Here is a 279,888-nt window from a genome sequence, read left to right as displayed (position 1 = left end):
GACTCCATTGTGTTTCAGAAGAATAGTTTCAGCTTGAACCAGCAACTTATGCTATGTATGCTGTGCAAGGATGAGACTCAGAGAACATCCTGGGGGCCGGCAAGAGCCAACATGAGACTGAGTTATCAGTGGAGGCACCACGTAGCCATGATTGAGCCAAGAGATTAGACCAACACTTCATCGTCTGCAGAGTTCAAGGCAGTTGCGAACAGGGTTCCCAGTGATCAGAAAGACAGACAGCTGTTTCAGAAACCAGGGGTGCCAGAGACCCTGTGAAAGCAGATTAAGACTCTCTCCCTATTCACCAGGAGGTCACACACCCCTTTCATTCTCCCTGAGAACACGTTAGAAAGGAGCAAGAGGAGGAGGAGATTCTCTAAAAGCCTGAGAATTTACTTGCAAGTTATTTTGCCAAAAAGAGTCTGTTTCAACTAAAAGAGATGGAGATTCTATTAATTGGCAAGTTTTAAGTTACCAAGAAACTAGCAGTACAGAGGTGGTGAAGATTTGATCAGTGACCGAAAATGAATGACATTTTCTGGGCACGTGTGATTGTCATTTTGTAACCACACTACTATTGTAAGTGTAAATGAGTTTATGCTTTCCTGCCTCTGGAAGAAGCTTCTTTCACAATTATTCCCATTCTTTATATTAATTTAAATGAGGCCAGGCTAAATCTCTTTGTGAAAATAAAAAACCTAGCAGAGTTAGGGGTTTTAATGTTGGCATTAAGCCAATCCTGTTCTGATTTGAGAAGACAGTGAGAAATGTCCAGACCAGAAACTGAATAAAGACAGAAAACCAGACAGAAAAATCATTGAAGGAGCTTTCACTACTAGGGTATTGTCAAGCCAATGTAACTTGAACACTGGATTTTGAGACTCCTAGATCAAAGCCAGCGTCTTCCCAAAGTTCTTCTAAAAAAGAAACCCTCAATAAAGCAGGGAACCCAAAGGGCTATACCTACAGTTTAAGAGTTAATTAGAAATAAACTTACCCTAAGTATTTGAAGAGACATTTCTCCAAGAAGACCTACAAATGACCAATAAGCACATGAAAAAGGTGTTTAATATCATTAGTCATTAAGAAATACAAATCAAAACCATGGACTACCCCATCCTATTAGGATGGCTATGATAAAAAAAGACAGTAACAAGTATTACCAAGGATGTAGCAAAATTGGAACCTGCATACATTGATGGTGGGGATGTAAATGGTGCAGCCACTTTGGAAAACCATTTGGCAGTTGCAATTAAATGTTAACTACAGCTACCATATGACCCAGCAATTCCACTCCTACCTATTTACCATGGAGAGCAGAAAACACATGCCCACATAATAACCTATCTGTACATGATGTTCATGGGAGTATGGTTCATAATAGCCAAAAAGTGGGAAGAATCCAAATCTCTAACAACTCATGAATGGATAAACAAAATGGTCTATCCATACAATGGAACATTATTTGGCAATAAAAAGGAATGTAGTTTAATACATGCTGCAACATGGATGAACCTTGGAAATATTATGTTAAGGGAAATAACTTAGACACTAAAGGAAACGTATTATATAATTCCATTTATACTAAATGTCCAGAGTCGGCTAATCAACAGAAGAAGAAAGTATATTAGTGATTGCCAGAGGCTGAGGAGAAGGAGAAATGGGGAATGACTACTAATAGGTGTGAGGTTTCCCTTTAGAGGGATGAAAATTCTCCAGAATTGGGTAATGGTGAAAAAACAACAACAAAAGATGGGCAAGACCACTAAATTGAAAACTACAAGATATTGTTGAAAGAAAATTTAAAAGATCTAAATAAAATTTAAGATCTGTAAGACTCAATATTATAAAGTTGTTAAGTCTCCCCAAATTGATCTATAAATTCAATGCAATTCCAGTCACCAGTCCTGCAAATTTCTTTTGTGGAAATTATCAAGCTGATTCTAGGCTTTATATGAAAATAAAAGCCCAAGAATATCTTAGACAATCTTGAAGAATAATGAGGTTGAGATACTTCCACTCTCAAATATAAGACAACTTATAAAGCTAGAATACTTAAAGCAGAATGGTAAAGTATGAAGAGAAATAAATAGACCAGTGGAACAGAACACAGAATATGAGGGTGGTCAAACAATACGGTGAATGTTTAAATTAAAAAAAAATGGGGGGCGGCTGGTTGGCTCAGTTGGTTAGAGCACAGTACTCATAATACCCAGGTCGCTGGTTTGATTTCCACATGGACCAGGGAGCTGCACCCTTCACAACTAGATTGAAAAAAACAACAACAATAACTTGACTTGGAGCTGATGGGTCCTGGGAAAATACACTGTTTCCCAATATTGCCCAATACAAATTTTTTAAAAATTTGTTATGGTAAAAGACATATTGCCATTAATCCCCCTCAAAACACTCCCTTTCACTTCAAACACACTTAGCCCATCATTCTTGCCACTTTCTGAAGCAGTTCTAGAAGTCCTGTTACGTGAGTACTTTAGTTGCGCTGTCGTGGCTGCCTCGATGTCCTGAAACAATTAAAAAAATTTACCTTTCTTGGTCATTTTGACTGGGGAAGAGCCAGAAGTCACACAGTGCTAGATCCGGTGAATAAGGTGGATGAGGACACACCGTAATGTTTTATTTGACAGACATTGCCAGAAGTGATGTGTCAAATAAAATTTTTTATGGCACACTTTAAAACATACCTTTTCTCAACTGTAGCTCACACTTGGCTGACTGCACCAAACAAGTTGAAATGTCACATATGTTGCTAAGGTTCAGTGAGCCGCTTCCTGTATTGAAGATCCGTGCCTTTCCTTTGGATGGCACTCAGCAGCAGCATTCACTGTATTTTCTGATCACACCTCATACATACGAACACCTGATTTACAACAAAATTGCCACTGCAATACAGTGGGAAAAGGATAAAATTTTTCATAATTGGTGCTGAGTCAACAATAATTGAATGTCCATATAGGAATAAAAACAAAGAACCTTGGTCCTCAGCCCAATACCACACTCAAAAGTCAATTCCGGGGCCCACCTGGTGGCTCAGGTGGTTGGAGCGCTGTGCTTCTAACGCCAAGGTCGCCGGTTCGATTTCGACATGGGCCAGTGAGCTGCGCCCTCTACAGCTAAGATTGTGAACAATGGCTCTCTCTGGCTGGGCTGCCATGAGCTGCTGTGGGCTACTGTGTGGCCAGTGTGAGTGGCCAGCAGCCGGTGAAAAGGTGAAAAGGCTGCCGTAGGCTGCTGTGAGCTGCCGACCGAAGACTGACAACCGACTGCCTCAGCCGGGGGTAGTGCAAGGCTCATAATACCAGCATGTGCCAGGGAGCTGTGTCCTATACAACTAGACTGAGAAACATCGGCTTGAACCGGAGTGGGGGGGAGGCGGAAGAAGGGGGAAAAAAAGTCAATTCCAGTTAGAGTGTATAGTATGTTATGGGCTGAGTTGTATCCCTGCCCCCTGTATTTCAAAATAGGACCTTAGGGAGGTATGTTAGGGTGGGCCCTAATCCAATATGACTGGTGTCCGTATAAGAAGAAACTAAGATACAAAATACTAACAGTTAGTAATCTTCATTAGTAATCAAAATACATTGGATTGTGTTTTTGTGATGATTAACAGAGGCAAACATTTTCAGTATTCTCAATAACAGATTCCTCCCTGTATTCATACTCATTTTCTCCATAATTCCCTATAATTGGCTTTTACCTCCCCAAGACTGAAATTGCCCTTGGTGAGGTCACAGGACACCCCTATCCAAATATGAAGACCACTCCTACTCTTTCTAGAACTCTCCAAGGCGCTGGCCCCTAACCTTCCTTCCTCCAGTGCTCCTCTTAGGCTTGTTCAAAAGCTCATTCCCACTGCCCTGGACCAATTTTTGATCTCTTGACTGACCATTCTTCCTTTTCCTGCCCTCTAGCTTTGATCAACTGTATGTAGATATTTCTTTGGGAGGTGGGGGTGGGGGTGAAAATGGAGGCTGCTCAGTATCTGAGAACTCCTCAGCTTATGAATCTTTTATGAAGCAGATGCCACTATCAAAGGTGAAAATGCCAGTTACTTGCTTTCCCAGCCCCCTTTTGCACCTAGGTGCTGACACTGACTTAGGCTGGGCCAATCAGATGCAGCTATCTTAGACTTTGACTCTGGAGTTATTGGTGAAAAGGAGTCAATGAAAGACTGTTTCTGGTGGCAGCAACTTCCTGTTTCCATGGCAGCTGTGGCAGCAGTGCCGAGCGCAGGTCCCCGGCTTCTTGGTGTCAGCGGTGTGATGCATGCCATCTAGTGGACAGTGGTGTCCTCACCAGACACTGTTTATGGAATGGTTTTGGCTGTGGTTACGGCTGTCTAAGCTCTGAGCCTGGTTCTCCAGCTCTCCCAGTGATCTTGTGAACTATTTATAGCTTTACTTAATATCAGAATCTATTTCCGTTGCTTACAACTGAGAACTCTCACACATATAGCGTTTCAGAAAGCTGTCCTCACTTCTGTCTTTCTCATACCACCTAAAACCACCTTCAGCTCTATATTTTCTAAACTTCTATAGCATTATTAAAGAATCCCCATGCAATTGATCACATTATCATTATACTTTAATTTTTCACTTTCATATGTTTATTTATGGGGCCTGCTGTGCCTGCAAATTATGTTTCTCCAACAATACCATGAACCATGAGAACAATTAAAAGTGGAAGATTAACATAGCCTTATATACTTACTGATGGGAATAATGGATACAGAAAAAACTTAAGATAGAGGGGTGAATGGCCGGCAGGCTCAATGTACTTGAGTAGTTGAGAGGAGAAGAGATCTAGTACCCAAGTCAAGAAGTTGGCCTTGGGAGCAGAGACAGTTCACCTATAGCAGAAGGAGGGCAGGCAAAGCATATGGGGACAGATACTGGGTAGATGTGGTGGTGGGTGCTTTAATTTTCTCTGTGGCTAAGGAAGCAATGTCATCAGTAGAGAATGAGAAGGGGAGAAGGTGTAGGAGGTCTGAGAAGGTACAGAACAGTCATCCAGGGCAGCAGTCTGGGGCATAAGGCAACTTTCCAAAAGATTCACAGTATGGATAATTTTGAGAGAATCAACTTCTAGATACTCAATTTCTAAATGTTCTTTTCCTAAAATTGATCTTTTTTCCCTCAAATAGAATGTCACCTGCACTTTCTCAATTGTCCTTCTCCCACTTTACAGAAGTCATGTCTCCTACTGAGCCCAAATCTTACCATCATTAGGCAATATAACACAGTGATTGTAATTCCCAACTCTGGAGCAAGATTACCTGCTATTTACCCGCTGTAGTAGCCAGTCTCCAAGATGGCTTCCAATTATCCTTGACTCCTGGTAGTCAGACCCTTGAGTTGTGCTGTACTTCACTGAATCGGGTCTGGTTTATGTGATTAATATATGACAACCGAGGCTAGATCATAAAAGGCATTGCAGCTTCCACCTTGCTTTTTTGGGTTGCTTGCTCTTGGGAAAGCCAACCACATGGCAAGGACACTCAAGCAGCTCTGTAGAGAGGTCCACTGGAGAGGAACTGAGACATCCTGCTAACAGACAGCACCCACTTGCTCATCATATAAACAAACCAACTTGGAAAGAGATCCTCCATGTCCAATCAAGTGTTTAGATGACTATAGCCCTAGATAATATCTGACTGAAATCTCATGAAAGACTCCAAGCCAGAATCTCCCAGCCAAGCCATTCTTGAATTCCTGCTTCACAGAAACTGTGAAAGATAACAAATGTTTATTTTTGTTTCAAACCACTAAATTTTGGGGTAATTTTTACACAACTATAGATATTTGTATGGCAGATTATTCAAACTCTTTGAGCCTCAGTTTCCTCATGAGTAAAATAGGAATGATAACACTATAGCACCTAACTCAGGATTGTTATGAAGGCTAAATGAGTTTAACATTTGTAAAGTGCTTAGAACAGAAAAGTAAAAACTGAGGCTCTATTACATAAAAATAAGTGTGGTCTTTTTAACACAGCACTGTAAGTTCTAGCCAGTGCAATGAGGCAAGAAAAGGAAATAAAAGATATACACACAGGGAAGGAAAAAACAAAACTGTCCCTATTTGCAGATGACATGATAGTCTACATAGAAAATCTCAGGAATCTACAAAAAAACTCCTAGAGCTAATAAGTGAATTCAGCAGAGTTTCAAGATATAAGGTAAACATACAAAAACCTGTTGTACTTCTATAATCTAGCAATGAACACATTGACATAAAAATTAAAAAGACAATACCATTTACAAACTGATATACAAGTTTAACACAACTTCTATCAAAAACCCAGCAAGATTTAAAAAAACTACATACGAGAGTATTCAAAAATTTATATAAAAGGTAATGAAACTAGAATAGCTAAAACAATTTTGAAAAAGAAGAATGAAGTGGGAGGAATCACTCTACTTGATTTTGAGACTTATTATATAGTCATGGTAATCAAGACTGTAGTTTCAACAAACGGTGCTAGAGTAATTGGATATCCATAGGTTAAAAAAAAAAAGAATCTCAACTTAAACTTCACACCTTATACAAAAATTAACTCAAAATGGATCATACGTAAATGTAAAATGTGAAACTATGAAACTTTTAGAAGAAAACATAAGAGAAAATCTTTGGGATCTAGAGCCTAGTGAAGAGGTCTGAAACTTGATACCAAAAACATGACCAATTCATAAAAGAAAAAAAATCCATAAATTGGACTTCATCAATTTAAAAACTTTTGCTCTGTGAAAAACTCTGAGAGAATGACTAGGAGAAAATATTTGCAAACCACATATCTGTCAAAAGACTACTATCAAACTAACTAACTAACACTCAAAACTCAACAGTAAAAAGAAACAACCCATTAAAAAATGAGCAAAAAACACGAAGAGATGTTTCACTAAAGAGCCTATACACATGGCAAATAAGCACATGAAAAAAGATTCAACTGCACTAGCCATTAAGGAAGTTCAAATTAAAACTACCATGAGATATCACTCTATACCTATTAGAATAGCTAAAATTTTTAAAAACCGTGTCAATATCAAATGCTGGTGAGGATGCAGAGAAATGGATCTCTCATACATTGCTGATGGGAAAATAAAATGACACAGCCACTCTGGAAAGTAGTTTGGCAATTAGTTAAAAAACAAAGCATACATTTACCATACAACACAGCAATCACACTCCTGTAGATTTATCCCCCAAAATAAAAATTTGCACCCCCACAAAAACTGACACATGAATGCTCATAGCAGCTTTACTTGCAGTACCCCAAAACTGGAAACAATTAAATAGTGCCCCATAGGTAAGTGGTAAAACAAACTGTGGTACACCCATATCAGGGAGTACTATTCAGCGATAAAAAGGACAAACTATTGACACATGCAAAAGCTTGGATGGATCTTAAGGGCAGCATGTTGAGTGAAAAACCAATCTCAAAATATCATATGATTCCATTTATATAATAACATTCTTAAAGTGACAAAATTAGAGAGAAAGAAAACAGATGAGAGTTTGCCAGGGTTTAGGGACAGTGGTTGGGGGGTGGGGTTGCGACTATACAAGGTAACAGGAGGGAGATCTTTGTGGTGATTGCTTAGTTTTGTATCTTGCTTGTAGAGCTGGTTATGCAAATCTACACATAATAAAATGACATAGAACTTTACACACACGGTACCAATCTCAGTTTCCTGGTTTTCATATTGCCCTATAGTTAATGCAAAATGTCGCCACTGGGGGAAACTGCGTGAAGATACATGGAACCTCTCCATACTATCTTTGCAACATCCTGTGAATCTATAATTATTTCAAAATAAGAAGTTGAAAATAAAAAGGAATGCAACAAAAAACATGGTGTCATTCCCTAGTGTGTAAACATTTCTGAAAAAAGAACCAAAGGATCCTCTTTACCCGGGCACTGTGGTAGGACGTCCTGTCTCTGTCTTATCTGTTTTTGTCACAGGCAAGCATGGTTAGGAATGGGGTATTTCGGCCCATGTTGTGTTCTGAATTCAGATATGTTGTAAAGTGTAGCTAGAGTGGTGGTAATTTTTACCTAGTAACCTCCCCTCTTCTGCTCCTTATGACTATTTTCAAAGACCCACCTGAGGGAGGGTCCTATAAGAACAAAGCAATGAGAATGTAAGTAGAAACACAGCAGATAAATTCACCTTATTTCATTTAAGGATAAATTCATGGCAAGATGCAGTATCTTCTCAATTTATTTAGCATTAAACTGCAGAGTGAGATGGTGTCATCACAGGACCATTATTAACCTGTTTATTTGAATTGATAGATGAAATATTTGACAAAAAAGGACTGACTTTGCCAATACATTTATATGGCAGACACTTTCCCTACATTGAATGAGCTAAAAATATATACAGCTTCAAGATTTTGACAGAAATATATATCTAAACTATATCATAAGATAAGCACATTGTATTGTAAATATTTTAAAAGTGTTCTATATGTTACTATGACATCTTTAAAAAACTTTTGTGAGGGGGGAGAGACTGCCCCACGCAGCATAGCTAATTCCTAAAGATAATAACAAATTGCTACAAGCATGCTTTTCATAAGTAAACCAACCAATCCTGAGTTTATACCCCCAATTACCTGTTTATCTAACCCTCACACACCAAGCCAATATTTCCCTTGCCCTAAATCATGTTATGTGATTTATATTTTTACCACAATAAGAGAAAGAAGGAATGTAGTACTGATACATACTACAACTTGGATGAACCTTGAAAATATTATGTTAAGTGAAAGAAACCAGTCATAAAAGTCCACATATGATAAGATCCCATTCACATGAAAGTCTAAAATAGGGAAATCTCTAGAGACAGATAGATTAGGAATGTGGGTAGGGGGCGATGGGGATTAAAAGACTGATAGCTAAAGGGTATAGGATTTCTTTTTCAGGTGATGAAAATATTATAAAGTTAACTGTGGTGATGGCTGAACACGTCTCTGAATATACTGAAAACCATTGAATTGTACACTTTAAGTGAACGAATTGTTTATGTGAATTATCGCTCAGTAAAGCTGTTTTTAAAAAGAGAAACGGACTACTGATATGTGCTACAACATTGGTGAACCTCAGAAACATTAAGATACATGAGGGAAGGTACACACAAAAGACCACATACTGTATGGTTCCATTAAAGGTCATCTTTGGGAAAGAGAAGCAGATGACAAGTGGTCTGGGAAGACCTCATTCCCGTTCCCTTCCCAGCCTTAAGAGCAGCACCACTCCAAGGGACCTCTCAAAGGATTACCTGGTGGAAGATGATGTGGGCAGAATGAGTGTGGCAGGGGCCTTGCTCAGATTCAGCCCTACTTACACTTGCCCTTTGCCCTCCAGCAAATCACCTTGCTGATAACTATGGAGCAAAGTGCAAGTGGAACGGAGAAAGTAAGCCAAGAGGGGACCTAAGAGACAGAACCTACTACCTTGGAAAGTCATCATCTGAGAGAACTCTTCCTCATGCCTCAGAGGTATCTCTACAATCTTCCCTTCCCTCCCATCCCCTCCCAGGCACTCAGATGAATCTGCCCACCCTCACTCCCACCATCTCTCTTGGAGTGCCAGATCATCCAGGCTCACTTCACATCAGATCTGGGTGTGATGAGTCTGAAGTCAGTTTTCAAAGTGGTAGAACCTTCCTTTGGCCGTCCAGGTTTTGGAGAATTTGGCCAGCCTTCCATTCTCTGGATTGTGAATTTTCTAGTGACCAGTGATTTCCTCCTCTCCCTCTTCACCTCCTCTCCACACCTAGCTGTTACTCCACTTACCTCCAATTCCCCCAAGTGGAAGGAGACGAACTTGTACCTGTGGCCTCATTTTTTAGAGATATGTAAAATCTCTCTGGGAAACTGGGTGAAACTAGGGGCCAAACGATACCGAATGGAGGATTTATTTGTTTCAAGTGAGCTTTCCTTCTCTATGTTCTGAGGAAAAGTAAGTTAGTTGGTTGTTTGTGACAGTCAGAAGGGATCCTATCAGGGGTGTGACTCTTGCCAAACTTCTTATTGAAAATTGGGACACTGGAATGTGATGAAAATGAGGAGACCATATCCTGCGCCATCTTCCTCAGATGTTCATTGGGAACTCGGTCTCCTGGTGTGCCTGAGCACCAAATTGGCCATGGGTCGGGGTGGAAGGTAGCAATGGAGGAGGAGTAATCTTTAACAGGAGTATTAACTGCCCCTCTTACCCTCTTTTCAGAAGTAGCCTCTCTAAAGAGCCCTTTTGACCTCTGGCTCTTAGATCCCAACACCTAAATTCACCGTATCCTGCTTGTACACATGCACTAAAACACACTTTAGCTTAGGCCTCTGTATAGGATGATGTATTTGTCTATGGTGGCTAATGTAAACTTTCAAATAGTTGCTCATTTGCAAATAGCTCTGTAGTATTGCTTAACTGTCTCCTATATTTCTTGCAAGTAGATAATTAGATACAGTGGCTGGCTCAGACTCATGTTAGATGTTTTTGGCAAGAATATTTTATTTTTCATAAGGAAGCATACAACGTCTGGTTGTCTCTCTTTTTGTGAGTTAGCAGCCGCTGATGGTCATTGCCTAAATGATCCATTAATTATTAGGGGTTGTGAAATGCAAACCTACATTTCTTAATTTGTAGAAATAAGAACATTAATTCCTGATGTTAGAGATACCAGCTTCTTGTTGGGATGAAATGCAGTAATCATCACTATTTGTTGAGCTACTTTTCTTTGGGCACTGTATATACTTGTGTGAAGTATATACCAATATCATGCCCAATAAATAAATAATACAACTAAGATGCAGAAGCAACTTGCCCAAGATCACACTGCTGAAAATTGGTGGGCTCAGGATTCGATTTCAGGTCCCTCTAACAATAAAGCTTATGTCCTTCCTATTGCTTCTCTCAACGATTTATTTATTGCGGGACTAGCCTAATCAAAGCACTTGCTCTAAGCACTTCAATTACTGAACTCCTTCAACAGTACTTTGGTATTGGTATTATTGCCCCCTTTGTACAGATAAAGAAATTGAGCTTCAAAGAGGTTAGGTAACTTCTCCAAGGCCTTGGAGTAAGAAGGAAATGGTGTGTGTCACTGTAGCAAGCATGTTTGGCTTCCCAGCTCTGTAACCTTTAAGAATTAGAGAGTGCAATGCAGGTACCTGCTAGTAAACAGTAGACAGATGGGAGCAAGTACTCTACGTGAGAGTGTATGAATGTCGTTGCACTACAGCTCAGCCCACAGGCAAGAAAGGCAGCAAAAGCATGTGCAGACGCAAGGATGCCTCTCTGAGGCCCTCCGAAGCCGAGAGCGGTGCGCATGCGCGCAAAAGCTCTGCGCATGAGAGGGTGAGCCGCTCCTGAGAGGTCATCCCGCCTCTAGGGGGTGCCAGGTGAACGTGGCAGGCACCCCAACCCGGCAGGCAACACTCCCTTTTGCCTCCACCAGTGCTCTGGGTCTCGGGATCCGGTGGAAAGCAGTTCTTCGGGTTACAGGTTCCGGATCTCTGGCGGCGGGGACACGAGAGAGGGCGGAACGCAAAGGCCACGTAAGTGACCAGTTCATTAGTCCCTCAGCTCCACGCAGACAAACCACCTCCCTTTCTACCCTTCGAGGTAACGCGAAAATGGGCGGGGTCTTGCTTCGGGGCGGGATGCAAGGGGAGGTCCCGGGTGGAGGACTGGGTTGGAGGTCTGGAAACCCGGCTAGGACGCGCTGTCAGGGCCAGCTGTCAGGGCGTCTGACACCACCTTTGGTCAGCGTCCTGGTTGGCGTCCCGGCTCTCCCACTACCTCCGCCCCCGGGCGCCGACTCCCTGCGTGGATCTCGCCCTTGGGGACGCGCGTTCCCCCCTTTCTGGGAGGAACGTTCCCTCCATCCACCCTCGGCTTTGCCCCGCAGGTGAAGCCTCCATGGAGCGGCTCCTGGCCCAGCTGTGCGGCACCAGTGCACTGCAGCCGCTCCCGGTGTGGGAGGAGGGCACTACGGGCCACTGCTTCACCCAGCTGGTGCTCAGCGCCCTGCCCCACGCGCTCCTCGCCGTGCTCAGTGCCTGCCACTGGGGCACCCCGAGGTGGGTAGAGACGGTTTGTCAGACATCTATCCACGCGTGCCTGCAGACCTCACCTGACACCCACATCTGCGCGGCAGTGTAACTAGAATAGTGAGGTCGCTGGAATAGCGCAAAAGTGGGATGAAATCTGGGTATTACCACTTTGCAGCAGTGTGGCCGTTTCGGGGCAGGTTACCTATCTTCTCTGAGCCTCCTAGCGTGTTGGGAGGTTTAAATCAAATAATGTATTTAAGCTTATCGCGCAGTGCCTCGCACATTTTTAAAGGCCCGATGCATGGTAGAAATAATCACTTTTGTAGATTTTCAGATGCCCAAACACAACTGTCATGAATAGGAGGCAAAAATGGGTGAACAGTGATTTTAGCCAAAAAGGATAACTTGTATTGAAGTTGTAGGACCCGTTTCTCACCGCGTCCTACGAAGTGGTGAAACCTGGGTGTTCCTAGACTAAGGAAAGCATTTGTACAAAGCTGGAGAGGACGCTGTGGGTAGAAGAAAAGAGCAAAATCAAAACGTTAATCCTACCTGGGTTTGAGGCTATAAGGTGCAGGTGCTAAACTCCCCTTGGTTTTGTGCTTAGTTCCTGTACGGCTAGATAGGTTAGTCTCACTCTGGTTACTGACAAGGCAGAAGGGAACTGTAGTCTCTGCCTTTGGGAGTCCCTAGTCTAAAGGATGGAATGTGTCCTTATCCAAGATGAATTAGGGGACTGATGAGTTGCTCCCTTGGGGAAGAGAAGCTTCGGCTCTGCTTGGGCTGGAAGGAATCCTGTTTTGTATCTTATATAGAATGAGACAAAAGAAAAGAGAGGGGTAGTCAGTTCGCACAGGCATCCACAGCTGCTCAGAGGAGTATCTAGTCTTTTGGGAACTCACAGTCTAAAGAGAGGGCAAGAAAGACCATCAGATAATCAATAGAAATTGTGGTTATCTCACTTCACTTATCAGACTTTTGTGCATGGTGGAAAAGGGTTAGAGAGAGCCAAAATCTCAGACAGGAAAGGATCTCAGAGAGCTTTGGGTTCAGAGTCTTCACTAGTCACTCGAATGATGCGGAAAATGAGATGTGTAGAGAGAGAGAGACTTGCCCAAGTTCATGAGATTGTTGATGGCCAACTTGGGGCCAGTGTACCGGCCTCCAAGTGTCCAATGGTCTTTCTTCAGTCTCCATGTCTTAGGGAATAGAATTATCAAAGGTTGACTTTTATTCCAATACAACCCCTCCAGATAACTGATCAGCTGGGCTTTTTCAAGGAAACCTGAGGCATTTCCATCTACAGTTAAACTTTTTCAGTAACTCGCCCCTGCCAACAAAGGGAATAACAGATTCAGTCCTCTTTTTACATGAACTTTTAAGACATTCTAACATTTACTGCTGCAGGCATAGTTTCCTATACTTGATTTTTAATGCAGACATGTCACCTTTTTGTTTATTAAAAACATGTTTTGTATGCCAAGAAGATATAGACAAAACTGGAAAGAGGTTTTTCTTCAGCTAAAGGAGTCGCAGAATGATCCACACCCCTTTCTACAACCATTGGAGAGACAGAGAGTAGAATATTCTGAGGCTTCATAAAACTTAGGCTATAGTAGTAGAGTACAGAAGGTGCACGTAAGTCAAATTTTTATTCACCTAATAGTGCTTCAGGTGAATGGAAAGGTTATGCTAGGTAGATACTTTGTGAAAATGAAGACTCATCCTGTAGTGGTTATCAGTATGAAAATGTAGGATTTTTTTTTTCTAATTAGAACCTTCATGTTTGGTACTACCTTAACTTAAAAGTGTTAATTTCTATGGTGAAAGAATCATCAGAAATGGTGAGGGTGGGTTAGAAAATAGATTAGGTTAATCCAGAAAGACTTCCTGGGAGAGAAGTTTCCAGGGTAAAGTGGGGGTAGAAATAAGGTGTACAGGGCAGGAAAGGGAGTTGATTCCCTCTAGGGAAGTGAGTTATTGGAGGTATGTCTGGGCCCCGAGTCAGCCATGATGTGCCTCCTTTTCTCTTTTCCCTCTTGTCTCCAGGAGTCCAGCTTACAACCTACCCTGCAGTCCTGGTTGGCGCCTCCGACTCATAGCCGCCTTCCTGCTCTCCATCTTTCCATTGCTAGACATCCTTCCCGTTGCTTTGCCACCAGGGGCAGGCCCAGGGCCCATAGGGCTAGAGGTACTGGCAGGGGCTGTGGCAGCTATGGCCTGGATCAGCCACAGCTTGGCCCTGTGGGTATTGGCTTATTCCCCTTATGGCTGCTCCCGGGGGCCCTTGGCCTTGGCTCTGGCTGCCTTCCTGCCAGCCCCAGCCCTAGTGCTGACCCTGCTATGGCACTTCCAGCGAGGCACACTCCTGCCCCCACTTCTCCCAGGGCCCCTTTCCCGCCTGTGCATTCTCATCCTGCAGTTGGCTGCAATTTTGGCCTATGGACTGGGCTGGGCAGTCCCTGGGGGTCCTCGGGAACCCTGGGCCCAGGAGCCCCTCCTGTCGGAAGGACAGGAACCTGAGGTAGCTGAAGACGGGGAGAGTTGGCTGTCACGCTTTTCCTATGACTGGCTGACACCCTTGTTGGCCCGTGGGGCCCGTGGAGAGCTCCGGCAGCCCCAGGACACTTGCCGCCTTCCCCACAGGCTGCACCCAACCTACCTGGCCCGTGTCTTCCAGGCACACTGGCGGGAGGGGGCCCAGCTATGGAGGGCCCTGTACGGGGCCTTTGGGAGGTTCTATCTGGCACTTGGACTGCTGAAGCTGGTGGGGACCATGCTGGGATTCTCAGGGCCCCTGCTGCTGTCCCTGCTGGTGGGCTTCCTGGAGGAGGGGCAGGAGCCACTAAGCAATGGCCTGCTCTATGCCTTGGGGCTGGCTGGCGGGGCTGTGCTGGGTGCTGTGCTGCAGAATCAGTATGGATATGAGGTACGGAAGGTGACACTTCAGGCACGGGGAGCCGTACTGCACATCCTATACCGAAAGGCTTTGCAGCTGGGGCCCAGACGCCCTCCTGCTGGGGAAGCCCTGAACCTACTTGGTACTGACTCTGAGCGGTTGCTTAACTTTGCTGGGAGCTTCCATGAGGCCTGGGGCCTGCCCCTGCAGCTGGCCATCACCCTCTCCCTGCTGCACCACCAGGTGGGTGTGGCCTTCGTGGGGGGTCTCATCTTGGCACTGCTGCTGGTCCCTGTCAACAAAGTGATTGCCACCCGCATCATGGCCAGCAACCAGGAGATGCTACAGCACAAGGACGCACGGGTTAAGGTGAGGGGCTGCTTGATGTCCCTCAGCAATCCGGAGACCCCCACCCTGGTCCCCAGGTCTGGCCATGCATAGTGCCTGAGGGAGGAAATGTGATCTAGAAGCTAAGAGCTCAGGCTGCAGAAAAATAAGGGTTCACATCCCAACTCTACCACTTAGCAGTTTAATCGCCTCAGACGAGTCCCTTAACCTTTGGGCCTCCATTTCCTCATCTGCAAAATGAGGATAGCAGCCTGCCTTATACAGTCGTTGTGAGGATTGTATGAGATAATGCTCGGTACAGGGCCAGTCACAAAGTAAACCCTAAAGAAACGTGGCCCATACTATAATATTAGTTCACGTAATCCTAAGTAGCAACCTAGGAGGTAGGGTGACCTGTCTGGGACCAAATGAGTGTTTAGTGATTGAGCCAGAAGCCAAGTCTCCCCACTCCTCATCTAGGGTGCAGATCATCCCATAGCCGCATGTGGAGAGCCCTAGGGGCACCCCAGCTGCCTCTTAGGGATGCGCTGTGGGGAAGAGAGTAGGTCTCTCCTGCCTGGGACAGCCCTAGGTGTTAAGCGTCTGGCTGAATCAGTTCTGGGTTCTACAGTGATTGTGGGTCCCTTTCCCGAGGGGACGACAGGCTTGGGGTCCACACAGCATAGTTGTCAATATCTTACTGGAATAGCTCAGTAAGATGGGGTGAAGGGTATCCCTGATAGCTGGTGATGGCATGAGGCCTTTTCTCCTGCCCATGATAGCTATAGACGGGGTCTCCAGAGCCATCTGGGAAGGCTCCCAATGCCTCCCTGGCTTGCAGGCTGGGGGTGTACAAATGTTAGGATCCAGGGAGTTTCTCTGGCCCTTGCCCATCTCGCCAGGGCCGATCAGCCTGTCTGACGCCGGGCTGTGGTGTGGCTGCCACCCCGTCTGCTCCTATGGGAATAGTCCCCATACCACCCAAGCAAGGGCCAGCCTGGTGACCGGCCCCCGAAGCCCTTATCTTCTGGCTTTGGGAAATGGTCCTTAGTCACTCATCTAATGGAAGGAGTGCTTTTACCCCCGTGGGTAACCTCTGGCACTTTCCACCACTTCATCTCCTAGGAAAGTGGGGGGATCCCGCTCTGACCTGCCCCCAGCTGGAGCATATGCAGGAGACGTAAAAGACTAGGAGGGGAAGCAACCAAGAGCTTGAAAGGGTTCGAGGGCAGGATTTCCAAATAGAGCTAAGGTGAGGAAGCAAACCAGCTAAAGGGAAGTACAGAGTCTCTGGGGGTTCCGAGTACTTGGCACCCTCCGCCAGGAGCCTGGGGAAGACGGGGCAGAGGAGAAGACACATGAGTAGTGTCTTCACTTCACATTGTTCTCTTGTCCCTGTCCTTAGCTCATGACAGAGCTGCTGAGCGGCATCCGGGTCATCAAGTTCTTCGGGTGGGAACAGGCTCTGGGGGCCCGAGTAGAGACCTGCCGGGCTCAAGAGCTGGGGCGACTCTGGGTCATCAAATACCTGGACGCGGTCTGTGTGTACCTGTGGGCCGCCCTACCAGTTGTCATCTCCATCGTCATCTTCATCACCTATGTCCTCATGGGGCACCAGCTCACTGCCACCAAGGTGAGGACAGGGTGGGGGGTGGCTGTGGGGAAGCAGGAGAGGGAGGCAGCAGCAAGAAGACTAAGGTGGAGGGGGAGGTGGGATCATGTTGGCTGGGAAGGAGGGAGATGGATCCTTCACCTCCTTCACCTTTTCCAACCAAGGGAACATTCTCCGAAGGGACCTTTTTCTGGGGCCTTGGATACATAATCCTTCCGTCTTTATAGGAATTCCTTTTTTTCCTCTCTTCCTTTCTTTTCAACTTCTGGTCAGGCCCAAGCTCTGTGTTAGGTCCCATTAGTCTCATTCTGATGGCCTTGGGGGAAAAAAAATCCACGATGCTGGTTCTGGCCAGGGCCAGATGATGTTACTACTTAGAAATTCTGAGAATGTCTGAGAATGAGCTAGGCCTGTGTGCTTACCAAAGTACAACCTGGATTCCTGGAGGGATATCGGGAATTTCTAGGATTCTTGGAGTGGCCACCTTTGCCACCTCTGATCTAAGGATTGTTCAACCAGCTCCTCGGTTCTGCGGCTGCCCTGCTCTTCCCTCTCCAGACCTGTCCACGGGGCCACCCATAGAGCAGGCCTGCTGGTGCTTCACCCCCCTTTTCTACCCTACATAGGTGTTCACAGCGCTGGCACTGGTGCGCATGCTCATTCTTCCTCTCAACAACTTCCCATGGGTGATCAATGGCCTCCTAGAGGCCAAAGTGTCCTTAGAGCGGATCCAGCGTTTCCTTGACCTTCCCAACCACAACCCCAAGGCCTACTACAGCCAAGGTAATGGGAAGCTAGAGGGCAGAACCTGGCACAGGGTGAGGAGGGAACTGTAGCCCCCTGGGTACTATACATGGCTGCTCCCAAGAGGAGCCAGAGGCAGCAGAATCCAGGTAAAACAGGAGGCAATTTCCTGGGGGAGAATTGTCAGACAAAGACTGAGGCTGCATTAGCCCAGGGCAGGTAGATATGGGCGAAGCAAGCCAACGACATCCTCCCCAAGCAGGTGGGTGGTGGATTAGAACGCCACATTGAGTGGCTTCTTCCCTATTCAGATCCCCCCGCAGAGCCATCTACAGTATTGGAGCTGCACGAAGCCCTGTTCTCTTGGGACCCAGTTGGAACCAGCCAGGAGACCTTCATCAGTCACCTCGAAGTAAAGAAGGTTCGTTGGTCAGATAACCCAGGAAAGTCCCCAGACTAATAAGAAAGATGGCGACTCAGGGATAGAGACACAAGGATGGAGCCAATCTAACTCGATGGCCCAGTAGCTCTAGTTACTGAGGGAAGGACTGGAGGCTCTAACTGGGGACGAGATGACACTTCATCTCTGAATGTCTCAAAATTCCACATAGTTTTTACAGAGTCGTCACGTCTCTCCCTGGTCTTGGGACAGCTCACACCCACCAGTCTAGACCAATAAGTGTGTCTGCCTCCTGGGTCCTCCATGTCCCCTAGAGGCTATTGAGTTCAGAACAGACCCCAGAGCTTATCCAGCATTTCACCCAGGCTGGCGGGGGAGGCTCGGCAGCCTCTTCTGAGAAGGATTTTGCAAATGGGATAATCCAGCCTGGTGAAAGGAATCATACCTGTGACTCACACCACAACATACATCCTCAAAGAAGCACTTGAAAGAACATTCCTGGCAGGAAAGCAACCCCAGTCCTGAGTTTTCACTCTCCTCTGACCCCTGTCCAACCCTTTGCCCCACAGCTCAACCCCGTGTTCTCCAGTGGTTCCTGAACTGCCTCCACACATTTGGCTCGCATTTCTGGCTTGAGCTGTATGTTTTGTTTTCCTCTTAGTTCAGGCAAGACAAGGCTGGAATTTTTCAAAGGAATTTTACTAATGTGTCAGTTGGGGCTTTTTGGGGGTATAAGTCATAGAAACTCACTGGAGCTAGCTTAAGCAAACAAGAATGTATAACAAAGATATAGAGATGAATTGCAGAATCCACAGGCAAGCATACAGCCCAATCTCAGCAGCAGCCAGAACCAGGCCTCAACTTGCAGGACTCTCCCCCGTCCTTTCTCAGTGTTTGCCTTGTTTTTCTCTGCGAACCCACTCTCCATGAGCAGAAGAGGTGACTGCAGAGAGCCCTCCCACTTACAGGTTGCAGCCAGAAAGAGGGAGCCAGGGAAGGGTCTCAGATTTGCTGGTGCCCACTTGTAGATGGGTCAATCCTGCCTGGCAGGGTGGGGGCATCACAGACAGAGCTTCTGGGAGCCCTGCCATTTCTAGAGAAGGAACTTTCCCCTCCTCCTTTTTGTACAGGGAGGTAGCTCCATGAACGTGTGTTACAACTGAGAAGGGAATGGAACACAGAAATTTTGAAACAGTAATGGGCACTTCTGAGAACATTGCGTTTTGCCTTGAGATATCAGAAGTCTAGCCTCAAGCGGACTTACCCAGCCCAGTGGTCAGGCTCCAAAGCCTGGAGCCCTTATCTCCTCTCCCCATTCTGGGAAGCCTGCCTCAGAGCTTTCCTTGGAAGTTCCTTGGCAGATTTCCTCCCATTCTCTGGCATGCTGCTACTCTCCAGAGGCTCTTCACATAGTGAAACCGATAGCTCCTCTGGGTAGAGAATAAAACACCCTCCTTTTCTAGGTCCAGCACAGCTCAGCCTAGGCAATGGCAAATTATCTCCCTACAGACTAACGGGGGCCTAGAAGAAGCCTCCGTGGGATGATTGGCAGCCCAGAGCCTCAGGAGACCTGACACTTACTTGTGTGGCTTTTTTGCAGGGTATCCTGGTGGGCATTGTGGGGAAGGTGGGCTGTGGGAAGAGCTCGCTGCTGGCCGCCATTGCTGGGGAGCTCCACAGGTAAGTAACCTCCAGCCCCGCCGTCTTTGGCTCTGCCCTTTGCAAACACCTAGCCCCTGCTATGTGGTGGACACCTTTTTTAGGGGCCAGAGATGCCAAGATGAAGAAGGGGGAGACAGTCAAGGAAGTGAATTATCATCATCTTCACACCAGAGTGTTATTAGTGCTATAATAGTGAGTGAAGAAATAAATGGAAACATCCAGCATCAGCTACTCTTTGGGAAAATGTGGTTGTGCAGGGAAGGGATCCAGAGAGGAGCTGGGGTATGAAAGAGGCCCTTCTTATTTTATAATGAGACTGGATGAGGACAGGGTGGTAGCTACATTCTCTTCTGAGCTTCTGAGCACATCTAGTTATGACAGCTGCTTAGCTGCAGCCAAAGAGCAATTTCTTCCCTTCCCAGTCCAGAATGAGCCTACAGCCTCATTTAGGACTTCCCCTCAGTGGCTGCCAATCCAGAGAGCCCTGTGACATGAAGGGGGACCCTGTGAAGAAGACAGCCATCTGGAGAGGCTTCTGGGAGATGGGCTGGGCATGGAGGGACTCAGTTTGGAGCCAGCTCCTCCCCCCCCGCCCATGCTGCTGTCCTGGCTCTCCGCAGGCTGCATGGACGGGTGGCTGTGTGGGAGTTGTCCAAAGGTTTTGGCCTAGCCACCCAGGAACCCTGGATCCAGTTTGCCAGCATCCGAGACAACATTCTCTTTGGGAAGACATTCAATGCCCAGCTGTACAAGGAAGTGCTAGAGGCCTGCGCCCTCAATGACGACCTCAGCGTGAGTACCTGGCCCCGAAACTTCTTGGCTGCCATCCGCTACTGGTTGCTCTGAGAAGGGGTTGCTTCTACTCAGCCATTACGTACCTAGGACTAGCTTTCAGGCTTTGGTCCTCCCCGAGTGTCCAGCTGCTCCGTTCCCTGTTCTGAGTAGGACCCAGAGGGGAGGTGGGGACTGGGTGTTTCACACAGCAGCTGGGGGAACCCTGAGGCTGGGAAGGGTTCCCTATGAGGCCCTCCCCTGCCTCCCACTGGGAAAATTTGGGAGAGTCAAGGTTACTGTAGAAAGCCTGGCAAACCCATTAGATCCCTCACATCCAGAGTAAATTTAGAGCGGGGAAGCGGGGGGCGGATTACAGATTTCTCCCATGACTTCCACACCCAACCCCCACGCCCCCTGCAAGACTACTTTCACCACTACCCTGTCCAGGTAAATGTGGTACTTCCTTGGAAAGGACCTTTGAGTTTGATCATTGGGCATCCTATGTCCATTTATCATTTGTTTCTACATCAAGCATTTCCCAAATGTCTACTGGGTACCAGGAACTGTTCTAGGCACTAAGAAAAGAGATGAATAGCAAAGCTTTTCCCTTAGGGGACTCACCATCTGGTGGGCCACACGTGCTTCTTCTGGTATGGGGACACCCCAGCTAAGGAGATTACTCCTGAGACCATAGGAAGGTCAGGGTAAATTCCTTCTTGAAAAACCTAGGGAAGTTTGCACGTCGAGTTTCCTCCTCCTCCTCCTTCCCAGTTAAAAAGGCAGGGTCATGAGTGTGATGGAGTGGTGAAGAATCTGCGTTTGTGTCCCGCCCCTTACTAGCTGTCAAACAACCATGGGCAAGGTAGTGACTCTGTCTGAGCTTTGGTCTCATCTGTGAAAAGGAAATGATACCTTCTTCATAAGGTTGTCATGGGGATCAGATGCAATGATGCCTGTAAAGTGCCAAGCACATAGTAAGTGGTTAATAAATGCCAGTTGGTATTGGAATTATGAATTATTGCCTCTGGCTTCTTAACACCATATTCAAGTGCAGTTTTTTCAAGCTCCTTGGCTTGAATGGGGATAGGAAATGGGGTAGAAAGTACTGGGAAGCTCCCTGACCAATACTGGGGGACCTGTCCCATCAGATCCTTCCTGCTGGAGACCAGACAGAGGTGGGGGAGAAGGGTGTGACCCTCAGCGGGGGACAGCGGGCCCGGATTGCCCTTGCTCGTGCGGTCTACCAGGTAAGTTAAAGGGGGGGCAGTCGGAGCGTTGGAGCTTGGCTGAGAGGAATGGGATGAGGATATTGGAGATATTTTCATCAGCATCTGATTTCTTCCCTCACCCCTTCGTGCTCCTGAGGTGTTGGTCCCTTGTCCATCCCACTCCTCTTTTGTAGATTCAAGGTAGAACTAGAGGCCCTTTAAAAAGCGGTATGTGGCTTGAAGCGCTGGGACCCAGCGAGGCTGAGCACTGGCTCTGGGACACTGGTCTTGTTTGACTGGAGGGAAGTCCATCGTCAGGTCTCACCTCCTTCTCTACTGCTGTAGGGGTAGCACCCAGAGTTGCCCTGAACCGTATTCTCTGACTGCCTCTGACTGAGATCACATCCTAGGACAGAGGTCTGGGTTTTCTCCAGAGGACCTGGGACTTGGTGCCCACGGTGCCCCCCACCTCTCTCTAGGAAAAGGAACTCTATCTCCTTGACGACCCTCTGGCTGCCGTGGATGCTGATGTGGCCCACCACCTGCTGCACAGGTGCATCCTGGGAGCACTGAGCCACACCACGCGGCTGCTCTGTACCCACCGCATCGAGTACCTGGAGAGGGCTGATGTGGTGCTGCTGATGGGAGCCGGGCGCCTCATCCAGGCTGGTAACGTGGGCCGCCAGGGCGGGATCACTGTCAGCTGAGTGAGGGAGCCATCCACCTTTGTGTGACAGGGGAAGAGGGAAGATGGATGGTGGACGGCAGACTCTGCCACCCCCTCCGTGTGTGGCCTGGGCCCCGGCATCCTTTGGTCTAAGGGGAGCCTTGACAAAATTGGCGTGAGGAAATGAAGAGCAGGAGGGAAAGGAGCACACTGGTGAAAAGCCACTGGATGTGGGACTTGGGCTTGGGGTGCTCCGAGGCCCAGGGTCTCTGAGAACAGTCAGATGTGTTTGGAGAAGAGAAAGCAGTCAGTTTTAGAATAGTCTTTTCATTAAAAACAAAATGAAAAAACAACTGAAGGAGTATTACCCAGAGGGACATGAGCATCTGCGAGTTCACTGAGAGAGACCCAGGAGGCCATGAGGCACCACCAGAGTGTTAGGAATTTTGTGTGGCATGAGGAAAAAGCTCGGCAGTGCTTCTGGCGTGACTGTGACTCTCCTTCTAGGGGGGAACATTTTCTGTCTGAGCTGATTGGACTCCAGACACAGAGGGATGGACTTGATGACCCTGCTCAGTCTGGGGGTCCAGGGCAGGGTCCTGCTAGGACGGGTCAGGGAGGAGGTCCAAAGAGAATGGGATGTGGATTGGCACACAGAGTTAGAAAAGCCTAGTATATTCTCAGAACAGCCCCTCCTGATCTCCCCTGCTGCCTTCCAGGGCCTCCCTCTGAGATCCTGCCATTGGTACAAGCTGTCCCCAACGTCTGGGCTAAGGACGGACAAGAGTCTGATGCAGGTATGGCCCAGGGGTGGGAGGAAGAGGCTTGCCCCTCACCCCACACTGTAGAGATAGGCTGTCTCAGAGCTGCTCTGCCCGTCTGATACACTGAGGTTTTCAGCTGTCATCCTGCAAGTTCAATTCCCCCTGCTCCTCCCCGATCCTTCCAGCCACAGACCAGTCAGCACAGAACCCAGAGAAAACAAAGGAGGGGCTGGAGGTGGAGGAGAGCCCATCTGGCCGCCTGCTGCAGGAAGAAAGCAAGAAGGAGGGCGCCGTGGCCTTCCACGTGTACCGCGCCTACTGGAGGGCCGTGGGCTGGGGCCTGGGCCTGGCCATCCTCTTCTCTCTGATCCTCATGCAAGGTAGGAGGGAAGCCTGGCACCCCTTATCTCACCCACAGCCTCGTCTTCTAGGTCCCCATCACATCCATCACCTGCTACTCACCCTTACAAAGCCCAGAGACTCAGCAGGCAAAGACGACAGTTGGGACAAGAGGCCTGCCCCCAATTCTGAGAGAGTGCCAGAGATGCACTCTATATATAGATGTGCTCTATAGCCATATTCTGCCCCGTTCTGCAAATCCAAGATCAAGCTCTCCCCCAAGCTGAAGGGTCATGGGCCCAGGAAAGAAGAGCACACCAGGCAGGACACTGGATAGTGGCAAGGGGCAGGGGGACGGGGGGAGGGGGAGAGGTGGCTGGGGGAGGGCGCAGCGGGTGTTGAAGGGTACAAACCAGAGTGAAGGGCAGAGGAATAGAAAGAACGTGAGTCTCTCTCTCTCTCTCTCTCTCTCTCTCTCTCTCTCTCTCTCTCTCTCTCTCTCTCTCTCTCTCCCCTTTTCTCCCCCTCTCTCCCTGCTCTCACTTGCAACTTTCTCCTTCCCATCCCCACCCAGCCACGAGGAACGCTGCTGACTGGTGGCTCTCGCACTGGATCTCTCAGCTGAAAGAAGCCAAGAATAGCTCCCAGGAGGCACCAGCCCCCATCACCCCAGATTCCACAGGGCTCCTTTCTGCCCAGCTGCTCCTCTTCTCCCCTGGAAGCCTCTAGTGAGTGGCTGGGGCTGGGAGCAGGCCTGGTGCTCTCCCAGCGAGCGGTTACCAGGCAGGGAGAGTTGGTGCTGGTGTTCCAGAAGCTGTCGCTGGAGGCTGGGGAGAGGTGGTGTGGGGGAGGGGAGGACCCCCGAGGGACCCTACTTGTGGTTACCTACAGCCCCCTCCCCACTACCCAGCACCTCCGTGTTCCCACTGCCCAAAGCTGCCCCCAATGGCTCCTCAGACATCCGTTTCTACCTCACCGTGTACGCGACCATTGCTGGTGTCAACTCCCTGTGCACGCTTCTCCGGGCAGTGCTTTTCGCAGCAGGCACGCTCCGAGCAGCCTCCGCCCTGCATCGCCGCCTGCTGGGTCGAGTCCTTATGGTGAGGGGATGGGGGGTGGGCGTGGCATGGGGGCCTCCCAATACTTGGGCTCCATTGAGGGGGGGCATCCTACCTCCTAGTCCTTAGGAGAAAATAGCCCCTCACAGATAAGGGCAGCACTTGACAACTTGAGACCAGGAAAGGCCAAGAGCAGAGAGGCTGCCTGGGTTCAAATCCCGTTGCTCAAACCTATAGCTTTCTCATCTGGAACATGGGGAGAAGAGAATCTTCCTCAGAGTCACTTCAAGTGCAGAGGGCTGAGTTCACCACCCCTTAGTTCATGCAAGGCCCTTTATTTTTTTACTTATTTATCCATCCGCTTTTATCTGCATACCCAGTCTCCATTTCCCCTCCTTTCCTTGATGAGCAACGATTTTAAGTGTGTGTAAGATGTATCTTTTTGTCTTTTTGCGAAATGCCTATGTTTTGTGTACACGTCTTTTTATAAATGGCTTTCCATTTCTTACAATTTATTTTTTATGTAGGGCTGTTTGTAAGTTCCATTCTTGTCGCTATGTGTACATCTGTTCTAGTCTGTTGCGTACCCCATAGCCTTCTTATGAGGATTAAATTCATTAGTACATGAAAAGTACTTAGGGTAGTACCTGGCACATGCTAAGTGCTCAATTAGCAGTTATTATTAATGTTGTTATTGTTAAAAAGCCCTGTCTTGTCCATTATCTTATTTGGGCCTCATAATAACCCAATGAGATAGGTACTGTTATCCGCATTTTGCAGATGAGAAAACTCAGGCTCTGAGAATGTACGTGGCCTGGGCAAGGCTGGTTCCACCGCGATCCAGGCTGTGAGCCTAGTACTATGTGGGTCTTTGCATCACCTCCCAGGGAACAGCTGCCCACTGTCCTCCAAGAGTCAAAGAGGGGACGTCTTCAGGCGGTGAAGGAATTAATTTCACATAAACTGGCCTTAGGTGGTACTTCAGAAAGTCCTTTTACGTCTTCTGCCTTAGGATAGGAATTTCCCCAAGACAAGACAGAAAGTAGGGGGACAGGGAAGGCGGGGAAATGGCAAGGATGCTGTTTTTGAGACTGCCTCCCAGTAGTAGCCAGAGAGCTACAGTCACTAAGCACTTACTCCACGCCAGGCCGGCTGTGCCGCTATGTATGGCCTTTAATCCCACTAATAGCCCTGGGAGGTACTGCTCCGTTATTATCTCTCTCTTTTCTTTTCAATCCCTATTTTTGAAGTGAGGAACAGGGGTCTTTAAGAGATTGAGCCTCTTGCCTGGGGTTTCACACCCCTACTAAGTGACAGAGCTGGGATCCCAGTAGCGGTAGGACTCCAGAGCCTGAGCGCTTCACCCCATGTGCGAGGGGACTGACTTTGGCTGCTGCCCTCGCCGCTCTGTCCAGCCCTGGGCCATCAGCATGATCCTGCTGACATCTAACTAAATCTCACCCACCCGTCTGACGTCCTCATCTTCCAGAGACAGATTAGCTCTCTGCCCTTGAAAGGGGAGTAGACCGGTGTAGCATAGAGGTAAAGGAATGGCCAGGATGGCCTCTCAGGGTCACCACTGGCCAGAAGAACAAGGAGACTCTATCCTGCTCGCCCTGGCCCATGCTTCCTCCAGACCCCGCCTGCCCCTCCTGTCTGCCCCCAAACTCTGGGGACACGTTCCTCCCTTCCCATTCTCTACCTTGGGCCTTTCTCCCCACCCCACCTCCCCACCCAGGACTGTCCCCAAGCCCTGTTCTGACAGGCCCTGCCCTTGCCCAACCATACCCGTTCTCCCAGGCACCAGTGACTTTCTTCGACTCCACACCCTCGGGCCGGGTCCTAAACCGCTTCTCCTCTGACGTGGCCTGTGCGGACGACAGCCTGCCCTTCATCCTCAACATCCTGCTGGCCAACACGGCCGGCCTGCTGGGCCTCCTGGCCGTGCTGGGCTCCGGCCTGCCCTGGCTGCTGCTGCTGCTGCCGCCTCTGAGCGTCGTCTACTACCGCGTGCAGCGCCGCTACAGGGCCTCCTCCAGGGAGCTGCGGCGTCTGGGCAGCCTCACCTTGTCTCCACTCTACACCCACCTGGCCGACACCTTGGCCGGCCTCCCCGTGCTCCGGGCCGCGGGGGCCACGGACAGGTGTGTGGAGTCTGCCTCTCCCAACCAGAGCCAGGAGGATGAGATGCTGGGGGGAGGGGAGCAGGTGGACCTTTGAGAAGAAGGGCCCCTGGGGGAAAGAAGGAAGAAACAGAAAAAAGGGATACTGAGGCAGAGCAGATCCTCTCTGAAAGAGCACGCTGGCCTCTCCGTACCCGGAGGTGAAGCTTGAGGGTATGTGGATCAGCTCCAAGAAGGAGACTGAGCTGGTCAGTGCATCAGGAGGGCTCTCACGTCCCTCCTGACCTCCCCCAGGTTTGAGGAGAAGAATCAGAGACTCCTGGAGCTAAACCAGAGGTGCCAGTTTGCTTCCAGTGCCGCCATGCAGTGGCTGGATATTCGGCTGCAGCTCATGGGGGCCGCAGTGGTCAGTGCCATTGCAGGCATCGCCCTGGTGCAGCACCAGCACGGCCTCGCCAACCCAGGTACCACCCTGGGGCCCTTCCCTCTTGCTGCATAAGCATGTGATTCCCACCCCTGCCCCAGACTGCTCCCTGTACTGTCTCCCCAACACTCTCACCTCCCACCCAGGCTTCCCTATGAGGATGTGTTGTAATTCTCCTGCCCCCCTGTTTTAGAGTTGAGGAAACTGAGTCTGAAAGAGTGATTCGCCCAGATGATGGTGGATCTTGGACTAGAGCAAGTCTTCTGACCTCCGCTCCTTCCCGCTCCACCCCCACCCCCAGCACTCTGCCAGGCCCACCTGTCCTCCTTCATAGGCTCTCCAGGCCCCCTCCACTGCCTGGCGTCTAGCCTCTGGGGGTCCTGGTCTGCTGCTGGCATCCTGCTCTTCTGCTGGCCTCCTTTAAATGCCCACAATCCACAGCGTGGGCTTCTCCGGTCTGCCTCAGCCCTCCCCACACGCATCCCAGTGTCCACACCTCCCGTAGTGTCTGGTGCTCCTCTCCCTCCAGGACTGGTAGGCCTGTCACTGTCTTACGCCCTGTCCCTGACGGGCCTGCTCTCGGGCCTGGTGAGCAGCTTCACACAAACCGAAGCCATGCTGGTGAGCGTCGAGCGGCTGGAGGAGTATTCCTGTGACCTTCCCCAGGAGCCCCAGGGCCAGCTGCCACGGGTAGGCCTGCACCCCGGCCCCAGGCCTGGGCGCTGGAACCCCGAAGGACCTTCCGATGGCCCCAGTCTCTTCCCGAGTTCCTTTCCTTTCACTCCTCGCCACTGTTCTCAGCTCCTCTAATGTCCCCATGTGATGTCCCCTTTCTTCACCGTGACCCTCATCTTTGTGTGCATTCTCGCCATCTCTCCTTCACTTGCCCTCATGTCCCTCACCTTTCCTGTCATGCCATCCATTTATTATTTTCCCCTCCTTCCACTCTCCAACACCCCCTTTCCCTCCCCATGTTTCCCCATTTCTCTGTGTCTCCCACCCATGAACCCCACCAGCTAGGCGCTGGCTGGCTGACCCAGGGAAGCGTGGAGTTCCAGGATGTGGTGTTGGTGTATCGGCCAGGGATGCCACACGCCCTGGATGGGGTGACCTTCCGCGTGCATCCTGGAGAGAAGTTGGGCATCGTGGGCCGCACCGGCTCCGGCAAGTCTTCCCTGTTGTTGGTGCTCTTCCGGCTGCTGGAGCCCAGTTCCGGGCGAGTGTTGCTGGACGGAGTGGACACCAGCCAACTGGAGCTGGCTGAGCTCAGGTCTGGGGCAGGGAGAAGAGGGGAACCAGACTGCTGGCACTTAGAGGCAGGCCCAGCCAGGAAAGTCTTCCATCACCTCAGGGCAGCCAGAGCCGAGTAGGGCTGAGACGGAGAATAGGACAGGTCGGCGAGGATAGTGAGCTCCCAGTGCTCAGCTCCAGGGTCATAGCTGGGGTCTCAAGGTCTTCAGTCTGACCCAGGCCCACCTTTCCAGCTTCATCTTGCTTGAACTTCCCAGCATACGCTCTGCACTCTAGAGCACGGGTCAGTGCGTTTTGAATCACAACCTCCCTGGTGCTATGCCCAAGATACGCATCCTCTTAGCCCTCAGGCTTGGCAGGTGGTGCTCAGGACAGCTCGAGACTTGGGCCAGTTGCCCTTGGCCACAAGTGGCCACATCTTGGACTAAACATCTCCCCGTACAACCCCCAGGTTAGCTTAGTATCATGACATGGAAAAGGCAGGGAAGCTCTGTTCTAAAGCCCATTGTGGATTCCACGCCCTGGCCCTGGCCTTTCTACCTTCTCGTCTCACCTGTGGTGGCCTCATATTCTAGTCTGCCACCAGGCTCCACAGGACCCATTCCAGACTCTCTACCCTTGAAGTGTCCCCTACACGTTCAAACTCTCTGTTCACTCCTTGCCACCATTGCTGTCTTGGGGACTGCTGGCGTCAGTGCCACATAGTTAGCCCGCTCTTGTTTTCTATGTTTTGTTCCTCAGTGAGATATAAGCTCCTTAAGGAAAGAGTCTAGGACTTTGGTGTCTGGTTTCCTCATAGCACCGGCATAGTTCTAAGAACATGGCTGACCAACTGGGGAGCAGAGTGAGAGTTATGTTCGGGTCTTCTTGCCAAGTTTTCCTGGAGGTGCTAGACCTATAGCTAAACGCTGTGCTGGGAGCAGAAGTGGCCACATCTCCAGCCTAGACCCTGTGTCCTGTTCCCTTCTTGCCCCCCAGATCCCAGCTGGCTATCATCCCCCAGGAGCCCTTTTTGTTCAGTGGGACTATTCGGGAAAACCTGGATCCCCAGGGCCTGTACGAGGACAGGGCCCTGTGGCAGGCCCTGGAGCAGTGCCACCTGAGTGAGGTGATCACATCCATGGGTGAGTACCACGTCCCACCCTGCAGGGTGGAAGAGGAGGGAGCAGGGAGAGGCCTGGGGATGAGGATGCTGTGCCTTGCAGGTGGTCTGGATGGTGAGCTGGGCGAGGGGGGCCGGAGCTTATCGCTGGGGCAGAGGCAGCTGCTGTGTCTGGCCAGGGCTCTTCTCACAGATGCCAAGGTAAGGTGAGAGGAAGAGACATTCGAGAGGGCCGGGAAGAAGGCAGGGGCATGTTAGGGGTGAAGAAGTGGGTTGGGGAAAGGTCTTGGGGACCAAGTTAGTTTCCCTTTTAGAGCTGGAGGTGAGGAGCTGTAGGTTGGGCTGGGCCGGCTAGGAGGTGGGGGCTGGTGCTTGGGCAGGAGTCACCCCCTCCACATGTTACAGATCCTGTGTATCGACGAAGCCACAGCAAGCGTGGACCAGAAGACAGACCAACTGCTCCAGCAGACCATCTGCAAACGCTTTGCCAACAAAACAGTGCTGACCATTGCCCACAGGTGTGCAAGCGTCCGGCATGAGACTCTAATCAGGGCCTATGGTATCAGGGTTCCCAGGGGGCAGGGGCCCTAGAGATTCCAACCCCCCATGAACCCCAACTCCTCATTCTCATAGCACATTGTCTGAGGGACCCGCAGCCCCCATCCCATAGCACTGAGCCAGGGGTAAAGCCTGTAGGTAGACCTGTGCTGTCCAGGGGAGGACAGGAGGGGACGCGGGTCAGCTTTCTGCTTTAGGGCATTGTCCCCCATGCTGCCACTGACCGCCTGCTCCCACACAGGCTCAACACCATCTTGAACTCAGATCGGGTGCTGGTGCTACAAGCAGGGAAGGTCGCGGAGCTGGACTCCCCTGCCGTCCTGTGCAACCAGCCCCACTCGCTGTTCCAGCAGCTGCTGCAGAGCAGCCAGCAGAGATTCCAGTCCTCCCCCTGAGGGCCCTCCAGGGTCTCCCCTCTGTCCTACCCCTGCTGGGCGGCTTAGAGCTGGCTGCTTGTTTACATTCTCTTCCACGGCTCTACCTCAGCTGGCACTTCCCCAGGGGGGAAAAGGTGCCCTGCGTTCCTCTTTGGGAACCACTCTTAAGGCAGAGGCCCACGGTTCTCTGCAGAACCAGGCCTCTGCTCTGGCCCTCTTACCTCTGTGACTCCAGGCAGGTTTTTCTGGCAAAGGAGCCCACTTACACTTCCCACAGTTTTATTGGATAAAATTCCCATCTTACATTCTGTGTATTAAAAAAATAATATTTCTGGTGTGAGGCTGCTGAGGGGTGGCAAGAGAGGACCACTCCAGTCTGAGGGGCAGAGGAGGTGAAGGAGGGGGCAGGAAAGCCCCCACGTCCATCACAGTGCTGTGGTCTTTCCAGGCTCGGGGGGCAGGTCAGGCAGCAGGGGGAGCCCCGCCGGCAGCATGCTAACCTGACACTCCTGGTCCTGGCGTGCGGGGGCGTAGTGTGGGACAGGGTAGCAACAGAGTCCAGGGGGACAGACACCCCGGCGCCAGGCCCTCAGGGTCAACAATGCCGTGGACAGGATCAGGGCAGCAGTGAGGGCCCCAAACACCACCACGGCCACCAGGCTAGACTCACCTAGCCCGGCCTCTTGCCTCCGCACCACCTCCTTCACTGAGATTCGCAGCAAACCAGCCCCCGCACTGTGGGGGACAGGTCCCGTGGCTGGTACCACCACTGCCGAGGTGGGCCCCAGGGAGGTGTCTGTGGTGGTGGCGGGGTCTGGGACAGGTAAGACTAGCTCACACGTCTTGCCGCCATAGCCACTGGGGCAGAGACAGTCGAAGTCATGGACACGGTCCCGACAGCGGGCCCCTCTCTGGCACGGGCGGCTGGCACAGTCATCCAGGTTGACGGTGCAGAAGCGTCCAGCAAAGCCCTCAGGGCAGAGGCAGGAGAAGCGGTTGATGCCGTCCAGGCAGGTGGCGCCATTAGCACAAGGCCGCATCAGACAGTCGTCTACATTCTCCTCACAGCGGGCACCCACAAAGCCCGCCAAGCAGCGGCAAGTGAAGTTGAGGGCAAAGCCCTGGTCGTCCTGGCACAGCCCGCCATTCTGGCATGGGGAGCTGGAGTGGAGGTGGGAGAGGGCATGGATACGAACTCACACCTGTGTGGTAGCCCAGATCGGCTTCCTGACTGCTGCCACCCCAACACACACACCCCGCACCCTCATCCAGCTACGTCACCTTGAGCCACTCTGAGCCTCGAATGCTTCATTTTAAAAATGGGAATACAAGTAGTACCCAGCTTCCCAAATAGTGAGGGTTCAGTGAGATAACCCAATGCCAAGCAGTCAGCATGGGGCCTGGTCCAAAGGCAAAGCTCAAGGCAAATATGCTATTATCCTGACAGACTCTCAGGCCAGCGGCGGAAACGAGGACAAGTCCAGCCCTGCTGCCCGTTTCTTTATACACACAATGAGGCATAAGGCTGCTGTGTGGAACATTTTTAGGGGCTGCATGGCAGCTTTCCTCAGAGGATGAAGGGAATCCTCGGTCCTCTACCTCCCCACAAGCCCCTCCACACACATTAATTTGTTACAGCTCCTGTAGATTTTTGCTATTGAAGAAATGGTGCGGGTGGTATAAAAAAAAAACCTAAGAAACTCTGAACTAGGGACTCTGGCAGGCTGGGGTTTTATCTTTCGTTGCCCCCACATGGGACTTCCGGCCCTCAGCCCTAATACTTCACCATCACCTTCTCAACAATCCTGCCTCCTCCTGGGACCAGCTTCTCATCTAACCTCACCCACACCCCATGGGGCCAGCACTCACCCTGCCTGCTCACAGGGTCCCGTCTTGCGTTCACAGTCCCGCCCATGGAAGCCTGGTGGGCACACACAGTGGTACTCGCCACCCCCATCATATATGCACTGGCCTCCGTTCCGGCAGGGGGACTGCGTGGTACAGATGTGCTCATCTGGAGAGGAGACAGCGACGGCTCTGGGATAGCCCCTTATATCTGCAGACCTGCCCAGGTCCCACCCATGGCTCACACTGCAAACCCACCCAGGCTGGTAGGGTGCAGTGGGGGAAAACAAGACTGAATTTGGTGTCGGGGCTCCTAGCCCTGGCAATGTCAGTCTGTCTCACAGTAACTTTGGGCAAGTTGTATCTCATCTGTGGGTCTCAGTTTCCTCATTTGTAAAATGAGTACTGTTTTCGGCAGCTGCCTTGCCTACCTCGCAGGGTTATGTTGAAAGCCAATTCAGACAGCAGATAGGTATGAAGTCTAAAATGATACCATGTGGAGGATTTGAGCTGGACACAATAGGTGCTCAATAAATACGGATGGATGTTCTCCCAAGACACATGGGTCCCCTCCCCAGACCAACAACTACCCTCTACTCCCCTACCTTTGTCACAGAACTTGCCTGCCCAGCCACTGTGACAGATGCACTGCCAGGGCTGATGGCAGGAACCATGCTGGCAGCCAGGCATTTTCACACAGCGCTCACAATGCAGCCCCTCCCAGCCTGGGTCACACCTGATGGGGAGAAGAGCAGCGTCAGGGCTCTGGGTAGGGGGATGTGAGGAAATGAAGGCAGCAAGCAGGGCTTTTAGAAAACAGGACGTAGTCCCTTAAAGAGAAGCAGACCTATCCCAGGTGGGTGCAGGATCATAGGCCACCTATGTGGAATCAGACCGTCAGACACCTGCATTCAAGTCCCGGTTCTGCACTTGACCGAATCTTTATGAGACCTAGTTTTATCGTATGTAAATTGGGATACACCTGGCAGGGATATATTGAAGAAGAACCTAAATAAAATGACATCCGTAAATGCCCCCAGTACCACTCCTGGCATGTTTGAGGAGCTCAGAGACTTTTTTTTTACACTTGATCTTAGCCAAAAGTCCGAGAAGCGATAGAAGAAACATTTTTTAAAAAAAGTAACCTTGAAAGGTCATTAGGACTATCTTCCTACCCTGATTCCAGGGCAACGGCCTGACCTATTTTTTTAAAAACCCACCAAAGATGGAGAGTCTGAAACATGCCCTCAGCAGCTTGCTCTGTCAGGTCATTTCCTTATATCCATCCAGACACATTTTCCTCTTGCTACAGAATTTGCCCAACCCCCACCCCAGTGAGTCAATTACTCAAATTCATCAAGAAAGATTCTCTTTCATAAGTGCTTCTCCGGGGCAAACCTCCTGGCAGCCTTTCTTTTCCAGGCTGAACCAATTTATATCTTTATTTCTCCCTTTCCTCAAGACTCCCAATCTCCAAATTCTCTCAAGCTTCAGGTCTTTCTCCTGGTATCTTGAGGAGGAATGTTTCAGAATTCCTGGATCAGACTTGGAAGAGTAAAGTGGGGAGATGTAAGCTGGAAGAAGGAAAAAGAGGCAAGGCGAAGGGAACTGGGGGGGCGGGGGAGGCTGGCCAGTCTGCCTGTGTGCCATGAGGGCATGGAGAGTAAACAGTAGGTCTTAAACCCCTAGACGCTCCGCCCTGGGCCTTAACCTGGTTGTGGGTATGAAGGGCTGGGAAATGGGCCGCAAAGGGTTTAGGAGCACGTGCTCAGGAGAGGTACCTGCAGGAGCCATCAGGCGCACAGCAGCCATGGGCCAGGTCACAGTGGGAGCTGCAGTCATCGGCTGCAAGAGATTGATTATGGGAAGGGTGAGCCCGGGGTCCGGGTTGCGCTCTGAGATGCGGGGTCCCGGGTATTGGGTGGGCTCAGGTTTGGGGCAGGGGATGACAGAGATTTGTCCTATTCCGAAGGGACAACCTGGGTCTCACCAACGCCGCGGGTCGGAGTGGCTGTAGTGCAGTCTCTGACCGGCAGAGGTCAACATGCAAGCAAGGGACGGCCAGAGACCGCTGCGACCTGAGCCCGGAGCGCACTCACCTCGGGCAGGCTGAACGGGTGCCCCCAGGATGCACAGCAGGCACATGAGATGTAGACAGCGGCAGCCGCTGAGCATGGTCAGCGCCGGCCCCAGGAGGGACGGACGGATGGATGGCCGGACGTGCGGACACCTGTGGGACAGCACAGGCTGGGAGGCGATCGGACGCGGAGATAGAGGCACGGCACCTGTTCCTGTTCCAAGTGACAGGAGCCGAGGGGTAGAGGGGCGTCCAGACAGAAGAAGTGGGTGCGGGCAACGGGCGGGCGGGGGCTGGGAAGGGTTGAGCTGGCAAGGGCACGGGGGAACAGGACCCGGAGCGAGCTCTGTATGAAGGGGATGAAGGATGGACAGCGCGAAGCGAAGTCAGGGCGCAGGAAGGGCCGGGGCTGGGAACGCAGCAGAACGGAGGAGTCCGCGGGGATGCAGACAGCGCCGAGAGGCAGTCTCCAGCACAGAGGGGACGCGGGGGCCGGTTCCCGGCAGTGAGCAGTCTCCAATCCCACCCCCGACTCCAACCAGGACTTGCTCCCGCGTCCCCTTCCCATCTCCACCGCGTTGGGCTCGGTCGCGGCTTCCGGGCCTGGAGTCCCCCGAGCGCCTCTGCCCTCGCGATCCTCACCTCGGGCTCAGAGGCGGCGCGCCCGGGGCGCAGAGCGAGGCCGGATCCGACGGGCTCCGCCGCCCGGCCAAGCCAGGGCGCGGGGCCGCCCCTAGCGGGCCACGGGGCCGGGCGCCGAGGCGGCTGCCATGCGAGCCGAGCGCTCGGGAATCTGGGGCTCAAGGCGACCCCGAGCGGCGGCGGCGGCGGCGGCGGCGGCTCCTCACGCGCACTCAGGCCGCCTGCCAGGGGCGGCGTGTGCCGGCGGAGCCCGCCTCCCCCCTTCCCTCCCTGAGCTGCCGCTGGCCCGCCCCCCACCCGCCGGCGTCTGCCGCCAACCCCGCTGCCACACACGGCTCACACCTCGCCGCGGCGCTCGCCCCTTCCTCCACCGCCTCGCTCTCCCCGGGCCCCCCCAACCCTCCGCTGCCACCTAACCTCTCCGAACCTCGCTTCCTTCATTGAAGGGAGGAAATTATGGGAGTCTAAGTGGGAGCTGACTATGAAGTGGCTGCCAGATGTGCGCAGCCGTATTATTCTCGCATCCCCGCTTTGCTGACCCGCGCCCCTCACCCCCTGCCCCACCTCTGCTCTCACCAGTCCGCTTCCCATCACGCTTCTCATATGTATCCCATGCACGCCCAGCGCACAGTGCCGCTCCCCGCCCTCCTTCTGTCACCCGCCCACGCCTCCTCCCTTTGTAAATCCTCCATCACCTGCTTCATCTGTCTGCTCCTCTCCGCGCCCTCCGCTTCTTTCTCTCCTCACTGCATCCACAGCCTTCCAGGATCGACTCCTGCCGAAGTATCAGTCTGCTCCACCCCCATCCCTCCCTCTGTCAAGTCCGTCTTTCCCACCCCATTCCTTTTTGGGACCGTTACTGGGAAGCCTCCCTGTACTGGGAAGGGCCCTAACTCTGTGAGTGTGCCCCCCACACCAGTTCCCACTTCTGTACCCCGGATCACGTCCGTTCTTGACCTCAAGCGAATCATCAACTGCCCAAACCCCGAGGTCTGAGAGAGTTCTGTGGGGGTCTGGGGGAGAACTACCCTTCAGGCTAGTGGCGCAGAGACATCCGTGTAAGTCAAGGACAGGAAACAGTTTCTTGTTTGCACAGGGCAAGAGGGCAGAGGTGAGCAACGCCACCGAAGCCTTCAGATCAAGATTTCACCACCTTTAAGTTCAAAATATTGGAAGGAGGACTCTCCAGTCCGTTCAGAGCAGCTTCCTACAGACACCCTCCCAGGGCCGGAGCCCCTGGACTAATTTTTCCTTCAGTCTCCATTGGACATAACAGCCACACGCACCCTATCTCTCTAGCCAACTGCTCGGAAACTCTGATCACCTGAAGAGATTTCTGAATTTGAGTAATGCCGCGGCTCTAACCATGTATTTTGTTTAAATTTGTTTTTCAGTAAAAAATTGCAAAGAACCTATAATGTCCAAATTACTGTAGGTTATAGATTATGGTATGTCAACACTATGTGACTGTTAAAAGTCACCTTTTGAAGTCTAAAGATATCAGGGAAAAGCTAGGAATATATTAAGTGTGGGAGGAGCAAGAAACAAAGCAGATTCTATGTCCATGTTGGCAGTGATTTTTGTTCTGAATGATGAAATTATAGGGTTTTTTTTCTTCTTGATGCTTTTTCTGCATCTCCCCCTTTTCCACAATGAAGATGTACAACTTTTTTTTACTAATATGAAAGAAATTCAATAACATTAAAGAACTTTTAGACTAAAGTAAAAAAAAAAAAATCCAGAGCTACTTGTGGATGAATCAAATTGGCCTCTAGAAATCCGGTGCCCAGATGATTCATCTGGAACCTACACCAAGAGATGCAGTCAGCATCTTACAGTAAATGTTCACGGAAGCTAAAAAATTTACCTCCTTCTTCCTTTCTCGTTAAGATATCAGACAAATCAATCATAATTTCTATACGTGTCTGTAAAAAAACTATTTTCTGTTCACTTTTTTCCCAATTTATTTATGGCTACTTTGGGATTTAAATCAAATGTCTATTGGTCTCACCAAAATAAAGAAGGAAATAAATAAATAAATAAATAAATAAATAACACCCATAATCCAACTAGTATAGTAAAACCACTATTGTTGTTTTGACCACTTTTCCTATCCAGATGTTTTTATTGGTAGTCCAAAAACATAATTTTTATGGCTGCATGACAGCACGTTAGATAGCTAGATCATGATCTGTTTAACCTAGCCCTCAGTATTGTATACTTACACATGGATCCTTACAAAACTGTGTTTGTTTTTTTGCCATTATAAATTCATTCATCAAATACTTACTGCGCACCTATGCGCTACTACTATGTGCCAGACATTCTAGGTATTGGGGACACAGCTCCCAGATAAATAGTAGTGCCACTAGTTTTCATGCATATAGTTTTTTCCGTGGTTTAGGTTCCTTCCTTAAGATGAAGTTAGATTGATGAGTGACTGAGTCGAAGAAGCTGTGAAAAAAATGAACAATTCCGTCTTATGAATGAAATGCATTGACACTCACTGATGCAACAGTAAAGATATTTGAAGCTTTGGAAGTTGATGGCATCAGACTATCACTTACTACTCCCTCATGCTTTGAAGATTTTAGCACCTGGCTTGTTGTTACCCTCTTCACTCCCACTTCTGTCAAATTCTTGGAGATACTTCTTTTTTTTGGCCACAGAATAAGCGTTTATTATCAGAGCACCAGTGGTTTGAGAAGGCAGCAGGTTAACACCTCCAAACACTGCCTTAACATTCTCAGACCGGCTTGGGGTTTTTAAGGGAAAATCTGGGCATTCCTCCAGAGGCTACATGATGGTTCCCAGGGGTCTGCACGGAGCCTTCCTTCTGGCAACGTGATTCTATGGTGGAGTCAGCAACCCAGGAACAATGATGGGATTAGCCTAGAAAGAATGTGCGTTCCAAAAGGCTGGAGACAAAGGGTGTGTAATCAGAGTCACCACACCAAAATGTTACGGGAGTTTTGGTTCTTCTTGCCGACACAGTGAAGAATCAAGGGTCAGCAAGCCAATTAATATGCAAGCAGAGTTTATTAGTGATACGTTCTCAGGGAAGAAAATGGGCCTAGTGAGGTGGAAGAGAGAGACAGACAGACAGATATAGAGTGAGATAGAGAGAGCAAAAGGGCTAGAGAGAGGGAGGGAGAGCAAATTCTTGGAGATTCTTGATGATTCAGTATCCCATAGACAATTCTCCCAATAAATGTGATAGTTTGTTTGCAAAGATGGCCAATCTTCTTCCTCCTGTCCCACGACCTCCTTCCTCCTGTCCCATGACCCTTTACAATGATTTTGCTGCTCCTCCCAGCAAGAGGTGGAGTTTGTTTCTCAATCCCTTGAATCTGGGTTGGCCTTATGACTTGCTTTGACCAAAAGCGTGTGACAGAAATGATATTGTGTGAATCCCCAGAGTCTGGGCTTCAAGAGACCTTGCAGCTTGCCCTTAAGCCCCCTTAGAACACTTCCATCATGTAAAGAAGTCCAGTCTAGCCTAGTAGAAGATGAGAAGCCCCATGGAGGAGAACTGGGGTTCCCTGGCTGCCAACCACCAGACATGTGAGGTCGTATTACCCAGCCCTTGTCAAGCTTCCAGATGACTGCCGCCATAAGAGTATGCTTCGGCATAATGAACAGAACTGCTCAGTAGAGCCCAGCCTAAGATTACCAAACTATGAGCAGATAAATGGTAGTTGTTTAAGCCACTAAGTTTTGGGGTGGTTTATTAATATGGCAATAGATGGCTGATCAAACCATCTTCCCATTTCCCTGATTTCCTTTTCTCCACCAATGAGAAGAATGGTCCCAGCCAAACCTTGTTACTACCAATACTTCACACTCCATTATTACAATTTTAAGTGTCACATTTTCCTATTACCAACTTGCATGTTATCAGCCCATGACCTTTGGTACCTGGACTCAAACAATTCTGGATACTTAGGTCGTGTTTACTTTTTGCCATTACAAATGCATTTAACAAATATTGAGTTGGGATCTACTGGGCCACGTAACAACTTTTGTAGGCCTTGGGCACTTTACCTTTATGGCCCCTCTCCTCCACAAAAGAATATTAAAAATTATATTTTATGACTGCGTTGGTATAAAGACAAATATAATCCAAGCTAGATTCATTATTATACAGTAAGTCCTCACTTAACCTCCTCGATAGGTTCTTGGAAACTGTGACTTTAAGAGAAACGATGAGTATCAAAACCAATTTTCCCTTAGGCTAATTGACATAAACAAGAGTTAGCTTCCTCTGGCATATTTCTGGTTAGAAAAACATCACCAAACTTAAATAAAGACTCAAAGCACTTCTAATATTAAGCATTGAAATGGATGTGAGCTATACATACATTTAAGGAAAATTAATAAAAACAAGTAAGATAATTATTTTCCAAGTAAGATAATTATTATAGTTCAGGGTGCAGGAGGCCGGAGCCTGTCCTGGCAGCCCAGGGCCAAAGTGGGAACCCATCCTGGACAGGACGCCCATCCATCACAGGGCGCACTCACACCCACACTCACACCCACACTTGCTCAGACTGGGAAAATATAGACACCCTCACGTGCACAGCTTTGGGAGGGGGAGGAAACCGGAGTCTCAGGAGAAAACCCACCCAGACATGAGGAGAACGTGCAAACTCCACACGGACAGTGGCCTGGCTGGGCCCTGGAATTTTTGTTTTTTCTGACTCATCAATGTTATAACAAAATGATGTTGAATGAAACGATGCTATTCAAGGACCTGTTGCATATTCATTTTTATTATTTTCATTTTTTCTTCTGATTTTAAAATACATTAAAGTTAAAACATTTTGTGGGTCCCTAAAAAAACTGTGGGCCTTTGGCACTGGACCTCCTGTGGATAAGTTGGCCCTGTCTCTCATCTTTTCATCCTACCTCCTTTTCAGGGTCCCCCACTTCCATCACATCCACCCTTCCTTCCTTACCCAGCTTTGACTCCATGACCTACCATTATAACCAACCCCTTGCATAGACCAACTCCCTGGCCCTTCTCTCCCACCATGTTCCTCTGGTAAAACCCTACCGCTGCGCCCTTTCCAGCCTGCACCCAAGCAGCTAAATGTGGCTGGAAAAAACACATCTCCAGGCTGACTGGTCTCACTTAAATTCATACCTTCAAACAGCCTTTCTGTTGACCACCAAGCTGCCTGCTCGTCCTCAGTTCTGTGCACTCTCCTACCCACCCAACCCCCCCTCCCCTCCCACGGTTATTTTTACCTTCTCTGCTCTCCTCCAACCTCCAACCCCTCCTCCTTTCTCCTCACTCTGCTGGTGGTTTTGCTTCCAACTTTATGGAGAAAATAGAAGCAATCTGAAGAGAATTTCCCCATGCTTCCACCACCTACCTGCATCTGTCTCCGTATTCTCTGTCATCCCTCATGTTACCATAGAAGCACCGCCTGCGTTCTTACCTAGGTGAACCCCTCCACCTGGGCACGAGTTCCCATCCTTTCTTACCTATATAACTATAGGGTTCCTTCAGTTCTCCCCATCTCTTCTGTGTCATCAGTTTGCTTATCTCTGTGGAATCATTTTCATCATCCTCTCTCCCATCTTAAAATAAATAAATAAGCTCCCTCAGTCCCATATTCTCTTCCAGCTGCATTTTTCTGCTCCCCTTCCCTGAAAACTCTTCAAAAATACGTGTCTATACTTGCTGTCTTCGCCTTCTCTCCTCTCATTTTCTCTTGAACCCACTCTCACCACACCATTCCAACAAAATGACTCCTGTCAAGGTTACCAATGTCCTCACCATGGTCAAATCCAACAATTACTTCTCAGTCCTTATGTCACTGGCTCTGTAAGCTGCATTTCATACAGTTTTTCACTGGGCTTCTAGGCTCACTCTCACTAGCTCTCCACCTACCGTGATGGCTGCCCCTCCTCAGTCTCCTTTGCTTCCTCCTCCTCTTCTGAATTTTGTCCATAGTCCCAGGGCTCAATACTCAGACCTCTTCTCTTTTCTACCTTCACTCACTCCCTTCACGATCTCCTTCAGCGAATGGCTTGAAACAATAGCTATAAGCTAACGACTCCCAAGTTTATATTTCCAACCAAGATTTGTCCTTGAAATTCAGACTCGTGTATCTGACTGCCTACTTGACGTCTCCATTTGGATTGTCCAATAGGCAACTCAAACGTAACATGTCCAAATGCAAACTCCTGATTTCCATCCCCAAATGTCTTCCTACGTCAGTCTTAACCCTCTCAGTAAATGCCTAACTGTTTTAGGCCAAAATCCTTAGCATCACTCTCTTTCTCTCACATCCCATGTCTTGTAAATCCTGTTGGCTCTGCCTTCAAGGTCATCCAGAATTTGACCACTTTTCACAATCTGACTTCTAACTCTCTGGTCCAAGCCCCATTGTCTCTTGCCTGCACTACTGCAATAGCTCCTTAATGGGTCTTCTGTTATGTGGCAGCAGCCAGGGTGACTCTGATAAAATAGAAGCCAGCTCAATGTGATGTGGTATTCTAAACTGAATCCAGAAACAGAAAACCATCGTTAGTGGAAAAATTGGTGCAGTCTGAATAAAGTCTGGAGTTTAGTTTACATGAGGGTACCAATGTTGGCTTTTTAGTTTTGATCCATGTACCATGGTAATGTAAATTGTTAACATTAGGGCAAACTGGGTGGATAGTATACAGGAATTCTTACAATCTTTGCAACTTTCATGGAAATCTAAAATTATGCAAAAATAAAAAGTTAATTTAAAAGATGAAAGTCAGATTATGTCACATCTTTGCTCAAAACCTTCCCGTAGATTCCATCTGACCTATCCCCTACATCCTCCCTGCCTTATTCTGCTCTAGCCAAAGTAGCCTCTGTGTTGGTCCTTGAACTCATCAAGCCTGTTCCCTGCCTCAGGACCTTTGCACTAGCTATTCCCTCTGCCTGGAAGGCTCTTACCCAGACATTTTCATAACTCACTCCCTAATTTCATTCAGTTCTCTGTTCAAATTTCATTTTAGTAAACAGGCCTGCACTGATCATCATATAGAGTAACCCTACCCCTACCCTTGGCATATGTCCCTTATTCTACTTTATTTTTTCTTCACAACACTTTTCTCCACCTGACATATTATCTATTAGCATCTTTATTAGGTTGATGCAAAAGCAATTGCAGTTTTTGCAATTATTTGTAAACTTTTAAACCGCAATTATTATGGCATCAACCTAATATGTATTGACTGACCCTCTCCACTAGATTATAAGCTCTGGGAGGGCAAGGACGTTGTTTTGTTTACTGCTGTAACACAGCTGCTTCACGGGCAGGGTGAGGGATTTAGGTTGACGGTGTGTTCCTTGCTTTCTTATAACTTGGAAGAAAAAAACCTTTTTTTCCTATTGGCCAGGCCCTTTCCCTTAATCCTCCTCACAACGCTGCAAGACAGGCCTTACTGTTATTCTGGTTTTACGTATGAGGCAGGAGAGATACAGGGGGCTATGTGACTTTGCCAAGGTCACAGCGCTAGTGAGTGATGGACTCAGGGTCAGACTCAGGCCTGTCTCTCCCCGGTTCCATGCTATTCATCCAGGCAACTGAACAAGGGTATGCTTGATTGTGTTTTCCTAAGATGGCTGCTGCAAGGTCGCCCATCTCACAGGCTCTTTTCATAATGTGACTTTGACTCTCCTTCCATTGAGGTAGGGTCTAGAATCCCTTCCCTTGGCTGGAGGCGGTCTTGTAGCTAGGGTGGAAGTGATGCTTTCTGACTTCAGAGATTAGATCACAAAATATGATCCAAGTTTCACTTGATTCTCTTGGGCACTTGCCTTTGGAGATTTGAGTTGCTCTTGTAATCAATCTAATTGCCCTGAGGTCACCATGCTATGAGGAAGTCCAAACTAGCCCCAGTGGAGAGGCCACATGGAGAGGACCTGAGACCACACGGAGAGAGAGGCCCAGACAGCCCCCTGCTGCTGGAGCTCCTGCAGTTTCAGCTCCAGCCACTGACTCACTGTAGTTGCATGAGAGACAAGGTCAGAACTACCCAGCTGATCCTACATCCCTGATCCCCAGGAATCTGAGAGATAATAAAATGATTGTTGTCTTAAGCTACAAATTTTGAGGCGATTTGTTATATGTCGTGATAGATAACTGGCACAAAGGGAGTAACAAAACGTCAGAGGTATTCAGTGGGCAAGTCCTGTCTTCTGGGGATTAACTTTACCTTGTAAACAGTAGGCATTAACTCAGTGACCTCTAAGGATGGTTCCAGCCCTGATGTTTGGCGCTTACCCATAATATTGCCACGTCCCCCCTTGTCCATTTTCACTGCCTCCTTAATACCTGGTCATTATCCCACCATTTTATTACTCCCAGAGAAAAAATGAATGCCCCAGGCACGAAGGCATATCTGTGGATCTCCTGAGGAAAGGAGGTAGGCACCTGAGAAAGTCTCAAAAATGTTGGGGGCCTCTTCATTTGTGCAATGGAGAATAGTGCCAACCTTACTCTCTACAGGGTTGCTCTGAGGGTGGAATGAGACCATGTGGGTAAAAGTGCAGTTAAGTGTACAGGAGGGAGGAGAGTGGGGCCTGGGATGAGTGGTTGCTGAAGCTTTGTGGGGAGGAGCCCTGGTTAGAGTCAATTTCCTGCTCTGGAGTAGGAGAGGGAATTGGTGACAAGAGCAGTGATGGGAAGTTGAACTGGGCTGTTCTGGGCTGTACTGGGATGTGCTGGGGCTTGTCTCTTAGCAACTGTTTCTGCTTAAGTATCTTTGAGTATCCATCCACTACTAGGGGTGGAAGCCCCTTGACGTAAAAGGCAGCATTTAGTCCAGGCTTCTGTCTCTGCAGAACTGTTTCTAACACATACCCTCCCCATTTAACAATCACCCAGAAATGAGGGCTTGTTTCACTGCTTAGATTTCCAAGAACACCCCATCCCAATGACCTGTTCCTGGCAGAGACCTCTCTAGTCCCTGGACAGACGCTGAAAACCTTAAGGCCATCCTTGCCTCCTCTCTTGCCCCCATTTCCTTGTTCTGGCTGCTCACCGAACTTTGTCTGATCTTTTTTCTCTCTAGGAGGGCCATGGGAGATCATCCCCGTGCCTCAGCCCTGGTCAACTCCTTCTGCACCACACCAGTCTCAGAACAAGCGTTTTCTACCTGATTACTCAGCTTCAGGCCCATCACTTTCTCCCATGCACCCATCTGCAGGATGCCTTGAGGTTAAACCACCCTGTCTTACCCTCGTGGTCATCTCACTTCCTGGCTCAGCAGCCTGGGACCATTCTTATTACTCTTCAGGCTGTGCGATGGATAGCAAGGCAAGAGTACCAGAAGCTGCTTCAAATCCTGGCTCCATCATCTGTAGATGGATGACCCTCAGGAGACATCTGACTTCTCTGAGCCTCAAGGTCCTTGCTGGTAAATAGATGGATATCCTATGTACCAGGCATTGCTCTAAGCACTTTACATGAATGAACTCATTCAAGCCTCATGGCAACTCTGTGACGTAGGTACTATGCTTAACCCATTTTATAGATGGGATAACTGAGGCACAGAGAATTTAATCATTTGCTCATGTTCACGCAGCTAGTTAAGTGATAGAGCCAGGATACGAAACCAGGCCGTCTGCTTCAGAAACCCTGCTTTTTAATCACTAGCCTATCCTTGGGAAAAGAGACAGGTATGTGCTGTGTGGTGAGAGCCCTCTGGCTGACGCTAATGAACTCAGCTTTCGTTTGGAAAACACTGGGAATAGATTGGGTTGGAAGCTTGATAACTTTAGGGTCCTCCTAAGTCTGCCTTAACAGTGGCTGGGGCCACTATTTTGGGGGGCACCACTAGACGTAGGGGGCGCATTTGTAGCTTTGATCCCACACCTGAATAGTAACTACTGCTCTAGAACACCCTGGTCTGCCAACCCTCAAGATTTCCCACTTTACTGAGCATCTCTTTTCTGAGTACCTGCCAATAAATCCTTTCTCCAGGGCCCCCAGCCACATGGGTTCATCCTTCATGGGGGGTGAGGCCTCCCCATTCCTCAGCTGGGGGGGGTCTCACGTTCCCCTCCTCTCTCCCTAGCCCCCTCCTCAAACAAAAAGTTGTGGGTAACCTGTTTAGTCCTATATAGGTAATGGTAACTTTTTAGACCACTGAAAAAGGACTGGCTTGTCCAATAAAAAGTTAGGTAAATTGACTTTAAAAAATGTTGTGTGCATTACCAACACCAAACGAGGATGCAGAGACAAGAGAATGGGGAGCAAGCGGAGCCGCTCCTCCACGCGCACATTCACTGACCCACCCTCTCCCCGTCAGAGCCTAGCACGATGGAAGCACTGTGGTCAGGAGTCCGGAAGGGACTCCAGGCGTTCAATAAGCATCAGTTGAATGAATGAACAATTAATATGAATTAAAAAATTACTGGGCCTTGACCTCCAGCAGCTTATACTCTAGTAGACCAGGAACACCCACTCACTGCTCGTACACTCCAAGTAAACAGGGGACCAGATGTACCTGTGGGCTCTGGGCCTCGTGGAGCCCCAGGGGCATGCAGGCCTGGCCCTTGTCCTCACTAGGTAAGGGGCAGTCATCTCTGTGCTTGTGTTGTCCTGCCACCATCTCTCCAAACCAGGCCCGCCAGCCCAACAAGTGGGGCCCCAGGTGGGAGCTGAGTTGGAGCAGGTAGGGAGTCAGGCAGATCCAAGGAGTCCATCCAAGTAGTTCACTGTGCTTTCTGCCAGCGCAGAGGCCTTTGGGTCCTGAAACAAATGTCTTCCCTCTCTGGTTGTTTCCTGTTCTCCACCCCCACCCCCCCTACGGCATAGCAGGAGTTGGAGCCAGCTGCTGCTCCAGGGCTGAAATCCAAACCAGCCATTGTGTTCCACCTTTTGGCTGTGTTTGACTCTGTGTGTGTGTGTGTGTGTGTGTGTGTGTGTGTGTGTGTGTGTGTGCAGGGCCTATTGTGTGTCCCAGGGGTTGGAGTGCCAAGTTTCAGACCTTGGATGCCATGCTTGGAGTACCTGGAGATACTTGCTCAGGGAAAGAGAGGAAGCTGGGCGAGGGTAAATACTGATTGTGAGCTTTGGGGCTAGACGAGAAATGGCAGCGGGGGACAATTTGCCCACTGACGGGCCCAATGTGCAGTCATGTAGCTAGTGTCCAAAATGTCAAGAGAGGGAACATGTCCATTGGGAACCATGAGAGTGTGCAGACATGTGCACAGGCCTGGAAGGGTAAGAGGTTCACCCCTATCCAGAGCTCTGAGTGAACAAAGGTCTGACAATTAAGTTCACGTACTCACCCTAGAAAAGGTGCTACATACCTCATTGCTGAATATCACTACAGTCACCTTTGAAGGACTCCCTTTGGGAAGCTATGCACCGACGCCAGTGCCTAGTTCATCCTTCAAAGCAATTTTGGAACTCTTTCTGGAATGGCCATCAGAGCTGTCATCGTATGTCCTGAAGGTCATGAAAATGTCTTCCTTTCAAGGTTTTCTTTATCTTCAGGTAGAGAAACAAATCACTGGGGGTCAGATCAGGTGAGTAGGGAGGATGTTCCAATACAGTTATTTGTTTACTGGCTAAAAACTCCCTCACAGACAGTGACATGTGAGCTGGTGCATTGTCGTGATGCAAGAGCCATGAATTGTTGGTGAAAAGTTCAGGTGGTCTAACTTTTTAACGCAGCCTTTTCAGCACTTCCAAATAGTAAACTTGATTAACCATTTGTCAAGTTGGTACAAATTTGTGATGAATAATCCCTCTGGTATCAAAAAATGTTAGCAACATCGTTGCAACAAGTTTGCGAACTTCATTGTCTGACCTTGGTAAAGCATAGCAGTATCAACATTTCCCACACTTGTGAAGCCCCTGCCACCTGGAACCACCCAGCGCCCATGAGGGGGCATCAATAGCCCAGGCAAGTCATGCTCCAGCCCCTCTAGCAGCTGCTAAAGAAGCTTTGCTTGAAACTTCTGGAAGCTGAATCTCCTCTGCTAACCTTTCATGGATAAACAATTGCTTATTCTCTGGGACAGCACATACATTCAAGGCCAAATTTCACATAATGACCTGCGATGGAGGGAGGTCCTCCTGATTCAGCAAAGACACCAAGGACCGCAGAACTACCCAGCCTCTCCTGCGTCAGAGTGAAGTAGGATCTGACATACGAGTCCAAGTGCGGTCCGGAAGAGGGAGGTGAGCTGTTTCTTCTGTACTGTCTGAGTTTCCCCAGGACTCAAAATTGAAGTCTGGGAGAGGAAGCTCATATCCTCACCTCAGAGTGCCCAAACACTGAGTGGGGAGACAAGCCCTGCCCTCAGGGGGTCCCTACCTTAGAGCTGGGAGAGGCAAGACCCCATCAGAAACCAGAAAACACAGCTCGGTATTATATAAAGATGTATGGCATGTATATTTTAAGTATTTGTTACTGGAAATATTTTTTTATTGTGGATAGCATAATATTTACCATTTCAACCATTTTTAAGGGGCATTAACATTGATTGGCAACATTCACATTGTTGGGCTACTATCCAGCTCCGGAACTTTTTCATCGTCCTAAACTGAAACTCTGTACCCATCGAACACAATTCCCTATCCCCATTTCCCCCAGCTCCTGGCAACCACCACTCTACTCTCTGTCTCTATGAATGTGACTACGCTAGGTACCTCATATAAATGGAATCATACAGTATTTGCCGTGTTGTGACTGGCTTACTGCTGGCATAATGTCCTTAAGGTTCATCCACATTGTAGCATGTGTCAGAATGTCCCTCCTTTTTATGGCTAAAAAATATTCCATTGTGTGTGTATAGTGCATTTTTTTACCCATTCATCTGTCAATGCACACTTGGGTTGCTTCCACTTTTTGGCTATTGTAATAAAGCTGCTATGAATAGGATTATTGCATATGTGGGTGTGCAAACACTTGTTTGAGCTCCTGCCTTCATTATCTTTTAAGAGTTAAGTGATTTTAAGAACAGTAAAGAATGCGAGATCCCACTAAATTTCAAGGTCTTTAAAATTACATTTCTTTTTAAGATTTTATTAGGGAAGGGGAACAGGACTTTATTGGGGAACATTGTGTACTTCCAGGACTTTTTTTTTTTTTTCCAAGTCAAGTTGTTGTCCTTTCAATCTTAGCTGTGGAGGGCGCAGCTCAGCTCCAGGTCCAGTTGCCGTTGTTAGTTGCAGGGGGACACCCCAACATCCCTTGCGGAAGTCGAACCAGCAACCTTGTGGTTGAGAGGACGCACTCCAACCAACTGAGCCATCCGGGAGCTCAGCAGTAGCTCAGCTCAAGGTGCCGTGTTCAATCTTAGTTGCAGCGGGTGCTGCCCACCATCCCTTGCGGGACTCGAGGAATTGAACTGGCAACCTTGTGGTTGAGAGCCCACTGGCCCATGTGGGAATTGAACCGGCAGCCTTCGGAGTTAGGAGCATGGAGCTCTAACCACCTGAGCCACCGGGCAGGGCCCCAAAATTACATTTCTTAGGCTCCCATCAAATTCAACATCCCAAGTTAGGAAAAAGACATTTACATATATCCCCCAATGTGGCAGCTGCGACTTCTATTAATAGAAGAATCAGGAGATGTGTCTAACTTAAATCTAGGGAAGCAGACTAAGTTAACGTCTCTTGGAGTTTTGAAATCATTGTCAAAACAGCCATGTAAGTAGGATTCAGCATGTTCAATCAGGGTCACAAATAAGAATATAGGCAGCCTCCTGGCTTCAAACTATCACTAAATAATGTCAACTGCAACCGAAAAGTTGCATATGGCTTTAAGGCCCAATAGTGGTCATGATGAACAGTTCAAAGGACTATGGGGCTGAACCTAGGACGGTGTCAACTCTTTAGTAGTTTCCTCCAAACTGGGAGCTCAAATTGCTGTCTGTGTCCAAGACCTATTTCTATTCCAAGGCCCTTTTCCACCTATACAGTCTGACAGGCCACACCTGGACTCCACACCAACACATCCATTCCAGATGGGACACTAGGTCTACACAAATGAAACTAGGAGGAAGAACTGTCTTGGACTTGGGTGGATTGTGCCCTGGGAAGCACAGACCATGCTTGTGTGGGTGGGCCCTGCAGCCACTGCAGCCCTGGGGACACTGATGCACAGCTATATGAAAACTGCCATCAAAATGCTGTAAGCCTGACTCTTCTGCAAATTGCAGCTACTTCGTAAAGCCCCGAAATCCTAAAAGAGATCTTTAATTTTTCTTACAGTGATGGTGAACAATTACGTAATTGTAGTCTAAGGAATATATAGGTATATATGCATGCATCTGTACATCCACAGACGGAATGAAGAGGCAAACCAGTTTCTTCGTAGTAAAAAGAACTTTATCTCATACATCCTAAAAGTGAAATATTCTGGAGGACTGTCACTTCTTTTCTTTTCAAAGCCATATTTATGTTTACTGATACTTTCCCCCTTTACAAAATATGAACTTGGATCACTTTTCAAATTTATGTACCATAACTTTGTTTACCTGACAGTTCATGAGCTTTCCTCCCTCTGTGGATCACAAAACAATTTCAGGAAAGGTAGAGAGGGGATCTAGGAATCATTCCTATTTAGAAAAGAAAACCAGCTTACTCATTTCTCCTTTCAGGCACACTCCTTTTAGGAACAGTAAAACTCATATTTCAAAAAATCTGTGTTTGTGAACTTATATCACAATGAATGTCACATTTTAAAAGTACTATACGGGCAATTTAAGGGGAACCAGGAGGAAATGTATAATGATTGGGATGCCTTGATTTAAGCTTTATAAGAACCAATGTGATTGATTCATTTAGTGAAATTTTATTAAATGAATCATAATAAAAAGTTGTATGGGATTGAAAGCATAGACAGGATGGGAAATAAAGATGACTGATACCTCCCTCCGGGGACCTGTGAGTCTCTGCTGAGGTTTTATTTGTGTATGTTGGTGAGGAGTGAGTGTTTGAGGCCAGCTCCACCAAGAGACAGACCCAGCTCCCATCCCTAGACCCAGGGAAATGGGACACCTCTCTGCTCTGAAATGTTGATGAGCTGTGGGAGGGAGGAAGACAGGGGAGCAGATGGAATTCCTGGACAATTGTTCCGGCTGTCACCAGAGAAGACAAGCAGGAGGGAGCCCTGGATAATTTACAGAGGAACAGATGCTGAGGCTTCTCCGGAACCATCTGGTCAAGAGAGGCCTGGGCTCAGGGTGGATGGTGTCTTTAGATCTGAGTAAACTCCGAGGCCTCCAGCCCACCCCATTTCCTCTACCTGAACTGTGGCTTTCCCAGGAGGACTCCGCTCCCTGTGGACCTGCCTCTCCGAGTTCCACCTGGCTCTCATTCTACTCTTTCCTTTGCTGAGTCTGGGTTCTGTATTTGCTATCATTCCTGATAGGGCCAAGTCTGGCTTTGGGGACCTGTAATGCATTTTCCTATTTTGTAGTATTTTTAACCTCTCCTCCCCACCTCTGTATTCCAAAACCCCTCTATCTGTCATCTCCATGCCATTTATTCATTCAATAAACACTTGTTGAGCACCTACGATGCTAGGAATTGTTTTAGATACCGTGGTGGGGGTGGGGCTACTGTGGTGAGTGAGGAAAAGTCCCAGATGTGTGGAGTTTGCATTATAGTGGGAGATGGTCAATAAACAAACGAAGAAATATTTAATGTCAGACAATGATAAGTGCTATGAAAGAAAACATTAAGGCAGGGTAAGGGACAGTGGCTGGGAATGCTGTTTTAGATAGAGTGGCCAGGGAAGGCTTCTCTGAGGTGGTGACATTTGAGCAGAGACATGCATGGGAGCGATTATCTAGAGGAAGAACATTCCAGGCACAGGGAACAGCAAACCTAAAAGCCCTGAGGCAGCAGTATGCTTAGCGCATTAGAAGATACCATGCTATTTATTCATTAAGCATTTATTGTGTGCCAGACACCTGCTAGGAAATAGAAAAATGCCATCAGACACAGTTTTTGCCTTGAAGGAGCATTTGCTTAGTGAGGGATACAGCATATAAACAAATAATTACAGCGCAGCATAGCTACAGTGAAGTTATGTGAAAGTGACTCGAGATGCCCAGCAAAAGGAGCACCAAATCCAGTCTGGGGGTGTGAGGGTGGGGAGGGATTCCTGGAGGAGCTGACAATCTGAGCTGAGGGCTGGAGGAGGAGGAGGAATTGATAATGCCAGGGGAGGAGAGGGCTTGGACATTTTAAGGCCTGAAAACAGGACAATTGGGAACCTGAAGTCCCCAGGGGAGGAGGAAAATGAGGCTGGTGAATGTGGAAGAGGCTGGGTCATGCGGATCTCTGCGTGACGACTTGGAAAGCTGCCTTTATTCTTTGGAAGATGGGGAAGCAATGCTCTCCCACCATATTTTTGTGCTGTTTCCCCATCCCACCCCCCTTTTTTTTGGAGTACGAGACTCTCTCCCAATCCTTCCCACTATTGCCCTACTCCTACACTTCCTTCTTTCTCCAGTGTCCAGGCCTCCAAACCCGGCTCTTAGGAGATCCCCACTTTTCACTATCACCCGGCGCTCAGCCCGAGGCCACGCCCATTGCCACGCCCCCGGTGACGCACGGCGCCTAGTGCGTGGGGATTCCCGAGGCCGTGGCCACTACCCGGCCTGCCCCGCGGCAAGATGGCGGCCTGAAGGTAGCGGGCAGCGGCAGAAAGTTTGTTGTGGGATTGTAGTAGTCGGGCCGGGAGGCTAGAGTTGGGGGGCAGCGTGGGAACACCAGCATGGAGTAGGGGCGGAGGAGGGACTAGCTCCCGGGTTGAGAAGAGGAAATGGAATGATGGGAGGTTGGAGAGAAAAGAAGAGGGCGGTTGGGTAGGAAGGGAGGGGCCCTAGGATCCAGTGGCAGCCCTGGGGGAGGGGTCCAGGGCGGGGGACCAGAAGTAGGCGTGCAGGCCCTGGAGAAGCAGAATCACGGATTGGAGGGGAATTTCTTAACCTAAAGAAATCTGGAGCTTGTGACCGAGGCCCAACTGTACCAGGCCCGTGGGAGAGGAATGGGGTCTTTTCCGTGGAGGAATATAGTGGGGAAGGGGGAAAGAGAAACCTGGAGGATGCTGGGCAGGTTTGATAAAGAAAGAACTAAAGCCAGCCAAATGACCCTCTTCCAGACTCAGATTTAGCCTTTCCACAGTTCCTATAGCAGCATCTGCCCCAATTTCAGCTGAAGACTCAGGGGCCCCAGGGACTGGAAGAATCACAGTGCCTGCTTGGAAAGAAGAAGAGGTAGCGACTTGCCCAAGCCGAACCCCAGAGCGGGTAAGGTGGCCTCCGGTGACAGGCTGGCATGCTCCCTGGAAGCAGGATGCATGAGCTCCGAGTGATGCTGAGGAGCAGTTACTCTGAGGAGGGCGCTCGTCTATAGAGGTTGCCCTTTGTCTGTGGTCCTAGTTAGTGTTCTGCTTAGATTGCTTGCTGATGTTTGAGAGTTGGGTGTAGAATTGAGTCTGTGTGCCTTCACGTGTGCAGACGAACATGGGCAAGGGCCTAGAGATCACGTTGAAAATAGTTTAACACAGCCCTGTCACAAGCAGTTTCCTACATGCTCACTGTATCTTCAACTCCCCATCACGTCTTCAGTTTGGTATCCTGCCTGAAGTGGAGATTTGTGCGTGACAGATGGTGGGGAGTCATGAGAAAAAAAATTTCTGATGGTGTTCACTGAACATTTAGGCACCTGCTGTCACCAACTCCTGCGTTCGCTCTTGCAGCATGTCTATTTTTTTTCATCTTGTCTTTTGGTAAGAAGGGCTCATTAGTGTTCTTTGGGGGTGTGGCTTTGGTAGGTAAGTGGGGTCAGAGGAGGGAGAAAGGCAGATTGGGGTTAGGAAGAAAATCCAGAGCAGTTTACAGTAAGAGGTCACACTGACTGATGTAAAGCTCGGAGTGTTTATTACATCAGTCTCTGTTCCTGAGATCCCTGAAATTTGAGAGCTGCTTTTCAGTCTGGACCAGTACGGTGATGGGAGGAAAGGATTGTAGAATTTGCCCTTTTCTCATCTGGTAGCTTGCTTCTTTTCCTTTGTGTCTCCCCATCAAACCACATTAAACCAACCAACCAACAAACAAAAAAACAGTTTCACTGGCCAAACTGAGCATGGCTTGAGAGATAGTGGACTTGGGGTTGGAGAAGAAGGAAGGGGTCTGGAGCCACAGGATGCGGTGTATATGGTCCTCACTTCCTTTGATGCCCTGTGGTTATGCCCAAGCCAGAGTTGGGAGCAGGCTTCTTAGTGAATCCTGGTCCAGGGCTGGCATCTGCTCCATGATTGAACTGGGAGATTTGGTTTGATCTAGGACACCTCACTAACCATCTCCTGCTCCCCGTTCCTCCACCACCAAAAAAAGTTTGACTCCAGGTAGACCAACCCAACTCCCTGTTACTAGGCCAGATTCAATATCTTCAGATACCTAGAGAACTGATGCTATGTAGTTGTGACTCCATTTCTAGAAGGTTAGGAACCTTTTCTTTCTGAGGACAATTTGTGGATGGCCCCTTGGACATGGTGATCAGCCAGGAGAGTTTAGTGAGTGCAGAGGTTAAGAGCACTGACTCTGGAGCCAGACTGCCTCGTTCATATCCTGGCTTTGCCATTTGTATCTCTGTGACCTTTAAAAATTACATAGCTCTCTGTGCCTCAGCTTTCTCATCAATCAAATCGGTTTGGTAAGAGTACCTTTCTCATAGAGTTGTGAGGGTTAAATAAGTTAATACATTAATATATTTAGAACACTACCTGAGCCTCAGGACGTATAGTTTATTATGCTCGTCAGATCTTGGCACTACTGTATGCTTCCTGATCGAACCTGGTGTCTCTCTACAGAGGACCGGTACTGGTTTGGGCTGCTACCCTGATGTTAGAGAGGCGAGGCACCGCTTTTGGATAGTATAGACTTGACATGTAGATTTAAAGTTTAAAGTGATGTTAAAATGCCAGTGATTTCCTGTTGGAAGCTGCGAGGCTGTAGAATTATCTTTTTTACAGTTGAGTGATAATAATGATCGTTCTTACTGAGCGCATTTTCTGTGCCTGGCACTGTTGGGAGTGCTTTAAATATATTACGTCATTTTCATAGCAGCCCTAGGAAGTAGATACTGTTATCCCCATTTTATAGTTGAGTCAGTAGAGGTGCAGAGTGGTTAAGTAATTTGCTCAAGGTCACCCACCTAGTAAGTGGCAGATCTGGGATATGAACCCAGGCAATCTGGCTTCAGCCATTGAGTTTTGGGTTGTTTTTTTTTTTGGACTTGGTATGAAGTTAACTTTTAAATATGCCTAGTGGCAGTTTGTATCTCTTTGTTTGTTTGTTAGATGTATATCCATATTGTAGTACAATTTTTTTGTTATTTAAAAAATGTTTTAGGAGCTGAGCTCTTCGTCACAGCTCTGCCCTTCTCAGAAATAACTGGTGCTGTGATTGTGGTGACGGTGACAGAGCCCTCTGTGCCATGTTAGCCACATCTGGACTCCCCATGATTCAACCTGGCCCTTGGAAAACCTTGGGCCTAGGTTGGGTGAGCAGAGTGACTTAGGAGCCACTCTAAGCATGGCTTAAAGGTGAGGGGGGAAGAGGGAAGGGTGTGTGTGTGTGTGTGTTCATGTTGATGTACATAGAAGGTTTTTGTCTGACTTGGATTACTGACATGAACAGTTAAAGTCGCAATCGTGTTAAATTTATAGACAGTCTGGATGCATCTTTCCTTTAAAAATGGCAGGTAGCAACAACGTACACAGGAAAAAAAAAAGGCATTTTAAACAGTTCCCTCCCCCACCCCCACCCCCACCCCCCATCTTAAGAGGAAGATGGAAAACAAATGTGCTTCTGCTTGTGTTGGCTGAGGAAGCTCCTGGCTCAGCGCTCACGTCTTTTTCCCTTTCGCCAGGCAGGAGGCCTGCGTGCGCCTTGGGGCAGAGGTGTGCCAGGGTTTGACAGACTGGTTTTCCTTTGCCCTGTATTTCAGAGTCGCTCTTCCCCTCCTTCTGAGTCACGTCCTGTCTATTTCAACTTGCCCTCAAGGCCCATCTTTTACTTCAGTAAATGACGCTCCACCCGGCAGTCAGAGTAGGCACGTGCCTGGTGTCTAACCAGATTCCAGGGAATTGGGGGTTCAGGAATGAGGGCTTTCCCTGGGAATTCTGACCCAGCCCTGTGATGAACTTTTCTATTTGTAGTGACACATGTGATTTGAGAGTTAGACAGCATCTGTCAGTCTCGGCTCCCCTCCTCCGTTCACTTAGAAGCCTCCTAGCTCAGGGTAGTGTATTTTATCTTGACTTGTACCGCAGGCAGCATGCTGAAACGTGTTATCTCCCGAGCGTACACCTTTGTGTTTTGGTAGAAGTCCTCAGACTTTCTGGATTCAGGTCACATTTGAGTAAATGATTAAACTGCAGGGTGAAGTCTGTTGGGTTTTGAGCTGATTCTCCCCCTTTACTGTTTTCTTTTTGTTGTTGAAATCAATCTCGTTTCATAACACCTCTTATTCATGTATTATCTTTGAATCTAAGGCCGTCACATCCTTACCACCACATTCCGAGTGCCAAGGACCTCTGGGTAAAGCGGGCCTTCATTTCTCACCTGGATGCAGCCTCTTACCAGTGCTCTGAATTTACCTCATTCTGTCTAGCTCCTGGGCATCTGCAAGGGCTGTTTCTGCTGTGTGGACTGCATTCCCCCTCCTCCCTTTACTTTCCTTTTTGACCTTCACATCTTAGTTTAAAGGTCAGTTGCTTTGGGATCCCGTCCCACCTTTAGTGCCCTTGTTCTGTGCTTACTTCTGTTTAACACACTGTATTGTATTAGGTTGGTGCAAAAGTAGTGGCGGCTTCACCATTATTTTTAACCTTTTAAACTGCAATTACTTTTGCACCAACCTAATAATTGCCTGTCTACTTGTCTGATTCTTACAAGACTCTAAGTGTCCTTAGAAGACTTAGTGTGTCTTATTCACTATTGTACTCTTCCATTGGGATGGTGCAGGGCACATAATAGGTGCTTTATAATACTGTGGTGCATGTAGGGTGAATGAAATGCGATGGGCAGTCTCTCCCCACTCGTCTTATCTTCTCCGCTGCTGTCAAAATGACTTTCCTATAAAAAATGATGTCTCTTCCCTTAGAAGTGCCATGGGTTCCCCTTGTTTTAGTTAAAATCCACACTCTTTGGCGAGGCATGCAAAAAGATTCTTTATACACCCTGGCCCAAACCCAACCCTCTGTCTAGCATGAGTTGCTGCCACTCCACTTCATCTGTCCTGTTCTTCATTGCTCCGAAATTTCCTGCTGCCCCTGAACCTGTTAGAGCCAGCCATTTCCTTTCTTCTTCTTCTTTGCTGTGCACTCGCTGTGCACTCGACTCTTTTCATAGTGCTCACCCTGTCTCTGAAACTCTGCTGCCCCTAAGACCCAGCTCCTTTGTCACCTCCTGTGAGAAGACTTCCCTGCTTTCCCGTCTTGCTGGTGGCCCCCCAGCACTTGGTTTGAACTTGTGTTCCGGCACTTACTATGTTATATGGTGAGTTCTCTGTTTCCTTGTCCTTCTCATTCACTGAGCTGACCTTCCCTTATTCCTGGGGGGGGGGGGGGTAGGGGCGGCTGGGAGAGTTGAGGGGGTGTGGGGAGTTGGGAGTGACGTGAGCAGTGTGAGAGAGTCTGATTTTGGACCTCGGCAGACCTGGTTTCAATCTAGCCTCAGCTACTTAGCAGCTGTGGGACTGTGGGCAAGTTACTTAACCAGTAGGATCTCGTCCCTTATAAAGTAAGGACGACAGTGTCTTTTTTGCAGGAGTATTGAACATCAGAGAGAATGAGTTTCCAACATATAGCATGGTACCTGGTGTATGAAAAATACTCAGTAAATATTTGTGGCAGGAATGAATCCCACTGTAGAAAACTCAATGTATAAGAAAAGGCTTTGTTTTAGTCAAGCCAGGATAAGCCTTTTGCTTTCTGCCAGGTGGCCAGGAGCATTTTTGAGGTGGCAATAAAATTGAGAGTCGTCTTGTAATGAAGCAAAAAAATGGAGATCAGGGACATCCTCAGTGAGTAGCTTGTGCAGAAGATTATTGCTACTTCTCCGCATTCTTGTGTTGAGTGACTCCTTTGGGGGAGCTGAGACTGGGCATGGCCTTGCTGGGTCCAGGTGGGGGGTGGTAGATGGTGGATTTGTAATGTAGTTAAGGTGGTGGGTGACTGGACGGGGTGTTGGAGGATCCATGTCTCCTGTTGTTCTGTGAACTGCAAAGTGTTGAGTAAAGCTGGCGGACACAGCTAGCCATCAAGGAAGCCAGACTTTTCGGCTCCAGTTTTCTTCGGACTTCGATGATCTTGTGCCACAGAACAGGCCTAACTCAGGTTCTCGCAGAAGCGGGGCTGGTAGCTGAGAGTTCTTATCCTTTCTTTGCCTTTGTTATTTTTAGTGTAGTTGATTGGGGGTAGTCCTGAGGATGCCAGTTCCCAGCAGACAATCAAAGCAAGCTGTTTCCAGAAGTCTAGACCTTTTAATTGGATAATGCCGGGTGGTACTCCAGGGGGAGTTTACAATCAGAGGAGGAAGGTGTGTCTGAATTCTCGGGAGAGCCTACTCTCTGGTCCTTAAACTCCTGCCCCTCCCCCCAGGCGCCTCTCCTCTGGGCCTTCAAAGCACTCACCGAGCTGCAGTCCAACTGGCTGTTCACCTGTCTGTCCCCAAAGAGGGGCGAGGCCTTCTATCTCTGAGGCTTCTTAGGGCCGGCCGGGGTCTGCTCCTGAAGGCTGAGCATTTAGGCCATACCTAGTAGGTACTGAGCCCTCCTGGTTCTGTGACCCCACCCAGTCCTTCCTCAGTGGGGTGAAAGCAAAGAGGATCTATCTGGCAGAACCTTTGGAACTCTTAGGAAGGAAGGTCCTGCATAAACAAAATGTGACAGTATTCACAATAGCGTTACTAATTATTTTTCAGGATTGAGTTCATCTGCCTAAGTGATTTTCCAGGTGCTTAGCTTCAGCTGCCCCCTGTCCAGCCTTTTTATTAGGTTGGTGCAACAGTAATTGCGATCTTTGCAATTTTTTTTTTAACCTTTTAAACTGCAATTACTGTTGCACCAACCTAATATGTTAATAACATGTCCCTAAGCCAGCAGGACCAGTTAAAAGAGGAGGTGAAACACCCCGGTATATTTTCTTGCTGAATTAGCATCTTCTAAAAAATCCTTGGCCGCTGGGATTCTCTGTGTTATTCATTAAGCTTCTTTTAGTGCCCCTGTAACCTGCTTGCTTTCCTGGTTGTATCACTAGTCTTATCTAGGTGTGCTCCAAACTCGCAGCCAGGATTTACTAGTCGTGTTAGTGCCCAGACAGTCAAAAGGATGAAACCAATAGCTGAAAGTGGAATGAGAGGAGTTTTCCCCCAGCGCTGCTCCCTGTCCTTTGGCTCGGGAGTGCACAGGGCACTGTGGTGTGTTCGCTGATGGCACCTGGGCAGGAGTGATAAGCTGCATTGTATGTTAAGCAGATTTGGGAGGCGCTTGGAACCAGCTGGACTGGATTGTGTTGTGTACTTTTACGCTTTCAAGGGACTGAGTCTCCTGGACTGGCCAGGGGTAGGAAAGAGAGTGGGACCTCTTCTTTGTTAGGTACTATCTCGAAAGTGCCAGTTGTCTGCTCTCGGTGACATTGGGCATCCATAAAAGACATGACACATTGTCGTGGCTTTCACGTGGCTCCCTCGAGAAGGCAGTTTTCCATGCTTTGCACTGGAGTTGGAATCAGAGCATTCTGTCCTGGTTCTGTCTGCGGTCTGAGTCACTTGTCCTCTCTGTCACTTCAAAATGGGAGAACTCGACCCGGTCTGTGAGCCTCACTAGGCGACAGGGATCAAAGGACATCGAATGGAAGGGAAAATGCTTCCAGAATGATGAAGCACAGTGCACATGGGGGGCTTTGGTCCGTTTATTTAGGAATTGTGTGTTTTGATCATAATCATAATGTATGTCCTGGTATAAAATACCAACCACACCGGAAACTATAGAAAATAAAAAGTAAAAAGACCCTTCCCCCTGCCCCGTCTAAGCCCTTTCCCGAAGACAGAGAACTAACATTTTAACAACTTAACCATTTATAAGGTATCCTCTCCTTCTAATCATTTTTCTGTCCTTCTAGACATTCCTCATCATGTATTACCTGTAAAATAAACAAAACGCTATAACAATACAGACTGTTCTTCAGCTTGCTCTGTTCACCTAACAAGTTGCCCAGGGTCGTACTTGAGGAGCCTTTGAAGAGCCTGCTTGTAAGCTTCCTTCCCAGCTTGAGGGGTTCCCCTGGGGCTGGCTCCTTGGGAGGGATGGAGGGGCTTTACTACAGGTTCCTGCCAAGGTGGCTCCCTGTTCATCTCAGGGATTGTTTATTCCAAGCTGAAACTGCCCGGCAGGAGCGCCCCTGAGTGGGAATCAGGATGGAAATAAGTGCAATATGGGCATCAACATTTCCATCTCACGCCTGTCTCTCCCCTTCAGTCCTCTGTCATCTTTGGCTGGGAAGAACGTAAAAATTAACCTCTAGTTCAGTGAAGAGAGGGGCCCTGGTTTCTGAGAGTTGGGTTAGCCAGGTCACTTGCTGCTCTACCTTCTGAAAGCAAACCAGACCCCGCTGGTATTTTTTTTATTACTTTAAAATTTTCCTTGTGGGTAAGGATCCTGAAGGGAGCCTGTCGTGATTTCTTCTCCGTCCAGGGAACACGTCAGAGCCTACGGGAAGAGTAGTCTTTCTCTTCTCGATAGTTATCTCACCCTCCACAGCCAGGCCTTGGCCTTTGGAGCTCTGGGGCTGTTGTCAGCAAGATGGAGAAGCCAGTGAGCAGGCAGCCGGGGAGCCTAGGGGAGGCGTTTCCTGCCTGCATTAATTATTAACCTAAGTTTGGGAAAAGGGCCAGGCCTGTGTGTGGGGCCAGGGCGGTGGTCGCTGTGCTCCCCTTTCTACCCTGAATCATCTCATCATGTGAAGGCCTTTCCAGAAAGAAGGAGGATTCCCTCCCTGTTTTTTCCCTGCCGACATGTTGCCTTTCTCTGTGAAGCACAAGCGGTGTTTGCTGATACACTTGCTGTAGCTTTCCTATCCTGCTGCCCCACGGCAACCGGGTCTCTGGGGCGCCACTGTGGCCGCATTTGCCTTGAGATCTCTAAGCCAGGGTGTGTCACTTCCCTTAGGGTGGTTCTGGAGGCTTCAGAAAGGAGTGTTTTCCTGGGCTGTTCCCGGGCTTGCTGTGAGGGGAATGCTAGCCTTTCTGGACACTGTTCATTCTGAGACGGTGGACTAGTCCCTGTTGGAGACCGGGGAGCCTGGCTATAGCATAGCCTTTATGTTTGCTCTGGGGGTTCCTCTGGGGCCAGCTCCCTGGGAAGAGCCACCCCCCTGGCCCTTTCAGAAACTGAAAGGTGGCAGTGTGCTACCCCCTGGCTTGACTGGCCCAGCTCTGAGCCGGATCACACACTGCCCCATTGTACTGTGCTCGTTGCAGCCTCTGATCCCTGGGCCAATTCTCTCCCAGCTCTTTCCTCGGAGCCCGTGGGAGGCGCTGCGATGGACCCTGCTGGCACAGGCATGGGATGGGGGGCAGTGGCAGCTGTGGGTGGCTTTGTTCTCACAACACAGCTTTCAGGGCTCGGCGTAGCCTGGCAGCCATGTTTGGGGACGAGGTGAGAAGGGAGATATGCCCTTGGAAGCAGTGACCCTTCCACAACAGCTGACCTCCCTCGCTGTTGACCAACAGTGAGCCTGGTTTCCTGGGGCTTAGTGAGCTGGACTCCCTGGGTGGCATAGGGGTGCTGCACTTCCCTGTGGCGTGATTTCTGGGTGGGAGGAAGCCCCCGAGGGGCTGTAAGCCCAGAGGAGCGTTCCCTGTCGGGAGAGTGCAGTGCGTGCCCTTGGGCATCTGCAGCTTGGTATTCCTTCTGTTCTCTCTGCAGCTCCGGAGTGGGGCTGCTCACAAACCAAGCTGTCTGTTTGTATGAGCGCCTGGAGGCTGTCTGCCATGAGTCTGTCGCTAACCGTGCTAACCGGGAGAGCTGGCTGGTGGGGAGACGACACTCACCCTGTGAGTCTGACCTGGGCCAGCTAACCAGCCCTGGGAGTGCCACCAGCCGTGCTTCTGCCCCCACTTCCTCTCCGCATCCTGGATGCCAACCTCACGCCATCTCCTCTGCTCCTGGGTCCTCACCACTGGGTCCCCTCCATCTTCCCGGTCTCCTTGCTGTGGGTGGGGATGTGCCCCTGTCACGGCCAGGAGAGGAGGCTTTCCTGGACACAGCCACCTGCCCAGAGGCCAGCCTGCCACTGGGCTCGGCCTCCCAATCAGTGCCCTGCCCCCCAGGCTTTCTCAGAACTGGTAGCGTAGCTGTTTAATCTGCTTTTAGCACCACAACGTTAGACTATCCCTCGGTTCACGTGCTGTTTCTTTTTCATGCCTCAGACACAGATGGGACTTTTCTTCTAGACTAAATAGTTTCCTCCCCTTTTTAAAAGGGGAAGATTGGGTGGTGTCCCCATCATCCTCACCCCAGTGTGATAATTTAGGACCAGCTGCAGGGTTCTCCTTGGGGTTGGGGAGGTTGAGGAAAACCTTGGCTTGGTCGTGGGAAATTCCCTGGGCAGAAGAGTGAACCTTCTTAAGCTGAACGCTGGAGCCCAGAACCAGGTACCCATCTGAGTCCCATTGGTGACTGTCACTCTGGGAAGTGGAGTGGGTGGGGTTACATGTCTGGAGCTTCAGGTGGACTTTAGCCAAGGAGAGCTGGGTAGGGCGCCTTAGCCCGAGGGGGCAGGACCCAGCTTTGGACTCCACAGTGGGCCTAGGACAGGCCCTGGCCTCAGACTGGGAGACTGACGAGCAGCCTGCCAGGGAGAACTTCCGCTAAACTCCCTTCTCCATCTAGACTTGGAAGGGACGAAGGGGTCCGGAGATAACGGGAAGGCTGATTGCTTGGAGCTCCCTGGTTGTCTGCACAGGTGATTCTTTCGCCAGCCTCTCACGGCGGTGCAGTATGGGGTAGGCTGGATGGGGAAGCTTCAGGCCCTCCCAGTGGGTGCTGTGTCCTGGGGCTTGGAGTGCGAAGGCAGGGGGCTGCTTACTAGCGTGGGCTGGGAGTGTGTAAATGTGAGAGCCGGTGGGTGCTGCTGGGACATTCAGGGACCCTGAGTAGAGAGTTAGCAGGCGGGAGGGGTTTGTGGCGTGGCTCTGACCAGGAAAGCCAGAGGGGACTAGAGTGGAGCCTTAGTTCAGGGCCACCCCTCACCTTGCCCTTCCTTAGGAGAGGGCATGGGGACTAATGGCACGTGCTGGTTATGATCTTGGGGATTTGGGGCTCTCTCTTTGATGAGGGAGGTTTGGTTTGCTTGGCTCGTCATCAATAATCTTCAGCGCCTTAGTTCCTGACCAGTGTTTGCTGGGATGAGGTCGGGTGATAGACTTGAGGTATTTGCCCAGGTGGGGAACCAGGTGAGTGCTCAAGGCCACCAGTGCTAGCTCTGAGTCCTCAGGATTCCTCTGTGGCAGAATCTTACCCACCCATTTGGGCTTTTAAAAACTTGTCAGCCCGTTCCACTTAAAGCAGGCAAAAGGCCAGGTCAGGGCCAGTGTGTCCTAAGAGGGTGAGGTTGTACCTGCCCAGAGGGGTGGCAGATATGGCTGCTGGAGGGGCAGCAGGGCTGGTCTGGGCACAGACTGGCATCTTCCAGCCTAGTCATCAGCCCAGAGCAGAGCCTGCGCAGGCCCCACCCCGTGAGCTGCTGGCTGCTTGCCTGCCACGCGCCCAGGATTGCTGAGGGCTTTGCTCATGTATCTCAGGAACAGCTGCATGCCGGAAACTGGGGGCTGGTGGGCCAGCGGGAGGGGCGCCTGGGGGTCAGTGCAGGGAAGGCTGAGCCCCGCTAGCTCGGGAAGGATCGGCTCACTGTGCTGGAGGATGTTCTGCTGTTCACTGACGGTCCAGGTGGACAGAGGCCGTATTAATGGTGGTGGGGACCCCTGCCCAGTCACCTAGTTACAGGGCTGGCCCTTGCAGGGTGATGGTTTTTCTTTCTGGGGCCTCAGTTGGAGGCAGAGCCTGGGTATCAGAGGCTTGAGAAGCAGCTGGATTTGCATGGCAGGAGCATAGCCTGCTCCCAAACGTGCAGCTTCCTCCAGGCTCGCAGAGTGTGAGACTCCACATCCAAGGCCGATCGCTGAGGACAGTTCCTGCAGGGGCGGCACGAGTCCCGGGGTGATGAGACCTTCATGTTTCAGCAGTTGATTAGGGCTTTTAGGAAGGGCTGTATTTATTGTTATCATTTATTTATATCCTTGGGTTCCCAGGGAATGAAGGCAGCATACAATACAGCTGGAGTGGTCTGGACAGGGGCTGGTTTTCCTTTCATTTTAAAATCGGTAGTGATTGCTGACTTTCGTTTGACGTTTTTGGGGTGACTTATGAAGACCTTTAATGATTTCGGTGGTGAAGTGTGGACCCTTCATGATTGAGAAGATCGGTTGGGTTCACTGAGCCCTCACGGTCCCCCACTTACTTGATTCAGTGACAGCTGTGAGCAGAAAGGCCTGTCATTAGGTCTGGAAATGGTCTGAGCCCAGATAAACTGTTGGGGCCATAATTTCTTAAGGAGAGCATGGGAGAGCGGGGAGGCGGTTGGTCTTTCTAGGGCAGAGCCGCTGAACCGGGGGTGGGGTGGTGGAGTGAGGCTGTCAGGCAGAACTTGGGAGCTGGAGGAGACTTCAGGTGGGGGAAGGCAGTAGTTTGAAAATCGGAAGAGCCACACCCATTTTGGATTCAGTCCAGACTCCCCCTGCTGGGCCAGTGTTGAGGGGGTGGCCTGAGCCCTCAGAGGATGCTTGGATCTCTCTTCTTCTCCCGTGCCCTTGACTTTGCCCTGGGCCTTGGGCCGACCCACAGAAAGGATGGCAGAAGGAAATGACAGGGCGTCCTTGGCTCTTGGGCTTGAACCTTTTTTCTGTCCCACCTGGTGAGTGTTTGCTGGGAGTAGGAGTGAGGATAGTGGTTTGGACAGAATCCGGCTCCTGAAGAGGTTTCTCCTTATCCTGCCCCATCTCCAGCGGCGGTGACCCCTTACCACCGCCGCCGAAGCCCTGCTCACATACTCCACATTCATAAAAGGGAGCGGGTAGGAGTCCCATCTCCTGGTTAAAGAGGTGCTTGCAATTTTTTGGTCCTTTGATGAAAGGATACTGCTCAGCCAACTTCTGACACACTTTTCTCCTTGTATCTGTCTCTGTCTACACTCTCTGCTCAGCTGTTCAGTGGGTTCACAGGGCCGGTTCACTGTGCGTGCGAGGCCCATTGCTAATGAAAGCAGACTTTGTTCTCCGGAGGCAGCTAATCATGCCCATGGGCTGTAATCAGGGAGAAGGTATTTCATACAGGGCAGGCGGCAACAGGCGGCCTGCGCTGACTGGCAGATTGCAACATGGCAATTAGGACGCCATCACCCCCCTCTCCACCCCAGCAGATTCGGGGCTGAGTCTCTCCTCCACACTGATTTTGAATAAGTGAAGAATGAATATTACGCAGAAGAGGAAGGAGGAGGTGGAGTTGGTGAGGGCTGAGGAGAGCTGCTTTGTCTTCTCCCCTCCCTCCCTGGGATGGGGAGGGTTTCCTGCTACTCTGAGTGTCTCCCTCAGGCCTGTAGGTCCGGCCCCAGAAGCCTCAGGCCCGACTGGGTCAGCCAGAGGTTTTGTCCTTGCCCTCAGCCTTTCTCCTAGAGCGCAGCCCTTCTGTAGTACAAACCCAGCCTATGATCCGGTGTCCCCACGTCCTTACTCATCTATCCTCAGGTCCTTGGAGCTCAGGTAGTTTGGGAGTGGGATTCTTTCTTGTCAATTTCTAGACCTTCCAGAAGACCGTTGTCTTGGTGGTGCCCCAGAGCTAGCTCAGCATGAAGAAGCCAAGCGGCCCCGAGGCTGCTTGCTCGTCGTAGCCCATGGCCCATGCTGAGCAGTCCAGCTGTTTTCCCTGAAGGCCTCCTTTTCTCGACACAGGGTTGGGAGGGCAGAGACACTCCAAGGCCACCTGGGAACCTCTGGTGGCCAGTAGAGACATGTGGCCAGTAGAGGCTGCACCTAGTAGCTGGCATTCATGGCGGGATGGCTCTGCTGCCTTCCAGCTTACCTTTCATGTTCTCCCAGCTTGTGGGCCTCGTGTCCAGCTGCTTCTCGTCTTGTTCTCCACGGCACCTGGCATCGTGCTCACCCCTGGGTCTGTCCTTCTCGGTAACACTTCCAGTCAGGGAGAGCGGCCTGCCAGGCCCATTGTGTTCCTGTTCAGTGCTGGAGTTGTGGGCCCCTAGGGGCTGTTTCTGGGGCACTTTGCAGATCTCAGGAGTTGGAGCGAGGGCCCTGACACGCACTGGTATTTTTGGACACAGGGTAGGGATTGGCACAGACTTTCCCTCATGGACTTGTCCTGGGGGACACTGCAGGCTCCCTGGTGGACCGTCTTCCTAAGGTAGCATCGCCTTCTGCTGCCCAGTTGGGAGTGGCTCCCCTCCCTATGGCTAACGTGCTTGAAAAGAGTAGGCTCTGGCTGGGAGAGAGAACCCCCCACCTCCCGCCATTCATCCCGGAGAGCCCGTGTCTGCATGTACTTGGCATCTCGCTGCCAGGCACAGCCACACTGGGCCCCTCCGCAAGCCAGACCACCTGGCTGTGGAAGCCCTGGGAGTGGGGGCTTGAGGTCAGGACGAGCTGTAGGAAGTGTGTCAGCCAGAGCGAGGCCTGGAGTGTGGCGCGAGGCCGCTCTCCCTACGGGGAGAGTTACCAGATACCTGCGTGTGTCCCTGTCCTCCCTGCCCACCCCCGCCCGTACACGTGTCCTGGTACCTAGAGGACATGCGGGTATCGGCAGGAGTAGGGGAAGGGAAGAAAAGAAGTGGCTGAGAATAAATGGGGCTACACAGAGGGGCCCGTGCGGAGCAAGGGGCTACTCAGCTGATGGGGTCAGGGCGGGAAGGGAGCAGGAGCCTAGCTTCTCCATTGAGAAGGGGAGAAGGCAGTGGCCAGCTTGGGAGCCTGCCCTGGGTTTTATAGCATCTCTGGTTACCTGTGTTTCGGGCTCTACCCCTTTTCCAGCTCACATACACCCCACCCCACCCCATGTACACCCTCTGAGTATCAGCCCTGGTACCCAGGTTTGCTTGGAACTTTCTGGGCCTCTCCTCCAGGCCATAGGCGCTCTCACCCTGGAGCCCTGTGGAGGGGTAGCCCCGGGGAATCTGTGGGGGTGACTTGTTTGCTCCCCACACCCCAGGAATGTACTGTCCTTTCAGGCCCACCTGGATTCCTGCGCAGGGAGTCAGCCCGACCCAGCATGCTGCTTGTGCCCTGTGGGGACACGTTCTGCCTCACCGTCAAAGGGGCGGAGGTTGGCGGCTCGTGCCTGCTGTCACGCCTTCGCTCCCCCAGAACCCCAAGCCAGAGACCAGGCTGCCCAGACAGGAGGGAGGCCACTCCTGCGTTCCCGCCCTCTCTACCCCCTCACCGTTCTTCCTGCCTCAGGCCCTGTTGGAATGTGACAGGAGTCATGGCCAGGGCATGTCCCAACAGCAGGAATACACGCTTCAGCCCGCTAGGCTTCCCTCAGCCCCCAGCTCTGCTTAGGTGGATGGCAGTGGGAAGATTGTTTATGCCCAGAAGGCCACCTGAGGTTATTACTGCCTCTGCTGGTCCCTGTGGCGGCTGCTGCCCCCATGCTGCAGCTCCGCTTATTACAGGTGGGGGCAGAACCCCCAAGAAGCTGGAGGGGAACAGACTAGTCAGTCCAGCCAGCTCGTGCAGAGGAGACGCAGGCTTATCCAGTGAGGAAGGGCCACACGGTGTGGCAGAGTCCTCACTGAGCCTGGAACCCAGCTCTCAGCCCCCCGTGTTTTCTACACCAGTGTTTCTCAACCTTGGCTCTCTAAGCACTGTGCGGATGGTTCTTTGTCGTGCACGCTGCCCTGTGTTACAGGATATTTAGTAGCAGCCCTGGCCTCTGCCCACTGGGTGATAATAGCACCCTCCTGTTGTGATAACCTGAAATGTCTTTAGACATTTGCCAGACATCTAAGAAGGGGAAGAAAGGGGACCACAATCTCCCTGTTTGAGAACCGTCATTGCTCCAAACTGCCGCCTTTTCAAACTTCCTCTCCTAGGCCCACCCCTCTTCATCACAGAGTCTATTTACCACCATTGCACATAGAGGTAGTCGCTGGGCTCCTGGAGACATTGCTAGGAGCTTTCTCCCCAGTACTTTCTTGTATCTCTCTAGGCTTTTTCCTGGTATTGTCTTCTGCGATCCATGTTCTCCAAATCTCATAGTTGTTTCCAGACTCTGAAAAGCCTGGTGGACGAGCAGGATAGACATGGGGTAGAATCAGGATAGGACAGGACCAGACCCATTTCCGACTTGGGCACGTGGGTAAGCGGAGCCCATGAACACGTGCACAGACGTACATGTGACAGTGCTGCACGGAGAATGGCAGGTGCCCCGTGTTGCCCATCCTCTCCCGCCTCCACCACGTTCCCCTCAAACTCCCTGTGCCGTGGCTTTCCTGGCTCGCTCTTCCTGGGGGCCCTTCCAGGTCCCGGACTGGACAGGCTGGCCTGTAGCACTGACAGAGAGGCGGCTGACACCTGGTTTCCACTTTCTTCCCTTCTCTGGTTTCAGGAGCTGTTGGCCAGAGGAAGTGGAGGGGCTGTGGGATGCGGAGAGCCGAGGGCTAACTCCCTGACAGCGGAAAGGAGCGAGCTGCCGACAAACAGACGGTATGTCCCTGTGAGGCCTGTGCCCCCCCCCCCCCGCCTCCCCCTTCCCCGCGGTGTGGTTCTCTTCTGGGGAGGCTGGCAGGGGAGGCAGGCAGCTGGCTGCTCTTGGTCGGGGGCTGGTGAAAAGAGAGTGGTGTAGGCTGGGGGCTTGGCCGTCAGGGCTCTCTCGAGCGTGGGGACCCCCACTGAGGATCCTGGGTGGGGTGAACACCCTCGAACCCTTATTCTGGTTATAATTTTTTTAAAGCTAACCTTTATTGACTATTTCTTGGGTACCAGGTACTGTTCTCAGTGCTTTACATAGTTTTCACAACAACCCTATGAAATTCGTGCTGTTCTTACCGAAATTTAGAGTTGAGGAAGCAGATGCATGGGGACAGTTTTCCCTCCGAGGCCACCTTCTGATCCCCGAGGCCACCAAGAGAGTGGCGGGCTGCCCTTCAGACTGCAGACTCCGCGGGCACAGTCCACTCTCCCGGGTGCCCAGGCCCTGGGCCCTGCCTTTCCCACCCACCCCTCTGTTCCCATTGGACCCGCACTCTCCTGACCCCATGGGCACCCACGCACCAGAGTCCAGCCCTTCTAGTGGCCCCAGCAACGTGCAGGCCCATTTGCCTGCTGATGGCTCCTCCCTATGTCCCCGTTGCCGTCCTTTCCCCTCAGTCCAGAGACCTCTTGCCCTCGTTTCTGAGCCTCCTCCTTCCTTGCTTGCCCTCAGCAGGTCAAGGCGCCCTCACCTCCCAGAATGACCAGTGCAGCCCCTGCTAAGAAACCCTATCGTAAGGCACCCCCCGAGCATCGGGAGCTGCGGCTGGAAGTTCCTGGATCCCGGCTTGAGCAGGAGGTCAGCAAGACGGTACCCACCCTGGCTGGCGGCACCGGGCCCCTGAGGCTGGGTGTCTGGCAGACTTCTCCCACCTGAGGGGACTACTGCCCCCCCCCGAGTTGGGGTGAAAGTATGGCATTGCTGATAGCACCTGGGGTGTCCTAGCTGCAGCAGTGCTGGTGGGGGCAATGTAGGCTCATGGGGGGCAGCTGTAAGCACATGTCCACATGTCAGGGAGCCCCCGAGTCGTGGTAGCTCAGCAGAAATGATCCCATGCACACAGTATTGCCCTTCCTGCAAGAGGCAGCCCACCAGATTGCGGGGTCCCAACCTGCCGGGGGTGGGGACTCTGGCCCTCTGCTAGCGGAGAAGAGCCGTCCAGCCTGCGGCCCCTCTGGGGGCTGTTGGGAAGCCGTGCTCCAACTGCTGCCACCAGACCAGCTGTTCCTCACTGGCCCTCGGAAGGAAGTCCGGTCCTTCCTCCAGCTTTGCTTTGTTTGGCTACCATTTGTGAAATACGTGCTCCCGGCGGGGACCGCATCAGGTTCTTAGGAGGCCTCCCGTCAACTGCAAATCATTGTCTAAATCAGTTGTCCTCCCTCATTAAGCTCACTGACGGGAGGAAACGGGTATTGGGGTGGTGTATTCGCCTTGCTGTCGTGTTGCAGCACCGGGAGCGCACTTACAGAATTGAGAGAGAGGTAGCACATGCCGAGCATCAGGCGTGCCATGGCCACTTTGGTCAGCGTCCGGGCAGAAATGCCATGACTCGCCCATTTCAGGTCAGGGAACAGTACATAAAAAGGCCAGGTATTGTGCGAGGCGCCTTGCCCTGGTTTTGTAGATGCGGACACGGAGGCTGAGCAAGGTTCATATAACCAGTGTGTGGTAGGAAAGGAGCAAATCCAGGTGTCGGTGGCTCCAAAGGCCACCCATCTCCTTTGCCTGCCCCGACTGATGCTTGAAGTGGTCAGCTCTGTTTGGAGCGGGACCCTGGACATTGCCCTCTTGCCGTCACATGTGCCTCCTCTGCTTTGGGTGTGGCCAAGCTCTGACTCTTGGGCCGTGACCAGCGTGGGCTTTTGGGTGGATGGGCATGAGGTTCAGAGCAAGACAGGACGCTTCCCTCGTCTCGGTCTGGATCCGCCCAGAGGCTCTCCTTCATGTACTTGTTCGTCCCGAGTCTCGATGAGGGCCTGATTCTGCCTCATTGCCAGAGCTGGGAACCCTACTATAGCTCAGCCCGATTTCTTCACTTCTCTGGAAGGTCTCTGCCATGCCTGCGGGGTCACCAGGATCCCGTGAGCAGCTGAGAGTCTCTCCCTGGGAGAGGCAGCATGGGCAGCAGAACTTTTCATCGCTGGCTCTGGGCTTAAGAGATGGATTAGAGCTGGGTGAAGGTTGGAAGGGGTTCGTGAATCTTCTAGTCGGCATGGGAGAAAGTAATCTAGGCTTGTCTGGCCATTACTGGATTGCCTCCGTCTCTCCAGAGCCCTGCAGCCCACTTCTGCTGTGAGAGTCTCTGGGCTTCAGACATGGCCCTTTCCAGGGCTCTTTGGAGGGTGGGCCAAGCAGGAGGCCAGTGGTCCAGAGCTGAGCCTCAAGCTTCTGTTCTTTTGTGCCCAGGAGCCCCTGACTGACGCAGAGAGGATGAAGTGAGTACCTGCCCGAGAGCCCGCCCGGCCTCACCTCAGTCCCTTTTAGCTCCAGGCGAGGTTATTGGTATAGTTGAGCTTTTCCTGGGATTAGATAGAGGTAAAGGTTGGGTTGGGGTGGGGTGGTTTAGGGACTCTGGGAGGAGGATTCATGTTGTGGATATTCCTTATAGAAAAAGGTTTTGTTCCATGGGCTCCAAGAGAACCTGGAATCAAGGAGGGGGTGGCTCTGAAGGCCTGCTCTTACCAGCCAGCCGTTGGCCAGCTCCTGGCCGTCCTGTGCCAGCTGCCTCCCTGCAGCCCTTTCTGTCAGCCATGTGAGGCCTCTGGAGAGGAGTGCAGTGCTGGGCTGGATTTCCAAGAGATTAATAATGAAGCAGCCTGACTGCAGTGGGAAACTGGAGCTGGGGGCCTGGTGGCCGGCTGGCTTGGGCTGTAACCAGAGACAGCCTGGGAGGTGTACCCCCACCCAATCCTGTCTTCTCATTCTTCTCCAAGGGGGGTGGGGATTGCACTGCCCTCTACCATCCCCTCTTCCTCCCTCAACCCTCCAAGCCAGGCTGTGTGCTCAGGGCCAGTGGCCTATGGAATGCTGCCCCAGGCTCAGGCTGAGTCTCAGGGAGTCCCCTGCCCCCAACTGCCTATCCTCGTGTCATCTCCACTCCCTTTCTGAGACCAGCCTAGGGCTCCAGGGCTGGCCCTTCCATCTCTGATGCCCCTCTGCCCTTGACCCCTCCCCCTGCCAGGCTGTTGGAGCAGGAGAATGAGGAGCTTCGCAGGCGCCTGGCCTCGGCCACCAGGCGCACCGAGGCCCTGGAGCGTGAGCTGGAAATCGGGCAGGACTGCCTAGAGCTGGAGCTGGGCCAGAGCCGCGAGGAGCTGGACAAGTTCAAGGACAAGTTCCGCAGGTATGGGAAGGAAAGGCCAGGACACACATGCACGCATCTCCCCATTCATAGGGGGTTGGCTGGAAGAGGCCTCAGAGATCGTCTGATTCTGATGAGAAAACAAAGTTCTGGGAGGAGAATGACTTGCCCAAGATTCCGTATCGGAGGTACTGAGCAGGGGCTGAGACACAGGGTCTTGACACAAGGGTCTGCCTTGTATCCTTCCACAGGCTGCAGAACAGCTACACGGCTTCCCAGAGGACCAACCAGGAGCTGGAGGACAAGCTGCACGCGCTGGTAATCTGTCCAGGCGCTGCGGGGCGGCCGGTGCTCAGTCAGCAGAGGGCTGGGCTGCGCCAGGGGGTGCCTTCTGCCCTGGGGCCTGGGGAGGGGGCAGGAGGGGGGGGCACCGCCGTGTGCTGTGCAGTCAGGACTGTCGTAATGCTCACACTGTTTCTCTTCTCTCCTCGTCTTCCCCTCATGCTGCCACCGCTGCTGCCGCTCTCCTCTCAGGCCTCTCTTAGCCACAGCTGGATTTTTGCAGTTGCGTCTGAGTTTGTGTGTCTCCCCCCTTGCCCTGGCCGTCTCCTCCTCTGAGAGCTGGGGTTGCCGGGCCCTGTTCCTTTCCCTCTGCCCACTGCTGTCCTCTTCCTTCTGGGAGGCCGTTCAGTACCCGGTGCCCCCTTCCTGGGGGACAGCTGCGAGCCTGGCTTGGCTTGGGCAGAGGCACTGACTGATGTCACCACTGAACACGAAGAGCTGCTCAGCGGCAGTGGCAGCAAGCCCACGCCACTGCGGGGAGGGGGCTGTGGGTCCCGCCCGTGAGCTGGACAGCAGGAGGCTGTTTCTGAGCCTGCAGTGCCCTCCTTGCTGCACGGGATAACTCACAGGCCCCCCCGCTGCCACCCAGCCCACTCCCTCCTGCCTCTTCCTAGCCTGAGCCTGGAAACAATTACATACATAGGCTTCAGTGCCTGCGTTTGCACAGGTATCGCCTCTCGGGACCAGCTGCCTTGACTCATGAGTAGAGCTCCTTGAGCTCCTTCCAGGGACGGGCAGCTCGTATCGAGGCCTCTGTCCTGGGCCCAGGCAGCAGCAGGCCATGCGCAGAAAGCCCCCGTCCACAGTTACCCCAGAGAACAGGAGAGCTGTCTGGTCTCCTTCTGTCTGTCCATCCTCTGTCTCTGTTCCGTCTGCCTTGGCTGCCTTAGCACCTGTGGCTTCCTGTGTCTCTGGGCTGGGAGGAGGGGAGGAGGAAGAGGAAGGGCTGGCTGGGGTGTGGGCTGGGTTCACCCCAAGTCTCGTGCCTCAGATCAAGAAGGCGGAGATGGATAGGAAGACCCTGGACTGGGAGATTGTGGAGCTGACCAACAAGCTGCTGGATGCCAAGAACACCATCAACAGGCTGGAGGAGCTCAATGTGCGTGCGTCTCGGGGGCCTGCCTCGCCGGTGGCTGGCTCTGTCCTGGGCCGCCCGCTCCCCTGGCCAGGGCTGGGCTCTGAACCACGTTGTATCTGCAGGAGCGGTACCGGCTGGACTGCAACCTGGCTGTACAGCTGCTCAAGTGCAACAAGTCCCACTTCCGCAACCACAAGCTGGCTGACGTGAGTGCAGCACCCTCTCTGGCGCGGCCAGCCCAGCCTTTTCAGCACGCCCCTAACTCGTTTCTCCCCCTCCTCCCGCCTTTACCCCTCTCTGCTTTGTCTTCCCCTCGCCCCAATGTCTCCTCTCAAGCCAGTCAACTCTGCCGCTGGGTGCTGTCCTGTGTGCTCTCAAGGGCCCATCACCAGGGCTGGGAGCTGCCCTGTTGGTGTTCTGGGAACAGAGACAAGGAAAGAGGGACTCAATTTCAGAAGCCCCTACAGGGAGGGGGTGGGGGTGGGGCAGAGCTAGCAGCCATGAGAATATTGGATTAGGCCCAACTGACTCCCTTACCCCAAGGAGCAAACTCTAGACCCCGGAGCCTGAGGCCCCAGGGCCCTGCAGAAGGAGTGGAGGTATTCCCAAGGTCAAGATAGATTCTCAAATGTATGTCGCGTTTGGGCAGAAGCTACTGCTAAGATGAGGAAGATAGAAGACTGAGAGTACTTGTGCCTTAGCTCTAGTTCTGGGTTCGGATCCTGGTTGTGTTAATCAGAAGCACCAGCAGAGCAGACAGCAAGTGCGGGGCACAGAGTGATGCCTGTGTGTGGTAGCCTTGGTTTTTGCCATGATTTTTGCAAACTGTCTTAGGTTGGGATCATTCATGTCTCCCTTCCCTTCTCTTGTTCCTTTACTCCAGCTGCCCTGTGAGCTACAGGACATGGTTCGGAAACATCTGCACAGCAGTCAAGAGGCTGCCAGCCCAAGTCCTGCCCCGAGCCTGGCACCGGGGGCTGTGGTACCCACCTCGGTCATTGCCCGGGTGTTAGAGAAGCCAGAGTCTCTGCTGCTCAATTCAGCGCAGTCAGGCACTGCTGGGCGCCCCTTGGCTGAGGATGTCTTTGTGCATGTCGACATGAGTGGGGGTGCCCCAGGTGACCCCGCCAGTCCCCCAGCCCCTGGCAGCCCCACCCCCCAGCCCAATGGGGAGTGCCGCCCTCTGAGCACTGCTGGGGGCTCCCTGGACGAGGAGCTGCCCTTGCCCACGTTGGAGAAGCTGAGCCCCTACCCCACCCCGTCTCCACCACACCCGCTGTACCCCGGCCGCAAGGTAATCGAGTTCTCCGAGGACAAGGTGCGAATCCCCCGCAACAGCCCTCTCCCCAACTGCACCTACGCCACCCGCCAGGCCATCTCCCTGAGCCTGGTGGAGGAGGGGAGCGAGCGGGCGCGCCCCAGCCCAGCGCCCAGCAGCCCGGCCTCAGCCCAGGCCTCGCCCCAGCACCAGCCCTGCCCAGTGCCCCCCTCGCTCAGTGCCCCCGCCAGCTCCGCCAGCTCCGAGGAGGACCTGCTAGCCAGCTGGCAGCGGGCATTTGTGGACCGCACTCCGCCACCAGCCGCCATGGCTCAGCGCACAACCTTCGGACGGGACACACTCCCTGAGCTGCAGCAGCATCTTGCTCTCAGCCCGACTGACAGGGTTGAGGAGGTTCTGGCACCTTCTTCCCCACCGGGTGAGAGAGGGCTTTTGCTGCCAACAGACCCTGACTCTGGGCTTCCCAGGGAAGACGAAGAGGAAGAGGAAGAGCTGAACCTGCCCCTCAGCCCCGAGGAAGAACAACAGACGCTGCTGCCCAGTGACAGTGGCACAGAGAAAGGGCCTGGCACGTGCCACACTGAGGACAGGGCCTGGGCGCTCCCCAGCGCCGGCCGTCCTCAGCGCAGCCCCAAGAGGATGGGGGTGCACCACCTGCACCGCAAGGACAGCCTGACGCAGGCCCAGGAGCAGGGCAACCTGCTTAACTAGGCCCCTGCTCGCCTTCCCGCCTTCCCGCCACTGCCGCACTGGGACCGCGTCAGGCTCCCGCCCCAGCCCGAGCCCTTGCACAGCCGCCTCCCAGGTCTGCACAGCTCGGTTCTGTGCGGGGAGGGCCAGGCGGGCCACACCAGCCCCTTCCGCTGCATTGACTGTGACCTGTACCCCTCGCTCCATGGTTTTTCCCTTTTCTTCTTGGAATATTTATTCTCCAAAGACAACATGCAGCCGGGGCTCGAGACCTGTCTTCAGATCAGCCCAGTCCAGACCGGGCTGTTTGTTCTAGGGAGCCGAGGGCTTTATTCTGTCAGTGTTCAGCCGCCGTCCACCTTTCCCAGCCATGAGTTTTGGTTTTGGAGGCGAGGTATCACTGGGATTATTAACTTCTAATTTCTGTTTTCTATTAACCTTTCTGTTTTCTGCCTGTTTCCCTCTCCCCACGAATCCTCTGCACAAGCCGTTGCCTTCAGAGGGCCTGGCACAGTGGGCCCTCGGGGTGAGGGAGGGGGCTGACTCAGGGCTCCCCTCAGCTATTTCCTTCTCCCCTCTGGAAGGGAGTGGACGGTGGGACTCAGGGGCCTCCAGGTGGGGCTCTCGGTGGGGCCTGCCTCCCTCCCAACCTTGACCTAGACTGTTACTCCCAGCTTTGGGAAATTTTCACATCGATGACTATTTTGAAATTAAATAAAACTATTTTACTGGTATGGCCTAACATGTCTATTAATGCCCTTCCTTCTACTATTCTCCCCATTCTTGAGTATTCCCAGTGCCTGTGATACCCTACGCTTTGCTAGTGACTCCCGTGCCCCACTCTGCCTGGGGCTTCCTGGGCTCAGAGCATCAGGCAGTGGAAGAAGGTGTACCTCAAGGAGCCTTGACAGGGTCCCCGAGTCTCCCCTTGAGGTAGAGTCCAGACCAGACCAGCTCTGGAGGTGGCTTCTTTACCTTAGTTATATCCTTATGGGGCCTGTGTAAAATGTCATCTCAGAACCCCAGATCCTAAGCCTGAGCCAGACCTGTTTGGGACTTTTGGGGGCCAGAGGACACTTTGGCTGTGGGACGGCACTGCCCCCTACAGGTGCCTAGTGGTATTTCCAATTCCTCCCCTACTGCCGGCCCCCAGTGACCACAGCCACACACGCCAGGTTGTAGAGTTCATAAAATCTCTTCCGAGCCAGCGGGCTGCAGCCAGACCTGCCAACAAGTCCAGAACCACTGCTTTGAGTTCAAGTACCCCCAAGGCTGTTGCTCAGTCACAGCTTCCAGAGCCTCCCACCATACTGCCCGGAGCTGCCAGAGCCCCGGGCCACCCCCTCCCTCCCAAGCCCTGGGCCTGACCCTGATATCTGGGGCAAGGTGCTGCGGACATAGACAAATGTAATGATGCACAGAAACCCAAGTGCAGAGTCACATCTCCGTCTCAGCCAACAGACTGTCCCCGAGTCCTGACGTCATTAGCACCATCTGAGAGCTGGGATCTGTGGAAGGGCAGAGGGGTTTTCAGAGCGCCACTCGTCCCTCCACTGGGCACCACAAATAGGAGAGAAATGGCCTCGGTTTCCCATTCCCACCCTCCCAGCTCCCAGGCCTCTTCAGACCTGGCTCCGGTCAACCCACAGGGCTCTTACCACTGGGGCACATCCAGGAGCTGCTGCCTCTCTGGTGGGCAGCAGGCTCCCGCCCCCTCACTCCTTCCTGCGTGTCCCCGGACCCTCCTGCCACCTCTTCTTCCTCCTCTCCCTCAGAAAGGAGGTCACAGATCTGCTGCTGCAGCTCAGGGCTAATGCTGTTCTCAGCTAACACCAGGCTCCGCAAAGCCGTGGGGTAATTTTCTACCATGTCCAGCAGGGTCTGGCGTGGAGAAGAGTACGGAAAAGGATAAACACAGTTAAGGTGGCCCCCCTGACTCCATCCTGCCACCCCTTCGGTGTGTCCAGACACCCTGGCTAACTCCCACCCCTACCTCCGGCCTTCCCCAAACATGAAGATGTCTCACCTGAGCTGACTGGTTGGTGAGCCCCGTGCCCTCCAAGTCCAGGACCTCTAAGGTGCGGCTGGAGGCCACAGCGACAGCCAGCATCCCTGCCACATGGTCACCTGGGGAGACAACACACACACATGCACAAACCTGCATACACGCACGGGCCTGCTAACCCTTGCTCCTGAAAGCCTCCCCATTGCCCTAGCAGCCTTGGCTGCCACCCCCAGGCCAGGAAACAATTGATAGGTGGCCAGGAAGGGAGCACTGTGGTTGGTGAGTGAACCCATGAAGCAAGCCAGGCCCAGCGGTGGTGACGGGTGCTTTGATCTACCTGTTGGTCATCTGATCCCCCACACAGGTGGCTCCTCTACTAGCTCCCAGACCTCCCTCCATCTTCCCTCCCCCAGGGTGGGGGTTAGCATGGCAACCGATGGTCCTAAGTTCTGGGATGGGGGTGGGTGGTGAGACTCTAAGGGGGTTTTCTTGAACCTCACCCAGGGGGTTGTAATCCAGGTTGAGGACGCGGACCTGGGAGCTGTGGGCCACAGCAATGGCAAGGCGGCTCCAGCCCTTAGGGGTGATGCCAGGATTGGCACTCAGCGTTAGCTCCTTCAAGCCTGGGCAACATCAGAAGGAGAAGCCAGGATGGAGATCAGACACTCCTTAAGCCTCTACCCTGCCCTGGGTTTCTGAGGTGTCCCTAGTGGCTTGGAGTCACCCCACCCCCACCACAGAACTTCAGGGCCATTCGAGACCCACGCTTTCCCTGCCCACCGGAACCTGGTTCCAGATTCTCCATCCTGCTCAGCCCTTAATCCTTCTCCTTCCTGAGAGGATTTAAAAACATTCTCACCCACACTGTCGGAGCCCTCAGCTCTGGGCCACGCCCCCTGCCCTCTGCACTTAGCTTTTCATCAAAGCTGCGCCAGCCCATGCCCCTCAGCAGGGCCCTGCTCACCAGACTTGGCCCCGTCTGGGGGGAGGAGGCCACAGATGAGGTTGATGGCTTCATCGCCCAGCATGCAGTCCCCCAGGTCCAGGGCCACAAGGGCAGGGTGGAGCGCCAGGGCTGGGTTCAGCAAGGCCAGCCCCGCATCTGTCAGGGGGCTCCCATGCAGGCTAGGGGTTGGGACCAAAGAGCAGAGGTTATTGCGGTCATCAGCCCTATCTGGAGGGGGAGGGGGTGCTTTCCATTAGGTGAGCCCCAGAGGTAAGGAGGGCACTCAGTCACAGCACTGGGGAGAGAGAGGCCTTGGGAAGAGAGAAAGAAAATTCTAGATTCGAAAGGAATACAGGTAGAAATGGAATTCGGTTTCTTTTCTCGGGCAGGGACTGGGACCCAGGACAGAGCAGAGAGGAGGGGGGGCGGGTGGATTAGGGTCCCTGAGGAGGCAGAATGTAGGGGCAGGAGTCTAGTCCCCAGATGGGTGTTCCGTCCGTCCTGGGAATTGAGGCGCTGACCCCAGAAGTCAATGCGGGTGATTAGGAGGGAGGTACACGTGCCCTGCCAGGAAAGGGGGAAATCCCATCTCCTTTGGGGGTGGGGCTGCGTGTGCAAAGTCTGGAGAGAAGGGATGCGCTTGGAGGGTATTGTGCAAGCGTGGGCAGAGGGATGAGGGGTGTGTGTAACGGCGGAGAAGGGAGGCTGGTAGAAAGAGGTACATGAAGGTGTGGAGGAAGCGGAGGTGGCAGGTGAGTGCGAGAAGGGGTGCAGCGCCCGGGACCCCCTTGCGAGGGGGCGCACTCACAAGAGGGACTGGATGGAGCGGTTGGTCCGCAGCGCCTCCGCCAGCTGCTTGATGCGGCTGGGGCTGGACACGACGCCCAGGTTAAGGTTGAGCTGCGCCAGGGACGTGGCCCCGGCCAGAGCCCGGCAGATGCGGCCGAAGTCGCGGTCGCAGAGGCGGCAGCCGCGCAGGGAGAGCAGGCGCACGGCGTTGTCGCGCAGGCCGCGGCAGATGTCCCGCACCTCGGCGCCTGACAGCGGCTCCCCCGAAATCTGGATGGAGCTGGGCAGCATCGTGCCCACGGCTGGGCCTCCGGGGCCGGGGCCCGGGACGTGGGCGAGGTCGGCGGGGCCGCGGGAGGGGTCGGGGCTGAGGTCGGGGCCCGGGCAGGGGTCGCGGCCGGAGCGGGGGCAGAGGCGGCGGCAGAGGCGCAGGCGGCCGCGGAGGTGGCGGCGGGAACGGCGGCGGCTGCGGTGGCGAAGAGCGCCGGGGCCCGGGCCGGAGCTGGCCGGGGCGGCGGAGGCGCCGAGGTCGCCGGTCGGGCTGAGACCGCGCGGCGCTGGCGCCGGGACGGACCGTGCTGCCGGTGTCTGGGCCGCGGGCCGGGGTGCGCGATCTGGGGCGGGCCGGGGGCTGCTCCGCGCTTGTCCTTGTCCGTCGCCGTTGCAGCAGGGGCCGCGGCTTAGGACGCGCGGGACTGGTTCCCGCTCAGGGGCCGCATCTGCTCCCTCCCTTCCTCCAGCTTGGCTTTCCCTGCCGCGCCCGCAAAGAGAGGAGCCCAAAGCGGGCAGACCGGCAGCCGGCGGCGGGCGGCAGCCTGGGCTTCGGCTCCTGCGCGGGAGCGGGCGGTGAGTTCCCATGGCAACAGCCGCGTCACCACCGCTCGCCCCGCCCCCTGCCTAGGCCATGCGGGCCCACGAGGTTTGCGCACACCGGTGGTTCAGGAGCCGTGGGGACGCTCTTCCCCTGGGTGCGGGGCCAAACAGGTAGAAAGTAGGTAGCAGGATCGAGCCGGCGGCTGGCATGGGTGCGGAGGGGAAAATGGAGGCACGTCAATTGGAGGTGGCGTTTGAGACGTTGACCGCGTTCTTTTGCCCGTTCTCCCGTCGTTCCTCGTTCCTAAGGGCCAGAGGAACGAGGTGCCAACGCTTGAATCCCAGGCACGCCCTCCGGTCCCGTTTGGAAATCTTCAGGGTTCTTTAATCCGGGCCTCGCCCCGCCCCCGCGCCCCCGCGCCGGGAGGCACGTCTTGCGAAGGGATTCCAGCCCACGAGTACTTCCCCGAGTGCCCCTCGCCACGATGGAGCGAGTTCAGGCCGGGCAGAAGCAATCTGGATTACCAGGCACAGGGGAATCTTCCCAAAGGGTCCCTGGGGCAGGTGAGCCGCAGGTACATGCAGGGTACTGGTGCCGCCCCTTCCCCAGGTGCGCAGGGCACAGCTGATGCCCTGAAACTGGGGTAGCCCAAATAAATGGAGTGGCAGGATCAGCGGCCTGGAGTGGAGACGGGACCACGGAGAGTGGGCTGGAGCCCTCAGGAAGGACACACTGCAGTGTGGGCGGTGTTGTTGGGACTTTGTCCACTGGTGATGGTGTGGGGCTACACAGAACATAGGTCACCTTGGGCAAATGAAGGGCACGTCTTTTAGTCCCTTTATTAGGAAGGAAAGATGCTGAACTTGGTTTACTAGGGTAATAATTTTTTTTTTTAATGAGTAACATAAGTGCAGGGAAGAGGTCAAAAATTCTATTCCCTCTGTTCATCTGTTAAGTGGAGCAGATTAAATGGGTGGTGGGTGGATGGTGCTATGCATGGGTGGTGGTGGTTTTTAAGAGTAACCAGCATTCTTCAAGAGGAAGGACAGAACTCCTGAACAGAGTTTTGTTCCTCTGGCCCCAGTATAACCAGGGCAAGGCCAAGTTTGGCTTCGAATGTGAGCTCCCCATAGGAAAATTATCCCTATATGATGGCCCAGGTCCGTAAGGGTCTTGTAATGCTATGGGGTTGAATCTGGAAGTTTTTGTCCAATTGTCATTGCTCCATTAGTGGTCCCAAGAGTGCACCTGAGCTCAGACTCAAGCTGGGCGCTTTGTTCCATCAGAATTATGGTTCTTGTGTTTGAGGCCACCCTGCTGCTCCATGGGTCAGGTGTCCCCTGCCCCTGGGGACAGGTTCCATATTCAGTCACTGCCTTCAGTGTAGCCTGGGCTGTCTCACGTTCATCCTGCCTTTCTCACCTTACGTTCTGAGGGTATAAATAAGGGAACAAGACGTTATACCACCACTGACAGAAGAACCGGAAAGTGGACAGGAAGTAGGAGGGCAGGGAGGACCAGTGGAGTGGTAGCTGCAGTTCCAGACTTCAATCCATATTTTAATTACCAAGTCTATATTTAGCAAGACAATGTGGGAAAAATAAAGAGGAAGGAAGGGATGGGTAGTGAGAGGGCCTCCCGGGCGCTGACCCACTTTCTGCACTGACTGCAGAGCGCTGCAGTCCTGGCCACGAGTTCCTGGCCTTGTGCCCTTCGGAAGCCCCGACCAGCATCAAAGGAGGTGCTTAAGTGGCTCCGGCTCTGTGGCAGCTGCAGACCCCATCAAAAAGACACATGTCATCAGCACTGTTCTTTAATTGTCCTCCACTCCGCAGCTGGGGATGACGGGGCTGGCCCAGGATTTCAGGTGGTGTCAGTGTGAGTGCAGGGTCACCGCGATGGCCTTGGTTGTGGCATTGAGCACGACAGCTGATAGCCTCGCAGCAGGGAGCACGGCAGGGATCTCTCTGGGAACCCTCTGCATGGGTGGGACGTTGGGACCCTCCAGGGTGTCCAGGATCCCTGCGAGGGAGATGGAAGGTGAGCATGAGCTGGCGGGGCACCACCCTCGGCAGCTGTGCCCCCTCCCCACACCCCGGCCTCCTGGCACTTACCCTCCACCACCTTGTGGTAGGCAAAATGCAGATAGAGCAGGAAGAGCATGTGCAGAGCAGCCAGGGTGCCACAGAGGAGCAGCCGCTGCGTGGGGCCCACAGTCCGGGACACCAACACTGCCACCTAGAACCACAGGAATACAGCTCAGAGGGCCTGGCTCCAGTGTGGGGAAGATACTCCTCCCTAGAGCAGAACCATCTTTGGGCTCTGGCGTCCCACTCAGAGCCGTTTGTGGGGTTTTGCCTGCGCTCGGGGCTGCTTCCCCCACCTCCCCAGGAGGACAGCCCCTGCCCAGCTTACCATGCGCAGGGTGGACAGCCCCCCCACCAGCAGCCAGAAGAGGTAGAAGAGGGCGTGGAGGTGGATGTTATAGGTGACGAACAGGACAATGCAGTGCCCGAACAGGCCATAGCCCTAGGGAGGAGGATGGTGGAGAGGAAAATCATTCAGGCCGGGCTGGCCTCTGGACCCTCATGGAGACCCTGAGAAATAAATGGTCGAGCGGCCAGCTTACTCCATTCCAGGCCCTGGGGCCCCAGCACAGATGCAGACCAAGGCCTGGCTACTCTTGTAAGACCACTCTTGCCCACCACCATGCTGGACTCCTTACCAGCAGCGCCAGCATCTGCAGCATGGTGATCTGGGCGTTGCACAGGTAGGCGAGGAAGTAAATGAAGGACGAGACACCCAGCCAGTAGCCGAAACAGGTGCCAATGGCTGTGCCCATCAGGGTGCCCTCCCGCTGTGGGGTGAAGGCTCTACTTAGTCCTGGGAGGCCAATGGTCTCAACCTCACCCAGGGCCGTCCTCAGGGCTGCTTCTAACTCACTCCACCACTATCTCTTTGGGTAGCTTTCAACTCAGTTCAGCCCCGCCCCGGCCCCCCAAAGTCCTCTGTCCTGCTTACGATAATGGTGTCAGATGTCTTCATCCCGTGGAGGAGGATGGCAACCAGTGTGAACACCAGCATGAGAGGTCCGTAGAGCTCACCAGCGATTTTCTGTCAATATACCAACTCATTCAGGCTGGAGGGTACAATGGCTCTTCTGCTGATTTCTCCCCAGGTTTGTCTGGTGGCCCCACCCTCTGATCTGGTGCCTCCCCCTGGCTCTTCTAGTCATGCCACCCCCTATTCACCTGGGGGAAGTTGACCATCTTGATGGGGATCATGGATTCCAGGAGCCTGGGAGAGGAGAGGAGAGGAGAGGAGAGATGAGCACAGACAGAGGCAGCACGAGGCTATGAGGTTCTCAAGGGCCTGAATCTCACTCACTTCTCTAACTCCAGAGAACATGCTGGATGGTAAAGGGAGAATGAGGAGATCACTTCCTTGCCCCTAAAAATACTTCCAGGACGGACAACGCTTTGATGCTGTACTGACTGGTGCAGCAGCAATATGAACTCAGGGAGCCCTGCTGGGCCTTGGGAAAGGGCTTGACAATTTACCTATTTGACATGCTCTCCTCTAAAAGGCAAACTTCAGAGAATGCCCAGAATTCCACACTGTAATAGTGAAGGTTACTTGAGGGAACCAGTGTGCCTCCTGCCTCTGTCTGCTTACAATTGCTCCAGGCACTGCCGAGCATTTTCTTAAAATACATTTGAAGTGGTGTGACAATTCCAGGCAGAAGCAATACAAGTACAAGTACAAGCCACTTCCCCGTTCTCTTAAGTGGCTAGTTCCTAAAAATACCTTCGAATTTGGCTGGATTTTACCCTTCTCTGTGAAACCTGCCCTGTTCCACCTCAAACCTACTCTGGGTCAAGTGTCCCTTCTATGTGTCCCTTCATAGCAAATGAGTGCTACACTGTAATTACACTCGAGAGCAGAGCTCTCATCTGTCTTCACCACTAAATCAGACACAGCTAGTAGAGTACCTGGCACAGAGCAAAAGCTTAGTAAGTACTTGCTGAGTACACTGGGTATCTGGTAAGCAAGACTTACATTCAAGTTTGAACAAAGAACCAAGCCAAGATTAATCCTAGCTTTTGAAATCATTCAACAACTATGTACCGATATTCTGATTCAGAGGCTGTTCTGGTGCTTGGAATAAAAAGATAAACAAAACAGAGCCTGCTTTTGAAGCGGTCTCTGGGGAGACAGACTGAAGAATAAGAAAGTACAGCCCTGCTGAAGTGTTATTTATTAGGGGAAAGCGCAGAGCAATACGGGAGCACCAGGAAAGGACAAACTAGGGATGAGGCTGAGGAATGGGGAAAAAAGGAAGCGACATTTGAGCTAGGTTTTGACCAAAGAGGAGTAGCTTACTAGACGGACAAGAGGAAGAAGGCGGTGTGTTACCAGCATGGAGGAATGCTGACAGGATGGCGTGGCTGGGGCACAGGTACAACGATGGAGGCTGCTGGTGTCATGAAGACGGGTGTCTAAAGACTTGGTCTCTGTCCTCTGAAGGACGAGGTGTGAGGAGGGCAGCTTCCGTCAGGAGAAGGGTCCTCACCTGCTTCGCACCTGGGCAGGCTCCACATCAAAGTAGGGTCTCAGGATGTCGATGTTGGCATACAAGCTGAAGGCCCTGGAGGCTTGTCTCTTTCCTGCCTGCCACATCTGAAGAAAGAGGACGGGCGGGGTGGGTGGCTAGTGTGAGACTCTTGGCTCTCAGTCCTGTTGCTGATTTTCTGTTGGATTTCTACATGGTTCTAACTGGACAACCTGGGGTGACTGACCTTCATCAACACCAACTCCAGAACCTGGGGCCTCCTAGGTGGATTTTTCCACCTGCCAGGTATCCAGTCTTGCTTACCTGGTCAGCCACCTGCCGGCTCAGCTGTCCCTTAAAGCCCTTCATGCCCAGGAACTCCCCATCCTCTTCTTCAGCAGCGGCTGCATCAGCATCTACTTCTTCCTCGCGCAGGCGCTGGTGCAGCTCACCCATATCCTCGAAGCTGGAGCCTGACGTATCATCCATGTTCTCCATGTCAATCACAGCCGAACCCCCGCCCTGTGAAGACAATAGCTCCTCCTGTGCAGGCCCTTTCTGCTCCATCCATTAAGTGTTTCTCTGTTCATCCCAGGACTTGGGGCTTTGTCCTTCCACTGATGGGGATATGGCCTGGAATCACCATAGATGGTGCCACTCTTCTCGTCATTTGCTCTCAAAATCTGTCTTGTTTGGCTCTCTTTTCTCGCCTGGGAAACCACTCACTATATTTCATACATGTCTTCCTCCTACCTTCCCTACCAAAGTCTCAAAGGGCTGCAAATGTGCCCAGTTCCTTTGTCTTTCCCAACCCCCATGCAAGGCTGTGCACACAGTATGGTTTCAGCCAGTGCATTACTCCCCCACCCGCTGCCATGCCTCACCCCGACCGACCTCCTAATTTGTCCCGAAAGCAAGAGCGGGTTGGCCCAGAGACCGAGGCCCTCTGACTGGAGTACAAGTCTGGCCTTTTCTGGTCATCACTGGTCCCACTGACTTTCGTGTGTGCTCGAAGAGCCAAAGGAGAGAAAAAGTGCTGCAAATGGAGCAGACTTCCAGGCCCCGAGGGGGAGTCCCCACGACACTTCTGGACGACTGCCGACCCTGGGGCAGCTGGCAGCTGAAGCCTTGGGGCCATTACCTGGATGTTTTCTTCGAACCCTCCCCATTCTGGGCCAGCCCCGTTTCGGGAGCCGCCGGCCGGCGCCGCCGTAGTTGCCATGTCCCTCGAGGGCTCCCGTCGCGGAAGCCTGCGCTAGTCCCGCTCGTGGAGGAGTGGGAGAGACGTGGGCCTGAAGAAAGGAGAGGTCCAGGGGCAAAAGGGAGGCGGGATCAGACGGAACGCAAAAATGAGAAACCCGGATGTTTGGCCTAAACTAACTTCCGGAAGCTGGGGACGTGGACGGAGACAGGGCAGAATCTCGCGATATTTAACCTTCCAGGCGGCGGGGCGTTGCCACGGAGACGGAGGAGGGCGATTAGAACGCAGGCGCCAGTTGCTACCCTAGTCACGTGGAGGGGTTGAAGATGGCGGCGCCCCAGGCAGTGGAGGAAATGCGGAGCCGCGTGGTTCTCGGGGAGTTCGGGGTTCGCAATGTAAGCCTTGCGGTCTTGAGCTCGGGAGGAGAAATGAGAGTGGAACAGGGATGAGTTGGGATCGGAGTGGGGACGGGCTTGGCCTCGCTGCCCCTTCGCGGACAGACTCTTCTCTGCTCTAGGTTCATACCACCGACTTTCCCGGTAACTATTCCGGTTATGATGATGCCTGGGACCAGGACCGCTTCGAGAAGGTGGGTGGAGCCGGAGGTGTCCGGAGAGGGTATGAGGATCGGACAGTGTGATCTGAGCAGCCGGTGCCTCAGAAGCTATCCTTGGGTTTCGCTCCGTTCCTAAAACGTTTATTGAGTGCTGTGTTAGGCGCTCCGTGTACACGGTTTCTGCTCTGGTCTGCGAACATATTCAGTCTTGTTGGGGAAGAGCGCGGGTAAGCAAATGATTCCAGTATAATGTGGCAAAGGCGGTTGATAGCACTAAGGATGACCGGAGGTGGGTCGCGGGCTGTCCCATTCCGCAGAGGCACTTAATCTAGAATGGGGAGGAGGGCAGAAGTAAAGTGGGTCAGCATGAATGGTAGGCAAGATTGAATAAAGTGTGTCTTAGACACTAAGTGACAGAGCAAAGGGGAGATAGAAGGTAGGTTTAGTGATTGCTTTGATACCAACCGTGAGGGGAGACTGTAAAATGACATAGCTTGGGGAACTGCTTTGATGGATGGTGGTGTCATTTATTGATGAGAACTGGGGCTGGGAAATGGTGATGCATGCTTTCAGTTTCCTTCAGGTGGAGAAGTCTAGCAGGCTAGTAGAATGTATGTTTCAATTGAGGTCAAAAGTGAGATATAATTTGGGGCGTTGTCAATAGAGATAGTTGCTAAAACCATGAGTGTGGTTGAGGTCACCCTGGAGAGAAAACTTGGGAAATAGGTTTGGGAAAGCAAAAACTTGGGAAACCGTAATATTTATGGAGTAGGTGGAAGACAATGAATTTGGAAGGATTGATCAGAGAAGGGAGAGAACCAGATTGGTGCTCAGAAATCAAGGCAATAGAGTTCGAAAAAGGAGGGACCCTATCAACAATGCCAGATACAACAGAGGAATGTAATAAGGACTGAGTAGTGTCAACTGGACTAAGCAGTATGGAAGCACGTTCTTTAGTACAATAGCCTTTGCGGATGGCCTGGCCGGAAGCCATACTGCAGAGGATTGTAAATGAATGGAAGATGAAAACAGGGAGACTTTTAAAAAGAAACTCATAAAGGAGGACTTGGGGAGGATGGAACATCTAATGAGGGCCATCTGGGCAAAGGGAGGTTTTTGGATGAGACAGAATGTTAATACCTTGAGGGGAATACCCAGGGGGGGCAGGTATTGATTATACAGAGAGCAAGCATCATTTAGTGTTTTTCCTGTCCCTTTAGAATTTCCATGTGGATGTGGTACACCTGGATGAAAACTCATTGGAGTTTGACATGGTGGGAATTGACGCAGCCATTGCCAATGCTTTTCGACGCATTCTGTTGGCTGAGGTATTGGTGGGCCTGGTGACGGGGTAGAGCTGCATGGGGAAACCGTGCCATTGACCTCGCTTGTAGAATTGTTTCAGGGTTTATTTTTCCTGCCGTTTTGCTGAGCATTCCTCTTGCTCATTTGTAAACTTCTAATCAAGGATTCTTCTAGGAAGAGGTCTCTCCCTATCTATGTCAGCCGGCTGGGAATAGGTGCGGAGTCTTTAAGGTCTTTGTAGATGAGTGATTGTTTTGTTGGGCAGGTGCCAACCATGGCTGTGGAAAAAGTCCTGGTGTACAACAACACATCCATTGTGCAGGATGAGATCCTCGCTCATCGCTTGGGGCTCATTCCCATCCATGCGGACCCCCGTCTTTTTGAATATCGGAACCAAGGTGAGAGTTTGAGAAAATGAAATTTGGGGAAAAAGGGAGCAGCTCTCCTCTGCAGAGTAGATTCTAGAATCAGACTGCCTGTATTCAAATCCTGGATTGACTACTACAAGACCTTAGGCAATCTTTTGGTACGTCATTCTTTTTATCCATGAGAACCCCTGCCCTTGCCTTACTAAATTTGTCCAGGACATGAGAAATTTAATGCATTCAGCATGGTGCTCAAATATTCACTAGTCCTTTAAGAGCTGCCACCGCCTCCCTTTGTGCAGGAGATGAAGAAGGCACCGAGATAGACACGCTGCAGTTTCGGCTGCAAGTCAGGTGCACTCGGAACCCCCATGCTGCTAAAGATTCCTCTGACCCCAATGAACTCTATGTGAACCACAAAGGTGAGTGTTGATTGGTAGGGTAAGGAAGAGGGCCCATCTGTTGGTGGGTGCCGGTTTTAGGGACTGGGGTCTTCTTGATGTGCTTCTCCCTCCAGTGTACACCAGACACATGACGTGGGTCCCCCTCGGGAACCAGGCTGACCTCTTCCCGGAGGGCACTATCCGACCAGTGCATGACGACATCCTCATTGCGCAGCTGCGGCCTGGCCAGGAGATCGACCTACTCATGCACTGTGTTAAGGGCATTGGTGAGAACCCTGGGGGCTGCCCTGCTGAGGAAGGTAGTTCCAATCCAGTGGCATGAGGTGTGACTAAGGGACTCAGCTGAGATGTGATGGGCAGAAAGCCAGTGGGCCTTTGGGAACGTGAAGAAGGGTTTTCCCACAGGTGCTGTTTTCCCTCTAGGCAAAGATCATGCCAAGTTTTCACCTGTGGCAACAGCCAGCTACAGGCTCCTGCCGGACATCACCTTGCTCGAGCCCGTGGAAGGGGAGGCCGCTGAGGAGCTGCGCCAGTGCTTCTCACCGGGTGTTATTGAAGTGCATGAAGTCCACGGTACGGTATTTGGGGTGCTGTTCAGGTCAGGACCTAAAGTATGTTTTCTTGAAGGCAGCAGACATACAAGCTTGGGGCTCGTGTTTCTAACATGGTTGGTTTTCATTAGGTAAAAAGGTGGCCAGAGTTGCCAATCCCCGGCTAGATACCTTCAGCAGGGAAGTCTTCCGGAATGAGAAGCTAAAGAAGGTTGTACGGCTTGCTCGGGTTCGAGACCATTACATCTGTGAGTACTGGGGGTGGGGCGGAGAGAGGGACGGGCGGCTTTGGTGCTACAGCTTCCTTGCAGAGTCCAGATGTGGAATCTAGCAATGACTTAATGCAGGAGCTTTTGCAAGCCCTACCTGGGTTAAAATGTCTCTTTGGTTCCAGTCTCTGTGGAGTCAACGGGGGTGTTGCCACCAGATGTGCTGGTGAGCGAAGCCATCAAGGTCCTGATGGGGAAGTGCCGGCGGTTCTTGGATGAACTAGATGCCGTTCAGATGGACTGAGGCCGGCCCCAGATTCAGGGGCAAGGTGGGGCTTGGATGCACCCAAGGCAAGCTGAGGCCTTTGGGTTCTGACCTGCCACCACAGGACTGCTCAAGAGAGCCCCGCGGGACTAGGTGTCCTGAGTGTGTGGGACAATGCCAGCTTTATTTCAGTCAATACATTTTGTTAAATGTGAAACAAAATGTGACTTTTATGCCTTTGTAAGGCTTTTATGTAAATAAACTCACATCCAAACAAAAATTGTTTTGTCGGAGACCCCTTACTCAGTTTTGGTCTGCAAGTATGGGGTCTGCACCACATCAGAACAGGTGTGGCATGACTTAGCAGTTAGGGACCCATGACTCAGATGTCACTGTTGGTCAGGGCCAAGTCCCTCTGACGCCTCAGGAGCAACGCCAAATTGAGGTGTTTTCTGGGGGCACAGACTGGACAAAAATACTGTGCACCACTTAACGTAGCCCTTGGATAATGGAGAAAGTTGCCAATAGAAAACAGGGTGGTCCCTAGCAGTCATGTCACACTGCCACCAAGAGCCACGAGGGAGAACAGCAGTTGCCTTGGGACAGTCCCTCAGGGTCAGGTTCAGTGGCGCCTCCAGTAATGGGTGACACAGACGGTATGGGCCGCCTGGTGTAGGTACGTCAGCAACAGAAATCTTTCTAGCTGATGTTCTGTCAGAAAGCTGGACAGCACATCCATCAGTCACAGTTCTTCCTGTCCAGTCCCCTTAGCAAGATGCTCATGAGGAAGTGACCCTGGAGTATGTCACTAATTTGAAAACGACAGACGGGGCTCTTTCTATATGAAATTGAGATTTTTACTGACATGCAGATGTGCTTTAGAGTTAATGTGTCTACAAAAAGGTTCTATAAACAATAGAAAACTTCTAGCATGAAGTCACAAGATGTTAAAAATAGTACAACACAATAAATACAACTGTGCCCTCCAAGCCCCAACCACAGAGGAACAGGCAGCTAACACATCTGGAGGGAAACATGCTTTGAGATGGCCTTCACAGTTGACAAGAAGCCCCACGCACCACCCAGGAAGAGGGCGCGGGGCAGGTCTGTGTTGAAGAAGCGGCTTCGCCTCCCGGAGCCTCCCCTGCCTGGGGCCAGCACAGCTACAAGCTGGAGCTCCGGTCCACGCGCGCCTCCGTCCTCACCGAGACCCGTCAGTGGACTGGCTCGATGACAGGCCTCCATCTGCGCAGAGGGCGTGAACACGCGATACGGTTTCTGTATGGATTGTGTCTGGCTGGCGACGACCTCAAGGCTAGGGTCCCGCATCCATGTCCCCTATGCTCTAGAGAAGACCAGAGACTCACAATACAGGTGGTGATGAGAAGGCATATTTTCTTTCTTTTGGAAATGGCCCGTGAGAGAAGTGACCAGGACCTGAAAGACCGGGAGATTTCTGAAGGCACCTGGACGCCTAGTCCTAAGAGACCAGTGGCTTTGCTAGCTGCTTGTCACAGACGTAGCCTAGTTGGTCTGCATTACCCTTAGATTCCAATGGCATCACGTGACGCTAGATAGGGTAGTGTGGCTCTGGTGCGTGGGTGGGCCCTGGGGCTGGGGACACCACACTGAGGGGTCATTCATGGAAGGGCACGGTGCGTGAGCTCTAAGGGGGATGTGAGTACTAGACGCTGGCCCAGCCCTGGTCCCTGAAGGTAATACGCTTGATACCACGTCCAGAGCTTAGCAGTAGCCTGTACCATGGGTCCCATCAGCTGACCAGATTCTTGCTCAAAACAAGGAACCAGCCAAATTCAGTTCAGCCGTCAGCACCTGACCCAAACATGCCGAGGGATGGCAAGGGCTCCCTGCCAGCCCAGTGGCAATGGGGACTCAGGGGGACTTGCGATGGTCCTGGGGGAACTCTGGCACAAGTAGTTCACGGCTGAGCCCTTGCCACAAGCCCGGCTAGTTGCAGTGCTGGGTAGAGCACCCCTAGTTACCACTGCACAGGTATATGGCTGCATGGGGGCGGGAGGGCTTGGGGAGAAGGGCTGCTCTGCTCTAGCTTTTCCCGCTCGGAAAAGCCCCACCTCCAAGTAGAGTGTGAAATACTTGGGAGATCTAGACAGCATGGTATTAGCCCTCACTCCCTTTCTTGATACTTCAGTACAGTTACTTCTGGCCCTGCACAGGGCCCACTCTTCCAGCTCCAGAGCTGAGTATCTCCAGGCTGACAATGGTGGTAAGTGAGGTGGCAGTTGACAGAGGCCTAGAGATTAGCTACGAAGGGGCAGAAGGATGGTAACAAAGGCCGAGGAAGGATGCCCAAAGCTTGCTTCAGGGTTCAAAGATGGTGGCCAGGCCTCCTTCCTCGTTGTCCAGCACCTCTGCGTCCAACATGGGCTTTGTTTTTTTGAAAAGTGAGGGAAGATTCTTAATGTGAACTTCTTTTCGGAACTGCTCTCCCAAGGGTTTCTGTGGAAAGCAAATGAGAGAGAACTAATGCTGGACCCTAAGTAGTGGGTTGTTTTTAAGACCACCTCACCGTAATGGCCAACGACAATAGCTGCTTTCTGGTTTGCCCTAACACGAACGCATGGTCTAAGAAGACCGCAAGGGTGGCTGGGAGCACAAAGGAAGGTGCATGACCTACCCCAATGCAACCAGCAATGAGGCGTTTGAATTGGTCCTTCCGGCGCTTGTCGGCAGCTTTCTGCAGAGACGGGTTCAAAAGCTTGCAGTCAAACTGGTCCAGAGAGTCCTTCTGTATGTCAGGGATCTGCTCCATAACAGCTCTTATCTCCAGGTACCTGGGACGCTGGGAAGTGAGGGTAAACCCGCTCAGTGGGGTAGGTTTGGGCCCTGCCACCTTGCCCATTCCTTGTCACACCCACTCCTTGGGAAGCACTAACAACTGGGCAGCTGCCTACACTTAGGGTAAGGCCCGACTGAGGGGAGCCGGCTGTGAAGAATGAAGCCGCAGCCATCCTGCCCCCTTGCTTTCTCCACTCACCAGCGCCTCGTATATCTGGAAGGCCAGGTGGACCAGGGAAGCCATGCAGCCGTCATGCTGCCCGTGCGTCTGTAAGCCCTTGAGCACGCTGGTGAAAAGCCACGTCACAGCGTCTGCGAGCAGTGTCCCTGACAGCACCTGGGGAGACAGCTGTGCTCAGGGCCAAAGCAGGCTGTTACCACTAGGCAGGCAGTACCCCAATTCTTTCAACTGATTCAGTCAATCCTCATGACCCAAACCTTTCAGAGGGGCGAGAAGGGGTGAATAACCATACTTGTTTGAGGAGGGGCCAGCAGAGCTGTGTGGTCGTCCTCTGGCAGGACAGAGTATCCTTCCAGGCCAGGGAATTGAAGGCTGTAATTAATAGCGCCGTACAAACATCCTAACGGAAAAGGATGAAGCATTACAACAGGAAATAAGCACATTTTCTCTGAGTATGCTTATGTAACAGGAGCTGGAGTTTTAATCGTAGGTAAGTGGGAAAATGAGCGTATTTAAAAAAGAGAAGTGAGTTTCTTGCTTTCCTCTGTGTATCAGGCACTCAAAAAGAAGGAAAAACCACCGACACAGAAGAGGAAACCTATGTGTAGGAGGAAGACAGGGTCAGGCCTGGGGGCGCTGAACACGAGGCACTGGCATCAGTGCAGCTCCGAGCTCTCCTGAGAGCCTCTGCCCATGCCAGCAGGGAGCACCCCATGACCTTGTGCTTTCCCCTCTGTTTTCTGGGGCTTTAGAAACCAGGAACCTAACTTGCATAAAGGAGTTTTACCCCCAAAACTTCCGATGGCATCCCAGAATAAGAGAAGTAGAAGCTGGGAAAGGAGAAGAACTTCACCTGCAGCCCCACCCACCTCATGCTTCATTAGGCATTTGCCCAGGTCTGTGAGCTCCGCCACGGCCGACGGGGTTACTACCTCTGTGGCCATCATCTCTTCATCTGGAAGCAGAGAACAGAGGGTTAGGCTGCATCTTTTCAGAACAGAGAAAAGCCTGTCCTGAGAGAAGCCCACCGAGGAAAGGAAGGTTGAGAACCCGGGGCTGACTGGCGCTTGAGTAGCACTGGGACAGTCCCCAGCCTCATGAGGGTGCAGAAGCCCCTGCCCGTGGCAGATGTAGAGATGTATCTAGCTGCACGTTTCAGAAACAGTGGGAAACAAGGTTTTCTGGACAATTACTTAAGCAAATGGTGAGGCTCTTTTGTCACTGAACAAACATCTGCGGACCCACTGTAGTAAACACTGATTTAGTTACTGGGGATACCCTGCCACAGGAATAGGACAAAGTCCCTTCCCTGATGGGAGGTGACATTCTAGTGAGGGAGACAAATAAAAAACGAAAGCATAAATAAAACGTAATGTCATGCAGTGCTACATGCTCTGAAGAAAAATAGAGCGGAGGAGAATATAGAGTGGCTGAGGTTGCTATTTTGGATAAGCTGACCAGGGACTACCTCTCAGGGTTGACATTTGAGCAGAGGCCCAAATGAAGCGAGGGAAAAGGCCATGTATAGTCGGGAGGCAAATCATTCTAGATAAAGGAAACAGCCAGTGCAAATGCTCTGAGGTGGGAATATGCTGGGGGAATACAGCAAGAGCGCCAGCACAGAGGAAAGCCAGATGTACAACACCCCCCCCCCCCCCCCAGACTGCTAGGAAGTGACCTGGCTACAGAAGGGATGCTATTGAAGAGCTCGGAGGGCCACACAAGAGGCTTGCTTACCATCTCCATCTGCAGGGGGGGCAGCACTGTGGTCAGCACCTTTCTTTGAAACACAGCATGCCGCTAAAGCAAGAAAGCAGGGTTACTGGGCTACTACCACCAGACAACAGATCCCAGACTCCCTGGGCAAGTGATGAGGAGGGAAGGGGGGGCACTGTCCAGGCACAACATCAGCCTCACTGATAGAAACAGAGGCATGTGACCAGACTGTTCTGGTTCCTCTTCAAATTTAAGTAACTGGAAGGAAATTACAAAATTTTCTGAGACTAAGTGACCACAAGAGGATACCTCATAAATCTTTGGTCTACTTTGTATTTCAAACAAATGAAATGGCCCCAAAATCAAAAAATTAACCACCTTCATGTCCAAGAACTAACTTTTTCCCGATTTTAACAAAGCTGAGAAGTTATTCCTACCTGCTATTTTCATCCTACCAAATTTTAGACCATATTTTGGCCTTAATATGAACAAATACAATTCAGCTGGCAATTCATAAAATCTCCATAGACTGACGTAAGGACCACCTAGTTTCTATCTAGTTAATTCTTTCTTATCAGTCTATCAGTATTGCTGCAAAGATGCCTTCATGGGGTTGGGTGAGTGACCAGTTCTTTCTCCAGAAAAATTCGTCTCTACCACCGCTGGCTCCCACGCGCCACTTACTGATGAGCTCCATGACTTCTCGGGTTAACATCCTCACCAGCTGTTCCTCCAGCATCTCTTGAGACTCTGGGTTTTCATCTGCAGTCTCATCTTCTCCACTGCAGAAAATCGGGGGCAAGTTCCATGGGAGTGCAGAGGGGAAAGACAAGGAGAGCAGGGACCCTAACCAGAAGCTCTGCGCCCACTTCCTCCGGGCGTCTTTCTGGTCTACATTCCAAGCAAATGTTGGGAATGGACAGCAAGGATCCACTGAGGGATGTTATGACTTGTGACTCTGTCCAGCTGGCAGAGGGTACTGCATCTGAATCCTAAGTGGGTAGCATGTCTCGGCTTCTCCTAAGGCACTGCTCTGAGTCTGCTAATGGGCACAGACAAGCCACCTATCATTCATTAGGCTGACAATGACTGTCACCCACTGCGGTTCTAGCCCTGGTCCCGCAGACCCCCTCCCCCATCCGCCACCCACTCCAAACCTATTCCCACTCCAAACTTGGCTCCAACTCATCCATCAAGGAAAAGAGATGTTCCTTACCACAGCAGGCTCCTCTGGTTGATGACTTGCCATTTTTGGGAAAGCCTCTGGGAAAACAAAAAGGAAGTAAGTGCTAGAATTGGGGAGAAAGCTGGAACAGATCATATCTAAGGTCCGTTTCATCACTAGAATTAGCCAGGGATGACAGCAGGTATCAGTGACAGAGCCTTGGGAGACCCACAAGGTTAACAAAACAGAGATGGTTTCTGTAACCTCTCCCACACCCACGAGGGCAGCAGATCAAACATTTCTTTGCTTGGACAGGATCAATAATTTTAAAATTCCTGGGTCACTCCAGACACGATCACCTCTCCTCTGTTAACAGGCTAGGAACAGAAGCTGACTCTGCTTTGTGGTGCTTTGTGGACAATTAAACCAGTTGGTTCTTGGGGGGCTGCTCAATCCACTGCAGCGACGGTGGGACGGCTGCACAGCCATCCTGGCAGGGCTTGGAGACAGCATTTTCAGGAGCTCATGACGTGCAAGACTCATGAGGCCACCCACCCTAAAACTCCTCTTCGTTACCCGTTCCTACCCAGTCTCTTACCATGTGGAGGTAGGTGAACAGAGGCCCAAGGATGGGAGACACCAGGGCTTCGTAGTGCTCGGGGGGGCAGAAGAGCACCAGAGGCTTCACAAAGACCCATGCCGCCGCAGGTTAAGAAGTTTTAGCACATGCGTACACACGCCTCGCATTCTAAAGCACCCCTCACTTGCTAGGCAGTACCCTGAGCCCTCGGTCAAAGTCAACCCCCAAAGGCCTTGCAAGATGCCAAGAACATCCTGCTAATAGGCAAAAAATGTCAAGCTCTTTTCTGAAAATCCTAAGCTGCGTGGATACATTTCCATTGTACTTTTACTGTAACTGTGCTTTTTACTAGACTGCACGTTATGGGCACTGGACTGCCTGAAAGGAGGGAGGAAAAAAATAGGAGACACCCTTGTGATACATTCTCCTTGTAACTTCAGGGAAGATACTCACAAAAGCAAAAACAAACAAACAAACAAAGAACCCAAATGAGAATGAAGTATGAGAGTGCGTCTTCAAGGAGGAAGCACCTGACGAAACATACAAAAGGGATAAAAGCTTCATTTTCTGTATTTCCAAGAAGCGGGATGGTAAAGGTTTACCCCTAAGGAGAGAGCTTTCCAGGCCCCCTGGACTGCCCTCCTGTTTCTCCTGCTTATTTACTTCACTCTTCTTGTCCTTTTCACGTGTTATTATACACTGAGATAAATGATCCCATCTATTCCACGCAGCTCAGCTCTGCCTCCTCTGGTGCCCGTAAACTGTTCCTGTCTCCCATCTTCGGCCCTCTGGGTGATCTAGGGACTTTTGAAAGGATATGAAGCATGGGTCTGAGTCGGTAGTCAGGAATATTGTTCAAGTTGACGAAGGCTGAGCTGAGGAGCTGGGTGGCCAGGTGCTCCACGGTGTAGAAGTCCTGCTGCATGGAAGGGCCTGCCTTCCCCAGGATGTGGAAGCTGTAAAGACAAACCACGTGCAACGACAGACCCAACAGCTTCTCCTGCCAGCCCCGACTGCCCTGGGAAGTCTCTGTGCCATGACTCTTTGGCACAGAGAATTGCAGCCTACAACAAAACTCGTTGGCTAGAAGAGCAATTGTATTTACTCCTTAAGAGAACTTTAGTTCATCAGTATACTTTGAAGATGTGAACATAATCTTTTATCAGAAGTGAAAATCAGGCCTCTCCACCTCCCACTTTTATGGAAGCTTCTTGATAAAAGATTCAGCATCTTTTTAAAGCTAGCTGTTGGTAGCCAAAATCAACAGTAGCCTTCATTACTCGTAAGCAATATGGATTGAGTGGAGAATCTCAGTAGCGTGGCTGCTTAGAGCTGTGGCACTACAGGAGGGCCACTTCCCTCCCCAGCCCACAACCAGGACCCAAAGACAACATCGGGTCAGCCAATCCCGGTGTCCCATGAAAAGTAGGCTACAGGTAGGGAGGGAGTCTGAGAAAATGCATCCTCACCACTCTGTCTTCTGCTTTGCTCTCATCATTTTATGCCCCAGAAACAGACAAGCTGGGCATAAAATATCAAGTCAAGGCTAGGACTGAGGCACACATGACTATTATAAAAAAGCAAATGTAAGAAAACAGCCTGTTCATTTTGATTTGCCACTAGACTCATTAGTTCCCTCTCAAATTGTTGCCTCATCTTACCTAGATCTAGAATTCTAGATCAAAAGTCCAACCCATGGCCATTCCTCAACAGTGCATGTCTGGGAAGAGAACATGGAGTGGCAGCATCGGTTCCTTACCAGTTTTCATAGAGGGTAGAGAAGAAACGCTGCATTCTTTCCAAGACTGTTTTGTAAACAGGAGAGTCATTCAGTTCCAAGAGAGGCTGAGGTAATCCTACAGAGAAAGACAGGTCAGGTACATGTTGTTCTGCTGTCTAAGGTCTCAACTTGCCAACCCTACAGCGGGCAGATGTGGTTTGGGCGTGGGGGTGGGGGTGAGGAGTGCTGTAAATGCAAAGAAGCTGGCCAAGTCTTCTACCAACTGGAGGTGCTAAGAGCTGCCCTAAAGGTGATGCTACACTGTCTTAGGAGGAAAAGTTGAAATCTATTTAAGTTCCCAGGACTTCAGACTAAACCTGGGTACTCCCAAGTTTTCTGTGGGTTTTTCCAGATGAGATTTGTACCAAAATACATACAGATAACTCAAAATGATCTCTCCATAAAGCACTGGGGATGCCCCCCTCCCTTTTTAAGTTGTAGAGCCTCTTTTTCAATCAAAATTTTATGTGAAGCCCAAGATGTATAATAGATCAAAATGAAACCCACTTACCTCAGTATGATAATTGCCTTAAAAGATCTGTACTTCTAATCACAGGCAATTTTACATTTCAAGTCTTGCTCATGGTTGGAAGCTGCCACACAGAACTGTTTGTCCATTCAGGTATGTTTTGGTTGGCCATATATTTCTACAGTGGGACTTCCTGGCTTAATTTGAATAACCGAATGGGGGGACGAATGGGTGGTGATGCAACATCTACTTTTTATATGAATGGCAAAACATTTCTTGGGAGTTTTTAAATTTTGTTTTGTTTTTCACTGGTGTCTGCAACATGGACCTTACGTGTAGTGGTGCCAAAAGAAATGGCCCAGGACCACGTAGGCCAAGACAGACAGACATGAGCTCTGGAAAGGCAAACTAACACCCTTCAGCACCCTGCTCCCTGGATGGCTGACTCATAGCCAGGCAGAGGTTATGGCTGGGATGAAGAGATACAGTGGTGGCAGTGATGGTGAGCCAGCACAAAGCTTCAGAGATGGGCACAACTCTGGATGTCCCCAGCGCTAACTTCCAACCACGGCCTTGCTCCTTGCGTTCCAGCCACGTGGGTCACCCCTCTCTATTCCCTGGACATACCAAGCTCTTTCCTGCACGCCTCCGCATCTTGGACCTGCCAGTCTGTTAGCCCAGAATGCTCAGCCGTCTCCTCTTGCCCCCCACTTAGTTAGCTCCTTCTCATTCTTCAAGTGTCCTCTGGGGAGCAATCTTCTGACTGCACCCAAGATTGGGCGAGGTCTACCCATGAACAGTCACAGCCACTTTCCTTCACAGCACATATCCCAATTTTGACTGCATAGTCATTCACGAATGGGAAAAATATTCTAATCCAGGAAACATGGCTTAGAAACTATTCCTTAACAATTTTTGATAACATACAATATTTTATTGATAAAAGCTCTTTAAACTTAATTGTTTTAATATTTTTCTTCATACATAAAAGACAGGAAAGCACGCTAATATCCTTCAGGTCAAAAAAACCATGGTCTATTTAGAACCTCAAAGCTCTAACACACACCACTGCCTGGAGGGGTTACCACAGGATGGGGAGGGGGGCAGGAGGGGGTCCACACAGAGGGGGTCCTAAGATAACGAAGTAAATGCACTTGTCCCTAGCGTCTGCAGGACCTCCACACATACATTTCTGAACAAACAGGTGGTCAAGGTGGTGCCAGGTGGGGAGGAGGAGACACAGGCACAGTGAGGCTGCCTGAGGAGCCCATTAAAGATAAGGTGAACTTCAAGGAAAAAAAGGCTAGATTTCTTACCTAAAATAGCAGATTTTTCCGCTTCAAGCATATCCAGAGCCTTTGTGAAAGGCTCTACCATTTTGGCTAGCATTTCTGGTGCATATAAAGTATTGTGAGTTCTAAAAGAAAAAAAGGATGCTATGTAAACTTTTCCTAGTCTGTTGCAGAAGAGGGGTTTTCACCGTGTCATTCAGTGATACTACACTTCCACACAGACAAATCTCCCTATCAACACTACTCCTGGCAGGGGAAAGGAAAGACGGTACACACATTTAAATGTTTCCCTGGAAAAGAGAACAGACTTGAAGCTATTAAGTAGAGTTGTATAGTATACAACCTAAAAGCAATCAAAACGACAAACAAATTCTGAGGTATCTGGACAGTATCACAGACTGAAGCTAGAAAGCCAAGTTCTTTTAGACCTGCGACAGTGCTGCGGCACTGTTTTCCGACTGCCAGTAATACGGGATAAAACGTCAGAGGCATTGATTCACAGGCAGAACACAGCAGGTGGTAACAGGCCCCCATGTTACCCATGTCTTGCCTCCATGCCAAGAACATGGACCCCATGATGCTCTGACAGGTGTTTCAGCCGCCTGGAGGACCACCCACAATCCCCAACATGTGCGTCTGTTCCCCACCAAAGTGACTTACCTGAGCGGTTACTGGCTTTGTGTGATTAAGGAGGAGTGACCGTGGACCTGATCTACCTGCCATCTACATTGGTCCCTGCTGCCCACAGCAATGGCAACACCGAACAATGAGAGCCAGAGTGCGTAACTACCTACTTGTCTTTTAAAAGTTAATTATAAGACATCTCAAGCACAAAGAAAATCACAGACCATAAGAGACACCATCAAGGTTACATATTGAAGATGCACACTGAACAAATCATTTTTAGACCATGCCTATTAAAAAAAAACCTGCAACGTTTTTAAAATTTAACATATACACTTATGTTTTTTTACTTTTATCTATTTTCTTTTTATGAAACATGTACACTTATTGGTACACTAGTTTAAACTGTCTTTTAGAATGCCACTTAGTAAGGTATTTCCAGTTTATTTCTCCATCTCCCTCCTCTTTTGCTCACACAGAGAGCCCAACGATGAGCTTTTCTGTAGAGGTGTCCTGTGTACGTGTGTGACAGTTTCTCTATGGTGGACACAAACAGGCAGAACTATTGGATATTGGTCCTTTGCAATTCATGGGTTACAAATTATCTTCTCCTACTCCGTGGCCTGACTTGTTCACACTGACATTGCAATAGGCTTTACTTTTTATTTTTTAAATTCTGGTAAAATACACATAAAATTCACCATTTTTTTAAGTGTACAGTTAAGTGGTATTACATACACTCACACTGTTGTGTAACCATCACCATCATCCATTCCACATCTATTTTCATCTTGTAAAAGAAACTCTATACCTGTTAAGCAATAACTTCCCACTCCCTCTTCCCCGAGCCCCTGGCAACCACCATTACACTTTATATTTTTATGATTTTGACTATGCTAAGTACCTCATATAAGGAGGATCATACAGTATGTGAACAAAAAAGGGGCCACCCTGACAAGCCTGACAAGTTCAATAACTGAACGTAACCACATGGGATGTTTTGATCACATAAAAATTTCTAACTCAACAGGTTAGAATAGAAAGTCACATCCTAAGGCCTATATGAGATTAATCTCTACCCTGTCCATTGTTTTTGTGCATCTAGAATAACATACTTAAAATGTCAGAATGGTTTCTTTTCCAGACCTCCAAAGATAAACACCCCAGTAACTCCAACATTCCTCTTTACTATCTTCTACCCTCATACCTCTATAAACTATGTATGTTACATGTTAACTATCCTGCACCCACCAATATAAAAGTATGTATTTTCCCATTTTACTTTTCATCCGATACTAGCTATTTCCCCACTTTACTTTCTCCTGCCTCCTTAATCTGCCTCCAATGGATTTCGTGTAACCTTCCTTATGTTTTCTCCTTTGATTCTAAAGTATAAACTGCAAAACTGCTATTCCTTGGAGCATTATCTCAGTCCACTGGCCCCAAAGCTTTGGCTCAAATAAACTCTTTAAATCTTTCTTTAGGTTTGGAATTTCTTTCGTCAACAAGTATTTGTTTTTTTGTCATTGGCTTATTTTACTTAGTATAATGTCCTCAAGGTTCATCCATGTTGTAGCATATTGTAGAATTTTCTTCCTTTTAAAGACCAAATAATTATGTACGTATACCATCGTGTACATAGACCACCTTTTGCTTATCCATTCATCCATCAATGGATACTTTGCTTACTTCTGTTCTAGCTATTGTGAATAATGCTGCTGTGAACATGGGTGTATAAATACCTCTTCGAAACCCTACTTTCAATTCTTTGAGTATATACCTAGAACTGGAATTGCTGAATAATATGCTAATTTTATTTTTAATTTTTTGAGGAACCACCATATATTTTGAGGAATCATCTTCCACAAATGGCTGTACCATTTTACATTCCCACCAACAGTGCACAAAGGTTCTAATTTCCCCACATCCTCCCCAACACTTGTTATTTTCTGACTTTTGAGCAATCCTAATGGGTGTGAAGTGATATCCCATTATAGTTTGCATTTCCCTAATGATTCGTGATGTTGAGCATGTTTTCATGTGCTTACTGGCATTTCAGATATCTTCTGTGGAGAAATGTCTGTTCAAGTCCTTCGCCCATTTTTGAATCAGGTTGTTTTTTATTGTTCAGTTTTAGAAGTCCTCTATATGTTCTGAATATTAATCTCATACATGATTTGTAAATATTTCTCCCATTCTGTGGGCTGTCTTTTTACTGATAGTGTCTTTTAATGGACAAAATCTTAAAAATTTTCATGAAATCAAACTTGTCTATTTTTTGTTACCTGTGCCTTTGGTGTCATAACCAAGAAATCACTGCCAAATCCAATGTGAAGCTTTTGTCCTACGATTTCTTCTAAGAGTTTCATTGTTTAAGTCTTACATTAGGTCCTTGGTCGACTCTAAGTTAAGTTTCATATATGGTGTTAGGTAAGGGTCCAACTTCATTCTCTTGCATGTGGATACTCCGTTTTCCCAGCACCACCACTTATTGAAATAGGGTTGTCTTTCCCCATTGAATAGTCTTGGCACCCTTGTCAAAAATCATTTGACCATGTAGGTGAGGGCTTACTTCTGGGCTCTTTATTCCACTGGTCTATGTCTGTCTTTATGTCAATACCACAGTTTTTTGATTACTGTAGCTTTGTAGTAAGTTTTGAAATCAGAAAGTATGAGTCCTCCAGTTATTTTTCTTTTTCAAGATAGTTTTGGGTTTTTGGGGTCACTTGAGATTCCATGTGAATTTCAGGATGAGTTTTTCTGTTTCTGCCAGAAACATCATTGGGATTTTGATAGGGGTTGCACTGAATATGTAGATTGCTTTGAGCAGTACTGACATTTTAACAATATTAACTCTTCAAATCCATGAACATGGGGTATGTTTCCATTTATTTAAGTCTTCTTTAATTTCTTTCAGGAACGTTTTATAGTTTTCAATGTATAAGGCTTTTACCTCCTTGGTTGTTAATTCCTAAGCAGTTTATTTTTTGATGCTATTGCAACTGCAATTGTTTTTGTAATTTACTTTTGAGATTATTTATTGTTAGAATATAGAAATGCAACTCATTTTTGTGTGTTTACTCTGTATTCTGCTACTTTGCCGAATTCAGACCTTTGAGCAACATAGGTTTGAATTGTGCAGGTCAACTTGTACATAGATTTTTTTTCAATTGGGATTTCCTATGTCATTTGTGAAGAGTTTTACCTCTTTTCCAGTTTGGATGCCTGTATTTCCTTCTCGCCTAACTGCTCTGCCTGGGATTTCCAGTACACGGTGTTGAATAGCAGCAGTGAAAGTGAGCGTCGTGGTCTTCTTGTTCCTGATGGTAGGGGGAGAGCTTGCCATCTTTCACCATTGAGTGTGATATAAGCTATGGATTTGTCATAAAAATCATTTTCATGTTGAGGAAGTTTGCTTCTAGTCCTAGTAAGCTGAGTGTTTTTATTGTAAGAGGATGTTCGATTTTGTCAAATGCTTTTCCTGCGTCAATTAAGATGATCACGTGGGTTTTTCCCCTTTGTTCTACTAATATGGTATATTACACTGATTCGTTTTCGTACATTGAATGACTCTTACACCAATGGCATAAATCTCACTTGGTCATGGTGTATAATCCTTTTAACATGCTATTGGACTCAGTTTGCTTGTATTTCTGTGAGGTCGGCTACAACTCTGCCTTAGCCTTCACCTTCTGCTGTGTGGGACCCAAGGATAGGTAACACGTGCCATTTACTTTTAAAAACTGCAATATACTATCTTTTTGGTTTCTGAATTAAGTTTTGCTTTGTTTTTTTGAGCGAAGATGTCTGAGACTGTGAAATGATCTCTGATAAAATCAGTTTCCTGAAAAAATTCAGTCTTAAGTTTGACAGAGAGCAGATGAACTGTTTTTTATTCTTTAATTATGATTGTGACCCCAAGAGATAAGTTAAAAAAAAAAAAAAAGAGGGAGGGTTAGTGTATCCTATGTCAAATGTCCCTGTTCTGTTCTCCTCGCCATCTCCTCAAGGAGGAGGCACCATGGTGGCTGCGCCTCTCACAGGCAGAGGCAGGAGGACTCAGAGCACATACTGCTCTGATACCTCTGACGTAGGCCAGGTGTTCGTAAGCAGGGACAGCTACAAGCCCTAGTGACAGCACGGCTCCCAAAATAGCACCTTTCCCAATACACTTGCACGTTAGAGCTCTGTGCTTCCACATAAGAGCGACTTCTTATTGCTGGCAAAGAAAAAGGCAATCAGGTAACACAAGCCTCAGGTTTTGGACAAGCTGTACCTATCTGAAATATTCTTGTATCACCAGCTAAGAGTATAGTAACAAGACTTCATACACAAAAAGATTCCAATAGAACATATAGAAGACATACAGAAACAATGTGAGAGACTTCAAGTTAACAGAAAAGCTGTTACCATTATAAACAGATACTGATGGTAATGCACCTTTCGAGACTATCCTCTATCCAACCCACTAGGAACAACACTGTCCAACAGAAACAAAATGTAAGCCACATAAGCCATTTACAATTTTCTAGCCAGCCAAACAACATGAAAGAAACAGGTTAATCACATTTTATTTAACCTAATGCATCAAAAATCATTTCAACATGCTATCAATATTAAAAATTACTAATGAGACATTTTATATTTCTTTTCCTTGTAGTAAGTTTTTGAAATCTGGTGTGTATTTTATACTTACAGCTTATCTCAATTCAGACAGCCACATTTCAGTGCTCAATAGTCAGCCACATGTGGCTAGCGGGCTATCATATTGGCCAGTATAGCTCTAACACCTTCTTTGCTTATCAGACTATTTGACAAGTAGTTAAGACTCAGCTCCAATATACAACTGGTAGAAATATAAGTTGTAAATTAATTAGTATACCACTTTAGAAAACTACTTGGTTCTATCCATGAAAACTGAAAATATACACACCTTATAAACCAGGAATTCTGCTCCTACCTGTAGGATTCTACTTCTACCCAACAGAAATTATGTACACACCAAAAGACATTTATAAGAATGTTAACAGCAGTACTGTTTGTAAAAACAAAATGCTGGAAACTACTCACAAGTCCATCAACACTAAATGGATAAATAAGAGACGGCATGTTCACACCACAGAATACCACACAGGCGATGAGAACGTACAAACCACAACTACACGCAATAACATGGGTGACTCTCACAAACATAACAGTGAGCAAGAGAAGCCAGACACGAAGGAGTGCACACTCCTGACGCCAGCTATTAAAGCTCGAGAAACCAGTCAGGAGCGTGGCTACCCTTGAGGGGCAGGTAACGACTTGAAAAGAGGTGCTGGGTGCGGTTGCTTCTCGCCCCGAGTGCTGATTATGCCTGTGCCCGTTTTGTGAAAACTCACCTACACACACTCTGAATTTGTGCCCTTTTACTATATATACTTGTGCCCTTACGTTATACTTCAAGATAAAATTTACTACAACAACAAGACAAAACGCTACTAGCTCCAGCTGTACGCCACTCAGGAATCTAACTTCTCCGTAACTACAGTCAACATTTTGACTGACTTTAGGGTTTCCCCAAAGCATTGAACTTTTAGAAAAACATCAAGATGACAATCACGCCGTGGTTGCAGTCTCCTCACCCAACCAGGAACGACCCGTTTCCAGGTCTGGGTTCTCACCACAGGGACTCTGGCCACAGGCCTACAAGGGCCGGATCCAGGAGTCTGTTACCATCTGACGTCAGCACTTTCACATTTCTCTAAGCTAAAGCAGAAGCTTTTGGTTAAAAAAACCTCAATATGGAAATAATGCTTTCCTTGACTAAATGTTTTACTGCCCTCTCAACATGCAGTAGGAACATGCAGTAAAGAAGCCGTACTTCTTTACTGAAATCTCTTTCCTCCTTTTGAAATCAGAACAAAAAATGGCCTATTTCCAAAGACATGCCCATAATGACAACTCTTTCAGACACTCCATCCTCCCAACTGGCCAACATTCACTTTACTTCACCTTTGATTCTTAAGTTTATCGTCTAAGGGGTGTCTGTTACCCGCAGAATGTCCCTGAGACATGAGAAATTTGGTTTGCCCAGTTGAGACTGTAAATCAGAAATACTATGAGATATAAGAAGCAATCCAATTTTGCTTCGGCCGGTAAAAATGGAATTCTATCCAAACCCTATCCGTCTGTAGAGAGCATCTCTGAATCATCAAACATACATCAAGTAACTGTAACAAGCCTACACTTGTCTTATTTCCACTTGAATATATGAATTAGCTCTTGTGATTTGTAACAGTGATTCTCAACCTTTAATGGGCACAAGAACCACCTTGGGATCTTGTGATATTGCAGATTCTGATGTAATGTGTCTGAGGTAGGGCCGCAATTCTGCTACTGCAAACAAGTGACGCTCCTGGTCTGAGGACTCAGCTTTGAGAAGGAAAGACCTGGGAAAGGGAGGTGGGAGCACGTATCATGCCTGCCTTTGGCACAACAGCCACTGGATGTTTGGTCCATTTGCTATTAAGAGTCATTATTGATAAATACAGATCGGCTCATGGGAGTACCACCCAGAGAATCACCACTACAGAAAGCAATTGTCACGCTGCCAATGAACAACTCCTTCAATGGCAAAAATTTAGACCAAATAAAACTTAAAAGTAAAAAGTAGGGATGAAGTATAAAGAAGAACACAGAAGTGGCTCAAAATGAGAAAAGCCATTTTGGGATTAGCCCCACATGTTCACTTGGAATGCAAGACTTACACCAGTGAGCGCTAACGTTACCACGTTTCCCCAAATATAAGGCCTAGCTGGACCATCAGCTCTAATGCATCTTTTGAAGAGCAAAAACTAATATAAGACCCGGTCTTATTTTAATATTATATAAGATCTGGTCTATAATATAATATAATGTAATGTAATGTAATGTAATGTAGTGTAATATAATATAATTAATATGATACAATATAATACCAGGTCTTATATTAATTTTTGCTCCAAAAGACCCATTAGAGCTGATCGTCTCGCTAGGTCTTATTTTCAGGGAAACATGGTATTTTTTAAAAGAGACCTCCCCCATCCAGAAAGAAACAAGACCTAGTGCTTCATTTACCACCACCATGATCTGAAGAAATACAAACAAATGCAGCTCTTGCGATTCTTAAGGTAAAAAACAGTAAACAACAGAGAAAAACCATTATTCCGACTCACCTTATAAGGGCAAGCAAATTGTCAAGAAGTTTCAGAATCTGTTCTGTGCAGGGGTTACGGAAGACTGGATTTCCAGTGGGCGTATAACCCACCACGAATCCCCCAGCTTTGGCCTCTTCGAGGTCGGTGGGCCAGCAAGTTCGTTTCACAACACCCAGAATGCTATATACACAAAAGCTCATCTACGGAAACACATGCAAGGTAACATAAAAGGGAAAGAAGACAGTGCTATTAGATATAAGGTTATGGCAAAAATGATACAGAGGCTAGAGAGAAGGAAAAGACCCCTGGCCCCACCTGTCCCTTCCTTTAAGGTCAAGTTCAAGAGGGGTCCTTTCATTGCCATCTTAAGGTACAGTGAGTGGTACGTTCTAGAAGGATGTCCTTCCAGAGGCTGCAGTGAGCATTGCAGAACCCCAGTTAGAAGGTGGCTTGGATATGCTTCAAAAAAAAGTGTTTAGACTGACAACATTTTATCTTGATTTTGAGTTGACCTTACACCCTCTGGCTTAGGCCTTCGCAGCTTTTGCCCTCATCCGCACTCACATTACTCTCAACCAACCTCCTACTTGCCAGGTTAATTAATATGACTTTTGCCATAATGGAGCCAGGAATAATGCTGATTTGAACAGCAAAGAACTGAAAAATCTCAGGTTTGCAAGTTAAGCCATCTTTCAGGACTTTTTACATGCCAGAGAGCAATGGCAGGGAGGACTCACCCTGCGGACCCAGTTCTGACCTACTTCCTCATTATACCTGCCGTCTTCAGAGCTATTTACAGATCCTTAAAGCCAAAATAATGACTTCATAGAAAAGACCATCTGCTCTGCTGTGGGAACTAAGTCAAGAATTCAACACTAAAGAAGAAAAGAAAGGAGAAGCTTAGGGAAGTGAAGATTCCTAGATTTGTCACCCGTATAGAAAAACATAAATGACAACACCCAACTCCTACCCGTGACCAATTCGACTTCCCAGTCCCAGGAGAGGCTTACTCACTCGTGCACGATTTAAGCCACAGGGATCCTCCAGGCCCGAGTCACAGCTTTTCCGATCTGCACCCACGTAGGCAATAAATGCATCGACATCTGACAGCACTCTGAAGGTTGGGGGGAAAGACAAGTTATGCCACGATTTAAGCAAGGACAATTTCTTTCACAAGAGCTAATAAGCTATGACTGTTTGGCGCCAATGAGCAGTTGTTACAGTGCAAGGAGTTTAATCACATTAATTGTCAGCTTTCATTTGAAAGCTTAAACTTCTCTTCCGATGTCTAAATGTTATTAGCAACACTTTATGAATCAGAAAGGATATAGTATGAGAAGGCTGCGTGGGCACAGATGAGTGTCTGTGTGGGGCTGATTATGTATGGCCCCTATTGGCTGTTCTCATTTCTCCACACGTGCCGGTGCTACAACGCAGACACCGCAGATCTCACTCTGTGGCCTCCCAACCCATATGATCCATTTTCACTCATTTCTTCGTCCTCCCTACACTTCTGTTCAACAAGGGGTTATTTTCAGCAATTAGAGTACAAGACTGCTTTGAGAGACCTTCAGATATCACACTGATCATGAGATTACGCCTCGGTATCTTTACATCCCCATCCTGGGCATAGCTCTTGAAATGGAACGGGGTGCTCAAGTGCAGTGCCAGTCAGTGGCAAAGGATCTCCTCTACCTGTGCATGTCTTCAGAAAGCCAGATGCTGGCCACTGGTGCCATCAGCTCCTCCAGGAACACCTTCTGACGCTCATAGTTCTTGAATTGGTTGCTAATGAGAACCAGCGCTTCCATGAGGGCACACTTCTCCATTTGTGTCAGGAGTAGCTCATTGGAGAGGAGTTGCTTCACATGGTTATAAAGCATGTCAAAATTGGGCTGCAGATCAATAGGAAAAGAAAAATAGAGGTGGTAAAGTCTGATTTTCAGAGAGAGGTGGTCACTCATGGAAGGTGGAAAGAGGACCAAAGCATCCCAGGAAGGTCAGGCCTATAAGACTGTCTTTAGTAATGCAGGTATAATGTTCCTTTGCTTGGACAAGCAAAGCAATTTAGGCAGAAGGTGGCTCCTATCTTTAGTATTTAGATAACTGCACTTTCCCATACAACGACTATGAAAACAATTTGTCTTTTCTCTACATCAACTTTTACAGTATCTTCACAAAGATCAGTTTGTTTACATGTGTACACACACACACTGCTGTGTGTTCACAAAAGAAATTTTTGGTTAATTTATAATCTGGAGTAGTGCTAAATTTCTTCTAGAAACCCTCCAAAAAATATCGGGGTTCACATTTGGCTTCTCTAGAGATTGGGCACATCACCTGGCAATAATAGTTAAGAACATCACATAGTAAAGCAGCGTACACTGACGGGGAAAACGTGGCCATCCATACGGAAGAGAACTACTCATTTTGGGAACACTTTGCATTTTTAACTTCGTTATTAAGTAGGAGAGGAAGAAGACATCAATTTAAGAACGCTTACCCTTAGCAAAGCTACAGCTCCTAGTTTGCCCTTTACATGAGGTATGAATAGGGCTGCATTGACAGAGAAACGTAACCAAACTTGACAGGTCTCAGTGGCTTACCAGTACAAGCTGGGGGTAGTCACGACATATCTTGATGATGGAGGAACAAGCATGTCTCCTCACATTCCTCACTGCCCGGGTTCTGGGGGCCTGGGAAGAGATATTGAACAAACTTGGAGCCACTTTTAATATAATTTACAGATGCTGTACAGAATCATGTAAATACCGCTTTCAGAGACAAATTAACAATCAATTTTCGTAACTGTGGGAACACGATGGAGTGACATTTATAGTCACCATGAATCCACGTTTACTGTTTGCCCTAGAGTATCTCCAGTACAAAACAACTTATCCTATGACCATCCCCTGCCTTTACTAACCCCTTCTACTTAAAAAAAAAAGTACACATTAGGCATTCATACTTTTGCTCTCAGAAGTTAGAATTTATTGGTTGAATTAATGGTCTTACCTTACTTTCTTCGACAGTTTCAAAAGTGACAGATGAAAACAGCTAAGGGGAAGGAAAAAAAGGTCACTCATCAGTCCCAAATGCATCAAGTTATTTTACACAGAAGTTATAAAGTTTCCAACAAAATCCGAAAAGTGTTACAGTATGGTAACAAAAGGGCTTTCAATTGGCATTATTACAAAGTTTCAGATGTTCCCTTTCTCAGATAACTACAAGAGGCCCGAGAGTCACAATTTTACCACTAAACATTTTATAAAGATAAAGGTTACAGAATCCTAGCACCATCTATGCCATCACGCAAACACTCAGCTATGGTAATGTCTCTTCCTTCTCTTTCTACTAAAAGTTAGTGATCTACCCTCCCTGGTTCCATTGCGTAAGTTCCCATTTACTCTTTAACCCAACACAATATGATTGCTGCCCTCGTCACTATGATGGAATAACATGCTAACAAAGGTCTAATTGAGAAACCCAGTGGACATACTCCAGTTCTTAGAGAATTTCTGTTGCAACAAATGAATCCACCTTTTTGAAGTTCTACTGGCCTTTGTCACACAACATTTTCCCCATTTCTTTGGCTATCTCTTTTTTCTTCTTTGGGGCTTCTCATTCTTTCCCTCCACCCCCAGTGGTGGTGATCTCCAGGGTTCCCTGCTTGAGGCACACGTCTTAGTCTACAGACATACCCTCTTTCCTAGGGCTTCACCTCTACTCTTGGCACTTCTATGATGATGCTGCCTTAATTTTACCTTGTAATTTTCTAGAGTCTAGACCTTTAAACCTCCAATAGCCAATGAGGTGTCTCCCCTAGTTGTTGTACATATACTTTAAACATAGTATTTACTCCCTTCTGTTCCTTACTTCTAATCTCCCTCCTGGATCCAGCATTCTCACTCCGGTGGTGCTCCACTACTCACATAGTCACCTCAGCTGAAAACCTGAAAACTGCATATTGACCTTTCCTCTAACCAATACCCTCTCAATCTGACAGCACACTCCGATTCCCTCCCTTTAGGTATTCTTTTCCATTTCTCACTGGACACATCTATTACTTGCCGTGCCACACAGGTACATCTGTTTATGTGACTTTCTTCCCAAACAGAGTGCTCCTAAGGGTAAAGCTTTTCCTCTAGCATGGCACCTGATCCACAGTAAGTACTGAGTAAATATTCGATAAATGAATAAACGGCTGTCTGTTTATTAGCTTGTCTCACACAATTTCGAAAAGTTACAAAAAAATTAGCTTTGAAATGCCAAAATAAAGTTTACAAAGGAGACGGAGTTTACCTTAGAGAAGACCTGGGGCAGGAATTCTGGTCTGTAGGTGACAAATGGAAAGAGTGCTGAGACATCAGTGAGGACACAAGACAGAATGAGGGGGTCCTTGGTGTCAAAGTTCAGTACCATCTGTAATAGCTCTATTCCATCATTAACAGGGATTTCCTGTAACACAGACATGAAAAGGAGGTTGACACGGCTGATAACCACTTTCACTGAACTTCCTTTGGACTCTAATTTATAAATACATAATACAGTTGCCACATGTTTGTTTTTTTGTTTTTTTTACTGCGTTTTAACCCTTAAAATTCTGAGCATTACCCCATTTTACTAAGAATTGTCATATATGATGCCACCATGAGCTATCTTAGGGATACCGCATCTCCTATATATACATGATAAAAAATTGAGAATATTTTCAGTTCTTCACCATTGTAAATAATGCTAATATACATGTTTGCAAAAAAATTTTTGGCTACATTATCAGTTGTTCCACTTGAATAAGAGACTTTTGGGGATGGCTGGAATTACTGGGCCAAAAGGTCTGAATATATAAGTCAAGTTGCTTTTCTTCTTTATAGGTTGTATTAATTAATTCTGTATCCATTAATGTGTCCCTTCTTACCATGTTCTCAGCAGAGTTTATTGCCTAAAACTTTTACTTATTTAGTAAGTAAAACAATTAAGTTTATTTAAATTTGTATTTCATCGATTTATTAGGTTGAGGTTTTCCTTTTTCATATGTATTAACACTTCAGTTTCTCCTCTATATATTATCTGATCATATCTTTTGTCTATTTCTCCACTGGGTTCTAGTGTTTTTATCAATTTATACAAAAATGTGACTGTGAAATATTCCCAGCCTTTAAAACACTAGAAGCAATACTTTAATAACCCTCTGTACGACCATGCTGAGAACCACGATGTAAGTGGTGGCTCTGGGAGCGTACCCTCCTTTTCAGCCATCAAGGCAGCCACTATCCCGAATCTGGTGTTCATACTGTCACAGATTCCTTTATTTCTGGGTACTTTTGCCACAAATGTCCATATTCGTAATTACACAGTATTGTATGCTTACTTTGTGGCTGGCTATTTTGGGTCAACATTATGTTTATGAGAATCACCCTTATTCATAGAATAACCCTAGTTCATTTTCATTGCTCTATGAATATATTACAATCTATTCTACACAAGCTATTGTTAGACATTAAGTGTTTTTATTGGCTTAACACACAAGGCTTCTATGAATATTGGTGACTCAGTACACATGCGGAGTTCCTTCAGAGGCCAGATGTAAGAGTGGAATTGCTGGGTTGTAAGGCTACGTGTCTTCAACTAGACATTGCCAAATTATTCTCCAAAGCTGTGGTGATATCAATTGTACTCTAAAAGCAATGTTTAAGGGAGATGAGCTTTTTACAGTTAAAGATATCAACCCCATCCATATTTATTGCAAATATTGTTCCAAGTTTGTCATTTAAAAGTTTATTTTACAAGTTAAAAAACATATGTAGTTAAAGCCATTCATTTTTTTTATCATTACTTTCATTGTTTTTCAACTTAGGAACCTTTCCCTAACGTTATTTATTAAATGATCCAATCATTCTCGATATTTTTGGGATGCTTATTTATGCTCCAAGTTGTCCTGGGGCTATTTTGCTCCAATGAACTGTGTCTAACGCCAGTTCCACAATGCTTTAAAATACTTCAGCTTTATATTTTACAATCTGAGGCAAATCAGTCATCATCTTCAAAATGTGATTTTTTTTTCTCTCCAAAGCTATTTTCTACATTAATCTATTGCAAAAGTAAGGCTCTACCTAATATTCTTGCATACATACTACAGGGAATACAAGCTCAACTAATTCCAATACGGATGAGATGAGTAGCTTTTCAATCTTTTCCTTCCCATTTTTTTTTTTTAAAGGAGGGTGCAGCTCGAAGTGGCCCATGCAGGGATCGAACCAGCAACCTTGGTGTTAGTAGCAACGCGCTCTAACCGATTGAGCTAACCAGACGCTCGCTTTTCAATCTTTTTACCCAAAGAAGCTCTTGGTCAAATTCTTTCACGTAATAAGAGCTGATCTGTTCTGACTGACCCAGGGTGAGAGTGGGGCAGAAACCGAGCAGTTTGCAAAACCACTGGCCTAGTTAATGCTCTGCCAAGTCAGAAATTGATAGCAGCAAGTGGGAATGAAGCAGGCTGAGATGTCACTTGCACACTCTTGGGATTTATAATGTGTTACAGCTTCATTAACAAGCAGGTGAATAATTTAATCAGATATCCAAACACTCATCTCTTTTGGTTAGGAATGCTTACTCTGACCCATTTCATTTTGGTGAGGAAAAAGGTTTTAAAGTCAGGTTTACTTTAAGTCATTAAGAAGCCTAAATAATACCATCTAGGATTCTCCTAAGGAAAAAGAATCTAGTTCTATTTGTTTTTCTCCCCACCATTGGTTATGAATCCTGCCACATTTCTAATTGTTACCTATGCTTTGTCATAGCCCACATCTTTCTTGTATATACTCGTACATTCCAAACTTTTTTTGGGTACTTTTTGACCAACTACTATCATATTCAAGGACTTAACTGTAAAATCCAGCGCACAACCAACTAGGTACCGCCACCCGCACCCCCAACACTGCCAGTCCTTTCATATACCTTAAAGACAAGTACTTGACAAACCCTGAACATTTCTTTCTCCTGCCTTCAAGAAGGATCATACCCACGTATCTGGATCCATTTTAAGGTGTCTAACTTAAAAAAATGCCAGGAAACAGCAGGGCCATTTCCCTTGATTTAATAAAGGGCTTTCTTGATTTGTCCCACTTACTAAAACATAAGTCCCATCCCAACTTGAAAAAAGACTAACACAGTGAAAAATACATGATCCAAGCAGGGTTTCCCACCTAGATTTTGGAACAAACTCAGAATGCCATCATTTCAAACTGAAGTGAATCAGTATCAAAACAGAGGAAATAAATGATGCTAAGATCTAATTTGTTAATATGCCACTTGTAAGAAAAAGCACTATATTCCACTTATCTTGAAGGGACTTAGATTCTTTCTACTACAACTAATCTAGAATAACTAAAATGTAATTACCCAAACTGAGTGTTCCAACCATTTACATCTAATTTGCATAGTTAGTATGGTATATGCTATCATCTCATTCATTATAGCTTCATCTAAGATAGTGTTGTAAGAGAAGGGTGATAGGTAACATGAAGCATAGAAAAACAAGACCAATTAGTCAGTTACTCAGGAAAGAGAGACACTGATCACCCAACATGAATATTCTGGTCAGTGTGGCATCAACAGAAAAGGATGCTTAAGGGCAAATATCTCAAGTTTTTCCAATTCAAGGTTTCCATCACTGTCCTCCCTGCAATTGTTATCCTACCTGTGGTTCACTGTACTAGTAGGCTCATCTTATTATCCCCTTCGAATGAACACTAAACATTGTAGGGCTTAGAGTTTGCTCTGCTATTTACTAACCATGTGAACTTAAGGATGTTAGTTAACCTCTCTGAAATCTGTTTCCTCTTCTGTAAGATGCACATCCACAGATTTTCCTATCCCTCTGCCAGTTTTTAAAAAATCAAAATCATTACACAGTCAGCATGGGAAACAGTTACTTACTTCTTTGTCTAGTGTTCGAAACATCTGGTTGATCACACTTTCCAAAAAAACAGTCATGGCTTCCCACTGCACAAAGGAAGGTGAGAAGATGGAGCAGAGGCCGCTTTCTCCAGTTCCAGCTGTAGGAAAACAGTGTTTTAAAACACACACACACACACACACACACACACACCCGCCCCCAACACTGTAGGACCACAGAAGACACAGAGATAATGGGGCCTTAGAGCCCACCTGGCCCTCTCAGCCTGGAAAAAGAAAAGGAACAAAAAGGAGAAAGAAGTCCCTATCCTGCCTCCACCTCTTACAATGAGCTGTTTTAATTCACCTCTGTGAGCCTTGTCTATAAAAACCATTTTGAGTATTGCATGAAAATATACATGCAAGCATCAAAAACAAGTGTCTGGCCAATTAGAGGCAATTGATAAATATTAATCTCTCCTTTCCTCCTTCTTTATAATGTGTCCATGGGAATCTAAATAATTAAGATATTTGAAACCGTAAATAATCCTTCCAACAATTGCTGTAAGATACAAAATCCAGTAGCCTCAGGACAATTGCAAGGGCTGTTTCGAGAACTGTGCCACCCTCCAAGTTTACAAGTATCATCAGACCACATCTCTCAAACAGCGAGGCACAGGCAAAAAGATTTACCAATTACTTCTCCTGCTTCCATTAGTGCTTCCACTTACTAGCTTCATCTTGGTGCCACATATTTGACCCTCTGCAAACATGTGCATTACTAGATACCAAGGACCTTCAGAGTCAATTGCAAATCATGGAATTTAGCTGAATATTAAACACCATGAATGTCAAGTAACTAAGGTTCTTAGTAACTGACCATTAATGTGGACCTTTTCTAAAGCAGCGATTTACACTCTCTCCTGCTTTATTAGTCCTGTCACCCACAGCATCAGTGAGATGACAGAGAGAAGACATGGAGTACAGAGAAACGACCTAGCTTATGCATTTGTAGAGGGGGATTACTTTGATTTTATATAAAGTGGCATTCCCCAAAGGCTGTGAGGAGGATGGGTGATATGGGAAGCCCCGTTATGCCTGACACACAAGACATTCTTTCTGAGTTTAGGAGTGGTGCTATGTGTAAGCTTTAAAAAGCTTAAAAAGCTTAAAAACATTAGGTCTAGACATTTAATTTGTTAAGATGGTACCGGAAGTGAAGTAATAAAGTCAACAATAAACAACTAGTTAATTTTGCTAAAAAAGAAAAATTCTGGCAAAGCTGACAGGGACATAGTTTTGCCCTAATTAAAACAGATGAAAAATTTAGTGTTATCTGCTTTCTCTGTGTACAAATGAAAAGGCTCACTCCCTAGGATGGAATTGGGCAGTACATTAAAAGCGATTTTTCAACACGATTAGCATATTGTTCTGAAGTGTGGCTCAGAAGAGTTACTTCCTATGTACAGTTTTGATACATTATTTCACTAATGTTCAGACATAAAAAAAACTTACAGTTCATGGATCCAGTATCAATGGAAGTTGACAGCTGATACTTTAGCCATTCCCCAGCCATCTGGAAGCTAGTCTTGGGATCCAAACGACATGCTAACCTCATTACCTCTCCTTGTTGGGCCCGGGAGGCTGCCAAGAGAAAGACGTGAACCAATAATTGGTATATAATAGGTACTTTATTAATGTTCATTCATTTATCCATCCCAAGGGGAAAATGTTCAAAGAGATTCGGTTTTGCAGACATGTGCTTTGAATGTAACAAATGTTCAATAAAGCTTTGTTTAACAAATCCAGAAATTTTCACACAAAAAAAATTCTCTCTGGAAGCTGCTAGATCCTATAAGTGGCAAACTAAAAGTGGTCTCCCATTTCTGTTGGAATTGAAAGATCAGGTTGGTACAGATATAAAATGTTGAGGCTGCTGTGGAAATAGTCTGGCAGTTCCTTAAAATATTAAACATGGAATTACCCTATGATTCAGTAATTCCCTTCCTAGGCATATACCCAAGAGAAATAAAAACATAAGTACACTAAAAAACTTGTACACCAACGTTATAGCAGCATTATTCTAAATAGCCAAAAGTGGAAACAACTCAAATATCCATCCACTTATGAATAGATGAATAAAATGTATATATCCATACAATATCATTGGCAATAAAAAGAAATGAAGTATTGATATATGCTATACCATCACTATTAAAAACATTATGTTAAGTGAAAGAAGGCAGTTACAAAAGACCACACATTGTATAATTCCATTTATATGTAATGTTCAGAATATAGAAACACAAAGGGAATTAGTGGTTGCCCAAGGCTGGGAACGGATTGGGAGCTGACTGCTAATGGGTATAGGGTTTCCTGGCATCATGAAAATGTCCTAAAACTGATTTGAGATAATGGTTGCAGAACTTGGAAAATATGAAAAGCCATTGAACACGCTAACTATGTATACAGTTTATGTATACTATAAATGGGTGAGTTGTATTGTAAATGAATATATCTTAATAAAGCTGGTGTTAAAAAAAAAAAGGGAGGGGGGAAATCAGGCTTCAGAAAACCCAGAACAGAATTAGAATATTAGGTTATATGGGTTTTTTTCTTTCTTTCTTAGAAGACCCACAAGGTAAAATGGTATTTAATCCTAAGTATATGAAAAAATTTCAGGAGTGCCTTACATATAGTCACTATCTTCTAAACATCAATGTCCAAAGACAGGTGTGTGTGTGTGTGTGTGTGTGTGTGTGTGTGTGTAAGAAAGAATACTAGGCTTGGAATGAGTGCAATCCTATCACCCTCTGCAATGAGATTAAACAGACTGCTGTCCAGATTTGGGGCTCTTTAATACAGAACCCCAAAGGTCATGTGCCATGACTCACAACACTAGGTGCCGTTCTGAGACTGCTGGGAGAAATTCCGGTCTGTATCACTTACAGTTGAAGAAAGCATTGAAGTCCTCATCACTATCAAAATCAAACCGAGAATATTCACAACTAGGGCTGTCCGTTTTAGAGGGAAAGCCCATCTGGAAAGAAAAGATAGTTGGGGTCAGGGATGAAAATGGACACTCACCAAAAGAGTCTTAAACTCTAGGAGCTCAAGTATTTTTTAATCTGTTTAAGACGAGTGAAGGGTTTACATGAGATATTTTATGATCAATAACTGCATCTGGTCTGCTCTAAGTGCACAGTTTGCTCCCAGTTCCAGTAATCCTGAGAGTGGTAGAAAGGAGACACTTGTATTTGATGCTCTCTTTCAGGTTCCTCAGGGAAAATTAAATTCTGTAATTTGTTAAGGGTCTTTGAGTATAAAAATGTCCCAAGACAAAGTGCCAATACAGCATGCAATAAGTAAAAAAGAACAGAGAACTATGTCTCCTGAACCCTGGAAACAAGCATGGAATTTTGTATGTCTTTTTTTCTTTTAGACTTTTATTTATTTAAGTGTGTTTTTCCGGGACCCATCAGCTCCAAGTCAAGGAGTTGTTTCAATCCAGTTGTGGAGGGCGCAGCTCACAGTGGCCCATGTGGGGATCAAACCAGCAACTTTGTTAAGAGCACCGCGCTCTAACCAACTGAGCTAACTGGCTGCCCCAGGAGTTTGTATGTTTTATCAAAAAGTACTGAAGACCATGGCAGACAATTAGAACACATGTGCTATGTGCTAAGTGAATTCCTAGAAGAAATAAGGGGACCCTTGAATGGGTCCCATTCTGTGATTTTACAAATCAAGATTAAGCATCTGTCAGCTGCACGAGCCCTCAGCAGATCTCAGGGAATTCATAAGCAACTCTACCGACGTAGTGAGCAATCTGCTTCCACCCTCCCTCCCTTTTCATTCACTTGATCTTCAGAAACAATCAGATACCACTTCCTCTAAGAATCTTCTTCACTCCACCCTCCTTTCTGCTTTTAACCTCTGTAGAGCAAGGATCTCACTGCATGGTCACAGTCACTGCTCTTGTCCTAGCCCTTCTTTTTCCCAGCATCTAGCCCAATACTTGGTACACAAGTGCTCCAAGACAGAAAGAGTAGATGCGGACTGCTTTCTTCTTGAGGAGTAAGAGACCACACGCAAGGAAGGGATCTTAGTAACCAAGACCGGGCTGACCATGATGCCAATCTGAGTCGTTATGTGTATTCATCTACATTCTACATGTTTAGCTTCCCCCTGCATACCTTGACCAAGTTAGTCATAGACGCACGAAGATATTTCGGTATGATTGCTAATAGCAAAGGGTCACGGGACAGGATCTCATGCCGGAAGAGAGCTCCCCAAGTCATCTGAGTCGAAGAGCGTAGAAACTAAAGGGAAAACAAAGAAAAGAAGAACCTGCTTAAGGATTTGGATTTTATATAACCAAGATTATTACTTAGCCCAGCAATTATCAACTGTATTTTTTCATGGAAATATATCTCTATATTACTTTGAACTGTCCACACTGCAGTCCATCAGTAATGACTGCTCATTATGAACCACGTTAAGAAGATACTGTGGGTCGGGTGCCATTGCTGCAGTGTGAGCTGAACTCTACCACTTTGTCTTTTACACAAGAAAGGTCATAGGAATCTGAGGGTGGTACTATAAAAAAAATCTTGAATTGGATGAAATTAATTTTATAACACATCAATCAGACTTTTGTATTGAAAATATCTTTAGTAGTGTATCACCTGAGACACACTTTACATCTGATTGAGTATTATCAGAATGATGCTACGTGAGGCGAAAAGCTGCTGACCTTGATGGTGCAATGCTGGTTTAGGAAGATTCGGCAATTCTCTTAATGAAATGATACTATAGCTATTTTCTAGGGCCTTAAGAGTCATATTTTATATATGAGCTGCTGATTACTTCAAGCCATAGTGCTTGACTTTGACTTACCTAACTAAAATTTTGAGAAGTTACCCACAAAAAGTTTACCTGACTTGGATGCGTTGTGAAAGCAAGAAAAGATTCCAGGTATTTTCCAAAGTTTGCTGGTGTTTCTACATTAGAATCCACACCCTGTAAGACAAAAAGTCCATTCCATTAATGATGCTGATTGGGGAGGGGGGAAGAGTGAAATAACAAATACAGATAAATTAAGCCCTCAAAAGTTTCAGTTTTGAAAGGACTTTATACTTCCTTGTGGGCTAAGGAAGACTTCCTTTCAAGGACTAAAAAATAGGAAAGCCGCTTTATCTCCTTAATTATCACATTAAAATCCATTCTATGGACATACAGTAAAATAAAAGAGTATTCATTTCAGAAATCACAGAAAGAAAAAATCCGTATTATTTCTTTAGATCTGGTCTATTCAGATCTCTGTGACCCAACTCATTAAATAACCTCTCAATGGTATATGTCCTATGTCTGAAGCTCTATCCTCTGTAATCATTCAAGCCACCACAAAACGGCATAACATCAAACACAAATGTCTGTACCAACAGCCTACCTTACAACTTGTAAGACTGAGTATTAAGTATTTCCCTAAAGACAGGTATTGCTATGTAAATCATACTAAAGTTTTCTTTTATGATCCAATAATAGACCTTTAGATTTAGGAATAGGGTTCTTTACTCAAATCCATGTTTCATGATCTAATAGGACTTTAAAGGATAATGCATGCACTCAGCAGACTGATGTTTTACAAATACCAAAATTCACAAGAATAGCGATATTGATTTTATGGAATAACATATGTGGATATTATTAATAACTGTTGATATTAATAACTGACTTGTTAAAAGAAATTTATATCACTCAAACCCTGTTAAAAGAATTTAATCTATAGAACCACATGAAATCATCTGTAGGATAATGCTCCACGAGGCTAAAATCAATGGCGTGTCAGTCAGTCCTTACACAAATACAACTTTCTAAATGCTCTCTTCAAATGGCCCTGAAACTCTCCCGAAAGTTAAGTACTCACCAGCAATGCACAAAGCTGATTGCCCAGAGCACACAACACTTGACAGAGTCTCTTCAGGAAGACATAGTGTTTTTCTACCAAGCCTCCTCCATCGGCAGTCCTGTAGATGAGAAAATAGTGTGACTAGTTGCACATCAAGAGAACCAAAGGGATTCCCATCAAATAGGTCTGTGCTTCAACATTCAAATTTCAGTTGATTATTAAAGTTAAAAAACAAAACAAAACAAACCTACAACCAAAAACACCTCCAAACACTGAAAGATCGATGAGGAATAGTGTTCAATGCAATCTCATCCTTCAAAAGACACTCTAATTTGGGGCATTATATGGTCCTTAGGTATTTGGGGATAATTATGTAAGCTCTGAGCATGACTCCATAAAACAATGCATATACTTATATACATAAAAAGCTGCACAAAGACATTGGTTGATACACAGGGAGGACTTAGAGAGAGATCCCTAGGGGAGCACGTGTAACAATTTTTTATACCAAGACAAAATGAAAAAGGACTATCATCAAGAGAATGGAAAAACAAGCCACAGACTCGGCGAAAATATTTGCAAAGGACACATCTGATAAAGCACTGTTTATCCAAAATATACAAAGAAATGTTAAACCTCAAGAATAAGAAAATAACCTGATTAAAAAATGAGCCAAAGACCTGAAAAGGTATCTCCTCAGATATACAGATGGCAAATAAAGATATGAAAAGATGCTCCACATCATATGTCATTAGAGGAATGAAAACGTAGGATGGTCAAAATCCAACACTGACAACACCAAATGCTGTCAAGGGTGTGGAGCAGCAGGAGCTCTCATTCATTGCTGGTGAAATGCAAAATGGTGCAGCACCTTGGAAGGCAGTTTGACTATTTCTTACAAAACTAAAGATACTCTTATCATATAACCCAGCAATTGCCCTCCTTGGTATCTATCCAAAGGAATTGAAAACGTGTGTTCACACAAAACCCTGCATGTTTATAGCATGTTAGACCTGGAAGTTTATAGCAGCTTTACTGATTAATTCCCCAAACCTGGAAGGAACCAAGATGTCCTCTGGTAGGTGAATGGACAAATAAACTGGTACATCCAGACAACGGGATATTAGTCAGTACTAATAACCCATAGAATGTATAACACCAAGAATTAACCGTAAACTAGGGAGTTTAGACAATTTGATGTGACAATGTAGATTTATCAATTGTAACAAATGTATCACTCTGGTCAGTGATGTTGATAATGGGGGAGGCTGTGCATGTGTTGGCGGCAGGGGGTGTATGAGAAGTTTCTGTATTTTCCTCTGAATTTTCCTGTGAAACTGAAATTGCTCTAAAAAAACAGTCTTAAAAAAAGACTGTAATAGGGTTGGGGGGATGAATGAGAGGTAAAGGGATTAGGAAGTACAAATTGGTACTCACAAAATGGTCATGGGGATATGAAATAGAGTAAGGGGAATACAGTCAATAATGTTATAGAAAGTACATATGGTGTCAGATGGGTACTAGGCTTACCAGGGAGATCACTTCTTAAACTATATAAATGCCTAACCACTGCACCGTATACCTGAATCTAACATAATATTGAATGTCAACTATAATTTTAAAAATATATGTAGGGAATACAGCCAATGGTACTGTAACAGCTATGTACGGTGTTAGACGGGTAGTGGACTACTTGGGATTATCACTTGTGAGGGGTATAGTCAAATCATTATGCTGTTCTGTACACCTGAAACTAATGAAAAACAAAAGACTGTAATAAAAGCATAACTTTGTGTCTCATTTCTCCAAGTCATTTAGTTCGATCTGTAATTCCTTAGCTCCTATCTTAGAATCCAAATAGCTCTTTAAAAAAACACAAAAAACATATATATACATATATATAAATATATATATACACATATATATAATATATATATATACACACACACACACACACACACATATATATATATATATATATATATATATATATATATATACACACACACATATATATATAAATAAAACTTATTTAGTGGCAAAACCTGAAATGATGTAAAACTATTCACAGTAACAAGAATTAATAATGACTAGTGTGGACAACAGCCATATTAACTGTGTTCTGGATGCAGTAGAATATAATGTAAAAAGCTTGGGCCTTGACATAAGCAAGACATGAGCTCTCGTGATGCTGAAGGGCAGTGTGGCATTACGGTTTCCAGTGCAGCCTCTGGAGTCCGATTGCCTGGGTCCGAATCATAGCTTTGCTAACCAGTGTTAGCAGCACAAACGGAGATGGGACAGACACGTCAGTGTGAATGTCATGGTCTCTATGGAATTAATGGTTCTTGGAGACAGAAACTACAGTGGCCACCCAACAGACAGGTCATTCAATTAACATGACCCCTTAAAAAAAGAGCTGTAGTCTCCATAGGAAAGAAAGCCATCATAAAAGCTGTATTAGAATAGACAGTAAGAGAATCTAAGTAATACATATGTGTCTCGCATTTTTTTCAACCTTTCCTGGGACAAAGAATAAATGAAGAGTATTGAAAAGAGAGTGTTGCAACAGTTTCAACTATTTGTAATATACGACTCTATCTGACTCCCTGGTGAGAAACACAAATCAGGAAATACTTGTAATATTTTGCAAAGTGATTAAAAGAAAATAAGTGGAAGCGATTCTTTTAGGACACAGAATGTGTTTAGGACATAGAATATGCACACATTTCTCATTGAATACATTGTTCCTGCTGCTTCCAAGAGCCTCAGCACTTCAGGCGTTGATTATTTGACAAGGAGATCAGGGAGGAGTGTTTGAATCAAGGCAGGCCCTGGGACAGACTCTGGGCCAGATCAGAGAACCCTCAAGCCTAGTCACCAACACTAGTATTAGGCTTAGGGATCATTAGATGCAGACAAAGAGAATCATGGAGATGAGTTGTCTGGGGAGAACGGAGAAAACTGTGAATGTGAATGGGTGCTGAGTCAACAGCCATAACTTATTTCCAGCATTAAGGTCTTCAGAAAGGTTGAATAATCCCTTTAAGATTGCCTGATCTTCTTATTAAAAACACTATCAACTGACTGCTAGCATTCAGATACAAACTTCAGATATATTCAAGTATGATATAAAAATAACAAAGAAATGAGAGAACACAGAAAAGCAGATACTCACTGTGCGGCAGAGAGTATGTAATGCATGGCAACATCTCCAAATAAGACCATTAGGGGTTTCCGGTCTTCCAACTTGCCCTAGACCCAATTTCAGGGAAACACAGGTAATATAAGCTATGTTATTAAAAGCCTCCAACTCCTAACATCTTCTATCCCTGTATAATCAAATACACTGACTTCATAGTTTCTCACATAGCCTCAGGCTGACTGAGCATGAAAAAAGCAGCTCTTTAAAACCTAATCTGGATAAAACTTCTATTTGAAAATGTGTTGGGTCCTAATGCTGACCTGAAAGCGAAGTAAATTACATCGGCAAACAGCATTCCTATGGAGAAGAGAGGCACGGTCCCGTTTGTTAGCCAACACAGATAATAAAGCCAGTGGAGCCACCATCTAAGATTCTTCGACATAACGCTGAGTTTTAAATCTTAATATTACTTTTATCTCTTAAGTGTGAAATGCCAGGATTCATAGCTGTTTCAAGAAGCAAGGAGCCCAACAAATTTCTATCTAGTCTGCCAATGAATTCCTAGAATACGGGCAAACTGCTGTCCAAAGGCTTTGGAGGCAGGGAGTTAGTTGACGTCATCCAGGAAAAAAACAAACAAACAAAAACCAATCCAAACTTTTAAATGTCTTCCTGTCACAACATACAATTACACACACACACTCCTCAGAGACTCTGAGTTGTAAGTCAGTTTGAAGTGGTAACTTACTTTTCTGCTGACGGCAATGAGAAGACATTCGGCTGCTCCCAGCTGAAGTTCCTGCTCATTCAGAAGCAGGCAGAGCACCTCCAGGAGCTTGCAGCTCTCGGCAGTGATGTGACTCATGGACACCCAGTCAATGTAGCCTGCGAGCGTGCTCAGCGCGGCGACTCCTACTCGACAGTTGGCTTGAGCCTGCACGAAGAGAAATCCCTTTCACCACGGAGCCCTCACTAACAGGCAAGGAAGTGGTAGCTATCCCTGAGCTCCTTCTAGTTTCTAATTCTAAAAAGAAAGTGATTTTTTAAAAAATGTATTCATGTAACAGGCATTAATAAGCAACTCAAAAGTTTTCTTACACAATCACATCTCTACAACAGCGTTCTCGGCACACATTAATAAGACCATATTGGCATGTGTGTCCATTATGTTTCCTTCAAGAAATCTCAACTATTGTAATTTTAACTTCCTTCCACCTTAGCTCAGTGATGAAATAAACCAAGGCTGAGGTCACCCTTTAACTAGGTGTATGCATCCTGTACCTGAAAGCCTCAAAGAAGTCTGTTTCCAATTCCACAAAGAGCTCTTACCTTTGACTCCTGAGAATTATCTGTCTTCTGAAAGAAAAGAAGTATAAGGATCCAATGTTTTTAATGAGCAAAAGGCTATATAATAACTTTCCATCCCCATAATCAAGATCCTCGAATAAAGATTCTCCAATATAGACTCAACTTTCAATCTTAGAAAAAATACTTTACTAAAAACATACAACTGATATTCCCTCTAAGAAACACAGATTATTTTAGTTTTAGCAATAAAGACAAAAAGTTAATATTTAAAGAGCTTACACAAATTTATCAGAACTTTAAGATCCACAAAGGCAGTTTCAAAGCACACAATTTACAAAGAAATACAACTAACAGATGAACAGTAAGTCTCAACATTGCTAGTGATGAAACAAATACAAATTAAAACAAAGTATTAGCACCAGCCCAGTGGCTCAGGTGGTTGAAGCACTGTGCTCCTAACGCCAAGGTCGGCAGTTCGATTCCCACATGGGCCAGTGAGCTGCGCCCTCTACAGCAGCTGTGAGCTGGTGACCCACTGCCTCAGCCAGGGCAGCGCAAATCTCATAATACCAGCATGGGCCAGGGAGCTGTGTGTCCTACACAACTAGACTGAGAAACAATGGCTTGAACCACAGGGCGGGCAGGGAGAGGCACAAGAAGGGGGGTGGGATGGGAAAACAACAAAGTATTAGCATTTTTTGCCAAATTAAAATAAAGGCAAATTATAACTGACAAAGGTATATTGAAATGATATAACGTTAATGAAAAAAATCAAGAAACAAAATTAAATCAATATAATTTATGACCATGTATGGATGGAAATATAGGAAAAACATGTACACAAAAATATTAAATGTGAAACAGAGCAAACTGTCTGTTCAGTAAATGTACAATATGACTGATTTTTACCCTTGTATTTCAAAGTCCATAAAAATGTTATGTAATGCTTATAATTTACAAGTGTATAAAATTAATATTTCCCTGAGGAATTTCTGAAATTAAAATTAAGAGTAACTCCTGAAGACTGTCAAAGGAAAAATAATACAAGCAGGAATAACAATTTCTGAAGTCCCTGAAAACTTACTACCCTTAGGATCATAAAGGACGTGTTTCACAATTCCTTTTCTCAACTTCCAAAAGATACTTTTTTCATAAAGGACAAGTATTAAGCCTTCATCATCAGTGATCAAGTAGAGGTGTTAATGGGGCAGAGATGAGTAGAACCCTCTCCTCAGTATCTAATGATGCTGCCCAAGAAGGAACAGGCATCCAAGTGACAACAGCCAAGCCCAGCCTAGCCTTTCCTCTCCACTCCTATAAATCCTTCTGTCCTGTTTGGATCCTCTGTGCCCCTAGGACCAGTGGGACCCGGAGAGTGAGCCTACTCGTCCCATCATTGTTTACTATTCAAACTACTTCCCAATTAGGAAGTTGAAGGGATGGGAAGCAGAGAAGCAACTATGAGCCAACTGAGAAGCTCAAGGTTCAAGAAATGGCTCTTGGTGTGCTCTGGGCCTGGGCAGAAGTGGAGGCCTGGTCTAACACATGGAGAAAACTGAAACCGAGGCTGAATACAAACACCACAGTGGACGTTTCTAACTTGTGTCAGACCATCACCAATCAGCCCTGTTCTGACATGTTGGCTAGGTTTCTAGGGCAACTAAGTATTCATAATCTGTCCTCCTTCTCTTAGGGATTAAATCTCCTACAGGGAAATGAAAAGAATAACCTTCTTCATCCTCAATACACACAGGTTTTTAAATGCAAATATTTTCTTTTGAAAAAGCTTGGGGAGATATTTTGTGGGAAAGAGTCCATTGTAGTAAAAAAAAAAAAAAAAATGGGGTTTGAGTTCCATCACAACCATTTATTAGGGAATGTTTCATTACTCTCTGAGCCTTGGTTTCCTCATTTGTAAAATGGAGATAATACTTTCTAACTCTTAGGGTTGTTTTGAGGATTAAATAACATATAAAGTGCAAACAAGTATATGATAGATACTAGGTACTCACTGTGAGTGCCTCCCCACCCTAACAGCTCATAGTAGCTTCTTCTGTTTGTTTGTCTCTAGTGCTTCTCTGAAAATAGAACTAATGAAGCTGCCATGGGCATAAAAAATAACTAATTTTAATTAATCCTATTTTGTGAAATAAGCAACTATAAGATTTCTAGATCAGGGTTTTTAAATCTCAGTACTTTTGACATTTTGGGTTGGATAATTCTTCACTGCAGGGACTGTTCTGCGCATTAGAGAATGTTTAGCAGCACCCCTAGCCTCCACCCATTAGATGCCTGTAGCATCCCTACTTGTGACAACCTAGGGGGCAAAATCACTCCCTGTTGAGGACCACTGTACTAGATTAACTTCCACACTGCCTTCTTCTGAAAGTTCTCTGATAAAAATGACAATAGTTGGAAAGAGAGAATCTGCCTTGCCCTTTTTTGAAGAATTACCTCACCAGGAAAAGCATAATACCAGGAATCATGTAGTCAAGATTAATAAAACTTGGCACCGTTTATACTACAAATGGGACAAGGACTAAATGGGACATCAAAATCTGACAGGGATACAACCCTGATCTATCAGAAATCTGGGCTTTCAAATATTAAGAATTAACCTTCATTTTTATACTACTTAAAGAATTTTCTTACTATAAAAGGAATTCTTTTTGCTAGTAGACATGGAAACTCATTGAACTGAGTTTCTTAAAAACATCCGTTGTTTTTCCTATCATCTATTTCTTTTTTGCTTATAAAATGGCCTTTTCTTTTGCTAACTAGATACTCTAATTCCTTGCTGACGGCTCATTTGAACTTTAAACAAACAGAAAAACACTTGTATTACAAAACAGGACTTTGGGAAAGTGGGGTATTCCTTACCACTTGCCGGTACTTGTTTACATTTTCTTGAAGTGTGTTAAGTAAAAAACTGAAGATTCTTTCCATGTTCTGGGTTAACGTTTGCTGGATATCCCTTCTTCTTTGAAAGGGCAGTGTATGAAAGGTCACTACATCCTCTGCCAGTCGCAGAAGGATGAACATCACTAATTCTGTCTGTGTTTCCTGTATCAACAGAAATAAGCTGGTTAAATTAAACTAAAACATCTTTTTCAACATTGATATAGCCAAAGGCTCTTTTTTGTTGACAAAACAAACAAAGAAACCCGTGAAGAGCCCCAGTCCCGCCCGTTCCCAAAAACGTCAACTGAACCGGTACAGCTGTATTTCATACCCCTTGTTTGGAAAGAACGTCCAATTCCATGAGCATGTCAGGCCAGTGCTGCGGCCACTCCCGCTTGATCATTTCTACTACAATTCGAGACAGAACATCTTTAATATGGTTCTCCTCTTCCAGAATGTTCAGTGTTCCCTGAAAAGGAATAAGAGATAGTAAGAAGTCTACAAGACTGACTTCAAGGAAAAAACTGGGCTACAAAAGTGTAAAAACTCATCAGCAGGCCTGCTTTTAAAGTAAACAGAATAAACAAACTGGTTCTCCACGTCTGACTCACTTGTCCTGCATTCTCACTAATCATTCTTCCCACTTAAAGGGAGGGTTGTACCAGCTAATAAAATGGCTGTCACACAGAGCAAGGAAGACATCATTGTTCTCCTTTGGAAACTGAGCAGACTCTCATATCGACTGCTTCATTAAGGAGGCCAGCATGGAAGAATACAGAAATAAGAAGTACACTCAGGGGCTGATAAAATGGGAGAGTCAGGAGGAGCACTGGAATATTTTAACAATAGTTCTAGTACCATGTTTCCCCGAAAATAAGACCTAGCCAGACAACCAGCTCTAATGCGTCTTTTGGAGCAAAAATTAATATAAGACCCGGTCTTATTTTACTATAAGACCAGGTATAATATGATAGGATATGATATGATATGCTATAATACCAGGTCCTATTTTATATAAGACCAAGTCTTATATTAATTTTTGCTCCAAAAGACATGTTAGAGCTGATTGTCTGGCTAGGTCTTATTTGCGGGGAAACACGGTATTAGAAAACACAGAAAGACTATTACTGGGACTCTCCTTAGTTTGATATCAAGATTAATGAATTATGACTTCTATCAAGTTTCCGTAGAACTAGCAAAATACAAATCCTAGCTAGCTAAGTTAATTAATAAATTTGAAGGAAAAATTGTTTTCTATTAAAGGCACCGGACTTTGGAAACAAAAAGGGGTAGCAATTCCACTTTTCATGCCCATTGTAAAAAAGACAAAAAAAAAGGTTGTGGATTTTAAACATATTTAAAGTCATATTCTAACTCCTGAAACAAATTCATTCTGCATTATTTTTTACTGTTACATCATACAGTGCATTTGGAATAAGTAAGTTTGGAATACAAGGAAACAAGCAGCAAAGTGCAATCTAATTTAGATCTAAGAATCTTACTCATTTGCCAAAAATGTCTTATTTCCTCTGCCCCGTCTTTACATAATTTTCAAAACAGAAGTCAACACATAAGGAATTAATTAAACCAAGTAACAGAAATGTGATGAACTATGATTTCCTGTGATGGTCGTTCTTTTTACCTTGAAGGTAACATTGACTATCATACAAAGCATGCTGTTTAATGTATGTAGAACCAGTGAAGTTTTTACACAAATGCTACATTAAAGAAGTCATACTTTGTCTAAACTACCTTGGAAACACAAGTCTTCCAACCAACCATTCCTTACATTTTCAATCAGTTCCATGACACTGTTCTTCAGATAGACCTTCTCCAATCGAGACATGCTGTTCCACCGAAACCTGGCCACCAAAAGTATAAAGTCAACAGAACCACATTAGAAATCTTCTCTTCATAAGAGACTAGATTAGATTCCTGTTGTTAGATTGTGTTGGTGATTTTATTAAGAAATTATACTTTTGATTTTATACCCTTCAAAGAACAGACAAAAACAGTCCATGTTTAACCAAAATGCTAACAGAAAAATTCTTGGGAAAGAGTTTTATATAGGCAGTGGTCCATTCATTGAAATCCACACAGGATTTGTGCACAGATCAGCTTCCCTCTTGATCCCTGACAGACCAAAAGCAGATACACATTTGGGATGACTGCGACACCATAGTTGCTTTTCAGATACTATGAATTCCCTTTCTGTGATGGTTTACAAGGTAACAGCACAATTCCAGAAAAACTGGCTAAATCTTAAAAACTGATTCTTCTGATAGGCAGTGTGTGTAGCAGACTCAATTTAGGAAGAGTTTTCAGCTATTCTCATATAATTCTGCTTTGGATTCGCCATTCAGAGAGGGCATATACTCAAAACAAAACAAAAAACAAAAAAAAATTAAAGGCAGTGCCTAATCAGAGATTTGTTTACCTACACATTGCATTATTCTAAAGACTTTTTTTTTAACAGTGGTGATAGTGCAGTTTATTAGAAGCGAAAATACACTCCAAAGAGACAGGAGCGGGCCTGAGCAACAGCGTGGCTCAAAAGGCCTATTCTAAAGACTTCGAGGTCTGCTGACATACAACAGGAGCTCAATAACTGCTGGCTGAATGACTACGTGCTAGTATTTGCAGAATGCTTAGTATGTATCACATACTTTATATGGATAAAGACACTGAAGAAGAGAAAGGTTAGGTCCTGAATGAGAACTCCCATAAGGCTGTGATGACCTCTTGGGGATCAATCCTTTCTTCTTGGGGATTGCTCTTTTCTACTCACCTAAAGAGTATCTCTATGAGTTATATAAGAAATAAAGGTTTGCTCTCTCACAGACTTCACTGGTAACATCCAAAAGCTCCTTACTTGACGACGTGTTCCAGGATCTGTAGGCCAAAATGTCTGACGATGGCAATTTGTGTTTTCTCAGCCAACCTCAAGCCACAGGGGACACAGATAGGGCACTTTTCTTTAAACTCCTCACAAAACTGAAAGAATAAAAGTTAGCATTTCCCTTAGGAGCCAAGAAAGAGGGGACTAAAAAAACTTCATCTTAACAAACTCCAACCTGAGCTACATTTTTAAGCACAAAATCTAGATCAATATTATATGAGTAAAAAAACAGATAAACACTCCTTTCATGTTCACAGTTCCAGATGTGAACTGGAATGCATTTCCCATGCAATGTCAAACCAATGTTGAAAAAAAAATCTGACCTAAAAGAGTAAAAAATTGTTAGAGAAACACTCCTGAAGTATATAAGGGTGAAACAACAATTTCTAGGATTTGCTTTAAAAACTTTTGGTGGGGGGGAGCGATAAAGAAAATACGGTAAAATCTGTAACAGCTGAATTTAGGCAATAGGTATACACATAAGACCACTGAAGTAGTCTCACTACTTTTGTACCTATTTTTAATATTTCATAGTAAAAAGCAAGTATAACCCAACTATTTGATTCCAAATCCTGTGGCATACATGTATTGTAAAGTTTTCACCAAGTGGTGCTCACTGTACATCACTTAAAATATGCGCAGCACAAGTCATTTTTCCTAATGGCCATTTCATTTCTCACAGCCCACATACACTGATGCCGGGATATTGTAGCTCATATTGTAGCGACACAACAGTCAGTCTTGGGAGCAGAGCATCGGGACTCAAGACAACTACTTTCAGGAAATCAAAGTGCCCTTGTTAAAATGCAAAGTAAGTGGTGGAAGTTCACCTCTGCGCAAAACTGCCTAAGAATATCAGACACTAAAAAACCTAAGATGAGGGTGTGTGAGAATTAGCCCTGAAATACCCAAGACACAGAAGGTTAGGGAGAGGCTGTATGAATGTAAGCAAAGGGGGGCTGGAGCTCGTTTAGGGAGTCAGGAGAGGGGCTTAGCGGGGAAACGTTTAGGGCAGGGAAGACCATAAAGAATGTAGCTGCTGCTGGGTACGGGATGGACACGTGCGCCACGGGAAGGCGAGGGGGTGTGGGGCTTGGGGGGATAAAAGGCGTGCAGCCAGCTGTGGAGGGGGGTCGTGGTGCGGTCAACAGCGAACAGAAGTGGGGAAAGGGGGAGGAGAGGGCAGTGGGAAGTGGTGGTGAGATAAGACCGCCAAAAGCACCTAGGGATCGGAGCGTCCCGGGAAAGGGGTAGGCGCGGCGAGCAGAGGCGGCTGGAAGTGGAAAGTGGCGCGGAGAGCGGCAAGGAAGGCCCCTCGGGGTTGGGGAGGGAGGTCCAAGGGCCGCGTGGGCGGCGCCGGGACCACAGGGCTGGGGAAGAATCTCCCGGCAGGCCCAGGCGCCAGACCCCAGCTACCTTGAGGGCTTCCAGCCGATAGCGCTGGGTGGAGCTGGGGTCCATCATGACGGTCACCGCTTTCACCAGCTGCTCGCACAGCGCGTTCACTTGATCCATCGCCATGGCTACTGCCACGCGCCGCGAGAGCGCACCACGGCCGTCCTGGGAGCACAAGGCACCGACCGCTCCCTTGCGGGGATAACACGCTGGTACCGGGCCGCGGCGGGCTGGGGGGGAGTGGGGAGCGGGAGGAGGAGCGTGAGCCGCAGAAGCCCCAGCCGGGAACGAACCGGCGCTACGCACGCGCTCGATCTTCCAATGCGCACGCGCCGGCGGAAGTGGCTGCTTTCTGGTGACGGTTGCTCCTCGGTGGGCGGAGCGGGAGAAGGAAGGGCCGCGGTGCGCAGGCGCGTCAACGCCCATCACGGCGAGCGCGCTGTCTGAGATCTATCAGTTGCTGAGCGCGCTGGCCTGTGCTGGAGCCACCAGGGTGTGCCGGCGGCTGCCGGGCAAGGATCCTCTGCGAGCCTTGATCCGTTTCTTCATCTTTGCGGGGAATAAATCTCTCTCGATACCGACTGGCTTGCTCCCGGAAAGCGAACAGATATTCAAGACCCCTTCATCGTCCTTCCAGTGGACGCCAAGCCCAGCATTGGCGGCATCCGCGGTTGGCAGTTTTGCCAGCTGTTTGCCACATTGGTAAGAGAATTTCAAAACTTTCATCATCACGGTTTTCAAACTTTTCGTGTTGCCTTGGCTATTGGTTTTATGATATAGCAGTTGGATGGTGACATTGGGCCGAAATTACATGCAATAGAAATAAATACATGTTCACAGAGAGATAAGGCCCGGGTATTGTCATCCAAGAGGATTTTTCTTGTGGAAAAAAAAAATTGTATTTTTCTCTATAGCTCTTAAACCTCCCTCTTCACTTGTACTTATTTTCCTGGGATGTGTTAGTCACCTGATCAGCACCAAACTTGTTTTGTGCAGATCGGGATAAATCGAGATGGTTAAAGATGAATAATTGCAAGTATTGAAGGTTTGTGCGGTTTGAATCATTTGAAGTGCTATATATAAGACTTCAGAGTAGTGTAACCATTATTCTGAAAGGAGCGTTTTGGCGGAGAGTGTTTCATTCTCCATCTTTAAAAAGCTCTTGCTTTCTCCAGCAACGTACATGACCTGGAAACTTCAACAGCTTCATGAGCTGTTAAAGCCTGCATCTCAGTTTGTGTGTTTGTATTCTCCGTAATTAATATGTTTGCTGGACTTAGATCACTGCTTCCTATTCGTATTTCACGTCTGGTATTTGTATCTAACATGGTGTGTACCTGGTGGTTTTCTGTGAAAATGCATTTACTATTTTTATTCTGGCATCATCTGTTCCAGTACTATGCAAAAGGCACTTCAAGGTAAAGTGATTTCTGACATGTTACGGTTTTTAACTTATACATGTTTAAAGTATCACATTCTGCCTGTTTTAGGTAAGTAGAATTTATAAGGAATTGATGCCTTGACACTCTGATTTTTAAATTCATTTTTGTTTGTTTTTTTAATAATTACAATTAAGTTTTTTTTTATTGGGGAATGTTGGGGAACAGTGTGTTTCTCCAGGGCCCATCAGCTCCAAGTCGTTGTCCTTCAATCTAATTGTGGAGGGCGCAGCTCAGCTCCTAGTCCAGTCACTGTTTTCAATCGTAGTTGCAGGGGGCGCAGCCCGCCATCCCATGGGGGAATTGAACCAGCAACCTTGTTGTTGCGCTCTAACCAACTGAGCCATCCGGCCGCCCCTAAATTCATTCTTTTCTTTCCACTGATTTTCCAGTTTGTAGTTGCATGCCACTTTTTTCAAGGTGAATGTTAATTTTTGACCCTTTTTTTTAAAAAAAGAATACAGTTGAGTGCTTACTCAACTGTATAACCTGTTTCTCATATTTAAATCATGAATTACTGGTGTTTTCATAAGTTATCTTATTTACTTTAGGTCAGTGGTTCTCAGTCTTTGCTGCACATTAGAACTGCCTGGAGAGCTTATAAAAATCACAATGCCCAAGTCACATACATACCAATTAAATTAGGATATCTGGTGGCAGAAGCTGATATCAATATTATTTAAACATCCTAGGTGATTTCAATCTGCAGCAAAACTTGGGAGCCACCGTGTGAATTTAACATTTCTTCTCCAGATTTATAATAATGTCTGACGATAATATTAGTCTGTATCCACTATTCAGTACATAAGGTTTGTCCTTCCAATCTACCATCCATACCTTTATGGAGGATAGACCATATGTCTATCCTCGAGTAGTATGCAGTATTGTTTTCTTTTGTTTTAAGAAATGTATATGAATGGGTAGAAAGTCACCAATAGAACACTGCAAAGTAATAGTGACAGGCAAGATTCACTGATGGTGCTTTGTGGTATGAGGACAAACAGGATATTTGCATATTCTCAAAGTATCTCCCCTAAGATATTCCTTACAAAAGGAAAAATAGTAACTTTATCGTGGGAAACCTGGCAAACACTATCTCAACTAAATGATCATGGTTAATATCACCAGTAATAAGACATATTGACATCACGTGCCGCCCAGTTTGATACACTGAGAAGAGCACATCAGTTCCATAATATTCTTGCCAAAAATGCATAACCTCAATGTCATCAAGAGAAGACATCAGACAAACCTAAATTGAGAGATATTCTCAAAGTAACTGACTAGTTCTCTTCAAAAGTGTCAAAGTTATGAAAAACAAGAGAAGACTGAGGCAGTGTCACAGAATGGAGACAACTAAGGAGACATGATGACTAAGATTGGATCCTGGAGCAGAAAAAGGATATTAGTGGAATAACTGGTGAAATTCAAGTAAAGTATGTAGTTGAATATTATACCAGTGTTCATTTTTTAGTTTTGATCATTGTGCTATGTAAAATGTTAACATTAGTGGAAACTGGGGGTAAGAGAACCCTGCTATTTTTGCAAGTCTAAAATTATTTCAAAATAAAAAGTTTAAAAAATTCGCATGAATGTTATACTGTTATATATCATTTTCTGCTTCTCTTTTCCCTGAACTTATACTTGAGACTTGTCTATGAAGTGGATTAACTATTGGCTTAATTTCTCTGTTGATGTACATTGTGGTTTTAATTTGCATTTCCCTGTGACTAAATGTTAAGCTCATTTTCATGTGCCTATTGACTATTTGTGTATCTTCTTTTGTGAAGTGTTCAGTTCTTTGGGGGGATGGATATTTTTAAAGCTTTTAATACTTATTACCTTCCCCAAAGTGAGCCAATTTATTATTCTCCTTCTAGCAGTAGATGAAAATGCCTATTTCATTCTTGTTAGTTTCCAGGCTCTCATGTTCATGGTAACTCAACAATGGAAGAATGGAAATACAATTTTTCTTGACACTTTAGATTAGGTATCCTTTTTAACTGCCAATAAAATATTGTCTTACAGAAAAATGGCCAATGGACAGGACCGGGTAGTCGCTCTAGTGGACATGGACTGTTTTTTTGTTCAAGTGGAGCAGCGGCAGAATGCTCATTTGAGGAATAAACCTTGTGCAGTCGTGCAGTACAAATCATGGAAGGGTGGTGGGTATGTATCATAATTATTGTTGTAACTCTCAGCTACTATTTTAATCTATAAGAATATATGCACTCTGCTAGGTCCTATTTTTTAAGATTTCTGAACTGCTGTGTTTGAGATCAAATAATGGCATCAGTGGCCAACAAATTTCTACTGTTAAGTTTGTAGCCTATTCATGTCAAATTTTAATTATTTTTGCTTGTGATCGTGTAATATTTTTCTGTTCCCTTTTTTTCTAACCATAGAATAATTGCAGTGAGTTATGAAGCACGTGCATTTGGGGTCACTAGAAACATGTGGGCAGATGATGCTAAGAAGTTATGCCCAGATCTTCTCCTGGCACAAGTTCGTGAGTCCCGTGGGAAAGCTAACCTCACCAAGTAAGAAGAAAAGATTGTTTAAGGGGAATGAAAGAGTTGGAAATAATATCCCATGAGGCTAAGAACTTATGTTTCAAATTTATTTGGTGTAAAGAGTATCCGAATAAGTTTCCTTTGGTCCACCAACTTTTCTGTGTGAATTGAAAACAGATTCTGATATTGTATTTCAGGAACAGTTCAGAGTCATAACTTAAAATTGCTGCCCTTGACACCCTTTCAGTTTCCTAATTATTTAAAAATTGGTTATTATAATTAAAACTAAATACCAATTTCTTTCTTCTCAGACCAAGTCTGAAGTGTTTGAGGTAATTTTTGAAGAGTTTTCCCAGAGAAGGCTGAGTCAAACTGACGTTCTAGTGCAATATCTAGAATTATTTGCCAGAACTGAACAGTCTCAAAGGAGGTTGCCTTCTCTGTTTTTGACCTGAGCTGTCTCTCCTCAAAGTTTAGAAGGTTAGCCTTGGAATGGGAGACGTGTATAGGCATAGTCAAGTTAGAGGTAGGTACAGCCCTGGCCATTATAATAATCCTAATACGTAGTATGTACTGAGCATATGTCATATGCCAGGTACTATGTTAAGTTCTCCATAGGCAATGTCTCTTGTATCACACATTCTAGTATTACCGCCCCCACCACACACACAGATAGGAAACACGTTAGAGAGGCTAAATAATTTAAGTTCACACAGCTAGAAAGTAGAAGCCGAGGGTTCTTTTTTTTTTTTTTGTAGATTCCAGGATCCACATTCTCACAGTACACTATCCTGGGTGGTGTGTTGTGTAGGCATCCTGCTTTGACTTGGGACTTGAGATATCCCTGAATTCACCTGTGAACTGGAAGTCTAAAGGTGGAATGTCATAGTCAACCTCACATTGAAGTTATTGCCAGAAAAGAAGGCAGATTTGACTAAAGATTAGTACCTTAACCCTAAAGTAGAATTCATTCAGCTAGTGGACATATACTACATTGCATTGAATAGAATTTTATGCTGGTAAAGACAATGCAACTTCCCAGAATTATAGTTGAGTTCAGAGTATGATTTTAAAAAGTTACACGCCACCCACTTTAAACTGGATCATTGATTTTACTTTTGAACAAAGACAGTTTTAGAAAATTTAGGAGTAAGTTTATAGACCAGAGAGAGATTAAGACCTGGTGATTTAAAATTATTTTCATAATTAACCTGAGATGCCGAGTTATAAAAATATGATTTGCAGAATGTATATACACTAAGTTTATCAAATATTCTTAAAAATACCTTGGAGAAATTTGCTCAAGAGGCTGAGAAGGAACAGCAACTACTGCAATAGAGTATCCTTCCTTGCCCTGTTTGTGGGTGGGTGAGTGTATCATGGTCTCATGCTCTTGCATACACTTGCATTCTTTTTTCTTTGAGGTCTGACTCCCCTCCATCCAGCCCAAAAAATGATTAAAAGAAAAAAAGCCAAGTCTTTCTCTCTTTTATTTCTTTCTCTAATTCTCTCATTCGAGAATGTTTTAGAACAATAATTATACTTAGTGAAGAGGTGCAGACATTTCCATATTTATGACACATCGAATAGGTTCAACAGGAACAAAGAACTTCCTTTAAATTCCATAGCACGTCCAAAGCAAAGCAAACATCCATATATTGCTGTAGAAAATTCGCTGTATACAGCCAGAAGAGCTGCTTGTTATAGTTGGAATAGATTATATATGGTGAGATCAGCATCCCCTGGGGAAGGCGGTCTGCCTGTCCAGATGTATCACCACATTCTAGGAGCAGATCTTCAACTTGGTAATTTTAATGTTACTATATTCAGAAGTGATCGGACTGGGTTGGTTGTGTGTGTGTATGTGTGTATACGTGTAGTGAGGGCCAGCTGACATGTAATCAGACTCCGCGTTGACTGAAGTATAAAATCTGTATGTCACTTTGTTAATTTATAATGAGAAATACCATCACGCGGAAGACCAGATACTTGATCAGTGCAGTGTTACCTCTTATTTGAAGACAAAAGTAGAAGCAGAATACTACGTGGTGTGTATATAAAAATAACAGAAGGAGTAGGTGATCATAGTAAAATGTTTTCTAGTTAAAGTAGTTTGAAGCATTTCTTTCCACTTTAGAGAGAGACCCTTGTCACATGGACATATTCATGATCTGGACGCACTAAAAAGCTTTGCCTCCAGAGTGCTTCTTCCTGGCTTCTCTTGTTGACAATCTGCCTGCTCATTGATCCCTTAGTTCAGTTACTATCTAGTCTCTGACAAGCCATTCTTCTCTTTAAGGAGACACTACACTGATTATTATATTATTGTTCCATTATGAGAAGGAGGGGATGGGACCCACAGTCTCAATGTTACCTCCATTTATTGCCTCCATGTTTAATTCTTGTATACTCGTTAGGTACCGAGAAGCCAGTGTGGAAGTGATGGAGGTGATGTCTCGTTTTGCTGTGATTGAACGTGCCAGCATCGATGAGGCTTATGTAGACCTGACCAGCGCTGTACAAGAGAGACTACAAAAGCTACAAGGTCAGCCCATCTCAGCGGACTGGTTGCCAACCACCTACATTGAAGGGTTGCCTCAAGGCCCTGCAACAGCAGAAGGGACTGTTCCGAAAGGTACTTCCTAGCATCATATTGCTTCTGCTTCCTGCCTTTGGAATCTGCTTTGCTTGGTCACACTGATACTTCTTGGACTGATTGAAAGGAAACTTAAACTACAATCTGAATGAATCACAAAGACTCACATGGGAGGATATACAAGTTCTCTTATCTTTCCAGGCATATGGATGTTAAGAAGCTTGTGAAATCTGTATACGATCAAGTTTCTCTTTCGGTATAACTAGGGCAGCTTAGAGTTATCAGTAAAAGGCTGACTGAGCATGTCCATCATTTGTAGGTTAATTACATTATTGTAACTTTGTTTCTTCATCATAAGAAGGGTGTGCTTTTTTTAAGGGGTCCTCAAGTTCAGGAAATTGAGTCACTCAAAATTTCAAATCAGTTCATAGCACAATATCATTAATGTGATGTGTAAGGCCTCTCTCATTTTATTTTACTTATTTTACTACTTTCCCCCTTCATAGTGGTTCCCCCAACTCCCTCCCCACCCCACACACCTTTGGCACCCACTGATGTATTTGGTATATCTTCTTAAATATTTATATGTCTTTAGAAATCATACAGTGCTGCTTTGTAAATTTGTGCTTTTTAATTACAAGATAGTATTGTATTATAGGTCTCATCCTTTTTCTTAGTTTTCTTTCAATGGTGATTTTATAGTTCTTTCCATGTAGCTGTATTTATGTGTAGTTGATTGCTTTTAAATAATTGCAATGTAATCCATGGTATGAATCTACCCTATTTACAGACCATGCTCCTCGTGATAAACTCATTGGCTGCTTCTAATTTCCTACTGTTTATATGATGAATGTCCTCATTCATCATCTTTGGACCTATGCAAGGTTTTTTCTCTGAGAAATATTTTCAGGAGTGGACTGCTAGGTCATAAGGTATACACATATACCTACTTTAAGTGGTGCCAATTTACTCTCCATAATCACTAACAGGTTACCTACCCCTGGCAGTACGCAAGCATTCCTGTTTCCCCCATATCCTTACCAGCAATTGATATTATTTAATGTTTAAAAATATTTGCCAATGTGGTGGCTATAAAGCGGTATTTTATGTTTTCAGTTTGTTTTAATTCACGTTTCTTTATTTACTAATTGAAGTTAAGCATCATATTCTTGTTAGCCAATTGAGTTTCTGCTTTGGTGAATGGGGTCTTTATAATCTTTAACCAATTTTCCTTTGTATTTCCTGCCTTTTTTTTTTTTTTTTGGCAAGAGTTCCTTGTATTTCCTAGTGATTAGTCCCTTGTCTATTTTTGACATTGCAAATATCTCAAGTCTGTCATCCATTAACTTTGTTTATACCGTACTTTGTTGAACAAAATTCTTTTTGCCCTTCAATTTTTCACCTTCTGGTTTGTGCATTTTGAATCTCATTGTAGACATCCATTTCAACCAGAAGTTCACAAAGACATTTTTTTACATTTTCTTCTATTTGCCTTATAATTTATTTTTAGGTCTTTCAACCATATGAAGTTCACCTTTTTATTTGATTTATGGTAGGGAGCCACCTTAGTTATTATTGTGAGCCAGTTTTCCTAACAAATATTTATTAAACAATTCATTCCTTCTCAACTTCCTATATATAAGTGGATCTGTTTCTGCAGATCAGTCTTTCTGCTCCTGCTCCAGAAACAGGTTATGTTATCTTATTGTTTGTATATAATGTGTCATAATATTTAATAAGGACTCCCCTCTGCTTTTGTTTTTCAAAATCGTCTTAGCTAGTTATGCACCTTTATTGTTCAGTATGTATTTTAGAATCCATTAGTTGAATTCTCCAAGCAATCCTGATGGGTTTACATTAAATTTACACATTTAGGGAGGGTAGTTATCTTAATGTCACATTATTCCACCCATAAACATATCTCACCAATTTTTCAGGTCTTCATTTATATCCCTTTTAATGATTTTTTTAAGTTAAATATTTTGATTTGCCTGTTGTGATATATCTGCTTCTTTTGAGATCTGGAATCCAGTATGTTTTCCTTTTTCTTGCACATCTAAACTTTTAATTGATATAATATACATAAAGTACACATATTGCAAGCATACATACCTTGACTCATTTTCTGTGTAAGTAGCACCCAAATCAAAAACCAACATCAAAATTCTAGGAGCCGCCCTTGCCTACTCTTCCAATCACCATCCATTCCTCTTCCACCTCTCCTACAGTAACCACGGTCCGGATTTCTATTTAGCTTATTTTTGAACTTTATAAAATTGAAACCATGCAGTATATACTTGAGTCTGGCTTCATTCACTCAACATTGTGAGATTCATCTGTTCTGCTGTACGTAGTTGAGTTTATTTACTAATTGCTGTGCAGTATTTTATTATATGACCATCCCAGTTTATTCATTCTACTGTTAATGGGTATTTGGGTTGTTTCCAAACTTGGGCTACTAAGAATAGTGCTGCTAAGAACATTTTTATAAATATCATTTGGTGAACAAATGTATGCATTTTTGTTGGGTATGTGACGAGAAGTGTTCAGTTTGCCTATACGGAGCTTTTTTAGTTTGTCTATAGTTAGCTTTAGTAGATAGGACCAAATCGTTTTCCAAAATGGTTGCACCAGTTTAAAATCTCACTAGCAGCATATGAGAGAGTTCCAGTTGTTCCACATCCTTGGCAACACTTGCTTTTTTCACTTGCATTTTAGCCATTTTGATTGGTGTACGTATAGCAATATCACATTGTGGTTTTGGTTTGTATGTCCCTGGTATTAATGAAATTGAGCACCTTTTTGTCAATGTATTGACCATTTGGATATCTCCTTTCATGAAGTACCTGTTTCAGTCTTTCACTCATTTTTTGTTGAATTATCTTGTCTCATTCATCTATAGGGCTTTTTTAAATATATATTCTGGATATGAATCCTTTATCAAATATACATATTGCAAGTATCTCTGGTCTGTGGCTTGTTTTTCACTCTCAGTGTGGCTTTTCATGAATAGAGATTCTTAATTTGGTCCAATTTATCTTTGTTTTTCCCTTTATAGATAAAATTTTTTTATGTCCTATTTAAGAAATCTTTACCTACCCTGAGGTCATGAAGAAATTTTTCTGTCTTATTCTAGAAACTATTATTTTGCCTTTCACATTTAGATTTATAATCCATTGTGTGTATCTGTAGGGTGTGAGGTAGGAATCAAACAGCATCTTTATTAAAGCTTTACATTTTAGGTCTTGTGCATTCATTTATGTTAATTCCTAGATGCTTTAATTTTTTTATTGCTTTTTTTTTTTTTTTTAGATTTTATTGGGGAAGGGGAACAGGACTTTATAGGGGAACAGTGTGTACTTCCAGGACTTTTCTCCAGTCAAGTTGTTGTCCTTTCAATCTTAGTTGTGGAGGGTGCTGTTCAGCTTCAAGTTGTCCTTTCAGTCTTAGTTGTGGAGGGCGCAGCTCAGCTCCAGGTCCAGTTGCCATTGCTAGTTGCAGGGGGCGCAGCCCACCATCCCTTGTGGGACTCGAGGAATTGAACTGGCAACCTTGTGGTTGAGAGCCCACTGGCCCATGTGGGAATCGAACCGGCAGCCTTCGGAGTTAGGAGCATGGAGCTCTAACCGCCTGAGCCACCGGGCCGGCCCTATTGCATTTTTTTTTCCTATCATATTTTCTACTTGATTATTGATGTATAGGGGGATGATAAGTGATTTTTTTTTTTTTTAAGGAGGGCACAGCTCACAGTGGCCCATGAGGGGATCGAACCGGCAACCTTGGTGTTATTAGCACCACGCTCTAACCAACTGAGCTAACTGGCCACCCCTATAAATGATTTTTATGAGTTCATCTTTATTTACTTCATCTACTTGACAAAAACTTGTGATATAATCTGCATGAAAGTTCTTTAAAAAATAAAATGAACTTGATGGTTAAAAATATTTTCTTAGACTAGAATAAAATTAAGGCAATAAAAACGTGCTTTTATGGTAATATTAGATTATGATAATAGTTCTAGGTACCAGATCTAAGAGAATCTGTGTCTTATATTTGTTAAATCAAATACTATGAGAGTGGAATTCCACTGGATCTCTCAGAGCAAAGAATTCTATATCTAGAAGCTTTTCAACAGGGTGTCTACCCTTTTTTTCTAGACATTTTCTAGTACTTTAGATCATGACTATATTCAAAACAGTGTATCTATTCTCCCCTTCATTTGTAACATGTACTTTTAGAGCTATTATTTTGTAACATTGTTCTTATTCAGAAGAGCTCTTTCAGTATAAAAAAACTTTGAATGTTGGACATTAGCCAAAAAGAAACTGTCTGGATACAAATCTGTAGCAAGTTAACTTCTTGGGGGAAAAATAAGGTAATCTGTTATTACTTGTAGAAACAATGTGGATTTGTGTGTGGCGGGCAGGGGGAGGGGCGCGGGGGGGGGGGGGTGTTCCAAGAGGGTCTGGCTTATTTCTAGTTACAGTGGTGAATTTGCTATGGGTTTCATGTTTTAAAATAAGATGTGAGATGTTAAAGTTTCCTTTTGCTGTTGAACAGCTGTATGATATGCCTTCAACAAGTTGTTTTGAAGGGTGATAGTAGCAGAACTGTCAGGGAAGCTTGTGGGAAAGACCATTGAGAAATTATTGTATTCTCTGATCCTCATGTGGGAGAGTTTATCAAGCTGGAGGATACAGATCCTTTAGTTCTGTAGGAAAAATACAATGGACAATAAAAATGTGCCACTTAAAGGAGGCAAAGTTATGGTACATAATCATTTGATGATGAAACATGTCATGATTTCTTTGTTATTCTGGGACCAGAGTCAGAAATTCAATGATCATAATAAGTAAAGTTTTCTTTGGTTTTAGCTTCGTTTACCACATTTTATTCTGTGCCCTATTTTTTTAAATAAACATTTGGAATTTGTTTTATAATGCTTTAAACCATTGGTTCTTTAAGGTTTTTTGAGGGCTATATACCCTTTTGAAAATCTTTAGAAAGCTCTGGACTCTTCCTTGTATCAGAAAAAAATACATATCTACATATGAGACAATTTTACATGCAGTTTCCAGGAGAGTCACAGACCCTTTGAAGCCCACGTACCTCAGAGTAAGGACTATTATTACGCATCACATTGGTTTTTGGATGAAACTCTTGTTGAATAGCTAGCTCTCTGAAGATGATGGAATATTCCTTTGTTGGTGATCAAATATTAACTCAGTTGGGCATGTTCCTCTTTCTTCTACACGTATCTTTCTCACCCATGTACATTTTTATTTAAAATGCCAATGTTGATAAAGAAATCTTATTTCTGTGTCTTACACAAGTGTTGCTTTAGTGTGTCCAATTTAAATGTTAAGCTTCCATATGCAGTGATATCATATTATTTATAGTGTTCAAACATTGAAATGTCTAGTAAATGGTTTATATTTCATACCATATTCCTGAGTCTTTTTATGATATGTGCGACAACAACAACAAAATGATAACAGAAATTAGCTGATCTAAGTGCGTATAACCTTTACTATCCTGCCTCTTAATGGGTTCAAAGCCAGCGGTCCTGCTCAGCTATGCTATGTTTGCAACTTCGTATTTTCTGTTCCCAAAATAGTTATGTGTGTGGAAAGTTTAAACAGTAAGATTACTTAAGGATAATACTCAAAAATTGCTAGAGTGAAAACTTTCCCTTGAGGGCAATGTTGTAACTAGTTTGTGTTAGCTAAGGAACTCATTTGTTCTTTCCTCCCTTTGCTTGCTGGTAATTCATTTCTTTCTAAGCACCTATTGAATATCTTCTGAATGCAATGACATGAAACAGTTGGGTAGTGGTACAAAAAAATTATAAATCAAATGTCAAAGGTAAGAATTGCGGTACTTATAGAGAGTCCTTGCTGACTTGGAAGAAGTAAGCTGCTGTGTTGTGAGATCTTTGCTAAAGACCCCACGGCTAGGCTCTGATTGCTGCCCTCTGCTGACAGCCAGCAAGAAAACAGGGACCTCAGTCCTGCGAACTACAAGATGATAGATTCTGCCTACAATCTGATGGAGCTTGGAAGGCACTCATCAGCTTGTAGCACAGAGGAGGGCACCCCTGTTATCTGTACAGGGACTTCTCTTTTGTAGTTACGGGCCCTGGGGTTGTGGAGTCGAGCTAGAGGTTTATCAGTCTAGCTCCAAAGTTTTGGCGCAAGTCATCGACAGTAACTCTTAGGTCAGTTGTATTTACATTGTACTGGAGGCACAAGGTGGTCCAATCAGAACAGAAGAGGAAATAAAAGATATTCAGATGTGAAGGAAGAAGGTAACTTACTTTGCAGGTGACATGACCATGTTCATAGACAATCCTCAGAAATCTCCCCCCTCCCCCAAAGAAAACCACTAGAATAAGTGAGATGAGCGAGGTTGCCAGAGACAAAGCCAATATAAAAATCAATAGTATTTCTATATTCTAAAATTAAAAATGGGAAATTGAAATTTAAAAAGCAATATCGTTTGCAATAGCATTAAAATCGTGACATTATTAAAGATAATTTTAACAATATGTGTGAAAAATGAGTTCAGTGAAAACGAGAAAACATCACTGCAAGAAACTGAAGAAGACAGAGTGAATACCATCTTCCACCCATGGACGAGACATACTACACCCATGGATCAAAAGGCTAATGCTGCTAGAGCTCAAGTCTCTCCAAAGTTACCTACAGATTCATTGCAGTGCCTTCCAAAATCCCTGCTGGGTTTTGTAGAAATTGACAAACTGATTCTAAAATTTGTATAGAATGCAAAGGATGTGGAAATAGCCAAACAACTTTGAAAAAGAACTACGGTGGAAGGTTTACACTACCTGACTGTAAGATTTAACTACAGACATTCAGCTGGCTGTTCAAGGCCACAGACTTTCCATCCTAGAACCAAGGCCCAGTTTGTCTGTAACCTCACAGAGAAGGCCCTGGCGCTGGTAAACACTGCTGTGACTTACCTGAAGCCTCGACTGACCACATTTTGGCGCTGTGCTGGTCCCTCCAACCCCTACTGAGATCCCTACAGCTAGTCAGAACTTGAAAAAATTAGTCAGTAGTGCTCACACTGGTAGCTTTCAAATATCTCACTAAATGGTTTGGCGACCATTGATGAGTGGATATGGTTTTATGTCAGTGAGATCACAGGCAAATGTGGCATTGTTGGCTATCATGTTTGAAGACCTGTCTTTAACAGCTGTTTCTTTTGCGTTTCTTTGAATGTTCTTGGACTATGTGTGATCAGACTAGTGTTTGAATAAAATATGTCAGAAAGAAGATTTAACTATAAATTTACAGTAACTAAGGCAGTGTGATATTGGTACAAGATAAGACATATAGATGAATGGTACAGAATAAAGAGTACACAAATAGATCCCACATTCATTCATTCATTCATTCATTTATTTTTTGGTCAGTTGGTTTCCACAAAGCTACCAGATGATCCACTAGGAAAAGGAAAGTCATGGCTCACTTTAGTGAGCATTTTTCACCAAAAACTGTCTGAATCTTTTCCCTCTACTCTACTCCACCACAGTGTGTCAAAGCAAAGCCACAAATTTAATAGATTCTTCTTATTAACCAGAGAAGAGAAAGAAACAGAGGATGCCGCTTATCTTCTGTGGTCCTGTTCCATTGAGTGGATACAAAGTAACAGGATTGCAACTACCTAATCCGGGAGAGCAATAATGAAGAAATCTGAAGCAGAGAAAACTTAGCTCTGCTAGTTAAGTAAAAGAGTCAGAAAACCCCACAATTTTAATAAATTGTTTTCCAAATCTAATAAATAGTTTTCAATTAAGGATGTTACATTTATTGTTCTTAATATGTATAAGGCACTGTGCTAAATATATATATATATATATATATATATATATATATATATATATATATATATATATGTATATGTATATATACATATACATATACATATACATATACATATACATATACATATACATATACATATATATATATATATATATATATATATATATATATATATATATATAATCTCCACACACACACATACATACATATAGTGGAGGTGCCAAACAATTGTATACAAGTGGACACTTTGGTCAACATTGCTCAACATCATCAGAAGGGTCTGGACGCTGATCGTAACCACTTTGAGCACCTCTTGTAATTGCAGAAGTCAAACATGATTTGTATTCATCCTTTGTTATACTATATATTGAACATTACAATTTTAATACAGTTTTCTTAAAATGTGTATACATTTTTTGACACCCTTTGTGTTCACACACACACACACACACACACACGCAACCCTCACAACCATCCTATGAGGTACAATACTCTCATCTTCATTTTATAGACAACAAAGCCAAAGCTTAGAGAATTATGTAACTTGCTCAAAGTCACCTAGTACGTTGTGAAGCCAATATTTGAACCCGCCCTGACTGCAGAGCGTGTTCTGTTAATAATTATGCTATATTTGTTACAGTAAGAGCTAAAGGACTTCGGTGGGGCACCCCAAAGTTAGCTAGCGTAGTTGGAGAGCCCCTCATGATAGATGAGACCGGAGCTAAGCCCTGAAGTATAGATAAGAGTTAAGGAGTAAGAGCAGGGAGATAGAATAAGTGTTGTCTTAAGGTAGAAACATGGTATGTTCAGGAAATTGTAAGGATATAATGGGATTGGTGGAAGATAAATTGAAAGGGGCAGATGGTCTTCAATGCCAATTTGTAGAGTTGGAACTTTATTTTGTAGGCGTGAGGGAGCCAATGGCAGTTTTGAACGGAATAAGATTGATAACATTCGTATCTAAGAATATTTAATTTGTGGGAATTGTGTAGAATGCATTCAGGGAGGAGGTGGTTTAGGAATTGAGGTGGTCTAGGCAAGAATAAAGAAAACCTGAATGAAATAGGGTGGGTTGCAATGGAGATGGGAAATTTTGAGATGGTCTTTGTTAACTAAATAGTGAGGAATGACAGATTAAAAAGAAGACAATGTTATTTGCATTTTAAACCTTTAATAGAAATAGGGTGTTGTTTTGGGAAAGAGAACCTTTGAGGAGAACGACATAATAAAAGTTGATTTTTAGTTATATTTAGTTTAAAACTATAATGCAAAATTCAAGAAGACCTATTTTGTAAGGCAGTGGAGATAAGGAATTGGCGTTTAATAAGCGTGTGGGGACTGAGAGTAAGATTTGCATGTACTCAGCATAAGCAAATGGAAACAAAAGCCAGCACCAGGTTCACCAAGAGAAAAAGCATATATACAAAGAAGAGCAGAAGGTTCCTCCATACCCACAATTAGGGTATTAGAGGGGAAGATAAGCTAGCACAGAAGAGAAGCAGCAATCATCAATAGTTGGAAAACATTAGGGGGGAAAAAAAGGGTAAAAGGGGTCAATTATATGGTGACGGAAGGAGATTTGACTTTGGGTGGTGAACACACAATGCAATATACAGATGATGTATTGTAGAATTGTACGCTTGAAACCTATATAATTTTATTAACCAATGTCACCCCAATAAATTTTAAAATAGTTGGAAAATATTTCTAGGTGCTCATCTTCCTCCTGTTTTCTATATATGGATCTTCACTCTACCTCTCCAAGATATTTTGAGTGTATTTTCTTGCCTTGTTCGTACCTCGTTACTGCCTCTTTAAACCAGGATGTCTGTATGTCCTACATACCTAATTCCTTGCTATACAATAATTTTTTATGCTTTTTCAAAATTGTGGCTAGTTCTAAATTGGATAATAAGATATGTTTAAGGACCCGAACCCAAAGCTTCATCTAATTCAAATAGCTTGTTTGGAAAATAAATCTTCTAGTGCCTCTGACGGGATTTTAAGCTACTCAGTGGGAACCTGTCTCTAAAAATATATGTACTATATACCAACTTAAGTTTATATTGAAGCATGAGTTAATTCTGAATATATTCTAATTGAACAATAGAATTCTTGGGGATGTGCAAGGGGAAATTGGAGGAAGAAAGTTCAAGAGAACTGGAGAGAGAAAACATGAACTTTTAAATCATTGCTTATGAAAGATAATATAAAATATGTGTTGCATGTTCAAACCGTACGTTTCAGCATGAAGGAGAAATTGATCTCTTGTGAGTATCAAGCAGTCTTCCAAAACGGCTACTATTTTTTTGTGGAAACCTACATATCTGAAGTACCTGAAACCTAAGCATTTCTGCAACAGATAACACAATTAAATAAAAAGTCCCAATTTAAAAAGATGTCTAAATGTGACTTCTTAACTTTTTCAGAGGAGATGCGAAAAGAAGGCTTATTGCAATGGCTTGATTCTCTTCAGATTGATAACACCACCTCTCCGGACCTACAGCTCACCGTGGGAGCAGTGATTGTGGAAGAAATGAGAGCAGCCATAGAGAGGCAGACTGGCTTTCAGTGTTCAGCTGGAATTTCACACAATAAGGTGAAGGCTGCTAGTAGATTTCGAAGAGATACCAACAACTGTAGTTAAATACAGCAGACAGATAGGAGTGGGACATTTAAATCATATACTTTGAAATGGGTTTCTATTTAAAATTTAAGGACTAAATAAAAGCCTAAATAATTCTCTAACATGGGAATTGACATTGGACATGTACTTTTTCCTAAGAAGCAGGCTGAAAAATGTGCAGAAAATGCTTATTTATATAGTTGCATCCAAAGTATTTCCTTACTGGCTGAGCTATCTATAGAAAGGAGGAGGCTAGTCTTTGAATTTTATACGTGTATGGACTTATTTATTTTCCTTTCACCTGCTGAATATTCTAGTATTATATCTTATGTGGTGTGGCCTGGGTAATGTATGCTTTGCCTAGTCCCTGTTTCCTAATGAAAGCAATAAGAGAAATAGTAAAACTTGATTCGTTTGGACAACTATTTTGGTTTAGGAATACAGATAATTCTCGATGACCCAGGAGCAGAATTACTGGTTTTCTGATTAAAGTGTAGGGAGGGCTTGGGACCTTCATCCCCTTCTGGCTAAGCTCAGTAATTGGGCAGTGACTGATCATTGGTTACTACCTTCTCCCCATCCCTCCAATCAGAGGAAAGTTGACAAACTACTCAGCAGAGTTTTGTTTTTGTGTTTCTGGTTGGGTGGCAGGAAAGAAAACAGAAGTCTCAGTGTAGTAACTTAAACCAGACTAAATGTTGAGCAGTGGAAGTTCCAGAGAATCTCTCCAGTGAATTTAAAGAATGATTTTATACTTTCCCTACCAATTTTAATTTGCAAAATGTTACCACTGAAGTACCTCATTCTTTGAAAAGGATTTTTGTTTTTTGAAGTCTTGTTTACTGTTTGTGTGCTCTTAGAAGAGGATTCTGAGCCCAGTCTCTCTCAGAGACACTGAATTATGGTTACTCGGTATTAAATCTGGGATTCAAAACTGGACCAACATTAATCAAGAAATGTAAATACATGGGGGAAGGTAAAACAAGTTTGTTTCAGTATTTTCATATGGCCGCATTAAGAAATACATCTGAAGTTTCTTCTGCAGCTTCTCTGCTTTTCCCCCTCTTGACGTGGCTGGAAAAAAATGACTAAAGGAAAACCGAGAATGGAAGATGTGGAAAGGACAAAATGGATAATGATAGTGGGTCATGGTTTCCACTGAGGATGCTGTGGGACCCAAGGTTTAGAGATGCCTTGAGTTTCTGGTTTTGTTTTTAATGTGGACAGCCCTAGTTACGGCCCTTAAACTATGCCTGTGTGGATACGTGTATGTTCATATTCACCAACTCAGTGCGTACACGAGTGTTGACAGTAATAAGGTTTTTACGCCCTCCTTGCTCCAGGTCCTGGCAAAACTGGCCTGTGGACTAAACAAGCCAAACCGCCAGACCCTCGTCTCACACGGCTCAGTCCCACAGCTCTTCAGCCACATGCCAATTGGCAAAATGTAAGTATTCGGGGAGCACCTTATATTTTACTCATATGCACGTGAAGGCATTCTCTGGCTGTAGTTTCTTCGGTTCCTTATGGAGGATTGCAGCCGGGGAAGAAAGGTACCAGGGAGGTAGGAGGGAGATAACACAGAAAATTCAAAAAACATACTCAGACATTTTTCTTAATGAAACTTCAATTCTGGATTATCTGTGGGAGACCTTCATCCTGAATTTCAAACGAGGAACTAATTTTTAGCTATATGGTTAACTTCCCTCTGGGCTGTTTATTCAAGTCGGTCACAAAATATCAAAATAAAGAGCAATTTTACTTCTTTTCCTGTAATATCACATCGTGCTGTTCTGGGCTACTGACTTGCTCCCAAACTAAGTGTTAGAGAAGAAGCCAAATAAAATGAATAACTAGGCCGTGCCTACCAATTGTGTGGGCTTATAATATGGTTGAAGAGACAAGATACAACAGTTCAAAGCCACAGTGAAAGTGTTAGCATGAGACTTTACCGAACTGTGCAGGGAGTTACTAAAGTTCCTAGAGGAGTAACCTGAGAAGGATTAATGAAAAAGGCATGGATTTGTTTTGAGACTTGGCATAATTTGGAGAGTCAAAGGAGAATAGAAGAGCAATACCGATTTGGAGAATATTTGGAACACAAAGAGGGAGAAAGTATGAGGTATTTTTAGTGGACTGGGGCATAAGTTAGTTTAGTTGGACCGTATTGAGGAAGACAAGTGATAAAAATACGACTGAGAAGATCCGTGGAAGACAGATTATTGGAAACCTTCAAGGCCAGGCTAAAGATGTTTGACTTTGTTCTTAAGTATAAAAGGCTTTAGCTATGGAAGGGAATTGTTTGGAGGTTGGAATTTTAACCCCTAAGTGGGACAGTAGTAGATCCTATACAAGTGAAGGTTTTATATACAGTTAAGTTGGTGACTAATTAATGACTTTAACCTTTTGTTTTTGCTGTTGGTAATCTTCCCAGGTCCTAACTCCCAGAATATCTGCATTCCCAGAAGCATCTAGTCTTATGCTAGAATATTAATAGCCTCCAGGACCAACATGTGCTCTCATTTTCCCTGAACCTTCTAGACCAGCTACTCACACAAGCAAAATGTCTTATATCTGCTGTAACTAGTTATTTAGGATGTGACCTATAAATTCCTTGTCTTTTTTTGTCAGCCGTAGTCTTGGAGGAAAGCTAGGTGCCTCTGTCATTGAAATCCTGGGGGTAGAATACATGGGTGAACTGACCCAGTTCACTGAATCCCAGCTCCAGAGTCATTTTGGGGAGAAGAGTGGGTAAGTGATTCCTAATGCTTTTCAATCATAACTTTTATGGAGATGCTAAATTCACAAATGGTTAAAAGCATCTAGTAAAATCTAGACCTATCTTTAGGTTAGCATTTGTTCCTCAAGGTAATCATTGGTCCCTTTGCTTTAAAATATTAGATCACTATGGCCTATCAGTCTAAAGTAGTTTTTCATGTACCTAAAACAGGTTAATAGATAGGAACTATTGCTTTGAAGCTTGGCTATACACAAGTACATCACCTACTCATGCGTGTCCTATGATGCTGATATTCTCTTAAAATCCTTATATTTAGGCTAAGTACCAAAAAACTTGGGGATATAAATCAGTGGCTTGCTTGGCACTTTTCCAAAAACACAAATGATGACTTGGCTTTAGAAAAACATAACCCGTGTTTCTCTCCTTGGCAATATATTGCCCTGGAGTTCATTGGGAAGGGCAGGGATTCTGTCAGAGGTGAGGTATACTTAATTTTGGACAAATTTTCCCTTTTTTATGAAAGGGATACTAGGGTAGTAGAATATAGGTATTTTGTTTTGTTTTAACAAGAATAATCATTTGCTTTCACCTTAAACTTTTTTGCTGGCTTTATTAGATCTTGGTTATATGCCATGTGCCGTGGGATTGAACATGACCCAGTTAAACCCAGGCAAATACCCAAAACCATTGGCTGCAGCAAGAACTTCCCAGGAAAAACAGCTCTGGCTACTCGGGAACAGGTAGGCGGGCATTCTTGACAGAACACTGACTCTTTAAATGGGGGTTAGCGGGTAGGTCTTTGTAGCTGCAAAAGGTTTAATAAGTTAAATGGAACCTTTTGCTATAAAGTATGAATGGAACAGACGTTCTTCTTTTGTGTTGAAAATTGGCCAACTTGAATGTGATTTATTATTTTTTCCATCTAAAAAGAAATAAAATGGAACTGATCGAAGTTCATAATGGAATTACTCATTTTTTGGTAGGTGGAAACTTGGAAGGCCTAGGATATTGTGCCTCAAGTTTGTGTCTTTTTTTTTTTTTTCCCTCAGAGCTGGAACATGCCTGAAATTCACCTGATGGCATGCCAGCAGGAAAAGAAAATGAAAATCTTGAGCTAGAGCAGGTCGGAGTACTGAAGATTTCTATGATCTGTTGACCCCTTGGTTATAGGGGAAACTTTTTGCACACTTCCATTTCGGGGAGTTCTGAAAAAAATCCACCATCTAGTTCTATCATAAACCTGCAGTTTTCAAATGAAAAATTAAAGTCTCACTCCTTTTTTAGGTGCAATGGTGGCTTTTGCAATTAGCCCAGGAACTAGAGGAGAGACTCACCAAGGACCGAAATGATGTAAGATTTTCTTTATTCCTTGGGTGAGCTTTGGGATTTAAATACCTTACCTGATGGAGTAGAAACGAAGGTACAAAAAGATACCAGCTAAGAAATTTTGATAAATCTTCTTCCATAAAACTCAACTGCCTTACTACTCAACACGATTTTCAAAAGCCTGGATCTGTGAACATGCGCGTAAGACCTGACGACCCCTGCCTCCCTCATTGCCATTTGCCTCTACGTTTTTGTCTATTTCTTATCTAACTACTCCTGCAGCCCTGAATCTACATTGGATCTTCGTTTGAGTACAGAGCCATGAAGCTGGACTTTTAGGGGCTGGACTGTAACTTATTGGACTTAAACACAGTCCCTGTGACGAAGAAGTACTGGCAGTTTTAGACACAGAGCATTAAGTCAAAGATTTGACATCGGATGATTCATTTCTTTATGCTCTCTTAAAAAAAAGGCTTTATTGATATGTATTGTACATGTCATAAAATCCACCCACTTATAGTGTACAGTTCAGTAGTTTTAATATATTCCAGAATTGTTCAACTATGCTACAACCAACGTAAGAACATTTTCATCACCCAAAAAAGAAATCCCATACCCATCAGCAGTTACTCCCCCAGCCCTAAGCAACTACTAAGTTGCTCTATATGTCTCTGTAGACTTACTATTCTGGACATTTTATATAAATGGAATAATAATACAGTATATGGCCTGTTGTGACTGGCATGAAATCTTTCAGTTAACGTAATATTTTCAAGGTTCACCCACATTGTAGCATGTATCAGTACTTTATTCCTTTTTTATAACTGAGTAATAGTCTATTGTCTAGATATACCACATTTTGCTTACCCATTCTTCAGTAAATAGATATTTGAGTTGTTTCCACTTTTTGGCAATAATGAATAATGTTGCTATGAACATTCATGTACAGATTTTTGTGTAGATGTATGGTTTTCATTCCTCTTTCTCCTGTATACCTAGGAGTAGAATTGCTGGGTCACTGGTAACCTATGTTTAGCATGTTGAGGAACTACTAGATTCTTGGTGCACTTTTTACATTCCCGCAACGTAAGAGGGTTCTAATTTCTCTCCTTGTTATTGTCTTTTTAAAACATTTTAGCTATATTAGTGAGTGTGAAGTGGTATCTCATTATGGTTTTCAGGTGCTTATTGACCATTTTCTTATCTTCTTGGGAGAAATGTCTGTTGAGATCTTTTGCCCATTTCTGAAATGTGTTATATGTGTCTTTATTATTGAGTTTTATGCGTTCTTTATATATCCTTGGTACAAATCCCATATATATATTATATATATATATATATATATATATATATATATATATATATATATATATATATATATATATATATATATATATATATATATTTGTTGTTGTTGTTGTTGTTGTTTTGTTTTGTTTTGCAAATTTTTTTCTTCCAATGTGGTGTGTTTTATTTTCACTTTCCTGATGGAATCGTTTGCTGTGTCGTCTCCTGTTGAAACATCTGGGTGCCCTATGAGTCAACTGTATACTATGTCAGGAATCATCCCAAACTACCTGTTTGCCCCTGTTGAGCTGGACTGGTAGTTCGGGATTGTTCTTTGGGAGGTAACATAAAGAGGGCTCTGACCCCGCTTGTGTTGTGAGCCTATTTGACTTTGCCCACTAGGCGTCGCTCCGTTCTCATCTCTTTATAAGCTGCAGGGACTTGTCTTCCCACTTTGTATCCAGTGCAACATAGTAGGGATCCCTGAAAGTTAATCTATCTTTAAGCTGAAGAATTTTATGCCAAAAGGAATTCTGGACGTAGAAGATCCTGTCATTTCATTGTTTAAAATATTCTAATGGCTTCCCTTCACACTTAAGTCATGTGTGGATTTCTTTTATTCTATAATGACCAATATGACTTGGTCTCTGGCTACTTCTCATCTCCTATCCTCTCCCCTTCACTTCCCCTGCTCTAGCCTCCACTCTGCTGGCCTCCTTCCCTTTTATTTAACACACCAAGCTCTTACCTTAGCACTTTTGTCCTTCCTGTTCCTTCAGCCTGGAGAATCTTGCTCTTATCTTCTTAAAATGTGCTCCCTCGGTTTATTGAGGTCTCTGCTTTCATTTCACCTTCTCCGAGAGGCCTTTCCCATCCACCCTATCCCAGCAGCACTTCCACCACTCTCTGCCTTAGTCTGCTTTTTTCCATGGCACTTTATAGTCATTTCTGTTACGTGTCGACCATTTATTATCTGTAGCTCCTACTACAAGATAAGGCCTGGGCTTTATTTTGTTCTCTATCTCCAGACGTACCTGATACATAGCAGGCATTTAGTTATAGTTGAATGGTTTTAGTCAGCAAGGACTCCTCTGTAATTGCCGATTTGTATTCTCTCGAGACCTACAAATCTGTACCAACTGTATTTACAAAATGCACAAAAATACAAATTGTATTTTTACCTCCAAAAATTAGTTGCTGCTCTTGGCATGTTTGCCTTAAGGGTATTTCTTCTCACTAACATCTTTTGATTTTGAGGGGATCCCTATGTAGACTTTTTGCCTTCTTATATTTCTGCCTCTTGACCTTTGTTTCTTAGTTTGCTTTGCATCACAGTATTCAGCTGCTTAGACTTCCCTGAAAAGTGAATCAATGATTTTGCTCTCCAGAGGCAGGTCACCACACTGTATCTTCTAGAGATGAGACGTAAAGAAGTGGGAACTTCTGCTCTTATTAATCATAAGAGCATCAGAGCAGATTAAAGAATAGATCCCCTACTTGGCTCTATTGACATCCTAGCTTGGAGGATCTTCCTTTCAGACAATTACTGACATGAGCCCTTCCTTCAGTCACAAAATAGAATTCTGTAGGTATTTATTATAATCTTCCTGCGTGGACAGCACCAAAAGGAACATTCAGTAGAGTCCGTTTTCACTTATTCTATGCTGTTCCCATCACCCGTCAGAATTTCCTATCCTAGCTATGCTAATATGGCGTCATCCACATTGTCTTCTCCAGTTTCTTCTTACCCCCTGAAACAGCACAAGCATGTTTGAAATTTTAAATTAAACTCAACTGTTTCCAAACCATTCTGGATCTTTTCATTTCCTCTCCCTCAGTTCAGGCTAGAGAATCCAGACGCTCACAGTAACTCGGCTTCATCCTTTCCCACCCGCAGAACGACAGGGTGGCCACCCAGCTGGCTGTGAGTATCCGGTTCCAAGGCGACAAGCGTCTCAGCAGCCTGCGCCGCTGCTGTGCCCTCGCCCGCTACGAGGCTCACAGGATGAGTCGCGATGCGTTTGCTGTCATCAGGAACTGTAACACTTCAGGAGACCAAACCATATGGTGAGCTGCGTTCTAGACCATCCTCTCAGAAGAGACTTAGGCCCTGTCCTACTCTAACATTCATGGAAGCTTTCCGGCGGGGGTAGGTTTTCTGTGACTCCGGCTGGCAGGACCTATTACAGAGAGGGATGGTCGTGCACCGGGGAGGGAACACCGTAGAAACACCAGAAAGAAGGCAGCTCTGGGGTGGCTTCTTCCCTGACATTCGGTGCATTCCAGTTCCCAGGGGTAGGTTTGAGAGGCAGAGCGAACCATTACTATCCCTGCCTGTATCAATCGGCAGTAGTCAGGCGAATGACCAGTGGCCTGTACTTGGGAGCGCAGACCTCAAGCTTCAAGAACACGGTACATTTGGGAGCTTCTCTCTCAACTACTTAATTGTTCTGTTTTGAAAGCATCTTCCTTGAGAATGAAAGTGACCTATAGTCGTTCATAGTTTCTAACATCCCAACGAAGTTACAAGCTCCACTGGTGTAACACCTGATGCCAGACTCATAAACGTCAGCGGGTCATGGAAAATATCCACATATACGACTGGCGTGTGTTCATTTACTGTCCAGATACTATTTTCAGTGTTGGACTCCTTTAATTATTTATTTAACATGGCCTGTTACATTGAAAAAAGCATTCCAAATTCGCAATGGAAAGATAATTATGTGAGAAAAAGAAATTGGTTGTTTATCTATAGACCTGTATTGAAGATTCTGAGAAATAAAAGTGGAGTTAAGCACCTAAGGTACTGCTTATCTAAATATATGGCCCCTACTATTGTGTGTATAGACGTACAACATGCTGGGCGTTTCTGAAGTTGGAGTCTTTTTTCTTTACTTAGAATAATTGACTTAACTGTCACTTCCTGGTATGTTTGTTTATTTTAAAACATTGAACATTTTTACTGAACCAAAGGATAATTGTGATACAATGTTCATATGAAACCTTATAAACTGACAGAGTACAACAGATACTACCCACCAAGAGTATGACACTTATTGACAGGGAAGCATCAAAACCATCTGATTATAAGACGGTCCCCAACCCTGAAACTGAAGGGTAGTGAGATACTGTCATAATAATTTTAAAATAGCATTTACTCTTTACCTTATCGAGGGACTAATCTACATATAAAAGCACATTTCATCTTCTGAAATTCAATTCGTGTGAAAATGTATTTGGATAATTAGACATAATGAGGAACTTTATGACAGGAATTTCTTGAAATGTTTCTGAGACTCGGATAGGTAACCAAAAGCCGTTGTGGAATTTCACTCTGCAGAAATTCCCGAGTTGAAAGTCTGTCAGTGTTAGGGTAAGGAGATGCTCTCTTAAAAACAGGAGAATGGGTGAGAGGTTTTTTTTTTCAAGAGTCTTTCCAGTCTAAATAGTGCAAAGCTTTTTTGTTGGCCTGAGTAAACTTCTTTGCCCTAACCCTGAATCACAGCGGTTCTGCTGCAGGATGTTTGGTCCTAAATCAGCAACATTAACATCACCTGGGAACGCGTTGGAAAGGCAAATTCTCAGCTCATCCCAGGTCTGTTGGTCTGTATTAACCTGATCATCTAAAGTTTGAGAATCAGTGCAGTAATAATTTCCTCTTGTGGCAGAACCAGAATCCCAATCATTTATAAATCGTTTCTGTAACCCGGTGCTAATCTTGTTCCTTTATTTCCTATACAGGTCCCCGCCCCTCACAATGCTTTTTCTCTGTGCGACCAAATTCTCTGCCTCTGCCCCTTCATCTGTCACAGACATCACTGTCTTCTTGAGCAATGACCCAAGTTCTCCGTCAAAGGTGCCAATGACTAGTCCAGAAGATAAGACACAGGGAAGTGGCCCATCGGTGGCCACTAAGAAAGCAGCCACTTCTCTGCGATCATTCTTCCAAAAAGCTGCAGAAAAGCAGAAAGTCAAAGAAGCTTCACTTTCATCTCTTCCTGCTGCTACGCAGGCCGTCAAGAGCAATTCACCACACAAGCCACCATTACTTTTCCAAACCAGTCGTACTACAGGAATTGAGCCCTTCTTTAAGCAGAAAAGTCTGCTTCTAAAGCAAAAACAGTTAAATAATCCTTCAGTTGTCTTCCCTCCACAAAATCCACAATCTAGCCCTAAAGAGTTACCAGACTGTTTTCCAACCGAGTATCCAGATTCCGCCCCTGTCTGTGAAGAGGTTTTGAAGCTAGAATCCTCTAACACAACTCCTGCAGAGATGGATTTGGCTCAGAACAGCCCGAGCGGGCTTGCTTCTGTAACTTCCAAGTCTGTTCTGAAGGTGGTTCCGAAGGCAACTACTACCCCGAGTCTTCTGCCTACTGAGGACCTAGTGCCCTGTGAGAAGTGTGGCTCTCTGGTATCTGTATGGGAGGTGCCAGAACACACGGACTACCATTTTGCATTGGAGTTGCAGAAATCCTTTTTGCAGCCCCACTCCTCAAACCCCCTGGTTGTTCCTGCCAGTTCTCCTCAAAGCAAGAGAAATCCCAAGAGTCCTTTGGCCTCCAGGAATAAGCGCCCTAGGCCTGAGGGCATGCAGACATTGGAATCATTTTTCAAGCCATTAACACACTAGTTCTGCCCTCAGGCTTGCTGCAGGTTTTTAATATTTTATCTGTAACCTGGGAAATGGAAGTATGTTCACTTCTCAAGGAAATTCATAACTTTATGAAATCTTTGGTAAGAAAAATAATCAGTTAGATGCTGAGTTAAGGTTCCCATCTGTTCCCTGGTATGGATTCTAATTCCATTGCTGATGGAGATGTAAAAATTCATCTTCCAGAGATGCAACTGTTTTGAGTTTTTATTATTTTATTTTGCTTTGAGTTTTTTTAATCAAGAGTTTAGGGAGGCAGTCACCCAGTAAAAACTGTGTGAGCCTTGGAGCCTAAGAGATCTGGTTTCAAATCTGCCTCTTGGAATATAAGGCCTTGACCAAGTCACTTTCTTTACGTTTCCTCATCTTTGAGATAATGAGTAAAACTCAGATAATACCTTACAAATTACTGAAAATTAAGAACAATAGGGCCGGCCCGGTGGCTCAGGTGGTTAGAGCTCTGTGCTCCTAACTCCGAAGGCTGCCGGTTCAATTCCCACATGGGCCAGTGGGCTCTCAACCACAAGGTTGCCAGTTAGATTCCTCGACTCCCGCAAGGGATAGTGGGCAGCGCCCCCTGCAACTAGCAACGGCAACTGGACCTGGAGCTGAGCTGCGCCCTCCACAACTAAGACTGAAAGGACAAAAACTTGAAGCTGAATGGCACCTTCCACAACAAAAACAAAAATTGAAGGGACAACAACTTGACTTGGGAAAAAAAAAAGTCCTGGAAGTACACACTGTTCACCAATAAAGTCCTGTTCGCCCTCCCCCAAAAAATCTTAAAACAAACAATGTATTTAAAGTACTGTAGCAAGAAAAGGAACTGAGTAAAAAGTTAAAAAAAATGTATTTTCCCCCAGCCCTGTCACAGAGGCAGTTCAGATAATGCCTTGACCTAAATGTGAGGTTTGAGAATGTGAGGTGAAAACTTGAAACCCTAAAGTGTTAACTAGTTCAGGGCAAGGCTCTGTACACAGAAGCTACTCAATAAAGACTGAATTACACACAAGCGATCCCTATGATAGCCACCGTTTTTAGCCAATGGCCCTTCTACCTCTTGCGTCTTGTCCTCATGTAGAACAAGGTTGTTACTGGACCACTTCAGGAGCTGTCCAGATTGGATAAGTCACGAGTAGAACTAGATTACTCTAGACCAGGGGTGTCCAAACTGCGGCCCGTGGGCCAACTGCGGCCCGCAATCCATTGTTAATTGGACCACAGCAAATTCCAAAAATATGTTTAGTTTACTTAAATAAACCAGGTGAGGCAACACGTACTTCACCTCGAGTGAGTGGCCCGGCTCTTTGTGTATTTTACCGCATATGGCCCTTGGTGAAAAACGTTGAAAAAAGTTTGGACACGCCTGCTCTAGAACTTTGCGCCCCTGAGTGTGCTTTTGAGCAGCAGCGGCATCCTCAGGGAGCTTGTTACAAGTTATCTCAGCCTCACACCCACCCCGACTGAATCAGACTCTGTATATTAACAAGATTCCTCAGGGCGTATCTTCAAGTTGGAGAAATACTGCTCTAGAAGATACCAACAGCTGGCCAGGCTTGGAGAGAGCATTTCCTTAGACCATAAAGTACAAATTTAAGGGGTACCATGTTTCCCTGAAAATAAGACCTAGCCAGACCATCAGCTCTACTGCATCTTTTGGAGCAAAAATTAATATAAGACCCGGTATTATATTATAAAGACCAGGTCTTATATTATAGCAAAATAAGGCCAGGTCTTAACTTTTGCTCCAAAAGACGCATTAGAGCTGATGGTCCGGCGAGGTCTTCTTTTTGGGAAGCAAAGTACTTGTACCTTCAGGGTCACTGGTGTGTTCCTCTCTTCCCTATTGAAGTACGACTACTTAGCTTAGGGTTTTTAAATTAATTATTGTAGCTTTTTGCACTTACCCACGTTTATAGTACTGTATTCTTAATGTTTTTTTATGTGGAAAGGCAGCTTTTTTGGCTTTTCTGATATGGGAAACCTTGAATAAAACTAAAGATGAACTGAGTTAGTTAGGTGGTAGTGAGGGAAGTGGAGAAGTAGAGAATGGTGTATATATCCCCCCCACACGTATGCACAAACCAACTGCTTTTTAAGCTTATTTATCAATTGGGGGCCTGTATTTAGTTTGAAGAAGGGCGGGGGGTGGGGGACGTATGAAAACCATTAGGCCTAGCAGGAAATTTCTTCTTTCAAAAATGTTTTCCATTTTTGTGGTAGCTAAATGTTTACTAAAAGGCAGTATTCACTGTGTAGATGGCCCTTTCCTGACTAGATCCGTATTTTCTTGAAGCCAAGACATCTTCCGTGCCTGGCACATAATAGGTGCTTGTTATTCACTGGATGAAACAGTGACAATTTTTAGATTGCCAGTACAGGAACAATAAAAATGCATATACTGTTGGGGTGGGAGAGGCTGTCTTATACACCTTTTTATCCTCCTAAATGTTCCACTTATGTAACAAAGTGGCTCACTAACTCCTAGAGATGTCTCATTAAGCACTGAGATGATTTTCCAAAATTTCTTAATCCAGGGGAAAATTAAAAAAAAAATTTAATTAAAAAAAGTGAGTTTTTGTTAACAGGTGAAAGCTACAGTACCTTGTTGTGTATAGATTTAATACAATTTCAAATCCATGTGTGATCTAAGTTGTTTTAATTCACTTGTTTATGACAAATTTTTTTTAAAAAGTTTCTTTAGGGGTGGGCAGTTAGCTCAGTTGGTTAGAGCATGGTGCTAATAACACCAAGGTTGTTGGTTCGATCCCCACATGGGTCACTGTGAGCTGCACCCTCCTTAAAAACAAACAAAAAACTGCCCTCGAACATTAAAAAAAAAAAAAAAAAAAAAGTTTAAGTCATGCCCGGATGTCATCATTCTGCATCTGGTGTCACTGATAAGCCATTGATAAGAACATGTATAATAAGGATGACAAGGGGACATTTAGACTATAAACACTGAGAGTTTGTGAGGACTATTTGATAGTTTCAGTTTGGGAGAGGCAACTCTTCGCTAAACTGAACTCTCCGAAGACCCGAGACATTTGCTCCTACCAGTTGGCACAATCCTGGAGCAGCTCAGCCCTCCTGCTAACACTGGTGTCCTTGTTCCCTAGCAACGTGCTATAGCAACAGGGGACTTTTACTTTTGTGCTGGCAGCTGAAAATCAGCTTTTTGGTTGGTCGCCAGCTCTCCCAACTGCCTCTTGGTATATAAAAAGGCACACTTCATATTAAATTTAGACTTTACTCCTTCACCTCCCCTTGCCAGGAGCAGTAGTGTGATTAATTTGTCATTTGTTTGGACTATGTTACTTCTTTATTTGGCTTATTAAGAGATATTATCCTGTACGCTATTGGCTTGTGAAATTATTATAATTCTCAACAGCAAACTTGAGCTAAGTAAATTACTGGCAAAGACAAATCAGTTTCTGAGCATAACTTGGTTGCTTCCCCAAAAATAAAACAAAACATACTTTTTTTGCTGAATGTAACCTTTTTCATAGCTCAGCAACTGTATAGAAGTAAACAGCTCTTAGTTCCCAACACACGAGGACGGTCTTCAACCCCAGGCTTCTTAGTAGGAAGTTAAACCAGTGATATTTTAAAAAGCAGTGGAGCGTGAGTGGCAGGAAAGCTATCACTTTAATACCCTGGAGGCAGAATGTCCTTTGGGACCTTGGGCCACATTTATCATTACATTTCTTTTGCAAAGATCAGTACTCAAAATGCAGTCTCTGCTTTTTGTAGTTGACTTTAACATTGGGCCTTATTTCTATACCCATAAAACGTGAGAGTCAGGTACTCTGCACACAGAAACGGGAAGCAGGCACTAAGGTTTGGCCATGTGGGCCTCACAGCTCCAAGCAGCCAGTTTGGGCTGTATAACCTCACTTCAGGCTATTTGGCATTGCTAGAAAAAGCGTGAGATTACCATGTCTCTGAATTCTACTCTTCATTAAGTAGCTGGCAGCTGATCTCCAAATCTCTGACAGGGCACAGTAACCAGTAGCAAATGGCCAAGTCCTCACGTATGGGGAGGTTACAGATCTCAGTTAAAGCGAGTTTCACTTTCTATTCTGCTCACTCAAAAACTATGCAAAACAGGCCAGAATACTTGGTCACAATACAGGAACACTGATGCCGTGGGGGAGAGGAAAGGAAGAACGGTGAATGAGATCCCCCATGGGTTCTTTCCCCATTCAGGGTTCAGCAATGTTAGGGTTTCACTAGTCTAATCCAGAAAGGAGTCTAGCTCTGGAAGCTGAGCCTGTGTCTTAAGCATAAGCACAGTGTGTTCAATAAAACATTTTTATTCTGTACAATATATATATATATGTGTGTGTATTTAAATATATATGTATATTATATATATATGTATATATATATGTGCAGAGAAACCTCAACCGACAAATCCCTGAGTCCACGGGAACCCAGGACACAAATGAAGGGAAAGGAGGGAGTCCATCCCCTAAAGAGTAGGAACTATGGCACCATCTTTCCCGTTCCTCCAGGTTCCCAGCAACAGAGGGAAAGGTCACTGCAAATCACTAAAAACAAGAGGACTTATGGAGGAGCAGGAAGCGGGGTGCGGGTGACAGGAATGGGAGCCGGGTCAGTCTGGGCAAGTAAAACATACTGTGATCCAGCACTAAAACCAACAGATCACTGCAGAGGAGGGGACAGAGCTGACTGCCATGCAGCTGACCTTCGGGATGCCCAGTCTCAGCTTGGCAGCCCCGCGCCTGGGCCGGCACAACAAATAGCACCTGTGGGGCCTACGCGAGGGGCCACGGAGGAGACGGCCTTTGAATGAAGGAAAGAGTAATCAAGCTGCGGAACAGGCCTCATGTCTCAGCACAGGACGGGAGCGCTGCCATGCACTGTCGCTGTGCCATTTCTTCAGACCCTGGGCCACCACGTGGCCAGGAGCAGATGTCTTTTGTCCGGTCACGTAGAGATGGCCAACTTACGTGGTCTTGAGAAGAGGTATAGAAAAAGGAGTGCCTTTGAGGCCCCAGTTGTTGTGACAATTCCTGAAGTGCAGGGACCACACCGGTAGATCACGCCCCATCCTGACAGTGGGCCCAGGTGGCGGGGGCCAGCTCTCTCCAGCAGACAGGCGGTGGGGTGGCCAGGATTGAGGAGCCAACCAGGTGGACACCGCTGCTGGGCACTGCCCTGAATTCTCCTGTCTTCTCCCTCAGGGCTGCCCTTCCCCGGCCATACCAAGCTTGGCACCTGGCCAGAATGGTGGCAGGGCGCACCCCTCTCTATTAACACACAGAGCTGCCAACGGGGGGCAGCGTGGCCAGAGTCACCTTATGTATTGTACGGACAGCCATGGAGCTGTGCTTGCCTGGAGTTCAGAAGCCAACGTTAGCCTGGGCCTCTCCTGCTGCAATGGCTTGCACATCCGTGACGTGGCCAATGCCCTTGGTGACACCCTCCCGGAACAGCAGCTTGGCGCCCACCTTCAGGTACTCTGGGTGTTTCAGGAAGCGGAAACGTACCACGGCCTTCTCCCCTGTTCGCAGCTTGTCCTGCAGCAGACATGTGGTCACTGGCCCCGGACAGGGTGTCCCGTCCCATCCTCCACTGGCCTTGGTTCTCCACCCTCGGGGGCCTAGCATGCGTCTACCCACCCTAAGTGGGGCTTTGTCCCTTTGGTGGGGTCAGGGCGTTCTCTATGAGTCCTGGGCCTGGCCTTTCTGGAGGCAGGAGAAGTCTGATTTTTCCCTGGAAAAACAGGGACAGGGCTGGGTTCCTCTCACCTTGGCATGGATCTTTTCCACCACAGCCGTCTGACGGACGTTGCCCACGTGTACTGTCACCTGGAAGCCTCGCCGGAATGTGGTGGCATGGAACAGTAGGACGATTTCTGCCTCGAACACCGAGCAGATGGTAGGATTCATCTCGGGGCTCACCATCACCATGCCCTGGGGAGGCACAGCCCCCAGACCCAGGAAGGGCAGACCTCACATTAGTCTCTCCCTCCCAGCCACCCTCGTACCCTTCCAGCTCCTAAGTTTCCTCTTCCTCTACGACTTCAAACACAAGCCCTCAGAAGACAATATTCAAAACTCTCTTTGAACCCTTCCTTACCCACCTCCCATGTCCTCTAACCCTTACACTGCTTTGTCCTGCTAGGCTCTTGGACACTCGGGTTGCACCACACTTGGTGATCTGTGCTTTACGAGTATTCTAAGCCTTTTCACACATGGACAGACAGTCTGTGTAATCGGCTTCTTAGGGTAGAGACCATGTTTTCTTGGCATTTCCCTTAGACAGGTGCCTCTCACTCAAGTAAATAGTCTCCCAGGCACTTCTCTTTGTGTTTTCTCTCCAACCCACCCTCCCACCTCACCTTGCGAAGGAGTGCACGGTCAAAGTCCCCGAGGGCCAGCGTAGCCGCCTGACCAGCTCGCAGCACACGGCAGGCGGAGCGGTTGCGCTGGATGCTGCATACTCTCAGCTCCAGGAAGCAGCCATCGTCCGTGGGGCCCACCACCAGCTGGTCGCCCTCACGGCAAATCCCACTGCAGCCCAGAGGGCGATGGCATAGTGTCAGCCTAGGCTCCTTTACCTGCTTCTCTGCTCGGGTCACCCAGGGCATTCCTTCCCTTCTAAGGCTGAGTCCCTCTGAAAGGGGAAAGACACCCTACATTCTGACTTGGAGCTAGGGGAGATGACTGCCTTGCCCCGGTTCAGAGTTCCGACTCTGACAGCTCATACCAGGAAAGGCAGGGCGACCTGGCACAGAGGTACCTGCTGGTTTGATACTGAACACCTGATCCCTGAAAGAGCAAGATATCCCCTTGGGTTTCATCCTCTGCTTTGGAAAGTCTTAAGGGACCTCTCATTTCCCTACTCGGAAATGAAGCCAGTTGAACATACTCTAGTTTTCTTCCTGGGGCCTAAGACCCACACCTCTCCCTCAGGGGCCTGGAGAGTCCCAATAAAGTGGCAATACTGTTTCTTCCCTCCTAAGCCAATAGACTAGCTTTCTCTAGTTCTTCTGATGGTGAAAGCCTAATCGGCAAACAAGCACATCGTTTAGCTGAACTCTGTTCAACTCCAGGGTCTCCTTTGGACCATAACGTCTTCAAGTGTATGCATACGTGAGGGCTGAGTAGGCTGGGCAGTAAGCAAGGCAATTTACCTGGAAAGTGTCCCTCCAACAACTGTCCCCACCTCGGGTACTGTATAGATTTCATCCACCTGAAGCCAAAGTAAATTTTATCAATGGCCTGCTAAGCAGGGCTGGCAGGTCCAAAATCTCTAAACAGACTTGGGGCTCGGTCAGCATCAGTCCTTCCCAGTTCCCCAGCTCACGGCCTGTGCCAGGCGACAATTACCTGGAACTCTGTCAGCTGCTGCATGAGTTCCTCCTGCTCTTTGCTGTTGGTGAGAGGTGGCAGGATATTCAGAAAGACTTTGAGCAGGTCCAGACTCTCTCCAGACACGCTGGACAGTGTGAAGATAGGGGTGACACTGTGAAGGGGAGAAGCACAGAATGGACACATGAGGCAAGTTCTAACAGGAAGCAGAGGCTAGAGCCCCATACATGGAAAGGTGAGCTTCTCTCAGGGTGGCTGGGGGCCCCCTCTACTATCTGCTAACCTTCGCTGGAGCTCCGGGCCCTCTGTGGGTGAAGCAGCCAAGGAACGAGGTACATAAAGCCCATCCCAGGCCCCAAGGGAGATGACGAACACCTGGCATAGCACTTTGTCTCCAGGGGCCCAGGTATCAGCAAAGCTCCAGGCCAGCTTGGGGGAAGGACCGGCCCTTTAGCCAAGACTCCCTCCTACAACCCCAACCTGCCAAACCACAGAACTGGGCCAGAACTGGCTTGGTCCTGCGGTGGGACCCCCATGCAGCAGGGCCCTGTGGCAGCCTTGCCTATGGACCAGGGCTCTGGAGTGAGAAAGGCTTACTTGGGTGACTGGGCAAACTGCTGGGCAGCAGTGACGGCATCATCTTCAGAGGTGACCAGCATGGGCACCTTGTGGCAGCCAGGCTGCTTGAGAACCCGTTCTAGTTGGCGTACGGTCCTCTCTACTGTGGTCTTGGCACACAGGTCCACCTTGCTGACCACGACGAAGAAGGGCACTTTCAGGGCCAGGGCCAGCCCCAGATGCTCCCTGGTGGTGCCAGCTGCCTCAGAGAAGGAAGGCACGTGGCAGGAGAGACGAGTGAGCATGTGGGAGTGAGGAGAGGGAAGAAAAGGAGAGTTCCTCTGGCTTCCCGATCTGAGGCGGCCCAGGGAAGAAGAGGGTGGGCAGCCCCTCCGGCCCCGCCCCGCCCTGCCCCGCGTACCAATGCCGGTGTTCGCGCTGACGAGCAGCAGTGCGCAGTCGGGGCAGTAGGAGGTGAGGCCAAAGATAGTGGTGTGCAAGTACTTGTGGTGGCCCGCCAGGTCGATGAACGTTATCATCTTGGAGCTGCTCTCGCAGATCTGCTCTGCCGTCCGGGAGTCACTGTAATTCACCACCTGGCCCAGAGCCCAGGGCTCTCAATGCTCCCTGCCAGCCTCGCCAACCCTTTCAGAGTTGCCAGGACCTCAACCAGCCCCTGGGTGACCCTGCCTTGTAACGCAGAACCCCATTTCTGATTTAACTCAGTTGATTCCCCCATTTATTTTCGAAGAAGGACGGAGCTTGTTCACTACCCTCGGGGCCCTTATTGAGTCCACTCCAGAAAGTTTCCGCCCTGCCCTCAGACTGTCCGTCACTGTGACCATCCCACCCTCCGACTCTGGCCCCCCGGGGTCCCACGGACTGCAGGTACCTCTCCCTTGCTGTTAAAGCCCAGGATCTCGAAGCTGATGCTGGAGGTTCGGCCAGACTGAATCTCGTGCAGGTGGCGGAAAAGGTTGAGCCGAGCCCGGCCCCGCCCATTGTCCAGCTCTCCCTGGGTCAGGACTCCGAGCAGAGTCGACTTCCCTGAGTCTACATTCCCCAGGACGGCCACACGAAGGTCCAGGAACTGGGAATGAATTGTCAGACGTCAGGGCTCCAATCCCTCCCCTCTCTCCACTGAAGGTTTGGTCAAGGGAAGTGATGTTCGCAGGGGACCCATTGGTGACCTGGACACCCCCAGGATCCAGGGCCAGGAGAGAGCCTGCTACTGCAGGGCCCTCCCGGGAGCACAGGCATGAAAGGCAGGGAAGGCTGCATGCGCACCTGTTGGTTGTCAGGAACCTTTCGTACCAGCACCTCCGTGATCTTCCGGGGTGTGTCACTGTCATAATCCACTTCTCGCTCCCGGAGAACAGTGATGTCTGCTCCGACCCTATCAGAGCAAGGCCACAGCTGCCACAGCTCACGTGTACGCCCCCACTCCTTCCATCCAAAGGCTCTGGACCAATGGCCTTTCCACACCTCCCACCGAGCTCCCCACTTCCTTCTCCTCCTACCACCCTCCAATCGATCCCACATCCACAGCTCCCTTTAAACAAGCAAACAAGCAAATCCTAAACCAAGGAGCAAAAAAGCCTCCATGTAATGTTGGGGAGCCCAGAACACTAGCCCTCCCCACTTCGGCCTTTTGTCAAGAGAAGGCAGCAGAAGGAAAGTGCCTCCTTGGCCCCTCAGGCCCTAAGGGGCTGGGTACACGTGGGTCCCGCCCAGAGTTAGGGAAAAGAAAGAGGAGGAAGGGGAGGCATACTTCTCCGCCATCCGGTGCAGGGTCTTGAGGGAGGCCCGCATCTCCTCCTCTGCCAGCCCCACCAGCAGCCCGTTGTCCTCCACCCCAATCTGGTAGACGGCCTCCCCGCGGCCTTCCTGGAGCCGCCATTTCATCTGTGTCACCAGGTGCTCAAAGCGGTACTGGGATGGGTTCACCAGCTTCAGCTTAGGGCAGGTGAGGTATCATCACAAGGTGAAATCAGAGATGCTCCTCGTCCACCCACACGCTCACCACCTGTCCTACTGCAAGGACCAGGACCTTCCCTTCCCACATAAACCCCTCATCCCTGACCCCCTCTAACGGTGAGTCCCTCCGCCACCAGAATGAGGAACAGAGCTCTTCCCCTGAACCACATTCCTAAATTACTATCGATCATGAAGTCGGAAGCATCTCAGAGAAATCATCATCCCACGCCAGCCAGGACAACCTGCCCCTTCCCAGCCTAAGACTTACTTTATATTCGATGTTTCCATCTTCAGCCTGAAAAGAAACAGGGAGCCGTTACCACACACCCCTCCAGACCCAACCCCTACTTTCCTGATTCCCACTGGAGCCCGGGCAGCAGCTAACTGGAGACAGTAGGAAGCCTCTGTGGCATCTGCTTAGGCAGGTACCTGCCAAAGGTCATTGGCAGGCAAGCCCTCTCCTCAGCCCCAGCGTGACCTCTGCCAAGGAAAGGCTTCTAAGAACACAAAGAGTCACCCATCTAAGCCAGAACAGAACCGAGTCCCTCCTTTCTTTGATTCCTGGCAGCACATTCTCCCTAGATGTAAGATCGCCTCTATCTTTTCCTCAGGAAGGAGAGCTGCTGTCCCCAGAAATCTGTCTCCTCTGTGTCCGGGCTGCTGAGGACATTCTTTGCCAGGAGTCTGGAAGACACCGTTTCCTTCCTGCCCACCCCTCTTAGCTGATGCCATCAAGAGTAAAACGCTGCAAGAAGTTCTGGACCAGGGCCAAAGGGTGAACTCAGCACTGGTCATACAAGCCCAATGAGAGAAGCCCGGGTGAGAGAGGGGCAGGGCTCCAAAGTTGGGGCTGAGATGAAGAGAAGGACCTCAGAAAATATAATTAAGGGGACAGACTCCAGAAACCACACTCACTGTGGCTTTTACCTTTGCTGCCCTTTTATGCTTCATCTGAGGTGACATCCTGAACCCACCCCACAATCTCCTCTACCTCTTCCCTGTATCAGGTGACCCAACACGGAAGTATCCTATTGCCTGAGGCTTCCCCTTTAGGTGCAAAGGGATTTGCTTGTTCTGGTTGTTCTGCTTTTTCGGCATTTCTGCACTTCTCCTCCCTGGCCATTCTTCTTTTTCCCTTCCTGTTATCATTCCATCCCTTCAAGGTCCTCTGACTCCAGGCTCTAACAGGTCCTCACCCATAATCTCTACATCACGAAGCATAAGGGATCCACCAAAGAACTTCCTGTTTTATCATTTTGCTGAGGATGAAGAATTAGGATGGGTGGCTTCAGAAAAGTGGTACAAGGATGGTGGTCTAGGCCGATGGTTCTAAAAGTGTGCTCCCAGGCCCAGCAGCATCAGCACCGCCCAGGAACTTGTAAGAAATGCAGATTACTGGTCTCACCTCTGACCTACTGCATCAGAAATTCTAGGGATGGGACAGCAATCCAGGTGATTCTGATACACGCTAAAGTCTGATAAGTGCTGCTTTAGGCGCTTCCTCTGGGCCCTCCTTTCCTCAGAGGGGCAAACTAGCAGTTATTCTCTGTCTTAGGGAGTAGATGGAGTAGGTGTATGGAGGCTGTCCCCCCTTCCTCACAGAACAGGCAAAGGGCAGGAGGACTAAGCCTGACTGTTCTCTAATTGTGTGTGTGTGTGTGTGTACTCAGGGACAGGCACAGAACATATGGTTCTTTCCCCAGGTATTCCCCTCCTCCCTGTGGAACAAGTTTAGAAACTCTGCCTCCTCATCCCAGGATGCAGTCTCCCCTCTGCTGCAGCCAGGGATGGAGCCTGGGCATTCCAATCTGCTCTTCGCAAGGGGATGAGAGCGGGGTCCCCCTTCCCCACTTCTCCTCCTGGGTTATCCAGATCAGAATGGGGGCATCCTCCCCCCCACCCTTCCTTCCTGGGGTCCTGACCCCGGAGGGCGTGCCGGTGTCTCAGTCCCTCCTTCCTGGGGTCCTGGGACCGGAAGGAGGGGTTCTCCTCTTCCTCAGGGTCCTGACACCGGAAAGGGGTATCAATTCTCTCTGTCCCGCCTTCCTGGAGTCCCAGGACCAGAAAGAGTGGTTTCTTCTCACCCCGCCACTTTTCAGGTGCTCACCTCGGGGGGCAGGTACGGGGGGTTGTTGGCTTTGCCCCCTCTGTTCCTTCCGTTCTTCTTCTTCCCCTTCGGGCCCCCGCAGCTGCTACTGCCGCCGGCCCCCCTAGCCTTGAGGGTTCCGCCCATGGCCGGGCCCCCTCCGGGCCGGCAGCAGCCGCCGAACAGCTCCGATACCCGCGAGTCCATCCGCCGCTGCCGCCAGCCCCCCGCCCGGCCCCTCCCCCCCGCCACCGCCACCGCCGCCGCCGCCCCTATTTGCCACCGACGCGTCCGGCCAGCCAGAGGAGAGCGGGGTGGGGCCCTGTGCAGGCCACGCCTCCCACCCTTCTCTGGCTCCGGGCGCGTCAGAAACAGCCGCGGGGCATCACGGGATATAGAGTCCTCAAGCCTGGGATCTGCTTCAAAAGAGTTCGCCGCCGCCCTACAACTCCCAGGAGGCATCACGGCGCACGGGGCCGCTGGTGATTTCGGGGCGAAGACGAGGAGCGCGCCTTTGCACGCAAAGGCGTTAGGGTGCTGTAGTTGGGTTCCTAGTCTCCGCGCTCTGAGCGGGTCTTTTCGTAGGGATTTTATTTTGGGGGATGGGACGGGGTGATGGTGGCGGGGAGGAAGTTAGAGCCCCACGGCGTGGGGGTGGACAGTCACCAGAGGGCTTACATCAGAATCAAGCTTTGTGGGCCCTCCTGCATTTAGCCCCTTAGCGCGATCCCAGACAAGTTTTGGACCTCGAGAGTTGTAGAATTCAGGGCCACTAATCCCTGCAGCCTGCTGGCTCCTCCCCTGCCTCAGTTTCTTCCCCGACGGTCGACGTGCCGTAGGGGTGAGTCAGGGCGAATGCCAGGGCGGAGGAGGGTGGTTAGCCTAATTATGGCTGTTATTGTTACATGATTATGCCTCCTTTACACAGTAGTCACTGCTTATTACCAGGCTGGCACCCTCGGGGGGCCGGTTTTAGAAGCCCAAGACACCACGGTGGCCCCGACCCGAGGCCCGAACCCATAAACCAGGCTTGCTGCCTGAGGGCTACAAGGATATCCGCAGCGAGTATTACTACTCCTTTTTGTTTTGAAGCAGAACCAATCAAGAAGAACCGAGGTTGATTTTAAAACAGCCAGAGCTGTAGGAGAGGCATGGCCTCTACTTGGGGCGGGGCTGGGGCTCGGGTTACAGCAACTACTGCGGGGGCGGGGAAGTGGCCGGGAATAGAAACTTGGGCAAGCGCCCTAGAGGATCGCTGACTTTTGACTTTATTGCCAAGCCATCTCTCTTGCTCTTTAGGGCTCTTGCAGTCAGCAAAGAGTAAACACATTCAGCGACATAAACCAGTGTACAAGACTCTAGAAAGGCAGAGTGGAGAAGCAAGTTAGTGTTGCTGGGTTGGGAGTCAGGACGCCAGGATTCAATTCCCAGCCCATGGCTATCTCATGACTCACGACACTCATTGTTGTTCACGTCCCCTATCTTCACAAACAGCGAGATGCTCACACAGCCAAGAAATAAAACAGCCCTTTCTTCCAGACCTCAGTTTTCCTTGGAAAACTAGAAGCAGCAACAGTGGCTTACCTCTGGTGATCCTTTCAGGGGTTCAGACTTAGTGGAGTCCATGGCTTCCTCCCAATACCACAAAGAGGGTGGCAAGTTACCGATTATGGAGTTGCTGTCCACATGGTATAACTCCCCAGAGCAGTGGGAACAAAAGGACCAAAATCTGCAAAAGGGCCTTAGCAGACCCAGCCAATTAAGTGGTCTTCAGCGGTTGAAAGTATGTATGACTTCTCTCTTCTCAACCCTGTTCAGCTAAAAGAAGGTTATGCTGCAGAGGTGAGCTGTGGCCAGGGGTACAGCCCTGCCAGGGAAACTGCTACTTAGAGGCTGAGAAGGAAGAACTCAGTGAGAGCTCTCAAGAAGGATAGGGATTGGAAAGGAGAGCTAAGACCATTCCCCCAACATTCTTACCACCAGCAGTTCTGGGCTCTCTTGATAACCAGGGCCAGCTGCACTCACCTGATAATACTTGTCCTCTCATCTTGGTGGATCTTTCAACCACCTCAACGCAGTTTCATTTCATCCATCTCAATCCCCTTGTCTCCTAAGCAGAGAACTTCTTTTGAGAGATGGGAGGGGATAATTCATTTCCATACCCCATTCTTGAACAACTTGGCTTACCATAGGTAGGAGTGAAGGCTGGCAGAGGAGTAGACTGAACAAGGATGTCTGTCCAGGAGATTAGGAGTGGTATACTCGTATGTGTTTAGTTTCCTGGAGAAGTTGCGTATGAGGTGGAAAAATATGAAAATATTTTTCCTGATATGTAATTAGTTATTCTTTGTGTATAGTACCTTTACATAAGATTTTTATTTAGAATTTATCTTCATATAGGATGTGTGGTAGGGACTAATTTGATTTTTTTCTAAATGGGTAGGGAATTGTCTCCAGTTATTTGCTTTGAAAAGTAACCTCATCATATACTATCCATGGATCATATCCATATACGTCGATCTGTTTCTGGACTCATTTATGTTTTATTATGTTTGTTTATTCCTGAGCCAATGCCACAGTATTTTTGTTTTAAATTTTTTTTTTTATTGGGGATTATCAGGGGAACAGTGTGTTTTTCCAGAACCCATCAGCTCCAAGTCAAGTTGTTTTCAATCTAGTTGTGGAGGGCGCAGCTCAGCTCCAAGTCAAGCTGTTGTTTTCACTCTAGTTGTGGAGGGCGCAGCTCACTGGCCCATGTGGGAATCGAACTGGCGCTGTTGTTGTTATGAGCACTGCGCTCTAATCAACTGAGCCAACTGGCCACCCGTGCCATAGTATTTTAATCATTGTACTTTTATATAGTATGTATTGATCTCTGGTCCCTACTTCCTGAAACATGCTTTCTTGGCCTCCATGATCTGATATTTGTCTATTTTTCTTGATACTTCTCTGGCTATTCCTCAGTTCTTCTCTACAAGTTCTCTCTCTCTGCTCATCATTTCTTAAACATTAGTGTCTTTGGGAACTTAGCTCATCCTTAGTCTACATACCCTCCCTGGGTGATCTTATCTATTCCCATGCTGATGACTCTCAAATACCTATCTCTTTTCCTAATGGTGTTCCTAAATATCTCTTCACCGTACAATGGAACGGCCAACTCAACATATCAAAAACTGAACTCATGTTTCCTCCTTACCCACACCCCAATAAACCTGGTCCTCCTCTAGTGTTCCCTCCTTCATTGAATGGCATAAATGGCTATAGAGTTGCTGAAGTGAAAAACCTGCTTGGCTTCTTGGCCGCCTCTCTCTATCCCTCCTTTTCTTCCTGGGATCAACCATCAAATGCTCATTGGACCTCCTAAATATCTCTAGGGTTCACCACCCCACTGTTCTCTCCACCCCACTGTGACTACTCTAGTTCAGGACCCTGTCACCATGCACTTGGGTAACTGTAGTTGTTCTAACTGGTATCCCTACCTCCTCTTTTATCCTACCTGTAATCTAACCTCTACACTGCAGCCAGTGTAGAGATTAAATTTATAAAATCTACATTTAATCATGCTACTTCCCTACTTAAAACTTCATGTCCCCCCCCCCCCCACACACACACACAGGATCAAGTTCAAATTCTAACACGGCTTATAAAACCTTGTGGTGATCTGGCTCCTATTTGTCCACCACAGCCTTAACTCTTTATAACCTGAATTCTTTTCATTCCTTGAATAGAGGATGCTCTTGTCTCTCAAGGTCTCCTGTGCCACTAGGCCCTCCTCTTTATCTTTACTCACCCTACAGGTCAGTTTCCTGGGCACATTTACTCCGGACCACCCTTCGCTCCCACCCCATCTAGGTTAGGCGCCCCTGTTCTTCACGTCCACATCCCGTGTACTCCCCACAGTATAATTCATCACATTGTATTGTATCCACATAGGCAGTGAACCCCTTGAGGACAGCGCCCGTTTGCTGCAGTCTCCAGCACCTAGGACAGGGCCTGGCACGAAGTAGGTGCATAATAAATAGTGAACGCAGAAGAGAATGGATGCGTGAAGGCGAGTGTCCTTTGGAAGCCAGCGTTCAGTGGCGCAGAGAGCGCGTGGGTTCCCTGTGGGTTCGGTATATCGGGTGCGACGGTGTCAGGGAGACAGCGCAGGGCTCACATCCCACCCCAGCCTGCCCGGCTCACTGCGGCTGCGCCGCGCGGGATCCTGGCCGGGCTGAGCCGGAATTGATGACGCGGGCTTCCCATGATACCTCGCGGGGCGCCTATTCAAACCGCTCCTAAAAGAGAGGAGGTCGTGATGGCGGCTCCGGAGCAGGAAGTGCTGTCCCCGGCCGCAGTTCCTGGTAAGGTGTGGGGTCCGGAGCTCGGGGAGCTTTGGGGGCCTGTTTCTTTCCTGCCGCCGCTCCCTCCGGTCATTTAGTCCTGACCCTTCCTCCGTCCGCGTTGCCTGGCGTCCCTCGGCTCTGACTCGGCCCTAGTGACCATCGCCCCCACGGCCCGGGATCCCATGGGTTCACCCCCACTTCGCCTCCATCTTGGCGGCGTTCTCGTCCCCTCTTGACTACACTTTCTGTCAACTCAGATCAGGGCCTCCACTTTCTGAGTGGAGCTTCAGTGGAAACCCCCCACCCTCCCTTCTCACCCCGCGCCGTAGCTTAAATGAGTCCGGGAGACTGAGATCAGGATTCTCCCCGCCGCCGTCCACACAGCAGTTTGCGGAGGCGATGTGCATGTGTCGGGCTGTCCCTTCCGCAGTGTTGGCTGATGTGGGCATAAGGGAATGAGAATACGGGCGTTGGCCGTTGAGGTTTTCATGTTCCTGTCTTGTCCCTCTGTGCGCCTGCCAGATTTGCAGTGGTGTGAAGAGTCGGAGGAAACCCACGCCCCCCAGATAGAACTCCTTGAGACTACCTCTGCCCAAGAACCTCCCAGCTCTTCGGAGCCTTTTTGCCGCCGAGACTGCTTGGTGCCCGTCGTGTTTCCCGGGCCTGTGAGCCGGGAAGACTGCTGTCGGTTTACTTGTGAACTTATAAAGCATATCATGTACCAACGTCAGCAACTCCCTCTGCCTTATGACCATCTTAAGCACTTCTACCGAAAACCCCCTCAGGTAGGCACACACTTTGGGAGAAAGTCGGTGGGAGACTGCGGCTATTAGTTGGTCCTATTAGTTCGTCCGCAGGTAAAAAGAAGGTCTAAGGAATCTTCAGGGCCTGTCAGCCTAAACAACTGGAAGGAATGTGTTTCATCCCATGGCTTCAGTCACTTTCTCTGCATTATCATCTTGGATACTCTAACCCTCCCCACTTTTTCTCTTGTTTTCTTTTTCTGAAACTCCTATTGTAGGTTGCATTTGGAGTTCATGAACTGACCCTGTTTTCAAGTTTTCCTCTGTTCCTTGCAGTGTCTCCGTTTCTTCCAGATTCCTTTTCCCATGTATTTGTTTTGGTCTCTGACTTTCATGTTAGAGGCTTTTAGTCTGGGTCTGGAGACTATTTAAGAGTAAGTCATTGAAAGCTCCGTGTGGGCCTTGCATGGCTGGGCCTTGTGAGCTGATTGACCCTACTCTAAGGATACTGGGTGGGAACCTACTGGTTCCTTTGGAGAGGGGATCACTAAACATCCAAACCCATCAATATTGGAAAGTCTTCTCTCTGGGTGGAGGAAATTGGCAGGCGATCTAAGGGTCCTCACGAGTTCACTCTTGCCTTTTGCAGTGTCTGAATCAGCAGTTCCTGAGCCTTTCTGTGGTTCTGCTGTGTGAATCAATTTGCTTCTCGTGGGCGTCCCCTCTGTCAGTACTTGGTTTTCAGCTCTCTTGAACTATTCCATCTGCTTTCTGTCCTCCAAAAATGTGTTGCCGCCTTTGGACACTGTTGTCTATTCTCCTTCTTCCTCCTTCGTTCTCTCTCTCTCCCTCCTTCCTTCCTTTCCTCCCTTTGTTCCTTTTCCTCTCATTTAGTAGTATTTCGATGGGAGCACAAATAAGCGTGTGTTCAATTTGCCATGTTTAATTGGAAAACAAACTCCAGAATCACCTTTATTAGCCCAAATAATCCTCGTTCCTGTTATCGTACTATGACAAAAATTTGCCACCTGCTGTGCCACCAAATCCCCTCAACTATTTTGGTTGCTTATTTCTGGAGGCTCTCCTACTTCAGAACACCGTCTTTGCTGTTCTAAGTGTGGGAGAATTATGGTTTTGTGCAAAAAAATGTTGTTTTCCTTTTTGATATAGTGCCCTTTGGTAAAACCCAGTGTCTCAGCTGTGGCAGTTCACTGAACTGGAAATCCATCCCATAAGTCTACATCCCAACCAACAGGGTTCTACAAAGGTCAGTAGCTTTCCCCTACCTTGCCTTCTCTCTCACCATTCTTTGTCCTCTTAGGCAGAGGACATGGTAAAGAAGAAGGCTCGGGCCACTGCGGAGGCGAGCAGCAGGACATGCCAACAAACCCTGGCAGAACTGGAGAGTGTGCTCAACCACCTAGAGGGTCTCTTTGCCCGGACACTAGTACCGCGAGTACTCATCCTCCTTGGGGGTAGTGTCGTAAGTCCCAAGGAGTTCTACGAGCTGGACTTATCCCGCTTGGCCCCCAACAGCATGGACCAGAGCCTGAGCACAGCCGCTTGTTTGCGCCGTCTCTTCCGAGCCATTTTTGTGGCTGATGCTTTCAGTGAGCTGCAGTCTCCTCCACTCATGGGCACGATCGTCATGGCACAGGGGCACCGGGACTGTGGAGAAGATTGGTTTCGACCCAAGCTAAACTATAGAGTCCCCATACGGGGCCACAAACTGACTGTGACCCTGTCCTGTGGCCGACCCTCCATCCCAGGCCCGGCCTGGGAGGATTATGTTTGGTTCCAGGCACCCGTGACGTTGAAAGGCTTTCACGAGTGAATGAGGATGCTTCTTACTTGTGACCACAATGGCTAAATGATCTTTCCTTCTGTGGCACCAAGTCACCCTTCTCTGGCTTGGAGGTGGTTGCTTCCTGGTAAGAGGAAGGTTCTGGCCTTCTGGCTGCCTGCTTCCCCTCCTCAGACTTCCTGGTGCACTGATGGTGTGGCTGGGCCTGTAATCCTCATAGAATCAAAGGTTGATTTTCCCAGAAGGGGTTGGGTCAGGGTTTTCTGTTGGGGGTTGGAAAACAAATGTGGGCCCATAGACAGACGCTGTCATGGACGTGGCCCTCTCCTGCGGCCTTTCAGGATTTTTACCAGGGACATATAATGTGGGTATGGCTCATGAACTTAAATACAAAATGAATGAATTCATATTAAATTTTCCTGAAACTCTTGGCTTACAGAGACTCTCTAGGCTCGAGGCTAGGGTATTTTATGTTTCTCCTCGGTCTCTTATGCTTCAGGGCTTCCAGGACTTTTTTTTTTAAAACTAATGTTTCTTTCTCTTCATCAGCCCCAGGCCAGTCTGGGAAGTGCAGTGACTGGGCCAAGGGTCTGTAGTGGTTTGGTATCAGCGCTGGGACTAGAGTCTGCATCAGCTAACTCCTAGCCCAGCATTCTTTCCCTGCCACATACTGGTCTTGTGACCCTTAACGTATGTGTGCCCAGAGCAGAGGTCACACAGGGGCAGGGGGCTGAGAGACTGGGCTGAAAAAAGAAAACAAAGAGTCTTTGCAAAGCCTGGCTGAACCATAGGCTGAAACCCCAGGAAAGCCCCGTGGGATCAGTTCCCTGAGGCCACACGTCCCTTCTGGAATTCTGCCCAGCCTGTCTCCGTGGCAGTTGTCCGCAGCTGGCAGTACTGTTGTTTATGTTGTCCTTAGGCAAAGCCTGCCCTGCTGCCTGTGGCAGTTCCTCCACCGCTGCATCTCTGACGTGGCTGTCCTCATCCTTTCTGTTATCCTCTCCAGCTTGGTGCTGTCCTGACCACTAAACATCGGTGCTATTTATCCCTGGGGACACCTGCTTAGTTCTTGGAAGTATTAGGTTGGTGCAAAAGTAACTGCGGTTTTTGCATTTGTTTTAACCTAAACCACAATTACTTTTACACCAACCTAATAAATTGAACAGAGAATCCTCACCGTACTGGTGTTAGAGATTGTGTGTGTGTGTGTGTGTGTGTATACATGGGAATAATATAAATATATACTATTTTTTGTGTTTTAAGAAGAATGTTTTGTTTTTATGTTTTGTCAAGTAAACCAAAAATAGTTTATATTTTATGCTACCTTTTAAGCACTTTATTATCTAACCTAACAACCTTGCAAAGTTTTTATCATTGCCCCCACTTTATAGATGAGACTTGAAGAGATTGAATAAATTGCCTGCGTGTTGAAACCTGGATTCAAACCCGTCCACCTGGTACCAGAAGCTGAGTGCTTTACCCTGTGCTGTGCATCCTGTGTGATTTTATTGTGAAATAATAATTAAAGAGGATTTGCCCTACCAGAAACTGTCGTATTGGAAACCTGCAGGACCCCAGTCTCTGGCTTCAGATTGTGTTTCCTGATAAGGGACCTGACATGAATAGGTGCTAAGTAAATGCGGAATCAATGAAAACAAAAGGTGTGGGTTCTTTTTCGTGCTGTGACCGTATTCCGCTAGCTAGGATTTCGGCGGTCTCTGCCTGATGATATTACGTTACAGAAGGACAGGGTCATCTCTCCCACCTGCGAAAGGACAGGCTACGTGAGGGGTCTGACTAAAGGGAGGGAGAGTTCGGAACAAGGGAGTTAAAAATTGTCTTGAGATGGAAAACACATTAAGCCAAGTAAGCTCCCTCAATACTGACTTTAGAAGGCTTCATAATGTCTAGACAATCAAAACAAAGTGATTATCTGGGTAATTTCTTTGGGCTTGGCATTGGGGCCCAGGTCATTTTGATTTTATGAGTCCTCTCCAAAGGAATCCAGAAATGAAAAGATCAGTTAATAAAAATGATACATCCCACCTCCTTCCCTGACAATGAGCTTGCTGAGGCACCTGTTACCTGTTTGACTCCAGAAGTGGGTGTGAATAAATAGGCAGTCTCTAGCCTACAGAGTGAAGAGCCCCAGCTGCAGTGGGGTGCTCACCTTTCCTAGCATTTGAGCCTAAAAGCAACAGTTGTGAGGCCCCAGGTAGGTAAATGTAGGTGGTAGAGTAGTCTGTAAATGTCACCCTTTTTGTACCCTTCTTCACACCCTCCTTTCCCAAGGTGTGGCTCTATTCTTTGCCCCATCACCTCAGTCTTCATTTGCCACTCAGGTGGAATAGTACTATGGAAAGGGTAAAGAGACATCTGGTGAAGACAAGAAAATGGAGTAGCTGGACCCCACTTTGTAAGACCTGGCTTTGGGGGGATTCATAATCTTAGATTCCTAGACTTTTAGAGCCAAGAGTATCTTCAATTATTTCCTTCATAGGTAATTCCGGGGCCAAGAAGGGACACGACTGGAGTGAAATAATACAGCTAGTGTCACTGGTGTATTTTTCTTCCCAAGCCCCCATTGCATATACAGTGACTCAATAAATGTCAACTATGTGGAAGGACTCAGGAAAGGCAAAAATATCCACGGAACTGGGTTGGGTTGGATCCTCCAACCTCACACTATAGCGTACTTATTTTAGGGGACACCTCGCCGATCCTGTGACAACACATCTCACAAGCTTGAGAAAGGAAGAGGGAGGGAGCTAGTGTAAGCCCAGGCTTTTCGGAAGGGCTCGGTGGGCATTAGGGCTGGGCAGAAGCCGGGGAAGGGCTGGGGCACCGGCGGTTGGTGGGTGGAATCTTGCTTCCTGCTCGACGGAAGGGCGGAGCTTTGGGTCTCCATGGAGACGGCTTCCAGCAACCTCGAAAGCGTTGAGCTGAGCCTCCGGCGCGATGGATGCGGATAGCCTCCTGCTGTCGCTGGAGCTGGCGTCCGGCAGTGGGCAGGGCCTCAGCCCGGACCGTCGGGCCTCACTACTTACTTCTCTTACGCTGGTTAAACGCGATTACCGCTACGATCGGGTGCTCTTCTGGGGTCGCATCCTCGGCCTCGTCGCCGATTACTACATCGCACAGGGCCTGAGTGAGGACCAGCTTGCACCGCGCAAGACACTGTACAGGTGGAGGTGGCTCCCGGGCGGGCCTCGGCCGCAGGGCGTTACTGAAGGGAGGACCACGGGGGGGCCGCGAAGGGTGGGAGCGCGGTAGGAATGGAAAGGGGCGGGGCCTATGGGGTCTAGGAGGGAATCGGGAAGGGCCCGAGGGGCGGGGCCGGGGACCTGAGAACTGAGGGGAGCCTAAGGGGGCTGGGACGTGGGTGGGCAAGGTCTGCGAAGGAGGGCCTTGGGAGGACACGTCTAGGCGTTGAAGCAAGGGGACGCAAGAGAAACTTAGAAGCTGGTGGGTTTACAATCGAGGCAGGGCTGAGGACCGAGGTGGAGCAAGGTGAAAGTTCCTGGAGAAGGAAGACCTGGAGTAGAAGCCTGGTGCAAGCGTGGCTTTTCGAAGAGTTCAGTTTAGAGACTGAACCCAGTCTAGAGTTGGGAAGGCGGAGGGTGCCAAAAGCATTTTCAGTGGAGTTGTTGGCTCACAGCAGGAAGCGTTCTAGGAAGTAGTGAAGGAATGCGGCATGGGAGAGAAGGGATTTAGAACTGGGGAAAATTCCCTGGACACTTACCATACAGGACCATCCAACTGCTTTTTAACTACCGTCAGCGTTGCTGGGAGCTCACCACCTTACACAGCAGTCTATTAGGCACAGGTAGTTGGGGGCTTCATTGCTCTATCCATGAATCACTCCAACACTGGTTGGATGTATCCTGTGCTAACCTTGGGGTTACAAAGACTGCTAAGACTCGTCCTGTCTCCATGTTAGTCACATCCTAGGGAGGGAGACCTATGTGCAACCCAGCAAGTACAGCAAAGTATGTTACAACTGGAACAGGTATACACAAAGGGGACCAAAGTGGGCGTTCTCCCAGAGAGCAGTTAATTAAGATTACTAAGAGAGTAACTTCTTTGCAATATAAAGATGAACAGGAGTTCTCCAGAAGGTATGGGGGAAAGGCATGCCTGTTAGAGGGAACAGTTGTACAAACTTGTTGGCTGGAGCTGGCTTGGAGTGTTTCAGAGAACAGCAGGTAGGTAAACACAACAGTGACAGCCAAGGGTGTTATGTAGAACTGGATGGAGAAGCACAGGAGTTTGAACTTTGTCCACGGGCTACAGGGAGCCGTGGAAGGGCTGTAGGCAGGAAGAGCCTGCTCCGACCTGAGTGGGTGAGCATTTAGAAGTCTGTTGCAGTGTCCAGATGAGGGGGAGGGAGCTGAGGGAATTAGGGGAGGGGATGGCTTAGAAAGATTTCAGTGGTAGAACTGTCAGGGTTTGTGACTGAATGGGGGAGGTGAAGAAGAGGTCAAGGCTGACCCCTCCTTCCAGGTTAAGCAGTTGGGTAAGTGCTGGTGCCACCCACTGGGAGAGAATTCAGGAAGCAGGACAAACTCAGGAAGGAGGGAGACCTAGTGTGAGGTGTGGCGGGGGTGGGGTGGGGGTGGCAAGGAGGCATATTAAAGTACAGATCTGGAACCCAGAAGAAAAATTTGGACTGAAGATAGAGATTGGAGGCTCATTTCATTTTATTCCATAAGTTTTTATTTCTTCAGCACCTACTATGTGCCAGGCATTGATCTAGGCACCAGGAATTCAGTGGTAAATGAGACAAAGCTCTTGTCGGCATGGAATTTACATTGTAGTATATGGGGGGGGGGGAGAGACAGACAGTCAAATAGCACACACATATTGCGTATCAGCTGGTGCTAAGTGGTAAGGGGAATAGAGAATACAGGATGAGGTACTATTTTAAATAGGGTGGTCAGGGATGGCCTCTGAGAGGGTAGCATTTGAGAAGAGACCTGAAGCAACTGAGTGAGCTGTGTCTTTACTTGAGGGGAAAACATTCCAGGCAAGTGCAAAGGCCCTGAGGCAGGTGTGTGCTTAGTGGGTCTGTGGAACCTCATAAAGGCTAGTGTGGCTGGAGAGGAGTGAGTGAGGGGGGCATTGTAGGACATGAGGTGAGAGTGGTAAGGGGCCAGAGACAATCATTCAGGGCCTTGAGGGGCATTGTAAGGACTTGGCTCAATGGGAAGTCATTGAAAAGTTCTTCACAGAGACATGATGTGGCTTAGGTTTTAACAGTTGGGTGGGGACTACACTGAAGGGAAAGTGGGTATGAAAGTGGGGAGACCAGTTAGGAGGCTACTGCAGTCTCCAGGCAAGAGTAGATGGAAGCTTGGACCAGGAGGGAAGCAGTGGACGTGTGAGAGGTGGTTGGTTGGATTCTGGATTCCAAGTAGTCAATAGCCGGGGCTCTGGGAGTCAGGTGGGTGAGATTACAGAGAGAAAAGAGAATAGATCTCTGAGAATACTTAAGGCACTGGAGGAGGGAGAAGGAAATATAAAAGGAAATAGAAATGGAAATGCATTTGTTGGCTTTTAGGTCCCATGGATGACCTTCTCCTAAGCAGTTTCTTGGGGTGGTAGAGGCAGACATCACAGAGCACTGGACAAAGAGTGAAAGTGAGGGGGAGGGAAGGAGGGCTTCCGCAGGGCAAATTGTTCTGAGATTATTGTTCAGAGGTGGGGCAGAGGAGGAAGGGACAGAAGGGCATTTTGTGTAGAGGGGCATGGATTTGAGGGCTGCTCTTTTAGAAAGCTGAGTTTTTATGTTGAGAAGGAGCCAGTGAAGAGTGAAGGGAGGAAAGATGAGCAGAGGCCAGGCTGTGGACGCAGGCCCTGAGTGGATTAGAAAGGAATGGGAGGACATCTTCTCTTGGTGGGAAGTGAGAAAGAAGGAACTGGGCTGGCGAATGCCCCTGAAGACCTTAAAGAGGGACAGGTCCTTCAGCCCAGGCCAGGCTTTCCCGAGAAACGAGGGAAGATGGCTGTGCTACGGGCTCAGGAAGCAGGCTGAGCATGAATGTGGGGCCCACCAAAGCTGAGGCACCCGCAACTGAGGAAAATTCAGCTTCCGGAACTCAGCTGGAATCTCCCAGTCCAGATATCTAGGAAGAAACTCTTGAAATGTTGGCATACATGAAGCTTTTGTAAGCCACCTTTTAAAAAATAGAATAGAATTTGTATCACCTATGGGGGTGGGATGCACCGTAGGTACTTACGGCTTCTGAGGGGGAAGGTGAGACTCCAGCAGCTTCTCTGGGCCTTTCCCCTCAGGAGAAGGGGCAGTGGCAGGAAGCCTGAGGGAGGGGGGAGCTGGAAACCTGGGTCACGTGGATGTTGTTGGCAGCCTGAACTGCATGGAATGGAGCCTCTTGCCCCCTGCCACGGAGGAGATGGCAACACAGACAGCTGTGGTGAAGGGCCGCTTCCTGGGGGACCCCTCCCATGAGTATGAACACACGGAGCTGCAGAAGGTGAACGACGGCGATAAGGTCTTTGAAGAAGAAGTAGTGGTGAGTGACGACGAGATGAGGCGGAGGGCCTGAAGGAAGGGGCCCGGGCCATGCAAAGCCCAGCCCAGCAGGAATTACGGGGACACCATTACAACAGAGCTCCTGAGCGACAGGGTGGACAGTGGCTGGGCCGCTCTTGCAGAGCCTGGCTCTGGGGTAAGGGCACGGACACAGGCTCTTACATTTTTGTATCCGTTTTTGGTTTCCAAGGTCACACATCCACATGGTTCAAAAGTCTAAGGTACAGAGAGGAATACAGTAGTGTCCCTCCCGTCCCTGTCCTCCAGTCACCCAGCTCCTCTTTCTGGGGGACAGTAATGTAACCATTTTGCGTGTGTGTGTCCAAATCTTGCTACTCAAAGGGCAGTCTGGATCAGAAGCATGACCGTGCCCTGGAGGGGGTTAGAAACGAAGAATGCGGGGATGGGGGTGCGGGGGTGGGGGTGGGGGCGTCAGGAGCTGCATTTTAGCACTTTCCCAGGGGATTCCAATACCCATTTCAGTGTGAGAAGCTGTGCTTCCAAAGACATTTTATGCAAATACAAACCTCACCAAATACTGTACCTCTACATATTCTCCTTTTTTTGTTTTTACCTTAAAAACAAATGGCACAGAGTGCTTTTCTCTTGTAGTTTTAAATATTGCACCACCAGTATGTATGACCAATTTTCAGAAGAAAGAGAAAATCTTGGCAGGAGAAAAGGGAGGGCTCGCCCAGCATGATTTCCCAGGGACCTGGTATCTACACTGTGGTGATTCAGGTCAGAGGGTTACACAGAAGGCCCTGTGCCAGGGCTGAGTGGGCGCAGTGCCCCGGCAGGATGGCTTGTCTCCTGTCTCCTCAGGTCCAGATCAAGGAAGAGACGCGCTTGGTGTCCATCATCGACCAGATTGACAATGCTGTGGCCGTCGTCCCTCGCGGGGTCCTGTTTAAGACCCCTTTTGGGCCCGTCCATGTCAATCGGACTTTTGAAGGTGAGTTCTCAGGGTTCTCTCTCCCAAGGGCAGGACAGCGTCTCTTCCGAGCTCTAGTTGGACACATATCTGGGAGTCTGGGGGAACCTGCCCACTTCCTCAGGGAAGGGACAGCTGTGACCACATCACTTTGGAGAATGTGTGCAAGGGCCTGGCTTCGGTGGTTGGCATGGACTACGCAGTCACTGGACGCTGACCCTTTTCTGCCTTGGATGGGAGAGCATTTGGCCACCTGGGTCTCGGCTCCCTGCCTTTTCCCACCTTCCTCCTCCTTGGTCTCTCCTCATTGTAGGATCTGGGCCAAGTTTGGGCTGAGGGAACACTACTCCCTTTTCTCTCTTCAGTTCTCTGTCAGTAGTTGCCTGAGTCCTTTGTAAGTCCCTCCATGTGGTCCCCATGCATAGAGAATGGGAGTTGTGGGGTTCCCTTCCTACCTGCCACCTCTTTTTAGGACTGTCCTTGTCCGAAGCCAAGAAGCTCAGTTCCTACTTCCACTTCAGGGAGCCTGTGGAGCTGAAGAACAAGACCTTGCTTGAGAAGGCGGACTTAGACCCGTCCCTGGACTTCCTGGACTCCTTGGAGCATGACATCCCCAAAGGTAATAGTCTATTACTTTGAGGACATTGGATCTGCCCCCAGGTCAGAGCAGTGGGCCATGCCACCTGCCATTCTCCTCTGAGAGTGGAACCAAGGTGGGAATTGATGGTTCACCATGGGCCCTTGAGGTGGGTCTTCCCCAGGGTCCAATACAAGGCTTGGCTCACAGTAAACAGTCAGTAAATGTTTGTGGACAAAAGGAAGGATTGTCTTCCACATGCTTCGATGGAGAGGAGTCTCTCAGTGTCTCTTCTGATTTTCATATCAACCTTGAATGGAGGCAGGCTGGGACTCTTCCCCCAAATATCTCTGAAAACATCCCTGAAAATACTATCCATGCATCCATCTCGACTGTTACTTTGGGCTTAGATCTAGTGCTTGCCACATAGTTGGTGCTCAATAAGTGGGTGCTGATTGACTAGCAAACCGCTTGCTAAGGAAATGAGCTCTATACATTTGCTTCCTGCTGGCTGTGGGACTTTTATATCTTAAAATATAGAGCTTCACAGGCCTTCTTATGCTTCAGGGCCCACCTGGCGCAGGCACACATCCAGCAGTTGGTGGTGGGATCACAGGGACCCCATTTCCTTCCCCTGTAGAGAAGAGCGTGTCCTGGGAAGATGCTCTTGCTTGGATGTTATATCGCAGGACAGGTGCCCACGCCCTGGGCAATCGGGGGCAGACCCAAGGCATTGACTCAGCACCCCTGCCTCTCTCCCTCCCCATGTTTGGTGTTTCTGAGAACTAGAGGGCTCTGTGGTTGTTGATGGCAAGGACAGTGATGATCGTAACTCATAAAAGCAGTGACACTGCTTAGTATGTGCCAGGCACTGTATTCAGCCCTTTCCACGCCTCGTCTCATTTTAATCTTCACAGCCAACCTAAGAGGTAGATACCATTATTATCCTCATTTTACAGATGAAGAAACAGAGGCTCAGAGAGCTAAACCCAAGAACACAGTAAGTGTTAGGGCATTCGACCCCAGGGCTCTGGCATTACCTGTGGTGTCAAGTAGATGGTTTCCTTTTCAGGGGACAACGGAACAGCAGAACAAGTCATCCCCACCACTAGCGGAAACCCTTCTGAGGAGCAATGAGCCGTCCAGTTGGGTTAGAACTCAGGAGAGGGGTGGGAGGGCAGTAATGGTAAAGGCAAGGCCTCTGGAATGAGACAGCCGGGGCTGAAATCCTGCATCTGCCACTTGCTAGCTGTGTGGCCTTGGGCAAGTCCCTCAATTTCCTTGTGCCTCAATTTCCTCATTTCTAAAAGGGGAATAATGGTATTTTTCTACCTCATTTGGTTGTTATATTAAATGAGTTAACATATACAAAATGCTTCTAACAGTGCCTAATACATAGTAAGGACTGAAATAAGAACGAACAATTATTATTATGTTTAGTGGCAAAAAGGCCTTAGGGGTGGATGGGCAGGCCCAGGAGAGCCTAGAGGGCCAAGAGTAGGAAGCCGAGACCACGGCAGTAGGAGCTTCTGGTGGCTTGTGAGCAGGTGTGTGACAATGTTAGTGGAGCACAGATGGATGGAGAAGCGGCAAGCCAGGGATCCGGAGGCCATTTCGGGGCTACTGCAGTGCCCCAGGGGTCAGGCAGTGGGGTCCATCCTAAGGTAAGGGCTTCCAGCAAGGAAAAGCTACTTTGGCCTTGGCCACGTGGGGGCGCTCGAGGCAAGCCTCCCTGAACATAGTCGAAAGGGGCTCCTGGACTTGCAGGGGAGATAAAGGTTTATAGGGGCAGGGGCTGGGGCTGGGACATTTCTCACCCATGAGACACACTTTCCAGACTCCTGTTATCTCCTCCAAGGCTGTGCTCCCATCCTGGCCAGGAGCTGGAGGGGGCCGCACATCCCTGTGGGGCTGATAATGAGGTCCAGGAATGTGGTGGTGGGTGCGACCCTGCACCAGGGGCTGAGGAAAGTCCGCTTCATGTCCGTAATCTGGGGGCGGCAGCCCCACCTCCTTAATTCAGGATGTGGCCAGAAAGCCCCGCGTGGTGCTGCCTTTTCAGCCTTTCTCACCTGCAGCTGGATGCTCCAAGGCCAGTGGATGAGGCCCTCCTCCCACAGTGCTAGGTGACTAGCGGGGCTAACGCAAGAGAGCCTCCTCCATCTTGGATTCTCATCCTCTGTGCAGTGTGAGGGGCAACGGAGGGGGGGTTGGTGCAATTGTCCTTGTAGCTGGGGGAGGGGAGTGCAAAACGGAATAGATGGGCTGTGGGGGCCCAGGAAAGGCTTCCTCAGGGAATCCCATCAGTCCTGCCTGCCCTGCTGTTTGGGGTAAAGGGAATACAGGAGGCAGCTCGCTTCCTGCAGTGATAGGGAGTTTTGAGGGTCTTCCTACAGGATGCTGGGGCCACCCTGCTGTGTCTAGTCAGCGAGTGAATTCATCAAGGTACAGGATCTGGGCCTAGGATGTGGTGAGTTGCAGTGGCCAGAGGCCACAGCTGTCCTGCCCTAAGGGTGGGCCTCAGGGCAGACCGATGACTGATGGTTTGAATCCGTCACCCCAGTGTGTTGCTTTGTCCTCAGGGCTGGAGCCTTGGGAGTAAAGGGCTCCTGGCACCTCCTGTGTGTGTGGGCCTGAGGGGTGCTCCTGGCCTGGCCTTGGGGAACCTCACAGCTTCTGGACCTCCAGCTCCCTTCCTCCCAGAGCCACCATCAGAAGGCCTCCAAGAAGTCAGGCCCAGCGTTTTCTCATGATGGCTTGGCGGCAGCCACGGCTTGCTGGGGAGAGCAGACTGATTTCGCTCCAGGACTCCCTTATCTGCCAGTAAAGTAGGAGCTGGTGGGGGGCCGCCCTGCCAGGCAGAAAGCAGCAGGATGGGCTAGGCTGCTAGATGGGGCCAGATTCCTAAGGAAGAGTGCCCGGGGACACCAGCATTAGCTGGCGGGATGGAATTTTCTGCCCAGGTAGGGTCATCATTTCCTTTCTGGGTCTGAGGTAATTGTTCAGGGGGAGTTCGTGTCACATGTGAACAGGTATGGTGTAGGCTGGCCCCGGGACTCACTCCTGCTCGCTGTGCCCATGGAGGTAGGTAAGGAGCTCAGCAGCTAGCCCCTGGGTCATCCTGGCCTGCAGAGTTTTGTGGGAGTGTGTAGTTTTGGAGGCAGAACCATCCTCATGGTGGAAGCAGGGCAAGAGCTACTGCTGTTCTCTGAGCTTGGGCTGCAGCCAGGTGAGACAGATGGAGCATCAGATCAGGCCAGATTTCCAGGTAGTACTCTGCCCTTCCATGCTCCTGAACCTTTCACTCCATCAGCAAATAGCCACTAAGCAGCTTCTGTGGGCCAGGCACCCGAGAGGTCATCGTGAATAAGGTGGACACTGATCGTGCCTCAGAGGTTTGGGAAGATCCAACAAAACGTAGGAAGGATAGGAAGCGGAAATGTAAAATAGAAGGTGCCTCACAAACGAAGTCGTTGGTGTCCTGGGAAGTAGAGAGGGGCAGGGTTCTCCTTGCTCCACTCTGAACTGGGGCTGACACACCTCAGAAACTGCCAGGCCCGGGGCCACTGGGGCTCCAGCACGAGTGAGCCCTCAGCAGCAATGCCCAGTTCAGGCAGCAGAGGGCAGCAAGGGGCCTGCCTGCCTGGAAAGCGGCCTTTTAGGACAAGGTGGTGAGGGCTGGGGTTGGGGCCAGTGGCGAACAGGGGAGCACCAGCGAGTGATGGGCAATCCGGCGTTCTTGACCAGCATTCTCCTGCGGCTGCACGCAGGTGGCTCCTCCCACCCAGTGCCGCGGAGGCCTGGCTGACAGGTGCTCGGCCTCCGGACCAGGGCACCTGGCTTTGCCCATCAACTACACAGGGCACTGCTCCGCCTCTGTACCACCCCACACTCCCCTCCATCCCCCAGGGGGCTGGACCATACTTTGTGGCCCTGGTGTTGTGGGACTGGCCGCTCTGAGAAGGGACCCGTGGCCATTTGTGTGTGTGTGTGTCTGAGACAAGTTGTGCAGTGCTGGTCTGAGAGGGTTTCAGCCACTGCTGCTCCTGCACAGCTCTGATCCCCAGCCCAGCCCACTCTGCCCCTCAAACTTACTCTGAGCTTTGTTGCCTCTCTTCCTGGAGGGCAGAATAGTTAGAAGCATCCCCCAGCCTGAGGCTGCCACACTGAGGTGGGTGAGACCGTCAGGTCAGGGCACCCAGGACATCCTGCTGATTGCAAGAGTTCCGAATTACTGGATTGTCCTCTCACCATGGCCTCAAAAACCAGAGCTTGTAGACACGGGGGGCTGCCGGGGGACAGGAGGGGAGGTTTGGGGAGACTTGGGAGAGTGGGGCCATGAGCTGAAACACCAAGGCCCTGGAATCCTGGAGGACACAGAGGCGGCCGCAGCTGGCTGGGCCCAGCCTTTGCAGCAGTTGCAGGAAGAAAAGTGGGTGAAGGTGACAGCAAGCGCCTGGCTTCCCAGGTAGACACTACGTGACTCCTGGCACGTTGAGAGACTGTGTGTTTCCTGGGCAACCCGCTGAGCTAGGAACAAGCAGAGGAGGACAGGAGTGTGACAGGAATGCAAGGGAGGGCGGGCGGTAGTGCTAGCTGGCTGGCCCCTCACATGCCACTTCCGCACTCCACCCGCACCCTTCTGCCTGGTTGGCACTGCCCCCCTACCCCGGTGGGGGCACTGTATCTCTCTAGCATCCCTGCCAGTTTCTCCTTGCTCTCTGGGGGGTGGGGGTGGGACTGGGGGAAGCCCCGCCGGTAAGTCTGGGCCTCCTCATCTACTGGAGGAAAGAGGTGGCCAAACCCTAGGTGGGCAGGCTGGTGAGAGGGAGGGTTAAGACCCAGCGCTTGCTGGCACACCAGGGTATGCCAAGGTGCTGGTGACAGTGAACGGAGGAGTGGTGTAAGTTGGGGGACTCCAGGATCCCATTTCTCCACGGCAGCATTTGGCTAGGCAGGCTGTAGGCTGCCCTCCCTGGGGGGGCAGAGTGAGGCAGAGCCTGACCTTTCGCAGTTCAAGGGACTCCCTGTATGACTGTGGGCTCCCAGGGCGGGGAGGGACTGTCTGCAGATGTTCTGAGCACCAGGGTGTGCGGGGGTGGGGGGTGATGGGGGGCCCGGGGATGCACCTTCCTGGGGTCTGTGCTGGTCAAAGGCTGAATGCAGTGCACTGGGAACACTTTGTTCCGTCACACCCCACACAACCTGTTTTTTGGAAGAAGTGACTAGGAAAGCAACAGGCTAGGGCTTTAGGAGGGCAGGTCTGGGAAGTGGAGGACTTCACGTGTCCAGACAGGAAGATTGTAGGAGCCAGGGGAAATACTCCCCTTCTCTGACCAGGAAAGCCGCCACCCCCTTCCTAGGCAGTGCCCCAGCCAGAACTTCGATAACCCAGGGCCTTTTATTCCTGCTGCTGCCTGGCCAGCACTCCGTGGGACCAGGGGAGCAGAGGCAAGCCCACACTGTGGCTCCCTTCCATCATCTCATGCATGGCTGGTGGCACCTATGCAGGCCACCGCAGTGCTGCAGTGGGCTCCAAGCCAGCCTCTCCCTGTGCAGGCCAGGGCCAGCTGACCTACATGCACCTGGGAAGCTCTGGCTTTGATCTGGGCAGGTGATGGTACCCTGAGCAGGGCTGAGCTGCTGTTAGGGCCAGGGGTTCCTGGGGGTCAGGTCTCTTGGATGCAGTGGGTGGGGACTGAGCTGTGGGGCTGCTGGGTGTGGAGTGACCAGGGTGGGCCATGGTTGGAAGAGGCCTGTGGGAAGCTGGAGTGGCAGGAGCCAAGCAGCCGGGCTGAGCTGGCAGCCGATGAAGGCCTCAGCACAGCTTTCAGTGCATCACTGGCTGGTCCAACACCAAAACCTTCAAAGCATTTGCCTTTCTGGCAGGGCCTGGAGTAGAGCTGCGGCAGGGCTGGGGAGGGGCCTCGGTGCACAGGGGAATAGAAGCTCCAGATCTGCATCCAGAGGCGATTTTCCCAGGCTCCTTCCTCCCACACAGCGGCTCCCTCCCTCAGTTCTGGAGATGGATCCGGCCCTTCTCGCCAAGTCCTCATGGCTGCACGACTCAGCCCGGAGCTGGGCTGCTCCTGTCTGGGGAGCAAAAACCGGGGCAAGACCCAGGATAGACAAAGGCTCATTAGCTGCAGCCCGGTTCCCCTCCTGCCAAACTTCTATGGGAGCCCCTGGTCGGGTCTAAGCCGTCTCAGAGCAGAGGCTTCTGGGACTGGGGAAGAGAGCAAAATGGCAAGTCGGGGGAAACTACTAGGGCTGAAGGTCACTGGTGAGTTCCCCTAGTAGAGGGTGAGAGGGAGCTGGAGAAAGTCTCCCCAAGCCTGGCCCCAACTCCCCTCTGCCTGTGGCCTCAGCTTCCTCCCCCACTCAACCTTTAACTAGACTTGCTGACAGGAACAAAACGCACTGGTTTGAGTTTCACCGCTTTTCATTTCCTTTGCCCTCCCTCTGGAAGGGGTTTTAATGAACAGTGAAATGGCTAAAAGGCAATCAGGAGGAGTCAAGTGCCGGGATAATTAAATTGTCTCCCCTTTCCCCAGTGGAGCCTTGCACCGGGGCCTGGGGCGTGTGCAGACCCAGCAGAGCGCTGGCTCCACAGCCCAGGCCTGCCTCTTCCCCAGGGTCCTGGAGCGTCCAGATGGAGAGGGGCCATGCCCTGGTGGTACTGCGCAGCCTGCTGTGGCCAGGCCTCACCTTCTACCACACTCCCCGCACCAAGAACTGTGGCTACATCTACGTGGGCACCGGTGAGAAGAACATAGACTTGCCCTTCATGCTGTAGGAAGGGCCAGCCTGGGGACTTCTGTAGCGTGTCTCCATTATTTTCATACATTTCCCTGAACTTGGTCTGTTTGTTTTGTCCTGAGGCTTCCCCTCCTCTCCACCTCCACCTGGTGTCCAGGCTCTGAGGAGAGGTCTGCGGAGGAGCTGGGAGACCCGGCTCTAAAGCAAGTGGCAGAAGGTCGCAGAAGGTGATAGCCAGGGGCCCCGAGGAAGGCAGCTCTCGGTCTGAGGAGAGCCGCACACGGCCAGGCGGCCCAAATCCCCTCCTCGCAGCCCGCGGCCCACGGCTACCAGCTGTCAAAAAAGAGGATGGGAACCTGTTTGGCCCAGGAAGCCCCTCTGGTTGCATTCATGTGGCTCATCACAAGCGAGCAGTGACTCAGTGCTCAGTAACTGGCGGAAATGGACAGTGCCCCCCCATACTGCCCGAGCAGTGAGCACACACACACCCGTGGGTGAGACATGGGCCTGGTTTATGTCATTCCTTTGGGCAAAGCTCCTGTCCCCCAGCACTGAGCACAGCCCTAGCCAGTCACGAGACCGCAGCAGCTGCCAAGGGGCCCGACTGCCCTGCCTGCCCCCAGCTCCCAGCGGAGCGGGCAGGCTGAGCCACTGAAGGTGGTCCCACTGACCCTCGTGCTGCTCGTGCTGGAGGATCCGGGCCACCCGGGCAGCAGGGGGTGGGAGCGCAGGAGGCCCCGCTCAGTCACTGATACAGCACCAACGGCCTTCTCGAGTAGGACACGTTGTCTTTCAGGAGGGGGGAGCCCACAGCCATGCGCACCTTGTTCCAGCGGTGGCCTTTATTGTAAATGGGCTTGACGGAGCGGCGGGACCAGCGCGTCAGGTACCTGCAGAGGGAGGACCAGGAGGTGGCTGTGGGGCCGGCACCCACACCGGAGCTGGGAGGCTGGGCACTGCCGCCTCGGGCCAAAGCTGTGGTTGTCCCACCAAACCCTTTCACTAGTGTCCCTTCCTCGAGGGGCAGCAGCGTTTCCTGCGAACGACCGCTGAGGATGCTGTAAACAGATGGGCTGGGCTCTTGCTGCAAGTGTGTGGCCAGGGTCAGGCAGCCCAGAGCCACGCGCTCCCTTGATCTTCAGGAGTCATCGTGTTTGCGCATTTGGTGGGGGAGGAGGTGGAGGAGCAGCTGAGGGAAGGGCCTGGAGGGAGCCTTCCCTCTTCCCCACTTGGCTCACTCTGCCCCCCAGCCTTCAGGGAGCTCCCCTGGGCGGCCATAACTGATGTAGGACCCCTGCCTCTCACCCAGCCCATGATGGGAGCCAAGGGTGAGGCCCGTGGGAGCAGACCCAGGCCAGGAAGGTTCCTTCCTGTAAGTGGGAGGGGCTGGAAAAAGATGGCTGCCACCCACAGCCCTTTGGCCTCCTCTGGGGATGGCCAGGGCGCTGACAGTTCCCGGAAAAGTGGCTCATGCCGGCTGGGACTGGGGTTGACTCCATTCAGAACAAAATTTGGGTCCTGTCCAGAGAGGCCCACCCTTCATCCCGAAAGCTCAGCCGGGGCAAAGGCCAGGATTCTCTGCCCCCACTTAGGTTGAGACTCAACCCAGCCACCTCTGGAAACCCTCAAATGAGAGATTTTAATTAAAAAAATGAACACCCCTAGATGAAAATTTTTAAGTAAAAGTGGAAAAATGATTGCTGCCTTAAGCTCCCCTGGACCTTAGTCTTCTGCTCTCAGCCCTGCGCAAAGGGAACAGCTCTGAGAGTAGAAAGCTGTGGGAGGTGCTGGCCTACACTCCAAGCGTGACGTGGGCAGAGGGGCGGCCTTTATACATCTCCTGTCAATGTCAATGCCCCCACCAGGGACCTCTGAGGAATAGGCTGGCCCCAGGGACTGCTTTTTCTATGGTTGGTGGTGCTGGGACAGCGGGAGAGTAAAGGGTAAGGCAACAAACACCTGGCCGGGCCCCTGGGCTGGCATCACCCAGACTCTAGAGGGGGTGGGTGGAGAGATGTGGTATGGAAGCAGGCTCCCCAAAAGGAGTGCTCCCTGGGATTCCAGGACCCCAGAAGATCTCGAGGCTGACCAGATCTCGAGGCCTCCAGAGCTGCTGCCCTAAAGCTGTTCTTGCCCCCCACCCTGGAGAGCCCCGGGGAAGCTGTGCTGTAGCTAACTCTGGGCCTGAGGGCTATGCCACATGGAGCAGCCAGCTGGTGGGGGAGGGCCTGGGTGGCCTCCAGCCAGCAATTTGGGAAGACTCCAGCTCAAGGAGAACCAAGGCTCCTTTCTGCGTCTCCTGAAGGGGCAGGGGAAGGAAGAAGTGTGGCTCCTCCAGGGCCCCAGCAGAACCTGGGCCAGTGCATGGCAGCTCAAGGACCCCTGGAGAGAATCATAAAGTTCCTTGCACGGGAATCAACCTTCCTCATAGCCAAGACTGCCCCTCCCCGCCAGGGTGGCCTTTTGCAACCCAAGGGCCCCCACACATCATCAATCCTGTGTCACGTTAAAGGACACCGGATATATGGGAGGGAGCCTGGCCTCACTTCAAAGGCCTGAGGGCAGGATGGATTGTGTCCTTAGGGCCTGCTGCTGTCTCTTAACAAGTCAGGGGGTGGGGGGAGGCTCAACCCCCAAATGGTCCATAGCACACTTGGGAAAGACAGGAAGAGGTTAATAGGTCCTGTTCCCCCAGGGCTGCTGGCAGATGGCCCAGCTAGCACCGCAGGAAGTGCAGGTGGACATGCGCCTGGGGCCAGGCTGCTGGCGAGCCGTCAATGAAGCCCCAGCTCTGGCCGGCACCCTGAGCCCAGCAGCCCGTGGCTGGTTTCTTCCTGGCCTCCCACCCCCATGCCTGGGTTCTGCTGGCAATCAGACTAGGAGGTTTGTGGGGGTCGGGTGGGGTAAGTCTCACTTCACTTCAACCATTTTTGGTCCCATATAGAGGGTAGTTTCAGTGACAGCTGGGCAGGCTGAAAGAGGGGAGCAGTCATTGATGGGGAGAACAAGAAATACCAAAACCAGTTTTACAGCTCTGGCTCTACTCTCAACAAGAGGGCATCACTGACCCAGGAGTATGTGCATGTGGTCATGTCAGAGATGGGGGGGAAGGAACAGACCATAGGCTGGCTGTGAGCGCCACAGGAATCTGCTCCTACATGCGGGGCCACCCTGCTGAGGACGAAAGGCAGACTGACTGATTCCTGGACCTGGGGGCTTTCCTCTCCTCTCCTCTCCAACTTCAGCACCTTGGGGGTCACCGTGTGCAGCTGTGCAGGTTGGTAACTGCATAACTCTAGAAAGCACCATTCACAATCTAGTCTACGTGGTTACTGCCTTGAAGTTTTGCCGGGTACGACTTACACAGCTGTATACAGTGGCCCTGCCCCAAAGGGCCCGCCCAGTTTTAAGGCCTCATTTTGCCCTTTAATAACCCCAGTGCTGGGATACTAAAAGTTTGTAAAGTGCTCTGACATTCCCATAGCAACCCGGTATGATGTCATCAACAGGGGATTAGCACATTCTACTGCCCAAGCAGCAGAACTTCTCAGCCTTCTTGCCCCTGTGCTAAGTCCCTGCCGGGGAGGGAAGAAGAAAGAGGCCGAAGCCAGCAGGGGAGGTGGGGCTGACGGGGGTGTGTGCTCATGCTGGACGGGATGGGACAGCCAAGGAGCAGCTCACGTCCCTGGGCTGTGGCATGAGTTTCCATGAATGGCTTCCCCAGCAGGACACAGTGGAAACGGCATGCAGAATGCTCAGGGTGTGGACACCCAGGTGTGCTTACCGGTTGAGCTGGGGTTTGCTCTTTGGAACAAATCCTTCAGGAAGCCGAGGCCTGTGATTTGGCAACAGACCTGAGTGGAGGGAAGAGCATATAAGGGGATGGTCTCTGCAGTTCTTGGGGGCCATACGGAAAGCCCAAGGGGGTGGAAGGTTGGCACTGGGGGCGTATAATGAAGACTCTGGATGTCCGTTTCTCTTCCAGGAGGGGCTACAACATGGGGTAGCTGGCAGGGCAACGGGGGAGGGTGGGGAATGGCGCCTGCAGCCCTCTGGCCCCTCTTAGCCCCGAGGGGAACTTCTACCTGCTCGGTGGGCCATCTTCACACACTCCTCAATCTTGAGGTGCTCTTCCTGGCACAGGCCTGTGACCCTGCGGGGCAGCATGCCACCGTGAGGCCGGAGGAACTGACTGAGCAGCAGGACGTCCTAGTGGAAATGGAAAACAGGAGAAGGGGGTCAGCTGGGTGTACGCTCGATGGTGGGGAGCCAGGCCACGTGACGGCCAGGGGAGGCCGTCATTTTCTGGCACTCCAGGAGGTTGATGTCTCCCTTGGGAACCGACCTGAGGCTATTCCCCCCACAAACAGCTTTGCACACTGGTCTCCTACCTTCACCCCAACAAAAGATAAATCTCAACTAAGATTTTCAGACCCTATTACCAACCCCAAGAGCCTCTAGCTCCTCCAGGAGATAATCTTTTGATAGACGAGGTTAGAGAACAGAAACTCTTCAAGAAGTGTTAACAATCTTTCATGCACCTGCAGTATCTTTCCTGATGACGAAAGGTCTGTTCTTCTCCTAGGGTGAGGTGGGGGGTGGGGGGCAGGTCACACATTCCCACAGAAGAGGGAAAATCTGTACCATTTCTGCCCCCAAAACCTATGTGTCACAGGCCAGAATACATGCAGACAATCCCTCCTCCTCCCTATGAAGTGCTGGGTAGGATACAAGCTGAGGAAGGTACCAGGGCTGTGAAGTTAAATCCCACATCTTCTAAGCCCCCCTGTTACCAGATGTGAATGGATGCTCACGCTTCTTTTGGACCATTCAGACTGCTTTGGATGAGTCACGGAAACAAGGATAAACAGCCAGAATCAAGATAAGAGACCATTTGCCCTCCCAACTCTCACAGGATGACTGAGGGGGTTAAATAAAAGCCACCTCCCCCCCCCCCCCCCCCCGCCCACCCTGAGGGGCCTGGCACGCCAGTCTTAGCAGTCATGTCCACAAACTGACTTGCTGTCCTGGCAGGCGTCTCGCTGTATAACCGCAGATTTGTTTTAATCCCTGGACAGCTCCCGAGGGACCCAGACCCCCAATTCCCACCCCTGTAATCTTCAGAATCTGATGAAAAGATCTTGGATTGGATTATCTAGGGCTAATAAACTGGGCTCAGCCCCAGCCTCCCCCACTGCAGGCTGCCAAGCAAGCTGACAGCTTCGTGCAGCTCAGGCTAATGGTGTCCTCAGTGGAACGGGGTAAAAGGAAAGCAACTTTAGCCTTTACCTCGGAGGGGATTGGATTTCTTCTGCTGGGTAAACAGAGCCAAGTCTTACTTCCTGGAAACGGCTGGTAGGAAGAGTGCCCATGGTGGTCAGGCAGGTGGGGGGTTCGCCTACCCATCTTCAGCTGGGGTTCCAAGTATGGCCACAACCCCACTAACTTGCACGTAACAAGAAGCTGTGAATACTGCCCCATGGCCTGCAAGCTTCCTGTTACTCCAGGCGGCCATCAGCAGAAGGGCCTGGGGGCAGAGTGAAAGAACACCCCCTCTCCCCAGCCCGGGGAGGGGGGCGCTTGAAGCCAAGGCTCCCAGCCTGGGAGATTAGCTGGGTCACTCTGTTCAGATCCCATGGGCATGTGGCCTCGCCTCCTCTTACCACCTGACCGGGATCTCTGCCCTTAGTCATCCCATTCCTCGGAGGGGTACAGGGACAACCTGCAGGGCAGGCTGGCCCAGAGCCTGAGTCACCTGCGACCTAAAAATAGGGTGCTTAAGGTCACCCGCAGAACTCTGAAGGACGACTAAGTGAATGAAGACAGGTACATGCTCCCAACAGTGCCTGGCAGGGCGCGCAGCGCAGGGTAGCTATTGCTATTCACCGTCATTATCCTTCCGGGGCAACAAGAGCTAGAAGGGCTGCAGCAAACAGGGGTCTATGCAGCTCCACTGCGGAAAGAGACAGTAGTGCGTCCCCAGGTCACAGTGAGGACTCTCCAGATAGATTCTCATTATAAAAGAAGGAAAGCCAAACTCAGATTCTGTTCCATCCCCCTTGGGAACACAACCCTGCAAGACTGGGGTACAGGGCCCTGGCGGTCTGAATCGCATGCGACCAGACCATGGACTCAGTGACTCTCAACCCTGGCTGCACATAAGACTCACCTGGGGAGCTTTCAAAAAGAGTGACGGCCAGGCTTAACCCCAGACCAAATGACTCAATGTCTGGGGGTGGGGTCTGGGCATTTTCTTAAAAGCTCCCGTGATTCTAATGTGCAGCCAGGGTTACGAGCCACTAGACAAAATGCTTGTCTTTGGTGTCTCCCTGAGATGCAGCAGTGGCTACGGGGATGGGGGGGAAGGGAGGGGGGGGCCGCAAATACTGCTTAAGTTAACCCGGGCCCACGACCTCCCCGCCACGCAGAGCCCAATGTCTGCGCACTCACCTCGTAGCCGTATTTATGCTTCAGGTTCCACCGGCAGATGGGGCACTGGCCAGAGGGGTTAGGGGGATTTGGACTTTCCAGGGGAGTCCCTGTGATACGGCCTTCGATCTAGGAAGCAGAGAAAGAGTGCCAGTGAGGGGGAGGGACGTGTGCAGACTCTGATCCTTGAGCAACCCCCCCCCCCCCAAATGGTGGGAATGCTGGGGTAAGTTCATCTCTGGGGGTCTTGCGGGAACGGCTAATAGGTTTTTCCACTGGAACTAGGCTGGAGTTGCTGTACCCTGGGCTTTGGGGTGGCCACAAAGAAATGATTTGGTGGCCTTCAAGGGCAGTGGAAACTGAACTTAATGTTGGTGGCAAGAGGTAGGGTTTTGCTGTATCAGCTGAATGCTACCTTTCCTTCCTCAAACAAAAACCTTTGGGAAAAAGTAATAAATGCACATGGCAAAAAGTTTCAAACCGCGCAGGGATGTAGAGTCCAAAGGAAGTCTCCCTCCCATCCCACAGATCCTTCTCAGAGGAAACTGCAGCTTCCAACTTTATCTTACAGAGCTAGGTCTATGCCAGTGGTTCTCAACCTGCCACGATTTTGCTCCCCAGGGGACACTGGACACTGCACAACATCTAAGACATTTTTGATTGTCACGACTGGGGGATGGGGTGCTACTGGCACCTAGCAGGGAAGCTGCTAACTATCTTGCAACGCACAGGACAGCCCCCACAGCAGAGAATTAGCCAGCCCAGGATGCCAGCGATGCCCAGGTGAGAGGCCCGGGCTCTGCCTAGACAAGTACACAGCCGTGCACTCTCGCTTCTTCGCTCTCTTTCTCTCTTTTTTTAACATGTTGCGTACGGCGGGGTTTAAATCCCTCATACCCCTCTGTTCTGGCAGGTTTTTAAAAGAAACTACTTTAAAATGCACTCTTCTCTTTAAAGCGTAAATGCTTCTATGTCATTTATTATTTTTCTATAAATAATAGATTCTACAAATAAATTATTCTATAAATAATTATTCTACAAATAATTCAATAAAATGTGCAAAGTAAAAAGAGTCAACAGTAAAAACGAGAATTCTCGTTATCCGTCCTTAACGCATGGCTCAGAAAAAAACAAAGATTCTCGTGATCCGTACGCAACGTGTTAAAAAAACATAGATGGGAAGATACATTCCCGTTCTCTTTGCTTTTATTATTTTGGATGGCCACCTTTCCAGTTGTGCTGAGGCCTCATGCGAAATGACCTTCGCTGTAGCTGCTGTATCCTGTGACACAGCCTTGGAATTACCACGTGTAACAGACCACTGATCTGGGCGTCAGCTCCAAATGCAGGAGGGGAGGTGTAGAAAGCCTTGCTGACTGAGGCCATGGCTTGTGAGCGCGAGGCGGGGACAGGTCTGAGAGGCTTTAGGAGGCAACGACATGTCTTCTGGGGGAGACCTGGCAAAAGGGAAAGGGGGCTGGAAGCAACGTGGGCCGTGCAGGACACTGCTACCTTCCTTCCTGCCAAGGCCACCACAACTAGTGGAGAAGTGTGTTAGGGAAAACATGTAGGTGCGTGGTAGGCCTTGGGAGGGGGGTAAGGTGGGTCTGGGGGGTGGGGAGAGCTCACACTTACTGACTCATTACATGCCTGCGCCCATCATGGGTCACGTGTATCATCTCATTTAACCCCCAGAACCCAGAGCGGGAGGCATCATGATCTTACTTTAGAGATGAAGCTGAGACCCCAGAGAGCGAACAGAACTGTCAGCCATGGTAGCAGCTCTCCAGGCATGGCTGGGCTCCCTCCCCCAAGGCTCTCCTCGGGCCAGTGTCTCCATGCTCGTTCTACAAACAGCAATTTCATGCCCCACATGACAAACAGTCTTCACACTCAAAAGCCAGATGTGTTTTCTCTCCACCAGCACAGAGTTCACAGGGTAAATGCTTGTTTCAGCTTTGAATAAGGGAACAAACAAGGTGTGCTAAGGGGGTGGGGGCCCCCCTCTAAAGAACTGTTTTGAGGCCAAGCAGTAAAAGCTGAGGAAGATCCAAAGAGGGAACCCCAAGGGCTTTTGTCTTGGGGGTAGGACTGCCTAGGGAGGACTGAGCGTGGCTGGCTGTCAGAGGGTGAAAGCCCTGGTTGACATGGAAGTTAGAGAGGCTTTTGGGAGCTCTGTGGAGCAGCTGAGGATTTGCCGGAGGCATGGAAGGCGTGTGAAAACAAAGTTGTCTTTTAGGGATTAGAGGCTAATCTTGGCCCCGTGACTCCTGGAGGAAGGGAGGTGAGATGGGCCCAATGAGGGAAAGGGGGCAGTGGGCGGATAAAGAATTGTTCCAGCTTCCTCACTAGCAGACAAGCCAGGGTGCTAGCAGTGAGTCCAGGGCCCAGAGAGTGTCACCTTTTAATTGCATCACTTAGTCACTCTGGGCACAAAGGAAAGGAGCTGAGATCCAGGCTCTGGCCCTGGGTCAACTGACTCTGGCTCTCTAGTCCTGCCATTGCCTTAGTTTCCCCTCTGGAAAACTAATTTATCACCCTCCAGAGAACATATCAGCAAAGACCTCTGAGACTGTCATACAAAAGGCCACTTTCCTCAAATAACAGACGCCTCAAGCCATGTACAGTGACTGTTCCTGATGAACCACACTACAGCGCACAGCTTGAAAAACAGTAGACTGGGAGATTTATGGGCACAGAGGGAGCTGATTCTGGAGCCAGGAGTCCAGTTTGGGGCCCCCTCCTTCCCTCAGAGGAGCAGCCAGGCAGCTCCAAGTGTTAAAGAGGTTGTAAGTGGCCAACTCAATGATACTTACTATAGTCGTCTTCCCTTCTTGGATCGCCACCACTACAGAGATAAAGGGGAAAAATTAGGTCAGCCATTTAATAAGGAACAGGGAGTTTCAAATAACAGCTCAAATGCTACACATGCAGAAAAATGGAGCCTTCAGTCTGCACTCTCCCACGGTCCCCATGTGGAAGAGAAAGCATGCAGGGTTCACCTCCAAGTGCCGAGGCTCTATGCCCTTGAGGCTGGGTGGGGGCAAGCCCGGATGCCCAAGTAATATCATCTCTCTGGAGTCAAGGGTCTCCACGCTGTTTCTGCCTTTCTAAGCCAAGATTCATCTCAGTTCTATCCAAGGAAATTTGCAAGATCCTGCCCCTCCATGTCTGGCAGTAACAACCTAAGAATGGAGGGGTGGGGAAGCATCTGAAAGACATTCAAAGGTACCCGCTGCCTGTGTCCTTTCATGAAGAGAAACGTTTTTGACCTTGAAGAGTCTGCAATGAAAGATACAGCAGCGCCCTAACACTGCTCAGTGGCCCCACGATAGATAAGCAAGGAGACAAATTCACTCCTAAAACGCATCCTGAGAGCCTTGTGTTAAAGCTGGGTAAGAACAAGTGTGCGAGTTAAATCCCCTTCTCCGCTTCACTCCTCTCCCTGCAGGGTTGCATTCTGTCATCTACTCCGGGGAGGCCTGAGAGAAGAGGGGGGCATCAGGGGGCCTGTAGGTACCGGGTCCAGGCAGAATGTCAGGGAGAAGTACTGCAATTCTAAACTGGGAGGGATTCCGTCAGCTCCTTGCCTGTTTAGGCCTGGCAGTCAAAAGAAACCTCGAGGGCAAGACAGTAAGCAGCGCGCAGCCACCAGGCTGTACATATTTTCTATCTTACTCGACCAGGATGCAGAATGACAACTTCAACAATATTCAAAGGAAGAATCAAGCTAAAAGCTCACATTTGGCAAATAAAATCAAACAGCAAGTTCTTGGAGATCCTTCCTTGTTCTCCCAGTTTCTTTCGAAAGAGAGAAGCCGTAACTGTTAGCATAGGAACTGGCACATAGCAGATGCTCAATGAATGCTAGCTAGCGTTTAGGGAGCAAAATACTTGCCACGGTCCCCTTCTGACTGCTAATTACTGGAATAGAAAACTTGGGCCCACAGAGCCAGGCTGCAAACCGTCTCCCCACATACTACAATCATATTTTAATAGCGGCTTGGCTACCACAATTAGTTTTACTCAGCTCTAGCCAAGGCAAGAAGTAATCCAGATTAGAAAGAGCCTAAGGTTCTTAACGTTGCAAATCCAGTGCAAGTTACAGACCTCTCTCTAGAGACATGTCCGTAAGTATACCTATAATTAGACAAGGATGTTAGGAGGCTCACGGACCCCGAAGCTATGTACCCAAATGGTAATACTGCTTTCCTCTCAGGGGTGGTAGCAGGTCATTTTAGTTTTTCTCATACCTATCTATATTTTCTAAAGTAAACGTGTACTGTTTTTTTGCAATAAAAAAATAAAACGATAGAAAGAAAGAATTTCTAAGGAAAAAAAAAATGAGGCACTTCTAACCCACTCGGGGTCCCACAGCGGCATCTGCCATCACTGAGCTTGGGACCGGCACCTAATTAGACACAGACGGCCTGGACTGGTTCCCCGTTGGTTTTCTGGGTAAGGCCATTCATAAAGACTCATTACTTCCAACCTGAGAGCCCTTCCACGTCCAATTCCAGACACACAAAGGAGTCACAATGGCCAGAAAGGCCCTGAGGCTTTCTCCAGAACACTGGAGTTACTAATCAATTCAAAGACAAACTAGGTTTCTCCCAGTAAAAGAAAATGCGTCACCCCACACACAGACCTACTTGTTCAGAGACCAGCCTAAACGGGATGTGGGAGAGACTCAACCTGGGGCTCAGTCTGGAGGCCAGCACAGCTGCTGGGGACTGTCACTGCCCTGTGTCAACCTACAAATGTGGGGATGCAGGCGGGCACAGCCCCAGCCCCGTAGGGCTGCCAGGGACCCCGGACACATTACAAATGTGCAAACACCAAGTTGGACAATCAAATCTGAGCAACAGGTGGGGGGACAGCACAGAACAATGCCCTGAAAAACAAAGCGGATAAACATGTGGTTCCCTTCTCCGTGGAGGCACTTGGGCCCTAACCATGAGGTAAACAAGTCTAACAAAACACACATCACTCCCGGCAAAGGACCAAACCCTGAAGTCATCCCACTGGCCCCTGGAAAAGAGATCAAAGCCCGTGGCAAGGTCCACTGTTCACAAGCTCCCCACGCTGCAACTTTGCGCCAGTGAATTCTCTTACTATATGCGAGTGAGTAAAACATTAGGCAGATGCTTATCTAATAGAGACAATTTGTCAAACCCGAAATAATGACCGGAGCATTCACAAGAGATGGAGATTGATCAGGGTGGCGTGTCAGTGCTGGGGCAGAAGGCCCAGCTGGAGCCTGGAGAGGCCCTGGTAGATTTTAAGCCTCTGAAAACAGGAGATAGGAATCAGAATAGTATTGATTTTCAGTGTGCATACACAAACATGTCAAAACCAAACAAAACCTGAGATCCATTCTGTCTCTGGCCTCTTGTCCATTCAAGATAAGCGGGGGAGGCTAAGAAAAGCTGGACTAAGAGATTTAGGCGCTAACAGAAAACTTGTTTAGAAAAAGGTGGAATCACCCTTGTGTTCTGACCCACGGCTGTATCAAGTAAACTCAGGAAATAAATGAAGCAGTTTTCTAACCTAGAATGAAGGGCCATAGTCTTTGAAGACAGGCACGTCTCACACAAACAATCTGTTCCGCAGGAGGCCACACATTTGCTGCGCGCCCATGGACGGCTCCACCTATTGCGGAGTTACAACAGAATAGGAAGACACAGTCTTTGCCCTCGGGGAGAAAAAGGAACTAAAACAAGCATGGGAACCTCACTATAATAAAGTCCATGCCTCGTAAAGAGGTCCTTTGAGTGCTTCAGTAAATACTGGCCTAGGATGGAGTCCAAGATAACTGAATTATAACAGTGTAGAGCAAACAGCATTTGCGGTGAGATTGCAGTGAACGCAGAAAGACCTTGATGGCCACATAAACACAGACCCAGGAGCTGCAGCAGGATAAAGAGCCAACTGTTTAGTAAAGGAGGAAGTGTGGAAAGATGAATGATGAGGAGTGGAGGGCGCTGCTGTCGAGTGCCCAGAGACCAAGGTCCTTCTTGGAAGGGATCCATGGAAACCAAGTCCCAAGTACACTAGGAAGGAGTAACTGAATGGCAGGACGGCTACGAGGCGGCACCAACAGTCTTATGTAGGGCCAGGGAGCGGAGTGCTATTTGGGATGTGTGCCTGCATTTCTGGCCATTAACTACTTTTCTCCAGCTCCTTCCTCACTCAAGCACCACGCCTTTCTGTTCATCTTTAATTCTACCACTAGAGTGTTCTGACTTCTCTCATCACCTCCCCACTTCTTTCCCCTTGGGCCCCAGGGAATGTCCCTCTGCACTATGCTTCTGAATGAGGAGTCTTTATTGCTGCACGAAAATCTCTTTCCACTGGCAGGTTAGTCTCAGTTCTTCAAAGCCCCCAATCACTCCCTCCTCTCTCAAAGCTTTTTACAGTAGCTATAAGGCTGCCCATCCTGCCAGCACGTCCTAAAAGGCTAGGTCTTCCAGAAAGCCCCCTTAGCTAACTGGAAAAGACGAAGAAAATTCCCTTTGGCCTTTACTCATTTCAACACACTGATAGATCATTACTGTAAAATCAGATATTCGTATGTGTTCATTTTTCTTGTTTTCAACACGTTTCCTTCATAAGAGCTCTAAGAATGACAAGGCAGGAATGAGGTCTAACAGTCTTTGCTAAGTCTGGTCGTGTCAATCATAAAAGCACTAAATGGTCTTCAGCAAGTTAACTGACAAGGGCTTCCGGGGAAGGGAGGGGGCCCCAGGGAAGCCCTGCCAGGGAGTGCCAAGGTGATCTTACAGGTGGAGAGGGAAGAGCGCTGGCTCTACTTCCAGCTCCGTCACTTACTAGCTGTGTGATATTGGGCACCTACTGAACCCCTCTGAATCAGATTTTCTCATTTTTAAAAACGTCAGTAATACCCACCTTTAAGGATTGTTGAGATTGAATAAATGTATGTGGGAAACTTAGCATAGTGCTTGCAGCAGGCACTTAATAAACCACAACTTCCATTTTTGTCTTCCTTCAGTCTTGCTTCTTCCGTAATAAGGTTTTTTGGCTTTGTGTGTCTCTCTTGTCAAACTTGAGACCAGGCTTTGTCAACAGCAGTATGACTGACATTTTGCGCCAGGTGGTTCTTTGTTGTGGGGGGGCTGTCTTGTGCCCCGTAATACGTTTAGCAGCATCCCTGGACTCCACCCACCAAGAGCACCAGCTGTGCCAACCAAAAATGTCTCTAGACATTGTCAAATGTTCCCTGGGGGACAAACTACCCCCCCCCCAAACTGAAAACCACTGCTTTAGACTAAGAATTTACGGGCAGGACCACTGGTGCTGAGTGCTCATGAACTTTAACATTAAGTTGTACTCTCTGCTACCCTGAAAGTAGGATGCTTGCATAGTTTCAGCAAGCTATCCAGCTTTCTCCCCACAACTTTAAATTCTATGTGTACAATATTATTTGGGTGTCAAATATACCCCTAATTAACTGTCTGTGTAACACTTTATGCCTTACGCATAACGGATAGAACAAGAGAGAGTTCTTTCATTTAAGGGCTTTGGAGACAGGTGGTTCTCAGGAATAGAGAATATGGTAGTGCTTTCATGTAAGGTTACATCAATTCAATTACTTAGCTTTCCGGTCTGATGGTGACTAACACAGAAGAGCAACCAACCTGAGTACTGACGGAAAGGACGACTTTAAAGACCCATCTGATTATACAGTTCAACATTTCACAAACTCTCTAACTGAAAAAATTCTCATCTAAAATATTCCGTTATAAAAACACCAAAACTATTCCTCTTGCTTATCCTCTGGGAACATAGCAAAGAACTGTTTCCAACTTTGAATTTCGTAAAGGATATGTAAATTGTAGCTATTAAGTGTTTGACACTTGGCAGACACACTAAAAAATGTTATGGGCATATGCTTATTTTGCAACACGGAAAGAGATGAAACACCTTACTCAGGTGCTTTCTATTAGCAGCATGGGATCTCTGGTGTCTTTATTAATGGATTAATTTATCTAATGCTACCCAAGCACTATCTGGATTTTGTTGTTCTTTATAGCAAATGTTCCATCTTCCTCTCACAGCTAAATTCTCCTCACACACATGCTATTTCCATTTCTTCATGAACTATCTCTTTGATTTCCCCAAACTGGGTTCCTTGTCTGTCATCCTATTGAAATTGCTGTTTGAAAGCTAGAAAAAGGGACCTCTTCTGAGACAAATCCAATCGCCTCTTCATTAGGCTCTTCTTTATGGACTTTTCTGCTCCCTCTGAAAACAATGATCACTCTTTTCCTCTGGATACATCTCAGCTTTAGTTAAAGGAAACGCTGGTCAATACTATGCCAGAATCTTAAAAAACCCACATCACTTCTTTCGCACATCACTCATCCTTCCCTGCTTCCAGCAGGGCACAAAGGAAGGCTATGTCCTGAAAGACTTTTTCACTCTCCGCCAGATTCCATCCTTTCATGAGCCTGTTCAAGACACACACCCCCTACGGAAATCTTCCAGTTGGGTTTGCTGTTTCCGGTAACCGAATCTCCCTCTACTTCGTCACGTAAACACTTCACTTCCATTTACTGGAGTGTATACATATCATCTAATTAAAACCTAACTTCTCAGAAAAAGGGCTGTATTTTCTTTCTCCAGAATGCCTTGGTAGCGTGAGGTGCAGCACTTGGCCTTTAGAAAGCTCTCAGTTCAATGCTAGGAGCAGGCTTCCTTTCCACACTTAAAATTAATGAAAAGCAAAACTACCGTGCGGCATTTGCCTCTTTCAGCTGTTCAATGGCTTTTCCACCTTAGCTTCCACCTCTCAGGGAGACGAGCGGCCCGGGCAGAAAAAAGCCGCCATCAGATGACAGCATTTTCAGATGAGAAACTGGAAAGGGAGGCCCTGGGGACGGCAGCCAGATGTCCCTCCCTCCAGGGGTTCTTTAATGAAGGGAGCCGCCGTTCGGAGAATACGGAAGAGAATTAACACGCAGACCCTTACGGAAAACTCTTCCGAACCCTCGAACAGGTTTCTCTTCTGCCTTTGCTAACTAAAGAGGCCTTTCTCTCCGTCCTCCGCACCCGCCCAGGAGGACACTCACAAGGGGTGGGAAGTCAAGGTAACAGGATCAGGGTCTGGAAGGGGCTTTCAAGCACCCCGGGAGCGCCAGCATCTCCGACGTTTCCTAACTGAGCGAAGGAGAGGGAGGGAGACGCACACGGGGGCTGGAGGAAGCAACCTGTGCCACTCTTCTCAACTTTCGGAGGTCGCTGGGACCCAGGACTCACCTTCCCTGAACCCGCGAGCTAGAGGCCGAGCGCAACTGGTCGCGGCCGGGCCTGCCAGGAGCCCTCGCACCAGCCGCCCACAACCGGTCACCAGCACATTGAGGGCCGCCATCTTGAAAACCAACGCTGACCTCTTATGCACTTCCGCTTCCGGAACGACGCACGCGCAGCCGCAGTGCTGGGCAAGGACTGCGAGGCTTGTGGAATTCTCGCTCCGTTCCTCCTGTGGCTTCCTTCTCGCTCGCCTCTTCAGTTTTGGGCTAAGCCGAGAGGCCTCTGTGTCAAGCCTGTGCTTCATTCCGAGAGTCTAGGGGAGGTCTTCTCTTAATAGTGTCTGTCAATTCAGTCCTCCAAGTCTCTTAAGGTCGCTTTTCTTCCCTGGCAGGCTTTCTCGGTGAAATCACGTGCATTACCCCTATGTCTTTAAAGCTTTTTCTTCTCTGCAATTCAGATGTGGATTTTCAGCTTCTTGTGGCTGGAGCTAGGCCTGTACAGGAGAGGTTGAAATGGTTAGGAACTCTGACTCTGGAGCATCAGGTATGAGGCAGACTTAGGACAGAATTACTACCGACGCCCTCTCCCCACACACTCGTCTTCCATTCTCATGCGCTTAGCACGTCCCCACCAGCCTGTAAGTTCCACGAAGGCAAGGACCTTGTCTTTTGTTGACTCTCATATCTCCAGCACTTAGCACAGCGCCTGACGCCTAATATCAGTGCAATATATACTTGTGAAGTGAATGCGTAGACCTATTTTATAGGGTCGTTGTGAAGATTCGATGAGATAAAGCATAAGTGCTCAGGAGACATAAGCTCATTAATAGGGCAGTTACTGAGATGGCCTTCGTGCTAGGTAGGTACTTTTTACAAGTTTGACTACTTACCTAATAAGGAAGCATATACCAGCAGTACCAAAAAGAAAACACAATTTTCCGTCTTTGGGATTTGCGGGACATAATAGGATGGCCCCCTGGAGCTACCTAATAAGGGAAAACCATTCACAGCTCAATCCCTGCACTTGGTGGTTAGGATATTCTTTTCCACCTCCCACAATAAACCTGAAGGAGGGGTTTCTAGTTATCCTACTCTGATTCATAGATGGGAAAATCAGGCTCATTAAAGGGCGCAGCAGGTTCCATGATGAGGGGGAAGAGAAGGAGCCCATCTTTCGCTGGAGACTGCCACCTGGGCGACCAGGAGGATGCAGAGCAACTGCTGCATGGGGAGCTCAGGTGGCATCACCATAGACGAGAGCGGGAGAAGTGTGGCATTGGGGTGCCTTAAAGCACCACATTCAGCAAGGGCAGATCCTGGGAAGGGGAAACTTGAGAGGAAGGTCAATCTAGGTGGGTGAGACTAGCACACGGTTAGGAGCAGCACAGAGGGTTTTGAGGAGGTAGACGTCTGGGTATCCTGGCCGGGATTAGGAAAGCCTCGGTTCTCCCTGTAGGTCCCACTTCACTTCTGTACAAATGACCTTGAGTCCTTCCTGCGTGTACTGCATCCACTGTTTCTTTACAAGTCCTCAATTTCTGGCAATCTGCTAGGGACGAGGGCAGTAAGAGAGCCACACCCAGGACTTGTGCACATAGTGAGCTATTGGAGTGCCACCCCTCTCCCCATTATCTTATCCTGACTTATCATAATCAAATTTTATTTTAAAAAAAACAACTTGTAGTTTTTACAATGACAAATAACATGTGATCAATGTAGAAAAATGAAATAGATAAAGTAAAAAGAAAATAAATGTCATTCATAATCCAGAGATAAGCATTGTTTACATTTAGCATAATGAAATAATACAGTACATATTCTTCATTTTATAGTATCTTACTTTTCTGAATCTGTTACTTGTTCCTACATGAAAAGCAATTCTGTGAGACCAGAGTTTGCTCAGGAGACTAGCCTGTACATTTTTTTTTTTAATTAAAAATAACCTATATAAGAAAGTACACAAATTATCAGTGTACAGCTTGATGAATTTTCCGAAAGGGAAACACTACCCATACAAACAAGTAGGACATTTCTAGCACTCCAGAACTTCCCCTAGTGTCCCCTTCCAGATACTATACCTGCCCCAAGGATGATCATATTCTGACTTTTAGCACCATAAATTGCTTTTTCCTGCACTTGAACTTTATATAAATAGAATCTTATATCGCATGTACTCTTTTGTGTCTGTTCTCATGTGTTCATCATGTTTATGAGATTCACCCATATTGTTAAAAAATGTGTACGAGTAACACTTTGGTCACTGTTGCTCAAGCAGCAGTTTGCCTTCATCCGAAGTGTCTGGACGCTGATGGTAACCACTTTGAGCACCTCTTGTAATTGCAGAAGTCAAAGGTGACTTGTATTCCTCTTTTGTTATCGGTATATATTGAGTACTACAATTTTAATAGTTTTCTCCTTTCTTAAAATGTGTATACATTTTTTTTTGGCACCCTCTGTAGTTGTCATTCATTCATTTTCATTTTCATTGCTGTATAATGTTCCACTGTGATTATACTACAATTTATTTAGCCTTTCTTTTGTTGATAGGACTTGGATACTTTCCAGTTGAGATTGTTATAAATGCTGCTATGATAAGCATTCTTCTACGTACATGGTTTCTACATACAAGAACAAACCTCTCAGAAATATATCTAGGAGTGGAACTGTTGGGTTTTAGGGCGTGTGTATATTCAGTTTTAGTAGATACCGCCAAACCTTTTTCCATAGTAGTTGTACCAGTTTACTCTGGTACCAGCTGTGTATGAGGTTCCAGTTGCCCCCCATCCTTATCAATATTCGATTTTTTTTGCACGTTTCATCTTGGCCACACTGGTGAGTATGTATAGGATCTCATTGTGTATTTAATTTACATTTCCCTGATGGCTAATGAAGATGAGTCACTTTTCTTATGTTTATAAGCCATTTAGATAGCCTCTTTTGTAAAAATGTCTGTTCAGGTCTTTGACCCATTTTATGTTGGATTGCCTGTCTCTTTCTTATTGATGTGTAGGAGTTCTTTATAAATTCTGGATACTTGTCCTTTGTTGCCTATATGTGCTGCAAATGTCATCTCTTCTGTGGGTAGCCTTTTCATTTGTCTGTAATGTCTTTTTCCATAAGCAGTATTTTAAATTTTATTGTAGTGCAATTAATCAGGCTTTTTTCCCTTATGGTTGGAATTTTGGTTTCTTTCTTTTCCTTCCTTCCTTCCTTCCTTCCTTCCTTCCTTCCTTCCTTCCTTCCTTCCTTCCTTCCTTCCTTCCTTCCTTCCTTCCTTTCTTTCTTTCGTTTTTTAGGAAGGTTCAGTTCATGATGGCCTATGTGGGGACCAAACTGGCAACCTTGGTTTTATTAGCACCACACTCTAACCAACTGAGCTAACCGGCTACCCCTGGCATTTCTGGTTTCTTATTTAAAATTTTTTGCCCTTCAAAGTCATGTAGATGTTCTCCAGTGTTTTCTTCCAAAAGCTTTATTGTTTTACCCCTCACATTAGATCTAAATTCATCTGGAATTGTTTTATTATGTGGTCGGAGATTGAGATTAAGATTCATTTGTTTCCCTTAGAAATATATGACTGACCCACCACCATTTATTAAAAGTATTATAATTTCCCTCATTGCATTTTATCTGGAGTGGATCTGTTTCTGGAATTTGTGTTTGGTTCCATTGGTCCTTTAGCACCATTTTTAATGGCTATATACTATTTTGTGGTCTGGAAGTGCCATAACTTACTCAACCAATCCCCAATTGCTAGACACTTAGGTTGCTTTTAATTTGAATATATTTTCTAAGACTTATCTCCCTACTCTAAGAATGGCATCTTTTATAGTATTTCATCAGTGAGTCTTGTACGCCCCAGTTAGGTATGTTGTAGACTTTTTTTTTTTTTAATAGAACTGTGCTGTGGAATAAAAGGGAGTGAGGGCTCTTTTCTGGGGGTGGCAAAATGGTAGCTGCCACCGAAAGGAAGGGTCTTTTCGAGAGCCAGAGTTTCCAGGGCTTTGGCAGAGTCACTCTTGTGCGTGGGAAGAGTTATTTCCGGCTCCAGTAGCACTCCTGGACCACGAAGAACAGCCGTGCCACTGTATGCACACACACGCAAGAAGGGACGCTGTTGCACCACTCCTTATCCTGACAAAATCTTCTGTCCACTCCCTCTCCTGAGTAGCCCAGCCCCCTTGCTTCCACCCATTTCCCAAGGAAATCTTCCTTCTTTCCTCTACCCCTCGCCCTGGGCCCTATGCTTAAATCTGGAGATAACATAAGTCCCAAGTAAACCATCCTAATGAAGAGGCTCAGGAAAACATTCGTAAGAGAATAACCGAGAAATGTTCATTTTTCCAAGAAAAACTTAAAACTCCCAGCAGAAATGATCTGGTCTAGTGACATGCTTCCGGCCCACGGGACACGGGGCTCAGGCCAGAGCAAAGGCAAGAGTGAGGAGGCCACGGGCGGGTGAGCCTGTCTGTGGCTTCGGGGCTGAGGAAGTTTTGGTCGCAGCTGTGGATGCATGTGTCTTCCAGCCTTCCTCCCACCTTGGACTGGAAGAGCGGGTCAGAGCCAACACACACAGATGTTCACCATGAATGAGCAGAGGCAATGAAAAGGCGCAGGAAGGTGGAGAGAGCTGATCGGGTAGAGACCACCGTGGGAGGGGGTTTCAAGAGAAACCAGGAGACAAGGGTGGCAGAGGGAGTGACTGTCAAGTCTGCTTTCTCCTAATGAATGTGGTTTCCTTACAACCCCCCTGCTGAGTCCCAGCTGGCTGAAGCAACCAGAACAACTTGTGGGCTGCCCTGCCCTGCCCTGGCCGAGAGCTGCGGCTGTGAGCCTCCCCAAAAGGGTCTGGTTTCATTTGCAGCGTCTGCCCCTCCTCCCAAACTGGCTTTGTGCAGATGAAGAAGGGACAATATCTCCAGGAGATCGTGGCGTTGAGGGGACAGCCAGGGGCTGCTGACTTTGGGCTGGCCTGCCTGGCTGCTCAGCTCGGTTTCCCACGACCTTTACAAAAGGGCAGTTCCTGCTTGTTGGGGCTGCTGCCTGCAAACAGGTATGAGAGGGGGTGGGTGAGGAGACCTTGGACAAAGGACCCCCTGCTTGGTGGTGACCTCTCGACAGGTGTGCCCTATTTGACGCAATGGACCTGGAAACAATTGCTATGTGTCTAGAGTACTTGCTAATTCAATGTTTTCCATCGATTTTTCAAGGTTGCTTCTCTTCCTCCTTCCGGCTCTTACTCTGTCCAAGTTATTCATCTTAATGCCCTCATTTGTTCATTGATTCATTTCACCAGCAAGTATCAATTGAGCAGCTACTATGTGCCGTTTGTAAACAAATGATTACATGCATGGGCTGGGGGTGGGGTGGGGGTGGTCACTCTCCAGGGGTGAAAGCTCTTTGACAAAAGAAACATTTTGTAAACTGGATGAATTCCCTGGGATTTATTTGCTTTCTCTCCACACACCCCCAACGCTTAATTTTTTTTTAAATAGTAAAATAAAACACACATTCAGAAATAGTACATCAAACCTAAATGTACTATCTAAGAGACTAATTATAAAGCAAAATGGATTCATTTCTATACTGGATCACTAGGGCATGCTGCTGCCCTAATATGGATAAGGGGAAATAAAACCCAAAAAAAAAAAAAAAAAAGTGGAATTGGTGAGAGGCCGCCTTAGGGGCCTTCAGAACCCCAGAAACTTTCAGGAAAGTGAGGCCAGAGGAAGGAAGCCCCCCTAAAAACCTGCTGGCGGAGAAAAAGGCTGCTGTGCCCTTTGTGGGCGGCCCCTAGGCAGAATCTTCTCCAAAGGTGTGCACCCTGGTAGGGACCCCCAGGGCTTGGTCAGCATTAGCCTCACCCCAGCTTCAGCCAGTGAGACCTGCTCAACTTAGTTTCCTCCCACACTGAGGAAGCCCCAGCTGTGGCTGGGCACTGCTGCAGAGGGCTGGATGCCCTTTCCAAAAAGGCCTTCCTGTCCCTGTCAGGCTGAGAAACTCAGATTTCTTGCTCCTGGTGCCCAAATTCAATTTGTGCATAAAGAGAGGATTTTAGAGCACTTTGGAACTATTGGCACACTTTTGCTAATGGGTACAAAATGGCATCCTAGGCGGATGCTATCGCCAGCACGCACATGGCGACACATACAAAACCAAAAGGAAAGAGCTGCAGACTGAAAACCATGGTCTGCTCTAACCAACTGGCAACCTGAAAGCAGATACTCACATTCTCTGGGACTCAGTGTCTCTGTCTGTAAGGAGTCCCGTCTGGTTCTAGAATCCTGATTCTATAAACATTCCCATCCCTGTAACCCACAGCAATAGAGTTCAGTCTTTAGCTTCCTCCTGCCCACTCTGCACTCTTTCAGAGATCTCACCCACTTTCATTCCTCAGCTCTTGCCTGGAAGCTGGTAAGTCCAAAATCCACAGCAGCACTCACTCCTTTGAACTCCAGCCTCTGCCTGACTGTCTACAGAAATTTCTCTGACTGCCTACAGAACTTTCTATTTGGTTCTTCTAAAGGAGCTTAAATGTGTACCGTGTCTAAGTAAGGCCACCAGCTCCTTCCTGATAAATGCCATCAGTACTGTGTGTCTCTCTGTCCCTCACAATGTCCCCATTGACTGCCCCCCCAAGCTAATTTCCAAAGTTTTCATATATTTCACCGATTTCAGTTACTTCATGATTTTCCCCTCTTCCTTACCATTTCAATTTCCACCATCTTCTAACACCTCAGTTTGCCCATCAGCTTCTCCAATCTATAGTTTCTCCATCTCCAACCTACTCTCCTGTCTGTCTAATTTTTCTAAATACCCCTGGTCACTTTCCTGCCTGATAGCATCTCGTGACCTACAGCTGGCCTCTGAATTTGCATTTTTAAGAAACTATTGAAAGACTGAGGGGCCACAGGGTGGCTCAGGTAGTTGGAGCTCCCGAGCTCCTAACACTGAAGGCTGCTGGTTCGATTCCCACATGGGCCAGTGCCAGATGGTTCAGTTGGTTGGAGCGCAGGCTCTCAACCACAGTTTGCCAATTTGACTCCTTGACTCCCACAAGGGATGGTGGGCTGCACCCCCTGCAACTACGATTGAACATGGCACCTTGAGCTGAGTTGCTGCTGAGCTCCCAGATGGCTCAATTGGTTGGAGTGCGTCCTCTCAACCACAAGGTTGCCGGTTCGACTCCCGCAAGGGATGGTGGGCTGCACCCCCTGCAACTAGCAACGGCAACTGGACCTGGAGCTGAGCTGTGCCCTCCACAATCGAAAGGACAACAACTTGACTTGGAAAAAGTACTGGAAGTACACACTGTTCCCCAATAAAAGTGCTGTTCCCCTCCCCCCCAAAAAAAGAAAGACTGAAGTGTGAGAACTGCTGACCAGGGGAATAAAAGTCCCACTGTACAGCCTGACACAGGGGGCCTTCCGTGAAGTGGCATCCCCCGCCTTTCCCACTTTGCCTCCCCTGTTCTCCCACAGATTCTCAAAACCTACCCTGTGCTCATTTCCCTTCCCTCCTTTACTCCTACCATGTTCCTCTTCAGGGGGCGTCCTCCCTCCGACCCTGGTCAAAGCCCTCCGTTCTACATGGCCTGATCCATTTCCACCTCCTTTGTCAGGATTTCCTCCATGCGACCTTTCTGCATATTCTCTTCCCTTCCTGCCACTGCAGTGCTACTCTGCTCCTGCCTCTGGTACTGGACGGCATGCTCGTCTACATTTGCCAGGGCGGTGTGGTAAGTAACAGTCATCCAGCTCTGTAGAAGGACCTTTGCTACCTCTTATAACCAACCGAGGCTGGGCAGGGTTCAGTGGGGCCTCGGGGCAACTGGAGTCAGAGACTCAGACAACACCAGGCTCTTCCTCTCCTTCTCGAGATCGATTTCTCTCTGCCTTTCGGCTTTATTCACTCATTGTTCTTGCCCCACGAGGCTGCCAGCAGTTCCTAGCCTTGAGACAGGGATGGAGATGCTCAGATTGGCAGGCCCCAGTGGAGCTGTATGAAGAAGCTGCAGGAAAGGCAGAAGAAGAGGAATTTCCCCAAAGAAGGGAAGCATCGTTTCAAGAAAAAGGGAAAGTGCTGGACAGAAAAACTAACAAATCATCACCCCTCCGTTTGTTAGGAGTCAGGTCAGCTATGCATGACAGAACCCCCCAAATAGCAGTGGTGTAAATAGGATGGCAAACGACTCTGGAAGCACTCAGAGAAGCAGGCTCCTTCTCTGCCACCTCATCGTCTTCGATGACTGCTTGAGCGCCCGCCATTCTGCCCAGATAGCCTATGGAGCAGACAGGAGACATAAATGAAGAATGGCCTAACCTGCTATCCTTTAAAGATGCCTTCTGGAAGGTATACACACTTTAGCTTATATCCTTTATGTTGCTAGAACTTACATAGCTATACCTAGCTGTAAGGACTTCTGGGAAATGTCTTAACTCTGGGCAGCCACACGCATAGCTAAAGATCAGAGGTGCTATTACACCCTAAGGAAGAAGGAAAGGATGGATATTGCACCATCAGCAGCCTGTGCTGTGCCCATAATCCATGAAGTGCTTTGAGGGGGCACTTGGGCGTTTCCCCAATAATAGGGAACACACTGCTATGTAAGGTGACCTGCTCCATTTTGGACAACTCACATCTGCCTCTTTGTGACTTGCGTCTGCTGGGCCTTGCTCTGCCTTCTAACCCTTTTCTACACTGTGGTATTTATATTATTGAAAGACAACCATGGCACTCAAGTCTGTTTTGGTCCAATCAGCCTTAACTTCTTTTATTTTTCTCTCATAAATTCCAAACCTCAGTGCCCTGGCCCGCAGCTGAAGCTGGTCAGTATATTCCTTAAAATGTGATGCCCTGGGGCTGGCCCAGCGGCTCAGGCAGTTAGAGCTCCACGCTCCTAATGTCGAAGGCTGCCGGTTCGATTCCCACATGGGCCAGTGGGCTCTCAACCACAAGGTTGCTGTTTCGATTCCTCAAGTCCCGCAAGGGATGGTGGGCTGTACCCCCTGCAACTATCAAACGGCAACCGGACCTGGAGCTGAGCTGCGCCCTCCACAACTAAGACTGGAAAGACAACTTGACTTGGAAAAAATCCCGGAAGTAAACACTGTTCCCCAATAAAGTCCTGTTCCCCTTGCCCCCCCCCCCCAAAAAAAAAACAAAACTGTGATGCCCTGAGCTGGGTCCCAGTGTCCCAGACGTGTTGTGACCAGTACAGGATAGAATTGGACTGTTGGTACCCTCATCCCAGCAACGTACATCTGTTAACGTGTGGGGGTGGGAATGTGCCATCTCAGGTCTGATGGGCTTGCTGTCAACTAAACCTCACGTTTATCCTCACGTGGACATCATGGTCCCAAAGTGCTCGTGCTCTGTAATCTGTTCCCCTGGCAGATGGACCCCAAAGTAGGTCTTTAGAAACATTTATGCCAACTGCCATCTTGCTCTTGTGGATCTTTAATTGAAAATTTGACTGTCAGCTGGTGGATTTGCTTTTCCTTCCAACTTCTGCCTGGGTCAGGAGCACGTCCTGTGCCATCTTCCACATTCCCCACGGAGCTATTGATTTTTGCCTTCCGTTGGGTAAGTTGATTTCCCTAAGTCAGGTGCAAGGCTTCTCCGAGCGATGGGAAGCACCCTAGCTTTGGAGTACATTGCAGAGCGGGTTCCTGAGAAGTGGACTCTGAGATAGGTGAACATGCAGTGGCTTTTTTAGGGAGTGCTCTTAGGATTAACATCTGCTAACAGGAAGAGAAGGAAAGAAGATCAGGCAGAGGGGAGGGGCCAAGCTGCAAGGGGGTCTCAGTGGCATGTCCCAACCTCCTACAGAGAGTTCTGAAGTGGGAATGATTCTTTCCTCCCTCCCTCCCTCCCTCCCTCCCTCCCTCCCTCCCTCCCTCCCTCCCTCTTTCTTTCTTTCTTTCTTTCTTTCTTTCTTTCTTTCTTTCTTTCTTTCTTTCAAGGGGAACAGGAGTTTATTGGGGAACAGTGTGTACTTCCAGGACTTTTTCCAAGTCAAGTTGTTGTCCTTTCAGTCTTAGTTGTGGAGGGCGCTGCTCAGCTCCAGGTCCAGTTGCCGTTACTAGTTGCAGGGGGTGCAGCCCACCATCCCTTGCGGGAGTCGTGGAGTTGAACCGGCAACCTTGTGGTTGAGAGGATGCGCTCCAACCAACTGAGCCATCTGGCACTGGCCCATGTGAGAATCGAACCAGCAGCCTTCGGCGTTAGGAACACAGAGCTCCAACCGCCTGAGCCACCGGGCCGGCCCTGGGATGATTCTTCAGGGTTGTCTCAAGTAGGGACAAGAGGACCAGGTGTTTATATCCCCATGACAATCAGCCATTGGATGGGAACAGGTCACCTCTTCAGCCAGGCAGGCTCCGCAGGGATAAGCAGCTCGGGGCTTCCTGCCTGCAGCGCTCTCGGCAGCTGGGAAAAGAGGCCCTTTGTTCCCAAAATGGGGCCTGAACTGTGTGTCATGGCATCCAGTGCAGAGTGGAAGATGTGGGGGCTCTAGGGTTGCCATTGACGAGCTGGCTCAGCCCGGGCCAGTCCTTCAGCTCACTGAGCCCTAGTTTCTCTTTTCAGAAAAAGTGATGTTGGGGAGTCACCAGCTGTGATAGGCTGAGGATGGGCCACGATCTGGCCGCTGGATATGGAAGGAGCGCTGCTAAAAGGCCTGATCTGAATCTAGAGATGCTCTCCAGGCTGCCCAGCCCTCTCTCCCCAGGGTGCTGTGGGTGTTATCAGAGTGCCAGGAGATTACTTGGTCAGGGATGTCATCTAGGGGAGAGGGGACTTACTTTAGGGACCAGCTGGCAGGGGCCCTGGGAGCTCTGCTATTTGGAATGGTTTTCCTCAGGCCCCTGGAAAGGCCAGGTAGAAGACAAAAGCCACAGAGTGTTGTCAGGGACCGAATGCTTGTGTCCCCCCCAATGTGTATGTTGGAGCCCTAACCCCCAGGGTGATGGTGTTACAGTAGGAGGTGGGCCCTTGGGAGGGGAATTGGTTTAGATGAGTTAAGAAGGTGCAGCCCCAACGATGAGATTAGTGACAGTACAAGAAGAGACCCCCGAGCTTCCTCTCTCTGCCTTGTTAGGACACAGTAAGAATGAGGCCATCTAAAAGCCAGGACCCTCGCCAAGAACCAAATCTGTTGGCACCTTGATCTTGGATTGCCCAGCCTCCAGAACTGCAAGAAATAAATGTCTATTGTTTAAGCTGCCCGGTCTATGGTATTTTTTCTTTTTATTAAACTTTTTTTTTTATTAGGGAATATTGGGGAACAGTGTGTTTCTCCAAGGTCCATCAGCTCCAAGTCATTGTCCTTCAATCTAGTTGTAGAGGGTGCAGCTCAGCTCCAAGTCCAGTCGCTGTTTTCAATCTTAGTTGCAGGGGGCGCAGCCCACCATCCCATGTGGGAATTGAACCGCAACCTTGTTGAGAGCCCGCGCTCTAACCAACTGAACCATCCGGCCGCCCCTCTGGAAGCTCAGCAGCAGCTCGTTGTCTTCAATCTAGTTGTGGAGGGCGCAGCTCACTGGCTTATGTGGGAATCGAACCAGCAACCCTGTTGTTCAGAGCTCGCGCTCTAACCAACTGAGCCACCCGGCCGCCCCTATGGTCTTTAATAGCAGCCCAAAATGACTAGGACAGTGGTAGTTGGAGAGGGAGGAAGGAGAGAGCTGAAGAAAGTGTGGGGAGTCACTGCTGATGAATAGTCAGGAGACCTGGGCCTCAGTGCTGGGGTCACCTCTGACTGGCCATGTGACCTGGGGCCTGGCCCCGGCTACTTGGACTCTAGCAACTTCATCTGAAGACTGAAAGGTTGGACGGGGAGTCTCTGAGGTCATCTCTCACTGGACGGTTCCACCACTCTAGAGCTAAAATAATTCCTTTGCACCTCTGTCCGTGGGGCTAGGGTGGGCCGAAGGGAGAGGCTGGGAGCCAGGGCGGCTAAGTTCCTCGTCCTGTCCTTCACTCTGGTCCTGCTGGTCCTGCAGAAGCCATTGCAGACACCTCAGGGAGATGGTCTTTAGGTGACGGTGGGTAGGGGTGGGGGTTGGAGGGCAGGTAGGGGTGGTGAGAAGACTGCAGGAGCCAGGAAAGGGCAGTCGTGACACTCTCAATACTGTCCTTCCTGGCTGTGGCTTTCTCTGGGTGAGCTTTGTATCTGACAGTTTCAGGGTGATTTTATTAGAGTATTAATAATAAAAGAATGTAAACTAGATTTTATCTGTGACATGGGTACTCATGACCATGTGGTTTGTGCTCTATGCACAGCTCGTGTGTGTGTGTGTGTGTGTATGTGTGTGTGTGTGTGTGAGAGAGAGAGTGAGAGAGAGAGAGAGAGAGAGAGAGAGAGAGAGAGAGAGAGAGAGATCTGTCATAACTTGATATTTGGAAAAATGGCACCTTCCCCTTTGCTCACAGTTTCCTTTTGACCCCTAAGAAGATTTTCAGTTGTATTTATCACCACAAGCTGCCAGGCCTTGGAACGTGAGGACCCAGGGCAGGAAGTGAAGCCAGCCTCTCTGCTCACTCCTTTGGGTTATTGAAATTATTGGAAGGCACCCGAGCAGAGGGCGGGGAGAATGCTTTCTTTCCTTTCCCCTTTCTAGCCCATCTGACCTTTCAAAGGGACCTATGACCCTGCTCCCCTCCTCTCTGAGAAACTGCTGGCAGGCTTGCATGGAGGCAGAGGGGTGGGTGGGATGCTCCTTAGTGGGGCATCTAGCTCAAAGGGGGCCAACGCCTGGGGCCCCCACAACCCCTGTCCCTGAAAGCCTGTGCGTATCATCTGCCTCTGCCCTCCACGATCCCAGGTTTGAAGGTGTCTGACCTGTGGAATCACCCCTTGTTCTTATATCAGTCCTACGAGGCAGGAAAGGGCCGGCCCTTCTTTCTGAACAGGTCCCTCTTTCTGGAATGACTTCCCAGCTCCAGAGAGGACAAGTGACTTGCCCAAAATGACAACAGAGCAAATTAGAGACAGCGTCCTAGCCAATCAAATGACCTGACCTCTAGAAATAGAAGGATTGTAGCATTTGCTTTCTCTGGTGGGGATGTGGAAGGGGCTGGAAAAATTATTTTTGGGGGGCCAGGTAGTCCTGGGTGGCAGGATGTTTATTCCTTGTGGTCCTACCTATGGTCACCTGCTGAGACTTAAAAAGTACCCTGGAATCTGCCCCACAGAGCTGGGGGAGGAGGGAGCAGATCCCGGGAAGGAGGGAGGGAGAGGGAGAGAGAGGCCAGGGCAGGGGAAAGTAGAAAGGGAGGGAAAGGGCTTGGGGACAGAGGGAGCTGGAGAATGAACAAACAAACAACGTCCTGGAAAATAACTTGTTTCCCCTTTCCAGGCTCCCTGCCTGCCTGCTTTCCCCACTGGAGACAGTAATTTAGAATAACTAGTCATAATTTGATTACATTCTCTTCCAGCCTCGCAGGGTAAACAAGGATCTCCCATGGAAGGAAGGAAGGTACCGTGCAGGTTTTTGACACATACCCCCAGGCCTGGACAGGGGTTTCCCCCTCCTGTAGCTGTTCCTCTTTTACTGGGTGTGCTTGAAACACACATTTGGGCAGCTTCAACCCCCATTTTCTACTAAGTTTTACATTCTCCTTAAGCCTCCTGCTCCCTCCCTCTCCCTCTTCCTCTCTGCCTTCCCTGGTAAGGTCCTTCCCCTGAAGCCTGCATACCACGTAAATATTTAAGCCCATCTATTATTTCCTGTTTATTAGCAGTGCAAATCCTGAGTTCGTTCATTGTGCATCTATCTCACTATATCTGTCTTAGAAGGAGCGGCCTTCGAAGAGAAGGCAGGGCCATGTGTCCACCATTTTTTGGAAATAACCTTGCTCAGGCCTGGGATTAGATGTAGCACCAATTTTGACTCTGATTCTATCTTTTTTCCACAGTTTTTTTCTTGTGGTAAAACATGCATAACAAAAGTCACCATCTTAACCATTTTCAAGTGCACCGTTCAGCCGTATTAAATACATTCATAATGTTGCGCCACCATCACCACCATCCATCTCCAGGACGCTTCATCAAAACTGAAACTACCCATTAAACACTAACCCCCCATTCCCCTGTCCTCCCAGCCCCTGGAACGACCGTTCTACTTTCTGTCTCTATGATGTTAATTATTCCAAGTACCTCATATAAGTGGAATTATACAGTATTTATGTCACTTAGCATAATGTCCTCAAGGTTTATCCATGTTGTAGCATATGTTAGCATTTCTTTCCTTTTTAAGGCTGAATAATATTCCATTATGTGTCTATACCACATTTTGCTTTTCCATTCATCTGTCGATGGACAGTTGGGTTGCTTTCATATTTTAGCTATTGTAAACAATGCTGCTATAAACGTGGGTGTACAAATTGACTTTTATTTTTTATATAATAAAAGGCTACCTTTTATTGATTGCTTACTATATGCTCAGGACCGCATAGACTTAATTAATTATCAGAAGTACCTCCCAGGTAGCAACTATTCTTTCCTTTTTATGGATGAAGAAACTGAGGCTCCGAGAAACCAAATAATTTGCCTAAGGCGAGGAAAGAGAAGAGCAAGGCCCAGCATCTGTGAGATCTAACCATGACCTTCTACTGCATTGTGAGTCTCAGGGTAATTACCTGCCCTGTAGCCCCAGGAAGGACAGACTGTTCTCCTGACTCTCTGCCTAGTGAGAGAACCCATCCTCTGGTCCCCATGATTGCATGAAACAGGGGTTCCTGCTCCTGGCTGCACATTAGAATCACCTGCAAGGAACCCCCCCCCCCCCCACCTCCCCTCCTTCCCTGCCTCTCTCCAGAAAAATCTAAGTTAAATTGAACTCCCTGGGGGCTGGAGCCTAAGTACCAGCCTCTAAAAACCTTCCCAGGTGCTTCTCTGCTGCTGAGGTTGAGAAGCACTGGGTTAGAAGACAGAAGAGGAAGGGGACAGAAAAACTGACTCTGCCGGTCACTCTTCCCCTGTGATGCTCCCCTGCCCCCAGAGGTTCTGTTGAGTGTGTGTGTGCCCCACAGAGAGGACAGCTTGGACACAGAGCCCTGTGCGGGGGCCCTCCGGATGGACCTATCAAGACCAGCTAGACCCCAGAATGAAAACAGTTGTGGACACAGCCCTTAGGCATTTCCGTCAGCTACCCCTCAGGGGTGAGGGCAGTGAGCTGGAGGGCAGGGGTCTGTGCGTCATTAGGAGGATGGGGAGTGGAGAGAACAGAGAGCACTGGGGCCCCACAGGATGGGGTCAGGAAGTCATCATCCATCCCCGCCTCCAGCTCTTTTGCCTGTGACTGTAGCACATCTCCCCTTGGTGTCCTGGCTGCAAGCCCCACCTGTCTTTCTCGTTCTCCCTGAGCTCCTGTTAATTCCAGGGTGGTGTCCAGGCTTGGAGAATTTCCAGGTGGGGCTCTGCCCTAAGGTGTCCAGTGTCAGGGGCTCCTTGAATGAGGGCACATTGAGGTGAGGGGGCTCTGTCGGCCTGTCCTGGATCTCTTCCTCTGAGCCATCCTGGAGACAAGGACACCAAGGTCTGTGTGGCAGTAGCTGTTGGCCGGCTAGCTCAGTTCCCATAGCAACATGGAGGCTGGGTGGCAGAGGCACAGCGGAAGAAGGCCTGCCTTGGGCACTGGAAGACTTGGGTTCAGCCACTGCCACGCTTATAACCTTGGCCCAGTGCTTCTCCTCCTTGGGTCTCAGCATCTCCATCTGCATTTCAGAGGGGTTGGCCCAGATCACCGGTTCTCAAACTCAGCTCACACTGGAATCTTTGGGGAACTTTAAAACCTACCAGTGACTGGATTTCCTCCTCAGAGATGCTGATTCAATTGGTATAGGTTGTGGCCTGAGCATCAGGAGTTTTAGAAAATCTTCAGGTGATTCTAATTTACAACCAAGTTTGCGAACCACGGTTCTAGATAACGGCTTCCTAGTGACCGTCACATCGTGGCACCCAGAGAATTAAATAGGATTTCAACAGTACCCTGTTAAACAGAGGAGACCACAGAGGGGACTCCCTCTTCCCACCAGCCTGGCTGCCCACAGGGCTTAGGGTCCCTGTACCAGCAAGAGGCTCTTCTGTCCTTCCAGTTGGAGTTGCTTGCTGATTGGTCGTCCAGTTGTGGTGTACATGACGATTGTGCTAATATCCAGGTGGTTCACAAATTACAGGTTAAGTACGGGGCATCTTCTTGGAGCATCAATTTCTTAGAAGATCTTAGTAGAAACATTATGATTCACTTTGTAAGTAACTTAAGATATTTACAAAGTATAACGACAGGTATAGCGATATTCTGGAATAGAAGGCAAAGCTCAGATATCTTTGAAGCTAAAAGATCAGAAATTTGACCACTGTGTTAGGAGGCCTGTGCCTGCCTATACAGATGGAGAGTCGTACTCCCTGACTTGGATGGCAGTTTGAGGAAATTGCTGGAGAAGCCCTGAGTCAGTCTATGCATCAACACATGGATCAGAGGCGAGGAGAAGCAAGCATTAACTGCTGTCAGTTCAGGAAGGCTTCTTGGAGGAGGCAGCATTTCAAGTAGATTCTTGGTGAAAGGGAGGGAAGAGAGAAACTGGTTGGGAGAAGGGCATGGGCAGAGGCTCTCTAGCACCTGCAGCAGTAACACAAATTCAGACAGTGTCTTCTTTCTTGCCCTTGGCCTATGAATTCAAAAAAGCCACCAAAGATCCTTCCAACACACACGCCTACCCAGTACACACGCTTGAGGCTGGCCTGGCCCTCAGCCGGCTGGCCTGCCTGGAGCAGCTGATGCAAAACTGCAACAGCAAAGGCCTCTCTCCCTTGTCCTGGCTTTAGCGGCCTGCGGCTGAGTCACTGTTGCAGAGGTAGCTTCTGACCACCCAGGCAGGAGAGCAGCCCCAGTTGCTCCAGTGTTCCCCATTTCCCCTGTCTACTTGCTTTGGTCCCCAGGCCTGAGAGCAACCCCTGAGCTGCAAGAACAGGAGCAGGCTGGGGGAGGGAGAAACTGAGTCTCCTTCGTTTCTTTTGTGAAGTCTGCTTTGTTCTGTAAAATGGGGACAGTGATAGAACTTACTCCATATGATTAATGCCCATAAAGCCTTGAGACAGTGCAGTTAGAGGAGTACCTGGCACTTAGTAAAATGTGAGCTGTTATTGTTACACAGCAACTGCCTTCCTGCTCTAGATCTGGCCCAAGTCCCTCCCACCGCACCAAACCAACTCAATTTGTCAGATGTTTACTAGGGGTCCTCTGTGTGAGCCATTGTCAGACATTGAGGGAGAGACAGATGTGAAGAAGTGGGAGTCCCTGCCCTTAGGATGCTAAGCGTCCTGTGGAGACTTGATGTGGAATGCATGCAAGAACCTGCTGGCGATAAAGGATGAATAAGACAAGTTTGTGCCCTCAAGAAACTCTCAGTGCAGATGGGAGGCTGGTGTGGAAATAGACCCGGCAGAAAAGCGAAAGGACCATTTACTACAGAGGCTGCTGTTGCCCTTTCTGCTTTCTAGGAACGTGGTATGTCTCATCTTGGGGAAGTGATTCTTTTATGGGAAAACACAGTGGTGGGCCCTTTGAGTGAGAAAGGCATGGTCTGAATAGGTTACATGAGGTCAAGAGAGAATGTTTTGCATAATATATTGAGGAAACTGGCATCTCTGAAGCAGCAGGGAAGAGAAGGGGGCAGGTCGGCCCTCGAAAAAGAGCCAGCAGGTGAGGACCAACAAAGAAATCTGTAGGCAGAATTAAGTTTCATCTCGATTTTTAAAAAGTTATTATTTTTGTTAGTAGGTAATATATTTGCATATTTCAAAATTTTAAGCATACGGAGGTATATGCAATGAAAAATCTCCCTCTCCCCCTGCTCCAGACACTAAGGTTACGAGCAGTTTCTTATGTGCCTTCCTAGAGATAGTCTATGTACATAAATATATTTTCCCTTCCACCATCTCCTCCTTTCTTTCGAAAATCTGCCATTCATAGCATTCTGCACTTAGCTTTGTATTTACTTAATAATCAGCAGCAAGAGCTTTTGCATGATTTTTTTTACAGCTGCACAGTGTTCCACTGTGTATGTGTACAGAGGTTTATTTACCCAGACTGCTATTGTTTCACCTTGGTGTTGAACTTGCTTCCTGCTCTGTACTATAGTTTCCTGCTGTACACTTGAAACTTCAAGAAAGTCTGGCATACAGATGTAGGCCTGGCGAAGCTTGGGGGCAGATCTCCACACAGCAGAGGGCTTCATAAGGAAATGACTTGGGAGAACACCTCTGTCCAGTCCTCGGAGATGCTGGGAAGGGCTCTGTACTTTCCATAGCATGTGGGTGGGGGCTCAAGCCTTCCCGATGGATGTTGTAAGAAAGGGTAAGTCAAGGAGGCCCAAGGTCAAGAAATCATCTGGATTTTGAAATGACTGGGTTACCCAAATAATGGAGACACAATCAGAAATGCAGACAAATATGATAGTACAGACAGATTCTCAAGGTCATAGAATAACAGAGTTAAACGGACCTCAGAGACCACTGGGCATTCTTCCCTCACCATCACAATGATACAAATAGTTAACATTGATTGAGCCCTTATTCTGTGCCAGGCAGCATTCCAAGTGCTTTATGGCAATTGACCCATTTGATCCTCACACAAACTTTGAGGTGGATACTCTTGCTATCCCGTTTTAGATAAAGAAACAGAGACACAAAGAAGACACACAGCATGCCCAAGTTCACAAAGCTAGTAAGTGGAGAGCTGGGAATCAAAACCCAGGAGTCTGGCCTGGAGCCCATGCTTTGAACCCTCATGTGACCTACCACACAGGGAGGAGACAGAGCCCAGAGAGGAAGTCACACAGCAAGCTGGTGGCAGAGTCGGGGGGGTAGAAGCCAGGATCCCTTTTAGGACTCCCTCCAGCACGCTGCCTCAGTTTGCCCGATGAGCTCAGAGAAGGGCCAGTGGTACAGGGGGGAGAGGTCAGCAGAGGTGGGCTCTGTGGGGATGAAGCGAAAGTGCCTGGGGACATGCTGACACTGCAGGCTGGTTTGGGGTGTGTCCCAAAGCCCCCAAAGATATATCTTTTGAATAAAGATATATCTGACTCTTCGTGCTCTTCCAACTGTGGTTTGTCTGCTTGGTGGCTTTCCTGTGGCCCAAACTGGCTCCTTGCCTTGTCCCCAAGCCCACTAGGTCTCTCTCTACTCACCTGTCACCAGTAGCATCAGTTTACCACATTAGCAGGACCCACAGTGTTGTTTTTTTTTTGGGGGGGCATTTACTCAAACAAAGAAACCACATGCAGAAACCATGTACCCAGTGAAGACTCTATAAATACTTTCAGGGGTCCCCTGTGGAGATCTCGTGGAAGTGATTTGGGGGTTGGGAGTGATGGCGTCAGGACCCTTTCTGACCTCTTCCAGGATGGGGCACTGCCAACAACTGTGCCAGTTAGGCTATGGAGCTCCCCACCTTGCTGGTCCCCACTATCTTAGTCGCAGCCCAAGGGTCTGTCTGCTGCAGCTCTGAGCCCACCTGTGGACGAGTCGATCTCAGGTTGAGAGAGCAACCCCACCTGTTGTTGAAGACCGTGAGATGGAGGAGGGCAGCGTCCCATCTCTGCTCCTGCTTGTTCTTCCTGCTCCCACCACACTTTGTGAACCCCCTACCCCCATTGCTGTGCTCATGTTGGACTCACCCAGGCTCTGTGAGAAACTCCAGGGCGTATCAGCCTCCCAGCCTCTGACGCAATGCCTGGCACTTAGTAGGAACCCATTAAAGCCCATGGAACTGATGGATGAATTCGCCATTCTGCCATTCTGTCTTGGAGGAACGCTGTACCTGTCTCTGTTCTCTGAGTCTGGCCCTTACCTACGTCCTTCCTTCCTGGCTCCTAAAGAAGCTGGTGGATCTATCCAGCCTGCCTTTTTTTTTTTTCTCCCCACAGCTTTATTGAGATATTATTCACACACCGTACCATTCACCCAGTTAACGTGACAATTCAATACTTGGAGTCTAGTCACAGAGTTATGCAACCATTGCCACAATCAGTTTTAGAGCATTTTCGTCACCAGCCTGCTCATCTTTTGGCAGCTCTCATCCTCCGCAGCTTTCAAACACCCACAGGTTCTCCTCAACTTAAAAAAAAAAAAAAAAAAAAAGTCTCTCCTGACTCTGCTCTGCACTCTCTGGCCATTGTGCAATATGTTTCCCTCTTTTCGTGACTAAATCACTTGAATGAGCAGTTCACACCCACTGCTTTCATTTTTCACAGATTCAATAAACATTTTTAAAAAAGCATCCACTATGCCAGAGGTCTTCATATATGTCATCTCATTTAATCCTCACAAAAACTGTGAGCTGGGAATTATTATCTCTGTTTTAGAGGTGAGAAATCCAAGGCAGAGAGAGCATGACTTGCCCCAGGGGCTTGGCCGGGATTTGAACTCAGATCTCTGTGATTTCAGAGTCGGTACTTTGCTCTACTGCCTGCTGTCCTTGCAATAAATCCAGCTGCGCAGTTGAACTCTTGACCTTCTCACTCATCACTTGGGCTGAGTTCTCGAATCTCACCGCCGCTCAAGTGACCTTTCTGTTCCAACCAGATTGATGCCCTTCATGTAGGCTCCTTCTCTTCTCCAAGCTTTTCTTCAAGCGGTTCCTTCTACCTTTGCCTTCCTTCTTCCTACTTTGGAACATTTGGAAAAAAAAAAAATTTATCCCCCCCTCAGATCTGCTTTCTGCATGAGAACATCCTGAATCTTTAATTGAGTCTACTTGCTCTTGAGGGCTTTGCCTTGTTTTGTTCCTTACCTAGCAGCTTGATCTTGTTATTGAAATTGTTCTGGGTATAGATTGAAATGTCCTGGGACTCTGGAACCACAAGGGTACAACGCAGCCTGCACCTTGCTGGGCTATGAATGGAGCAGATTCTCAGTAAATGTTCTGGGAAAAAAGAGAGAAGGAAGGGAGGGCGGGAGGGAAAGAGGAAGGGAGAAAGTGTTTTGGGGGGTGATGTGAGATGGTGGTCGTGGTAATGAGGATCTCAGAAGATGTGGATGTAAAGGGGTTTTCAATCGTGAAAACTTTTAAGGTCAAAGTAAAACTGGCATCTCAGCAAGGGGCCGTGCATATTCTATGTGCTGAATGGTTATTGTGTCCATGAAGTTGAATGACCCCCCACCCCCACTCCCCTGCTGGAGATGGTAGAGGTGGCGCTTGTGTCCTTTTCTGGTAGACTCTCCAGAGCAAGAACGACATCTGTCCCTGATCACTTTCCTGAACTCAGTACAGGGTCTGACACGGGGCAGCTCTCTAAAAATGTGTAGCAAAAGAATGGATTTACCTGTAGCCCACCTGAATCCCCTAAGATATACTGTTCCCAAAGCGTCTTCAGGATATGCATCAGCTCAGTCACCTCATTTATTCAAGAAATATGTATTAAGCACCTACTATGTGCTAAGCATAATTCTAGGGACTTGGGATGTAGCAATGAACAGAACAGATAGATTTGTTCTACCTCCATGGAGCTGACATGCTAGTGAGTGAGAGACAATAAAGACCAAAAACATACAAAATATGTAAGTTATAAGGTACATTAGAAGCTGATAAGGGCTTTGGAAATTAAGAGTTGAGTAGGAAAAGGGGGAGAATATTGGGAATGTTGAGGGAAGGGTGGTCACAGCAAAAAATACTTCAGTCAGAGTAGGCCTAGTTGAGAGGTGAGATTCAGGATCAAAACCTGAAGGAGGTGAGGGAGTGAGCCATGAGGATATTTGGGGGAAGAGCATTCAAGACAAAGAAAACAGCCAGAGCAAAGGCCCTGAGGCACGAATGTGTCTTGAGTGTTTGAGGCCAGTGTGGCTGCAGCAAAGGGAACAGGGAGAGTGGTGGGAGGAGAGAGAGGGGGCTGAGGTCAGATGGTGTGGATCCTGGAGGCCATTGTAAGGGCCTGACTTTTACTCTGAGTGGGAAGGAACACGAGAGGGTGTTGAGCAGAGCGTGGATGAGGTTGGCTTTCAAAGGGTCAACTCTGGTTACTGTGTGGAGAGTAGACTGGAGGAGAGAGAGACCTGTAAGAGGCCACTGAAGAAATCCGGGAGAAAGGGGAGGGCAGCTTGGTGCAAGCAGTGGCGGGGATTGGGAGTGGTGGGTTCTGAACATATTTTGAAGGTAGAGCCAACAAGACTTCCTGATGACTAAAGGTGAGATGTAAGGGACAGATGTCAATGGTGGCACCAAGATGTCTGGCCTGAGCCATTGGGAGGATGGAGTTGCTCTTAACTGTGATGGGGAAGCTATGAGCGAAACGCATTTAAAGGGAAAGATCAGAGTTTTGCTTTTGCACCTATTTGAGACATCTGGTGGGCCACCCGGCTGGTGCTGAGACAAGAGTCGACATAGGTAGTCGACTCTTCAGGTCTGTAATCCTTTGACTTGAGTCTATTCTTTAGAAACCTGTGCAGGGCTGCTGATCCCGTAGACATGGGGTCGTCCTGTTTCTGAAGCTTGGTTTCCTCATTTGCAAGGTGGGTATAATAATACTCAGTTGGGGACTTGCTGTCAGAGAGTAGACGTACAGGACTTAGCACAGCGCTTGGCACTAAAGAAGCACTTGAAAGGTAGTGAAAAAATAACAAAGAACCAACCAGGTCTGGCTCCCGCAGACCAGTCACCAAATGGGTTATGTGGGTGGAGACTAGGGAGCAGGGAGAGGAAAGGCTAGGAATGAGGCGAGAGCCTGGGGAATGCGTTGTCACTGTGCCAGGGAGCCCGGAGCTTGTCGGGCAACAGGAAGGGGAAAGATTTGTGGACGGGTGTTGGGGCCATCCAACTGCAGCTGACACCACAGCTCCTGGGCTTAGGACTCAGCAGCTGTTCTCTGAGCATCCCGGTCAGAATGATGAGGGGCAGGCTGTCTGGGGGCCTGGGGACCCGGCCCCCTCGCAGTAGTACCCGTAGGAGATATTAACGAGTCTTTGGCTTTTTAAAACCCATGTCTTCTCTAGGGAGAATCAGGATTCCCTTGGCTTTTCTTTCAGGCCCAGCACGTGGCGTGGTGTGCGACAAGTCTTTAATAAATGTTAGCATAGGTCCTTCCCCCAACACCTATAAAACCATGGCCAAGAAACCTTAATTTCCAGAATTACTGTGAAGATAACATGTGATATCATATACGGAATCCTCTTCACAGCAGTGATGACATTTAACCCTCAGGGTAATTGAGTCTCAGAGACATTCAATGACCTCTACAAGGCCACAGGTATTGTGGGGTAGAAGGAGAGTTGGGCCATCTCCCTCAGCGGGGGGGCTTCAGCAAGTTTAGAAAGAGAGAAGGGCAGAGCTGGGCAGAGAGGAGGGAGAGGCAGGCTCCATCGTGGTAGGGCATGGCCTTCAGAGCAAGTCTAGGCATGGGATGGGTATGCTGGGTGCAGGCACTGGAGAGTGAGACCCCAAAAAGTGGGGCAGACAATGGAGCGAGACGAAGGTGTCCTGCACAGCTTCCTGCAGCTCTTAGGAAGGAGTGAATGTTTTGGGGCATGGATCAGACCATGGAACCCTCTTGCCAGGGAGGTACCGTCCTTTCATTGCACAGATGAGGATGCTCAGGCCCGGAGAGGGTAAGGACCTTGCTCAAGGTTACATAGGACACCAGTAATGGAGCCAGGATGGTGACCCAGCTCTGCTCAACTACAGAGGCTGCCCTCTGTCCACTACACTACCGGTCATTGTGACCCCAAGGCAACGCGGGGATGGACAGTATCAGGTGACCTTTTGACAAACTCTTCCAGCAGAAACATTCTCTCAATCTCTGCTCCCTGGTCTCCCACCACATTTGCCGCTGCCTCCTCCCTTTCTCGTCTCTCCTCATTACTCAACCCCTAGTAACCCCACTGGCTGTGTACAGGGCTATGGGAGGAGGAGACCCGCTCTTCTGGGGTGACTCATATTAACCCTCTACAGCCTGCCCACCTCCCTTTTACCCCACCTACAGGGTGATAAGGACCCCCCCCTCACCCACCCAATCATCTGCAAGCACAGCTGAGGGGTACTTCCCAGAATTAGCCACCTGAGAACAGCTGGAGCAGAGAGAGGGAGGTGGGAAAGGGGTGGAGGCTAACAGTTTCCAGATGTGCCAGGGCACGAGAGCAGAGGCAGCCTCCGGTCCAGCGGTCTCCTGCTGTGGCTGGGAGGCTGGGATGGGCTGGCCCCCGCTCCAGGACTTCAGAATTGCCAAGGCAGCTGGGCAGATGCCTACTCGAAAACTGTATGCAAATCCATGTGTGCAGGGTGATGGAGACCTCCATTCTGCACCTGCAGGGGCCCCTGGGGAAACCCTTGTGGCCCAGCTGCTCTTGGTAGTCTTTTTTTAACATCTAGCTATTACTTTATATTTCTATTCCTAAGTTACATGGAAGAGACAACGAAGCAGTTCTGCCCCATTTCAGGAAAAGTTTCTAACCGACGCAAATTCGCTATGACAAATAACTGGGCATGGTGACATTTTTGGGTCAAGACTGACAGGGAGAACAGGCTCTGGTGCTATGGTTTATCTCCAAGAAGACGATGGCCAGCACAAGTCATACTAACACAACCTTTAGCGCTGGTCACAAATGCGGCTCTCTTCTCTGATGCAAGCAAATCAAGTGAAATGACTAGGTTAAAAGAAGTTTTAAAATGAAGCCTAAATAAGTTCAACAAAACAAAACATTCTCTGGACACATTTTCTTTCCAAAATTGACATGAATCTACCCCTTTATTCCTATCTACTTTGGCTGCACTGCTAGTGGTAGAGGTACAGGGCATAGTGGCTTCACGTTCAGGGTCTGGATTCACAATGTTTGTAATCAAATCCCAGCTCAGCCACTTACCAGCTCCAGGACCCCAGGCCAACTGCTCAGCTCCCTTAGCCAGGAAGCAGTTTCTATTCCATGAAGTTATTATTAGGGTTAAATGAGAATCTATGCAAAACATTGTTCCTGGGACATAGTAAGTTATTATCATGCACTACCTTGTTTCAGAAGCTATGCCATTTTATTTTTGCAACCTGGAAGTTAGCTCTGACTACCCCCATTTTTTTTTTTTTTTATAAGAGGAAATCGAGCTCAGAGAGGCTGTGTAACCTGTGCAGGGTTACACAAGTGTTAAGTGGCAGTCTTGCAACATAAACCCTGGCCTATCAGACCCTAAAAGCCAGGCTCATTGTAGTGTCCCTCCCTGGGTGTTTCTTAACTATTTTCCCATCAGTGGGAAAAGGTCGTAGGACCTGCTGGCAGATGGGGACCTGCTGGCCATCATTTTCAGCCCTGCTTCTCTGAAGAGATGACTGAACAGAAAAATGGGGAATGGCTTGGGGTTCACAGGGGTCCTGGACAGAGAAGGCAAGGGCCCTAGAGGGGGCATGAAAGACAAGAGATTTCAAGAATGTGGAAGGAGCAAGGGACAGGGTATCCAGAGGTTGGAAGGAGTCCAGGTTGTCCTAGGGTGCCCTCAAAGAGTACTCAGAGCCCCCTGAGCAAAGCACCAAGGTCTGCTGACTGCTCTCTCAGTGTGCGTTTCTTCCTTTGCCAATTGCTGCTCCCCTTCTGCACGTCTTCTGCTTGGCTGGGGCAGGGTGGTGGAGGGTCTCCAGAATTCCCCTTTGTGGGATGGAGAGGACAGGAGAGCAGGGAGGAGGAGAACCCAGAGTGAGGAGGCTGGAGCCGGCCAGCAGGGAGGCCCACCATTGGCCCAGCTCCCAGGGCCTGGGCCTGAGGAGGGAGCTGCCTGCCCCTCACCGTTCCCTCCCCCTGCCCCCCAGGGCTCCTTGGCTGCAGAGTCTGCCAGCTGGGCCCCCGCCAAGCCAAACAGCTGCCAGGGGGAGAGGAAGAAGCGTTTCCGAGCAGAGAGGCCCCTGTGGGCTCCAACTCAAGCCTAGAATCCCCCTTTCTCACCGCCAAGTGAAAAGGGGCGTCTGTGCACAAGCACACAGGCGCAAGCACATGGCACCAGGGTGCCCGGGGCACAGGGCCAGGGGCCTGGGAGGCTAAAGGACCAGGGTGGAGTGGGGGTGTCCGGGGGCATAGAGAGACAGGGGCCCGGCATGAAGGTGCCAGCTGGCAGGGGGTTGGGGAATTAGGTTTGGCTCACTCAGAGGTTGGGGCATGTGGGTAGTGGGTTAAATGGTCCCCTCCGCCCCGAGTTTATATCTACCTGAAACCTCAGTGTATGATCTTATTAGAAAAAGGGTCTTTGTAGATGTAATTCAGGTAAGGATTGAGAGGGCATCATGCTGGATTACGGTGGACCCTAAATCCAATAAGAATGTCCTTATAAGAAAAGAAAACATACAGAAGCGCAGGGGAGAAGGTCGTGTGAAGATGCAGGTAAAGATGGATGAGGAGACTGGAGCCCCAAGCCAGGGAGCGCCTAGAGCCACTGGAAGCTGGAAGAGACAGGAAGGATTCTCCCCTAGAGCCTCTGGAGGGGACGTGACCCGCCAACACCTTGATTTCAGACTTCCGGCCTCCAGACCTGCAAGACAATACATTTCTGTTTGAAGCCGCCAAGTTTGTGGTAATTTGTTACGGCAGCTCTAGAAAACTAATACAGGAAGGCATATGGCAAAAGGGGTGGGTGGGTATGCCAGAGCTTGATAAGAAAGCCTTGGAAAAAGATCTCTGTTATTTATCATGCTACTCTTTTGTGCCAGGCACTTTTAAAGATGCTTATCTCAGCCCTTACAATGACCCTGCCAGTAAGAATTATGATTCCCATTCTACAGGGAGCTTTAGACCCAAGGTTGTTCCAACTGGTTGGGATTCCAGTATTTGATCCTCTGTCTTCTAAGCCTGGCCTGTTCCCACTTTCGCTCAAGGGAAGCCCCAGTAGTTTCTAGGTCAGATGATACATGTTTCAAGTGGAGGGATTGTCTCCGAGGTCTGGGAGAGGAACATATTGTACCTCCCTGGGGAGCTAGGAAGGGGTCATGACCCATGCTCTGGGGTCCTTCTGTGACTAGATGCCCTAGACAATATCTCCTCACCACGTTCCAGTAGTCCTCAGGGACACACACGCCTGATGGTCTATTCACATCCCTGAGCCTTCGGGAGGGAAGGGAGGCACCCCTACTCGTCTCATTCCTGCTGCTACAACCACCATCACTACCTCCATTCCCGGCACTGCCTCCAGCAATGCCACCACCTCTACCATCACTACCAGCCCCTTCATCACCATCACCATCACCTCCACCACTGTAATCACTGCTACTGCTACCACCATCAATACCACCTCCATCACCATCATCACCACCGAAACTGCTAGAACTGCTGTTGCAGCTAGTACTTCCATGTCCATGAAACTTAACTCCATCACTTCCCCTCTGCCTCTACCACCACCACCACAAGTGCCATCATCATGGGACATAATGGAGAAGTTAGAGGCAGGCACGTTGACTCAGGGGAGATTTCCTGTGACAGGACAGTTGAGCAGAATTTAGCAGGGAAGGCGTGGAGCTGGGATATGTCTGGCTGCCATAAAAGATCAATAGTAGCAAATTACCCTAAATTCAGCCTTGTTGAAAGGGAAGGTGAGCCTGCCTGGGTGGAGTAAACTCTTAGTGGGACAGGCTGTCTTTGCAGGCGTGGGTTCTGGCTGGTGGAAGTTGCCTGGCTCGTGCGAGTCCCTGGGGAATGTGGATTTTGGCGGGTCCCTGGCCCCTGGCCACCTGCCTGGCCTGCCTATGGCAGTGAGGTCATGAGAGTGGCTGTACTGGAAGTAGTGAGGAGTAGGGAGAGAAGGAGGGGGCCCACCCTGGCAGGGAGAGGAGGAATGACTCCCTCCCCAGGCTGACCCTACTGAATAAGTTCAAATCAGCTCTTCTTGACACTCCGTTCCTCCAGACTCCCCTCCCCTTTGCCTGCCTGGCTCTTCATGGGCTCTGGGTGCTGTGGGCTCTCTCTGCCATGGGCTGAGTTTCTTCCCCAGAGACACCTGGCTAGTCAGTTCAGCCACCTGAGAGAATACAGGGACCAGAAGTCTCTGATCTGGGGGCAGGGAGAGGATGACCTGTAGGAAAGGCATAGCCCATTTCTCCACTCAACTGGGCAGCCCCTCCTTCCACATTAGGCCAAGTATGTGTGTGTGTGTGTGGTGGTGGTGGTGCTGGTGGTGGGGGAAGCACGGAGAATATTCCAGAAGCTAAGGCCACAGGTGCTCCCCTCGCCCCTTCCCTGCAAGCCCAGCCACCTCCACTGCCTTTAGGGACAGGACTAGCAAGCTCTGGGGACAGCCTCTCTCAATCCTTCCAAACCCCTAAGCTGCCCAAATGCCAGACTAATCCCACCTTGAGGATCACACTTGAGAGCCTAGGAAGTGGGAAACAATACTGCTGTGGGATGTGTTTATCTCTGCATCAGGCGTGAGAGCCGGGCAGACAGGCTGGCGACTGGAGAGGATGAGGGGCCACTGAGTTCCAGACAGAGGATTGGAGGGTGGGGTCAGCGAGAGCGCTGGAGAGGGGCCCAGGCTTTCCCCCACACCCTAGGAAGAGGGTGTGTCGGGGTCGCCTCCCACTTGCCACTGCAAGTCACTCCTCAGGGGAAGGCCTTTTGCTGGGTTAGGAAAGACTTTGGCAGGACATGGAGACCTTTGGATGAAGAATATGATACAATGGTGACACAATAGATGACACAATAGACTCAATAGATGACATAATAGTGATAGCCAGTGTTTACGGAGCATTTACTACATATCAGGCCCTTTCTAAGCCATTTGTATAAACTCATTTAACCCTCCAATATCACGGTAAGATTAGCGTGATTACTGTTATCTGTATTTTGTGGGAAGCTATCCTGCTGATGAGAAGTGGGCCTAGGATCTCTGTGCAGTCTGTCTGGCTCCAGAGCTCATGCTCTTCTTTACTCCAGGGTGGGTGGGGGTGGATTTCCTCTTCTGAAGTCGGGAATCTCCATTCCAAACCTTCAGACCTCTTCTTCTTTCCCAGGGTCCCCAGCTGGTGTGGTAAACAGCCCAGAAACAGGAGCCAGGAGTCCTGGAGTCTTGTATCCATTGCATGCTCTGTGGCTGTGGGCAAATCTTTGCTCTCTGGCCTCAGTATCCCCATGTGCCCTGTGCAGGCATTGACTGAGCCTGTTACTCCCTGAAGTTCCTTCCAGGTGCCGTCTGGAGTTGGGCCACCCCCACCTGGAACTGCTCATGTTTGTTGGGCGTCTCTGGGATCAGCCTGGCCCTGGGAATGGCTGGGGTGGGGGAAGACAGTGGCCCAGAAGACTCCTGTCCAGATAGCTCTTGTGTGGTCTAGTGGCAGCTGCCTCTTTGATTGTGCTCTATCGAGAGGAGCAGCAGTGTCACAAATCAGAGACAAGAGCCAAATGTGCTCACTCAGCCGCAGACCTCAGTCTGGGAGTGGGGATGGGGGTAGGAAGAGGGTCCACTGGGATCCGGTTCTCCCCAACCCTGCACTCCCTCTGGCCACCCTTGGCTGTGGCCCTCACCCCAAAGGCAGTGGTAGGGATAGAGCCAGAAGGCTCTGGTCCCCACTACCCTCCCATCTCAGTCCCCTCCTCCAGTCCTCCGAACACCCAGTGGGTGTTATCTCAAATTACCCTCCTCACCCTACCAAGCCCTTTCTTCTCCTCCCAACCACATCCTGGCAGCCTATCTATTTATCCAGTAGACGTTTACAAAGCGCCCACTATGTGCCAGGCACTATGCTAGGTGCAGGAAGACACGGATGGATCAAACTTGATCCCTGCCCTAAGGAGCTCACAGCCTCGTGGAGATTAACCCAAACCAGCCCTTCATTCCTTACCTCCGCACTTTATCACTTAGGCACACACTTACGCCTTTGAGGATCACCAAAGGTGGAGGACAGAGCGGGAGAGAGAGATTCTCTGGGGTCTGGAGGTCAGAGAAGGTCTGGGGGCACCACAGCAAGCAGTGAGAGTGGAAGCTGGAGACATCAGGCCGCAGGGCGGTGCACCTGGCCCTGGAACCCCTTTCTTCTGATGGTGGCCTGGGCCAATGCCTGAGTGGGAGGAGGGTGGTGGATGCCATCTTCCTCCTTGCTGGAGGAGACGTCCAACGAGAAAATAGCCTGTTTACTGAGCTGGAATCCTGTGACCCATTAATGCCACCTTGGCTGTGGTGAGTAGATGATCCCAGAATTTTAAGAGAAAGAGGAGTACCGAGCCACAGAGGCTGGGATGGAGGCAGATGAGGGCGAATTTCCAGGTAGGGGAGTTAGACTCTATTAGAGAAGCTGACGAGTCTGAGGAGGTGGGTCTGGTTGGGTTGATCTGTTATGGAAAGCAACTACAAGGACTTATGAAATGAGGGATACTAATCTCATTTAAAATATGAAGGTCTTTTGTTCATTTATTTCATCAACAAAGCTTACTGAGTCACTACTATAATTCCGAGCACTGTGTTAGGAGCTGAAGGTTCAGTGGTGAAAAGACAGGTTCCGTTCCTGCCCACTTGGAAATTGTGTTCAAGTAGCAAGACAACAAGCGATTATTATATTAAAAAATTACTTTGATACAAATTTGAAAGACATTAGGGAGAAGTACAGGATGTTATGCTATGAGAATTTATAACATTCTGATTTACCTGAGTCTGTGTTATCAGGGGAAAAAGACTTCCTTGAGGAAATGATATTTTTTTCTTTTTAATTTTGATTGGGAAATATTGGGCAACAGGGTGTTTTTCCAGGACCCGTCAGCTCCAAGTCAAGTCATTGTTTTCAATCTAGTTGCGGAGGGCGCAGCTCACTGGCCCATCTGGGAATCAAATGGGTGACCTGGGTGTTATGAGCACCGCGCTTTAACCAACTGAGCCAACTGGCCGCCCAGAAATGACATTTAAGTTGAGGTATACAGGATGAGCGTGGTGAGTTAGGGTTAGATTCAGCTGTGACAGAAAAAAACCCCAAATAACAGTCATGTAAACAAGATAAAAGTTTATTTCTCTCATATAAATGAAGTCCAGGGCTGGTAGGGCATCTCTATAGCCATAAGGCACACAGGCTCCTTTTATCTAATGATGTTGCCCCACCATTTTCACATACACATCTTGTAGCCCAAAAGGGCTGCTCCAACTCCAGCCATTATGCCCGTCGTCCACTTGGTGGGAAGGAGAAAAGAGGAGAGAGAAGGGCATGTCCCTTCCTTTAAGGACACATATTTGTAGGTTGAGCACACCATTTCTACTCACATACTACAGTCTAGAGCTTGGTTATACACCCAGCTACAAAAGAGGCTGGGGAATTTGTCTTCATTCTGGGCAGCCAAGGGCCTAGCTACAGATCAGCAGTTCTGCTACCAAAGGAGAAGAGGAGAGGGATAGAATTCTGTGCCACAAGGAATTAGCCAGGTGAGAGATGGAATGATGGAAAGCAGAGTGCCAGAGAGAGGCAGTGGTATGTGTGAAGGCTCTTAGGCAGACAGGGCATTTAGAATGACTTAATGACTCCTGGTTTCTGGTATGATCAGCGGAATGACTGGGGGGGAGCATTTGCTGAGCTAAGGGACCCCGAAGAAGGAGTAGGTTTGGTGATCAGGACAAGTTCAGTGCTGGACCCATTGAATTGAAGGGTCTGTGAACCATCCATGTAGAGAGGCTCATGAATATACAGGTCTGGACTCAGGAGACAGGTCTATATTGGAAATTGTAGGTATATTAGTGACAATTGCAGCCATCCCAGGAGGGAATGAGAAGGCCCAGGGAGCAGTGTAGCGTGAGAAGAGAAAACACCTAGGGCACGACCCTGAGAACCCTGGGAAGGTGTTCACCTTCATTCTGTGGCCTCCTGGTCTCTGGTTCCCTTTGGGAGTGTTGTCTCTCTGCCATCTTGTGGGATACTAGATGATCCACTCTCCCAATCCAGAGTTTGGAAGGATCCCTAGACCCTCCCTCTCACAGCCATGGGACAGTGCAGGGTGGCCCAGTGACCTAAGCTCAGGGAACGGGCAGCTTGAGAATCCTGACCTCGGCATGGAAGAGGTCTCCGGAGTTCAACCAAGTCTTTCCCGTTCCATTTCCAAGCAGCGTAGTCCAGCCTCTCAGTCGATTCCCTGAGCTTGTTCCTCAATATTTTTCCAATAATTTTTTTTTTTTTTTTTTGGCTTATAAATGTCAGAGCTGGTTTCTGTTACTTGCAAACAAAGAGGAGCCAGCAAAGGAAACTGAGCCGGATAGGACTTCAGAGGGACCAGAGGAAACTAGGAGAGTGAGGTTTCACAAAAATCAGTGAAAGGATATATCTTAAAGGAAGGAGTAGCCAGTGGTGTCAATTTTTATTTAAAAAATGTCCAGTATGTCTAAATAAGCATAGGAGGAAAAGGCAAGAAGGAGACACAGCTGTTAACAATGACTAACAATGGGGGGCAGGCTTTCCTAGATCTCTGTTCAAAGGAAGGAACCCAACTCTTCTCACTTAAGACAAGAACAACAAAAAAGTAATTTTTTGGCTATGGTCCCTGAAAAGTCCAGGGGTGGACCTGTCTTTGGCTCAGTGTGACTGGTCTCTGCTCTCCTGTTTCGGCTTTCTTCTCAGTCATGATCTCCTCAGGTAGCAATTTTGGCAGCTCCTGACAGATACATACCCAGCAACCCCAGAGCGGAAAACCATTCTCCTTCCCAGGGTCTCCAGTAAAAGCCTGGGATTGACTCTCTTGGCCTGGTTTGGGTCATCTGTCCGTCCTGAACCAATCCCTGTGGCCAGGCCTGAATCACGTCTCCCCCTGGAGACGGGGTAGAGTCATCTCCATCCACCCTTTTACGGAGGGCCTGGGCATTGCCCAAAGAAATCCAAACACACTTATCAGAAGAGGGGATGGGTCCAGGGCATGGAAACCAAATCTATAGCCCAGCTCACCAGGCGGAAGGCGACAACCATCCAGGTTTGGCTTACAGGGCATGGGGCAAGGCCCACAGAGGCCCACTTCTCCAGAGCAGGGGTACTGGGCAGACAAAACTACAGTTGAACATGAAGGTGGAGTTGGTGGTGGGCAGACGCAAGGATAGTAAAACAGCAGAGAGGACAAGTGGGTGGGCTTTGTAGCTGGGGACCGGGACGTGAGTCCAAGCTTTGCCGTTTACTAACTTCTTCCTTCTAAGTCTCAGTTTCTTGTCTGAAAACAGGGTAATACAGGAATAATGCCTACCTCTCAGAATTCTTATGAGAAATAAATGAGAATAATTTATGTAAAGCGGTTAGCTGTTTTCCTAGAGGATAGTAAGTACTCAGTGAATGTTTGCTATGATAATGGACTTGGGGTTGTTCCATGCCCTTGATGAGGGAGCAGGCAGTTTTGGGAGCCGCCTTCCTCATGCCATCCAAATCTCCCCAGTGCAAGCCCCAGAATTCACTAACGGGCTCTATCAAAGACCAGCCAGATTCCAACCCCAGGGATGGGGAAATAGTGGGGTACCTGGTGGTCGGGCGTGGTTGGGTGGGTCAAGGCCAGATGGGGAAGATGCTGGAAGGCCTGGGATTGGGGAGGAGAAGGTGAGTAGGGAGGGTGAGGTAGACCAGGAGGGGGAGAGCTAAAGGGTGGGGTGATTTTGGGCAGAGCCAGCAGGGGTCACTGCAGATCTAAATAGTAACCTCAGGGAGCTCCAAGACACCCAAGGGCCCTCTCACGTTACTACTACCTGCCTTTGTAAATGTCATTGCCGGCATTCAGGGCTCAGGCCAGTTCTGGGCAGAGGGGTTTGGCGTTTGACTCATGCGGTTGGAGGTGGCGTCCTCGTACAGCTGCCATCTGTGTCTTCCGGGGCCTGAGCCATCTCTCCTCTGATGGAGGCCCTTCACGGCTGGGTGTGTGCCTGCCTTTCCACCTCACTGGACCCTGAGCTCCCAGAGTACTTAGAAAGTATCTCTGGAGATGTTTCCCTATAAAAAGATCTCTGAGACCAAATGCATTTCCTTGTCTCATTTCTCCTCTCAAAGGGTCGTGGCCCAGATTAGCACGTTGGAGGATCAGAGAAGTCCTGCATTCGAGAAAACCTGTCAGACTTTGTTTAGCCCAGGTTTCCTATGCTCCTTGGACTCTTTTCACTACAATATATTTAGGGAAACACTGGTTTAAGGCTTGTTCTGGGCAGAGGGCAAATGCCCCAGGGGAGGTTAATGCACCAATTCCTCCCCCACCCCTCCCCTTCTATTGCAAAGTAATATGTAACACATGTTTGTTGCAGAGAAATGGAAAAAAATCAAAAGTGCAAAGGAGAAAATTACTTCCCTCACCTCTAGCTCCTTAGACGTGCCTCAAAAAGCTCTAGCCTCTGTCCTCCCTCTTCCTAGGAAGGAGGAGGTGACCATAGGGTTCCTCTCAAGACACATATGCTTCTATTTGGGGGGAGCCCCATCAGAAAAGTGCCCTTTCAGGGTCATCTCATCCAACCCTCTGTCTCCAGCCTGTGCAATTCCTGCCTCCCTTCCTCGTGGACATTCCTAGGGGAAAGGAGGATATTGGCGGTGGTTCAGAAGGTGGTGAGAGGCATGGAGGTTACGTGGGTATCCAGATCACCAGGGTGGAAGGAGGCCTTCCTTCATAGATGGGGAAACTGGCCCCGAGAGGGGACGTGACTTAGTGGGGTTTCACAATGAGCCAGTGGTAGAGCCTGTAGAACCCTGGATCCTGGCCAGACACCCTCCCCACCTCACCCCCACTCTGCATGTCAGGAGGCTGTAGAGGGGCCTATGCCCTCCATGCGAGGCTGTGGTTTTCTCTGTGGGACTCTCGGGCCACCCGGGGTGTGTGGGTTCCATGAACGCGCACCACAGTTGTGTAACAAGCTCTGGGGGATGTGCCCGCGCTCAGTAACCTGATGCAACAGGGAAGTTGTGGTCCCGTGAGCAGGGGTGTGGGTGCTTGGCTAGGGCCCAAACCACAAGGAGTATTTGGCTTGTGGCTGCGGAGGCCGGGCACGGGGGTCGCGGAGTCGTCGACGTCAGGACTTGTCCATCCCTGGTGCCCACATCCTGGTCCCTGTGGGCATAGGGGCTGCCTGATGAGCTGATGCCCAAGGGGGTGTTGGTGCCAGAGGGAGACTTTGCCCCGTCCCCATCCTGTTTGCCAGGATGCCTATTGTGATGGGGGTGGGGGCAGGTGGGGCTTCCTCCCTGTGGTTCTCTTCCTGGTTGTGAAACCACCCCCGCCCTCCTCCCCTCCCCCCACAATCCTGGAGCCCTCACCTCAGTTCCAGGTCATTCTGCACAGCAACATCTGTCTCTTGCTCCCTCTGCCCTCCTGAGTCCCCCAGACCTGTCCTCCCCACCCATGATCTTTCCTGCACAATCCCTGCTCCCCCGTTGAGGAGAAGCAGAATGAGGGAGGATAAAAGAGCATCCGCCTTTTAACCAGGCCAGATTTTAACCTCCCACTGCCGGTTCTGAACCTTGTGACTGAGACGGATCTGTGTTCTCCCTCTGCGCTGTGTGCTTATCTGAGAGATGGGCGCAAAGATACTCCCACCACAGAGCTGTTGGAAGGGACCCTAGGATCTTGGAAGGAACCCCATGAATGGGAGTTGCCCTTTCCTTTCATCTCACATGGATTGAGTGGGCACCCTCACCTTCAGCATCTCCATCATCAGATGGGGAAACGGGCACTTTGGAGAGCCAGGGGCCCTGGAAGGAGATGAGTAGTGAAAGCAGGTACTATCCTACCTACCCTGTGCCTGGTGAGGGTCTCAATGGCTACCTGGGAACCTTCCTGCTTTCCTTGTCCTGGAGGGAGGTGAGGCCCGTGTGTTCCTTCTGCCTATGTCACCTGCTCCAGTCCCATTCTTGGGGGCAGCCAGTGGGCTGCAGGGCTAGGGAAGGGGAGGAAGATGGCATATGTGTCCAGTGCCTTCACCTCCTTCCCTGGCTGCGCTGCAGCTGGCCCCTCGGGGCTCCACCCCAGTGCACCCAGATTTCCTTGTGTCTATGTTGCTTTATCCTGCACTAACTGTGTAGTGTTTTGATGATCTGTTTCTGTATCTATTTAAAAAATAACATGTAGTGCTTACTGCGTGCTAGGCTTCACATATCTTAACTCAATTCTTCCTCACAACAGAGGTAGGTATAATTGTTATCTGTGAGGAAACTGAAACTCTAAGAAGGGAAGTGGCCTGCTCAAATTCAAATAGCTTGTGTTGTCCAGTATCAGTCACTACCGTATCGCCCTGTTTGGTTTTCTTCAGAGCCTTGGCCCTAGATAGCTGTCTATCTATTGTTGTATTTGCTTGCCCATTGTCTGTCTCTCTGTTTACAGGGTAAGCTCCATGAGGGCAGGGACTTTTTCTTATTCACAGTCCCAAAACCTTGACTGGTGCCTGGTACATGGTAGATGCTCAGTAAGTATTTGTGGAAAGAGTGAGCCAATGACCCACTCAATAGAGACTCCTTGAGGGTGTGCCCTATGGTTGTTCATGTCTGTTAACCCCACGCTGCCCAGCACAGGGCCTGGCCCAGACACGGTACTCAGTAAGCAGTTCGTCGAATGAATGAATGAATGAATGAATGAATGAATGAGAATTAAGAGGACTCAGTTGTTGCTGCTTTCCGCTCCAGACTCCAGGAACTAGTGGGAGATCTTCAGCCACAGGAAATATGGGCGATGAGTTTATTCTTCCTGGATCTCTGTTTTGGTTTCTCTGTGTGATTTTGTGTGTGGGCACAGAGTAGGTACATGGGGAAAAGCATGAGGAAAAGATCTGAAATATAACAACCCCTGGGAAATGACTCCTTGAATAATTGCTTCACATCCAAAGGCAGGAGGAGATATAAACAGAACGTATGTATGCTACACAGAGGAGGGTCCTAGTAAGTGATGAATAAATGAATGAGTGGGTGAGTGAGTAAAAGAGTGAGTGAGTTCAGTCAATTACACAGTGAGCCCCCTGAAGGCAGGCCCAGGTCATAATTTTTTTTGCAGCCCCAGTCCCCAGCACAGGCCCAGATCAGAGCTTGGCACGTGTTTGTTGAATGAATAAATGGATGAATAAGTTAGTACCAAGGAACATGGGAATGAACAGAAAGAGTAGGTGCTGCAAAGAGCCCCAGAGTCCTCATGAACCCAACCAAAGATGCAGATTCCAGCCTCTGGGTCTTTTTCACAGGAGTCAGGGTCTGAGAAGTAAGGAAGGGGCCTGGTGAACGCCAGAAGCCTGGCTTCCCCCCCATTCATTCTTTCCAGGTGATCAGTTTGATTCCAGGTACTGTGTAGATACCAGTAATAATTATAAAGATATAATAAGACCACATATTTACTGAGCACTTACTATGCGACAGGCTCTAAGGTCTTTATATATGTTAAGTAATTTAATCCTTTCGGCAACCATGTGAGGTAGGTATACTATTTCCCTTGTTTTATGGAAGAGGAAACTGAGGCACAGAGAGGTTTTATAAATTGTTCAAGGTCAGAAAACTAGAAGGCACACACAGTCATTGCTCAGGCTTTGCTAAGGATAGCAGTGGCTGCCTGCCCATGTGCCTAGTAAATGGTGCTCTCTGGGTGCATCACCTCTCTGAGCCTCAGTTTCTTCATCTGTAGAATGGGAATATACAATATATAGAATTGTGATGTACTAGGAGATAGAACTCAGAGGACTTTGAAAGCTGTAAAGGGGCCATAGAGCTCTTTTAATGGGATTTTCTTCCTCCTCATGAGTCACCATCATCTTCATTATGATCATGACCCGGCCTCCTGCTAGTAAGCATTGGAGACCCTGGTGAGACAAAAAAAATCCACTTCCCATTCATGGATGATTGTTGTTTGATTTGGCCTTCACTTATCTCATATTTCCATTTTTGTTCTCTACCCGCTAAGCGTTTACTCAGCTCCAGCCCCATCTTCTCTTTCCTCAGTTATTGCAACACTCTCCTCTCAGCCTCTGGGCTCTTCCCTATCTCCATTAATTAATTTGCTTAATATGTAAATCAAAACCTGTCACTTTCCTGACTTCATGTCAAGAACTCACTCTAAATGTTTTTTTTTTTTTGTGGTTTTTTTTTTTTGAAATGAGAGTCCCTTGGTAATGTGGTCCTGAACACACCTTTTTTCCAGCCACCCCAATGCCCTCCAGCCATGCCATCTGCATGGTAATTCCTGTAATACAACATGGTTTTCATGCCTCTTTGCCTTTGCCTGGCCTATTCCCTCTGCCTAGCGCATTCTTCTCAACTTTGTTTCCACAGTGAATGCCTACTCATTCATTTCACTACTCAGAAGAAAAAAGGCATTGTCGCTTTTCTTGGTTATAAAAGTGATGCATACTCATTGTAAATAATTCAAACACTATAGACTACACTAGGAAAAAAAAAGGAAATGTTTCCTCTTCCTACAGTTCTAACAATTGGAGATAACCACTGTTAAAGTACTATGAGGATAATCATGAATGCTTTTATATGCATATATATTCATATATCTTTAAATAGTATAAATATACACATGCTTACAAAAATGAGATTGTGCATGGAATTTGATAACCTACTTTTTACCCTACATTACATATTTTGGACATCTTTTCCTATGAATAAGCATTTTTACACAGTAATTTTTTTGTTCTTCAAAACTCAATTCCAATTCAAATGTTTATTGTCCTGGAAGTCTCTCCTGGTCCTCCCCTTCTCCTCCCGTCCCCACCCACAGTGTTCATCCTCTGAGGACTCATCGTACCATGGACTTCTTTCTTTGAAACCTTTCCCACTTATAAGGTCATTATATGATTTAAAAGACAAATGCATAAAACAATAATTATAAATCTATGTTAATGGACACACAATGTATAAAGATATCATCTGTGACAATAATACAAAGAGGGGTGGAGCTATAAAGGAGCCGAGTGCTTGTATATTGAAACTAAGTTGGTATTATTAAAACTAGGTTATTATTTATAAGTTTAAGATGCTAATTGTAATCTCAAAGTAACCAGCAAGAAAATAACTAAAAAATACACAAAAAAAAAAAAAAAAAGGAAAGAAAAGGGTATCAAAATGGTATACTACAAAACATCAACTAAATACAAAAAAAAAAGGCAGCAATGAGGAATTGGGAAACAAAATCATGTAAGACACAGAAAACAGCTAAATGGCAGAAGTAATTTTTTTTTATCAGTAATCAAAGTAAATGTAAATGGATTAAACTCTTCTATTAAAAGGCAGAGATTGGATTAAAAAAAACATAGTATGCTGTCTATAAGAAACTCACTTTAGATATAAAGGAACAAAAAGATTGAAACTCTAAGAATGGAAAAAGATATCCCATGCAAATAGTAGTCAAAAGAGAGCGGGGGGGGGGCTATATTATTGTCATTCAAAATATACCTCAAGTCAAAAAATATTATGAGACAAAAAAGGACATTATATATTTAATGAAATTTCAATTCAGCAAGAAGATATAACAATTATAAACCTATACACACCTAAAAACGGAGCGCCAAAATATATGAAGCAAAAACTGACATGATTGAAGAAATAGACAATTCTGCAATAATAGTTGGAGACTTCAATATCCAACCTTCAATAATGGATAGAAAAATTAGACAGAAGTTCAATAAAGAAATAGGGGACTTGAACAACACTATGAATCAATTTGACCTAACATACATATACAGAAGACTCAATCCAATAATAGCAGAATACACATTCTTCTCAAGTGCACATGGAACATTCTCTAGGATAGATCATATGTTAACCACAAACCAAGTCTTAATAAATTTAAAAATATTGAAATCATGCAAAGTATCGTTTTTGATCACAATGAGATGAAACTAGAAATCAACAACAGAAGGAAAACTGAAAAATTCACAAATATGTGGAAATTAAAGAACACACTCTTAAACAACAATTAGGTCAAAGAATAAATCACAAGGGAAACTATAAAATACATTTTGATGAGTGAAAATGAAAACACAACATACAAAAACTATGGGATGCAGAAAAAGCAGCGTTCAGAGAGAAATTTATAGCTGTAAATGCTTCCATTAAAAAAGGAAAGATCTCAAATCAATAACCTAAGTGTACACCTTAAGAAACTAGAAAAACAAGAGCAAAGTAGCCCCAAAGCTAACAGAAAAAGGAACTGATAAATATTAGAGATAAATGAAATAGAGAATAGAAAAGCAACACAGAAAATAAACAAACTAAAAAATTATTTGTGAAGATCAACAAAATGAACAAAACTTTAACTAGATTGACTAAGAAAAAAAGAGAAGACTCAAATTATTAAAATCAGAAATGAAAGTGAGGACATTCCTACTGAACTTACAGAAATAAAAAGGGTTATAACACAATGTTATGAATAATTATATACCACAAAGTGGATAACCTAGATGAAATGGATACATTTCTAGAAACATACAAACTTCCTGTACTGACTTAAACAGAAATAGAAAATCTGAATACATTTATAAAAATTTAAAAAGTTTGAATCAATAACCAAACCCTCTCCAACAAAGAAAAATCCAGGACCAGGACCTGATGGCTTCACTGGTGAATTCCGCCAAATATCTAAAAAAGAATTAACATTAATTCTTTTCAAAATTTTCCAAAACATTGAAGAGGAAGGAACATATCCAACACATTTGATGAGGCCAGCATTACCCTGACAGCAAAACCAAAAAGAAAACACTACAAGAAAACTACAGGCCAACCTCTCTTATGCATATAGATGCAAAAATCCTCGACAAAATACTAGCAAACTGAATTCAGCAGCATAATAAAGGAATTATATACCACGACCACTGGGACTTATGCCTGGAATGAAAGGATGGTTCAATATAGGAAAACCAGTCAATGTAATACACTACATTAATACAATGAAGGAAAGAATGACACATGATCATTTCAATTGATGTAGAAAAAGAATAAGACAAAATACAAAAAAAAAATTTCGTGATAAAAACACTTAATAAACTAGGGAATTTTCTCAATATGACAAGGGCCATATATGAAAAACCCACAGCTAACGTCATATTCAATTATGAAAAACACAAAGCTTTTCCCCCTTACCATCAGAAACAAGACAAGGATGCGTTTTTTGGTCATTTCTATTCAACACAGTAATAGAAGTTCTAGCTGGAGCAATTAGGTAAGAAAAAGAGATAAAAGACATCCAGTTGGAATGGGAGAAATAAAATTATCTCTGTTCGCACATAATCTTACCTTACCTTACACTACATATAAAAATTACCTCAAAATGGACTAGTGACCTAAATTTAAGAGCTAAAACTTAAAAACTCTTGAAAGAAGACATAGGGGAAAATCTTCAAGACTTGGATTTAGCAGTGATTTCTTTAATGTGACACCAAAACACAGACAACAAAAGAAAAAAAAGATTAACTGAATTGAACGCTTCAAATAGTTACACTGGTAAATTTTATGTTATGTATATTTTACCACAATAAAAAAATAATTAAACTAGAAAAGACCGTTTAATTCCAATTCCAATTTTATGGGCCTGGAAGGTTCTCCCGGTTCTCCCTTTACCCTCCTCCCTCCACCCACAGTGCCCCTCCTCTGAAGACTCATCATTCCTTGTACATCTCTCTTTGAAATCTTTCCCACTTGTAGGGTCTTTATTTCTTCACAAGTTGGCTCTGTCTCCCCGACCCCACCATGAGTTTCCCACAGGCAGTGTGGCATTGTGGTGAGGGCCTCAAGCTCTGGAGACTGGGTTTACATCTTCACTCTGCCTCTGACCACTGTGTGGCCACTGGCAAGTTCCTTAACCACCCTGGGCCTCTATCCTCATCTATAAAATGGGGGTGATGATAGCATCTACTTCAGAGGGCTGTGGTGAGGCGTCAATGAGGTCATGTGCTTAAAGGTCTTAGAAGGATACCTGGCATACAGGACATGCTCAGTAGACGTTAGCTGGCATTGTGGGCCTGGCAAAAAGCGGACGGCTAGACAGTGTATAAAATGAATGTTCCACAGCAATCCCTGCTCTCCTCCCTGCCATCCCAGGAGGATAGGTAGAATTGATCTCTGTGTGTATATAGTTGAATGTTTAAAAGTGTGAGTGGTAGGCACCCCAGGATGGGGAGAGGAGGGAGCAAGCCCCTAGTTTCTTTTCCCTGACCCTGTCCTCCTGGGCCCCAACCCTGTGAGCCTGTGTCATGGCCCAGCCTGGCCTCCTCTCCCTGCTGGGTGGGGGCAGGGAAGATTAGACAAGACTCCCTGTCCTTGGGGTATTGTCCCCAGTGGCAGCAGAGGAGCCTCACTCTTCTCTTCTCTCTGGTTTCTGCCTGTCCTTAAAGTGGGCCCCAGGGTGTGGTGGAGGGGGATGGGGGAGGCTCAGATTTGGGGGTTAGCATCAGTCACTGCCTTCATATCAATCAGAGCCCTTTCATCAGCCGGAAACAGCTGCACCAGGCTGCCCCAACAAGTCCAGACGGGGGTTCCCTGCCCCTCCCCATCCTGCCCCTCTCGCCCCACTTCCCCAGCTGACAGTCACTCTCACCCTTCCCGGATACAGGGGACAGGCTGGGGCAAGTCAAGGACACACTCAGTTTCCCTTCTCTGCTGCCCCTCCCTGGGGTGACACCCACCTCCTTCCCTTCCTTCACCCCATCTGCTCTAAGTTTCCAGAGCCTGGCTGGGGAGGGATGGGGGGGCTTAGTCAGGAGAGGAGTCCACAGGAGACTGACTGCTGTCAGCCTAAGCTCCTCAGGCAAGATGCTTTAACCAGAACCCTGGTACAGGAAAGTGGGGGGGACCCCAGAGCACAGAGTGGGGAAGGCACTTGCCCAGGGTCACACAGTGGCTGAGCCAATACTAAAAGCCAAAGTTTTGGATGCCTGCCTTTCTTTCCTTTATCCCACAGCCTCAGTTTCCTTATCTGTGTGTTGAGAGATTGCCTGGGGGTCTCTTTACTCCCTTCCAGCTCTGACGTCCCAGAGTTTTTCCTCTTTGCCTCTTTATTTCTCCATGCTGAGGTGCCCTGGTTTGCTGGTGGAGGTGGCTTGGGGGTTGGGGAGGGGACCCTTCCAACAGGTTCAGCCTCTATTTTCAACAACAAACCCTCCCTATTGACAAAGAGAGCAGAGGCTGTTGTGTGGGGAGTGCCCGGTTCGGGCAGTGGCCAGATTGGTTCTGCTGGGTTCACAGCGCAGTACTCTGCCCACTGTGCCATCCAGCCTGGAGACTGACAGATGCCAGATGTCTTCAACTTCGGCTAGTATCTTATTGTTCAAGGCAAGCCCCAGGTGTAGGGAGGGTATGTATGCAAATGGAGCCAATGACCTGCACAGTACCCACAAGGGTCAGAAGTCAGGATCCCAAATGGGGGACGTGGGGGAGGACCAGGTGAGCCAAACTAAGAACTGGGTATCCAGGGGTCCAGATGTGGTGCTGCCCTGCCTCAGCCCCTTCTGAGGGTCAGACCCTAGGCTGAAGTGAGGAGGGCCCCTAAGACCAGAGAAATGCTTCTCCTCTCCCTCTGACTCCTGATTGCTCTGCTTGAAGGAGTAAGAGGGCCAATATCTTCCCCTTTGTCCAACATCACCAGACAAGGTCATGGGGGAGGGAAAGCAGGCTTCGGGAACCCTGGAGTGTGCTTTGGGACCCCTGGGCCCTTCTCCCAGCTCCACCCTTCCCCACGGGATGCATGACTTTAGGTGAGTCACTGGGACTTGGCCTCCACATCTGGACAGTGGGTCCCTGCCCTGCTCTCCCTGTACTGCAAGAGGGTGTGGGAATCTCCAGGAAGAAGAGGGTGGGTCTCTGGGATAAGATGGTGCTACAGTACTACCTACCCCTCACCCTAAGGCCTGAGGCACCCGCTAACAAAAAGACAATTGTCCATCAATCCTGAGTCAAACACATCCATCACCAGAGGAGATCTGACGAGCAGTTCGCAGGCATGGTGGCCCTGCCCTCGGGGAGCTTCCTGTCAGAGCCAGCCAGCCTGTACAGGCTGGAGCAGACAGAGGCCCAAGTTAAACCCCAGGAGGAGGAGCCTCCACAGCCATAGCCTACACACTGGCTGGCTGGGTGCGTCTGCCTCATTAAACCACAGAAGGCCTTCCCTGACCAGCCCCAGAGGCAGCCATATCCTTTGTCCTTCTTTCATCTCTCTCTGTCCCTCCGTCACTGCCAGAGGAATGTCCTCTGTCTCCCAGTAGGCTGGGAGCACCGCGAGGACCTTGGCCACTGCTGTCCCTGGGCCTAACGCAGGGTCAGCCATGAGGGGAGCTCATTGGGAGCAGTCAGGGATGGCTCGTAGCATCCAGTCCCTGCCTGCTCCCCACTCCCTGGACAAAGCCCCTGGGCTGGGCTTGAGTATTTCAGTGGAGTGGGGAGAGGGGTATGTTACAAGGTCACGAGCAAGTGTGTTTTGGGAGGGATGGGGGGGCCAGAAGAAGAAAAGGAAGGAGAAACACTGTTTCAACAAGATCTGAGGGAGAGAGAGCTCTGGGTAGAATCTAAGAAGAGGGTGGAAGGCAGGGTGTCTAAGCGGTCCCTTGAGCTGTGGACCCCTCTTCCCCACAATCCTTCTAGCTTAAAGCTGAATGCTATGGGGTGTGGGGTCCTCATACTAGACAGTGACTCCTAGAAAACTCCTGCCACATCCTTGCTGGTTCCCTTTCTGGCATGGGGGTTGAGGTTCTAGGACTCTATCTTTTGGAGAAAGAACCTGGAGCCTGGAGGCCTTGAGGCTGAAGGAAGCATAGTAAGGTCTAGCAGGGGCGCATGGTGAGGGGGCAGGGACCGGGAAAGTCTTGGACAACGGGTGGGTCTGGGTGGTGGTGGTGGTGGGTGGGGGGTGCCTTGGGTTGCCAGATCAAATTCTGGATTCCCAGTTAAATTTGAATTTCAGAATCCTCGGCTCTGGGACTCCTTTCTGCATAAAGGCGAGAATAAATAACAAATAATTTTTTTAGTATGTCTCAAATAATGCACAGGTGTACTGTGTTTTTATTTGTTAAACCTGGCAACCCTCCCTCTGCATCCACCATGGCCTTCCTCAGGGACACCTGTCTGGAAGTGGGGAAAGCTCCAGTTCCAGTGGGCTGGAGGCCCTGCTCCCAGCCAAGCTGGGAAGGTCCTGGGATGTGTGGGTCCCATGGCTGTTACTACACGTATAGACAGTGGCTGTGGTAAGCAGCAGGCAGGGTGTGTGTGCAATGGGGGAGAACTGGGCAGTGGCAGAGCCAGAGGGACAAGGGAAAATTTTTCTGTGGGTTCCTGTCACGTCCCCTCCCCAGACTCCCTTCCACCAGGGGCCTGAGTCACTGGGGTAAGGGGTTGGGACAGACCAAATTTTTCCACTCAGCCCCCAGCCCTGTAACACGGCTCACCTGATCAGCCCCACCCACCCAGAGGGAAATTCCAGTCCTAAATCCTGTCCGGAATTCTCACGCTGGCCAGCCAGCTCTGCCCTGGGGGTTGGGGAGCTTCTGGGGTCAGGGGACACGTCTGGGACTCCCTTCTGCGTAAAGAAGAGAGAGGCTTTGCTGAGGGATGGCCCAGGTGGGCATAGCTGGGGCAACCATGGGGCTGGGCACAGGGGCAGCAGGAATGTGAAATCTGAAGCTGAGGCAGGCTGGGACAATGTGTGTAAAGACTTCTCTTGAATAAGCCCCTCCCCCCACCTGGTTCAATAGACACCAATGTAGACTGTCCCCAACCCCGGCGCGTGTATGTAATGTGTACGTGTGTGTGCACACATGTGTACGTGCATGCATGTATGCCCTTCTCGCCCAACTGCTGGTGGTGGAAGGGCTGTAATTACAGTTCTTTGGCCTGATGTTCAAGGCCCTTTGTGTTCAGACCTCAAGACACCTTCCCATGGTTTTCGTGGCTGCTCTTTTCGGTGCCCTGGGCTGTCATCCAGGTCCTCAAACTCAAATGCCTACAGGGGCCAGACAGGTAACTTCGGACAAGGGAAGTAGATTGGACGGAGGGGGGAGGTGTGCTAATCAGCTTCTGAATGGTTGTTGCATTTCTGGAATTTAAGACTCCAAAGCCTGTGCTCCTCCACCCCCAGCCTCATTGTTTACCTTCTGGCTCTAGAGATGGATTGCACCTTTTTCAAGGACTCTGTGCAGGCCAGTGCCGATGGGCCAGACAGAACACGTCTGAGGGCCGGATGTGGTCCATGGGATGGCAGTCTGGAACCTCCCCATCTGGCCAGATTGCACCTTTCACGCTTTCTTGTATAAGCCCCTCCCATTCCTGCCTCTGGACCTTTGCTTAAACTGTTCCCTCTGCCTGGAACGCCCTCTGCCATCTCCCAGGTCCAAATCCCAGCCATCCTTCAAAGTCAGCTGACAGGCCACCTCCCCCATGAAGCCTCTGTCACCCTGGCTTTGCATTCCCTTCATCCTCTGTCTGTACATCTTTTATGACCAAAATCACTTCCTGCCTCGTGTTAAGGTTATTTATAGACCTGCTGAATCACCTGTAGGGCTTGGTTCTGCGGTCAATTAACCTCTGACTGCCTGGCACAGAGCAGCAGTTCAATAAATAATCGTATGAATGTCAAATGGGTGAATGTAAAAATCCCACCCATCCCTTTGAGTCATATTTGGGCTCAGATCGTGGCTCTTTCATTTATTATAGCTGTGTGACTTAGGGCAAGTTATTTTTTGAGCCTCAGTTTCCTCATCTGTAAAATGGGTATATTACTAGTACCTACATCTGGTGATAGTATGAAGAATAAATGTGTTAATGCATAAAAATCACCAAGAAGTGTGCTAATAAGTACAAACCATTGTCGTCATCATCACTCTTATTGCTATTGTTACAAATCTCAAATGCTGCCTCCTCCATGAACCCTTCCCCAGTCCCATAGTTTAAATTAATCTCTCCCTCCAGTGAGTTCCTGCTGTACTTGGTCTGCCTTGTGTTATACTTCGTAGTCTACGTAACTGGCTCTCCCATCAGCTTGTCACCTCTTGGAAGACAGGTCCATACCTCATTGATCTTTGTGTTTCTCAGTCATTCATACAGCAGTTACTGAGTGTCTTTGAAAGCCAGGCATTGTGCCAGGGGGCTAGAGATATGCTGGTGAGAACCTATGTCCCTTAGAGCACTTGGCGCTGTGCCTAGGTTAGTGTTCGCAGAGTCACCTTCTTCCTGCTACCTGGTGTCTCCTTGCATCACTGGAAGAAGGCTGGAATGGGGGGGAGGGGTCAGGGTCCTGCAGAGCCTAGGCTTAGCACCTCCATCCACAAAGTGGCCCCACTGTCCTGGGAGGGCAAGGTTGGAGTGGCACCCAGGCAGCAGTGAACAGGCTGGATGATAGGCTGCCAGGTCACCTCACCTGCCTTGGGTCCTCCTGATGGAGACTGGGATGGTCCTGGCAGGGTAGGGACCAGTTCAGTGCCCACGCCCGGTGGAGACCCCCACAACTCCTGGCTCATCCCCCAGTTCTTGCTTTCCTGTATCCCCAGAGACATTCAACTTCAGAATTCAGTCCTTATACATATCATGCAACCTGGAGAGAGAACTGTGAACCAGATGTTTCCAAGCTCTAGAGCCAGACTCCTGGGTGTGATTTCCAGGAAGTCACTTGAGGCCTCAGTTTCCTCATAAGAAGAATTACGTGAGTTAATACCTGTGTAATTCTTAGCATTATTATGGATTAGTTGTACTAAGCTGGGAGTTAGGAACCCCAGGTGGATTCCTGGCTCACTCCTAACTCCCGGTGGGACCTTGGGCAAGTCCTTTCCCTCTCTGGAGCTGTCGCCCGGGCTATAATAGGAGTGGTATGTACTGATCTCCAAGGCTCCTTCCTTCTCTGAGCGCCTTTGAGATGAAGATTCTCTCTCTAGGGTCCAGCCCCTATAAGTGGGCCTTGCCCTCTCTACTCCTGGGGGCCAATTTCTCTCTGAGAAATAGAGGGTCATTATCCACTCAGGGCTGAGGGATCCCAGCCCCAATTCCCCAGTTCCAGCTCCACTTGGGACTTGAGTCTTCAGTCCCTGCCCTAAACTCCTGACATGATCCTCTTTCACCACCTTCATTTGCATGTGGGGCTAAGCTCAGTGTCACCCCAGGCAGCAGCTGGGTCCCTGTGCCTGCACACCTCACCCTCTCACCCCTTTGCCAGAGGCCACTGACTGTGTCCAAGGCCTGCACCCGGAGGCAAAGAGAGAAGGGAAGTTACCTCTGAAACCGGCCTGCAGGGGTCCATGAGAAGGAGGGTGATGGGCTTTGTCTTTTAGGCCCACAGCTAGGCGTGGGGATTCTGAACAAGTGTGGCTCTGGCAGTCCTGGGCCGGGAGTCCTGGTGGGCCATGGACAGGAGGGGCAGCCGTTATTTTTGCCTCCCACCTGTACTCCCCGCAGGATTAATCAGTGGGCCTCCCAAGGCAGTGCAGCGGAGCGGGGAGGTGGTACTGAGAGGGTGGGCTTGGGAAACCCAGCATGGGGTCCTGGGCTCCCCTCCCCCCAGGCCAGGATGAAAGCTCCTCTCCCTAACCCTTAAGTCCCTGGTCCTCATTAAAGACCCTAATCCTGCAGCCCTTGCTGCTGACTCAGATGCTTCTACCACCAGGTCTGGTGGGGAGGGGACCACTGATCTTTCTCTGTCCCTTCCCCCACCCACCAGGCTGAGCCTAGGCACCTGACCGAGTGGATAGGGGGCGACTGGGGGCCACGAAGACCCCCGGATGGAGCTTCTGGGAAGTGGAGGAGGGAGAAGACAGGCCTCTGAGGGGAGGAGTCCTGGGAAAAGAGGGAAAAGAGGAGGAGGTGGTGGCAATTTTCTAACCGAGTGGGAGAGTCCCTGGCAAGAGACACTTCTCCCTTCCCCTTGCCCCTTGCCACCCTGGAGATCCCCCGCTGAGGGGTGCCTGGAGGGCAGGCATGGGCACCCAGCTCAGTACCTCTGCTGGAGCAGAGCGATGAGGGCCCGGGAGCAGGCTGGAGACTCTTGGGACTTAGTTTCCTCAGCTCTCCAACGGGGCAGATCACTCCCTCACTGGCTCTTGCCTCCCTTCCTGGGGCCAGCATGAGGGCAGAGGGAAAGGCCAAGGGGAACACACTTGGGCAGGTAAGCACAGCAAGTGCTGGAGGAGGCCGGAGCCCGCGTTCGCAGTTGGATGGCCTGGTGCCGGCCTGCGTTGTTTCCATTGGCCCAGAGCTTCCTGGTGGAGTGTGGAGCAACTCCGTTCCTTCCCTTTTACCTCCATTGTCTCAGGGCTGCTGAGAGCAGCTTCCCAGGGCTCTTCTATCTAAGCTGCCTAAAAAGGCCTTGTTGGGAGACCCAAGGTTCTCTGTGCCCACCCACCCTCCATGTCTACCAAGCTCCCTAGCTGGGGGTGCTGGGCAGGGGACTAGCAGCTAGCAGCTCTGGGGAGAGAAGATTGCCTGTCCTCAGGCAGCTCCCAGGCTGATGACAGAGACACAGCTTCCAACTCCTGAAAACAGGCTTGGAACAGAGAAACAGGCTCTGTACAGCATCCACTGTTGATTGAAAGGGGCAGGTGGTCAGTGATACAGACCATGGACATAATCAACTCTGTTTCTTCAAAAGCAAGCCCCACAATTCAATTACGTACCACCAGGAAGAAAGAACACTGCTAATTAAACTATGACACAGTGCCTTCTTGTTAGTGATTGCAAGGTGCACTCTGATTTCAGAGACGTTCAAATGTGTGTCAGAGAACCAAAATAAAGTTAAAAACATTTCTCTTGAACACATTTTCTCTGCATCTACTGGTGTTTACTTAGAAGGGGTGCTCTGAGGTTATGAGATTAGACATGTCACGCAATTGGCATGGTGACTGGCACATAGTAAACGAGCACTAAATGTTAACTATTATTGCTGTTGCTATTATATGCGCGTGAATTTTATGTGTCTATAGAAGTGCTTTCTGCTAATTTTGTATTGTTCTAGAGGCCACAGTCTCTGAGAACACAAGTGGCTAGAGACAGAGGAGCCAAGAGTGCTGAGGATACAACTTGGAGAGGAGCTATTCCATGGGTGAAGTCTACAGTGTACCTATGGTCCCCGGGGAGCCCTCAGTGCTGCCCCTGACTCATTATCCTTATTGATCAATCAATATTCAATCAACTCATTCATTCAGACATGTATCCAGCACCTGTGCCTTCCTTGACAGTCACTGTGCTAAGTCCCCTCCTCCAGCATCACCACGTGCCCTCCACCCCCAGTTAGGAGCATCCAGGCTTCAGCTATTTAAATTGGCACATCAAAGGCAGATTGGCCCTGACCCCTCTTCAGGGGCTTTTCCCTGTGGATCAGCCGAGAGGTATCAGCTCCTCCCCCCTTTCTCACCACCCCCCATCTTGCTCACAACAGGGGAAGGGGTCTTCCTTTCCCAGATGCTGCTAGGCCTTTGTAGAGGCTGTTCTCTCTGCCAGGACACCCTCAGCCCTGTTCTGTGCAAAGCCTCACTCCTTCCCATTCGTTACAAAGAGGCTTCAAGCCCCTTGTCCCGGAAGTCTTCTCTGAGAACGGTTGTCCCCCCACACTCAGCTTCTGTGCCCTATTTCTCAGTGCACTCAAGACATAGTCTGTACCCTGCGAACTGGGCCCTCTTGTGGTCTATGCTTCTCTCTTGTCTCTGTGTCCCAGCTCAGCTGGCCAGATGCCATCTGTGCAAAAAAAAAAGGTCGCCTAGGATGGGTATCTCCAGGATACTGCCGCCCCTGAACTTTAATTCTGAGTTTTTCCCTCCCAGACCCGTGTGTGTGCTCCTGGGAACCAGGCCAGGCTCTGTGACAGGCGCTGGGGATGGCGCTGCCCTCAGAGCGCCCTCTCAGCCTACTGGGCTATAACATCCTCCCCCGCCTCACATTCCTCATGCCTCAAGCCCTCGAATGCCAGCCTCTTCCAGTGGAGACGGATCCTATGCCCCCATCAGATTGGGGTATTCCTGTCGAGGGAGGAGAGCTGTGTGGAAGCTCTTGGGAGACCCCAATCTCCCATCAGTGCACTAGCTAAACTCTGTCCCTACACCCCCTCCTACTCAAGCAAGCCCTCAGTTGTTTATTGTTCAAGTGCAGGCCTCAGGGGCCCAGGCCTTTCCCATACCAAGGACTGAGCTGTCCCGTCCCCAGCTTTCCAAGAACAGGCTCCATCGAGTGCACACAGTTGTGAAACCATCCTGCTGGCCCCTCCAAGGGATGAGGCCATTTGTAGGCTCAGTGGGCTGCTGCTGATTGCCAAGGGTCAGGCGGGGGGCCTGCCTGCGCCAGGAGCCAGGGCTCAGGCTGCCGCCTCAGGGAGGGCCAGGCTCCTCCCTTCACACAGCCTCTTAGGAGCAGGCCCGCCCTCCTGCTTTCCTCCCCACCAGGGCTTCTCCAGAGGAGAAGACACGGGGAGCAAAATAGACCTTCTAAGCTGGGGGGAAAGGTTGCCCAGTGCAAAATGAAAATGTAGGTTCCTTGTTCAATAACAGAGAAGAAGCTGAGCGTGGGGGCCTGTCCTACACCCTGCCGGAAGCACCCCAGGAATCCCGGGGCCACGCTCCACATTATACCGAGGAGGCATCTGTGACCTGAGAGGAGCCTTAGCCTCTGCCACCCCAGAATGGAGTTGGGGCGCCCTGCTCCCTGTCCAGTGCTGGTCCCAGCCCCACACCCTCTTCCTGTCCTGGGCCTTCCTACTCACCTTGTCCTCACATACTTCTGCGCCTCCAGAAAGGTTCTCTGTCCCCCAAGCTCTCCTCTTCCCGGAAGCCTTCCTTTCCTGTTTAGACCAGTTTAACCAGCTGATTATACCCAGGCTTCTTACGCCTTCCAGGCTCACTCCCATAGCTTTGCCCTTGAACTTCTGAGTCTTTGTGTAGTTCTGTTAGTATACATTAGTGAGAGGGGACAGCCTCCTTCCCTTGCCCACCAGTTGGGGTCTCCCTCATCCTATTAGGAGCTCCCGAAGGAAAGGACAGGCCATCTCTTCAGACTGGGGCCCCCCTGGGATTGGAACTCTTTCCTGGGGCCTCCCTCTTAGGCTTGCCTCTGCACACGGAGGCTGTCCCAACTACGTTGCTCTAAAAAGGTGACTATGCCCCTGTGGGGTACCCAGTGGGCTGTGTATATTGGGGGTGGCTGCTTCTGGTTTTCCGACCATCTTTGCTCTTCTTCTGATCAGTGGTAGCCAATTCTGTGAGTGAAGCCAGTTGGGGGAGAGGAAGCCAGGGTGAAGGAGGGAAATGGGGGCAGAAGGAGGAAGGGTGGCCCCCCCCACCACTCCTCCCAGTAGGGCCCCAATGGAGAGTGGGAAGTATGACCTCCTTTCTGTATGGTCTCTGCTCAAGGTGTGAGGGAGTAGGGTTGGTGTTGGGCTGGGGTCAGGATGGGGAGAGCAGCCCTTCAGCTGAGGCTGGTCACTCAGAGGCAGGGTTTATGACATTTGGGCCTGCAGGGGAGGCAATGTGAGGAATAGCCTGACTCAGCAGCAGTCAGGCACCCTCCCCCCTCCCCTGCCCCCCTGTCCCTGGCCCCTAGCTGCAGAGGCATTGGGGGAGGACTGATTGTTGAGAACATACAGATGGTGGAGGCCTGTCCACCCCTCCCTCCCCCCTCTCCATTCTGAGCCCCCCTGGGCTGTGTTTGGGGAGGAGGCTGGGGACAGATAGAAGTCAGAAACACTGAGGCCTCCTAAAGATACTGGGGAGGCAGGGAAGGAAGCTGAGGGAGGGGGACTGGGGTAGGGGTGATTTTGACATTGTCATAGCTAAGAATATCAGTGACATGCAAAGGAATGTCCCAAACATGAAGAAGATTATTCCTTTGTGGGGACAAACTGGGGGAAAGTATGAGGGGAGGGCTTGGCTAGAGAGTAATGTAGGGGAGGGGTATGAAGGGGAAAGGGTATTAAATGTGAGCAAATGGTGGCCTGAGCCCCCAGTCCAGCTGAGTGGGAGGTAGACGGGAGCCCGCTTTAGTGAAATCTAGAGCTCCTTTCCACAATTTGATTATAAGCTTCGTTGAGGCAGGGACCATCTCATAACATCTCTTAATTATCTGACAACCCCTCCACAGGGCTGGGTGCACAGTAGCTACGCATTCTGCCTAAGCTGGTTTGGAGTATGCTTAAATTATTTTTAAAGCGGTCTTGTAATATCAGGTACCCCAAATTAAACTCACACCCATAATCCCGGCTATTTACATTTCTCCTTGTACCTTCCACCGTCTTTATAGGTATACACTTACGTAAGGCGGACTTATGTAAACTCGGCGTGAGTCAAACTTTTCCAGCGGCTTTGGCGAGAGAGCGCTGCCTGACGGGTATGAACGGGTCAGGCCGCGCTCTGAAGTAACCCTTGTTCACGGGCAAAGAGACTGGGTGGCAGCCTCACGAGGCAGGTTTCCCTCCTCTCCCCTGTGTTTACATTGCTGCCAAGCAGATATCTGCTTCGTTTATCTCCAGATTTGAAAGGGTTCTGACTTATGTAAAAATGGATTTATGTAAGATTTGCCAGAACTAACCTGATTTGGGGACCACTTGTGTGTGGTAATGGTTGGTTGCCTTCATGTACAGGTACCCAACCATTTTGAGGTGGAAAACACTATTTTAGCACTAAAAAAACCACCCCAAACGTCACAAAGCTCCAAAGGACAGTTGTTGTACAACAAGTTTCCATTCTCTGAGAAGTTCTGTGAAGGTAACAGCTACTGTGAAGTTAGGAATACAGTTGGCCTTCCATATCTACGAGTCCCACACCCCCCGGGATTCACCCAACCACAGATGGAAAATATTTGAAAAATAAAAGTTGACCCAGCAATCCCTCTCCTGGGTATCTACCCAAAAAATCTGAAAACATTCTTCCATAAAGACACGTGTGCTCCAATGTTCATTGCAGCTTTATTGACAGTGGCTAAGACATGGAAACAACCAAAATGTCCTTCGATAGATGAATGGATAAAGAAATTGTGGTATATATACACAATGGACTACTATTCAGCGGTAAGAAGAGATGAAATAGTACCATTTGTGACAACATGGGTGGATCTTAAGACTATAATACTAAGTGAAGTCAGACAGAAAAAGGAGAGAACCATATGATTTCATTGATATGTGGTATATAAAACTGAAAACAACAAAAGAACAAGACAAACAAATGAAGGAGCAAAAACTCATAGACACAGACAATAGTTTAGCCGTTACCAGAGGGTAAGGGGGGAGGGGTGGTAGATGAGGGTAAATGGGGTCAAATATACGGTGATGGAAGGAGAACTGACTCTGGGTGGTGAGCACACAATGTGATTTATAGATGATGTGTTACAGAATTGTACACCTGAAATCCATGTAATTTTACTAACAATTGTCACCCCAATAAGCTTTAATTAAAAAAAAGAAAAAGAAAAGTTACGTTGTTGCTCACATGTACTATATAGTGAGGCCTATGATGGTTGCGTCTGTACTGAACATGTACAGACTTTTTTTCTTGTCATTATTCCCTAAATAATATAGTATAAAAATGATTTATTATAGCATTTACATTGTGTTAGGTATTATAAGGAATCTGGACTTGATTTAAAGTATTTGGGAGGATGTGTGTACATTCTGTGCAAATGTTACACCATTTTATACAAGGGACTTGAGCAGCCCTGGATTTTGGTATCCGTGGGGGGTCCTGGCACCAATCCCCCCCTTGGATACTGAGGGATGACTGTAATTTGAAATGAAATTGTGTCTCATTAATGTTCATAGTACGTATACAAGTTTGAAAGAAAAATAGCAGACGTATTCAAGAATAATATTCACTCGACTACGTGAGCAAAGATGTTCCCGACAGTGTTATCATTTAAAGTGAAAGAACTAGGTTCCTTTGGGAGAAATCACCCGTCATCTGGATACGTGATGTCACTGTACTGTGATTTAACTGTACTGTGAAGACTGTGTCTGTGGGGGGTGCAAGTGGCAAAGGGGAAGGAAGACATCAGAACACAGCATTTTGCTTGTGAAAATTCAGTGGTCCTTGGGAGAGGAAGGAGAAGATGGGTGGTGAGGAGGAGCTGCACTGATGGTGTCAACTCTGTGGGTGCTGAGAAGTCCATTCTGAGACCAATTAAGTTAGTGCCAGGCATTGGTTTCTGGGTGGGGTGGGGAGAGGAGGCAGGCCGGGAGGCTAGGTCACTGGGTAGTGCTGAGCAGAGGCTCGTTGTCCTCACAGAGGAGACTCTTCTCTGGGTGCAGTGTGAAAGGCAGCTGGGAAGTTCTTCCTTGCACTGAGAGCCTTCTTGCTGCGGTTTCTGAACCATCCCCTTTTCCTTCCTCTCCATTTTATATAATCGCTCACTGTGCAGGGCAGCTGAGTGTAGATCTTCAATCTGCAGTTCCAGAGATCCTAATTTGCCAAACTCCACATCTTGGCCTGAGGTCTGACAAGTCCCAGAAGAGCTGCGGGGATTATGAAGCAGGATATATAAAATAATTAGGGCCTTCCAGAAAACCAGAGCAGGAGCAACGAAACAGGGGCCAACTCCCACCTCCCTTCCCTCTTGCCTAACCCCCTCCAGGGGCTGGGAGCAGTCAGCCGAGGCACCTTGTGTCTTCACAGCACCCTCCTCTGGGTACTTCTCCAAGAGTAACGTGCTGAGGGAGCACTTGTGAGCCATGGGGACAGGGGGGTGGGGCAGGGGTCAGGGTGTTTTTTAATTTCTCGTTAGCGATGACAGCTGTAGAACTCAAGCAATTAAGGAGGAAGACTCCCCCAGGATGCCAGAGGGCCAGTCCCCCCGCCCAGTTGCGCAATCTTCCTCCCTTCCTCCTATTCCATTACCACCCCCCCCCACATCCATGCACACCCCCCCCACACACACACACTCAGACTTCCCCTCTCTGGGTCCAGAAAGCTGTGGGATACAATTATAGGGAGGAAAGGGTTGCAAAGGGGTCCCCTCCTCTGGGCTCCAGCAGAGGGAATAGGACAGAGTAGGGAGAGGCTGCTGAATATGAATCTAGAAGATGTCGCCATCATCCACTCCTGGAGGTGGGCTGAACTTACGGAGAGGGGTCCACTTTCTTCGGAGTTGGTATGGAGGATAGAAATGACCAAGGCCATAGCAGCCTTTCCTATACTTTTAGACTGAGTGACCGCCTTCACCCAGCCTGACCTTTGTGGGTGCAAGAGAAGGGTTTCAGGTGGGGAGGAGCTTTTCTTTTATTCTGTTAAGATCTCCAGGGCATTCCACATCTCACACACTTCCTCTCCATCATCTCACTGGAGATTTCTTCCAACCACCTACTCTGGATCTTGCCCATTTTGTGGCTTCTTGTCCTGTCTCTAGCTGTGAGGGGAGGGTGCATATATTCCATGCCATTCTTTTTATTAGCATCAGTCCTGCTGTATGGATGGGGTGTGTTTGGGGATGCAGGAGCAAGGCCTTGTATCCCTGGACAAATGTTTCAGTCCACCCACCAAATGACACTTGAAATCCCACTACTAACATTTGCTTCTTTAAGGCCATGTACTTGTTAAATCGCAAATACCCCTGTGGAGAGAACCCCTTTATTGTGAACGAAGGATCTAACAGCTGATATTGATAAAGAATAAGTTGGGTGGGGGTATGCTGGCCAGGATTTCCAGTATGGGGATGGATTGGGGGGTCAATAGGTTCATAGAGAACAGTAGATATGCTCCACAGCTTTCCCCTGCATATATATATATATATATTATTTTTGTTTTAAGATTTTATTGGGGAAGGGGAACAGGGCTTTATTGGGGAATAGTGTGTACTTCCAGGACTTTTTTTTCTAAGTCAAGTTGTTGTCCTTTCAGTCTTAGTTGTGGAGGGCGCAGCTCAGCTCCAGGTCCAGTTGCCATTGCTAGTTGCAGGGGCACAGCCCACCATCCCTTGTGGGAGTCAAACTGGCAAACTTGTGGTGATTCCCTGCTTCTGATTAAGTCTTTAGACCGTGGGAGAATGACAACGCAGGCTGGTCTTCTCTGACCTAAAAGAAAAGGAGGCCTCCAAATGCTCATGGTCATGATCGTTATCATCAAAGCCTCAGGCAGACAGGGAACACTGATCATGCTACAAAGATACTCAGCGCATGGCCCTCGCTCTCAGGATGCTTACAGCCAGGTTTGGAGCACCCAGCTCACCTGAGAGACCAATGAGGAGCCTATGGAGGTTTCAGGGGAAAGGCTTACTCATGCCAAGTGTTATCTTATAGGGATTATAAGATAGGTGGCTGTGACCAAGGAAGGTTTGAGGCAGGGAAGCGGGGGACGGTGAAACTCTCTGGGAGCCCTTGCCATCATACAGGTGAGAGCTAAAGAGGCCTCAGTTAGGCTGATAGTAGTGGGAAGACAAAGGCTGAGACTTAGGGGGAGGCATTTTGGAAAATAAATCTCCAGGACTCTGGCTATGGGGAGGGTGGGAGAGGGAGGAACTGAATGTGATTCTAAGGTGCAGAGCTTGGGTACCTGGGCGATGGTTGTGTTATTGGCGGCAGAAGGGAAAGTAAGGGGAAGCTGTGCTTGGATGGAAGGTGAGTTCTAGCTCAGCATGTTACATTTGAAGAGAAGCCACTCCCCTGAGAAGAGGGCAAGAATGAAGGCAAGCCATGCATACACAGAGTGCAATTTTGTCTTGAAGAACTTACACAAATATCAGCTGTCCTTCAAAGTGGTCAGTACAAGAGGCTAGACAATCTCCCCAAATAGCTTGCCTTTGATCAAAACATTTTACCCATTTATGGAATGGTTCCTGGGCGTCCACTAGGCACCTGCACAGTCTTGTGTAAGGACATGTAAACCGTTGAGTTTATGCCTTCAGGGAGTTTACCACCAAATTGGGGTGACGTTAAAGTAAAACTCATAATCAAGGGTATATGTATCTATGACTTCCCATCATACCGAATATATTAGATGTCTATTGCTATATAATAAATGACCACAAACTTAGCATCTCAAAACAACATTTATTGATGAGCCCACCGTTCTGCAGATCAGAAGTTTGGCACCGAGCGGCTGGGTTCTCTGCTCAGGGTATCAAAAGGCTAAACAAGGTGTTGGCTGGACTGAGTTCTGATCTGTAGGCTCTGAAGGAAAAATCCACTTCCCAGCTCATTCTTACTGTTGGCAGAATTTAGTTCTTTGCGACTGTAAGACTGAGAGTCTGTTTCCTTGTTGACTTTCAGCCAGGGCTGCTTGCATTCCTTGTAACGTGGTCCCCTCCGCGTTGAATCAGCAATGGCACATCAAGTCCTTCTCATGCTTTAAATCTCTGACTTCCTCTTCTTTGGATAGCGAAAGAACACTCTTTGCTATTTTTCTTTTTCCATATATATTTTTTATTGTAGTAAAATACACATAACATAAAATTTACCATCTTAACCTTTCTTAACTGTGCAGTTCAGCTGTATTAAATACACTCATAACATTGCACAGCCATCACTCCCATCCATCTCCAGAACTCTTTTCATCTTGTAAAACTGAAACTCACCGCCCATTAAATAATAACAACTACGCATTCTCTCCTCTTCCCAGCCCCTGGCAACCACCATTACAGTTTCTGTCTCTATGGATTTGACTACTCTAAGGACTTCGTATAAGTGGAATCATACAGTATTTGTCTTTTTGTGACTGGCTTCTTTTACTTACTATAATGTCCTTAAGGTTCATCAACATTGTAGCATATTACAGAATTTCTTTCCTTTATAAGGCTGCATGAGATTCCATTGTGAATAATGCTGCTATGAACACAGTTGTACAACTATCTCTTTGAGACCCTGTTTTCAGTTCTTTCAGATAAATGCCCAGAGGTGAAATTGGTGGATCATTCTGATTTTAATAAAAAATAAAATAATTCTATTTTTAATTTTTTGAGGAACCTCCATACTGTTTTCCGTAGTGGCTCTATCATTTTACATTCCCACCAATAGTGCCAAGGGTTCCAGTTTTTCCACATCCTTGGCAACACTTGTGATTTTTTTTTTTTTTGGTAGCAGCCATCTTAATGGATGTGAGGTTGTATCTCATTGCAGTTTTTTTTTTTTTTTTTTTTTTTTTTAAGATTTTATTGGGGAAGGGGAACAGGAGGGAACAGGGTTTTATTGGGGAACAGTGTGTATTTCCAGGACTTTTTTCCAAGTCAAGTTGTTGTCCTTTCAGTTTTAGTTGTGGAGGGCGCAGCTCAGCTCCAGGTCCAGTTGCCGTTGTTAGTTGCAGGGAGCACAGCTCACCATCCCTTGCGGGACTCGAGCAATTGAACTGGCAACCACGGAATTGAACTGGCAACCTTGTGGTTGAGAGCCCACTGGCCCATGTGGGAATCGAATCGGCAGCCTTCGAATCGGAGTTAGGAGCATGGAGCTCTAACCGCCTGAGCCACTGGGCTGGCCCCTCTCATTGTAGTTTTGATTTGTATTTCCCTAATGATTTGTGATGTTGAGCACCTTTTCATATGCCTATCGGCCACGTGTATGTCTTCTTTGAAGAGAAATGTCTCTTCAAGTCTTTGCCCATTTTTGAATTATGCTGTTTGCTTCTTGTTGTTGAGAAAACTCTCTATTTTTAAAGGGCTCATGGGATTAGGTCAGGCCCATTGGGATAATCTCTCATTCTGGAATCTACTGTGCCATGTAACATAACCTAATTGCAGGAGTGAAAGCTATCACATTCACAGTCCTGGAATTACAGGAGTCCCCCTTTATCTGAGGGGGACACGTTCCAAGACCCCCAGAGGATGTCTGAAACTGAATGAAGATGGTACTGAATCCTGTAAGTCATGTGAGTGTGGTCTCTCTCTCTCTCCTTTTCTCTGATAAATGATCTGATAACTGAGACAGCTACTACGTGACTATCAGGAGGGTAGTGTATACAGTGCAGATACTCTGGACAAAGGGATAATTCACATCCTGGGCAGGATGGAGTGGGACAGTGCAAGACTTCATTATGCTTCTCAGAACAGCATGCATTTTAAAACTTATGAATTGTTTATTTATGGAATTTTCCATTTAATATTTTTGGACCAAAGTTGACTGCGGGTAATTGAAACCACAGAAAGCAAAACCACAGATACAGGGGGAACTACTGTACATAGAGTGTGTACACCAGGTCACGGGGAATCATGGGAGGCCATCTTAGAATTCTCCCTACCACACTCAATTAAATGTGAAGTTTCTACAGCGGCCTACAGGACTTTACATGTTCTGACCCCTAACTACCTCTCTTCCAGCCATTTAGACATTATTTTCCTCAAAAAGGCAAACATGTTCCAACGTCAGGACATTGCACTTGCTTCTCTCTCAGCCTGGAGCACTTTTTCCCAGACATGTGCATGGCCTCCTCCCCTATTTCCTCCAGGTCTCTGTTCAGAGACAGGCCTTTGCTGACCCCATCTAAAATAAAAATAGTCCCATCCAGCCTGCTCGGTCTTTATCCCCTCACCTTGTTTATTTTTCTGCATAGCGTTTATTACCACCTGACATATTATATATTTATTGCCTGTGTTCTCCAACTAGAAGTAAGCTAAGTGAGGGCATTAACTTTGTTTTATTCACTATTCTATTTCCAGAGCGTAGAATAGTACCTAACACATAGTAGCTACTCAATAAATATTTGATGAATGAATTATTGGACATGTTTTCATACCTACTGAGAGCTTTCGAAATGGAAAAATTATTCTAGAGCACAAAATTGATGAAAAATTTTTCCTGGGTTATTTTTGTTTACAGTTTGAATTTTTAAATGTATTTAAAAGCCTTTAACTGGAGCAAATTAAACACAAAGTAAGCAGAAGAAAGGAAGTAATAAAGATCAAGGAAAATGAATAAAATAGGAAACAGAAAGACATTAGAGAAGATCAATGAAACCAAAGCTGTTTTTTAGGAAGTTCGATAAAATTGATAAAACTAGCCAGATTGACAAGGGAAAAAGAGAGAAGACACAAGTTACCAATATCAAGAATGAAAGTGATGACTGCACTATAGATTATACAGATATTAAATACACAATAAAATAATGTTATGAACACTTTTACTCCAATAATTTCCATAATGCAGATGAAATAAACAATTTTCTTAAAAGACACAAGCTATAGAAGTTAACTTAAGAAGAAATAGAACAACCAAAGTGTCCTTCGATAGATGAATGGATAAAGAAGTTGTGGTATATATACACAATGAAATACTATTCGGCGGTAAGAAAAGATGAAATAGGACCATTTGTGACAACATGGATGGATCTTGAGAATATAATCCTAAGCAAAATAAGTCACAGAAAAAGCAGAGAACCATATGATTTCATTGATATGTGGTATATAAACCAAAAACAACAAAAGAACAAGACAAACAAATGAGAAACAAAAACTCATAGACACAGACAATAGTTTAATGGTTACCAGAGGGTAAGGGGGGAGGGGGGTGGTAGATGAGGGTAAGGGGGATCGGGATCGAATATATGGTGATGGAAGGAGAACTGACTCTGGGTGATGAACACACAATGGGATCTATAGATGATGTATTACAGAATTGTACACCTGAAATCTATGTAACTTTATTAACAATTGTCACCCCAATAAACTTTAATTAAAATAATAAAAAAAGAAAAAAAAAGAAGAAATAGGTAACCTGAATAGACCTATATCAATTTTTTTAAAAGTTGCATTTGTAGTTAAAACCCTTTCCACAAAGAAAACTCCAAGCCCAGATGGCTTTATTGATGAAATTTGCCAAACATTTGTGGAAGAAATAATACCAATTCTACTCAAACTTTTCTAGAAAGTTATAGAGGAAACAACACTTCCCAACTCATTTTATGAGGCCAACATTACTCTGATGCCAAAACCAGATAAGATTACAAGAAAATAAAACTATAGATCAGTATATCCCTCATGAGCATTGATGCAAAATTTTTCAACAAAATTTTTCTAAGTTGAATCTAACTCTATCACTGTAGATAGAGTCTCTGTCTCTATCTCTATATCTCTATCTCTACGTCTATCTCTATGATAATAAATCATGACCAAGTGGGATTTATCCTAGGGATGCAAGGTTGGTAACATTAAAAATAATCAATGTAATTCATCATATTACTACATTAAAAAAGAAAAAAAAAGATCCTCTTAATAGATGTAGGAAAAGCATCTGACAAAATCCAATATCCATTCCAGATAAAAGAATTTCAGCAAACCAGGAATAGAAAAGAACTTCCACAACCTGATAATAAGCCTTTACATAAAACCTATGATGATGAAAGATTTAAAATCAGGAATGAGACAAGATTATCTACTCATACTGTTTCTATTCAGCATTGTAGCAGAGGTTCTAACCAGTGGGAAAAGGCAAGAAAAATAAATACAAGGCCTTAAGATGGGAAAGGAAGAAGTAAAATTGTCATTTGCTGATGACATGATCATCCAGGTAGAAACACTGATGGAATATGCTAGAACTAATAAATGGATTTAGTAAGGTTGCAAGATACAAGACCGGTATACAAAAATTAATTGTATTCCCATGTGTTAGTTATGAACAACTGAATTCTTTTAAAAATGATTATCTGTTGAACTGGGCTCTAAGGAATTCTTCAGTTCTGGGAAATTTTCTTAGATTATATCATTGATGATGTCTTTCCTTCAGTTTCTCTGTTTCTCCTACTATTCGGGTGTTCTGTTATTTGTATATTATTGTCTGAATGGGTCTTCCAATTTTATTGTATAGTCATGCATACCTTTCCGTCTTTTTGTTATTTTCCCTCTACTTTATGGACAGTTCCTCAGTTTTAGCTTCCAAACTTTGACGGATTTTTGTTTTTTTCATTTCTGCTAGCACATGTTTGATTTTTCAAGACCTCTCTTTTGTTCTCTTTTTAGAAAATACTATTGGGTTGGTGCAAAAGTCACTGCGGTTTTTGCAATTATTTTTAACTTTTTAAACCGCAATGACTTTTGCACCAACATAATATTCTGTTTTTGCTTCACTTTTGCAATGTTTTTTCTTATCATTCTCAGGATATAATGATAATGTGTTGTTATGTTTAAGCTTTTGTCTTGCTATGTAGTCTTGGCTTCCTCTAAGTCACTTTTTTTTTCAGTTCTGTTTTGGTCTCTGTCTTTGGTGTGTTAGAAGCTTTCTTCAGAGGTCTCATAATCCTTGGTTGTTTGCTTATTTTTTAAGTGTGGATATCTGAAAAGCTGTTTGGAAGTGTGTGTATGTACATGTGTGTGAGCATGTGTGATTTGTCATCTGTGAGCCTCACAGTAAGGTGATGCCACTGACTGGAGTATTTCATGATGAAGTCTCCAATATTAGTATCTTTGGGTCTTCCCTTCCCTTCAGGTTGGTCAGATTCCACAGAGATACATCCTCCAGTTTCAAGCCTCAAGGACGAAGGACAGTGATCTGGGATTTCAGGAGGTAAGAGGATGCAGGTCTCAGCATCCACTATGTGAACATTTTCAGGAAGATACTTCTGCCTTCAGTATCCTGGGGTTCCCCTGTCAAAGATCCTCTGTTTTCTCCTCACCAGGGAACAAGTCTCCAGCCTTTTGCTTGAAAATCTGAAGATTTAACTGCTTTTACAAACCACTTTCTACCAGTCTTTTTTATTTATTCGATCCCCCTTATATTCACTTCCAGAAGTAACTAGTGCCACCAATTCCTGAGCCTTTTGGGGATTCTGGGGTGTAGATTAAATGGTGATGGCTTTCCTCATCTCCTACTCCATGTTCTTTACCGCTCTCCCACCTGCTTTATATCTTCTCATAACGTGTTGCTGTTATCTTCTCTTTCATTCTCTTGCCTCTGCAGTTACACCTTGCCCCCTATCGCCTGCCCTTGTTGGTGTATACCTTAAGTAATCAAATTTTAGAAAGGCTTTAACTTTGCTTTAATGGAGTTTCAGGAAAGAGCAACAATGGATATAGGTGTTCAGGCTGCCATTCCAACCCCACTCCCCCAAGTCCCTTAATCCATTAGTAGAGGTCTTTATTATTGTCAGTTCCATATATAATGTATGCTCTGCTCAGGAGCTAACCTGTACAGTCCAAGAAGGCAGGAACTGTATCCATCTGGTTTACTGTGGTATTTCATCCTCCAGAAGAGGGCCTGGTATATAAGGAAGTATCAATAAATATTTACTAAATTTATGCATCAACAAATGAGCTGCCTTCAGAGCCATTATTACATTAAAATTTTTCCTTACTGCGTACAGATGGCCACAAGACTTGTGAAAAGATGCTCAATGTCACTAATCATCAGAGAAATGCAAATTAAAAGCACTCCTGTCAGAATGGCTATCTTCAGTAAATCAACAAACAACAAATGTTGGCTAGGATGTGGAGAAAAGAAACTCTCGTGCACTGTTGGTGGGATTGCAGATTGCTGCAGCCACTATGGAAAACAGTATGGAGCTTCCTCAAAAAAATTAAAAATAGAACTACCGTATGACCCAGCAATCCCACTTCTGGGTATTTAGCTTAAGAAATCCAAAACACTAATTTGAAAAGCTATATGTATCCCTATGTTCATTGCAGCATTGTTTACAATAGCCAAGATATGGAAGTAACTTAAGTGTCCATCGATAGACGTTTGAATAAAGAAGATGTGGTATATATAGTGGAATATTACTTAGCCGTAAAAAGAATGAAATCTTACCATTTGCGACAATATGGATGGATCTAATGGGTATTATGCTAAATGAAATAAGTCAGAGAAAGATGGATACCATGTGATTTGACTTATATGAGGAATCTAAAAAACAAAAAAACTAACAAACAAAACAGAAAGAAACTCATAGATACAGAGAACAAACTGATGGTTACCAGATGGGAAGAGGGTTGGGGAGCTGGGTGAAAAAGGTAAAGGGATTAAGACGCACAAATTGGCAGTTACAAAATAGTCATGGTGATGTAAAGTACAGCATAGGGAATATAGGCAATAATATTTTAATAACTATGTATAGTGACAGATGGGTACTAGACTTATATGGGATCATTTCATAAGTTATAACTGTCTAACCACTATGTGGTATACCTGAAACTAATATAATATGGAATGTCAACTGTAACTGAAAAATAATTTTCCTCAATGATGAATGCCAAGATTTCATCCTTGGAAACTGAATTGTACAAGTATGTGGAAAGAGCCAAAAGGTGTTTAATGCCAAGACATGTGACCTAGAAGAGTGAACTGAGCAGGTAATGACAACACCTTTTTTTTTTTTTTTTTTTGGTTCTAAACAATGTGTGGTATCAAATTATGAGATTGATTTCCTTGTTTGGTGTGCAACGAAGTCTGAGGTCAATTCACACAAAGAAATAAGGTCCAAAAGTATTTTGAGTAAACTTGGTTTCGTTGGCCTAGGTGTATAGGGCCCAATTTTTGGATGTATAAGATTTTGCAGGTAATTTGGAAGCAAACAGGGTATGATTTGGGGCAAGCCATTTAGGCTGCAGCTTTCCAAGGATGAAATCTTGACATTCATCATTTTCCTGTCAGAAAAAATAAAGTTGACTGGATGAACTCTCACTGCCTTTTCGGCCATGGAGCGTGACTCTAAGTCTTTGGGGGGCAAGGTGTGACTGCAGAGGCAAGAGAGTGCCAAAGGTGATTCTAGGGGACAGGGGTCCATGTAGGCAGGAGGGAAGGGGGACTAAGAGTAGCAACTTCCCTGCAGCCAGAGTGGGGTCAGGCCGCTGGGTGTCTCTCCCTGGCTTGAAAGGACAATATCAACAGCCCCAAACATTTATTAGGTGCCTACTCCATGCCAGCCCTATGCTTTATACACATCACCTCATTAGATCCTTGCCATAGCCTTGTGGGGTTGGTAGTGTCATCATCTCCATTTTCCAGGTAAGAAAACTGAGTCACAGGGCGAGGAATATAGCGCAGACATTCCAAGTCAGTTTAGCCGCAGAATGACAAGAGGACAATGGCAAAGGAGGCCAGAAGGACATACATTCCCCATAGCCAAGTTTTATTATAACAGCTGGGGAGTGGTGGAGGTATATGTGAAAATCAGTCAGCAAGCGGTTTTCTGGTGCTTACTCCATGCTGACTGACCAAAGTTGCCAATTTAATTATCAAAATGTTGTTAAATTATTGATCAACAAAGGGTGAGAAAATAAGTTTTTCTTACAGACAGTTAAAATAGAGCTAGGATTGGGGTGGCCAGATGGCTCCGTTGGTTAGAGTGCGAGCTCTGAACAACAGGGTTGCCGGTTTAATTCCCACATGGGCCAGTAAGCTGTGCCCTCCACAACTAGATTGAAGACAATGAGCTGCCACTGAGCTTCTGGCCGGATGGCTCAGTTGGTTAGAGTGCGAGCTCTCAACAACAAGGTTGCTGGTTCAATTCCCGCATGGGATGGTGGGCTGTGCCCCCTGCAACTAAAGATTGAAAACGGTGACTGGACTTGGAGCTGAGCTGTGCCCTCCACAACTAGATTGAAGGACAATGACTTGGAGATGATGGGCCCTGGAGAAACACACTGTTCCCCAATATTCCCCAATAAAAAAATAAAAAATTAAAAAAAAGGTTAAGACTAAATTTAAAAAAAAAAGAGCTTAGGATCATTCTGGTGATTAGAACATTATGGTGATTGAGTGATCAAGGTAAGTGATTTTAAAGTAAGTGATTTTTCTGACTCACTCTGGGATGAGTACTTTTTTCAACCTCATTGGCTAATTTTTTTTTCTAAAACCCTAGTAAGGCAAGAAGACCTGGTGCCTCTTTCTGCAATGACTAAGGTACGCTGATCTCACTCTGAACTGGGTGAGATGGGACTGAACCTCCAACAGACTCTGACTTGAAACCCTGAAAGCATTTGATTGAAGTTTTGAAATCACCTTGCTTTATTGTTATTTCCTTCTTTGACTACAAAAAGGATATTCTGGTTTTCGGTTCATTCTTTTACTCAAACCAGAGTGTAGGCTCTGGAGCCAGCCAGCCAGTTTAAATCCCAGCTTTTAGTTCTGTTTTTCATTTGCTGTATAACCTTGGGCAACTTAAAGTCTCCAAGCCGAAGTTTTACAATGATAACCTACGTCACAGGGTTTTGTGGGGATTAATGAGATAACATAAAGCACACAGTAGGCGGTATCTACCATCAATATCACCGTCATTCACAGAGTCTACGTGTGGATATCTCCACCTGCAGGCCTGTATTAGTTCTTAGGTTGCAGTGGAGGGGATAGAGGTCACTGAAAAATACAATCCCTCCTGTGTAAGTGTGCTTGGAGATCTCTCTCTCTCTCTCTCTCTCTCTCTCTCTCACTCACAAAGTTAAATGCTTTGAACAGCAATTTGAGGATGGCATGAGAAGCAGAGACAGCTCCTGCTGCAGGAATTTTGGGGAATCCACTAAGCAGAACTGGTCCATGAAGTCTTCTTGTTTTAAGGGGTTACACTTTCACGGCTGGTGGGGCATAGACCAGGATAAAGAAATAAGCAGTGTGTGTGTTTGGGGCCGTCAGAAGACCTGTCTGGCTGGACTGGGATGCATGAGTAGGAAGGCACTGGGCAATAAGCCTTCAAAGTGAGCTGGGGCCACCCATCATCATCACCATCATCACCATCATCACCATCATAGTATTAACAATGGGAATAGCAATCACTGTTTAGCCTCTAATGTGTGCAGGCCAAGTTCTTATGCTACGCTCTTTCCATATATTATCTCATTTAATCCTCACTACAACCCTATGATGGAGATATTATTATCACAAGTTATCAAGGAAACAGGCTCAGAAAGGTTGGTTAACTTGCCCTAGGGCACACACCGTATTTCCCCGAAAATAAGACCTAGCCGGATAACCAGCTTTAATGTGTCTTTTGGAGCAAAAATTAATGTAAGACCCCGTCTTATTTTACTATAAGACCGGGTATATAATATAATATAATATAATATAATATAATATAATATAATATAATATAATATAATATTAGTATAATACCAGGTCTTATAATTTTTGCTCCAAAAGACGCACTAGAGCTGATTGTCTGGCTAGGTCTTATTTTCGGGGAAACATGGTAGCTAGAAACTCAAAGGCCCACAATTTGCACGCACAAGTATACTCACAGGGACCCAGGCTCAGACGACAGACAGTTATGTCCCTCCTCAGCCTTTGCTTCCCTCCCCTCTAGCTGAGTTAGGAGCTAGTTCTTTCCTTTGAGAGGTCCACTGTGACAGAGTGACCTCTTTGCTCATCCACCCTACCTCTGCCTCAAATATTCCTGTGGCTTTAGTCCCCAGGACTGGCAGCCCAGAGGGCAGGGCGGGGACTCAGATGAGGGGAGTGAGGTGACAGGGAAGTATTTAAGCAGGCAATCACTATCAGGGCCAGCCCTGCCCTTGAGAGTAAGCACCTCCTGGAATTCTGTGCCCTAGCTGCCTCACTTGCCTTGCCCTAGTTGTCACCCTGAATGGGGGTGGGAGGCTTTGCAGCTTTGCCGTGTGGGCCAAGAAGCCCCTTCTATTCCAAAGTCAGGCAGAAATTTCTAGGACCAGGCCACTGCTCTCCTTTCTGCCCCCAGTTGAACAGGGGGGCAGGGTTTGGTCTCAGATAATCTTTCCATTGTTTAAACCCACCCTTCTTGTCCCTGTACCCTCCAAGCAGCCACGCTCCCAGGCTTGGTTCATACGCTCCTGAACCTGGATGGCTGAGCCTGGTAGCAAAGCCTCCAGCATGGTGCCCTCACCCCCACGGCCAGGGGGTGGGGGCAGCTGGTTGGTCCCAAAGGCCTGTGAAGAAGAGAGCCACCTGGCTATGCCCCAAGGGCTGGGAAGTTCAGCACTGCTCTCCCTCGCCCTCTAGAGGCTTGGGGTGGCACTGGGTGAGGTGCTCAGGAGGGGTCTTGATTGAGGAGGGGGCCCTGGGCTTCCAAGAATGACTGAAAGGTGGCCATAGTCAGACAACAACTTCATCTGAAACCTGTTGCTGGAAAGTCCCCAGCAAGGTGGTGCTGTCTGCTCAGGCAGAAAGGGGGTTCAAAGCTCCCACCTCTGGGCAGGTGTGGAGGGTTCTTCCTTCTGTGGACCAGAGAAGTTGCTCCATAGCCTGCACCCTCCCAGCTCTGCTGGACAGCCCCTTTGCCCTTCTCATCTTCCCCTTGGGCAGCTTCAAGGAGGCTGGAGGCTGCCCCTGCCAGCCCTGCGGGAGGTGGGGACAACTGCGGCCCTGTCCTCTGACAGCCAGGAATCCCTAGAGCTTTAGGCCAGGAGGGGAGGATAGTTGAGGGGGGTGTCCCAAGGTGGATTTGTGAGGACAGAGCCTGGAAAGATGGTGGGAGAAATCTTCAACTCCTGGTTGAGTAGGACAGAGAAGGAAGAGGAGGATGACATGGGGAGAGAGCCTGGGAGAGTGGACAGAGGTGTGGAATGGCTTAATAAATCTTTCTAGGCCAAAGGACTGGGTGCTGGGGTCCTGGGCTTCCAGAGGATATTGGTGGGCCTACCCAGCTTCCTTGTAATACATAAATTATTTGCATATCTGCTCACCTGGCCCCATCAAGGTACCCTGGCCTCACCTCAAATTGTCCATTATTTGGCTGAGGCATTTGGGGAGCGGGGGGGGCTTGGCCCACTCTCTTGCTCATTCTTTTCCTTACCTGGTCCTCGTTGCAGCAAAAGAAAAGGTATATAGAGGGAAAGAAGGACTTCCTTCCTGGGTGGTTTTTCAGCCTCAGTTCCATTAGGAGACCAGAGAGCCCTGGGTTTGGGATAGAGGAGGAGGAGGGTCTATGGAATGAGTTACAGAATTGTCCGACCAGCCCAAGTGCCAGGCCAGTAGTAGAGCAAGGGCAGAACTTCTCCTAGAGCCTTATCAGGTGCCTCCAGGTGATGGAGGTGGGGGGATGCCCAAAGAAAAAGCAGGACTGGCTTGAGTGTCCTGGAAGTCTTGGGGGGAGAGAAGGCCTCTTATCCTCACCGTCTGTGCTGGGACACCCCCAGTCTTACGCCCCTCAGTGCATGGGCCCAGGCTAGGTGGGTGTCATCTCTTTTCTCAAACAGTGGCTCTGGACTCTCCTGCCCAAGCGGATGTCAAAGTGGAGGCACAGGCCCTGCCCTCAAAAGGTCCTGTTGTGCCTGGAGTGTGGCTGGGGGCGCCGGGGCTGAGGTTCTCTCTCATCGCCTCCCATCAAGAAAGGGTCTTTCTCTCCATTTCCCACAAACACTTGCTTTGCCACTTTACAGCCTTCTCATTCCATTCCCCTGCTGCCCTGCTCTCGGCCCTACCACACCCCTGACAAATTCCTTCCCCCACTTCAGCTCCCAGATCAGAGACACAGGCACCCCACCCACCTCCTCTCCTAAAGACGGAGGCCTGGGAGCTGACATCCTGTCTGTCCTCTCCTCCTTGCTCTTCCCTTCCTCGCCCCTTCTCTCCCAGCCCCTGACATTTCATCCAGGCCAGGACTGGGCCTAGAGACCTCTAGATAAACATCCTGCTGCTATCATCCCATAAACCCCCCAGAGATGATGAGGGTGGTAGGCCTCTGCTTATCTAACTTAAATCCTTCTTGCTGCAATCCCAGCTCTTCTGGTTGACAGTAATGGGTAAACTCAGGCTGTAGGTCAGACAATGAACTGAAGAGTAAGCTCTTCTTTGCCTCCCTGCCCACCTATACTCCAGTAATCTTTATAGCATCTCTAAAACGTGGTGACAAGTGGTGCTCCCTGGTCCTCCCTCCATCGCTTTCAGACAGCTAGGTCACGGGCCAGAGTGTGCACAGCTTACATCCTTACTGCTTGCTCCCCACCCCTTACAGCTATGGACTGAGAGCCCTAACAGGACTTTAGAAATCAGTTCACCCTTTACTCTATGGAGAGGATGTTGAGGCCAGAGACGGGCAGTGCCCTGTTCCAGGTCACACAGCAAGGCAGTGACAGCTCCTGGTTTTGAACTTAATTGTCCTGACCAGCACAGCCCCACACATCTGAGGAGCTGCTCAAGAAGAAGCATTGCTTAATGGCAGGGCTGTAGAGACGTTCTTTGTATGAGGGGCTTTCAAGGTAACTCCTGTAGCGGTATTGGGGGGCACAGCAAGACTCTCCACAGCTCTGGTCAGTTTGCTTAGAACAGCTGGATTTCTCAGAACACTCCTCTCTTTTCTGAGGGGCCCCGTCATGGGTGGGGGTGGTGGCGATGATGGCGGCAGCGGCGGTGGCGGTGGTGGTGGTGTGTGTGTGGTTTATTAGTTCCTGTGGCCTTCAGCCTGGAGATCTGAGGAGCAACGGAGAGGAGATTGGTGGACGAGGGGTGGGGAGAGGGTCACATAGTGGGGGAGCAGCTCCCACAGGGCAACGTCAGAGGCTGACTCACTGTGCCTACCTCTGTCCTCTTTAAAGTCTCAGCTCATGCCAGTGTATTGGGGGAAGGGGTTGGTGCCCCTCACTGTACTCGTTGCTCTTTTTAGAGCTGCCACCCAACTCCCTTAGCACCCAGGTGGGCAGGAGACTGTCCCATCTCCTCAGAAACCTCCCTTCTGCAGGTTCACCCTTAGTCCCTGGAGGACCATTGGGAACTGGGGAGATGTGAAGACCATCTTTCCCTCTCACTTGTCCCCCACTGCCTAGCGTGGCCCCCAACAGTGAATGGGGGAGTGGGGAGCAGTCACCTCTCAGGGGACTCTGAGAAGTTTAGGCTTCTCACAGGCACAGAGAACGGCACTCAGCCAACAGGACTGGCCAGGAGGTCCCCTGGGACAGTGGGGACTGAGAGAAAGGAGGGAGAGCGAAGGAGGAGAGGAAGGATAATGATAGCCAAGGAAAGAGAGAGACGGAGGGAAAGGAAAATGCTCTGATGATTCATAACTGTGATCTGGGTACTTGGGGTTGCAATTCCAGCCCAGGTTTGGGGCTGCCCGTGTCCGCCATTTTTCCAACAGTGGCTACAGCGGTGAGGTCGTTGCTATGTTGGGTGTGGGCTACACTTATGTATGGAAAGTAGGGGGAATCCTGG

General features: G+C 47.9%; 12 protein-coding genes across 46 annotated transcripts; 6 read left to right on the top strand and 6 right to left on the bottom strand.

Annotated features, from left to right (window-relative positions):
- Positions 1-11,448: 11,448 nt before the first annotated feature.
- On the top strand, positions 11,449-30,701 carry ABCC10 (ATP binding cassette subfamily C member 10). Of its 2 annotated transcripts, none has more exons than XM_088795702.1 (22): positions 11,449-11,579; positions 11,933-12,104; positions 14,127-15,345; positions 16,709-16,936; positions 17,542-17,698; positions 17,971-18,080; positions 19,660-19,739; positions 20,342-20,513; positions 21,644-21,742; positions 22,183-22,372; positions 23,090-23,167; positions 23,320-23,514; positions 24,048-24,201; positions 24,384-24,573; positions 26,332-26,675; positions 26,949-27,118; positions 27,608-27,768; positions 28,095-28,348; positions 29,308-29,453; positions 29,535-29,632; positions 29,837-29,949; positions 30,231-30,701. In XM_088795702.1, the coding sequence occupies exons 2-22, from the start codon at positions 11,944-11,946 to the stop codon at positions 30,382-30,384; spliced, it is 4,473 nt and encodes a 1,490-aa protein (XP_088651828.1). In that variant the 5' UTR covers positions 11,449-11,579; positions 11,933-11,943; the 3' UTR covers positions 30,385-30,701. The 2 variants fall into 2 exon arrangements, with proteins under 2 accessions (XP_088651828.1, XP_019593997.3); XM_019738438.3 differs by having other exon boundaries at positions 11,510-11,646.
- DLK2 (delta like non-canonical Notch ligand 2) lies at positions 30,629-35,721 on the bottom strand. 4 transcript variants are annotated; one of them, XM_088795704.1, is made up of 6 exons: positions 35,626-35,721; positions 34,311-34,441; positions 33,993-34,056; positions 32,817-32,947; positions 32,236-32,380; positions 30,629-31,527 (listed from the first exon to the last, which is right to left on the bottom strand). In XM_088795704.1, exons 2-6 carry the CDS (start codon positions 34,384-34,386, stop codon positions 30,792-30,794), a joined length of 1,152 nt encoding a protein of 383 aa, XP_088651830.1. In that variant the 5' UTR covers positions 34,387-34,441; positions 35,626-35,721; the 3' UTR covers positions 30,629-30,791. The 4 variants fall into 4 exon arrangements, with proteins under 4 accessions (XP_088651830.1, XP_088651831.1, XP_088651829.1 ...); XM_088795705.1 differs by lacking the exon at positions 35,626-35,721 and adding an exon at positions 35,507-35,551; XM_088795703.1 differs by lacking the exon at positions 35,626-35,721 and adding an exon at positions 34,931-35,351 and having other exon boundaries at positions 34,311-34,502.
- A 15,782-nt stretch (positions 35,722-51,503) lies between these two features.
- TJAP1 (tight junction associated protein 1) lies at positions 51,504-75,211 on the top strand. Of its 24 annotated transcripts, XM_074332986.2 has the most exons (13): positions 51,504-51,583; positions 52,081-52,205; positions 59,087-59,216; positions 60,892-61,019; positions 67,636-67,733; positions 68,452-68,577; positions 70,186-70,214; positions 70,961-71,122; positions 71,332-71,398; positions 71,615-71,644; positions 72,414-72,521; positions 72,623-72,706; positions 73,384-75,211. In XM_074332986.2, the coding sequence occupies exons 6-13, from the start codon at positions 68,479-68,481 to the stop codon at positions 74,488-74,490; spliced, it is 1,686 nt and encodes a 561-aa protein (XP_074189087.2). In that variant the 5' UTR covers positions 51,504-51,583; positions 52,081-52,205; positions 59,087-59,216; positions 60,892-61,019; positions 67,636-67,733; positions 68,452-68,478; the 3' UTR covers positions 74,491-75,211. The 24 variants fall into 24 exon arrangements, with proteins under 24 accessions (XP_074189087.2, XP_074189091.2, XP_019593977.3 ...); XM_074332990.2 differs by lacking the exon at positions 59,087-59,216 and having other exon boundaries at positions 68,455-68,577; XM_019738418.3 differs by lacking the exon at positions 59,087-59,216.
- A 434-nt stretch (positions 75,212-75,645) lies between these two features.
- On the bottom strand, positions 75,646-79,385 carry LRRC73 (leucine rich repeat containing 73). 2 transcript variants are annotated; one of them, XM_019738428.3, is made up of 6 exons: positions 78,229-79,373; positions 77,439-77,599; positions 76,975-77,097; positions 76,496-76,596; positions 76,128-76,350; positions 75,646-75,977 (listed from the first exon to the last, which is right to left on the bottom strand). In XM_019738428.3, exons 1-6 carry the CDS (start codon positions 79,065-79,067, stop codon positions 75,907-75,909), a joined length of 1,518 nt encoding a protein of 505 aa, XP_019593987.2. In that variant the 5' UTR covers positions 79,068-79,373; the 3' UTR covers positions 75,646-75,906. The 2 variants fall into 2 exon arrangements, with proteins under 2 accessions (XP_019593987.2, XP_019593988.2); XM_019738429.3 differs by lacking the exon at positions 76,975-77,097 and having other exon boundaries at positions 78,229-79,385.
- A 1,171-nt stretch (positions 79,386-80,556) lies between these two features.
- Positions 80,557-84,946, bottom strand: YIPF3 (Yip1 domain family member 3). Of its 2 annotated transcripts, XM_019738465.3 has the most exons (9): positions 84,717-84,946; positions 83,900-84,097; positions 83,597-83,703; positions 82,275-82,320; positions 82,045-82,137; positions 81,749-81,880; positions 81,439-81,552; positions 81,138-81,261; positions 80,557-81,045 (listed from the first exon to the last, which is right to left on the bottom strand). In XM_019738465.3, exons 1-9 carry the CDS (start codon positions 84,795-84,797, stop codon positions 80,897-80,899), a joined length of 1,044 nt encoding a protein of 347 aa, XP_019594024.3. In that variant the 5' UTR covers positions 84,798-84,946; the 3' UTR covers positions 80,557-80,896. The 2 variants fall into 2 exon arrangements, with proteins under 2 accessions (XP_019594024.3, XP_019594025.3); XM_019738466.3 differs by lacking the exon at positions 81,749-81,880.
- Positions 84,947-84,957: 11 nt separating this feature from the next.
- POLR1C (RNA polymerase I and III subunit C) lies at positions 84,958-88,711 on the top strand. Its single transcript, XM_019738467.3, has 9 exons — positions 84,958-85,171; positions 85,294-85,365; positions 86,553-86,660; positions 86,903-87,035; positions 87,305-87,424; positions 87,520-87,672; positions 87,830-87,979; positions 88,089-88,205; positions 88,352-88,711. Exons 1-9 carry the CDS (start codon positions 85,103-85,105, stop codon positions 88,468-88,470), a joined length of 1,041 nt encoding a protein of 346 aa, XP_019594026.3. The 5' UTR covers positions 84,958-85,102; the 3' UTR covers positions 88,471-88,711.
- A 553-nt stretch (positions 88,712-89,264) lies between these two features.
- Positions 89,265-132,020, bottom strand: XPO5 (exportin 5). Its single transcript, XM_019738445.3, has 32 exons — positions 131,707-132,020; positions 130,264-130,385; positions 129,181-129,253; positions 127,723-127,860; positions 127,371-127,553; positions 124,512-124,538; positions 123,931-124,116; positions 123,216-123,292; positions 120,056-120,155; positions 119,065-119,148; positions 118,323-118,448; positions 117,079-117,169; positions 115,645-115,773; positions 114,172-114,290; positions 110,536-110,691; positions 109,249-109,290; positions 108,840-108,929; positions 107,929-108,128; positions 107,248-107,347; positions 106,252-106,433; positions 98,456-98,556; positions 96,650-96,746; positions 95,710-95,846; positions 94,909-95,006; positions 94,362-94,408; positions 93,830-93,927; positions 93,167-93,229; positions 92,299-92,384; positions 91,722-91,829; positions 91,448-91,585; positions 91,088-91,252; positions 89,265-90,909 (listed from the first exon to the last, which is right to left on the bottom strand). The coding sequence occupies exons 1-32, from the start codon at positions 131,809-131,811 to the stop codon at positions 90,772-90,774; spliced, it is 3,606 nt and encodes a 1,201-aa protein (XP_019594004.1). The 5' UTR covers positions 131,812-132,020; the 3' UTR covers positions 89,265-90,771.
- Positions 132,021-132,084: 64 nt separating this feature from the next.
- Positions 132,085-159,728, top strand: POLH (DNA polymerase eta). 2 transcript variants are annotated; one of them, XM_019738478.3, is made up of 11 exons: positions 132,086-132,387; positions 135,153-135,293; positions 135,530-135,664; positions 138,055-138,272; positions 148,513-148,682; positions 150,053-150,156; positions 151,341-151,460; positions 152,066-152,189; positions 152,734-152,799; positions 155,960-156,129; positions 157,804-159,728. In XM_019738478.3, the coding sequence occupies exons 2-11, from the start codon at positions 135,157-135,159 to the stop codon at positions 158,693-158,695; spliced, it is 2,136 nt and encodes a 711-aa protein (XP_019594037.3). In that variant the 5' UTR covers positions 132,086-132,387; positions 135,153-135,156; the 3' UTR covers positions 158,696-159,728. The 2 variants fall into 2 exon arrangements, with proteins under 2 accessions (XP_019594038.3, XP_019594037.3); XM_019738479.3 differs by lacking the exon at positions 135,153-135,293 and having other exon boundaries at positions 132,085-132,387.
- Positions 159,729-163,016: 3,288 nt separating this feature from the next.
- GTPBP2 (GTP binding protein 2) lies at positions 163,017-172,456 on the bottom strand. 3 transcript variants are annotated; one of them, XM_074332983.2, is made up of 12 exons: positions 172,265-172,456; positions 168,863-168,889; positions 168,389-168,573; positions 167,905-168,013; positions 167,510-167,707; positions 167,039-167,213; positions 166,657-166,876; positions 166,078-166,213; positions 165,882-165,940; positions 165,087-165,258; positions 164,494-164,658; positions 163,017-164,262 (listed from the first exon to the last, which is right to left on the bottom strand). In XM_074332983.2, exons 1-12 carry the CDS (start codon positions 172,304-172,306, stop codon positions 164,086-164,088), a joined length of 1,665 nt encoding a protein of 554 aa, XP_074189084.1. In that variant the 5' UTR covers positions 172,307-172,456; the 3' UTR covers positions 163,017-164,085. The 3 variants fall into 3 exon arrangements, 2 of the variants coding, with proteins under 2 accessions (XP_074189084.1, XP_019594027.1); XM_019738468.3 differs by lacking the exon at positions 172,265-172,456 and adding an exon at positions 170,702-170,921; XR_002137887.3 differs by lacking the exon at positions 172,265-172,456 and adding an exon at positions 170,702-170,923 and having other exon boundaries at positions 164,125-164,262; positions 164,494-164,600.
- Positions 172,457-172,703: 247 nt separating this feature from the next.
- Positions 172,704-179,103, top strand: MAD2L1BP (MAD2L1 binding protein). Of its 2 annotated transcripts, XR_012496614.2 has the most exons (4): positions 172,704-175,026; positions 175,531-175,793; positions 177,073-177,682; positions 178,947-179,103. XR_012496614.2 is itself a non-coding variant. In XM_019738327.3 (3 exons), exons 1-3 carry the CDS (start codon positions 174,927-174,929, stop codon positions 177,583-177,585), a joined length of 876 nt encoding a protein of 291 aa, XP_019593886.1. In that variant the 5' UTR covers positions 172,704-174,926; the 3' UTR covers positions 177,586-179,103. The 2 variants fall into 2 exon arrangements, 1 of the variants encoding a protein (XP_019593886.1); XM_019738327.3 differs by having other exon boundaries at positions 177,073-179,103.
- A 1,286-nt stretch (positions 179,104-180,389) lies between these two features.
- Positions 180,390-192,480, top strand: RSPH9 (radial spoke head component 9). Of its 2 annotated transcripts, none has more exons than XM_019738447.3 (5): positions 180,390-180,740; positions 183,923-184,088; positions 184,934-185,063; positions 185,515-185,661; positions 186,692-186,955. In XM_019738447.3, the coding sequence occupies exons 1-5, from the start codon at positions 180,514-180,516 to the stop codon at positions 186,754-186,756; spliced, it is 735 nt and encodes a 244-aa protein (XP_019594006.3). In that variant the 5' UTR covers positions 180,390-180,513; the 3' UTR covers positions 186,757-186,955. The 2 variants fall into 2 exon arrangements, with proteins under 2 accessions (XP_019594006.3, XP_019594005.3); XM_019738446.3 differs by lacking the exon at positions 186,692-186,955 and adding an exon at positions 192,255-192,480 and having other exon boundaries at positions 180,403-180,740.
- A 393-nt stretch (positions 192,481-192,873) lies between these two features.
- Positions 192,874-208,244, bottom strand: MRPS18A (mitochondrial ribosomal protein S18A). The gene is made up of 6 exons (XM_019738449.3): positions 208,087-208,244; positions 201,624-201,655; positions 198,829-198,936; positions 196,464-196,587; positions 196,163-196,232; positions 192,874-193,268 (listed from the first exon to the last, which is right to left on the bottom strand). Exons 1-6 carry the CDS (start codon positions 208,196-208,198, stop codon positions 193,124-193,126), a joined length of 591 nt encoding a protein of 196 aa, XP_019594008.1. The 5' UTR covers positions 208,199-208,244; the 3' UTR covers positions 192,874-193,123.
- Between the last annotated feature and the right edge of the window lie 71,644 nt (positions 208,245-279,888).

The sequence above is a fragment of the Rhinolophus sinicus genome, chromosome 2 (assembly GCF_057876585.1).
Source record: "Rhinolophus sinicus isolate RSI-liver-muscle chromosome 2, RSI-T2T, whole genome shotgun sequence".
In the NCBI taxonomy this organism is placed as follows: Eukaryota; Metazoa; Chordata; class Mammalia; order Chiroptera; family Rhinolophidae; genus Rhinolophus; species Rhinolophus sinicus.
This window is presented reverse-complemented; position numbering and strand designations above follow the sequence as displayed.

Bases quoted from the DNA above. Each gene is read 5' to 3' on its own strand.
- ABCC10 (XM_088795702.1), top strand. From the start codon at position 11,944: ATGGAGCGGCTCCTGGCCCAGCTGTGCGGCACCAGTGCACTGCAGCCG. The intron at 19,740-20,341 runs GTAAGTAACCTC...GGCTCTCCGCAG, and splicing joins ATTGCTGGGGAGCTCCACAG to GCTGCATGGACGGGTGGCTG. The intron at 28,349-29,307 runs GTCTGGGGCAGG...CTTGCCCCCCAG, and splicing joins CTGGAGCTGGCTGAGCTCAG to ATCCCAGCTGGCTATCATCC.
- DLK2 (XM_088795704.1), bottom strand. From the start codon at position 34,386: ATGCTCAGCGGCTGCCGCTGTCTACATCTCATGTGCCTGCTGTGCATC. The intron at 34,057-34,310 runs GTGAGTGCGCTC...AATCTCTTGCAG, and splicing joins ACCCGTTCAGCCTGCCCGAG to CCGATGACTGCAGCTCCCAC. The intron at 32,381-32,816 runs GTAGGGGAGTAG...TCTCCTCTCCAG, and splicing joins AGGCAAGTTCTGTGACAAAG to ATGAGCACATCTGTACCACG.
- TJAP1 (XM_019738415.3), top strand. From the start codon at position 68,479: ATGACCAGTGCAGCCCCTGCTAAGAAACCCTATCGTAAGGCACCCCCC. The intron at 70,215-70,960 runs GTGAGTACCTGC...TCCCCCTGCCAG, and splicing joins ACTGACGCAGAGAGGATGAA to GCTGTTGGAGCAGGAGAATG. The intron at 71,645-72,413 runs GTTGCGTCTGAG...CTCGTGCCTCAG, and splicing joins GCCACAGCTGGATTTTTGCA to ATCAAGAAGGCGGAGATGGA.
- LRRC73 (XM_019738428.3), bottom strand. From the start codon at position 79,067: ATGGGAACTCACCGCCCGCTCCCGCGCAGGAGCCGAAGCCCAGGCTGC. The intron at 77,098-77,438 runs GTGAGCAGGGCC...GATGTTGCCCAG, and splicing joins CCCAGACGGGGCCAAGTCTG to GCTTGAAGGAGCTAACGCTG. The intron at 75,978-76,127 runs GTAAGAGCCCTG...GCCCTTCCACAG, and splicing joins CTCCTGGATGTGCCCCAGTG to ATCCCAGCTCTCAGATGGTG.
- YIPF3 (XM_019738465.3), bottom strand. From the start codon at position 84,797: ATGGCAACTACGGCGGCGCCGGCCGGCGGCTCCCGAAACGGGGCTGGC. The intron at 83,704-83,899 runs GTAAGCAAGACT...CTCTTTCTTCAG, and splicing joins GCCGGCAGGTGGCTGACCAG to ATGTGGCAGGCAGGAAAGAG. The intron at 81,881-82,044 runs GTAAGCAGGACA...TTCACCCCACAG, and splicing joins AGACATCTGACACCATTATC to CGGGAGGGCACCCTGATGGG.
- POLR1C (XM_019738467.3), top strand. From the start codon at position 85,103: ATGGCGGCGCCCCAGGCAGTGGAGGAAATGCGGAGCCGCGTGGTTCTC. The intron at 87,980-88,088 runs GTACGGTATTTG...GGTTTTCATTAG, and splicing joins TGAAGTGCATGAAGTCCACG to GTAAAAAGGTGGCCAGAGTT. The intron at 88,206-88,351 runs GTGAGTACTGGG...CTTTGGTTCCAG, and splicing joins GGTTCGAGACCATTACATCT to TCTCTGTGGAGTCAACGGGG.
- XPO5 (XM_019738445.3), bottom strand. From the start codon at position 131,811: ATGGCGATGGATCAAGTGAACGCGCTGTGCGAGCAGCTGGTGAAAGCG. The intron at 120,156-123,215 runs GTGAGTATCTGC...TCTCATCTACAG, and splicing joins TACATACTCTCTGCCGCACA to GACTGCCGATGGAGGAGGCT. The intron at 110,692-114,171 runs GTAAGTAACTGT...TCTGTGTTACAG, and splicing joins TTCGAACACTAGACAAAGAA to GAAATCCCTGTTAATGATGG.
- POLH (XM_019738478.3), top strand. From the start codon at position 135,157: ATGGCCAATGGACAGGACCGGGTAGTCGCTCTAGTGGACATGGACTGT. The intron at 135,665-138,054 runs GTAAGAAGAAAA...TATACTCGTTAG, and splicing joins GGGAAAGCTAACCTCACCAA to GTACCGAGAAGCCAGTGTGG. The intron at 152,190-152,733 runs GTAGGCGGGCAT...CTCCTTTTTTAG, and splicing joins CTCTGGCTACTCGGGAACAG to GTGCAATGGTGGCTTTTGCA.
- GTPBP2 (XM_019738468.3), bottom strand. From the start codon at position 170,887: ATGGACTCGCGGGTATCGGAGCTGTTCGGCGGCTGCTGCCGGCCCGGA. The intron at 168,890-170,701 runs GTGAGCACCTGA...GTTTCTTTTCAG, and splicing joins CCCCGTACCTGCCCCCCGAG to GCTGAAGATGGAAACATCGA. The intron at 164,263-164,493 runs GTGAGAGGAACC...TGTCTGCTGCAG, and splicing joins TGGAAAAGATCCATGCCAAG to GACAAGCTGCGAACAGGGGA.
- MAD2L1BP (XM_019738327.3), top strand. From the start codon at position 174,927: ATGATACCTCGCGGGGCGCCTATTCAAACCGCTCCTAAAAGAGAGGAG. The intron at 175,027-175,530 runs GTAAGGTGTGGG...TGCGCCTGCCAG, and splicing joins GTCCCCGGCCGCAGTTCCTG to ATTTGCAGTGGTGTGAAGAG. The intron at 175,794-177,072 runs GTAGGCACACAC...TTGTCCTCTTAG, and splicing joins TCTACCGAAAACCCCCTCAG to GCAGAGGACATGGTAAAGAA.
- RSPH9 (XM_019738446.3), top strand. From the start codon at position 180,514: ATGGATGCGGATAGCCTCCTGCTGTCGCTGGAGCTGGCGTCCGGCAGT. The intron at 184,089-184,933 runs GTGAGTGACGAC...CTGTCTCCTCAG, and splicing joins TCTTTGAAGAAGAAGTAGTG to GTCCAGATCAAGGAAGAGAC. The intron at 185,064-185,514 runs GTGAGTTCTCAG...ACCTCTTTTTAG, and splicing joins TGTCAATCGGACTTTTGAAG to GACTGTCCTTGTCCGAAGCC.
- MRPS18A (XM_019738449.3), bottom strand. From the start codon at position 208,198: ATGGCGGCCCTCAATGTGCTGGTGACCGGTTGTGGGCGGCTGGTGCGA. The intron at 201,656-208,086 runs GTGAGTCCTGGG...TTATCTCTGTAG, and splicing joins AGCTCGCGGGTTCAGGGAAG to TGGTGGCGATCCAAGAAGGG. The intron at 198,937-201,623 runs GTAAGTATCATT...TCTGCTTCCTAG, and splicing joins AAGAAGGGAAGACGACTATA to ATCGAAGGCCGTATCACAGG.